Source organism: Hetaerina americana, unplaced genomic scaffold (assembly GCF_022747635.1).
Source record: "Hetaerina americana unplaced genomic scaffold, ioHetAmer1.1.p SCAF_3, whole genome shotgun sequence".
Lineage (NCBI taxonomy): Eukaryota > Metazoa > Arthropoda > Insecta > Odonata > Calopterygidae > Hetaerina > Hetaerina americana.
In genome coordinates, this window is record NW_027286874.1 from 91,815,882 (window position 1) to 92,104,239 (window position 288,358).

The 288,358-nt window shown below is 35.8% G+C and overlaps 8 protein-coding genes and 1 non-coding gene across 11 annotated transcripts; 4 read left to right on the top strand and 5 right to left on the bottom strand.

The window, feature by feature from the left end:
• Window positions 1-5,314: 5,314 nt before the first annotated feature.
• SMC1 (structural maintenance of chromosomes 1) lies at window positions 5,315-38,703 on the bottom strand. 2 transcript variants are annotated; one of them, XM_071587711.1, is made up of 24 exons: window positions 38,457-38,703; window positions 38,074-38,270; window positions 37,830-37,950; window positions 34,354-34,453; window positions 34,115-34,263; window positions 32,563-32,731; window positions 31,873-32,085; window positions 29,049-29,300; window positions 25,562-25,776; window positions 24,642-24,855; window positions 23,729-23,940; window positions 22,793-22,961; window positions 21,680-21,802; window positions 21,453-21,584; window positions 21,314-21,379; window positions 19,771-20,026; window positions 17,155-17,336; window positions 15,185-15,307; window positions 14,106-14,239; window positions 13,144-13,288; window positions 12,738-12,917; window positions 11,407-11,585; window positions 7,268-7,445; window positions 5,315-6,080 (listed from the first exon to the last, which is right to left on the bottom strand). In XM_071587711.1, the coding sequence occupies exons 2-24, from the start codon at window positions 38,183-38,185 to the stop codon at window positions 6,009-6,011; spliced, it is 3,696 nt and encodes a 1,231-aa protein (XP_071443812.1). In that variant the 5' UTR covers window positions 38,186-38,270; window positions 38,457-38,703; the 3' UTR covers window positions 5,315-6,008. The 2 variants fall into 2 exon arrangements, with proteins under 2 accessions (XP_071443812.1, XP_071443813.1); XM_071587712.1 differs by having other exon boundaries at window positions 38,449-38,703.
• A 5,087-nt stretch (window positions 38,704-43,790) lies between these two features.
• Window positions 43,791-55,089, bottom strand: Rab11 (RAS oncogene family member Rab11). The gene is made up of 7 exons (XM_071588690.1): window positions 55,024-55,089; window positions 54,813-54,920; window positions 54,302-54,423; window positions 54,105-54,178; window positions 53,732-54,006; window positions 50,250-50,440; window positions 43,791-45,446 (listed from the first exon to the last, which is right to left on the bottom strand). Exons 2-6 carry the CDS (start codon window positions 54,850-54,852, stop codon window positions 50,301-50,303), a joined length of 651 nt encoding a protein of 216 aa, XP_071444791.1. The 5' UTR covers window positions 54,853-54,920; window positions 55,024-55,089; the 3' UTR covers window positions 43,791-45,446; window positions 50,250-50,300.
• A 9,963-nt stretch (window positions 55,090-65,052) lies between these two features.
• On the bottom strand, window positions 65,053-119,470 carry Axn (protein axin). Its single transcript, XM_071587920.1, has 16 exons — window positions 119,287-119,470; window positions 106,722-107,028; window positions 101,225-101,449; window positions 99,904-100,172; window positions 97,856-98,481; window positions 96,162-96,431; window positions 85,520-85,673; window positions 85,133-85,240; window positions 84,818-84,980; window positions 84,117-84,397; window positions 81,410-81,653; window positions 79,753-79,921; window positions 79,480-79,635; window positions 78,247-78,555; window positions 74,819-75,115; window positions 65,053-67,186 (listed from the first exon to the last, which is right to left on the bottom strand). The coding sequence occupies exons 2-16, from the start codon at window positions 106,861-106,863 to the stop codon at window positions 67,060-67,062; spliced, it is 3,540 nt and encodes a 1,179-aa protein (XP_071444021.1). The 5' UTR covers window positions 106,864-107,028; window positions 119,287-119,470; the 3' UTR covers window positions 65,053-67,059.
• TRNAS-GGA (transfer RNA serine (anticodon GGA)) lies at window positions 94,113-94,185 on the bottom strand. The gene has a single exon. It is a non-coding gene; the product is annotated as a tRNA-Ser (tRNA).
• Window positions 119,471-119,592: 122 nt separating the features above from the next.
• Window positions 119,593-141,440, top strand: cry (circadian regulator cryptochrome). Its single transcript, XM_071588503.1, has 9 exons — window positions 119,593-120,276; window positions 120,413-120,585; window positions 120,660-120,821; window positions 124,695-124,799; window positions 126,317-126,561; window positions 129,114-129,372; window positions 130,485-130,732; window positions 138,695-138,851; window positions 140,769-141,440. Exons 1-9 carry the CDS (start codon window positions 120,138-120,140, stop codon window positions 140,889-140,891), a joined length of 1,611 nt encoding a protein of 536 aa, XP_071444604.1. The 5' UTR covers window positions 119,593-120,137; the 3' UTR covers window positions 140,892-141,440.
• Window positions 141,441-144,832: 3,392 nt separating this feature from the next.
• LOC139690466 (nucleolar pre-ribosomal-associated protein 1) lies at window positions 144,833-181,145 on the top strand. Its single transcript, XM_071587921.1, has 21 exons — window positions 144,833-145,020; window positions 145,090-145,264; window positions 145,523-145,668; window positions 145,749-145,931; window positions 148,653-148,891; window positions 151,384-151,536; window positions 155,252-155,413; window positions 160,798-161,124; window positions 162,845-163,180; window positions 165,373-165,754; window positions 165,849-166,141; window positions 166,678-167,253; window positions 170,836-171,220; window positions 172,593-172,928; window positions 175,307-175,861; window positions 176,105-176,232; window positions 176,318-176,551; window positions 176,711-176,937; window positions 179,001-179,276; window positions 180,228-180,366; window positions 180,531-181,145. The coding sequence occupies exons 1-21, from the start codon at window positions 144,894-144,896 to the stop codon at window positions 181,143-181,145; spliced, it is 5,994 nt and encodes a 1,997-aa protein (XP_071444022.1). The 5' UTR covers window positions 144,833-144,893.
• Window positions 181,146-182,920: 1,775 nt separating this feature from the next.
• Window positions 182,921-183,741, top strand: ATPsynF (ATP synthase, subunit F). Its single transcript, XM_071587747.1, has 4 exons — window positions 182,921-183,054; window positions 183,129-183,227; window positions 183,304-183,420; window positions 183,499-183,741. The coding sequence occupies exons 1-4, from the start codon at window positions 182,976-182,978 to the stop codon at window positions 183,528-183,530; spliced, it is 327 nt and encodes a 108-aa protein (XP_071443848.1). The 5' UTR covers window positions 182,921-182,975; the 3' UTR covers window positions 183,531-183,741.
• Window positions 183,742-189,947: 6,206 nt separating this feature from the next.
• On the bottom strand, window positions 189,948-235,123 carry LOC139690467 (otoferlin-like). The gene is made up of 15 exons (XM_071587922.1): window positions 234,959-235,123; window positions 234,523-234,657; window positions 229,112-229,273; window positions 228,231-228,334; window positions 227,244-227,406; window positions 218,508-218,691; window positions 215,871-215,962; window positions 211,657-212,021; window positions 208,255-208,425; window positions 204,639-204,811; window positions 202,629-202,762; window positions 201,407-201,618; window positions 199,624-199,901; window positions 194,908-195,104; window positions 189,948-190,052 (listed from the first exon to the last, which is right to left on the bottom strand). Exons 1-15 carry the CDS (start codon window positions 235,121-235,123, stop codon window positions 189,948-189,950), a joined length of 2,640 nt encoding a protein of 879 aa, XP_071444023.1.
• Window positions 235,124-252,243: 17,120 nt separating this feature from the next.
• Window positions 252,244-283,798, top strand: LOC139690270 (poly(A)-specific ribonuclease PARN-like). Of its 2 annotated transcripts, none has more exons than XM_071587617.1 (14): window positions 252,244-252,325; window positions 252,409-252,622; window positions 252,708-252,850; window positions 252,935-253,097; window positions 260,338-260,644; window positions 261,680-261,801; window positions 266,209-266,327; window positions 266,945-267,055; window positions 271,635-271,704; window positions 273,873-273,928; window positions 274,689-274,775; window positions 276,095-276,404; window positions 279,344-279,411; window positions 282,807-283,798. In XM_071587617.1, exons 1-14 carry the CDS (start codon window positions 252,307-252,309, stop codon window positions 282,983-282,985), a joined length of 1,968 nt encoding a protein of 655 aa, XP_071443718.1. In that variant the 5' UTR covers window positions 252,244-252,306; the 3' UTR covers window positions 282,986-283,798. The 2 variants fall into 2 exon arrangements, with proteins under 2 accessions (XP_071443718.1, XP_071443719.1); XM_071587618.1 differs by having other exon boundaries at window positions 282,810-283,798.
• Window positions 283,799-288,358: the final 4,560 nt, after the last annotated feature.

The following is a 288,358-nucleotide window of genomic DNA, read 5'->3' on the forward strand; positions in this document are numbered from 1 at the left end:
CCTGATAGAACGTACCAAATAGCACGCTGAACAGAGTTTTCGGCATAAACTAGAAATATGGCTATCCTAATTTATTCTAATATCCAGGGTAACACCCAGGAAGGAGGCATTATCACTCCTTGGAATAATCATATTGTCAAAAGACACTGAAATATCTGTTAGAGGCTCATTTTTATTTACAAAGTATATTAAATTTGTTTTTTCCTTATTAATATGAAGAAAATTACGATCACACCACTCTTGCAAAAGGTGGATAGTATTGTTAGCACTTGATACCAGGCCGTTGATTGAAGAGGCAGACACTAAGGCATTTGTGTCGTCGGCATACAGTATGGGAAGTGTATTAGGTACAGAATTAAGCATCCTTGGGAGGTCATTTATGTATATGAGAAAAAACACTGGGCCAAGAACAAGTCCCTGAGGAACCCCACAGGATATTGCTTTTGCAGGCGATACATGAGATATTCCATCTTTCGTAACACTTACACTCTGTTGTCTGTTGTTTAGAAAAGATTTAATCCAATTATATGGAGTACCTCTTATGCCAGATTCTTGAAGTTTCAGCAATAACATATGGTGATTGACACAATCAAAGGCCTTGGAGAAATCAAATAATAAAACAAGAGATTCCAGTTTATTGTCTAGGTCAGACAATATTTTGTTTATACAATGGTAGGTAGCAGTGGTATTGGACATGGATTTTCTGAATCCATGCTGGTAGGTTGATAACAGTTTTTGCGATTCCAGGTATGACATTAATTGAGAATAAAACACTAATTCAAAAATTTTACCGAATTGATTGAGTATAGATATTGGACGATAAGAACTCATGTGCTGTTTATTTCCTTTACCTTTATAAAGGGGGATGACTTTGGTGCTTTTAAGGGATGATGGAAACTGACCAAGCCTAAGGGATTCATGGACTAAGAATGATAGAGGGGGTTTAATGACATCAAAGGATTTTTTAATGATGATAAAAGGAATGCCATCTGGACCAGAGGTGTACTTATTTCCCATTTTGTTTAAGATATTAGTTAATTCAATGTCAGAGCATGGGCGGAGAAATAGGGAATTACATTGGCTTGATGTTTGTCTATGAAAGCTTTGTTGAGACACGTTGGGTGACTGGTGAGAAGTGAAAAAGTCATTAAAAGCCATGGGAATAGCAGAACTGTCCTCAAGTTCGTTACCTTGAGAGTCCAGTAACCTGAGATTGGGGGTTAATGATTTAGGAAATTTTGACTCCTTGATAATTTTCCATATTTCTTTTGATCTATTTCCAGCATTATATATTCTACGATCATTAAAAGTTCTTTTTGCATTATGAAGAAGACATTTGTAATTCTTTCTCATTGCCTTATATTCGAGAGGTTCAATAGGGACCGATCTGTTTTTGTAATGGAGAGCCATGTTTTTCATGACTCTGGATGCATACTGGATTTCATCAGTGACCCATGACTTTCTGCCCTTAGACAGAGACGAATTTTTAATTTTAACGGGTAATACAGGAAAACAAAAATCAAAATAGGATAAATAGGTTGAGTAAAAACAATTAAAACCATCTTCAAAGGAGCTCATGGAGTAAACATTGGTCCAATCATGAGACATAAGCAAATTGCAGAAAGCATTTACATCCTCATCAGAGAACTTTCTCCTGTATTCTGTTATAATCTTGTCGGAGGCATTAATGCAAAATGTGGAGAGTAATGGATAGTGGTCAGAGATATGGGATATTATAACCTCGGTTTTCACGAATCGATAATCAATATTTGTAAAAATATTATCAATGGCCGATGCAGAAGTAGAGCTGACCCTGGTGGGTTTGTCAGTTACATTTAAGTTATACAGGGAAAGAACATCTAATTGTTCTGATTTTTCTTTGGTGCTATGAAGGAGGTCATAATTAAAGTCCCCAGTGACAATCAGTGGGGTTTATCAACCGAGTTATAAACATTGTTCAGCATGCTGGAAAATTTATCAATAAACAATGAAATTACCAAAGGGAGAGTGATATATAGTTAAGATAAAAAAACTGATATCACAGAAGTGGACAATAGTCACACTGGATTCGAACACCTGTTCAACATTGAGACAATTATATGGAAAGGTTACAGAGCTAAAGGTTAGGTTCACAGAAACAAGAATTAGGACTCCACCATTTTTGAGTGTGGAGCGACAGAAAGCATCGGCCACATAATAGCCAGCTAACTGGAAAGAAGCAAGTTCATCAGCCGTGAACCAATGCTCATTAATGCAAATTACATCAGGCTGGTGATGAGAGATAAGCACTTCCATGTCAAGTTGTTTGTTCCGCAGACACTGAATGTTAACATGAAGGACATACAAACTTCGTGCTAACTCACTTGTAATTTTGGGCGAAGTTTAGGAAAAAAAAAGTTTCCCCAGTAAACATATTTAGGCCATAAACCAGGCGTGAGTAGTTTAGCACCCAGATCATCACTTACGGTAATGCGAAACGAGGCATACTCCCCTCGTGTAACCACAAGTTGTTCAATATCGGGAGTAACATTTGCAGAGTCGGGCAATTCGTCTTTAATATACTGAAGTACACTTTCCTTCGTGGTATTTTTGGGAAGGTTCCAGATATGCACATGAGAGAGTTTGGGAATGCCCTTAAGCGAGGACTCCTTGATAGATGTGCCATTCAACCAAACTCAAAAATTTTTTGTGAAACATTAGGTTTCTTTTAACCTTTTTACATATCCAAGTAAATTTTATTTGTCAATGCAATGAAATTGGAGAGATGAATTTTTTTAAAATAATTACCTTTATTTACAATAATCTCTCCTCCAATTGTTCACATTTCCTCATATCCATAACCATGAAGCATTCTATGGTAGGTATGATAGCTTCTCAAATCAAAGTACAACTTGCCAAATTGCCATTCTCACCTCAGTGGCTGAATCCAGTGTTTCCTTTGAATGTTGTCTCAATTGTGAGAGCACCCACGTATGATGCTGCCATCGAACCAACTTGTAAATGAACAAAGGTAACATTTCATATCACTAAATTGTACCAAAACAATTTTCCCAACCATAACTTTGCATGCAGTCACATATAGTGGCTTACATCATATACATGCTGTGGCTTATCTGCATTTTTCATATTTATTCATTTTTTCAAGAATTACCCAAAAATATTCTTGAAAGAGTGCTGCACTAATTTTTACTCAAACTTAAATTTCCTTTTTCATACTTCCAAATCCACTATAGTGAAAATTATTTGGTAATGTTCGCTTTTTTACACTTAATATGAGACACTTGGGAGAACAGAGGATAATGTGTGGTGATTGTCAACAACAGGATCAAGTATTTACACGTGGAGCATAGACCAAGAATCAAAGTAATTTACTGGAAGGGTAGATAACATTGAACCTCGCCCGATAGTAACCCTATTAAAGGGCCTGGGGAATCTCATACTCCAGTAATTTATTTGCATTAAATCATATTATTCCCAGGATTCTTATAACAGAATTCTGTTTACATCCAAGTATTTTTATATTTTATAATTTTTATCTTGATATTTTTTAAAAACATGTTGCAAATAAAGTTGTCGAGTGCTTTCAATTTTTATTTTCTTCTAAATTTCTGCTACTGCCAACATTCACTTATACTTCATTTGGAATAATTCAACCCTGTTTACCAAACTTTGACTGGCAACATGTGAAAAGCACACATGAGATCAGGTGACACCAGTTCTTTTTCTTTACCACCGGCATTTTCAAAGAAAGGTACCCAAAAAATCACAAACTCGGGTAAAGCTGGATGGCAGTCGCCAGGATTCAAGCCCAGGTCTTCTGATCTGTAGTTCAACTCTCTACCCAGCATTACTACCTCTTGAGCAAGCCCTGGCAAAATACAGCGGAATCCTTCTTAGCAAACATCTTATACAGGGTGGAGTTCATATAACGAGCAAAAATATTTTCCAAAAATGATTCACTTAATGAGTGACTTTTCGATTAATGAGTGGAGAGAGGGGGATCCTAAGAATCATTGCTGGCCTGCTGCTTCAGTTCGTGTTTAGCACTCATTCCGCTAGCATCTTAGAGCCACTAGTGATCACACCTTTTTTCAAATTTGTGTACAGAGGCATTATTTGTGATTTTTTTGCTCAAAGTTTTATAATAATTTGGGCATAGGTTTTATGAACAAGACATAAAAAGAAGATAAACAATAAATACAATAATCGACCAGAAGGTCGGTTGGGTAGGTGATGGTAGAAACCCAGTACCAAGTCCGACGGCAAATGAAATTCACACACCAGCATAGGGGGGCAGTTCCTTTCCTTGTGCTGGTTAAGAGAATAAAATAATCCCGAAAATAAAAGTAAAATCATTGAAAAGCAAGAATGAGGCAAGAACGTGGCTGATCTAGCATGGACATGCAATTCATCAACATCAATGATTTGCACTATCCTCAAGAACACTGACAGAATTAAGGAGATATACGCTTTCAAAGGAATGACAAGAATATTTACAATATATTTCATATTCTCAATGATGATGAGAGGTTACATCTCATATGGCTAAACAAAAAGTAATTTCAAGGTGAGAGCTTTTAATGACATCAATTTGTGAGCAAATTGATTTTTGCTCACATCTTTAAGAAGACACTAGGATTACCCATGGCCAAAGAAGACGCACTTAAGGGAAGCCATGGGTGGTTCTAGGAGGTTAAGAGAAGGACCCGCTTCCATAGTGTTGTGAGGCATGGTAAAGCAGCCACATCTGACTCAAAGGCAGCAGAGAATATCATTCAAGAAGCTCAAGGGTTACCTACCACAAGAAGTTTAAATTCTGACTAGTTGGGCCTCTGAAAAATATGCTGAAGCAAACCTATATAACATCAGTGGAGAATGCATTGCCTGGCTACAAGCCAAAGAAAGACCATCTCATACTGCCACTTTGTGCCAATGCAGGAGGCAATTTGAAAATTAAACCCCTGCTTGTTTCCCGTTCAGGAACTCCACAATCTTTAAGCCCTGAAGAGCAGGCTAAATGTGACATAGAGGTCACAGAGAAGGATGAAACTGCTGCATTGCATATTGAAAAGCAGGACCGTAAAAAGGCAATGATTATAACCACTAGAAATTCATTCAGCCATAATGCTGTATTGCATTTTTACAATATTTTGACGTGTCTGCAAAAAAATGCCTACAGACAACTTCCTAGAAAAAAATAATTAGAAATGTTCCATAAATAATAAACTAATTATTTAATTTTTTTTGTTTTCTACAAATCGAATTCACATCCCAGGTTGGTTCATTCTGCAATAGAAAATGATGTTGATTCACAATCCTGAAGAATGTATTTTTGATTTTATTTGAATAAACATCATACATCATTTATTTTTTTCAGCATGGAATGCATTACTGTATTTTTCATTAATTTATACAGGAACATTGTTTCACTTATTGAATGTTTCTCTTTATGAGAAAGGTTACGGAATGAATTATGGCAGTTGTGCGAGTTTCCACAGTATTTTAAGAGCAAAGTTAGAAGGTATCTGACTTCTGACTGAGATGGGTTATAGAGTGTCAGAGGAGTAGAGTTATATATTCATATAACGCAAGTCAGGAGGCTAATATAGGACAAAATACTGCTTATATGTCTATGACACACAAAATAAATAAATCTAACACAGAGTTTGTTTCACACACCATTTTCATGAGTCTAAAACACAAAATTTGAAAGGTACAAACACATTACATAAATCACAATGCAGAACATATAGGTATATGATAGGATATAGAAGTGAAATAACTTAAAAACATTTTCAGTAAATAGAATGCCAGAGGTGCAACTTTAAATCCACAGTTGAAAAAATAATTTGAATTTAATAGTTGCACATCCTTGGATATTAATTAATTTGTCTGCTTTGTTCTAAAGGTGGCTACTTCAACCAAATTGAATGATGACATAAAACAACAAATAGTTAAAAGAATTGATGAATGTAAAAAGAATTAAAACTACTGCTTTAAAAAAATAATTAATTGTGAGAATTCTTTTGATATTCTGTCAAGTCTAGGGTCAAGACCTTGCTGATCAGGCACTCTCCCACCTGGAAAGAAAACATTATGTAAGCTTATTATATTTGTATGAAAATTTATAAAATTTAACAATAATCCAAGAAAACCCTACATAATAATGGAAAAGCTATTACTAATATAAATAATACATTCCTACAAGAATATACATTTTTAGCCTGCATACGTATAATGACATTTATATGGCAAATACTAAAACACAAATAGAAAGCAGGTTAAAATTTTTTATTATAAAACAAATTAATAAACCCTTATCAATGTGCAATCAAAGGTTCCTTGTCTAATAACAGCAGTTAGCTTATGTTATCACAATACGGAGTAAATAATTTAAATGGATCACTTTGAGTAGAATTATCACTTTGCTTCAAAACAAATATGAAGGAGAAAAATCACTCATGTAGCTATTAAGTTCCTCTTATTCACCTCCAATAATGGTCTCCGATAGGAGAACATTATCAGCAATATAATATGATTTTTTTTTAATATCAGACCATGGATAATCAGTTATTCCACAGTTTACTAATCTACTTAATTAGCACAGAAGAAATGCTTTCACCCTACTTTAAGCACCAAGCCTTTGTTGCGTTTCAGTTCAATAATGTAAAGAATATACTTCATTGCCATTTTTTACTACTCCACTTATAAAAATACATCCTCATTAGTAGTTCCCAGTCTGGTAGCTTTGATTAATTGAGTTTTGAATGTTCAAGACAAACCCAATAATGTCACCCTTTAATCATAAATAAAATAATCCAAGTTATGCACTAAATTGGTAAGTCAAATAATAATGATAAAATTAGATTTGTACCATTGAAAATTAAGTTCAAAAAAGTAATTAAGGATTTAAGACAGCTGCATCAGACCAAAAAATCAAAGTCAAATGCTTTTTTCCAGTAAAATTTCAAAAATCTTATTAACTGACTCTATTTTCGATCATACTAATAAGAAATCAAACTGGAATGATGTAACTTCCGAGTTAAAATCAAACGCAATTCCTAATATTTAAAAATAATAGGCATTTTTCATCAAATTTTTTCATATCACAACATCTCCCGCACAAATGCTTTTTATAATTTGGGGATTTGTGAAACTGGGAGACAACAAAAACAAAATACAGCTTCAACCAAAATCATAAATGTTCAGCAAAAAAATACAAATCAATAAATCTATGTTGTTGATACAGTTCATTTCTATGACTTACATCTGGACAGATTCCAATTAATGCATCAGCATGGCTGTAGAATTCTTCTTTAAGAGATATTACAATAGTCTGCAAAGATGCCGTTTTGTCTCGAATGTACCTTGCCACTTTTCCAATGTTTGTGTTGTCCAATGCAGCATCTATCTCATCCAGAACAAAAAATGGTGCAGGCTGGTAGCTGGAATAAAAAAAAATTAAACTTCTCTTTTAGCGGTCTCCTCAATTACCTCATGCACATGACGATAACGGAAGGTAACTGGTGTTAAACTATGTAGAATGAAACCTCACCATGTAGCCACCAGAATTTACCCTTTCCTTTGATTTACAACAATTTTTGCAGGTCCCTAGAATTTTTAAATCCTTGTAATGTACTCCATATTCTGCTATTTATACTGTAAAATTATGAAATATCTCTCAATTTATGACAATTAGTGAGAATAAGGGTCCCAGCTAGTGCACTTTTAAACACAGAAAATTAAAAATGAGACTGGCATTACAGATAATATGCCAGCTTCAACATGAACATTGGTTAATTTGATTATCTAAAATACATATTTCCTCCTTTAATTATAACGCATAACATTACTATCATGTCATAAAAATATGTATACAAAACATTGCAATGGTTGTGATTTGGATAATTTCCGAATGGAACAATTTTTCATAATTATACATGCACACATAAAATTTAGAGGATACCATAAAGCTATTTTGATGCAAATAATATATCATTCATTCAGCCAATTAGCCACTATGCTGTCATGGAGGCAAAAAGATTGAAATTTTCTTCCGGCTCTTAGCAGCTATCTTTCTTCTTTGTCACTTTTCCTATTTTATTATTATTTGCTGTTCATCTTGCTTTGCATGTAAATTCACTTTTTATTTTAGTAAGTGTAGGATTACTCCAGTAAATTGTGAATGAACATTTTAAATTGCTAGAAAAGCTTGTCAGAAAATTGATATTATTAGAAGATAAACTCAACATTTCACAAAGAGGTGATAAGGACATCAGCACTCCTGTGCCCCTGACTAAGAAAGTTGATATGCCAATTTCAACATTGAAGACAACAGTAAAATCCTGGAAGATTTTTAAGGTGCAAGCATACCAATTAGTAAAGTTTTGTCAAAAGAAAAGGCACCACATGTGGCAAGACTAAGCACTGATGACTTAAGAGCATTAAATGGTTGGATAGATAGTTCTCAAAGTCTATAGATTAAATTCTATAAAACTACACTGAAAGTGTAGATTCTAAAACAGACTCATTGGAAGTGCAGAGCTCGGTATAATGAGGTTGATGGCTATGCTCTCATTATATTAATCTATTAGTATGTATTTCATTATTAAGTTAGGTATAAGCTCACCTTTGTTACATGTACTTCACTTTTAACAATAATTTAACATGCTTCATATTGGAAAATGATGGCATATAACTACATGTACTTATTAGTATATTTAATCAAAGAACTTATTTATGCTTCTTGCTGTAATAACAGTTTTTACTGTAACTAAGTTTAATTCTGTTTATTTATTTCTGTCAATTTAGACACATCACCTCAGGTAATTTTAATAAAATTATGGAACATTTGATTATGATTTTGCTTCCATTTCCTGCAAATTAAGATTTCCCTCTTTTCACACTTTTTTTCCTTGGTTCACCTCAAAAGTGTAAAAGAGGGTTTGACCATACATACGTACTACCAAAAGTTAAGCTAATGACTTTTCATTAATATAGCAGCTAATATGAAATAAGGTTGCCCTCCGAGAGCCTATTTTGATGTTCACAATGCATTTTGACATTGTAACAAAAATATGAAGACTTAAATTTGTAATTATCATCCCAAATGTGCATTAAGCAGTAAACATACAATTTTCATAAACATTCTTCATTCACTGTTTGAAGCCACCTATTAAAGATAGGCTTTAGAGGGTCCCTAACAAGTATTTACTGCATTGGCCTCAATATAGGCTGATTTTTTTGTCATAATTCATTCTGAAAAAATCAACCTTTAGCTAAAATTTGAGAAAAATTGCAAACAAAGAAATTTTTTTCAATTTGGCAAGAACATGCATTGAATCATTAAGAATTTTAGTTAAATTATTTTTCATCAATTGAAAAAAGTTTTCACTTCATTTTAATTATTTAACTATTTTTCATATTACTATATCCAACTCTAAAGATCCATTACAATTTGGTATGTTAACTGACAATGTCAACTAATAATTTAATGATGGATTTACCAGGTGTCCAAGTATGAAATGCAGATTTCAGACACCAGTTGGTTCACCAATCCAGTTTGTGGTATAACGACTTGACACTTATGCCATTTTGTTGTACCATCAGCAAGTGTCAGATGCACATGAGTGATTAATTGAAAAAGTGTTTGAATAGTGTTCTGCTGCTCTGTTCAATACGTCAAAATTTTATACCAAACAAAGAGCATTCGCCGACAGCATTAGTTTTTTATTTTCATTTGAAGAAAACAGCTGCTGAATCATAACTATTATATCGAGAAGTTTATGGTGAATATGCTCCATTACAAGATTCGTGTGAACAATGGTTTTGGCATTCCAAAGAGGTGACTTTGATTTTGCACACAAGCAATAGGGAAAACTGACAAAAAGGTATGAAAATGTGGCATTGCAAGCATTGTTGGACGAAGACGATTCACTAACACAAAAAGAACTTGCACAACAATTTAGTGTTAATCAACAAGCTATTTCCAATTGCCTACAAGAGATAGGAAAGCTTCAGGAGATAAGCAGATGGGTACCATATGACATGAACGACAGGCAGATGCAAAAACATTGGTGAAATTTTGCTCGCATGACACAAGAGGAAGTCCTTTTTGCATCGCATCATTACTGGGAGTGAAATATGGATTTATTTAGAGAATACCAAGCGTATAAAATCATGGGTAGAACCAGGGACACCACACACATCAACCGCAAGACCAAATCACTTTGGCAGAGAGACGATGTCCGGTGTTTGGCTGGATTAGAAGGGTGTGATCTATTATGAGCTGTTAAAACCTGGTGAGACGGTTAATACTGAATGCTACCAACAAATATCGTTCAATTTGAACCATCTGCTGCTTGAAAAAATACCAGAATACCAAAAGAGGAAGCACAAGGTCATTTTTCTTCATGACAATGCTCCATCACATATGGCAATACTGGCCCGCAGCATTTTACAAGCTCTCAGCTGGGAGGTTTTACCCCATCCTACTTATTCACCAGACTTGGCTCCTTCTGATTACCACTTATTTGCATCCATGGGTGATGCACTTGCTGAGCAGTGCTTTGGTTCGTACGAAGATGTGAAAAAAATGGTTTGATGATTGGTTAGTGACAAAAGTGAAAGATTTTTATAGGCATAGTACCCACAAATTGCCCGAAAGATGGGAAAAATGCATCACTAGCAATGGAGCATATTTTGAATTAAGCTCTTTATTATTCTTCCAAAAAAATTTTTTTTTTTAATTCACATTTTACATGTGCACACCAGGTAGATGTTCAACCATTTGAATTCTAATGATGCAAAAATAGAGACTTGTTCTTCAAGGAAAAAAAGAGACTAATGGCCATATTTGTACTAGATGATATGAGGGGTGTTTGAAAAACTACTTTTAAAGGAGATGAATGCTCACAACATAATTTTCTGCCTTAAAGAACAAATCCTTAGCATAGGATAAGCAGAGGTGGAATTGAAAAGATATGGAAAAAGGATGACATGGTTTTCAATGTTTTCAAGTCTATTTTTATATGATTAAGAACATTCAACTTAAGGTTCTATGTTAGGCACAAAGCATTTTAATGTAAGTGTTTACTTATTCATGAACACTCTTATATGAACAACCCTCGGCATCACATACTAAGGTGCTTGCATTGTCCTAAGAGCAAAAACATTTAAATTTAGCTTGGTATGTATGCACTACAATATAGGAGCAAACAAAATAAGAAACTGTAAAAGATTTCCCAAAATCAATAAATACTAACATATTTCTAACCTTTGAACCTACTATCATAAATAAGAATTCAGCTTTTAAACTATGATGCTATTTCAATACACCCAATTATGTTTCCAGAATTTTACGTACGAGCTCAACTAAGTAAACACAAGAATAAATTTAATCACAACCTGTGAACTGCAAATAACAATGCCAGGGCAGCCACTGTCTTTTCTCCTCCTGAGAGATTGGACATTGGTTGAAATCGCTTTCCTGGGGCCACACAGTTATAGTTGATCCCATCCAAGTATGGCTCCTCTGGATTCTCGGGCCCAAGGAATGCTTGCGCAGACTGATTTTTGGCCAAGGACTAGTAACACAAAAGAAATGAGTCTAGATGATGAACTAAAGAAGCTGACCTTCAAAATAATTCTACAATTGCAGCTCACAAAATCAAATGCAATTGCATGAAACACATCATTAGTGCACACAATGAACAAATGTACTTCAAAAGGTTTGTTATATCTCCACTTGTTCTTTAATCTTACCAGACTCATTCTATGAAAAATTACAGAAAAGAATATAATTTTACTGGTTTTTCTATCAATACATCTAGTATGGACAAGCATTACTTACTTGAAAGTGAGGTAAAATATAGATGAAGTGGTCTGTACAATGAAAATGCTATTAATGCTAGAACATTTTAAGATTAGTGTCTGCAAAGGAGTCCTAAATGACCATATATTTTCCTCTCATATTTATCATAAAAAATACATTTTGTGATAGACATGGTAATTTAAAAAAAAGTCATCCCCTTACGAAAGCTCATTTGCTTAATGCATTTCTTCTTAGATCCCTTCTACTTTGACCATCTTGGACCAAAACACTTTGAAGATATGAATGTGAAGTGTGCAACCTGCTCTTATTTCTGCCCTCTTAATTTAATGTTCAATTAAGCCTTCCCTTTCTCGAAAATCTTAGACATACAGGTTATAGAAAAGTTAGCTATCCTTCAAATCTACTCTCATTGGTAACTTGAAATCATTACGAAAATAAATGTATACATGGTGCAGTGCTTAAATCCGGACAAATTTCAATATGAATTTCCCACTATAGTAGTTCCAATGAAGGTTGTGATTTGAGTTCTTGAAAGCTACAGGCATCTAGTACACAGTCATAACCTCAAAATGGCCGAGATGCTACGCACAAGTGCAAGTATAATCGAAGAGCCGCTATTATCAAAAGTGTTCACACTGGACATTATATTTTAAAAAAGCTCGATTCTTCTGGTACCCCAGATCAACTTTTTACAATATTGAGGCTAAATATAATGCTTCGGAGGAGTCTGGGGAAGGTTTTGCCAACCCGGCAAGGAAATCTCATTCGAGTAAACGAGTGCTTGTGTGGATTTAAGTGCTGCACCCTGTATATGTATGTGTGTTCATATATTATATATATAGATAAATATATATAGAATAAAAAAAAAATTTGCGATAGAAAACATCATAAGAATAAACAGTACCTTGTAAATTCCATCTATTTCATTTGCTACATGCTCAAAACATTTCATGAAGCGATCATGCCGTTCTTTCTTCACCCTTTCAAAAGCCTGCTTGGCACGTTTAGTTCTCCTTCGAGCATTATCGAATTCCTCATTTGTTTCCTGCAGCTTTTCACGAGCAAGATCAAGTTTTTGCATAGCCTTGGAGAAGAGAAAATTGCATAAAACAATATGTAAAAAGCCTGCAATCAATATTGCCAAAAGTACATTTCCTATAGTTTTATTTAATTTTAATACATACTAAAAATACTAAATTCAATACCAAATATCAAACCCGTGGTGAGGTACAGCAAACAGTTGATTTTTACCAGCCTGAAATATTCCATCTCCAAGAATTATGAATAATACCAGCAGGGTATGCACTTACTCTCATATTAGGCGCCTGGATTTTCTTAATTGTCTCCTGCAATTCATTAATTTGACGTGCAAGACGATCTCCGTGCTTCTTCACATCCTCTGGCTCATCCAAATCTTTCAAATTCTCAGACAGTAGAGTATAATCAATTTGAATCCTGCAATAGCAGTGCACTTTTTAAGGAGCATATCACATTTTTCTCTTAGCAGGGTGGCGTCAAAAATGGAAGTTTCAGTCAAGCATTAGATTTATCTGGCAATGAGTCCAAAATACATCTTCCAATAGATCATAGAAATAGAGAAATTTCCAAATTCTTAATTGCATGTTTCTGATATCAGTTTAGCTTTTGTTAACGCCACTCAAAGACAATGGAAGTGGATTAATTAAGAATATAGGTAAATTTATCTCAATAACAAAAATCATTTTCCAATACATGAAATGGTTTGGATCCTTTGGTCCAGCATGCTTCAAGGGTCATTTTAATGGTTGTTTTTTTTAATGACATGGGCTTCTGTAGTTTAAAGATAAACAATCAGACAAAAAAACATAAAATATTGTAGAATATTGATTAACCCATATCCTATGTCAACAAATGCATATTGTCCACAAAGTGAAATCAAGTTTATATATACATATGGTACATTCAATTAATATACAAAAATGTAATTTTGCAAATTGCTTAGTTAAAATATAGAACCATTCCTTAAATGTTTTTAGCATTCTACTACAGGATATTTAAGGAATCTATTAATTATGTACCAGCAGGGTGGGGTTCATATTAACTCAAAGGTTAAGCAGTTATATAACTTGCTTAACATATTCTTAATTACTACAATTATATGTTCAGGCTAATGAATTCAAAACTTCATTGCAATTTATTTTCAAACTCTGAATATTTAGATCTAAAACCTGGATCATTCTGCACTATTTAAAATTATTCTACACCATTATACTAATAAAACAAGTTGGCTAACCTATTTTCTCTTTCATAAATCTGCTGTGTGCTGGTACTTCCTGTCTCAACAGATGTGTCAACCTCCATTGCTGATCCTTCTTCCTCAATGTCTTCCATATTCCCACGTAGCATTGGAATGACTATGTCTTCCATCTTCACAAAAATACATTAGCATATGTTAGCATCAAATGGTGTGACAACTTAAATACATGGAGGATACAAGGCTCAAATCCCAGGAAATGACTTTGGGAAACCCCATCTCAAAAACTAGCGGTGATGCCAAGCTTTAAACTTCAGGTGGCACAAGGGAGGGTTACTGGCCCCCTCGCTTTGAACATGTAGATTTTACATAACAAATAGTTTAATTGGAGATGAGCTCTAACCTCAGCCAATAAACCCAACCTTACAGATGACTAATGTGGTGGGGGTAATGAACATTTTAGCAAACTTTCCTATTTGCACAGCATGGGAAAATTATAACGAATATCATATAGAAAGAATTTAGGTTATTGGCTATAGAGAGCAGAGAGATTTATTTAGATAATGCCTTATGCAACATACAAAACAAAAATATAAAATGGTTTTGTTTAATTTAGCAAACCTTTTGTAAAATGATAAACCTTTTCTGCATGAAATCTTTGACAGGTGCCAAAAAGTTATGGTACTTAGGAAAAAATTCACTGCGGCAAGACCTCTAGCCTCCCCTTGAGTAACATTATTCATTGACAAACATACTGAGTTTAGAAATGACAACAAATAAAGGAAGAAAATTTACCACAAGTTTACTTAAGTGGTGACTGGTGAGCAGTTATGCCAGCATATAGTGTTTAAAGAGAATCCAAATGAAGTCTTTCAGTGGTATTTTATGATTTGAAGTAATTTGCCATAAATTATAGATAATGTTCATTATACTTTCCTTCCTTTCTATTACTCAACTTTGGTATCATTATTCCACAAACTGATTACAGCAACTATACAGGAAATAGCCACTTTTACTGGGAAATATGGCTCTGAAGTGGGCAAGCGCAAATGAAATGACTTGCCTTGGGCACATGCTGAAAACATTCATACATTCAGAGCCTAGTTATGAGTTCTCACCTTACACTGCTTCAGGATTCCATGTCTGTCTGCCCTCTTCTGCTCAATCTTAGACTCAAAGGAAGTCACTTGTTTATGAATGGCTTGGATATCCTTGGCTATAGTTCCCATTTCTCTTCGAGCCTGTAACAAGAAAGCATCCACCAATTACAAGGGAAATAACCCACAACAAAGGGCTAATATACACTACCTTGCAAAACCATACATGGAAATAAAAACAGTAATCTCCTTATGTGCATGCATATAATCGAAACAAATATCAAATAAAATAAAAACCAATTGTCAAAGTACATGTTCATTCATCTGTTTTCTGACTTTTTTCACCTCTCCTGTTTTGAGTTTCCGTGCGGTAAGTAATTTAAATGCAGTAGAGACCCTTATTTACACTTTTCTAGGGATCGCAGAAAAAGTATTATAATTGTGGGAAAATGCAAGCAGCAGAAAAAGGAGAATTTTCACTCTACGTGCTTAATTACACGATTAAAGGTAAAAATAAGAAGCAGACAAAAACTGATAAAGAGCAGGGTTATTATTTATCTCTTAAACTATAGCTCTCCTCATTTATTTATACATGATGAATGAAAATAACTAAAACACATTAAACATCTTGGATTCATATAATATGTAAAAGTAAATTATTTTCTCCTTCCTTATCAGAACATAAAATAATAACTTGTGACTCCCACCAAGTTGCAGTCTCAACATCAACTCTTCTACTTTCACCACACACAGCCTTGTACACAAGATTATGCCTATTTTTAAACCTATCAAGTCATATTGGATGCTGTGAAGTCTTTGATTTCTAATCTTTCTCTCATGAAGACAGCATTCATGGAGATTCTTGAAGATACTTGAAGCACTTTAAACCACTCTTTGAGTAAACCTAATTTTTCATACTTGTGATTCTTGACATATTTCCTCTTTTTAGACAAATGTCTGCCTGCACTGGTTTGCATATTTCAGAGTAGACTCACTATTTTTCACTATGGTATTTAGTGTAAAGACCGGCAATCTACAGTGTTTTACAAGATTAATATGGGTTCCATTGTGAGAATCAACTCACTCCAAAATTTTTGCTTGGTCCAATAAGGAAAATGTTCTTTTTTTGCCTTATCTTTCCATTATCAAGCAGGATAAAATTTACATTCCTGAATAATTGAGGAAAACTTAACGCACGAGAATCTGAGCTACCTTGCTGTTCGACTGTTGCAAACAGTAGTCAACCTTCAAAATTTTTGGAGAAAATAAAATTAATTTTGATTCAGTGTAGTCTGGATGCAATAATGCATGTTTCAATAGTTTTTATTATTCAGGAGTCATCATTGTTATGTGTATAACTGTTGCGTAAAGGAGGTGCAAATGATCTTGATTGTCAGTCACCAGTTCTTACTTTTTTTCACAATTCATAATGTTTAGGTCAGAAGTCATTTTTATTCCTCATAATTTCAACTTATGAGCAAAATGAAGTCTCCCGCAGGAGTCCTTACAACAAATACATTACCTACCTAACTCCTAGCTCCACAGTATATACAACCTGGGTTTCAACACTTAGCGTTTTTCTTTTGTGAATACTCTGCCTTAGCAATTGGCCCATATTTTATTAATGCTTCATATTATATAGTTGTAATGCACTTAACACTTTGCTTATAACTTTATCATTGATAATTATGATGAATAATTTTCAACTCAAGTCAAACATATTAAATGTATTAATAAAGCTCTCTTAGGTGAAATAATCTCATGAAAGGAGAGGATGTTAACCTATTAAGTAGCACAAAAGTAGGATTTAGAGAATTTTTTAAAGACAAGATAATAATAAAAAGAAAAACTAAGTTGAATCTCTCATTATTTGTATCATGCATATAAATATCCCAATTGGTATTCACAAGCAAAATGGGAGAACTTAAAATAAAGACTCTCAAGTACTGGAGCAATAGGAGATTTTTTGAGTACTTATAAAAGAAACAAACCTTGCCAATTTGCTCGTCCATGCCATCTACCTCAGTCTTCTTGGCCAATCTTTCAGATTTAAGCCGGTCCAAATCCCTCATGTCCTTGTCAATTTCTGTCATTTGACGGTGTTCAGCCAACTTTCCACGCTCAAGTTCATCTTCATCATCCTGCACAGCTCTCTCCCAGCGCAACACATTATCTATCAAAAGTTAAAGCATACACGCATATAAACTCAGAGGTAAGTAAAAAAACCAAACCTGTCAAAAATGGAAATGAACTTTCTTATCATAGTTACAATATTTTTAGCTAAGACCAAAATATTTGAAATCATTACCATAAAATCCTAAATAAATAGAGTAAGAAGCCCACTCATTTCGTAAGTACCAATTCTCTTATTTTTTGAGACTGACACACGAACTCGCAATTTTTCCCTCATAAGATGCCAGCATATAACCATAATAGGAACAATATGTTGTTAGTCAATGAAATGCATACAAAATATGTGACTAAGGCATTACATATTAACTCATATACAATGTAGTTTATTTCTAAAATGAATCCAATGCACTAAGCATTAAAGACGCACATATTGAATAGAATAAAAAAGTCTTGCGTCATGGAACAAAAATATTGTGTCACACACAATATTTGGTTGGTAGCAAGCTTGAAAATGAAGCTGATGAATGCTTGCCTGAACAATCGAACAGTGATGGATGGTAAAACATGATTGGATGCAATGTAATATTTTAGCTACAACAGTGCTATATGCTTCATGATAAATGTCTCAAATACTGATTTTTCCAAAACATCTGCCAAATTTCCCAAGTTTAACAGAAATATTCCCTTAACACAAAACCCATAACTTTCTTAACCTTCAATCTTATTTCACCATTAATGGTCCTAGTACTACCTATTTATATCCAGTTCATCTATTAACTTCATGGAAACTTCAGTACTCAGGGCATTTTTCTCGACAAAGTCTACACATTTAATATAGAAAGTATACATTTGAGCACCTAAAACTGCTGGCTTCATTGGGTCCAATTTGGAAGGTTTACTTTTATAGCACTGACATTTGATAGACTTAATAAGCAATCTCACCTCTTTTGCTAACTTTTAAGTTCTTGATCTACACATTTTTGCCCCAAAATGTACTCCTTAGGTTGACTAATAATGATGTAAATAATAATAATTTTAAAATAGAAATAAATTAGAAAATATGAATTTAAATATTTGAATAGTAAATTAATAAGCATTAATAATATAATAGAGTTGATATAGGTAAAAAATTATTACATCGAAGATTGGAACACTGTGTAAAAAGCGTAAAATACCATGGCTTACAACTGAAGTTGAGTGAATTGATAAATAATTTCAGAGAAGCTAAGGCCAATTCATTCAAACTGGTAGGAAGGGATCTTTCACCATAGAAAAAATTACTACTGAAATCTGAGAAGGAACATAATGCATAATGTGAGTTCCATAAATCACAAAGCAAGATAACCTGAACTGAACTTCAGTGAACACTGAAGTAAATAATAAAAATACTGCTACACTGTGACAAATGATAAATTTGGGTGGGCGGAAATACATTCATGGTAGCTCGACTGAATTTTTGAGAAAATTATGCTCTCATACAATATGGCAATATATATACATATGGCAAATGGCAGATGAAAGGGGACATCATTGTTACAGTGCAATGAACTTTGAAATCGTTCTGCATTCAGAAGAACTCTTAAGCAATTTAAGAATAAATCAAACTAAGAATAACACAGAAACAATAAATATAAATGGGAACTTTTTTACTGACCTTCAATATTTGACGGAATAAAACTTGTTACATGTTGGGAAAAATGTGTTAGCCTTAATGGTGAATATGTTGAAAAATAAAGAAATGATTTTGAAACTTAAGAATTGTACTTTTATGCACTTTTTGCTCAATCTTGCTATTTGTTTTTGTTCGTGCTCTACAAGTATGTGTGCACTAGTCATCAGCCTACCCACGTAACTGTTTAATTTTCTTTGCATTAAGTGTTAACATCAAATTCTTTGATCCTTTTCTGTCAGATTATTTTATTTTTTTCAGATATTCTAACCTAAAAAAATCTGAGTGCCTGTGGAGGTACTTATAGTATGATGCGGGAAACAGAAGTTTTTTCCACTATGAACAACTTTACATGTGTATAATGTTAATAATATAACATTATACTTTATATAAGTATAATGTCTGTCGCAAATAAATGATAACTTTCTTCACTTGCTTGTGTGAGTCTACTTTTGCCAGCTTTAATTTAAACATAAAGTGAAAATTACATTTGTTTAACTACTATAGGCATAGGTATTAGATTACCTGAGCAGCTACCTAAAAGATGCCATTTCCCGTCTTTAATACCCAAGTCTCTTTACAATGCTAACAGTAAAATGGCACAGCTATGTTGGTTTAAATATGTTCAGGTAATATGTAAAGGGGTAAACATGCTCCAAATAATGCTGTATAAAATGCATTCCAACATTTTCGGGATAAACTGCCTAGGTTGCGCGACTTGCTGCAATATTCTGGGACAGATTTTTTACTTATTTTATAAAGCTGTAGGAAAGAAAGATTAAGTGACTGAAATTAGCATCCTTACTTAATGTATCCCTTGACTTCTCAAACTCCAGCTGATTCAGGATGCGATTTTTCTGGTTCTCAAATTCCAGCCTCTTCTTGGCTCTTTCCTGCTGGCTCCTTAATTCCCTTTCTTCATACTGCCTGATGTTGGCCACATTAATTTGGGCACAGAAGCTAGCAAACACCACATCTTCCACATTGTTCATATTTTCTTTGATTTCCTGTATTTGCTGGTCACGTGCCCTCATAGTGCGCTCTATTTCATCAATTTGAGGCTAGAATAAAGTAAGGTAACATAAACATATGTAATGAATAGCTGAATTCTTCTCAAGCATACAATGCCTTGGGCCAACTTATAATGTTTTTAAATTTATTATTAGGACAGTGAATATGTCTGCTGACAAGATCTCTGATTAAAATTCAAATAAAGCCTTAATGCATCACTGGCCACCCTCCACGATTTCAGCAACAAGATTTATATGATGAATAACTGATCGTAGCACTTTTCCACTTGATAAAATTTTACTTTACGACCAGGTCAATGATGATGATGTAATACATTGAAACCCGGTCGTAAAATAAAATTTTATCAAGTGGAAAAGTGCAACAATCAGTAATTCAAGATAAATTTTCTTTATAGAATTGCATCACTTAAGTATGTATGATTATCACCTGATACTAAAATAAATTTTTTTTTAATAATCATGAATTCTATTAATATATCATACAAGTGGTACAATTCTGCACCTCACATTTGGGTATGCCAATATTAGAAACCAGAGAAGACAGTAAAAAAATTAGCATATCTCTTTGTGCAACATCAGAAAAGCAACATTCTTTGGATATCAATCAGAGGCATCATCCAAGGGTATTAGGTAGACCATCTGCAATTCATTTCACTCTGGATATCCCCATGATTGTCTTAATTCAATGACTTAGCTTTAGCTATGTAGAATTTGGTTCAAGATGTACAATTCTACCAGTGGCACAAACAATTCCCAAAGTCTCATGGAAATTGATGAATGAAAGTCAAAATTGCCCATTATGTACACACAAGTGTCTTTCCTACAAAAACTTGGAAAATGGGAAAGATTTGTCCCTTAGTCAATAAAATTAATTGGTTAGAAAAATGCATTTTCAAATTTCTGGACAAAAGACAGACAAATTTGCAGAACATTTTAGAAATATCATTACATACCAGATCAATAAAATTTTGAAAACTGTTTGTTAGCCACAATATATGCATAAAGGAAAGTAACCATTTCTTATCCTGGATGCTCAGTGGTTTTCATAATGCAGGACGTAGTAATAACATGAAAAACTGTTAATCCTTTCAGTAATAAAATTTGTAACAAAATTTGTCCGGCTTTTAGGTAAGTCTACTTAACTGACTCAATATTTTACCACTGGGATTGACCATAATCATATTCCTACCAATAATTGGGCTTGCTTTCACCCAATAAAATTTTTTTAAACTCTTTCTGTAGAGCATTTAAATTTTTACAACTAAGTATACACTCATATTTTTATATAATAGATTGAAAAGGTGAAAAATTACTAACCCCAAATAATTCCAACTTAAGCTTCAAATCTTCTAATTCCTTTTGAACTTGTTGAATTTGCTTGGTCTGAAAAAATAAAAATGTTATTAAGTAATTTGTAATGACAAAACACATAAAAATAATGTTTGAATTAGCTCACGGTGTTTTCTTTGTCAGTCTTGGAATATTTAAGGCGAGTTTCCAGCCCACGAATCTGTGACTCAACCGTATTTAATTCAGACTCTTTCCTTGACTTCTTGACTGATTCACGCAGCTCCTCCCCAAGTCTTTCCTGGAAGGAAAAAAATATAAGACATTAACAGCAACTTTTCCCAATGACGATTACTTTTACAGAATATTCTCTCTAGAGTGTAAAAGTGAACATACTTTTCTCTGCTTGAGTTGTGACAGGTGTTTTTCATCCCAGCGCTTTGCTTTCCTAGCCAGATCTAAACTTCCACCAGAAATTATTCCGGATTTTTGGTAGAAAGTTCCATCTAGAGCCACGGCCTGAAATATTAATTATTTAAAAATAAATTTTAATAAACTCATTAAAATAAAGAGTACCAAAAGAGTCGTTTCTACTATTATTTAGAAGGTACAGTAAAATTATTAAAGTCAACTTTAGAGGACCTCTCTGAATCAATCATTTATCATGGTGCTAAATCGATAGCATCAATATTAATACTATCAAATTTTCTTCAAAAGGCTTGAAATAAGGCATTTTTCATTAAATACCTACAGAGTTAAGGTACAGCTTTTTCCACTTCCAACATCATGAGCAACTATAAAATACTGCAATCCAGAGAAATATAAGCCTAGCGAAGATTTTATGATGAAGCATTCCAGACATGCATAGGTAGTCTAGACAACATGTTGCATCACATTTTTACGATGTTTGAATGAACAATTCTGGCACTAATATGCTATAAAAGTATGTACAGATGTAATTTCATTCATCGTAACTTAAACTATCAATATCTAATTATAATAAAGTATTAAGTACTCAAGCTTGAGGGCCCACATATGCTGAGTTAAACATTAATATTGTGATAGGCCACCCTATGTTGCACCACACAACCCTTCAATTAAACTGTTCTCGGAGAAGCAAATCATTTATCAAAAGTAAGTCAAAGATGTAGTTATTGTGATGATGAGCCAATTTCCATAAACTTTTTTGCAGGTTTCATTCATTAGTTTAGTTTTATGTTTATATAATTCTTAATAGATCATTCAAATTAGTTTTAGCTGAGAAATTTTACATTAAGGTTTATGTTAAACAAATCTGAAAAAAGGTCATTAAAGATATCAGAATCTGTACAGAGGTGATACAGAAAAAAGCAATTTTTGTAATATTGTTAATGCAAGTGGAGTCACCCTTCACTATTTCTTAAGCATGCTTGATATCTTGCTTCCCTAATATAATAGATGCAAAAGATTTAGTAAACACTAATCCATATAAATTGAAAAAGAAATGTTTCTCAAATGAACATTACTCACATCATAACGATGAGATGACTCATATTCATACGCCACTTTCATAGCATCTTCTGGCGTTTCACAGACAAGGGCATTGTTGGTGGCAAATAAAACTGCTCTCTTAATGTCAGGGGGATCATATTGGAGGACATCATACAACAGCTTCACATTTTTTGGCTCCTTAATATTCCTGTATAAAAGATAACAAAAAAATTATACAAAAAAATATCAAGAAAATAAATTCCAAGAAACTACAGGAGATGCCGCAGCAGTAACTTTTGACAGAGCCATCCACTAATATGCATTACAATGCAACAATTTCAGAGTGTAAAAATCATATACCTTGACCAGGATTTGAACCCGGATCCCTCAATGTCCAGCCGAGTGTTTCAGCCACTTAAGCTATTGAATTTTGGACTGTAAGAGGATGCCTCGATCGCTTAGTTGGCTAAAGCAATTGGCTGGACATCGAGGGATCTGGGTTCAAATCCTGGTTGAGGGGAATGATTTTTACTCTGAAATTGTTGCATTGTAATCAATAAAATACTTTGATTAATGCAGAAACTTAAGTCTCCATGCTACACCAATGCAGAAATTTAATTGAATTTTGTTTTAGTTTTAATAAATTACATAATTAAAATGAGCTCGCACAGGTAACTATTTAAGTTAACAGGGATGAAAACCCATGGGGACTTGAAGAGTCATTACTATATATTAAATTTATTTATTGGGTAATAAATAGTAATGACATTTCACTCATGCCCTCAAGGAAATAATTTGACTTTGTGAGATAACAATAGATTAGAAATTAGTGACAAAATTAAAGAAATATGCAGTTGAACTAAAAGATTTATAGAAACGTTTTGTTTGCTGAGATAGACTCATTTTTGTCCAGCAAAGTTTATTAAAAAAAGGGCTAATAATGGTAGTCTAGCAGCTAAAATTACAAAAACTTACCTGAGACGCTCCTTCAGAGGTTTTGCCTGGATATAGTCTAGAGGTAAGAATGTTTCAGGCTCCAACATTTGCTCCTTGAGGTACTGAATGCATTGCCGAGCTGTCTTCTCAGCATCTACAACTATTGCCTCCATATACTTGCCAAGGACTTTAGTGATGGCCACATTATAGCGCTTATGTATAGGCTGACACATGTTTATCATTCTATCATACTGAAAATATATAATGTACAATATAAGTCGAGCATAGGTAGTTGATTCCATTTACCTCACTGAATAGTAGTGGAATTCAAGATTAAAATAATTCCAGGTAAAGAACTTTTCAAAAAATCTTTTACAAACATTTTATTTTTGTCAGTAGATAATAGTCGTTCATTAGCTTTGTTCAAATTTTGATCAATTAAAAGGAAGTAGATAAAAAAAAACACATTAGTGTACTCTGTATATTCTAGTGTAGTCTCTTTCATACTACCCAAGTTTATAAAAGTTCCTGAATGAAATTAATACACAATAGAGCTTGATTAAAAATTTGCATATCATGAATATTTACAATGCCATTAGACAAGGAAATATACCCAACCAATTAGGCAGCACACTTGTCATACACTGCATATTGATAATTAAATACACTTCATAAGATATACTTTCACAAAAAGTTACAAAATCATGAACTGCCTTCAACTCACAGGCTACCAATTTGAAAAAAAAAACAGTAGGAATCTACATTAAGACACTTCCTTTTGGAAATTTTACCAGTTATTACATATATACACTTAATTAATGCATTCTTTTGAAAAGGAAAGTTCAATTAAAATTCAAATTTTATTTATTGACTCAAATAATTTTATAAGCATGCAATCAAAGAAGGTAGGCCAAATGTACGTGCTCAAGTCAATTTTATGGAGCATACTTACAACACCAGGGAACAAACGCTTGAAATTTTCAACTATCTCCTGTTTTTTCTTTCTGCGTGAATCCTCATGCTTGTCAACGCGTGCATCTCCCAACTGTTCGACTACACTCTCAAGGTCACGTTGGAGTTCCTGAACTCTCTCTTTTGAGGAGCCCACATCTGACTCAAGCTCACGTCTTAGGCGCCGTTGCTCTTCTAGAGCAGCTTCACTTGTTCTGTAAGCAGAAATATATGATCGATATTTTTCATCATTTTCCGGGTGTCAAGTATTTACACAACTTTTAGTCACACATAGCTGCTTCACAATTTTCCAAGGTTTGTTGGATTTTGTTTGTTTTGTTTGTTGGATTTGGGATTGGACACAGTCTAGACACTTTTAATTATGTGGTCCATTTTGTTATAAAAAATCTTGGAAGTACTAGGAAAATAAACTCATACAAAAAAACAATGTAACCTGTGATAAGTCAGTTTGGTTCTTAAATTTCTCAACCCTCTGGCTCTTGAAATTAGTACAAAATATAATGGTGATGGAGTAGTGTGCAAAGCCAATTTTTTCCATTATAATGTACTGTACTCCTTATATCAAGATTCTATTAAACAAGGCATGTTCACAATCCAGTTATTCACAACTACTGTATAAACCACACATGCTTAGGTCCAATGAAGATAGGATAGGACAAACCACCCCATTAAATATTCACGGTATTCAGGCAATGTGAACCAAGTAATATGGTGACTATAAATTTTGTACACTAAAATACAAAATAAAATCTGCCCATATATTGAATATAGACATGTTTTCACTTTGTTTTAGTGATTCTGCAACCATTCATGGGACCAAGTAAATAAAAATGGAATAAATACCTTAAGTCTAAATCAATGTAAAACTTTCTAAGAAATTAAAGTAAAACGTGCTAAAACCTTATATGCTCAGCTAGCTTCTCCACTCTCTTTTCAGCCTCTTCTTTCTCATGCCCTTTTTGTCTTAATCGATTCTCAATCTCTGCTTTCTTACGACCTTCATTATCTAAGCGGTCTTGATCTGATTTCTGCTCACGATTCACTGAGTCCAATTCCTGCATGTAGAGGGCAGAGCGCTTTCCGGCTTCTTCCTTGAGACGGTGGTATTCTTTGACCTAAATTACAATTGAATGAATATTATCATCGAGTAAAAGCAATACATAAAAAAATAATAATACACAATTTAAGACGACAGGATAGCATTTCAGGAAACATATGATCAAAATCACTTGATAACAGGAATCATATATATTTCAATTCAATTTTGAAACTTTGGGCACCACTGGTACTAGCTTCTTCAAATTATTTATAACTAGGTTAAAAGATAGGGGAAAGGAAATGGCATGAATTTTGTGACTGATGCATATAAACCTTCACTGTAGCTTACCAGCATAAAAATGAAGCTGGGGAACAAAGAGTTTTAACTGGCAGTAATTTTAACTTTCCATTATTTTTAGAAAGAGCAAATAGAATGAACAACTGCATCAAGGAATGATGAAGAAAAAACAAAATATTTAATTGGCTGCAGAAATTAATTAAGACATATAATTTACTATTGATATGGTCAAAATAGACTAGAAGTTATAATGCATCCAATAACACATACATAATTTACAATTATCCACTGCCACATTCCATTAAATTAGAATAGATAATCAATATTCAACAGTGATTGAATTGAAAATTGAATACTTCCACACTACACACAAACTTTTGAGAACACTTGTCATTAAGTTCAATAAATTACTTTATAAATATTTTTATTTATTCTATTATCTATTTATCACTTTATATGTCCTTGTATAAGATTCATTTTCATTTAAGTTTCAGAACTCATTTTTGCAAAATTTTTTACATCCAAGCCAAGGATTTTTTACTGATATTGTAAAATGAGAAATACAACACTAAAAAAAAAATATATATATATATATATGTGTGCATGCATGTATGTATATATAATATATCAATATGCACACACACATATATAAATACATACATAAATGTATATACATACACTACATATATTATGTACTGTTAGGAAGTTAAGGGTGGGAATTTTAAAAGATTGGAAAGCTAGTATACATGCAGATTTGCTAGTTCTCACCACTATATTGGTGGCTAAATTGGGAAGGGATTCTAAGATAATTAGGAAGAAACACTGGTCGAAGGAAAGGCTGCGGGAATTTGCATGTGAAGGGATAGGAAGAGAAGAGAGTCAGGCAGAATAACAGGAGTAGCACTGATTGTTCATTTGAATGGATAAGGGTATTAGATATTAAAAGAATTAGATAATGTATTTGCCTATGTAAAATGAAGTGCATTGTTTGCATGACAAAAGATAGATAATGTTTCTCGAGAGGCAATTAGCATGGGAATGGGGTAAGGGAACAATGAGGGGACGTGGGGAGAGAGGAGCAGATCTGAAAAGGAGACATGTTTCGTGTTGGGGGCAATTGCAAGTAGAGGAAATATGTCAGGGGGGGCACCAAAGGGTTGGTAGACCTCAGAAGGTTTTTGAGATTTGCGGGTCATCCGTAGGCAAAAGAGGGGCATTGGGACAGTAAGGATGAGGTGAAGTCATTGTCATGGAAAATAGAAAAGAGTTCTTTAAAAAAGATTTTCAGTCTGTGGGATCCGGGGAAATAGGTGGTGCAAAGGTTGAGTCCGGTATGTGTGTGTGTGTGCATATATATGTGTGTGTGTGTGTGTGTATATATATATATATATATATATATATATATATATATATATATATATATATATATATATATATATGTATGTATATATATATATGTATATATATATGTATATATATATGTATATATATATGTATATATATATGTATATATATATGTATATATATATGTATATATACTACCTTGACCAAAAAGTTCCCGGAATAACCACCGTGTGGCGCTCCCATCGTTCCGATTTGAGTTCTGTTTTTTTTGTTAAATTGGTACATCTGTTGTTGATATTCCCTTTAAATCTTAGTGTCATAACTTGACATTTGCAAAAGTTACGTAGCCAAGAGTACATCTATCTCTGTGTGTGTTGGCGATTTTTTACAATTTCAGAAATGGATTTAAATTTGCAACAACGAACTTGTATTAAATTTTGCGTAAAAAACGGATTTAGTGGCGCACAGACGTTGGAAATGTTGGAAAAGTGTTTCGGCAACGATTCTCTAAAAAAAACGGTCGTTTACCAGTGGCACGAGCGGTTCAGAAGTGGTCGTGAGTCAATCGAAGATGATGAACGCAGTGGCAGACCATCGACATCGAAAGTCGGTGAAAAAATTGATAAAGTAAAAGAAATGTTGGTCAATAACCGCAAATTAACCATCAGAGAAATAGCGGAGGACTTGAACATTGCCTATGGATCCGCCCAAGACATTGTGGTTAATGATTTGGGTTTCCGTCATGTAGCAGCAAAGTTGGTGCCAAAAGACCTCAATTTCATGCAAAAAAAGAGACCGTGTTGACGTCGCAAAAGACATGATTTGCGAGGCTGAATCCGATCCCACATTCATCAAAAGGATCATTACTGGAGACGAGACGTGGGTTTATGAGTACGACACGCAATCCAGACATCAGGCAAGTGAATGGTGTTCACCAAATGAGCCGAGACCAAAAAAACCACGTCGTTTTCAGTCAAAAAAGAAGGCAATGCTGACGGTTTTCATGGATTACAACGGTGTAGTGCATCATGAATTTTTGCCAGAAGGCCAGACAGTAAACAAAGAGTATTATTTGGGAGTTATGAGACGTTTGCGTGAAGCAATTCGCCGAAAGAGACCAGAAATGTGGGCAGAAAACTCGTGGATTTTGCACCATGATAACGCACCGTCGCACAGCGCTATCATTATTCGTAATTTTTTGACGAAAAATGCAACAAATACCATCCAACAGCCACCGAATTCACCTGATTTGGCTCCCTGTGACTTCTTTCTGTTCAATCGAGTTAAAAAACCATTACGGGGAATGCGTTTTAGCAGCCAAGAGGAAGTAATGGAAAAATCGCAGGAAGCACTGATGGACATACCGAAAACCGAATATAAAAAATGTTTCGAGGATAGGATCAAGCGCTGGCATAAGTGTGTTGCAGTCGATGGGGATTACTTTGAAGGGGACAATATAGATTTAGATGAATAAACTTGTATTTTTAATTTTCTGAATAAATTCCGGGAAATTTTTGATCAAGGTAGTATATATATATGTGTGTATATATATATATATATATATATATATACATATATATATATGTATATATATATGTATATATATGTATATATATATACATATATATGTCTGTATATATACATATACATATATAAATATACACACACACATAAATTCTCACTCTAAAAAATTTGTAAAACACTTACCTGGGCATCTTCCAGATGGACATCTCTTCCTTGGCTCTGTGACTCCCCAGCAACCATTTCCTCATACTCTAACCGTTTTGCTTCAACTCCAGCCAGCTCTGTCTCAAGCTCTTTAATGTCTTCCATGTGAGCTGCATGAGCCTTCTTGGCCTGTGCAAGTGATTTTCTTGCGGATTCAAGCTTCTTTTGCATGTGTGTCACTCGCTCTTTAGCTTTGATAAAGGTAGGTCGCTTCTTGTTGATTTCAACTTCCTATTTCGTTTTGAAGAAGACACACTTTTCTAAATAACAATCTTAAATAAATACTTTTTCAAAATGGCCTCTAGTATGTAATCTAAGAATTCAATGTTAGAAAGACAATTATAATTATTTTCATTACAAATGGGAATTGAGATGGTGCAGTGGCTAGCATACTGGTTTGCCACCCAGAGGGCCCGGGTTCGAATACTGGATCCAGCAGATTTTTTACAGGGGTATCCCAATGTCTACTTGAGGTGCTTTGTGGAGAGTACTGAATTAGTACGCCATCCATCAGATAGGAAGTTAAACTGCAGACCCCTTGGTGCCTTTCAATAAGATAAGCTAATGCTGATGCTGGGTTTCTCTACACCCTTCCTCCCTTCCCATCCATTTCTAATAGCGCAAATGACCTCAGCTGTCAGTCACCTCCCCTGAATCTACTACTATTACTTCATTGCAAACCATATTATAGAAGCTAACTTAGCAACTGCTCAGGAATTGTGTAGTGGAGGTATTAAATTCCTAACACACAACATGAAACAACATAGGCCTCCATATAAGAACAGGAATATCTTAAACTACCACCAAAATTACTTAGTATTGGAAACAAGTCTTAAACAGAAATAATTGATTGCCTCAGTGATTTTAGCGGCATTTCTTTTCTTAGCCTTGTTTCATCCAAGCAGTATATTGTTCAGGGTAGAAAATGTGTGTTGAACCCTAACATCAGGCTACAAATTAAAATCTATCCAGCAATACCAAGAGTTATCAATGGCATGCCAACACCACTAATAATCAATTGTACTTCACTTCTGGTCTACTCATAGTATCCTTGGGGAAAATACTATCACTAATCATACCAGCAGATTTTTGCCTGTTTATTCTCAGATCCTTACTGTTATAAATGCTGAAGTCCTCAATATTTTAATTTTTGACTTCATTACTTAGATTCTTTTGAAGGGAACCGTTTTCCATGTTAAAGTGTGAATTATCCACGTATGGTATCTTATTACCAATTAAAATTAAATGCTAATTTTTTCATCAATTTAAACAAAAAAGTGTATTAATCTGCTTGAGCACTGTTTTAACAATGTAGTTCTATTAGACCTTGAATTGTCAGTTTCATTATTTAAAAATTAACAATTACCTTTCTTCAGTGAAATACATTATACATAGTTACTATACAAATGAAAATACTTCCTTGATAACTTATATGAGTTCTTTTTCAATGTGTACTTGCGAGTTCAGATTCAAAATTGAAAAAAATGGTATTCGATTCATCTCTAGCCACTACAAATCAACCAGAACCAAAGAGGTTAAACAGGTATTACTAAAGCATGTTTGAAATAGCATTTGTTAAAAAAAGTCTGGTTTATTGGTACACACAAACGATAATGACTATTACTAACTGATCCGGCCTATCATTCCAAATCTAATGTGAAATCAGCTTATTTTTGGCTGATGATTGACCAATATTTCACTACAGCATGATACCTAAATTAATCAAGAGGGATTTCCCCCTCTGCTCTGAAAGTATATATACAAAGTTGTCTTCTGTAGGAACTACCAGATGATGATGACCAATGTCAAAACCTACGTTGTACTTTAAATAAAGTGTGGCGATTTACAAAGTTAAGTTTTTCATTTCAATAATGAAGAGGGATTTCAAACATTTCTATATTTCAGGAAAAAGACTGTACTTTTCAAAGTCATTCAAACATATTGAGATTAAAATTTGTTGTCTCAGGCATAACTTTATGGAAATTGCATTACATATTGAAATGAAATAATTTACTTTGTAATTCTACACACTTAATTTAAAAAACATGACCCAGTTTTCGACATTGAACATCATCATCAGGTAGTCCTCATAGAAGCATACTTGGTACATATACCTTCTGATCAAAGGAGGGGTGGTTGGTCAGAGAGGGAGGTTGGAGGGGTAAAAAGGTCACAATGTAGCTGGGAAGAATAGAGAATTACATCTTTTTGACTTGGAAGAGTGGCAGGTCTAGGAGTGGGGAGTGGGAAGGATATAAAATTTCGTTGGCAAGTTCATCTTTACAATGGAAACATTTCAAAATTTCTAACTGCTCCAAAGTATCAAACCTTTGACCTTTATTTTCAAAATGAATAATTTTTGCCACAGAGTCACTTTGGTGGTCACTTTCGATGAGGTGCTTAGCAAAGAGGGATGTTATGTTCTTATTTTTTACACATGTTTAGTGTTCTTTAATTCTTTCTTTAAATTTACAACGAAATTTTACAACCCTCCCACTCCCCACTCCTAACCTACCACTCTTCCAAGTCAAAAAGATGTGATTTTCTTTTCTTCCCAGCTACATTGTAACCTTTTTACCCCTCCAACCTCCCTCTCTGACCAACCCCCCCTTCTTTGATCAGGAGGTATATATACCAAGTTTGCTTCTATGAGGACCACCTGATGATGACATTCAACGTCGAAACCTGGGTCGTGTTTTTTAAATAAAGTGTCTGGAATTACAAAGTAAATCATTTCATTTAAAAATTGAGATTATCTTGATTCCATAATATATGGGCACTCTGAGGACACAAGGAAACTCACCATTTCACGAATCTCCTGTTCCACTTTGGCAAGCTCCCTGCCGAGCTTTCCATGTTCCTTCTTTTTCTCTTTCAGTTGCTCTTCAGCTTTTTCCTTACGTTTTTCCACCTTCTCCAAGTCATGCTGCTTTCTCTTTAACTCCAGATCAAACCTCTCCATGTCCTTCTCATTGTGGTAAAGGCCAAAGAGTTGTAATTCAATCTGTTTCTCACTCTGAAGATAAAAAATGAACAGTTCCTTTATACCATTATTTAAGCTGGAAGCAGGAGATTCTTATTTGCATGATATCCAATTGATATTCTAATATTAACACTACTCCAAATTACGTGGTTCAATTTGGTACAAATTATGGATGTATCAATTACATTAATAACAACAGGTGAAGTTTAAGTATCATGCTTGTTGTCACAAAGCACAGTGCCACATTGATAGCTTGATATTCACATAAACTTCACAAAAAACCAAGCTGTTAGGGAAAACCTTCAGCATTTTGCAACCCAGTCTGCCAAAGAAAATAAAAGGCAAAGAACCCAGAACAATATTTTTCAGCGATTTATCCTTATTTTCCTGACTTTCCTTAGTAATAATTAACCCCACCCAAATTTTCCAGATAGGAAGGATCCCTATATCAAGCTAAAATTGCTTAATTTCACAATTTTTAGTAGGAAAACATTAAAGCGAAATACATACCAATTCATCTTTTAACCTTTGATACTTTTCAGCCTCCTCTTTTTCTAGCTTTGCTTCCTTCCGCTCAGCAGCAATTCCTTTCTTCTTCTGATAAGTGAATTGAGTGTCTTCTTCAGCTTTCAGCATCTCTGCCCTTAACCTTTCATACTCTTCCTTCAGAGCCCCAGATCTGCATAAAAATAGGAACATTCCAATGATTTCTCTGTTACTTTAACAAAGCAAAAATTAATTTAGATGATATTAAAATTAACAATTTCAAAAAAAGCACTACTCCTGACACTCCATTTAAGCTAAATGACGTTACAAGAAATACTTTAATGGAACCACCTACTGCAAAGCAATAAAAGGCAGAAATTTCACTGTTTTCGGTCGAAATTGAGCAATTTTGTCAAGAATTTCGCAGCGACCCATGTCATGCCCAAATCATTGGCAAAAATCAAATGGCACGAGCCAAGCCATATGCCTCAGCAACTTCTCTAACGGTAATTCAACGATTGGCCAATACTATTTTCTTCACTTCATCAATGTTTTCGTCTGTTGTTGACGTGCTCGAGCATCTAGCACGCTCTTCATCGTTCACAACTTCTCAGCCCTCTAAGCCCATTTTGTACCACCGATAAACGTTGCATAAGTCCAGGGTAGCTTCTCCATATGCCACAGTCAACATTTGGAATGCATCCGCGCACTTAATTTCATTTTCACACAAAATTTTATACAGATTCTTTAATCCATTTTTTGGAACAAGCAAAAATCGAAGACAAGCCAAAACACGTCCAAGCAAAACAACTGTCAACGATTAGTGGAACATTTAAAATGGCCAAACATTTTGGCATAAGTGAGAGAAATAGGTACCAACAGAATGCCGCAAAAAAATCGAAAATAGAAAGATACGTAACCTGCGAAAATACAAAATTCGTGATACTTTTAGAACAGACCTTGTATAATGGCCCAATATATTTAACAAGACAAAGTTAGTGAAGATAAAATGAAAATTATTTTTCATTCATACTGTATCAACGGACAATACAGAAAAATGTTATTTTCATGAAAAAATTTGACTGGAATTCAACATAAATACATATTTGGAGGTCTTCTGAACATATTTTGACCAGTACTGAAAGATATTTCTGCAGGTATGTCATAGGATTTTGTGGGAATGTTAACTTGAAGACCATTACTATGAGCAGTATAAAGTATTATAGCACATTGAGTACATGAACTGATTAGATTTTGACCAAGAACCACAAGAAGTGACTGTCTTGAGTCTTTCTTTTCAAATGAACACATGATGAGCTACAAAAATTATTTAAAAAAGATTGAACTTATTAATGCTCTGAGAAAGTTCATCATAAAATACATAATAATTTATTATAAACACAATTATTATGCAGTAAGTCCCAAATTTTTATATCAAGTCTACAATTTCACACATACCATGTCAGTTAATTAAAATTAATAATTGTACTTTAAAAAAATTATAAACCTCTGATACTGTGATAAATTTTTGCTTGATCCTCTGACAAGTAAAACCTACTATATAATTGTTACTAACCCACTGATTTCTTCAAAGAGAGTGGTCCTTTCTTTGGGGTTTTTCATAGCAATAGATTCAACAGCTCCCTGGAAGACCAAAAAGTTCTTGGCTTTTGCATTTATACCCAATTTTTCCAGTTCTGAAAGGTACTGCTGGCTACCAACACTCTGAAACAAAATATTGTATTGCATTTCTTTTCATTGGATGTATTAAATACATATATCAAGACAAAAATATGTTGGCTAGCCGAAACTTACCTCTCCATTAATCTTGTGCTCCGAGGATGAGCCCTGGACACTTCGAGTGAATCTTTTCTCTGAGCCATCACTCATTTGAAATACTGCTGTCACAGATGCACTGTAATGTTATCAACATTATTTGTAGGCTACTTTTAATTAATCTCTACTGTTAAAGCCATCCCTAAGAATATATATATCCATAATGTGTATCTAAAATGCTGCAGATTAAGCCATCATTTAGAAAGCTGACTTGAACATCAATGAATTTTTCATTGCTTTTCCAATCCTCACTTGGGAGTCATGAGGACAGCATGTCAAGCAGATTATTCTCCATCCAATGGGGCATAAACACATATAATTACAACAGCAGGTATCTGTTTATCCTTCCTTTACAGCTTAAAAATGCAAGATTAACCAAAATTATCAATCCATTCCTAAAAGCTCAAATGATCTCTTTAGTCAGTTGTCAAACCTCAGCTTTGAAAGCAAGCTGATCATTATAGCAGCCACAGTTAAGGATTTTGAAAAGACTTTTTATTCAATTCCTTATTCCAAGGCATAATTATTAATTATAACATAGGTATTTAAATATTATCAAAATAGATGGCTATTACTTTGGCTAGAGATCCCCAAAATCTAAGATCTTCCAAATAAATTGCCATAATTTCATGTTTTGTCCAACATGTTAAATTATATGAGAATCAGATAGTAAATTGTTTTCCTTAGATGTGTTGGTTCCTCCATCTCGTTGCTATGAGGGAGCTTGTCTGCTCAGGCAAATCAGAAGGTTATGCCAGTGAGACTGTAAGGCTAGACTGAGAGGCACCCTAGTCCTCGAGGTTGAGTGGGTTTGAGCATGCTGCTAATCACTTCATATCGTAAAAAACAATGTTACAAAACTAAGTGATAAGAAAAGACAGAGTGGCACTGTTGAAGATTGAATATTGTTTTGAACAAAATATACCAAAGGATACAGCAGCAGATAGCACCTTCACAAAAATAAATATAAATTTTCAAAACAAAATTCAATATTCTCAGAGATGCAACTAAAGCTAATACATGTTTCTAAAATATGAAACTTGACTCACTTTTAGTTGAACTTTCGCAATATTGATGATGAAACAATAACTTACTTTTCCATGAACCAGTAGAGCACTCAATACATTATACAAACATATATTCTTGATAAAATTAGTTTCATGGTATTAGAATCTAAATTTTATTAATGTAAATGGCTCAAGAGAGATATTTTTTGCATGAAAATAACATTTCTAATGTATTCAGTGAACCTGAGTGTAACTTTAGTTGCTAGAGGGCTACAAATACACAATTAAATATTATGCCATAACAACAGTCACATGTTTAAATTTAATCTTTTCACAAACATCAAAATTGGACCCAATGAATTTAAAAGTACATACATAAATGGAATATTGCTTAGGCATTTGAGACATTAGTAAAAAGAGAAATAACCTTCGAGAGAAGAGTAATAGATTTAACTGGGCATCAACAAAGTTGGTAATTTTGATATTCTGCAAATTCCTAATTATTCAGGTAAAAATAAACAAGGAGAAGGGAATTAATTACAAGGATAATCAAAAAAGACTAATAACGCCATGGCAAACTTGCAACCCTCATTTTAAAGAATTAAAAAGTCTAACGCTATCTAGCCTGTACATTTATCACTTATGAATGTATGTTAAGGATAATATGAAACAACAAATCACCAATGCTCAAGTACATGGGCATAATACTTGACAGAGTGCTGATGTACATTTGTTCTGCCACTCTTCTGCCATGCATAATAAGTCCCTTTCACACGCCCATCAAAATTTTCCACTATCTGCCACCAGACATAGAATCTGCTCCTTCTAGGGGTACACTTAAGAAATATCTCAAGCATTTTCTGATGGATAAGTGCTATTATAGGAGGGAAGAGTCTCTGGAGTCTTCGGAACACAAACAGCCGATTTTTTGTTTTCTGACTTTCTAGTCCTAGGACTTTTCTGAAGTCCAGGGACAAATAAACTATAAATACAGTAATTAAACCGAAGGTTGGTTCGGTAGGTGATGGTAGATTTCACCCATTACTAAGCAGGGCGGCGTGTGAAATCCACATATCAGGGTAGGGGGGGGCAAGTTCCTTTCCCTGTGCCAATTATGATTTCTCATGAAGATCTGGCACTCAAAAAATCACATAGCTTGGGTGGAGCTGCAGGTGCCCAGAGAGGTGTGCCTGGGAATCGAACCCGGGCCCCCTGGTCACCTGGGACCAATAAATATTATTATTAAAAAAAGGAGAAATGATTAAACATGATGGAAGGCTAATATGGAATGTGGTGCCCAGTAGTTCCAAAACATTGTAATGAAGAAAGAAACTTTAGGTATATGGAAGGATTTAAGATTTGTTATGAAGAATAAAATCTAAACTTATGAGGTGATTAATAATATTAAACAAGGAAGTGAAAGAAGTGGTACATGAAGAGAGGAAGTTACATGGTGAAATGTGAAGAATGAAGATATTTTGTGGTAATAACATTTTGAAGGCTATCATACAGATAGAAATTACGTTAACACTGAAACGAGAGAATAAGAATTACCAATTTAGACATCATGATTTGAGTGAAAAATTAAATGTCAATGATGCCACATAATACTTGGGAGGGTCATTCAATCCTAATTAATTCATCCGATTGTAATTGATAGCTATGATAATACGCAGCATACTGTGCAAGGATAAAAATAGCACATAAATGAAGAAAATGCAAAAACCCAACAATGCTTCAACCACATTAAAAATTTTCTTTTTCAAAGGCCGGACCTCATAAAATCAAGGCATTTTCTATCAACCACTTCCCATCACTTATATATTTTTATAGTTGACTAAACTGATATTTTCTATGTTGCACTAAAATGTAGACCAGTATTTTCATACGATTATTATTATTTGTTGACATTCGACATCAAGACTAAATGACTACCAATATGAAGAATTAAGACATTCTTGATGTCACTGATGATTTGGTACTCCAATGAAATTTCAATTAGTCAATTTGCCTGGCCATACCAGTTAACTATAGGATACCATGAAGAACGAATTTTCATCACCTTGAACATAGGTGACCATAACTAAAACTTATTAATAATTAAAAATTTCATTTTTATTAACTTTGGAAAAAAATATAGTAATCATGCCTAGGACCAGGGTTCATATGGCATTACATTAAAAATTTGAAATTACTGGCATGAAACTATTAAGGAATCATTTTTTCATGAAACAGTGACAACACTGAAAGACCGCAAACTAATTAAAATAATTAGCTCTTTTCCACTTAGCCATATTTGAATTATTTCTATAGCCGCACATACAAAGTACAGATAATGAGTATTTTGAACCTAATAATTTCTGATGAATGGTTACACACACCAATTGATTTAAGATCATGTACGCATAATTTTGTACACTTCAATTTATCACAGGAATGACATCGTACCTTCGTGAGACAGGCTGACCAATTGATGCTCCGTGAATAAGGTCGCTAAGACGTTTTACTCTTAGGCTGGACGTTTTCTCTCCCATGACAAAACTGATAGCATCCATAAAATTTGACTTTCCTGTAAAGTAATACACTTCCCTCAGTAATACTGAATTAAGAATAAGTAAGTAGGAAGTAAGAGTCTAGTACCAGAGAGAAATTATCAGTTACGTATTCTCGAAAGTATTATGGCCAAACTCACCGGATCCATTTGGGCCAATGACTGCTGTAAAAGGTTTCAAGGTTCCAATCTTTAAAAATCCTCGGTAAGATTTGAAATTCTCCACCTCGATATGCTTCAAAATTCCCGGCATGTTTGCAAACACTAGGAGCCGGGCATTACTTTGATGATTGTACTAATGTGACGATTTCTCCAAATCGAAATGCACACGGTTTATGCTATTGCATTAACATGTACATGTACACATGCAAAGAAATGATGGTAAATAAGTCATATGTGATATGCCATATAAGTCAAAATTACAGATAACGAAGGTCAAACCGAGGTTGAAATTACTTCGCTCGTTTTAGCTATACACAGATGACAAAGAAAAACAGGGTAAGAATTAGTAATTACATGCTTACACCATTACACTATCAAAATATTCTCCCAGGTACGATAGCGTACCAACATGTCAACCATGTCAACACATTCCATTTAGCTCATTGACCGATGATTACTGAGCCATTTTGAGATTCATAAGAGGCATACCGCGATTTCCACTTTAATTCGTTTATTGATTTAGAACGAATCTATAAGATTGTTTTTTTTTAGAAATTAGGAGTGTATTAAGAGTAAACATAAAGTTTTGCTAAATGCCTTGAAATGGACGAAATCAAACTACCACAAACCAACTTAAACTAAATGAATGATTCGTTTACAGTAAGAATCAAAAGAACGATAGCATTTGGCACCACATAACAATATCGCATCAAATTTCTTTCTTCTTTCCTCCCGCGGAACTAGGTTAATCGTGTAGAATGTGTATGAGTAAAATTTTTAATTTTCAATCATGTTACCATAATCAATTTAAGGTTTTTTTCGACCAGATTTCTGATTTTATTATTGCGTATAAAGTAATTCATGTTGCAGAATAAATTTAAATATTAGATCGAATTGTATCCCAGCATAGAAAATAATTCCCGCCAACGGGACTAACTGTGGTTATGGACTTCAAATAGGAAAGCGCTGTGATTGTAACGTTCAATGCATGTGTTGCCAGATAACCTTTCAACGATACTTAATGAACGGGAATTAAAATAGGTTGATGATTGAAGGAAAGAGAATGTTGCTGCATAGGATTGTGTTGAAGCAAATGAAAATAAACAAAAGCCCCGTTTATGATACTAATAATGTCAAATGACGTTGCAAATGTCATAGGGTATAATCCTCGGCCACATTTCCTCATCATTTAATGGCGCATATTCTTTTGGGTTATTGTCCAATCATATCGTTATGCATTCATTTGCATGTACAATCTACTTCTCTCCTCATTTTTCTGTTGGCATTCAACACATTACTTGTATGAAAGGTTATTTTTACTTTAATCACAAACATCTTATATTTCAACGTTCTCCTCACCATTTTATTATTTTCAAATTACCTTTCCATCAACTAAGTGACCCACTAAGATAGTTCTTCATATTTAAAAGTTCCCATTGGCCGCACATTTAGTGCAAAATATCGCACTCAACACAATGAAAGATACTATTGAACTTGGTGAATCCTGAATACGGTCAATATTGTAGACACTCGACAAAAAAGATCTTTCTCAAATCTTGCATGGCAGTCTTCTCTACCTAATATTACTCTGCAATTTCCTATTGACCGACTAACTCTCAAATCTGCAATTGCCAATGCTCCTAAATATTTACTTCCTTTCTGAATTCAAAAATGTGATACCACGTTGCATTTAACCCCACAGAATGTGTAACTGAAACAATGGAGCTTGTCCATTTTAAGTTATTAGGCATATATCGTGGGTCGCGGTAGTCCAGTGGGTAGAGCATTGGACTGCTGACCGGACGGTCCCAGGATCGATTCCCGGGCAAGGCACTTTGGGCACCTGCAGCTTCACCCAAGCTAAAGTGATTTCTCTGGTACCAGGTCTTCCTGGGAAATCATAACCGACACAGGGAAAGGAACTGGCCACACCTGATGTGTGAATTTCTCACGCCGTATAGGGTTTAGTACTGGATGAACTCTACCATCACCTACCAAACCGACCTTCAGGTGGATTACTGTGTTTAAAGTTTTTTATGGAGCACTCCATCCATTTTCCCTTACCAAAACACTACCTCAACCTTCCAGTTAATAGTGGCTTTTCTAAAACCTTTCCTAAAATAAATTGTGCACAGCTCAATTTATTAAAATTTTATTATTATTAAAACTTATCTCTACCAAACTTACGATTCAAATTCCTAACTAGGCAGTCACAAACGTGATTACTAGCCAACTTCTCATCTACTGTAATCATTATGGTGCAATTGAATTTTAGTAATTTTGAGATATTATATTGAGGCACCTATGAAAATATTTATTTTTCAAAATAAAATTACTGGTGGTATAAACAAATGAAATCCAAGTTTAACATATCACCACGATTTAAAACTAAGTTTTTCTTACTCAAATAGATATATACGACCATCCAAACCAATGCCGTATTATTTTCTCATCGCCCTGTAAACATTTGCTCAACCCCACCTTTTACAACTATTCCCTACTATCTCCAGGAGCATTCTGCAGAAACTTCTGCACCACTAATTTCCCCAGTTTTCGCACATCCAACCTGACCTTCCCTAACATGGCACTGCAATTCAGTGCACACAACCAGCACTGTTACGTTCCTATTAATTCTATTTCAAACGCATGCATCTAAGAAATAAAACATTCTGTAAGTAAATCTAATTCAAGTTAAAATAATTTCAGGATACATATCTTGTGCATCACCAAATTAATGGAACAAATAAAGTAATTCAACGTATTAAAGTTTATATTTTAAGCCTGAAAACTGTTTTCTTTGGCTTATATATTTAATTCCTGTCTCTCTATCAGCCACTCAGTAATTCATTAGAAATTGAGAGAGAAAGTATACTGTGATGATAATACTAGGATGAGAGCCAAAACCATACCTTACAGTTTTTTCATTCATAATTAAACTCCTAATTATTGGAACTTTTTAGCAGGAAAATCTTCTTCTTGAAATTGAAAAACAAAAAGTGCCAAGCCAGTTACCTTTCAAACTCCTAAGTATTAAGTTACCATTTGCCTTCTTGTAGTATACATTAATATTACCATGTAAGGCAAAAATGTCTGCTAAAAAAAATCATATTTTGTCTCGAGTATTTTTCATTAGCGTTAGCAAGCTCAAAGACCAACCCAATTGGAATGAAGTAAATCTACTGGTCAAATTATTACAGGAAACAAACAATGAATACAAATTTCCTTCCATATAACTCTCTCTTTGAGCCAAATGCACAAGGCAACAAAAAATATTCCCAATATTTACGTAAAAATCGAGATGGTGCGGGGGCTAACGTACTGGCTTCCCACCCTGGGGGCGCGGGTTCAAAATCCCGGCGGTGTTGAATATTTTTCAGAGTTATCTCGATCCCTACTTGAGGTGCTTTGTGGAGGGCACTATGAGTGAGTACGCCGTCCGTCGGATGGGACGTTAAGCCGCGGACCCCTTGGTGCCTTTCGTAAAGAGTAGGCCAATGCCGACGCCAGGTTTCTCTCCACCCTTTCCTGTCCTTCCCCTATGGCGCAAATGACCTAAGCTGTCGGTCGCCTCCCCTCAAAACTACTACTAGGAAATTTTTACCTCCCAGTTGAAAGACAAATAGAAATTTTACATCCATTACATTTACAAAATTAATTTAGCTTCAACTACATACCTTCACAGCCTTCCACCATGAGCATCTTCCCTCATCAGTTGATCTTGCATTTGTTTTGTGTCCAACTGTAGACTTCAACAAAATCTTCACCATTCAATGGGGTGGATAGTTTCCATAGCATTCAATGAGGCTCAAAGTTTTCAGTCTTTAAAGAATCTAATGCATCACATAACTATGCCCTTCCTGAATCCACCCAGCCTAAATATGCTCTCTCACATATCCAATGCTACATGGGGACTTTAAATGGGAAAATAGTTGAAATGACTCGGATGACAATGAAAGCTTGAGAAGAGAATACAATATCCCACCTCTCAAAAATCAAGTGTATATAAATTAATGCCATTCAAAAGTCAAACAACGTAGCTCAGTTATGGAAGAAAGTATAAATTCATATAGGCTGTGGGTTTTGCGCTTAACGATTACATGAAAAAGAGGTTCCCAATATATTACCTTCCATTTTAAACTAATGTTAACTCAGCTCTCAAATGTGCACAAATTGCCATGATTTTCATTGAGGATCCCCTTTTTCTATTCTTAACTGGATTAGTCCCAATGCAATCCAATTCTTGTTTAATATTTCATTAAGTTTTAATAAGAGAGCCTCTTAAAAACCAAGACTTATCTTCTTGATATATGTCATTCAATTTTGAATTGTATAAGTCGACAACCCTGGAACATAGGCATTTTTGTCTAGTTGATCTGGTTTCATAAAATAAATAATAAACAAAAAATCCCTATAACATATTGTGCCAATATGTGAGGAAAGTTTTTATATTTAAATAAGGGAGAACCAAGTACAATCACAGACATAGTAATCCGATTAAAGAACTTTTTATCCTTCAGTAGAAATGGTATTAAATCAAAATTAAACAAATTATAAACTAAACATGTCATATTAATACAGTTCAAGATCAATTCCTAATTTCCTGTTGAAACGGAAAATATTTTTGCCTGAATATTTTCAAAATAATTTATGTACAATAAATAAAAATTTTGATAAAATAGATGGTGAGAAGTGTCAATGGATAGGGCAGAACTGTAAGATATTTAAATAAATAATAACCAATAAGAAATAATCAACGACAAATTCTATTCCAACCTATAACCTGGGCCCTAATCAGACATGAATGAATGAAATTAGTCAATTACCACAAAATTTAGAAATTGTATATTTTCAATCAGTTATGATGAGAAATGGGGCACGATCATGTATATTATGTAAGGTTCACAGTGTTGTCTGAATTCTGTTGGTCATTTCCTGTAGTCATAGCTGATGGGTATTCTTCCCAGATAATGTATTTAACAATAGCCATCAATTAATATGTCCTGAAACTGAACATATGTATTCAATAACCCTAACATAAGAGTGGTTACCTATCAAGTAACCACACCTGTGTAATTCAGAAATTATTTTTTTACATAGATTAGCCTCCTTTGGACATTGAAGCCAAGCAATTTTTCCACAATATGATTAAATTGAAATTTAAAGATTAGAAAGAGATAAATGAAATAGGAACAACTACAACAATAATCAGAATAGAATTGAAACTAAAAATCATCCAGTACTAGCTGGAACAAAGAAAACAGCAAAAACATGACACAATAGGAATAAAAGTAAATATTTTTCAGGAGTAAGATGGTTTCATTAATGGATATAACACTTCACGTCATTCATCCAATAGGTAATAGCTCGAATATTGCTTCAAAAATCAAGGGCTAACTTGAACATTGAAAATTTTAGAACAATGAGCACACACACAACAAAAGTAAATCAAAGCTAATTTTTAAATATCTCAAGTTTAATATATATAGTTGAAACAATGCCAAAATAGTTCTCACCTTCAACTTATAACATCCATAACTTTAATGACATTGAAGGATTATAAACGCGTTTAATTCTCTATTAGCAGTCCTGTAGATATAACTTAGTACACAATACAGCCCATTGCTTCCACTTAACTAAAAGGGCCTGCATAAATGCTTCCAATTAATATAATAAATCCATCCAGAAAAACCGTGTACTCTAAAGTGTCAAATGAAAATGTTTCCACTTTATTCAAACATGATTTTTATAGCCTAACCACTTGAACTAAATAAAGGCACACGTGCAATCTCTGCACATGAAACATGCTTCGTAACAGCTAAAATTCAAACAAACTTAATGAGACCATGATCAAACATTCACTTATATTCACCTTCAAATAGAAAATAATGATTTCTGGCAACATTACAAAGCCAAAGTAATTATTACAACCACTGTTCTAGCACAGAGTGCTGATGAAACAGTCAATAATCACAATACTCTACTGAAGCCATTAGCCTAATGTAGAAACCCAGCTTGTGGGAAATACCGGCAATGCAATCTTACATAAGGATGATTCAAGCTTGAAAACAAGAAAATTGCAGTCATTTATTGCCATTGCTGAAATAGTTGAGAGAATGCCAAAAATGGGTGCGAGACATTGCCGAATCACACACTGAAGCATTAAAATACAATGTTGGTACAGGATCTCATTACTTCCATTATGTTCAAATTCAATAAATACTGCTGAAATAACAAAACAAAAGAGTATTTCACACGGCAAAGTCACCACATACAAGTGGGTGAAACTGAATGGACAAAGAAGGAATGTTGATAATTAATCAATTAAATCTCATACGCATACAAGTAAATTTCAACAATGCCATTGGGTGTCTTAGCCCTCAACTTATGTCCATTCAAAGAGCCTTCCACACAAGAGCCAATTCGGTAACTATCAACAGAGAGACAATTCAGATTGATACACCATCCACTGACAAAATTCTAGGCCAGAGAAGATTTTCATTTTTGAGTAATGATACCTAACAAAGGAGATATTAACCACACCACTATGTAAAATCAAGCAAGGAACCAACCAATCATATGCAAGCATCAGAATGCTTACTTTAAGACACATTGCACACTTCTGCCGGAATTAGAAATGGACAATTATTACATCAGGTCAAACTTTAAATGAAGATTAATATAATTACATGAGCTGAATAAATCTTATAAAATGCAAAATCATTAATTCAAATTCAAGGTAGAGCACAAATCAAGAGACATATATTATTACACAAAGACAATGAATTACTTTAAGTGAGAAAAAATCTTCATCTGGAGTAGACATAAAATGTCCATAAATATGCTGTAATAAATAAATGAGACCCAAGTTATTTTAAATATATTCTTTCATTTCAAAGCCCTGCAAGGAATGTGTGCCATTTAGCTTTGCGATGCAGAGTTAAATTAACACCCACTACTTGATTTAATTTTTTTCAATTCTCAGAAAGAAAGGCAGTATGACACAATTTCAGGGAATAGAAGTGGCTATTACTTTTTTATATCACCGATGCACTATTGAACATGAAGCTGTTGTTAGACCATTCATCATCACACTCTCTCTCTCTCTCTCTCTCGTTCTCTCTTTCTCATATTTTCAACCACTTGTGGCATCACCATAAAAAAAGAAGGAAAAACCATGCACTGCACGGTATTTGCATTTGTTCGTTTGTATGTCGATGAATGCTTTATTGGGGTGACAGCGAGTTTTTAAAACTAGTTCCATCAGCTGGCTCCACACAAAGGCCTTCACATTCATGAATGGCATCTTTCCTCAGGCAGTCGGATACATTTCCGAAATATAATACAATAACATCCTGAAAATAATTAAAGCAAAATGTATAATAACGTTATGCACAAAATTCAACACCACCATTATGAACCCACTTATAATCATAGGAAAGTTGATTTTTAATAAAAACAAAACACATGACAGACAAATGAAATAAGCGCAGAATGGGTTATCCTCCAGCCCTTCATATATAAATACCTATAAGTATAGCATACCAATTATTGCCCTGAACCTAAAACACTGTGCCCAAACAAAGCCATAATTCATCAAACTACTACCTGAGGATACCTTGGTATATTCAAAAAAGGCATATAAATCTAATTATGATTTTTAATAAGTGAAAGAATAATATTATGTTTCAGTATTATTAAAAAAACACAGTGGTGCCAAATAATGCATGCTAATACTGCAGGTTTACTCTGGTAAACATTGGTCCACTCAGCTGTGAGGCCAAGAGAGATTATTTACAATTAGCAAAAGCAATGTTTTCCTGGACTCACTGTAGGGTGATACAAATGAAAAAATGTCAACCAGATCCAAACCACATGAAGAAGATGCTGAATTGGCTTGTTCCCTAAGAAACAAGAACTGAAAAATGTTCCACATGCACCTGCCACAAAATAAGATAAAATTGTTAGTCAATTTCCTCACTTTGCTTCTTAGGGCCAACCATTTTTACATTTGCATAGGCGGTAAACATGGGTTTCCAAGATAATGACATATAAAACTAAATTAATCTACTTCGGATGTTAAGTATTTGGAGAAAGATATTTTGATATAGTTAATTTAACTCTTATTGAGTAAAATTTACAGACCCCAGAATTATGACAATCATTGCCAAGTTTTGACAGAATTTTAACACATTTACGGTATAATTATTTGAAAAATTTTCAAAATACATTATGATAGTTTCATTTTGCAATAAGTGATGAAATAACAGATTTAGGAATGTGTTTCAGAGGTCAAATTAGCTGCCAATCAGGGATAAGGAAATTATTAGGGTTTAATTAGATTAAAATGGAATAAAAAAATTATCTAAGAGTAACCAAAAGCATGACACAGCCATATGTAAAGTACTACATGCATAGCAATTAAATGTTGTCACGGAATTTTTCACTGAGGATATTTTGCTTTGATGATCGTTGATAATTACCAATTATCAATTGATAAAGAAATTATTGAGATACTAAATCAGTTGGTTTACCAATGATGCAACACATATTGTATGATCTATTTCAGGTTTGAGCTGTATTTAATTGTTCTGGTTATCAAGCACATTCCATACAATAATCTTTTAACATTCTAGACCTTGTGATTCTCTTTGCAAATTCTAAAGTAACCAAATGCTAATACAATGAAGATGAAACAAAAAGAGACCTATTTAAATGAAAAAAGTAAGTTTGTATTTTCACACACTTTTTTAGAACAAGACCTGGGTTTTGATGCTGGACGTTATCATCTGATGGTCCTCACAGAAGATAACTTTGTATATATACCTTCAGAGCCAGCATACCTGCTTTGTGTATATATTAAGTTGTCTTCTGTAAGGACCATCAGATGATGATGTCCAACATCAAAACCTAGGTCTTGTTCTAAAAAAAAGTAGGTGGCATTACAGAGTTACTTATTTCATTTTAATATGTTGTGAAAATTTCATACAGTTATGCCCGAGACAACAAACTTCAAAAAGGAACTGTTATCTTCAACAACTCTAGAAAATAGTTTAACCCATGGCTTGGTGGAAAACTACTCGGCCAATAATCTGTAATTAAAAACTATGTAATAAGAAATAATGAAAAGGCAGGTAAGTACAGTTGCCTGTAACTCTTTTCTAATAGATGTGTTTACCAAGGATACAGGGCTACTGAGGAGGAGCATTATGATTTCAGATAACGTGTATACAATTTTGGAAAATTTGGCCATTGGAGATTACCAATTAAAGGTAGCAAAACTAAACTAGAAAAAAATCATACTAAAAAACTGAATAATGGTAAAACAAAACTTTGTAACTCCAGATGAAAAATAAGCTTTATTGCGACCTAGGTTTCACTACAATGCAGCATCTTCAGGTATAAAAGCTATATTCACACAGGTATATATATACATATATGGCTGTGAGGGTAGGTTAGTGATTGAGAAAGGGATGGGTAGAACGCTGTGAATGACCGCCAATTGGAAAGTCAGTAGTTAGTTGGGAAGAAGGACACTGAAAAACTGTGCCTGTGACAGCAGAGTTTCAAAATCCAGGCTACAGGTGTGTTCAACTGAAAACCCACAGCAGTTTGTGCAAATATGTGATAAAATTTTTACATTTTAATAAGAGAGAACCAAGTACAATCACAGACATTGTAATCAGATGAAAAAACTTTTTATCTTTAATTAGAAATGGTATTAAATCAAAATTAAAAAAATTATAAACTTAACATGTCACAGTATCAGTTCTGCATGCTAATGACACTAATGTAATATTATCAACACATACTCGTCCCAGCCTTGTGGAAAAATCAATGTCTGTCACACTTACAATTAACAAGTTGTGTACAGATAACTATCTAACTTAAATGTTAATACAACTAAAATGGTGTGCTTTTCACACAATATGAATGTGACAGTCTGCTGGTGTCAATTAATGGCCAATCCATTGAGCAAGCGACGGAATGTTAATTTTTAGGCATTTCTTTTAGTGCAAATATTTCTTGGCATGCACATGCAAGAGCCCTTCAGCATAAGCTCAGTTCCACTAGCTATTTATTTCGACACCCGCATGAGACTAAAAACAAAGCAGTACAACTTCATTTATACCATTGGGAAATGCATTCAAATATAACCTAAAGTAAAATATTTGGGACTCAGCTGCCCTTTCTCTAACCATCTTTTTAAAATGCAAAAGAAAGCCATCAGAATAATTACTGGAAAACCTCAACTGCACCATTAAGGCCTATATTCCAGGAATTAAATTTGCTACCAGTCCTGTGCATTTATATTATTTCTTGAATATTTACATAAAAGTCAAAATCGGCAACTAATCCCTTAAATCTGACTAGAACCATCTCTACACCAGAGGAAGGCACAACATCCATTACGGCAATATTAGAGCTGAAACATTAAAATTAGGGCCCAAGGAAATGGATATTAGATTATATAGCACATTACTCTGAAGTATAAAGGATACTAGGGGAACTACTGCAGTCAAACATAAATTAAAAACATAACTACAATGTAACATGTTCTACTCGGTTGACAAATATCTCAACAATTTTCCTGACCTTTGTAGCCATGGATGAAAATGTATAACTATCATAAACAAGAACGTACATATGTGCATTTTAAGCTACTATGCTAATAACAACACTCATCAAACATATATTAATAGATTCCTCTTGAACATTGAAATTTTTGTCTAATTTTTTTAATGGTTAAACAGATTGTTTAAGTTCCTTATCATAAGAAAAACAAGATTGACAGCACAATGTATGACAGTTATTACTGTCACAATACCATTAGATATTAAGATTTACATGTGAAAATATCAAACCTGTCTATGGTAGCTTAAGGACCAACATCAATGAGCACCAAACTGTTTAACAAGCTGCCAAGCTATTTAAAAAATTTGACAAGAAATTCACCATTCAAGAAGAATTTATTTGGTTGATGAGTGTTATCATAGTGTAAATGAATATTTATGTAAAAAAATTTGACAGGAAATTCACCATTCAAGAAGAATTTATTGGGTTGATGTGTGTTATCATAGCCTAAATGAATATTTATGTAAAACTTTAGTGTATATCAGTATCCTGTCCTAATTGTATTTATATTTCTACTCGGGAATTCTGTGATCTATATCCCACTGACAAGTCTTTTACCCCTATCATGCATACTCACTACTGTCCACTGTGTCTGCTGGACAAATAAATATATTATTATTACTATCATCCTAATCCCATTGACGTGTTTTATACACCTGTCGTGTATACTCACTACTGTCCACTGTGTCTGCTGGACAAATAAATATATTATTATTACTATCATCCTAATCCCATTGACGTGTTTTATACACCTGTCGTGTATACTCAGTACTGTCCACTGTATCTGCTGGACAAATAAATATATTATTATTTCTATCACACACTACATAGCAGTGAGAAAGGACCACACATCACTATCTATTTAAACTGAAATGGAAAAAGTCGTAAGCCAGAATGGTGTTCATGGCCTCATACTTAACAAATTCATGACACATGAAGTGAATAACGTGAGGTAAAAAATTGTAAAACACACATATGACCTCCTGTATAGGCACTAATTTAGATGGAAACCATTCTCAGATCAACACTTTCAATTACCACATTGTAGCTGTGTCATAGGTAAGATTAGATTGAAAACTATGTTCTTCCCAGTTAATTCATTCATTGGATTTTAGGCTTCATCAAACTATTACCAAATGTGCACTATCCCAAAAATACTGTTTCAATGAGTTTTTTGTTTTCTTTCACCGCACAAAATTCAATCAGGATTTGTCAATTGTACATAGAACCTAGTCATTAGATGCAATAAGGCCGGATCAAAAAAACTAAATATTTTTCTAGCTATCTCAAAAATTAGTCATTACCAGGGTTTCCTGATCTGTGTTACACATTCTTCACTTTTTCAAAAACATTTAATCATTAACTCGATATCTTATGAAAATGGTTAAATAGGACTTCTTACAACATAGAGGTTTCCCTAAGAATAGTCAATTAGTGACAACACTTAATTAATGACCAAATAACTAAAATTACTTAAAATGAAATAATTCAGCATTTACTTAATTCCGTTAAAAAAATTATACCTGAATGCGCAGGTTTGATGTAAGATGACGTACTGCCCAATATGATAGGAGTCACTGGCAACACTGCTTGCGCACACTATCAGTACTACTCACAGTTGGCTTCACATCAATAGGCTCCACATTCTGTGGTCTGATAGTATCCCCTTCTGGTGGGTCTCTTATTTGCTTCTGAGAGACAATCCGATAGATTTCTGTGTGAAACATGAAAAAACAGGCATTACTATTTATAAACCTTCAAGTAAATTGATAATAACCATATTTAAATTTTAAACTGAGGATAACTGGGCAATACTGTCGAAAATTGACAACACTGTCGAAATTCAAACCAGTTTTTATTTTGCAATCATGTCAATTCTCTGTTATAATAGTCACTCAATGTTTTTCCCACACATCTTATCAACTCTATCCTTATTACAGGAACAAAATGCATTAAACAAGGAAAATTACAGCATTACAAGAGATTACAAAACACAAATAAAAAATAACCAAGTATTCAATTGTTCCTGGCTCAACCTTGTGGAATTTCATTAACCAAGTATTCCATGGATCAAGTTATATAAAATGAGCATCTAAAAACTCAAATGTGAATCAGTCCTCGGACATCTAATTTATTATCATCAATATACAATAAATCTAGCTCTCAATTAAACCATATGACAATAATGAAGGCCAAAACCTGAACATAATATATTTTAAATACTTAAGTCATTATTGAGTTTCTAAAATGCTCGAGGAACCACCATTCATCAAATAATAATTTTAATGAACAAGGTATACCGAACTGTAAGACATAAATCAGATAAGAGTATTTACAGATTCCAAAAAACACAACAATAAACAAATTTTTAAGAAAATTGAATTTCAATATCATAGTAAATGATAAAATTGGTTACTTTGTCAGTGATTTGCTATCCACAGTTTTCATAGCATTAATATGTCAAGGTTGCGGTCTCAAAATCAAGATCGTTTCTTTCCCTAGGATTTCCATGGCTCTAATCAATGTTAAGCCTCATTGGACTAATATGACTATCCTAAGTAAGGTGTACACCATTTTGCTAGAAATGCTTCTTAATTCTTATTTTCATAGTGCATGCTGAATCTACATAGCAATGTAATTGACATTAATAAATGTCAAGGGTTAAAGTTTAATGCATATAAGTTGCATTATTGGCTAGACTGAGCAAACACTTGAATTGCCATTTAGATTTTTCAGGGCTGTGAATTTCATAAATCTGATTCTAGAAGCCTCACAAAATGCCATGCAAAAAATTACGCCACTAGCCTAAAATCTGTGCCATTGAGTCAAATCAAAGACACACAAAGTAAGTCATATTGTACTAAACATACATTTAAATACAAAATATCATCCGTTAAAATTACCTAATCTTATTCGTATCATTTTATTTATGTCTCTCCATATATATGTTGATATGTACATGAAACTACAAACAGCAGAGGCAGCTGCTTGTTTAGTTTGGACTAAATGAATTTAACTGAAGGAAATGACAAACAAGCATTTTTCACTATAGTTCATTACAACAGGAAATAACAATTTGCAATAATTATAACTATTAAGGGAATTACTTCATTACTCGAATTTTAATGCACAAGCATAACCATACGTAGGTTCACCCCAACTTAACAACACCAAAACAAAACTTACAATGCTGCATTCATTATTACTGCAATTTGTCACATTAAATGAAAGGCTTTAGTTCGATTTTTTGGATATGCAACCATCAGTTGTTTTTGCTCTTTCATCCTGATACTAATAATAACTGTTCTAGTACCTCTGGTGTAGAACTAACAATGGATAAACATTAAATTAACTAGATGACAATTCAACCAAGTCATGCACATCACCACAATATTTTGAGTGTTCAAATAAATTTTTCAATACCCCACTTAAAATAACTGCAAGAGTGGAGAACCAAATTTAATTTTACTTTTCAAAGTTTTCTTTACACAAAAACGTTGTAAGTTTAAGTATGAGACTATGCTAATTAATTTGTTTGCAGAATTATTGACATTTAAGATGTTTACAAAACATCAGACTTGAAGCACACTTTCATTTCAAAGCTATCACTCATCAAACTCTGTAATAAAATCTTATTCACTTTAACAATTGGAGTTATTACTAATGGTTAATTATTACCAACATTTACTTTTTTGGACATTTAACCATCTATAAATGGTAAGTATAATCTTTGGCTGGGAAATCATTGCCTTCAATGAGTGGACAGCAGCTTCAATAACCTGCTATTTGAAGCATATTACCAACAAGCCAAAATGTATATTCTGGTAACTCATAATGAAAACCATAACCTATTCTCCTTATAATTGGTGATAATTTCCCCAAAGAAGTGATAGAATAGATTTGTTCTGGCATACCTGTATAAGAATTCTGTCCATTACTTTGATGTGTGTCTAGCCTATCAGAACTTCCCGCGAGAAAAATGAATGAATCGCAATATTTCCACAATGGATCCGCGTCAATAATTATTTTCGACAACTATGCAAGATTCAATGATCATGCCCAACCTTATAGTAACTCTTAAGTAATTTCTCAAATTTCATAAGTTACAATATTAACAAAACATGGAACACATGATCCTCAAAATATCAAATCCATGTCACATCTACCATTACATTTTCTTCACAACTATTTGAAAGAGGAGAGAAATCGATGAACCTCTGAAAATAGATTGTTACATATTTCAAGATTGTTCATTGCTCACATGATGCAGCATAACTATAGTAATTATCAACCACACTTATACTTTTTAAACATACACAACTAAATACCATTAATATGCTACAACAAATCCCAATTGAATCCTTATTAACAAAAAAAATATTGCCAACATTAATTAGTTACTGATTATGGAGTGCCAGCATAAAACAAAATAAGGCTAATCTTGGGATAAATGTAGACTAAATCTCCATAGCATTCAACATTTTCCTGTAATTTGAGGTTCAATGGGGCATGGGCAAGTCTGATTCAACCAAAATATGCAAAAATCCATTTTATTCAGTTTTTTGGCAAGCATAGCATAACCCAAACCAGGATGGCTAATTGCACCTATGATGAGATCCTATATTTCGAACCAGGGGCTGGTAGATGATAGTACCTAGCTGCCTGTATAATGGGCTCTAAAGATGTGACATCCCTAATTAAATGCATGCTGTAAATCCAGTGGGTACCAGATTTACCTGACAAATAATGTGAGGTACATGTGAAAGACATGCACGCCGTAAAAGTGATTTCATAGGTTGGCGACCTTTATACAAAGAGAGCTTTACTTCACTTTACACGCCGAATCCAGGGTGACAACAACGACAGTTAGTAATTATTGAAAATATTTTATCAAGGCCCTCACAAAAATAAATTACAGATACTAATGTAGACTAAAATGAAAGATTTAATTATAGATGAGTGTACATATCTACACAGCAATTAATAATAAAAGAAACCCTTTTACCTGTAAGTATATTGTGGAAAGCTGCCTCAACATTCGTTGAGTCCAGTGCAGAGGTCTCGATGAAGGACAATCCATTCCTAATGGCAAACGCCTTAGCTTCATCTGTAGGGACGGCACGTAAGTGTCTCAAGTCAGATTTATTTCCAACGAGCATGATAACAATATTCTGATCTGCGTGATCTCTAAGCTCCCTAAGCCATCTCTCAACATTTTCATAAGTCAAATGTTTCGCAATATCATACACTAATAAGGCTCCTACAGCACCCCGGTAGTACCTGGAAAAAGTCAAAATAATAAATTGGTAATCCAATTCCGTTATTAAATTGAGCTACTGCATAATCAATTCCTGTCAACGTCACAAAAAATTGCTTACGCTGATGTTATAGCCCTATATCTCTCTTGGCCAGCAGTATCCCAAATCTGCGCCTTGATTGTTTTCCCATCCACCTGAAAAATTAATTTCTCGGTTAAACCGAAACGCTTATGTAGGTGCTGCAACTACGCGCCGGAGTCCAGCAAAATGGAGACTCGTACATGAATAATAACAGATGCTAACGTTCTCCTACTTACTTGTATACTTCTCGTTGCAAATTCAACCCCAATAGTTGACTTTGATTCCAAATTAAACTCATTTCTAGTGAACCGCGACAGCAAATTACTCTTGCCAACACCCGAGTCGCCGATTAACACCACTGCACAATGACAAAACACATTATTACGGTTACAATTCCCAAAACAGTAGCTGTTAGTATAAGAAAGTTTTAATAATTACTAATATAGTAGCAGAATATTTTTCAAGTTACAAATTAAAATCAAATTGACAAAACATTAAATTAGGTAAAATTAGTATACAACTGAGATACATTCCTTGTGTCACAGAGATCAGATATACTGCAACGGTAATAATAACTACTGAAATTATGAACAAAACTTTAATTGCCCAACTTAATTGTTATTATCCACTTATATTCATAGACAACCAGTGGCAATGAAGCTATTACGAATCGCTCAAAAGATTCATACACTCAGGAAATCCCCAAGCTATGCAGTATTAATTTAATGACGATATCCTAAAACTCACCTTTAAATAAATAGTCGTATTCGTCATCGCGGGTGCCCATTTCCTTTTGTATACCACGAACTATTCCCTACGTCCGGGCAGGCAAATTGAGAGAAATACGATCTAAACCTACACAACAAACGAAAAACAGTGACACATAAGCTGGAAGGATATGTTTATATTATATATATTTAACAATCGCGAGGCTAATGTAACGGATGCATTGGATTACACTCAATATAGGAAACGTAGCCTTTCCTTTCGGAATTAACCAATATGGCTTCCTCCTATTACGCCCCTCCTTATGCGCATGATCTGACGTCAGTGTACCGTTGTCAGCGTTGTCAGCGTAAGAGGTTAAGCTGGGTCAGCTGGGTTAAGCGGTTACTCAGAATTCTAGGTATTCGATCATTAATTTTGAAGGAATGTGTATTGTATGTAATTACCTTTGAAATATCTATGTTAAGGCAATCGTTTCGGTTTGTATCTAATTCTAAGTGTGATGAGAATGTGGGAAAATCATCGTTTCTGATGGTCATTTCAATGCCGAATTTTCGTCTTATTTTCACTTAAGAGAAGAAAACCTAATTTCGTCCCATTAAGGCCGAATCTCTATCTTGAATAATTTTTGCAACATACAACGGCCCATTCCTTCTGATCTAAGCCTTGAAGATCCTTCCTTGTTATCTTCTTAGACCTTGATGAAATTGATTCGAAGGATTTAAGTATTGCCGCGTTTTCCGTACGTGGCAGTTAACAGCGATGAGTCATTGGGGTAGAAATTTTGTTTAGCAGGTGACGTGCGTTTATGTTTATTTCCGATTTTCAAATAATTGGGATTGGAAATGCATATAATTTTTTCTTGGGGATCTCCTTCTCTGATGGAAGGAATATTTCAGAGCCGTAATTGTTTCCGTGATTCATAAAGGAAAATTTCTCGATTGCGGGTACCAAGTGGTAGTTAATGTAGTGATAATGTCCAGAATCGTTCGAATAATCAGTGAGAAACCGTAACCTGTATGTTTTATGCAACTGTTGTACCTAGCTTCAAAATGCCTTGGCCAAAATTAATTGGATATATGTGAGCAGTAGCGATTGGATCAAGTTATGTCCCAAAATCAAATTATGATATTTTTTGTTTCCCCAGACAAAATCCTTGCACTGACACTAGTACTTATGGTGAGGCACTGCATGCATGAAAAAAGGAAAATCCCATTGAATAATAATAAGGTAAAGCAGCAAAAACTAAATGAGAGGAACACAATATTAAGTATATGATGATGGTCGACTGTAACAATGGTCTAAAAGGACAAAGAGAATGAACCGAATCTTAGTAATGATAATTTTGAATGATTAATCGAAATTCAATTACCACGAATCTGTTTGAACATAATCAAACTCCCGTGGATTTGCCGCATTACAGAACCTACTATTTGTTGAACGATGTTTGCTGCTTTTGTATGATTGGATTTTATAAGCTTATGATATCGATCTAATATCTGCTGTAGCTGCGTTTGCGAAAACTAAACATTTACTGCACCTTCTTTATAGTTGAAGTACTTCTAGGTGTCCTAAACCAATTGGGTTAACGTGAATACAGTTTTGCCAGGGTACTTAGGATTGAACATTAGGAGCAAACTAAAGAATGTGAGTCATCAACATAAAAATTCGCTCTACATCAGAGCATTTCTCTACCATGTCAGTTAACTATTTATGACTTCACTTATATTCAGTGATGATATCCTAATGGCTTACAAACACTTCAGTCCTGTCCCAGACATCTTTGAGAGGGAACAATGGTTGATGTAACATGATCACTTCATCGATCCATAGGAGGTGGTTATGCACCTCTACTGGCCCATGGTTAGCAGCTTAGTGCCATATCTAGTAGTTAGGGTGTTACGTGAACTCTTTTAGCTAGACTCTTGGGAAATCTGATAAAAAGCATGGTCTTTTTGAAATTTAAAGCACTCCAAAGTTATCTGAAGGGAAAATAATTGTCAGTGCCCAAATTGCAGCTAGTACACGAGTGCATGGGAGTCAAACGTTTTAACAAATTATCAGTAACTGCAAGAACTTATCTATGCAGTATACAAAGCAGAAGTTCATAACTGTGTGTTCAAACCCTTTTACTCAACTTGGGAGCATCTTGAATTAAGTATGAATAATCTGGTGTTCCCTCCCATGGACTACAACCTTGATGTGGTGGAAGGGCTTATGCATTCCGATGATGCCTAGAGCTGTGCTGATGGGAGCAATGATGATTGCTCCTGGTAGGGTCACCCATGCCAGTTAGGTCAAAGGTTAGAAGCCAGACGAAAGGTAATCCACACATTTATTCCTCTGTGAGACAGCTGCAAAGGCATCTGACCCTAGTGGGGTGGCCATTGAGTAATGGTGTCACGTTAAAAACACTATTATCTCCTGCAGCGGGAGAGGCATGGCTTCTGCGGTAATCATCTCACGAAACCCTTGCAAAGTAACACCAGCAATAGCAGCACCAAAGATGGCCGAATTAGATAGTACAAGAACTTTGTATGATAGGATAATGTTGAGGACAGGAAAATTAGAGGATATTAAGCAGGAGATGGAAAGAGGAAATATAGATATCTTAGGTTTATGCAAGGTAAGATGGAAGGATAGCAGGGATTACGGAGTGATAGTAGTAGATAGAATAATATACAGTGGCGGGAATGAGAGCCAAAGAGGCATTACCATAATATTGAATATAGAGGTAGGAACAAGTGTCGTAAACATAGAATAGACAACAAGCAACAGATAGAATATTACTAGTAGAGATAAAAGCAGAACTGACAGATTTGGTCGTCGTACAGGTATACATGCTACCAAGCAATCATGAGGAGGAAGAAGTCGATAGGGTGAATGATAATTTAGAGGACATAATCGCATGTGTTCCTGCAGGGAAACATTTGATGGTGATGGGGGATTGGAATGCGATGATTGGCAAAGGAAGAGATGGTGATGAGGTGGGGGACTATGGTTCAAGTACGAGGAAGGGCCTTGGGGAGAAAGCAATTGAGTTCTGCAGGAGACAGGGGTTACTCATCACAAACACTTAGTTTAGACACCACAAAAAGCATAGGTATACATGGAAAATGCTAGGTTGCTCAAGGTATCAGTTAGATTAGTTAGATTATATCATGGTTAGGCACAGATTTATGAACAGCGTGATCAATTTGCAGTTTCCCTTGGGCAAATGTGGACTCTGATTACAGTTCAGTAGTCATGAAGTGTAGCATACAATTCAGAAAGATAAGGTAGGGGAGGCAGGTTAGGAAATGAAATGTAGAAGCATTAACTAGATTGACAAGGAAGGGGTATCAGCAGGCTGTAGAGAAAATCATGGATGACAGTAAATAGCCGAGTACTATTGAAGGAGTATCAGCAGGCTATAGAGAAAATCATGGATGGCAGTTGAGAGCCGAGTACTATTGAAGAAAAATGGCAATGTATCAAGAAAGGGATATCAAAAGCTGAAAAATAAACTATAGGAACAGTTAATAGGCCAAGGACAAGGAAATCATGGATCACGGATGAGATAGTTACAAAGATAGATGAGAGAACAAAATGGTAGAATGTGAAGACAGAGTCAGACGAAGGGAAGTACAAAGAGTTAAATAATAATTGAGATGGGCAACAAATAAAGCAAAAGAAGCATGGTGGAAGACGCAGTGCGAGAATATGGAAAGTTGTCAGAGGAAGGGTGAAATTGGTGCACTATACAGCAAGGTTAAATCACAATTGGGAGGTAAGAAGGGAAGAACTGTGCTAGCAGTTAGAGATCAGTTGGTAAGATAATAGTTGATACAGAAAAGACCCAAGAGAGACAGAAGAAATATATAGAAGAACTGTACGGTAAAGAACTTAGGCCAATAAGGTTAGACATAGATAGAGACATGACAGATAGGAAGATAGCTTAGGCTCTGCCATACTCAACGATGAGATAGAAAGAGCATTAAGAGAGATGAAATATTATTAGGTCATGGGGCTAGACAACATTCCTGCGGAACTACTAAAAGATTTAGGAAAATATAGTGAAAAAAGAGACCATATGGACTGATTTGTAGCATCTATGAGGAAGGATTCTGGCTGGTAGACTTTGTGAGATATGTTGTTTCCTATGCCGAAAAACTTAAGGCTACATCTAGTGAGGACTACAGAACAATAAATTTGATTTCCCATGCAGCTAAAGTTGTTCTCAGGATCATCAACAAAAGGATAGAGAATAGGGCAAATGATTACTTAGGGGATGATCAGTTTGGGTTTAGGAAGGAGAGGGGTATGCGTGATGCCATTGCAGTAATGAGATCACTAATTGAAAGGAAAATAGAATACAATCGGGACTTTGCCTGTTTTGCAGATTTCGAAAAGGCATTTGATACAATGAATTGGGAAAAACTAATGAGTTTATTGCAGAAAATAGGAATAGATTAGAGGGAAGGGAGGCTAATATGCAACCTGTACACGTCTCAGATGGCTAGGGTGAGAATGGGCAATGTTAGGAAGGGAAGTATGATAGGGTTGCCCATTATTACTTGTGCTGTTAAATGTATATGTGGAGGAAATTATTAAAGAGGCCTGGGAAAAAGAGAGAAATAAAAGTCAGGGGGGAATTCGTAAAATCAGTTTTGAAGCTTTCACAAGGAGGAAGGAATTGATGACAGGAACATTGAGTAAGGATGTTAAGAAAGGGCTCATTAAAACTTTGATATGAAGTGTAGTCATGCACATCATGGAAACATGTTTGTATGGTATGGCACGTTATGTATGGCATGGTCATTGAAGCAGGATGATAAGCATAGATTGGAAGCTTTTGAAATATGGGTGTGGGAAGGTTAAGTGGACAGAATGTAAAAAAAATGAGGGGGTGCTGGGTATGGTGGGGGAGGAGAGGGGATTGCTGGGAGAAATCTTAACGAGGTAGAAAAAATGGATGCAAAGCATATTGATTGGCAGTGGGATCTTTCCGACTGTGATAGAGGCGAGAATGTCAGGCAAATGAGGCAGGGGCAGGAATAGAATAAGAATGTTGGGCGGAATGAAGGAATTACATGGAGATTAAGAGGGACTTTGTGGTAAAGTAGGATGCTGGGTTGTGTTTTGTTAGGAGAGGTAAGATATTTTTTGGTAGTTATGTCCATCCAAAGCCTATCTTAACCAGTAGATTTCCCAAATAATAATAATGTTAATAGTATGTGTGCACTTACAACTACTTATGCCATATTTTGGTAGGTGCTGTCATAATGGCATACTTTGGAAGTTACTACTTTTCTCTATATTTTATGGTGGGCAATGGCCATTCTATTCAGCTAGTGAACTGAGGTTAACCTTCTCTTGTACCTTTCAAGCATGAACAAACCTGTACCCCTCTGTGAACATGAAAAGAAATGAAAACAGTGATCTATTCAATTTACTTTTAGAAAATTTATATTACTTATATAAATGGATGTTAGGACAATTAGTTTGATATCCCACGCAGCTAAAGTTGTTCTCAGGATCATAGTAGTAGTTTTGAGGGGAGGCGACCGACAGCTAAGGTCATTTGCGCCATAGGAGATGGACAGGAAAGGATGAAGGGTGGAGAGAAACCCGGCGTCGGCATTAGCCTACTCTTTACGAAAGGCGCCAAGGGGTCCGCAGTTTAACGTCCCATCCGACGGACGGCGTACTCACTCAAAGTGCCCTCCACAAAGCACCTCAAGTAGGGATCGAGATACCTCTGAAAAATATTCAACACCGCCGGGATTTGAACCCGCGCCCTCACGGTGGGAAGCCAGTACGTTAGCCCCCGCACCATCTCGATCCCTTCTCAGGATCATAAACAAAAGGATAGAGAGTAGGGCAAATGATTACTTAGGGGATGATCAGTTTGGGTTTAGGAAGGGGAGAGGTACGCGTGATGCCATTGCAGTAATGAGATTATTAATCGAGAGGAATATAGAACACAACCAGGAGGTATTTGCCTGTTTCGTAGATTTCGAAAAAGCGTTTGATAGAGTGAATTGGGAAAAACTAATGAGTATATTGCAGAAAATAGGAATAGATTGGAGGGAAAGGAGGCTAATCCGCAACCTGTACATGTCTCAGACTGCTCAGGTGCGGGTGGGAAGCGGGGAGTCGGGATGGGCAGTGTTAGGAAGGGGTGTAAGGCAGGGTTGCCCATTATCACCGTTGCTGTTCAACCTGTATGCAGAGGAAATGATCAAAGAGGCATGGGAAGAACTCGAGGTAGGAATGAAAGTGGGCGGGGAATTTGTAAAATCAGTTAGGTTTGCTGATGACCAAGCTTTAGTTTGTCAGTCAGCCAAGGGGCTGCAAGCATTGCTGAGTGAATTGGAAATTCACTGCGACAGGTATGGGATGAGAATCAATATTAATAAAACAAAGGTTATGCGATTTTCTAGAAAGAAAAAGGCCAAGCTTAACATTAAAATAGGAGGGCAAAAACTAGAGCAGGTAGAACAATTTACGTATCTCGGTAGTGTTTTGGACCAACACGGTCAAAGTAGTAGGGACGTAAGGAGAAGAATTGCGCTAGGCAAAGAGGCTTTCACAAGGAGGAGGGAGTTGATGACAGGGACTTTGAGTAAGGATGTTAAGAAAAGACTCGTAAAAACTTTGATATGGAGCGTAGTTATGTACGGTGCGGAAACGTGGTCATTGAAGCATGAGGATAGACGTAGATTGGAGGCTTTTGAAATGTGGGTGTGGAGAAGAATGGAGAAGGTGAAATGGACAGAGAAGAAAACAAATGAGGAAGTACTTGGTATGGTGGGCGAAGAGAGGGGTTTGTTGGGAGCAATCCTATGGAGGCAGGAAAAGTGGATGAAGGGGGTGTTGACCGGCAGTGGGATGTTGAAGACTATGATAGAGGGTAGGATGTTGGGCAAAAGAGGAAAGGGAAGGAACAGGATAGGGATGTTGGACGGGATGAAGAAAGTACTCAGAGATGAAGAGGGACCTGATATAGAGTAGGATGATGGATTTTGTGTTTTGTTAGGAGTAATAAAATATTTGTTTGGTAGTTGTGTCCATCCAAAAACCTTATAACCTTAAAAAAAAAAAAAAATGGAGTTTGAGTGTGAATATCAGCAAAAACAAATTTCAGCACACCCATTCACTGATTGATGAACTTTTTACAAGAAGCAATCACTGATGAGGCTGTTTTGGTGAAACCAGATTGTGGAATAAAGAGATTTTATCGAAAATGGATATGTAGCTATTTAAACCAATAGTAAAAATTTCTACTGAATGACAACTGATTCTGTTGAGTTTATACCTTCATAGATATCCATCCTTCCCATCATCAAAGGTTACCAATCTGAGGATTGGTTTGTAGTAGCTCCGTGAACTATTCTGTTCATTGCCTCACTCTTCATTCCCCCATAGGTCCTTGCACAGACATTTTCAATTAATACTTTCTGTTTTTTATCCTTAGCCTTCCTTTGTTATTCTTCCATGCCTATGTTTCCTTTAGTTATGGTTTTCAATAATCTCTCCTGCCACAAGAAATTTCCCTCGTCATTAGTTGCCTCCATATGCTTCTCTTTTCAACCACTCTTTTAAGTACTTGATTTGTTATTCTGTGTATCCATTTTATTTTCATTTCCATATCTTTTTTACTGCTCCCATTGCATCCCTCATGTGTAGAAATGTAGACTCCAAGTATGTTTTTACAGATTTCTTCTCTATGCCCATACTAATATTATATGCAAAATGCTGTTGTTACTTGTGATATTAAGTCTTCTTTGCCATGCCTACCAAGATTCTTCCGATGTATCTTTCCCTGGTTTTACTTGAATATTATTTTACCTCTCCTTGATTGAAGACCGTGGTATAATTTTTTTATCTTGCTATAATGCTATTTCATCCCAATCTCCTTTGTGGCTGATATCCTTGCAAGGTCCTCTCTATTCTCTGCAAGAATAGGTATGATACCTGCAATCTACAAATCCTTCTTACGCATAATCACATGCCACATCTTATTTTTCATTGATTTTGATTTACAAAAATATCGAGGGCAATTTTAAGCAACCTTTGCATACTCCTTTCTTTCAGTTTCGCCCCTCCTTTTACCACATCTAATCATTGTCACCTGCTTTCTATGTATATTATAAATCTCACGTTGTTGTGGTTCATTCCAATTTTCTTTAGGACAGCTAACATCATATTCCAGTCCACATGGTCAATAGCTATCTCCAGGTCTACAATATAGGTGTGTAGATATTCCTGTATCATCTTTGATGAGTCTGAAGGCAAAAATTCCATATCTTGTTCCTTAACTCCTAAATCCAAATGGCCCTCTCTCTCTCTTCTCCAGTTTTTTGATATATTATTCTTGCAACAACATAGAATTGAATCTAATGGATAAATTCCATGCATTAAGTTGAATGAAACAGATATTTATATCAGAGCACTTAGAGGAGAGTTCTTGTTTACAACCACACAATTCCTTACACATCTAGGAATGAATTCCGTTACATCTTAATTTTCTGGTTGAAATATTTTCCTTACTCAAATGAAAGTTTACTTAATACATTTCTCAACTTTTTTACCATCACAATTCCTTTAGCAAATGCCTAATTTAATACTATTTGATTAGTAAATATTTTCCTTTGACATTTCTTCCTGCTTATCAAAAGAAGCAAGAATGCATGCCATTTAATGGAATGTACATGCTTCCTAACAAGTATAATTTAACTTGAAGAAAGAGTAAAAAAAGGATTGGAAAAATTGGTATAACATCTAGAAATAAAAATAAGAAGAAAAGTAGTGAAATTAGAGAGTGAGCTTGAGGGTAGTTAGATGTACTATGATTAAAAAATTTTTTTTATTAAGAATTCAAATTCCAGTTAGGTTTGGCATGGAATATAGCTTTTGCTAAACAAGAACTTTGAAATTTCCTCAAAACAACAAATAACTTTGTTAAGTCCTCTTTGCATAAATGTATCAGACTTGTCCATCAACATCTCCATAAGCTTAGTTCAAGTTTGAAAATTGGTGCCATTAGCCAGCCAATATGAAAAATCCTGTAAGCCATCAAAAACATTGACAAGGTAATCTATGCATCTCAAAATAGATCAGCATTTGCTTAAAAATGATCAGACATTTATCTGTGAACAGCAAATGGTTATGAATAGCAAAGAAATCAATATTGAGAAATGACCCCATCCCATGATTGTACTAGAAAAGTTGGGGCCAAGTTAAAGTAACAGCAATGTGAAATTTCCATAGATAATAAACTGAGCCTTAGAAAGGCCTCGAATGAAAGGATAATGTCGAATTTCAGTTGAGATGAACTTCCCATGCCATAACAGTTCTTATTCAACATATGAGGGTACTCCCAAAATTGAGGTTTCCACTATTTTTTTAGAAACAGAATGAACAAATTATTCTCCATTACTGAAACATTTAAAAGTTTGAATATTCTTTTGAATGCATTTTTATAGGTGCTGGGGGAGCCGGATTCATTTTCCCCCAAGGAACAAAAATTGAAACAAACAGTCATCCAGCAAAATCATGCCCACTGTTTTGGGATCAAAACTTGGTATTGTTGATTTATTGGCTTCTGGGACCACAATATGTGCTAACAGGTATTGTGAGACACTTAAAAAACCCAGATGGATAATTTAGAACTGGAGAAGCAAGGGCACAAGCCTTATCCACAACAACTCTCACCCCCCACATCACTCTCCTGTCCAATCCACTTTGGATTGGACATCATCACCCACCCACCCTCTCGTCGGGACTTGGCACCCAGTGATGACAACTTGCTTCCTAACCTGAAAGAACATGGCTCTTCCACACATTTTGCAGGAAGGCACTTGAGTGATAATGACGAGGTGAAAGATGAAGTCCAACGCTTCCTCAAGGACATGATGGAAAGCTAGTATGATGTGGGCATAAAAATCTGCTCCAGGATCAACAAAAATGCATTGACCAAAACGGTGATAATGTAGAAAAATAAGGAATGTTTAAGCGATAAAATAATGCATCAATTATTGAAAATAATTCCATTTCTGAAAAAATTTGAGATCTCAATTTTCTAATTACCATCATAGGTAAACATTTAAATAAAATATATTTATTATTCCTCTCATTCTTAAGTAAATACCAAGAGACAAACTTTGTAAACCTAGATTTGGCCATGAAGAAGTTAGAAAGAGTCATCACTAAGATAGAATTAATGGGTTTAAAACACTAGTGATTACGTCCAAAGCATTAATCTCTTGAGTTAATGTGCAATAGGAAATGAAGATGAATTTTATTAGAAAAATATCCATTTGATCCAAACTGCTTGTACATGGAAGATAAAAAAACACGCATCATTGAAAAATAAACTGATAGCAAAATATGCAGGTACAGCATCATGAGTACAGTTAAAATCCACTTCACTGCATCTTTTACAAAAAAAATATAGATTAAATTCACACACAAAATGACTCATGTAGCCAAACTGGAGAATAATAAATCAAGCATAGACAATTTTTTGGCTAATAAGCTCAATAGCTTCCTTAACATGGCTGTATAAATAAATTTTTAACGTAAAGATGATACAGAGTGGGGTGTTCATGTCACTGCATTGCAAATGTAGTCCCCATTGCAGCACCATTGTAATCTACTGTGGCTCAAAAAAGAACATTTAAAAGAAAACACTGTGAGTGTGTGTGCAGAATTATTAATATTTGAATGAGTGAATGCAGCGGTATGCATCAATGACTGTATATGCAACATGGCTTCAGTTTAATTAATGTTTTGTCATTATGTACATCAGTGATATAAGAAACCATATAATTGCAATACTATATTGTCAATCAACATTGGCAAGCATCACTCTAAGTGCTCCACTGGTGCTCGAGTTTCATTCCTTGTAACCTGTAGTTTGTACATTAGCGCTGATTACTTGAAAGATACTAAGGGACTAGATGCTGAACAATGTGATTTAATTGTAAGCAGTTTTCAGTGAAAAATATCACAAATGGAAAGTGTTACTTTCCCCCCTCTCTCTCTTGGGCACTGAAAAACAACAATATATTTCCATAAGTTCAGAAGAATGACTTTGAATGTGTGATTATTTGTAAGAAAAAAGCTGATTGTTTCACAAGTACAAAAATAAAACAAGTGAGATGGAAAACATAACAATACTCAATAGCTAATGCATTACAAATTCCACAGATATAAATTACTAACATAATAAATTGTATATTACAAGAATATCATTTTCAAGAGATGTAATTTTTCATTCTGCTCTTACGCAGAGAGCCACAAGTGACCAAGTAATACCAATAATAAAACATTCAAAAACATAAATGCAACTGATACATCTTTATCAAACACTGCATGCAGAAAGTTATATTTTGGCATTATTTGTATTTGTCGTAGATTTTGAAAAAGCAAAGCATAAACAGAGGGGCAGAATTCAGTAAAATTTTTAATTTTTCCACAACATAAGTGACTCCAGTTCTAATTGCTGCTCCATCTTTAAAATATGATTTGCATTTTTTAAACAAGTTTTACAGCATACACAATCTAAAACAAAATGTTTCTTTTGAAAAGAATATTTTTTTTAAAATCAAAGAGGTATTTTTTTTAAGTGTACGTGCTCATTAACATTACCCCATATACTTGAAGCATGCGAAGGGCTGCCAACTGAATAAACACTCATACTTTGAGCTGCTATCAGAAAACTGATTTCAAATAAAATCTACTCGTCACAAAAAGAGGGACTGCATATAAAACAATTTTGCTGTCACCTCTTTCCTCACTGATTTGAACAAAATTTCATATTAAATTGTACACCAACTGTAGCTTTGCAGGTCCCAAGTAATGAAGATCAGGGTTAAGTTAGGAAAAGCAAAACTGGGTTATGAAACAGGGCACAGAATGCATGAGAGATGGCAAGAAGGCACAACATGTGCACTACTGCCCTTATTCCATGCGTTCACACTCGCACTGCCCTCTTGATAACAATGCATAACGAGGGGGATGAGGGGAGGGAACTCTAAGGAGGATAACAGGGATGAGGGAAACTGGCAACACCGCTGCGCCACTTCCACAGGAACACATTCTTTCCGGATGAAGATGTTCAAAGGCACAAGTTTCGCACCTGATAAGTTTTTTGTTATTTACAAGTGAAAATGTATAAAACAACTCAAACATTCAAATGTAAGGTGGTACCTAATTTTTAGTGAATGACTCCTTTCTTAAAAACTGGTAGAAAAATTGTCTGATTATGGTGATGCCCAATTCAATCAATTGGCTTCACCTGAGCCATCACTTTTCCTTCCCACAAAGGCAAAATTTCATTGTCATCCATTATTTCCTCCTGAATCACTTTCATATCAAGGTCCTCACACTCGGTCTTGAAGAAATACCTGTAAGTAAAAAAAAAAAACTTTAAGTTAACAAAAACACCATTTAAACATGAATGCTTACATATTGAATACACATTAAACATTTTGGTTTTCCACCAGGTTGACCAGCATTTTGATGGCTAACTCCATCATCGTCCTCAGGACATTAATGATGGACTATGATATATTTAGCCATCAAAACACTGGAAGCTGAAACCCTGACCCAGTGAAAAAATACAAAGACTTCACTGCAATCTTCCACCAAGGAAATATCACATCTTACACATTTACCTATTCCTCCATGTATGCAACTGCAATACAAAACCCCATTATTACTCTCAATTTCAACCTTGATACTTCCATTAAAGTAATGACAATCAGGTAGACAGCTGGGGAACAAAATGAAATGATTTGTAACAAAAATTACAATTACACAGGTGCCAATGAACAAAACTTTTGTTAAATACATTGAAAATATTCAGAAAACAAATTATTTATGCCCTTATTTCATGTAAGTATTGACCACTCCCTCAACATGTGCCACATTTATGCAGACAGCGTGAGACAGTAAGGGTCAAGTAGAGTTGTGATGAAGTACAGAAATATGTAGGAGCAAATTGGTAACCTCTCTACAAGTAATTTAAAAATAAAAGATGGGAAAATTTTCTTTTCAAAATGCGTTAACTTCTTACTTATTCAGAAAATTTGTCAAATTCCCTGAGATTCCATGGAGTCATCTAGAAGAGTGAAATTCTCAGTTTTCCATTTCAATGAACTGGTAAATTTATATGCAAAAGTACTCTACAAATTTTCAATTTTTATTACTATTTTTTTGTATCTATACAATTAAATATAATAAAATACTTTTCATTTACGGAGTTTGGTAGTCCAGTGGGTGGAGTACGATACTACTGCCCGGAGGGCCCGGGTTCAAATCCTTTTCATGCCTCTGAGCATCCTCAGCTTCAGCTGAATTTTGTGGGAATGCAGAACCTAGGAAGCCATAGGTAGCACCCGGAAGGAACTGCCCCCCCCCCCCCCGAACTTACAGGTTCAATTGTGACAATACAGTGAATTTCACTTGCAGTCGGGCTCAATTCTAGATGACCTCTACCCTCACCTATCAAACTAACCTTAGAGTTGACAACTGTGGCTTTTATTCACTCTTCATGTGCTGCACTTGTTAATAGGAAGGGAATTGAAAATACAATAGGTACCTTTTTACAACAAAAAACCTCATTTATGTTTGGATGAAATTTCATTGGTACTGCAAACTCTGAGTGCCAACAAAAACACTATCAATGTGTTCATTCTACTACATAGAACACACCCCTTAGGCAAGCCAACCCCTGATTCATTGGGAAAAGCAATCTAACAGTCTAAAATAAGAGTTAAAAACTAGATTTGGCATTAAATATATGATGTAACTACCTACACTCAAACATGTTTTTTCAGCATGCAAAATACTCATTATAGAGCACAAAATATTTAATGAAATCATACACATCTACTTTTTTTTATACAGAACATATTAAATACTAAGTCGGCTCAAGTAAATTCCAATCTTTTATTGGATACAGGTCCAAATCTACAGGTATAATTCAAGAAATTAGAAATAAGTGTACCTTCAATGCAGCTGTTCCAACTAATGTGAATGAACCCTTTAAACTATGAAAATGTACACAGAAATTACTACCCCTGGGAGCATAAATAATGGAATAAAAATATTTCTTGTATTTTGATTGAATAAGGTACACTTTGTTATTCTACAATAAAATTTAATAGTTTATGACCATGGTTTTGATGATTAACGTCATCATCAGGTGAAGAATACATTTTAGTACAACATCTTAATCATCAACATCAACCTAAAGAGACTGGGGAGGGGGGGTTGGGGGAGGTAGTGTGGGTTAGGAAGGTGGGGGTGGAAGGGAGCAAGTAGTTGGGAGGAAGGGTTGGGTAGGTGGGGGGGGGCTTTCCCCAGAGGATAAGAGCCAAGGGTCTGGAATATGAGGGTAGGAGGTAGGAAGAGCTAGCGTTTCCCAAGCTGACTACCTGTGGTGGTGAAGGGTGGGTGAAGGTTGAAGGATTAGGAAGCAGGGAAAAAAACTAAGAATGTGCAAGGGTAGGGGAGGGGGGTTAGTGGAAGAGGGAGAGATTGAGGAGGGGAGAGCGGAAGTGTACAACAGATCATTAACAATTTCACAATTAGCATCTAAAGATTTCAAAATTTCCACAAGCTCGACAGCATCTAGCTAGGGGCCTTTGCCTTCAAAATGCAATATTTCTAAGGAGAAATCACTTTGGTGACCCTGGTCTAACAAGTGCTGTGCGAAGTTGGAATTTGAATGACCAGGTTTATAACAAGCCATGGGTACCTTCAGTCTCTCGTTGAACTTCCGACCAATCTGTCCACTGTAGGCTGCTGAGCATTTGCGCTTAAAGTCTATAGACACCACTCAGTTTTGGGATAATGTTCTTAGATTTGGAGAAAAAATTCCTTAAGTTGAAGTTCTTATAGAAGGCAGTTCTAATATGATGTCTCGAGAGGAACTTGGTCGACCTATCTACTTCCAAGGAATATGATAAATTCAATCTTTAGAAATTCAATTTTTAGAAAGGACATGTATGTGGGACAAAAAGTTTCACCGGAAACCACTATCATTTCTTGTAACCTCCATATAAGCAGCTAAATTTTAAAAAGATGCTTATTGAAAATGTTTTGATTTCAATCAATTTTTATATTTATTTAACCTAATGCTTGAATTAACTGGTAAATATGCAAAAACTGTACACATTCAAAGAGAATGATACTGATGCAAGCTACCTAGCAGTGAATTGCTCACACTGTAAGTAAGTCAAATATCATAATAGTAAATTGGCAGTCTTTTGAGTATTCTACCCTCCACTACTGCAGTGTTTCTTCCATTTCCAGCATCAATTTAGACTAAACCTTCAGTTGGTGTGTATTCCTACTACCAGACATGGTAGTGAGGCAGGGAACTACAGTTAAGAAGTAAGAAATGACTATGGGAAGAAAGTAATGGAGTCTCTGGAAATAGGACAATAATAACACACGTGGTTTAAACATCACAATAAGCATAGGTACATATGGAAAGTGCCAGAATGCCAGGTGATTCATAAAAATATCTATTAGACCATATAATGGTTAGGCACAGATTTAGGAACAGCATTGTTTATTCAAATATTTTCCCAGGAGCAGATGTTGATTCAGATCATAATTTAGTACAACTGAAGTGTAATGCCAGATTCAAGATGATGAACAGGGAAGATGGTTCAGCAAATTGAATATAGAAACATTAACCAGAAAAGAAAGGAGTATCAGCAGGCTTTACAGAAAATTATGAGTGAGGGGAGAGAGCGCTGGCTACTCGAAAGAAAAAATGGTAGCATATTTATAAGGGATATCAAAACCCACATATAAAACTATAGGCAAAGTAAATATGAAAAGGACAAGAAAACCATGGATTATAGACAGGATTTTTAGAAAGATAGATGAAATAAGGAAATGGAAGCATGTAAACACTGTGTTTTGAAGGAGTACAAAGACTTAATATGTAATAAACTTAGGCAGGAAACTAATAAAGTGAAAGAGGCATGATGAAAAACAGAGTGAGGACTGTTAATTTAGCACACACATTTCACCTAAGGAAAGGTGAAATTTGTATGCTACACAGGAAGATAAAAGCACACTCAGGAAGTAAGAAGGAAAAATCCATGCAAAAATCAAAGATCAGAAAAATTATCATTATTTGAACCAGGAACTATTAAGAAGAGATGGCAAGAATACCAAGAGGAATTATGTGGTGTATACATTAGGCCAGGAATCTTTCACATAGAGAATTTGATGTAGATGAGGATATATTAGACCTAGACATACTTGATGGTGAGATAGAAAAAGGAATTAAGGGAATCTGAATGAAATAAGTTCATGAGGGTAGATAACATTTCCACAAAACTACTTAAGGGTTTAGGAAACATCCAAGGAAGAGTTTTTATGGACTAATGCAGAGCATTTATGATGGAGGAACTTGGCCAGAAGAATTCATTGGTTTAGTGTTTGCTCCCATCCCAAAAAAGAGAAAAATCAGCTACATGAAAAGACAACAGAATAATATTTTTAATTTTGTATGCAGCTTGAGTGCTATCCAGAATCATCATCAAGAAGATAGAGAATCAGGCAAAAGATTACTTAAGAAATGAAAGTTTTGGGTTCAGAAAGGGGAGAGATCTTGGTCTTATGAAATTTAATTTCCAAAAATTTACCAGTTTAAACATTTTAGGATTATTTCAAGGCAAGTATCATTAAATTTGGAAAGTGCTTTAATTTGTTTGTACTTGCACACTTGATTATAGAGTCAGATGATGAGAAATAAAGAACAGATAGTAAAAATTTTCCACTAGATAAAAAAATTGTCACTATCTGTTCTTTATTATGTTCATATTCCACCACATCATCCCTGAAACTACTTAATTTGTTCAGATGATGAGAATGATGAAAGTAGAGAAATACAGAAAGAGCAGTAAAGGATAGGGTACAGCATGAGTATGAGAAAAGGGGGGCAAAGGTAGGTGTTATTATTCCTTACCATGAACAATTACTTACAGGGCAGTTGAACCTTCATACTATTGCATGGTCCCGTAACAGGCTAGTTGTGTCTCTTAATCTTTTCTTGGGGAACCCAAGTCTTAATACTGAATATCTGAGTCAAATGTTTGGTTTTTTATGCTATCAACTATTTAGAAATGTTATAATCCAGTTATCACAGAAACTAAAAAAAATACCTTAATAGTCCTTTGAATTAGTAAATTTGGAAACAAAGCAGCTAAACAGCAATTCGACCCAAAGAAACTGCAGGAGATGTCGCAACAGTAACTTTTAACGGAGTCATCCGCTAATGTACATTTCAATGCAACAATTTCAGAGTGTAAAAATCATTCGCCTTGACAGGGATTCGAAACCAGATCCCTCAATATCCGGTCGAGTGCTTCAGCCAGTTAAGCTATCGAGGTGTCCTTTTCAACTCTGAAATTTTTGGGGGCTTTAAAAAGGAACAAGATGTTGTGACGAAAAGATGAAATTTGGGGGTTTTTAAAGGAAAGATGTTGCAACGATCTTGTTCCTTTAAAAGCCCCCAAAAATTTCAGATTTTAAGAGGATGCCTCGATAGCTTAACTGGCTAAAGCACTCGACCAGATATTGAGGGATCTGGGTTCGAATCCCAGTCAAGGGGAATGATTTTACACCCTGGAATTGTTGCACAGCAATTCGGCCCTGTGATGATGAATTTCTGAAATTCTATGATGAATAAATGTTAATCAATGTGTAGCTGCTAATTTTTTAAAGTAAAAATTCTAATGTTCTTCATCATAAGTGTTACAACCAAATACTTTTATCTTTTCCATTCGACCCAAGTATTTTTTTTATTCTAACCTGAAAAAATCAGGATGAATCTTATGAATCAAGAAATACAGTATTGCATACAAAAATGCTATTAGATTTGAACCAATAATAAATTGATTGGTACTATGGAATTAGAATTTACAAGATAACATTATTTTACATCCATTTCGCGGTTAACTTTATATTACACAACCCACTTTCAATAAAACAATGTCATTGCTAGGGCTAGCAGCAGAATGTTTTGCTGACAATAGGTTGTGCAATAAAAAATAAGAGGACATGAATAAAATTAATTCGAACTAAAACACAACAATAATATCTATCACATGATGGTCAAGTCTGTTGAATGTGCATTAATGTGAATTAGTTTTTGTTTTAATAGTTTTGGTCAAAATACAAATATCAACTATTTATTTTAATATTCCCAAAAATATAAACCATGAAAGTTAAAAATCAATCAAAAGTAACATAGAGTAATTTGCATGAACTTTTCTTTAAACTCCAAAAGATGAGAATTTTATGCTGAAGGTGATTTTACCTTAGAATAATAATTTTATGAGGTTTGAAATATAAATTTCACTAATGTGAAAAATACACAACATAGAAAGATAATTCCATTCCAAACATAAAAAGAGAAAAGGAGATAAGAGAAACCTACCAAAACACAAGTGAAGTAAATTTGAGAGCAGGATCTTTGAGGAGAACAAATGGTACCAAGAATATTTCTAGTAAGTGCTCAATTAGCATGGTTGGGAGAAAGGATGAGTTGAGATGATCAAAGTTAAGGGTGGTTTATAGGGCCTGCCATTTAAGGTCCACCAATTTCTTTTATCACAGATTCCAAACTAGGGGACTTAAATTTCTCAAGAGATTATTACAGCCTTAAGTTTAGAAATGAAGAAAACTCAAGCTGGAAATCATCAAAACAAACACATGAATTTACTTCTATGCACCTTTTTCTACTCACCACACTATTACTCTTCTCGGAAAACTTAACAATTACTCTACTTCTGAATGGTCAATAATTATCTTACTATTATACCAAACAAGCAATGAATAGGGAAAAAATAAAAAGGAAAATGGGTTGCTATAAAATACCTACCTGCACCATCAAGTTACTACTCAAATATGTATGTACATTTATTGAACCGCAACTAAACATTATTTCCTAAATTGTACAGTGAAACTTGGTTAGTAGGCTACTCCTTAAGATACTTTCGTATTTATTATGCAGATTTTGACTAACGAGAAAATAATTATTCTTGAAAAATTGGATAAGTTATTTAAATTAGCGCAAATATAAAATATTGTTATATATCCATTTAAAACATAAAATGTAATAGCCAAATATCAACAGTTGATTCTGAAAAGAAAGAGAAGGCAAATACACAATTGAAAATGTTATCAAAAACTGTTACTCGGCATATTTTAAAAATTGAGCAGTATGACTATAAAGACCTATTTAATGCTCAATGTAAAGCTTTTGGAACTTTGAATGAAAAACATAGAGAGCACATCTATAACATATTTTAATGAACATATATAATTCTTGTCATTCACGAGACATGAAAATTAACAAGTGAATAATTTTAAACTCGATATTTCAATAACAATAATAAATACATAATGTATTGTGCAAGCTTAAAGCGTTGTCATCCAAAGTTAAGATATTTTTAGGCAAAAAAAGATTATTATTTTCTTTCAGGGTTTAAAGTTCAGAATTAAGTTTTTTCTTAACCAGTTCAGCTTTGAGATAGCTTTGTTAACATAGGACTTGTGATAATCGATATTATTAATTGATTGCACTGGTATGAGATTTTATCCATTAATCATGAACAAAAAAGAAAGGATTTCATGTTTAATACTTAGGTGTAGGTAACTGCAATTTTATTTTTCTTGTCATCTGTTTTAACATTATAAAAAGTGAAAACTTAGAGAAAAAAGGCAGAAATATAATCATGCTTGAAAACAACTGTAACTAAAAAGTAATTACCATCCTATCAAAATTATGAGCCTGTTCAATTTCTTACTTAGTTTATTTATTAGATATATAACTTTTCAAATAGCCTTCACAGATGTATTACCCAAGTTTCACAGTAACTTTGGCAAGGAGTGTCGTTCAGTTTTCATAACTGTACTTTCACTTTTTTCTAATAATCAATGTGATGAACAAAATTGAATGATGAATCAGCATTGGGACAAGGACTGAAAATAAGAATGAATCTTACCTATAGCTGCCCTTCTTTGGAAGGTACTCCTTGAAGTGCTTTAGTGTCAACTGCCGGCCAGGGATTTTTGTTCGATAAGGAAATTGCTCATCACAAAATGAGAACACAACGGTGGTGTATTCTGGCCCTGCACTACCTTCTCCTGATGGTGGTGGGGGACCAACTCCTCCTCCCGAGCCTCGACTCGTATTACGACCTTTCCTTAAAGTCGATGGGTTGGAAACAGATGTTATGGCTGTGCCTGAAGCACTCCCCATGACATTTTCCACATGACCTCCCTTTCCGGAAGAACTAAACCTGAAGGAAAACATGAGATTGTATTACAATTTAAATCTTTTTTGAAGGCATCCAAATATTCAATTTTAACAAATCTCAAATATAATGGTTATTCTGATCTACAGCCAAGCTTTATTAATTAAAAATTCAAGTGGTCAAACAAAATGCCTTGGTTGAAAATACAAGGTTTGTATAAATAGTATCGGTTACAATTTTTTCCTGACGTGTGTGGGAAGCGCTGATTCCGGAATGTCGGTTAAGTGTGCAGGCATGATTGCAGATCGTATTAGCATTGATCAGATGACAATGCAGAGCATCATCACTGAAAATTTGGCAACACTAAAGATCTGCCCCAAATGCGTCCTGTAAGTCTTGACGGACAACCAAGAGCAGAGTCAAGTGTCTGCTTGGGAAGACCTGCAACAACATTGCAACAATTTCTTAACCCCCATACAGTCCCGAATTGACACCAGCAGACTATGTCCTATTCCCCAAGAATGAAATCCTCCCTCAAAGGACACCACCATATAAATGCCATCTAAGAAGCTTGCAAACATACCCTTGAGGACCTTTTGGAATTCACCTACCAGGGAGCCTTCGAGTCAAGGAAAAGCCACTGGTAGAAGTGTGTTGACGCTAGAGGGATTTACTTTGAAAAATTTTGAGGCATCGTAGCAATATCTGAAATAAACCTATTTTTCCTAAACTTGTCCCGATACTTTATAAACAAACCAAGTAAAGGAAGTAAAATAAAAAATACCTTCCTATTTTAAATCAACCATTGATCATAAAAGTTTTATCGGTCCATAGAATACAAGGCAAACTGCCTCACAAGTTTTAAATTAATTTTTGACCATATGTTTATAAAAGAACCATTTGTTGCCAATTGTGTTTAATTGACTATACAAATGCCTAAACACCGGCATGAGTCACCAAACTTTGAATTTTAGTTAACCAAACTATCATTCAATGACAGGAACAATATTGCTAATAGAGCATATAATTAAAAAGCATATTTTTTTAACTACGTTTTCCCTGTTACCAAAAGTCTTGTACCACTTCATGTTTTTTGACAACTATTCTCACTTCTGTTGAAGTGGAGCGAAGAGACCATTCTGCTACTTGAGTTGTGGTGAGCTTCTATTTCATCATCTCTCACACATCTCTATCCACAGATTGAACACTATACTAAGACCTTCATATTTCCATTTAGCATTCCATGCGCATTTTATATACGTCCAGAATAATATCACCAAATCCTCAGCCAATAATAGATTTTCTTCTATCTGTTATCATTTTCCATGACCTTTAGCTGTAGTGAATTGGATAACAATACAATGCCTTTTTACAAGAATAATTTTATAATAAAAAACACTCACCTTATGCACATTTTCACCATTAGAAATAAAACAGTGTAACATCAAAATTTACAATTATAATAAAGGTCATTAAAAGAAAATTTTTTTCCCCAAAAATATTTACTTATTACTGTAGTTGCAACTTTAACATGTGCAGGCATTTCAATCAAAGTTGTTAACACTGGAATAACACCTAATACATGGAAGTTTAACTGAAAGGTTTGAGATTTTATGTAGAATGACTTTAATGACAAAAGGAGTTTAAGGCTACATGCTTCCCTAAAAACACAAAAAACATTACAATTATGGGATCTTCAATTTATGCATCTGCTGTATTTATTATGCCTCTTGAAATATTCTAATCTTATTATCTCTTAGGCTCTTCTGGCAAGGGAATAGTTTATCTTTCTTTTCTTGACACGAGAGAAGGGGTTGATGTTTGGACAAGGGCCATTGCAATGGTCCTCTGCTCCTATACTTCAAATTTTCAGGAAAGAGCAAAAGGAAAACCCTAATAAAAACAAACTTTTTTAAATCCCCATTCCTTATTAATCAAAGCAGGCGTTTAAGTTGAATGCAAATTCAATAATCAATGCTCAAAAATATTTTGATTACATGAGTAGTTTTACTGAGATGTATTTTGTTGAGTTTGCGATGGATAGAAATAATAAATAGCAGAATGAGGATTTATAAAACAGAGATTTATGCACCCGCAAGAGGGGGAGGGGTTTCATTTGAGGTACGTATTAAAATCAGAAAACCATGGTAAATACAAGAGAATAATGAAGCATTAATAGTCAAAGAGAAAATGCAAGGTGAAAACAACCTAAACCGAGTAATAAGCAAAGAAGTACATTGACGATAAGGTGAAATGAGGCCTATAAAGGAACTCAAAGACGTAATCAATTTAATACATCCAGAATTATGAAAATTGAATGAATACAATAATTGAAATTATTACTAATTAAAATGAATACGGCACTTTTATATAAAATAAATTTCATAAACCATGGATGTTTTGACTCAGAGAGTCATCTTCAGGTACGGGTAAAAAATGCATGGTGCAATTTGTGGGAGATATGGGGAGGACAGCAATTCTCATGCTGGTATTCTTGCTGAGTAAGGTTTCCAGGTTACATGTATGATCTTCCATATAAATGAAGACTAAATGTCCATGTTTTCACTCACAAATTCAACCTCCTCATTGTCTGTTTCATGTTTAGAAAGGAAGAAAAACGTAACTGATGGACATTTTTATCCTTTCTTTGACTTTCCCTCCATCATGCTCTAAAATTATCCTTTCATTTCAAGAGAGACAAATGCCATCAGGCCCATACAACATGGAGGGTGCATTATTGGAGACATCACATTTTTAATTTACTCATCTTATTTTTGGAAAATTGAGAAGAGAAAGTCTTTCTAACATTTGTCAGTTACTATGTAGTGAACTGACTCATAAGGAAGGAAAATTACATCAAATAAGAACTACCAGTTTTTTACCCAGAGAAAAACAACATTCAAAATATATATATGCATCCATTTTGCCGTTATTGATTATTATCCTACAACTGCATGCATCCCTATGATTAAATAACTCATTTTTTCAGTTTTTAATATGAATGCACTAGTCCTAAATGAATAATCATTCATTAAGAGAAATTAGTTCAATATTTGAGACTGACAAATATTTATGGGAATACTCATTAACAGTTTAATATGGCCCACTTGCCCGATGAAATTAAAGTTACATGTTTATTATGGGTAAATTTGTAAATGCATTCCACATTAGCTGACCTCTGTCTAGTCAGTGGAACTTGAGGAACAGAAGTACTTCCACCAGCATTGTTCCTGGGCCTAAAGTCATCCTCTAGCCGTCTTCTTGCTTCTTCCAGTTGCGTGGGTGTATGTGGAAGGGGCAGTGGAGGCATGCAAGGGTCAGCCACAAATGGTTGAGCAGGGCTATGCCCTCCTCCCCATCCACCACCTGAGACTCCTGATGAACATAAGCCTGTATTTTGGGCAACAGCGCCTGACCCACTTGCCCTCTCCAGTGAACCTGAGCGAGATGATGAATTGTACACAACCACAGACTTCTTTCCCCTCCTGTGAAAGAAACGTGAATGCATGATTATCGACAGCATAGAAATATAATACAAGACAAAATTAAAAATTCAAATGAAATCATGTAAATATGGGGTTCCACATTCTTCAGAAAATCAGAGCATTTTATGGCATGTTATAAAATGGCTTAAATTTCAGGAAAACTTTAAATTTGATAATGCAAACATGGGTTTTGACTATGATCACACTGTTTCCAACAGAATTCTACTGTCTCCTCCCAGTGGACATACCTTGCTTCTAAATTGAATTTCCCTACCATCTCTTTCTTTGCCCACTATTGTGTTCCAGTCCCACATCAATACCAAATGCTTCCTTCAAGGAATGCCCACAACTATTTCCTCTAATTGATCATATTGCCAGTTGACATACTGTCATCTTCCTCCATCTGTCTGTCATCCATCTTTCAAAAATCAGTCATCCAACTTTATGTCTAGATTTACCTTTCGACATAAAATAAGGTTGAAACAAGCCAACTTGTTTTGATTTTTGTGTCTTTATCCTGGATTTCAATTTCATTTCTGATTAGAATTCAGACCCAATCATAACACTGCAAATCTATGAAGTTGGAACCTGGCCTTATTACCATTATAAAGAACTGAAGTACTATATGAGCAAACTAAAAGGTCCCCAACATTTGATACATAAGCCACAGAGTATAGGAAATCTATTTTTTAATTTAATGACCATAATAAAACAATTATTGTCCCTCTATACACATTAATCGATGAGGTTTAATTGTTAATGGCATTTGTGGTCATTAAAATTAGAGAAACATTTCTTCAAATTTCTGCAAACGCGAGTTCTTAGTTCCTATGTTTTGCTAGTTTTACAGTTCTGTAACCATCCTTTTACAATAAAAAGTTGAAGGAAAGAAGTGATCATATTTATTAAATGACAGCAATTTACCTAGATGATATTGGTGAAGTGGCACATGTTGATGAGCGCATTCGATGCTTTGAGGAAGAATCTCTATCACTGACGTGTGAGTGGCTGCCTCCTCCGCCCCCTCCACTGCCCCCACAGCTGGATTGTTTCTCACTCTCCAGGAGCCAAGATAAAACCCTAGAGAAATAAAAATTTTTCCTTTAAACTGAAACTCGGAGAAAATATGTTTAACCAACCAAACGATCAAATGCTATTAAAATCAACTCTTTTACTTTAAGCAATATAAATACCTACCTTTCTTTACTGTGAGTGCTTGTGCTAGGTGCATGAAGCGTTGAGGTTGGAGTATCTGAAACCACACTTACTCCACTGTCCGTTAGCTCAGTCAATGTCTTCTTACTACTGCTTGAACGGCGCCTATCAACTTCTTTCCCAGGTCGTGTAAACCTACCATCGTGCACCCCTTTAAAAAATATTTAAACCATGCTTGTTAAAGGCAATAACTAAATCAGTAGTGTTTAGTATAAGCCTCTACTCTTTCACCTCTCAAGATTATGATTATTGAAATAAATATCAATCTCATTTCCATGAAAGCATTGTCTACCTTTTGCCCTATAGCTGCAAAATATTAAGCACAACAGCCATAACCACCTGAAGGTTGGTGAGGAAGGTAATGAGTACCAGACCACACCACTGAAAACTTATGAACAAGGATGGTATACTTAGTTTATATTAGATGTTAAAAAGAACTGCCACGAATATTATACTACTTATCTAATCCACTCAGCATTATGCACAACCTTTTAAGATCATTTTATGCTGACTGACATAAATCTTGAGCAGCTAAAAATGCATCTTCTGAGACTCCCAATTACAGGGTGCCTAGTGCAATGGTCCATCAAAATTCATGGTTTTTTTCTGGTTTTCTCCTATTGCGCATGGGCAAAGTCTAGTTTTTTGGGATGAGGTAAATTGCTATGTCATATAATCAAGTACTCTGAGCCATTAATTTCCAAAACCATACAACTAACAAGTTGTTGTAAGTCATAAATGAGTTGGAGAAGGAGGTCACTTCATTCACAAAATGTTATGCCAATTAAGAATTACCATAATGAATAGCATTTGACTTTTGTGACAAATAATGGAGAAAACTATAAAATTGTGCAATTTACTCATTTTCATCTTTAATTTACAAATAAAAGAGGAAATTTCCTTATTAAAATATTTTGTTATCCAATATCAGAGAATTTGTGCATGTGAGTCAACCAATCTAACAGTGATGCTATTAGACTTAACTTCAAATTCAAGCATTGCCCAGAAATCTATACATGCACTATGCACATACACCAGTGACATGGACAAACTTTCAGCTCATCAAAAAAGTGGGTTATTTGTTATTCTGAAGCAAAGTATTGATAAGATATCATTTATCTTAAAGGGATATAATATCATAACTTCAGTCATAATAGCACTCATGGTTGCCTGTGGCCTGTCATGCCATGAGATGCCCACTTCCTTCAAGTATGCTTGTGGAATTTAATGAATACAGGGCAAATTTTAACGAGTGTTCAAGCAATATATTTTCATCAGAAATAAATTTACTTAGGGCAAATACCCTTTATTTTCCCAAATATCCTGGTTGTTTGGTAAATTCTTGACAAATTCCTGTTTTGTCCAAGTTCCTTTTTGAATTCATAGCATTCCTAATTCTTAGACACCCTGAATAAGGGGAAAATCATCAACTACTTATTTTATTTCCATTCTTAAACTTAAAACTGCACTAGAATAGGCTTTGTTCTTCCTGAGTTATCCAGGATCACCCAGTTAGTGTAATTTTTTTTCATTAACACAATTAATTCAAAAAACAATGAGAGATGAGTTTGAAAATAACTAATAGTGAAAATGATATTCCATTAGCCATGTAATATGAGGTTACTTCACCCAAACTCACCAGGGACAGGCGAGTACAATAGGTCTTGCCCTTTCTGGGCATCTCCATAGTCAGGCATTGATTTTGACTTTGGCAAATAATGGTGGGGCTGAAGGGAAGTCTGCTGTTGTTGTCGTCCCATTCCTGGCATTCCCAGAGATAATTCACTTGGTGGACCTATTGCACCCAGACTACCCCCTCCACCAGCATCCGAGGGAAAGTCATGCACGTTACCGGAGTCCGAAGAGAAAGTTGAAAAAACGTCCTGAAACAAAAATTTAACAAATAATCACCATTGTGTGAGAACTTAGCGGAAATTTAAAGAGTGAATGGGGCAAAACTAATCCAAATTAAGAATAATAAACTAACAATGACTTAAATAAGATCTGGAAAGCCTTATAGTATAAGAGTTCAAAAAGTAAAACTTTTACAAAAAAATTAATTGCATAATACATGGAAAGGGCCAGCACTAGGAGCTATGAAGACATGAAGAGACAGGTAACAAGATTCTTTAAAGAACTGATAAATACCAATACTCATATTATTTACAAATGACAATATATCAAAGAATTTTTAATTGCTATTTATTTACTCACATAAATAATATAAAAAATGTGACAATATTCTAACAATTAACTTCTATAGGTACGTCTACCATTTAGTTTACATTTCATTTTATTCTTACTCTATTTATAACCACTCGAAAGTTTTCAGTGAAACAGTGGGAAGTGTTGAATAGGGGCATTTGGACATTTCACACTGGTCAAAACATTCCAGAGGAAATCCAATAAAAATTGAATATTGGTGTACCTGCCATTTAAAATAAATAAAGCAGAACTATTGCATAACGATTTCTCGGGGAATCAATGACATTTATTCCCTTTATGGAAATAAGTATTTCGTTTTATCCAAAACTGTCACCATATTGTCATGACATCTTCTGAATATGGACACACAGGTATCAATCATCTACAGTTATGCAAATGAATGAATAACAACTTCCTAAATTCAAACTATGCTAACTACCTCAACTGTTTAATCAAAGAGAGCTCCATAATTAAATTATTATACCATTACAGTAAGATACATGTCATGCATGCAATAGACATATAATATGTCAAGTTTTAGGTAAGCCTTAGATTCTACTGATGATAATTGCTACTGGCTAATTTGACTATTCAAGAAGAATTATTTGATAAATTGGCATTTCAGATTTTAAGGAAGCAAGGATGGGTTCACTTGTTAAGTGCTTCCAGATATCCATTAATTTGAATCACTTTATAGGAAAGGACTCCACAGCACACATTGTTATGGAGTAGTAAATTGCGGCATGAAGTACAACACAGAGAGAGGGAAAGAGAAAATATAAGAAACTGCAGGAAGTGTCAGAAGGACAAGGTTGGGTGACTATCGAATGACCTCTTTACACCCCTTCCCTTCTAATCTCTCTCTCTCCTCTTTTGTAAGGCCCCCATTTCATCTTATAATATACAACCATTAAGTTCCTTCCATACTCATTGGGAATGTTTCCTTTTGGAGAACAAAGGTATATCAAGAGTAAATTATGAAAAAGAAAGAATCATTTAAACACACAATAATATAGCCCTAGATAATTTGTTACTAAAAATTAAAACCTCCAATGAATAACAAAATACTAAATTATAAATGACTCAGTATATGCTGTTAACTCTCGAATATCCTTGACTGGATTATCCATTCTATTCCTTCCTAGCACCTCTTAATTTCAATAGTAAAATACTTAAATGCTCTGAAATGCTGATGTACTCTTTTGAAGATGCAATATTTAAATATTATTTTTTTTGAAAATACAAGCTTGCTTTAATGTTTTCAATTTCACAAAATCAAAAATAGTCAATAGTATTAAATGTTTTAATTTAAACATTTTTGTGCTATCCATATTTTCCCATCGCATTCATTAGTCCAGAAAATTCCATATTTTCCTTTAAAGTGAGAAAATACATAATTTTAGTATGCAACAAATAAGTCATTAATTATCTACACTGCATTATTTTAATTGATCATATAATTAATTTGAATCCATACCAGCGATCCTTTGTCATTACTTGTTCTTTGTTTGTTTGTCCTGGCTATGTGATCGGTTTAGCTTTCTTAGGAAAATGCATTCTGCTATTCATTTGATGATAGTTTAATCTTCTTTTAAAACTATAATTGAACCCTAATAAAATTGACTGAAAAACAGAAATAATTGTACTTTCCATTTCTAAAAAAACTACAATTAATCACAAGGAATAGAAAAGATGATTCTCCATATGTATCCATTTATTTCATAGCCATATTTTCCATGTATTTTGGTTATCCAAGCTTTTTGATTATCAGTGCTTCATCATGAATCAATTAGCATGTATCAAGAGTTTACTGTATTAGAAATTCTAAAAAAATACAGCATTAAAATTTAAACAAAAAATGAATTAATAAAAACTAAATTGACACCCAGAGAATTCCAAATAACATCAAGGACAACACTGCATAGCAGCATTTATAAATGGTTTTATCTGAACATCAATATTTATGTGCATTGTTCTGATTCTGTCCACAAATAATTGTTACATCAAAGAATCAAATCAACCTATCACTACTGATTAACCACCACTGCTTTTCTTACGTCCTATGTTAATTATTATCATAATACAAATAATGTTTTGATTCCATGGAATGACTACAATGCTATACAGGCAGCAATTCCCACCTTTTCTTTCCTAGAATGTCTTGGACAGTAAGATGGCCGAGCTTGATATGGATGAGGTGGAAGCAATGACACTCCTGACCCACTACCTGTAGGTACAGATGTCAAGCCTGCTGCACTACAATGAGATGAAACAGCAGAAGAGGCCAGCAGTGATCCAGGCATGGCACTCACTGTGCCTCTTTTCCTTCCACTACCATCAGGTGATCTTGGCCTTGGAGATGACAGGGCACCAGGTGATCTGGAAGGTGTAAGATCTGACCACACTCTTGATACATGTTGGTCTGATCAGATCATGCAACAGAGAGCCGAGCTATTAGAAATGCACACATATCGCTTTTCAACAAATATTTATCAGAAAGATTCAACAATATAATTTCTGTTGTTGGTCATTCCAAATAAATGATTTATTGTGTATGTAAAGCATTTTGAATACATAACTGATGAATTACATGAAAAGAAATCAGTTTTGAAAAAAAAATACTGCTGGGGAGACAAAGGACAAATTCATAATACTAACAGGCTTGGCATATCAATATTCATTAATCAGGTCTTCAATTAGATGAATGAAGTTATCCAATTAAATTGTACACGAATTGTGGGCATATATATCCATAAATTATATTTGAACAAGAACACCGCAAGGAAATACTAGAAATTAATAACATTTTGATATTATTTACCCAACCAGAAAAATTAATTACCTAATATTGCCTGATCACTATCATCAGTTGTCAGCTGTAACTTTTCTCTAATTGCATCAGCAAGGGTACGTGGACTAGCTACAGCCATAGTGCCACCACCAAAACCACCAATGCAACCTTCCATAACACCACAGGAGTCTTCAGCACCAGATGCACCTTCACCCTATGAGAAATTGAGCTTTTAATAACAAGTCTCACAAAACTGAAAAAATAAATACATTTCACAGTATTTCTTTTATTGCATCAAAATTATCTTGTAACCAAAGAAAATATAGCATTATTTGTATTTCACTGAAATCCAGTAGTATAACTAACCTCCTGAAGCTTCCTATCAAGTTTTTCCTGAGCTTCCTGTTTTCTTTTTACTGTTTCAAGCTTTTCAATCAAAATTGCAGCAAACTCTTCCGGCTTCATGGGGTGGACCTAAAACAAAATAATATTGTACACTTTCAAAGTTGTTGCTCATCTGTTAGGAAATAAAGAGGGAAAACAATCGACTATGAAATGTCAGCTAAGTCATGCAAGTGATATACAGATAAAAACTGGAATCAAAAGTCACACAAATCTTGGAAAACATCACATCTACCAAATTTACAACTCTCACTGTTACCCTTCTGGTCAGCATTAAACAAAACACTCAGTAGTGGTGTGTTGAATGGCTAATGTTTTGAGTTCAAATATTAATGCTCTTATGGTAAGTACCTGCTCCTTTTGGATGCGTTGTGTACGAGGTATAACAGTGTGGTGCATGCATGGATCACGATTAAGGTTGGCACTCTCCTTTATTTGCTTACAGTGACGAATGTATTGCTTCTTAGACAGGCGGTGGTGACCCCCTCCAATGGACATACCATCACTGCAAGTAAGCAAGAATATAATAAGGTAATCGTTTATGCAGACTTAAACAATAGTAACACCAATTTTATAATAAAAACATCCTTGACATTTTATCTGAATGGGCTGACATCTGAAACTGAAATAAACATTTTCCTTAAACAAAAGTCCTGGCAGTTTTTATATTCAAATTAATAACTTCGAAAAGACCATAGCCAAGAGTATGAAGTAGTGTATATAGAGCTCTTTGATGTAACACATATGGTACGCTTAACTGTCCATGTAGGCCAGTTCCTTTATTTATACTATTTAACAGATACTTCACTAGCCACTTTTAAACACAAGAACATGTAGTCAGCAACAGAGTTTTTTAGTCATAATAATACTACTCCAGAAGTTCTGAATGTATAAATTTGCTTTTGTGAGAAAAATTTAAAGGGAATGACAATGAGGACTCCCACTCTAAAGCCTATCTAGTTCTACTTCCAATGTAGTGTTTCCTCAATGGAGACTTTTTTCCACTCTATTTGATTAAAGGACAAACAAAATATCCATCACAGATAATTACGAAATAGTAAACTATCCATCATAAAAAATTATAACAATAATAAAGAAAGCAATTCTCAATCAATTCTCTCGTGAAACGTAAAACATGTTGTCTATTAATATTTCAAGAATTGATATATTTTCATTACATTCTACTTCAGCGTGCAGTAGAATTTATCCTGATTTCATAAGCATTTATAAAATTTTACAAATGTTGTTATTAATAGATATTAATACAATAATTTTGCTCTGTCAAATTACAAATATCAGTCTCATGCTATAACATATTATGCTTCAGAATGGTACAGAAGTGTGGTAGATTCTGTGGAAAAATGTTTAAGGTGAACAATTGCAAAAATTACAATGAACTATCATGTACATTACCTTCAATTATAAAATTCAATCTTTGAAGCACAAAATGCACTTTATTGATAAAAGATTGGTTGGCTGCGATTGGATAGATGACCCAAAGCCAATTGGTTTCCTTCTATTCAGTATATAATTAAGTATTCTCCTCTCTATAGTAGGTCACTGTGCCTATTCGATCTTCAAAATTTGTCTATATTACTGGGTTTCAAAGTCTTCCATTTTTACTTGTTTTCTTTTCCATTGTATGATATTTTTGAGCCATATAGTGTCACATTTGTCATGATTTTTTTCTTTGAACTGCTTTCTTGTCTATTATCATATCATCTTTAAGCATAATAGCTGCCTCTTCATCATAAATACCCTATTGGACAACATGAGATATTATTCTGCATGCCTGCAAAACCTCTGCATGTAAGAAGCTTACATTTTCAACAAACAAATATTTTAATTTTCTTCTCAGTGATATGTATTAATTACTCTAGAAAATCTTTATTTAGTATGTCCAGGGTGACGACAGCAGTACCCAATTCCCAACTACAATTGTGTTTCCATTTGCAAAGTGAAGCACAATCACATAATTGCTTCTCCAATTCTAATATTTCTTTGTTTTTCTTTAGTTCTTTCCATGTATGTGTTGAGCTATGCCGTGAGAGCTTGCCTTTTTTGTTGAAGTGCCTTTACTTCTTTCAGTTTTCTTTGGTCTTCCATTCGAAGTATGACCACTCTATGGAAACCTATTCCTAACATTTGGTGAAAAGGTAGGGTATAGTGTGTCTGTAACCTTTATTATAATGAAATTAAGAATACAAAGTAACTTTCCACTGTTCTTTATTAGTGTACAACCGGTTTCAACGCTCAAGCGTCATGCGTTGAAACCGGTTGTACGCTAATAAAGAACAGTGAAAAGTTACTTTGTATTCTTAATTTCATTAACATGAATTTCCACCAGGTGGAGCCAGAAACAATTGAAACCTTTATTATTCCTGAAATAATAATCTAAATAATAAATATATAGAAATAATTTAGATTTACTGTTTATTTAACGGAAACCTCTTATTATTTTATTTTGACAAACATAACACCAATAAAATTCAAAGTATGATAGCACACCACAGAGAGGATAAAAAGTTAAGCTCATAGCAGCCTATCATGCGAACGTATTTGGCACATTCACAGCAGTGAAAGGGTTAAGTTACTAAATTTTTCTTTTCTTACTATGGGGCATTCTAAGTTTCTAGCAATATCTGAAACATTTTCCATTAAACTCTGCCATGGGCCTTCCCTGAACCCACATGCACCACAAGATTCCTGATGCAGGGTATGCCCTTTTCTCTCTTTCTTTCATTCAAGCTAGTTTTATAAATGCTTGTCCACGTTTAGTGTAATACTTGAGCCACACATTTGTTCCAGCATTTTGGAAGTGTGTGAAACTACAGAGTCAAGTTGGCACTCTTTGCATCACTTGATCTTTGTAATAAAAATCATTACCTCTTCTCAGAGTCCTCCTGTAATCTTACATTCTCTTTTAGATAATTCTTAAGAGGCTATCTTTAATCACTCAATCCAGAATACCTTCATAATTTCTTCTCGATTCTGTTTGCTCTGAGGCTCTTCTTTTCATCAGGTCTTCCACTGCTCTGTTAAACTCATTTTCAAACTGACTTTTGCTTTATCTTTCATTGTCTTCCAAGTGTTTTGGTCTTTGACACCTAATATTCAATGCTTCCTGCTACACCTAAAGCCATTATCCTCCATTAGCATATTACCCACTGGTATCTTTGATAGTGTTGTATTTCATTTTCCTTTTTCAAGTGAAGTTCTACTAGTTTATTAGCAGTTTATGTGTTTCCCTTATGTTCACAATTACTCATTTTTTAATATTCCTTTTCCAGCAGTCTGTTCCAGGTGATTTGACTGGGGGCCTATTTGATCTTCAGAATATTTTATCAGGAGTCCAGTCATGGTGTCATATTTGTACACATCTGACTGCATCTTCTAAAGAGACTAACGCACAGTTTCTTGTTGCCTTGCAAATCTTAGCGCCAATATGACCAAGCTTGTTTTGCAAGTTTTTGTTAAATAAAAAATAGATGTCACTATTTGGTTACTGGCTAATGATGTTTTTTTGTTCAGACAGGAATAGTTTTATTTTCAAGATTCTTAATCTGATTCAAAATAAAACTGATCATTACCTTTCTTTCGCTATTGATCAAGCCATGCATACATGATAATTCTGATTACCACTTATCAAATTTCATAAATTCATTTTCAACAGGAAAATTTTTTAAATCTAATTTTAATATGACATATTACATATTTAGAATGCTCTCTATTAATTTGAACATTGTTTCGGGAGGACTTAGGTAAATTGACTAGCTCTTTAAGAAATTGTAGATTTTTCAAAGTATGCAGGTATTACTGGTAATATATAAAAAATGTAATTGTAGAATTATGTTGGTGAAGAGAATAAATGCATAAACACTTCAAGTTTTATTAAAATTATGTTTTCTTTCTTATATCAAATTACCATATTTTCCCATTGATAACGCGCACCCAGAACTTTGTAGTTATCATGAAATTGTATAGACACTGTGTGCCCAGGGCTTCATAGTTATCTTGAACAAGTACAGATGCCACACATCTCTGTGTGTGTGTACATATATATTGTGTGTAATAATACGTCTATATCCATACACTAATACATGGAAACAACCAATGAATACATGGAATTTTAAAATGCCTGTGGCTATATCTACCTTAAGTATATAGAAGATTAGAGCCAGGTGATGAAAATTAATTCCAAACAAGAGAAGGATCAAAAAATAAACAATATTTACAAGTCAACACAATATGCTGCCTTATTGCTTTGTAGCTATGATTTTTAAGTCGAAATATGACAGGTTTGTGTGCACTTTCATTTGCTATATAAATTAACTTTCAGCTAATCAAATATAATTAAAATAAGAGAATGAATTAAATAGAATTTTCTTGTTTTGTTTGCTTTACATTGCTTTTTTAGCATTGGTGCTCAGCTGTTCTATACACCCTCCAAGTTCCATGAAAGTGCCACCTACATGGCGATTGTTTCAAACCTGTGTTGAGTTAAGCTTTAGTAATTTAGAATTTTCTCAAGAAAATTACCCATGGAGAACAAAACCATATACAGCAATGTTTAAACTAGAAGTCGTCAATTTCACGAAAGAAAAAGGAAATCGCAAGGCTGCCAGGATTCGTCTATTAATAAATCTTTGAAACCAAAGTTATGTTGTAGTTGGGAAAAGTGGATGAGGTCTGAAATGAAGGAGTACAAAGAATCGGGAAGGCTTAAAAGAGTATATAATGAAGAAATAAGCCGGTGTATCCTGGAAAGTTGGCAGGGTGTCAGAGAGACTTGTGTAAAAAATGGATTTGAAAAAGCTTTAGGCAATATTTCAAAGCTAGGTCTAGAAGATTAGGAAGAGTTAACTTCAAAGAATGAATTTAGTGATGTGCCTGAAGAGATAGTAAATGCACTTAATTCATTTAATTGAGATACAGGTGACGAATTTCTTGGATTCGAGTGATCTACCTATCATATATTTATACGTATGTGTGTATAATACGACCAACTCTACGTATACGTGAAGTACTATGTATTAGAATAAAGAAGTACTACCTATTAGAATAAATGAATTATAGAAATTCCTTCCTTTTCCTCATGTTCCTTCTTTTAATCATGGATTAATGAAATGAAATAATTGTAACAGTTGCAGATCTGTATAAAATAAAATGCAATCAGGAAGGCATGCTTTCAGACTAATTTATTTTTGCGAAACTTTTCTATGTATTATTGTGTACATAGGTATGTAAATGTTTGGACTTTTTCAGTTTTCATTACATAATGCCTATCATCATTTTTTCAATCATCTGAAAATTTTTGAATAGCTAATGCACGTGTTATCCATGGGAAAATATGGTACTTGCACGGAATGATTTCTGCATGGTGACATCATACACATTTTTAAATCGGCAAGGTTGTGGAAAAATCTCTTTGCTCTCCTGTAATCATGATGAACTGCTTTACACCATGACAGAGTCAGATGAAAGAGTTAGGTTTGAATACATAATGTTTGCCTTGTGAATCTATTCATTTTTGCTCTTACAGTAAAATACTGATTTCCCCATTCATCTTTACTGCTTTTGAGTAGTATCACCATAATATAATGAACAAAGAGCACCCAATACTATACATGGTATTTATTTATTAATAGTGTTGAATTGTAGGCAAAAACTTGTCCATCAATGAAATATCCTTGAAGCATAAGCTAAAGGCAATGAGTTTCATTTCACATGGAAGCTTTGCCCCCTGAGTCCCTAGAGATTTACCATTTACCATGGAATTCACTGAAAAGCAAAAACTTAACTAGTTTCCAGCCAATTTCATACTGTGTTCTGAATCCACTAAGCATCACTGTCTGTCATTTACAGATGACATGCAAATATCTGCGGGTAAAATTCCAATTTGGATACTGTTTCAGGAATGCATTGCCAAACTTTTGTAAAGTAAACTTGTAAACCAAATACATGGAATGTAGGCATTCCATAATCAATTACTGTCAATTTCTTAAGGTTGTATACCAGCGTTTGATGGTTCTAGTTGGAAAATGATTCATTAGATTTTGTTTTATTACACATTCAACGTTAGCTAATTTCTTTCATTATTGATAAAAGAATTAGATAGTTTAAAACTATTTCTATAACTATCAATTTAAGTGGCCATTTCATTTTGCTCTTTTACTAGCTTGAACTTCATGCGGTTCCCTGCTTCCAACCATTTATACTTGGGTATGGGAGAGACAAGGAGTGGTTTTTTTTCGATAGTTCTGACATATTCTTTCCTACTGGATTCAACTGATCTTCCTGTCTGGTCAATACATATTTCTTTCATCAGGAGAACCTAATCTGATACACTTCTCTATTCATTAACTCATCTCTACCAGTGTGCACCCTTTCACCCTGGGAATGATACATCCAAATTTTCTGCCATCAAGAAGCTTGTTATCATGTTGTTCTTTCAAAGTATACTGGCTCACTTCTTCTTCTGTTACTTAAAAGATAATGGTGTAAGCATCTGGTTTTTCCTTTCTTTCCATCGTCAATCTTATTCCTTCCCTTGGTCAATGAGCCCATGTATTCTTCCCCTTTCTGCGCAGTCGTTTTTAAGTCCAGCTGCCTTGGGTATATATTCTTCCTGAATGACAAGACTTGAGGTTGCTTTTCTAATTATTGACTCCCTGTCCAAAATACAGGTAGTATGGGGGATCAAAGCAATGACAAGTGAAGTCTTTAGACAAGGATAATCATGAAAGTGAGCATCTTGATAGTTGTCAGTATGTGGAGCTTTCCAGTTTACAGAATATCTGAGGCTTTTGTGCCATATTCTTTTCACCATCAAGTTCAGAAAGAGTAGTGTGCCATATACTTCACTATCCAGAGCAAATTTGCTTCCAGATTCTTTTCCATTCAGTTTTTTTAAGAGCAAAAAGTTCCTCTCTATTGTTTGACCACACAGTGAATGCATCAACCACATATCTTACCCATTAAGATAGTTTCATCTAGGAGGATTCTATGGACTTCTGTTCACAATCTTTCACATAGGAATTATCCACTACTAGCGACAGGGGCAAATCCATGGCTGTGCCATTGAAATAGTTTGGAAATATTATCAATTCCTTCAGAAAATGAGTTTTCGCTGAAAAACTCTATGAGATCAGGAAGTCTTTTGGTATTCGGCTAGAGGTGAACTATTTGATGATACATTCATATCCAAAAGATAGACACTATGGTAATAGATGACACATCTGATTGCATTATATGCATAGAAAACACTATCAAAGACTTAACATGAATCCACTCAACAAAATGGTCAGGGACAACCAAATCCATAAAAAATATTAAACCACAATTGTAGACAAGAAATAATATTTTACACTAATAATAAAAAAACTCAATCCTTCCACTATTGCATACTCTACTGAAGCCACACAAACCTGGCAACAAAATAAGACCCATAATTTCAGCGATTAACTCCCAAACATACAAACTTAAGAAGTGGTTCTCCAATTAATGTAAACTTCTAAAATAAAGATGGAGCCAATAACAGCAAAAACATCACTGATAACATCAAATACACAATTCCACCCCAGTGAAATTTTGGGACTCATTGATGTAGAACAATTATTTCCATTGCATCCATGTATACCCTAAAAAACATACAGGACTGGCTAAAATGAAGTGAGTTACACCGAAGAAGGTTAAAGAATAAACTGTAATCATCAAGTTGCATACAGATATGGCATACTTTCAATCAAAAAGAAACTCCACAAACAGAACCATGGGAAATCAACTTTCTATCTTCTTAGCCAATGTTTTTCTACATTACGTTAGAAACTGATTCAGGAAAAACCTTCAAATATTTCCCTACAACATGGTTTTAATATGTTAATGCAACATTAATGACTTTAAAGACCACCCTAACAGCATATGCAAAACAATTACTCACTCATTAGAATGAGCAAATAACTTCCCTCCATTCTTAGATCTATTAATCATAAAAAATTCAGACCACCATGAAATTCAAGATATTTAGGAAAAAAGACAAAAAAAATAAGTAAAAGTAGATTAACATCAACCTTACTGACAAAAATGGCTTGCCATCAACTTTCTAAAACAAGCTATTTACCATTGCCTTAAAGAACAACACTTAAATAAATAAATACAACAAATCAAACTAAGTATACTTTACACTTTCAGACTTCACTTATTGGAATTATTGATGCCCATATTAAATGAATTTGTAATTTTCAAAGGAAAATTAAACTCATTTAATATGGACATTAAACTAAGCCATAAATAATGGATAAAAAACCATAAACACAGTAATCAACCTGAAGGTCGGTTTGGTAGGTGATGGTAGAATTCACTCAGTACTAAGCCCAATGATGCGTGAAATTCACATATCAGGGTAGGGGGGCCAGTTCCTTTCCCTTTGCCAGTTATGGTTTCCCAGGAAGATCTGGTACCCAAAGAATCATAGCTTGGGTGGAGATGCAGGTGCCCAGAGAGGCTTGCCCAGGATTGAACCCGGGCCCTCTGGTCAGCAGCCCAATGCTCTACCCCTGGACTAGCGCGACCCACAAATAATGGATAAATACTGGGTACCTCTAAGGACACGATACTGCCTCTAGGGATTATTTAAATACACTGCAACACAAATTGTAGGACAAATAAAACAATCCCATCATTAGATTCAGAGAACACTTAGCACCTTTTAAAAACAGCTCTTCTGGTGATTGTAAAACATTTTTATAGAAGTCACTCAATCACTATTAAAGACTTGAATCTGTTAAAGCCCACTGAAAATTCAAAACTCCTCAGCTGCAAATGTTTAAAAATACATTAACACCAATTCCAAAGAAACTGTGGGAGATGGCATAACAGTAACTTTCAACAGAGTTATCTGCAAATGTGCATTTCAACGCAACAATTTCAAAGAGTAAAAATCATTCGCCTTGACCGGGATTCGAACCCGGATCCCTCAATGTCCAATCGAGTGCTTTAGCCAGTTAAGCTATCAAGGCATCCTCTTATTTCAGAGTTTATCCCGGTCAAGGTGAATGATTTTACATTCTGAAATTGTTGTATTGAAATACACTAACCCCTAGACAAAATACTGAGCAATGAACCTGGCATCATTCGTAGCACTTTATTTAATAAAATTTAAATTCATTGAGCAACTGTAAAACAAATGAGGAAGTGCCACCGGTATAAACAACAGCTGGTCTCCCCTCCCACCTCACCCTTTTACCATTCAGCAACAAAAAAAAGGGTTGACGGTAATGTTTTGAAGGCAGATATTGATAGTGGCATTTAGTAGATAGTAGTAACCTCCTGTTATCCTTTCCATTCTCTGCTGCTGAAATAGCTCCATTGCTAAAGCATTTTTTCCTTAATTAGGTCTGGCAGCAAAGGAAATTATATCCATGAATTGCTGATGTGTGGCTACGACAGAATTGATAGAGCATAGGGGAAAATATAATTTGTCTCTATTTGCCAGCTCCTTTTCACTAAAAAAACTAACCAGGTTGCCAACTTAAAAAAAAACCATTTTAGTCTTTAATAACAAACCTCTTTGGGGGCTGTTTTTGGTCTAAGGCTTCTAAATAAACTAGGGAGTAAAACACTGTGGCTGTCACTCATTGCATTTATTGGACTAACATAAACTTTAAATTCTTCCTCCTATGCTTCTGGAGGCCATCCTTCTGCCTCCACCTTCCTTTGGTGGCCTGTATTAGAGACCTTTCTAACTTCCAGATTTCAAATCCACTTTGACCATGATAATTTGCTTTTAATAAAACAGACTGCATCATAAAAGTTCCATTTTAATTGTCAAAATCTAGCAATAAGCATGATAAGGTTAATGAAAATTGCTATGGAAACTACAAAACTGAATTTATACCAGTAGAGCTGTACATCCACAGCGTTCCATTTCTGAATCATTAGCTAACCCCTCTCACTCAACATCCTGTAACTATGGTCAGAAACTTCAAAGAATATGACATATTTCTACGAGGGATCAAATGAATAGTATTTTATATATATTATATAATATTTTATAAATATTTATGATCTAAGTTCATTTAAACATGTGGTGTGCGCTAACGAAAAATTTATGCGAAAAGATTTCCTATTAGCCTAGCAAAAAAATGCCTGATTGTCACCATGCAGTAAATGCACCATTACATTTTGAAAATTTTGTAATGTACATTTAAAACCATGGTATTTGTTCTGTTGTACTGTACATATTTATTTGGCATATTCTTCCGGTAATCATTGAGAATTGGCTTCAGCTGCTTTTCAGTTTAATTTCTTCATTTATAAATTTATTAATTTTCCTCTTAGCAATGTACCACTCCAACATTATTGTATTAAACTAGTTCTGGGTATTCTTTTTGAACAGATTTGGTTAAAATCAATGTCCTTATATATCAGATGAAATCCATATAATACCACTCGAAAACATTAAAAACTGCAGTAGGAATTAAATTTGAATGATAAGCGATTCATTTATAAGAAGTGCAAAAACAAGGATGCTACTTTTCATTAGCAGCATCACACTTTCATATCCACATGCAAAACATAGCAAAGGCTTGGTCGCTTGAAAGATTTTATATGCATTGCCGTGACAAGTTTAAGATTTTAGCTTCACTGTTTAGGCTTGAAGCACTACTGAAATTCTTCATTTAATTCCCATTAATAACTTAAAATCTTGAATTAAGAAATAAATAGGAAAAGGCATTGAAATACATTAACTTAAACAAAAAAATGGTAATATTTAGCATGAAAAAACTACAAACTTGATAGCTGAATAAGCAAATAATAAAATTAACAAAATATTACACAGAAATGCACAAAAAATACTAAAAAGAGAATGTCCATACCATATCAAGAAGAGATAACCAATGGCCCTGAAAATGCATCTAAATACAGGAAATCAAGAGGGGGCAATTCTCAGGAATTGACAGAGAAGTGCACTGAGATTTAAGCGGCAACTTACACAGAACTGTCAGTAAGTGACATGGTGTCATCAGTATGCGCATCTGAAGAGAGGCTCTGCAGCTCGCTGTCCTGGCGGGACACTGGATTATATGAGGAGTATTGTAGGTGTGGATGAGGTGCTGTGGGTTGCAACAGGTGGGCTGGGATGTGAGAGGCATGAGGATGGAAACGATGATGCCGGGAGTGATGAGATGGGGTAGGGGTGGGGGAAGCCAGATTCAGATGGTAGTAAGGACTGGGCAGCATGCCTTGCTGTCGCAAATACAACCTAGTTTCCGTGCATCACCGGCAACCAAACAAAAAAAAATGGAAAAAAAGGAAGCAAAATAAATGACAACGTAATACTAAAAATAAAATCAAAGCAAACAACAAATACTCAACATACAATAAATATGCCTGAAGAAATTTTCCATTCACTTACCTTCATGCCAAACAACTGGACAAGCTGGTTTTAACAGCTAGTACCCTTGTTCAATGTTTTATCACATTTATAAAACACATGCACACACAAAACTCAAGAAAGGTAATTAATCAGACATTCAGATGGTACCATTTAGATGAGATGTAATTTAGTGTGTTTTTTTTGAGACTTCAAATCTCTTGGTAAGAGAGCAAGGAAAAAAAGCACTGAATATATGGTAAATACTAAGGTAACTAACATCAGTTAATACTGTACGTGATTAAGACAATGGCTTTCAAAGCTTTCGCAAAAATTAAGAATTTGTTAAAACAATTTCAACAGCCAGTTATTTTTACCTCATTAACACTATTACTTGACAAATCTATTTATTCTTTCCCAAGTAAAAAAGAATAGAACCTTCGAAACCCTTTTAAAATTAAACTAACATTTCTCTAAAGTCAGGTAAAATATTATTGCATAGTGCCATAAAAATTATCAACATAAACTATAATACATATTTGACTATATTCAAACAAGAAAATTGAGTATTAATGGGTAGTAGAGGACAAATCTCTTCCCTCATGCCACTGTGGCCTTGAATGAAAGCTGGCTTTACACAGACCACCTAGTATACATTCCTGGGGGCATTCAATATCTTTTAAAATACACAAACAATAATCTGCTCATCTGAGATACATGGAAAACTCAAAAATCATGCATTCAGAATTATGTACTCAAATATTCAACAATTATTAATCGTTAAGAAGTAATTATATTTAAGTTGTTACTGTTGCGTGAAAGTAAGCATTGGAATAAAATGAGGAGCAGGTAAGCACGTTATTTTTTAAATGAAGGTTTTTTGTCGAATATAAAAAGCATACATTAACTAGCAAGAAAACTTTAAGGATCAGAGCTGAAACATTCTATATTAAGAAGCAGTAACTACAAAACCATAGAGAATGAATATTTCTGCAGCATGAGGGATTAGCAGTGATCACCAAAAAATTGGTATGGCAGGAAGAGAAAATTTCTGCATTCTAACTTGACAAAATTTCACTATTACAAAGAAAAATACGAATAAGTTATTGATTACCTTATATAAAATTTTCAGCATAGAAAAATGGATTTTTTGATCGTAACAAATTGAACATCTCATCAAAATAGTTCAAATTGATGTTGCAAAGAGTTTTACACAAAAAAACTACATTCATACAGAAGACCAAAACCAAAAGGAGCAGTGCCATGCACAAAATCATCCTCTGACATTCACAAACACCAATTAATACACCTACCCAGCATAGGCTTCTGGTTTAGGTCTGAGCTCCATTGCACGACTATTTTGTGTGACTAGTAACATGTCTCTAGTCAAAGGCAGCAGGGGATCAAGCTGCGAAGATGGAGCCCCACCAGGAGCAGAACACTGCACACTGTCACCTCCAGTGACCAACTCAGAGTCTTCATGTAGCGTGGGTAAGGGTCCAGTGACAACGGGTCCTCCCAAGGCACCCTCTTCACCACCCCCACAACTGCCCCCACTACTGCTTCCACTGCCCCCACCACCTCCTCCGGGAATAGTCCCTCCTGGGCCCCCACTCCCAACCCCACTTTGCATGCACTGGACGTGGTTGAGGTAAAGCTCAGACCGAAGGAAGTTTGGATAAGTTGTCTCGTTGATATGGCGCTCAACCTCTCTCTGGACGGAGTCAAATACGTGACAATCTGGCCGATTGCTGGGGAGTGGGGGAAGAGGTGGTGTAACAACAGTTATTGTGGCATCTGGGGGGGTTAAGGGCGATGTGGCTGATGTGGCAGGAGCAGTGGACGAGGTAGTGGATTCCCGAACACGCCTTGCCACTTCTCGCCTCATTTCTTCGGGCACGGCCAAGACAGCCCGTGGAAAGAACTTGCGGTGGATCACCTAGGATAAGAAATATCTCCAATTATCATTTAACCACAATACAATACGTAAAACAGATATCAATTATGGAAATAATAGATAAGCTTGAATGATCCATGAAAATTTGGTCTCAACAAAAATTTAGTTGTCCCCTAAATATTTCTTAAAATTATTACCAATATTAATCTTATGGCAACATATTCAACTTGGGGAAGTTTTTAGTATTGGGTACGGGAAATGAAGTGAGTTGTTGGAAATAAATGCAATGTGGGTACATTTGGGGTTTGCAAAATGATATTTACAACTTTCTTAGAAACAGATAGTGCTCAGATTACAGAGAATTTTAAAATGTACTCTTAAGACTTTTTTAAACCTGGGGTACAGTAATTATTTTAAGATACACTTATTGTTTTCACAGCAGGATTATTTTTTTTTATCGCCACACTTTGCATGTATGTCATCAGTTCTTAATGTTGACGGCCATCCAGTACGGTGCTTGTTCTTCGCACTCTCTCAGCCATCTTTGAAGAGCTTTTTCCTCTTAAAAACTGCAGTTTGTGATATGATTCCATCCTAGGACCTTTGGCGAATAATGCCTTATGTCTCAGTACCTGATTCCCACAGTCCAACACAAAATTTGATGGCGTAGCACTGTTAATCATTTGCTGCATTTGGCTCTTGCACTGAGTCACTCGACAGGGGTCCTCTAGAAACATGATCTAGCCTGAACTAACACTCTCGGGTGATTTGTGCTTAGCGCGTGTTTAAAGTCAGACCCCCACCACCGAGCCTGCGCTGTGTGACGTACTCTCACGTCAGATAAAAATTGTTCCAGATACTTTTTATACAAACCTTGCAAGTATTTAGGTCTTAGGCCAACATCTGAGTACCCAATGTCCCCAATCCAACACAAAATTTGATGGCATACTGTTGTTCAATCGTTCGCTGCATTTAGGGCTTGTACTGAGTCAGTTGACCGGGGTCCACTAAAAGATCTAGCCTGGATGAATGCTTGCAGTCAATTGGTGCTAGGCACTTGTTAAAGGTCAGACCCCACATCAACGAGCCTGTGCAGTACAAGTACCCTACAACGTACAGTCACGTCGGGAAAAACTTTTTCCTCATAGTTTTTGTACAAACCTTGTATTTTTGGGCACATGAGGCACACTCTGGTTTTTCAGGTTAGAATATGTGAAAAATACTTTGATCAGACAGAAAAGGATCTAAGTAGGTAAGTTCCTAAGTATTTTGATGTTACTTTATATGAAGAAAATGAAATTGTTACGTAAGAAACTTAGCTGCTGTATCAATGATTATTAGAATCCCAGATATTTGTCATCGCTGCCGCTAAATCATTTCCGCAGTTATCTTCACTATCTCAGCTATAATATAATCTCAAATTAAAAAGCAAGGTTTGTCCAAGATAATATTTAGCATACATACTTTGATTAATTGTGCTAAGCGGCCTGGATCATCATTTGGCTGCTTCTTGAGGCCTTCACAGGCAAACCAGAAGCTGAGCGTATCTGCACACCGCTCGCCTTCCAGGTACCTACGAAAAAGCTCAACCCCATCAGGATCCTCAAGCAAGGAGCGGAGGTTTCGAGCCCATCGCAAGTAAGGCGGTGTTCCACTGGAGTCAGGCAGAGAATTTGAAGAGGAGGAGGCCGACCTGGGCCCGCTATTCTCAGGATCCAACACCTGAGATGCCTCTGCAATGATAAGAAGGGGATTATTAGTTTTCATAGTCTTAAATTTCTAACAATTTTTTAATATGCCAACTAACAATTGATAACAATGGATGAAAATTTTTCCAGATGAATTAAGAGAAACAATGAATCCTACTACTTCAGTAGCAAAACAATCACATACTAGCATACATAACGTACATTTAAGAAGCTGAGATATCAGAGTGTGAGATACTAAATCTCAACAGAGAACAGAATTACTATGATTACATGAAAAAACAACTGATCAAGACTTAACTCATTAACAGTAAAAGACTATTTCTTCAACCAGCAAAAACATCCAAGCAATGAAAGTATGGCTAAGAGATATGAACAACACTATCATTACAGATTGATCTCTACTGTCATGAAGCAAGTGATGATAAATTGATTTCTAAAAGTAACTACTATGATGGAGTTCAGTTCAGGATGATTTTTATTAGTTACATTAATAGCTTACTACATCATTTTCATTTTGGCAATATGATATAAATCATACAAAACTAATAATGGGATGAATACACAAAAGTAAAAGACAGGCTTTGAGAATTGAACAGAAAGTAGATATCATCGGAAAGTTAGACCATGCTGTAGGAACATCTCAACTTCTGAGTGTAATTCATTGGTCAAAAATTCACAAAAACATGACAAAGAGGGATAAAATACTTCATTGCATATCAATGCCACTTGCAATACACTTGTAGATATGACATCTTATAAACATAAGCTTCTTATATCTCTTACTTCTTTGTCATTTACAGTTGAATATAAAATGTATTGTAACAATTCATGACAGCAGAGGGAAGTTTGTACGGCAAATACAGTGGAGAAGATTATATTTGGAACCATTAACAAAGGAAAGATGATGGTGAAAGGCAGTGAAATGTTGCATAGAATCTACATTGCATCATACAACTTATATGCAAACACTGCTATGTCTTTAAAGCAAAGGAAGAGATAAAATCTGCATCATTTTCAAATTTTACCATGGTTTTCCATAAAAAATTAATTAAATGAATTATATTGAAAATATATACCATCAGGATGAGCAGTATCAGTGACAGCAGCTGCCAAGCGATGGGTAGGCATAAATGGGGAAGAGGAAGATGCACGGTGGCATGGGGTATGGCAAGGGGAACCAATTGCCAATCCATGACTGGGCTTGCAATGTTTGGAAGCCCACTCCTTGGCTGTTGGAGACTCATATCCCTCTCCAATGTCAATTGACTCCATCCCCAAGCACCGGGATTCATTTTCTTCACCTAAAACACACATTGTAAAAGATTCCTTAAAACATTAAAAAGTAATAATCCCAACAATTTCCTATACAGCATTAAGACACCGTAGATGAAACATCATAGCATTAATATCCATCACCAAAGCCAACGTCTATCTTGCCATTGTTTTGAAGGAATATTAACCTCATACAAGAAAATAAAATGAGATGCTAAATTTATCAACCAGGAATAAGTAGAACTATTTTTTTAGTCCACTGCTATTACAAGCAGGCTACTTCTCATTATCATTATATCGATTGTTAAGTAATTAAGTGAGACCCAAAAGATTATGAAGAGGACATTTGTACAAGTGGTCCTAAAGTTATCCAATTGGGAACACAACCTGAGTTGCAAGTTGCCAGTCAAAAATTACTTCAGCTACGTCAGTGAAGAGAAAGAAGAGCATTGGTTTTCAAAGAAATTTAACAAACTTCATGTCATACTATGAATATTCAAACTAGAATTTCCTCCATTTATCAATAGACAACACCAGTTGCCAGAAAATCTTTTGGTAATTACTCATTATATCATGTAATTTTAGCAGTGAATTAAATCCATAACACAGTAAGAGTCTACATAATGCTTTCCACTTTACCAAAATAACCAAATCTTTGCAAATTTTTTTGTCAAATAATGTGCAATTTTACAGACATTCACTCACAATTCTTGGAGTGAACTCAGGTTAAATCAAGGAAGACACTTAAAATGCTGATTCATCTAAATCCTTAAGATTCAGTCAAAAACACAAATGAATTTATCCTCACGGGCACATTGATGACACTGAAAGTTGATGAAAAAGTGAAGCGCTTCGATAAGCTTTTAGATGACAGAGTTATGCATGGATTATTTGATTGGGCCTTTTTTTTCAGAGTCAAACATTCTTTCGGCAGGACATGGAATTTCAAAATCCTTGATAATCGTCATGCATTTTTTAACTGTCTGTGACATGCATAACTTTTTTCCCATAATAATATTGTCTGGAGTAAAACATTTCTAGTAGCATTAATATTACTGACACCAAAATGATTTCCAGCAAAGTTTCTAGCCAATGGCAAAAGCTATCACACTCAATGAAAATATTTCCATTAATGCACTGTTCAAATCCAATTAACATTATTAGATAAGAGACGGTAATTCAAAAAATACCTCTTTTATTTTATTTTAGAAATACAAAAATCCAATTATCTTCAATAATACAAGGGTTGCTATTTATATTTTCAGCCTAGAAATGAAAAGACTTTTTCTTGTAAAGTAATTTATTGTTGAAAATGGCTTAATTGTTTTTCAAAGTATTCTCCATGATAATCAATACACTTTTACACGCACCCAAATCCAATTTTCATAACACTTTTCCACTCCAATTGAGGTACCTCCAAAAAAGGTTTTTGAATGAATCAATGGCTTCTTCAGGTGCAGATAAACGTTGGCCGCACAATTTTTTCTTGATAAAAAGGAATAAAAAGAAGTCATTTAGTGCTAAATCAGGGCTTTATGGAGTCCATCAATTCCACATTTTGGCCAGTCAAATAGGTAGTTGTTTCAGCCAATCTGTGAGAGCTTTCATTGTCATGATGAAGAATGATCCTTCGTAGCCGCTTCTTTTTCTGTATTTCACCAAGCACTTCAGGCAAACAAATGCTCATGTACCATTCAGAATTCACGGTTCTATGTAGCTATAATGGTGTGGTTGCCACATGTCCAGTTATTCCGAAGAAACAGGTGCTCATTTGCTTTGATGGATTTCATGCATGAATCACTTTTGTTGGATTTGTCTTGTCTTGAAAGCCCCATACAGTGGATCGCTGTTTTGTTTCGGGCTCATACGCATAGATCCAAGATTCATCACCTGTTTAGATGTTATACACAGCTTTTGATGCACCGCGATTGCATTTCTTGAGCATTTCTTTGCACCAATTGACACAAGCATCTTTGTAGGCTTTTGTCAAATTATGTGGGATCTAATGTGAACCAATTGCTTTCACATCTAAATGTTCATGCAGTATCTTATTGATGCTCGCTATACTAATCCCCAAGGATGCCTAAATCTCACGATAAGTCACATGACAATCTTCCTTCACTATTGCTTGCATCAATGCTTTCTGGCACAACTGATTTTGGATGACCGTCACGACTTTCATCAATGAGCGAACGGAGGTCATTATAGAATTCGTTATACCAGCTTTCACAGGGTCAAAGGATGGGGCTTCATCGCCAAAAGTGGATAATAAAAGTTGATCAATGTGCTCCGTCTTGATAATCCACGTTGAAAGTCATTTAAATCATCGTACGAAAGCATTCACGAGTTAACTCCATTTTCTCACTGAGACAAAATTTTTGAGTCACTGTAAACAACCTAAGTTATGATCAAATAACAAAATGTTCTGAAGAGAGTTAGCTTTAAAAGGGTCAAAATTTCAGATAAAAACGTTAGAAGGCACCTAAAGCACTTAGTGTTGTCAAGGCTCAAAATATAAATAGCATTCTTCGTACCTACATAATGTCCAAGGTTGAATATTTATAAAATTGTCAACATCATCATAATTTCAGATGATGCAGTTTTGTACACTCTGTATAGTTTTTACATGCCCTTGTAATACCATTACGCCACCATATCCTTGAGAGAGCATTGAACCTCATCTTTTACCTTGTCGTCAGAGCTGAATTGCCTTCCGGCCAAACATTCTTTCAGCTTGGAGAACAAGAGTTGGTTACTGGGTGCCAAGTCTGGACTATAGGTTGGGTGGGTGAGTAATGATGTTTCATTTAAACTGTAGTAGGAGAACAATGGTTTGACAGGTAACATATGGGTGAGCATTGTCATGGACAATGCTCATGCCCTTCCTAAACATTCCTGTTCTCTAGGTCTAAATTGCCGTCTGAATTTTTCCAGTTGGTCACAGTACCTGTCAGCATTTACAGATAAATAGACGTCTTTATTTTGGGGCGAGATTGTGACTATGGAGTCTCTTGGTCTCAGTAGGAATAAAGTCAACCAACTACATCTCATTTCAATTGAAAAACAGTTTCCATGACTTGACCAGCAGAATGCGCTCGTTTGAATTGTTGCACTTTGTATGTATGTTGTTGTATGTATTCAACTTGGGAAATCATTTCCAAAGGAGATAGTCATATGTTGGGACAACACTGTGATTACACATTTAGGTATGAGAAAAGCTACAATAAAAATTAAAAAAAAAATTATGAAGAGCTTAATTGGAAAAAAGTATTCGCGTGGTAAAACTTTATTAAAAATACAAAAATTTGAAAATTAAATTTTTAAAATGGGTACCACAAGAAAAACTACAGATGATGACATTACTTTCTAGGGATTGCAAGCATTGCTAAGAGCATAAATACCCAAAGTGATAGTTATGGAATTATAGCCAATTTAAACAAAGCAAATGTTATGCAGTTTTCGAGAAAGTGGAAAGCTAAGTTAAATATTAAAAGAGGAGTTCATAAACTAAAGCAAATGGAACAGTTTCCTATCTCAAGCTTTTGGACCAAACTGGACCAAGTTGTAAGAGGATTTGATTAAGGATGTCATGATAAGACTCATTAAAACTTTGATTAGGAGCGCTACAATCTGCCTAACTGAAACATGGATGTTGAAGTATGGCAACAAGGATAGATGAGAAAGGCTTAGTGGGTGTGAAGAAGAATGGTACAAGTTAAATGGACAGAAAGGAAAAACAACCAAGTGCTAGGCATGACAGTGAAGGGGGAGATTGTTCGGGTAAATCTGAAGGAAGAAGGCAAGGCAGATACAGTGTTTTCATTGGCAATGGAAAGTTGTAGACTGTGATAAAGGGGAGAACGTTAGGCAAACTAGGTAGGGGTAGGAATAGGATAGGCATGTTGGATAGAATGATGGAAGGAACAAAGTATGTGGATTTAAAGAAGCGTTTATGTTATTGTTGGTGATCAGGTTGCGTTTAGTTAGGAGAGGCAAAGAAATGCATTGTTGTGCCTTCGTACAGCCTGTGAACATCCAAAACCTACCATAAATGAAGTTCGCTGCTTCCGGCATAACATTATGGAATTTATATAACATATTGAAATGAAATAAGTAATTTTTTAATTCCACACACACTTTATTTAGAATATGACCTAGGTTTCGACGTTGTAGGTTATCATCAGGTCATGATGATGACGTCCAATGTCGAAATCTAGGTAGAGTTCTAAATAAAGTATGTGTGGAATACAAAATTACTTATTTCATTTCAATAGTAACTTGAATGGTATATAACCAATAATAATTAAAAAAATGAGAATTGTGTTGTTAAGGATTGATATAAAACAATACGTGGTCAGGCTACACAATCTGTTTGAATGTTATGGAACCTGCTATATGGAATTTACTATCGCTTTCACTAAGAAAAATGAGCGCCTCTTAAAGGGTTCATTTTATCAAAGTTTAAGTCTACAATACGTATATCCTTTGGAACAAATATACATACTTCAGAAGGTCTCTGGTTTTACTTTTAACTCCTAGAAACATCACTTAATAGTTTTGAAAGTTTATCAGATGGTAAAAGGACCCCAAAAATGTAATTTTTTGTGGATATGAGTAATAATTAAACGCTGACATTTTCCCTACCATTTTTTTACAAGGCAGATGCATTGCACAAGTGAAAATAATGGAAATATGATTTGCACATTTATAACTCTTACTCCTCTCCATTAACATGTATTTATGCATGAAAACAACAAGAGATATGTTAATTGAAGATCACCTTCCTTCTTTTCCTATTAATCTTTATCATGAACCAACAAAGGGTGGTCAATTGAATGTTTCCCATTTTTATCCTCGATTTATGCACATTTACAAGAATGACTTTCTTGTATATTTTTTAATTTGTGGAAAACATATTCAGTGAAAATAAAACACTCATCTGATTCATGATTTATCTATTCATGAAAAACAAAAACGGCAATCCTGAATTTCACTGGCAACTTTTGTGGATACTTCCATATTACTCAGAATGCAATACCTCCTATTTCTAAGAATATGTCGAAAATAAGATTTCTAAGTGTGAAAATAGTCTCTTCAAACTTTTATACTGTTATTTTTGCAAATAAATAGGGCAATTATATTCCAAAACAGAAATTTTATCACCTGATAAATTTTCTCATGCATAAACCACTCATCATTAAGATGACAATATTACAAGACAGAGTAATATACATCTTAAGATGTGATAATGAACACACAACCAATGGAAATTTTAATATGAAAATGAAACAACGGACAAACCTGGCACTGGAGGACGAGGTGAATTTCGGTGGAAGGTCTCATCATCTGCGTGAGCCACCATCCTTGCTCCATGCTCATCTCTGAGTTCAATGCTGCTGCTGCCACCTGTGCATGGTTCTCTTGGGGAGCGGATGTTGCTCATCCTGTTACTTGCTCCACTGCCTTGCTCTTATGCGCAAGACCACCACCTGCTTGATACTGATCCCAACTCCACTGTAGCTGCCTTCGCCACAAACAACTGCCTAAACAAAGCTCCCACAAGGGCCGTAACCCAGGAGGGAAGCTCATGGTGTGCAAAGTTTAAAGCCTGAAATAAAAATATTTATAAAAAATCAATAACATTTTTAAGGACAATAATTTCATGCCATGCCATTTCAAATCAATTTCCTGCTAATGGGTGCCTGCATACCTTTTGTAAATAAATGTTTTTGAGTATACAGGTGATCTTGGGCAAAATTCTGTAATGTCGGAGTGATACAACTTGCTAATTTCAACTTACACTATTATCATTAAAAGTTTTCCCTAGTTAAAAGCCTTAAATAAAAAAATGAAATTCCTTCCACTTCACCTAAGATTAATATATGCAGATAATTCAGCATTTGCATATTTGTCTTTAGGGAGAAAAATAAGAAATATCATCCAATAGGATAAAATTACATGGATGCCGGGAAAAATCAATGGAGACTCATTCATGATCACAAGTATTAAGCCTTATATCACCATCAAGGATATCCTTTTCACACATGCTTCTAACCCTCAGTCCCATATTCCTGTATTACTATTCATTTGGGATCTAAAATTAATTTTAAAAGAATCTAATCACTTAGCAATTCAAATATTGATTATATATTCTTCCTCCTCACTACATATTAATTATTTATTTGCCGAAAATCACAATTTATAAGACATACTACCAAGGGCGGTTGGCTACAATTTAACTTAACAGTAGCTGGGATACTATAGTGAAACAACCCTTACTGTATTCAATTGTTCCCAGCTCAACTTCGTGGAAATTCATGTTTATTAAATGAAGAATAAAATGTATCTTTCCACTGTCCTTTTGTAAAAGGACAGTGGAAAGATACATTGTATTCTTCATTTAATAACCCTTACTATCATCGTGTACATATGTTTAAAATATCTATCCAACCACGGCATTTAGCATGAAGGTTGATTGGTTAAGTAAGGGTGGAGCTCAATTTATAATAAGCTTAACAATGAGTGAAATTCACACATCAGAGCAGGGGGGCCAGTTCCCTTCCCTGTTCCATCAGTGTTTACCCAAACAATTTGGTGCCTAAAAAAACCACACAGCTCGGGTGAAGCTGAGGCATCACCTGGAATCAAACCCAGGCCCTCCTGACAGAAGCCTAGCGCTCTACCCACTGGACTACAACTTAACCCCAATAAACCTATAACAATATAATAATGAGTGAAACTTAAAGAGCATAGAGGCAAATAGAAACTTTTATACATGCATTTATCATGTATAAAAGTTTCTATTTTCTCTCTCTCCTGCTACCTTGGCCGTTTTCACCAGGTTACCTCAGTTATTTCTAGACTGAGCACAATTGACCTACCTAATATAACATGCTACATCTTTCCATTGCCATAATGAAGTCATTCAGAAAGCCTGTTAGCATAGGATCAACTAGATCTCTTGGTTCTGAGAACTTTGTCTGTTTTACATGGCATGCCTCTGTACCATTTACTCCCTGGTTTTCACAGAACACATTATGCATCCTTGTGACAATAGGTAGTAGCATCACCAAAAATATAGTATTCCTAATGCATTTGAAACTCATACCAATTAACTAGGCCAAGGACTCAGCCAATCTTAACAACAGAAACCTCCTGATTCCCTTGATCTGCAAATTCAGAGGAATTTTCAATATTCATGGACAATATGACTGTGCTAGTACCTGCAGAAATGCCCAGTAGCATCTTCATGGAAAAACCCTAGTACATGCATCACAGCTGCCTTACCTACTGTCTATTGACTGGACTGAGGCCACTTAAAATATCACGTTTCCAAGGAAGGACCTGGTACATTTATTTCTTAAAATAATAAAGAATTAGCCACATGTAGTGGCCAGGAGGTTTGACTCCATAGTGGTCCACATTGGCCTTAACATATTGGTCCACAGGACTGACCTTCCCAGACAATCCTGCCTCAGAGGGCATATAAATGTGTATTAACTTTGTACACCTAAAGCCAGCGAGAATTATTTAGTAACAAAAATGATACCACTTGCCAAAAATTCATCATCAAAGTTCAATTGAAATATCAATTCCAATGTCAAAATTCTTTCAATCATTTGGGGAATAAATTAGTGGAGCAATCAGGAAATCATTCTTTGAAATCCTACTTAATGCCTGAATTTTGTATTAAACTGAAAACTGATAAGCACTACTTTTTGTGTGACATCAATTTTATAGATTAAAGATGCTCATGACAAAATCTAACACTTCATTGATTACTTGCATCTTTACTAATAATTACCCTTAATTGCAAATTAATTAATCTATTGAATTCCAAGATTTTTTAATCCCGTTTGGTCAACATACAACATATATTACAAATAAATACCTGGCTTCAACAAATGGCACATCTCTAAATTTTAGACGGCACTTTGGTACTTTTGTCAACCATTAGATGCAGAAACCTATTTATTATTTCAATGCAACAACATTTTAAATTATGTAGATAAAAATAAAATAAAAAAAACACACTGAATAACAGTTACAGCTACAATAGTAAGACATATGGTAACTTATAGCAACATTTAACTTTTCTATAAGTCCCATCCAATTCATAATGTTGACTTTAATATGTTGACTAATTTTTAATTACTGAATGTGATTTCAAGATGCCTAATAAAATTTATGGCAGCATTTGTTTTCAACAGATAATTCACTGCAGTATAGCTTCTATCAATCTGCCATGTAAAAACAAAAGTTTTGATTAAATTGTATGTAAGGAAATTATATATTTCACTTAACCCATCTATATTGTACTAAAGGTAAATCATGGTATTTCATGATTCAAAAATGAAAAACAATGAAAATTTCATTATGCACTTCAGTAGTTTTCTGTGCATGAATAAATAAAAGTTTGGATACACTTCATATTGGGATACTTTTGACCTAAATAAATCATCACAAGTAATGAATAAAATAGCATCAACACAAAATTCTGGGAAAGAACACTATGGTGGAATATTGACCTAAAATAGTATACAGTTATAATCACAAAAATCTGACTGAGATACATACAATGAATACAAAACTTTTTAAATGTCACATTACTGGTTTTTAACTATCGGATCAAAATAATAATTAGGATAAAAGGATGTGCCATCTGAATTCAATATTTATTAAGTGAATAAAATGAGTCCTATCAAAATGTTAAGATTCTTCTATTGATAAATTAAAAAAATGCTTTAGCCCCATTGAAAGTTGGTCATCATTTTCATTTATTTAGGGCAGTTAAATTAAAAATATTTCTTCATAATTTATTTTTAACATTTCTAAAATCTTTCTATTACCTAAAGCTCACAACAGAAATACAACTACACACATGTTTTAATGAGTGGTATATGTAATCCAAAACTATAGACTCAACCACAGCGTCGGCCCCTAAACCCCCAACCCCACTCCTGACCAAACCGATCAATATTGGGCTTGGCTTGAACTAAACATTGCGGTAAGAATCAAATGGTCTAGGTGGCATTATTCATTTTCACAAACACTACAATGCTGACAAAAATTGATGCCTCATAATATTTCCCATTGAAAAGTATGCCATTTGATCCCAAATGATATATATCAACACACAACCTATTTGTTAGTCACACATTACGACAAGAGATGTCTCAGCAGCACTCACGTTTCATGCAACCAGTGTTTTCAATCACACAACATTGCTGTCACCTTTTGAGGTAATGTCAGAGGACCTGTCTCCAGTTCCCAAATCATTCAGATATGATGAGGGGTCTCAAGAAAACGCATGAAAATTGGAATGAAATTATGGATAATATGGCATTGTTTACTTTTCCATGAGAAGACTGCAAAGAATAGCTTTCCTGACAGCATCACAAAAGGGACGAATACATACCGAGCCTGCTCATTGTGGTTCGTCGGAGGAAGGATGATCCCTCAGCTAAGAGGAGGGTTGGGGAGGGCAGGTGAAAGACAGCTGGCTAGAGATAGGTAGATGGGTGGCTTCACTCAAACTCACGGAGAGAGGAAAGAGTCAAAAATTTTCCACATTCAAGCCAGGCCTCTCATTCGCAACACTAAGCGTCACATTGAACTATTGACCAAGCTGGGGGTAGTCTACAGCCGTGCGCAAAGAACATCAAAGACGACTGCGCAGTTGAGTTGCATTTGTGTCCGCTGGCACTGCCCATGGCGTCGCTGCTCTTTCAGTAATCGATCCCATTCCAATCGCCATAATCACAGGATGAATCACTCATATTCTTCGCTCGCATTGAAAGCAAGTCAAGCGTGGAACACTCCATGGATTAGATGAGAGCTACCTCAGAAATACTATGCATTCATACTCCCCCATGAGAAAAAAATGAACAAAGACCCTTCCCCCAAATTCTATAGAAATATGGATAAGGCCAGATTTCAACCACTAAGGGTTTCTACCTACCCCCAGCTATGATTGACAGCTGAATACTTCATAAGGGCTCCATAAACAGGTATATGGGTTAGTATATTGTTCCCGAACCAAAAATTTCCCCCACATTCTTATTCCATTTTTCAACGAGGGATTAAACAATTAAATGCAATACCAAAACAACCTCATTGCAAAAATATTATAAAAACAATCCACTCATTCCCATAATTACATTAATAATACTAGATATTCATATTTTTGTTACATTACAATTTTAGAAATTGCAGATATGAAGGCATTTCCTTGCTAAAAATTCACTACTTGTACAATATTTACCCCTGAGTATACTCCTAATTCTAACTGCAAATGATTTGTTATGCCATTGCAAAAATCTATTTCAAAGAAGACAGAACCTAATAGAATAGCCAATATAATTATAATGGATATACACATGAAATGCAGACAATTAGGATCAACCTCACAATATTCCATTCTTTGAAACCATTAATGAAAACATATGGATAGTGAAGTTCAGCAAAAACAAAAATTAATCAGAACATTGGTTGCAATTATAACCGAGGACTATATTTCCAGCATTAGCAAATACACTACCATTTGAAAGCATATCCCTCATCTGAGTTAGAATTAAAATATACATTTCCCAATCATTGAATTCATAATGACCCTCAATAGAGATTTGAAACACTCTTAATAGTTTCCTGATATTTTTCTAGCTTATGTACCTTAATTTCTAATTATAAACAAAGCAAAAAGAACTCTTATTTCCTTTTGGTGAATACTTCATTCTCTACACATACAACTGGATGCAGCCTTTAACCTATACGTCCATTTATTAAACATTGATTGGTAATTTTGGATTCCTTTCACAACACATTCTTCATGCTAAAGGTACATGTGTGGTCGAAAACGATTTTTGAAAAACCTATATGGAGGGATAATGGGATGAGTCTATGACTGTGAAGAGGGTGACTGGGAAGGGCCACAATAATACAAAAAACGGCTCTTTCCACAGAGCAAAGCAACCGAGAACCCCCTCTTCTCTCCAAGGGTTGGGCGCCTCGAGCCTTCTGCCCTCATGCCTCACTCTGCCAGTCTTACGCATCGCCGGAGAAATTGTTTGGGAGTGAATGGATCGCCATTGGGCGAATGGAGTCATTAATAGAGCAGTGTAAGTCGACGAAGTGATGTTTCTTTAGCTCCAACTTGAAATACTGCAAATTGTTATTTGTTGCGTGCGCAACGGAAAAAAATCTATATATGATCTCGGTTATTTATGCACACATAAGTAAACGTAAAATTTATAAGTAACTTATTTATTTCTTATGAATTACGCCATGCTCTCCCAACTCAGAGCCATCCATGTATATTGCACCAGGAACAACCACAACTGACGGAAGTGAATCCCCGAAAGTATATTATTCTTTCATTGTATCGCTCCGATGAAATTTTATTCTTTGCGGATGATGAAACAGTGAACCAGGCCCAGATAGTTTAGCAACGTGCTCCCCGTCTAAAACATTGGTCGTGAATTCCATTAACTCGGGCATTGATGTTATGCTGTACAGTTGTATATGCCGAGATCATTAGTTTAACGTAATAACGACCTCAGCCATACACATATCGTATAACCCAGTAAACAACTCAATTGGTCATAGTGTTCCTGCGGAGGAGTTTCATGGTTAACTTTTAGCAGACAAATTTAAGAGTTAAGAAATGCATAAACCTCTTTAGCTAGCAGATGAAGGGTAAACATGACACGAGAAAATTAGTGATTTGAAAAATTTATCGGCAAAATCCTCCATTTCAAACAAATATCGGCAACCGTGAAAACTTGTGTAACTACGTCCGCACTTCCAAACCTCTTCGGCCTGACAAACTGGTTGCTATTACCATAATTTCCCAATCCCCCGATCTTAAAACTCAATCCCAACTTAAATCCCAATCTTAAAACTTCCATGCATATTTGAACAAATGGGCTCGTGAAGCCCGGTATTTACGCCAATTTCAGCTTGATAAAACTCAGAATTGGCAAATCACCAAATGAGTGTAAATACTGAAATCACAAAAACATTCATGAAAACACAGAACGTTCCCGTCCCCAGCGAGATTCGAACTAATGCCCTTCAGGTAAATACGTGAGCCCATTGGTATAGCCGAGCCAATCAGTACTACGACAAAGCGGGGTTTAACCATTTCACTATAATTTCAAATTTGCAATTATACTGACTTTGAAAAACTTCCCAGATCCTAGATTCGAAACACGGGAAAGTACACTGGTTCAGGTACAGGGCGAAGGTGGGAGAAATCACTTAGAGAGCCATAATTCACCGACTGCCTTGGATTATCGGCTATACACGGATGACTGTAGTCCGTGTATAGCCTAATTTTCTCAGTCTCGAATTCGATATTACACAATAAATCAACATCCTGGTGTATTTAGAGGAAAAAATATATAATCATACGTTAATAAAAAGTAGAGTTTATTTAATTATAATTAATTAATTTATCGGAGTTCAGAATTTATTTCTCAGCGAAAACTTACGAACAGTAAAAATAAATCCACAGATAAAATACAGGAAAGAGGCCGAAATTATCTCGGAACACGTGCAGGGTTAAGGTGCTGGATTTCATTCCGCTTGGGCAAATAAAAATCAATACTTGAATAAGTAATTCACACATTGTATTTATTTTTCCAAAGTAAATTTCGCCCTTGCAGTGAAAATGGACTTCCAACTTGATTTGAATCGAGAAACTACAGGGTTTCGATATATAACGAAAGTGTACCTTGAGATGGTATATATTCTCATTAGAACGGGATGACAGGGTACCCACTCATTTCCTAGATTCCCATTCCGGACGAACGTGACTACCCTTCTACTGATTTTTCTCCTGAGTGTTTCTAAACCGATTAGGTACTTTTTGTCTATCGCCACTTAGGGTGCCACCGGTATACTAGAAGCTGCTTCTACTATACGTAGAGTCGGAATTTTATCAGAGCCTGTAAGATTAAGGCTCAGGTTGACGAAGGTGGATGGGACCATCAAAACATTTGACGAGTTGTCTATTTTATTCACACGAAAGATGATTAACATTTTCGGTGGAGTGAAGTATTCTCGAGTCTTCTCGACCGAAGAATGTAGTTGTGCTACCGCCACGGAAGAAGGTGGTTTTGTCACCGGAAATAGTCCTCACCCCTTGTGTGCTCTACGGTTTTATTTATTTGTGCCATCTGAATTAGTATTTCGGTGGTCCCAGAAACCTCCATCAGTATGAGTTACACAACTTGCGCTAAAGATCGGCGACATGCACTGTATATGAATACATACATTGAAAGCAGCACTGCGATTTCTTGACGTTTCAACAGCCCGAGGCCTCTTCCTTTAAATTGGAATAGTACTACTTACATTGCTACCACCATGAAGTGTGTGGTCTCTTTTTTGTGTCTTATATTTAATGTTAACATACACTGCCTAAGAATGAATATTTACAGATCTCGAAGATTAGTATGGTGGTTGGTGGTATAGCTCATCCCGTACGAAGCCCAATGGCCTGCGATATTCATACGTTAGGGCAGCGGGGCAAGTCCCTTTCCCTGCGCTGCCTGTGGCTTCCCAAAAAGACCTGGTACCTGAAAAACTTAGTAGTAGTTTTGAGGGGAGGCGACCGACAGCTGAGGTCATTTGCGCCATAGGGGATGGATAGGAAAGGATGAAGGGTAGAGAGAAACCCGGCGTCGGCATTAGCCTACTCTTTACGAAAGGCGCCAAGGGGTCCGCAGTTTTACGTCCCATCCGACGGACGGCGTACTCACTCAAAGTGCCCTCCACAAAGCACCTCAAGTAGGGATCGAGATACCTCTGAAAAATATTCAACACCGCCGGGATTTGAACCCGCGCCCTCAGGGTGGGAAGCCAGTACGTTAGCCGCCGTTGGGTGAAGCTGAATGTTCCCGAAGTTGTAACCTGGAATCGAGGCCAAGTCCTCCCGTCATCAGCCTAGCGTTCTACCAACTATAACTAGACTGCCAAGCCCCATTAATAATTGTGTGGGTGTGTTAACTACAATAAAAATGTGCCGAGTACTTATTTTAACATAGACAATTAAGGAAATGGAAAAGCTACTCGTAGGTGGGGAAACTCACGGATGGTTAACGTTTCGGCAGGGAGACGCCCGACTAGCTTACACATTATTTTTAATTGAGGCTACAGTGCGCATTCCAACACTCCAAAAATGTGTGTCATCAGAATACCTTAAGTTTTAACACAACATTAGTATTTTATTATTTTTAAACATACATCAGGCGCTAAATGAAAATATTTGTAATTATTCCTCGTAATTTTCTTTTTCCAGATAATTTAGTTCCTTAAACTGGTACGACCAAATTAATAAATTTCTAATCTACATAAAATCATCAAGAGGGCGGAATATTTAAAATATGGATGACCTCCTGAGTTATCAAGGGGACCTATAATTTATAAACCGTCGGGCTTTGTTCAGGGGATAAATCTCACCGATACATGCGATCCTTGCACGCATTGACCAAATTTTCAATGTAAACTGCCCTGTAAATGTTTTCAATTGATACCCAGACTATACATTGAAGAGAGTACTATGTGAAGAATTATTATCAAAACAAGGACGCCTTAAGCAGTCGAACTTAAGGGATTCACGATGCTACCAAGCCTTCTGATGTCTCCAGCCGTGCTAATTCTGAATTAGTACATGGGATGAATGGATGAAAACATTTAATCTCAAGGGAGTAGAGTCAACACACGCGATCATTCCTGGGAAATTAGTAATAGGGTAGAGCATTACAATGTGCGTGGGTTGTATGTACACCGATGGGGAAGTAATTTTGAAATTTAAAAAAAATCACTAAATCATGATTCTAATTCTATCTCAATATCCATATGCAAACTAGCGAAAGCTCTGCCTATACTAGTAATCGGAGCGGCTGAAGCTGTATTTTTGTGCATGGCTTCCACAAGGTTTTCCACTGTCTTTATAAAAAGGCAGTACGAATGTGAACGCAGTATTGCAACAATGAGGTAGGATATGTCTCTTCGGACAATATCGGTGTTGGAATTCCAACTGTCAAACTTACAGTCGAATACAGCAAAAAAAAGAGAAAAAAGGAATAAAATTTTCGGGATGTACTTAGCAATGCACGAGCAATAAATGAGTAGTAAATACCAAAGCTCTAAATAAAGGAAAATCAGACCTTAATGCTGGAAATCAATCGAGAAATAAACCAGTACCCAATTATTTGCATAATTAGTACATCAAAAAGCTACAAAGCAATTATGTTCACAAATATAATTAATATTTCACCACAATAAGAACCGTCCTTCATCCTAATGGGCGTCCAAGATTAATCATCGTAATGTCAAATATTTATCATTTTAAAATCATGATCTGCGGAAGCACAATTAACAATATCTAAAAACACCGCCATGAATAAAATAATCGAGGATTGAGTGAATACGTTGCTCTCGCGCGGGCACAAATTTACAATACTCCACATTATTTTTAGAAATATATTTTAAACAAAAATAACACCAAAATTGGACCAGGGAAGTTAGAAATGCCGAGAATGAAACAAACTTTCTGAATAGGGATATGAAGGGCATTATAATGGACTAGGGTGAGTAAAATAATCTCGGATTTTTCGGTTGTTATTCCAAATTGCGCAAGCTTATTCATCGCAAAGAAAAACAGTTTAAATTCACGCAGGCCCCTTCCTCTTTCCATACACGACAGAGAGAGAGAGGGCACGGGAGGATGGGAATCTGCCCGGTCTTTGATCCCATTCTCTGAAAGAAGTATTCTTTTTAAGGCTTAGGGAATATTCTCTACCCAGACGGTGTGTAAAGTATACACCCGAGAATTGCGATCAAACATAATAGTTTTAAATATAAAACGCCATGAATGACAATTGGAGAAATGCCACAACAAACATCGGCAACAACTAATACAGAAATATCAAAGGCAGAAATACATTTCGATAAAAATTTTTCCATTACCCGTACAGATAATATTTCTTAAAATACTGCAATCAAATGTCGGCAAAGCTACAAAACGTCAGCGATAGGGAAGCCCTACGCTATGATATACGTAGCGTACAAAGCATGTTCTTGCCTAGTTTGGTGAGGCTCTGGAATTCCGGTAATACACATTTCCAGAGGGACACAATTCCTTTATTCATCACATCACAGAGAAATGGATATCCCCACATTCAACTTTCGTGTACCGTACACAAACAATACAATCCAATAATCGCAGTTAATAAACGATTTTATTGGTTTACATTTCGTCAATATATGGCTGAAATCATAACAACGCAGAAATTGCGTTTTGGCCAACAAAACCTTTACACAATGTTCAAACTCAGCCCTAAACTGTGAACTTAGACCGTTCAGTCATTGCAGCCTCACCAAATTATTAATTCCACTGGCTAGTAGGTGAATTAGTCATCAAAATGGTAAAAGGAAAACTTCGACAAGCAAGGAGCGGTATTCATCGAGAGAAAAACTATTAACCGGCACTATAACTATACATGCGAAATGTTCACCAATGAGTAAAACAATCGCGTGAAAGATTGCATTACAGCCACACAATTGATACTGAACTTTATTTTTGGTCATCGCCTTCTTCTGGTGGGTCTACGACAGCATATTTCGAGTTAAATGAGAATTCATTGCTGCAGATAAACAAGACGGGCGAAGTATTCATCGTTTCGGGGAGGTAATGAATGTGCGCGCGTCTTGACGAGAGAAACAACAGAATAAGGGGGTGGACAAGTACCTAGGCAATAAAAACGTAATTGATGTAATAGTTAGCACCTATGCTGATTTGCCTGACGTTAACACTCGGGTATTCGATCCTGGGGATATTTAAATGGTAGTCTCTTTCTTCTCTACGCCTCAAAGGTAGGTGCATGGGGATAAATAAAAAACTAAGCATTCTTAATCAGAAGTCGATTAAAACTTTTTTCCATCAAGAGGTGGAACATGGATTAAAAAATGGTAAAGGATTAATATCCGAAGCAGTATTTGCCACTGAAAACAGGGCAAGATGCACTTAACTCTATCGTCATAGTTTGCATACATGGCATTCAATTAACAACTTAAATAAAACAAATATCAGCACCTTTGCTTTTAACAATAAAGGAATAAGTACTCACATAAAACATTTATGAAAGGAAGAATAAGCGCTAAATGAAATTACAATACACTTGATAACTTTCACAGTTTCATGATAGTTTAATACAGGCTAAGGAATATTGAACATTAAAAATTCTACTAATTCTCACAAAAATTCTTTCATAAACTGCCGGGAACTTCATGTGGTCTCCACTTCACATTATGAGACGTTAATATCAAAGTACATGTCGGCATTGACTACTACTATGTCATTAAACCAATGATGCACTACAATAACGAATATCATAACACACGCATGAGTTCGGGTTCAAATAATGAATAACAAGAATAAAAATGGACATGTGCCAAAAGCAATTTCTAAGGCCGTACTATAAAATCTAGCACGAAAAATGTTAATCTACTTTTAACACAAAGGGATCATCCGGACGGAACGGCGCATACTATTCCAAGTTGTTTAACTAACAGATAATTGCGGATTAAGGAGAAATGAAGATCATGCACACTTCTAAAAACATAAAACGACCTAAAAATCTGCCTAAACAGTTTATACTTTTCTCGTTACAGAACTAGAAATAGAAGCATGGTAAAAAGCATGTATTAGAGATGAACTATTTTGAACATTTATTTATGGAAGGACGGCAACACAAGTTCGAGTATTCCAAGCTTGAGCATAATGAACGTTTTTGCATAAATGATACTAAAAGTATGAATCTGAAAGCTCATAACATCTCTCAAAAGAGATTTTATAACCTACCTTACGAATGCCTTTGATGTTGATTCCTGAGGTCTTGTAAAACAAATCACGGTAACAACAAATCCAACAGTGGCACATTATTATAAAACTAATCCATCACGCATGGGACCTTAACAACGTAATAAAGGCAAAATTCACGTTAAATTCTAACAAAATAGTACTGTCAACACTAACAAAAAGAAACTACTTGACGTACTTTTACGGATGGACATTTTACGAGTCCCTCTAGCGGTCGTAATTAGTAACTAATTTGAAATACCCGTTCTTCAGGTCTTGTAATTGCGGAAATCTTGGAAATATTCCTTATAAAACAATAAAATGTTACCTATCTACTTTATTTTGGGTTTTGGGTAACTTTTGCGACTAAACTATACAATATTGTCAAGTGATGCCTCTGCCGTATGAAATTGTTTGTTTATGTACAACAGAAGAGAAACGCTAACTAGGGTATTTGGATTCTGTGGCGCGTGAATTAATTGGATTTACTACCATATCGGTATGTCGCTTGTAAGCATTGGTGTTGATTATGCTAGGCAATTTACCCAATTCCGCTGTTCGAAAATGTTGGAAATTCCATGACAATGGCGGAAATTTTGAGATATTATATCATATGCTACCATGACGTCATAAGTTAATCAGGTGTACGTACACGTGAGTCCAGAAGATTAAAAAATACAGTATTCCAATCAATAATTCATTAGAGACAGAAGATTTCGAGTCTCTTGGTAGGCTGGCGGCGAATACCTGTTGAAGCTGAGGTTATCCAGTTGCTTTGGAGAAATTGATACGAGTTAACTATACTGGATTTCTCATTTAATTATTTGTCAAGAACTGAGGAAGCGATATTTGCAATGAATAAATTTGAAGGAACCCCATCTTTACTATGGTTTCGGCATGGTCTACGTTTGCACGATAATCCAGCTTTGCTAGAAGCACTGAAAGATAGCTCCGAGTTTTATGCCGTATTTATCTTCGATGGAGAAAGTGCAGGTATGGTTTTAGTCACTGAAATTTTACAAGTTCAGAAGTGGCAATTACTTTTTCTGCAATTGAACGCATTTTGTTGTAAACTACACGTGATTTTATACCTTTGTTGTATCTAATTTTCTTCAATTGAAACTTTTAGGTACGAAGTTGGTGGGATATAACCGAATGAACTTTTTGCTCGAATCTCTGAAAGACCTGAATGATCAGTTAAAATCTCACGGGGGAAAGCTTTATCTTCTAAGGGGAAAACCATCAAAGATTGTAAAAAGACTCCATGAAGAAATTGGACTCAAGAAAATTTGTTTCGAGCAAGTGTGTATACTGATAGTCAGCCGTAAGGTCATCAGAGAGCCCTGTTTTATGTAACTATGCTTCTTAATTTTCAGGATTGTGAGCCCATTTGGAAAGATCGTGATGACTCTGTAAAGATTATGTGTGCAGAACTCGGGATAACAGTTGTTGAGAAAGTGTCTCACACTTTATGGGATCCAAAAGAAATTATAGGAACAAATGGAGGGACACCACCTTTGACTTATCAATTGTTCATAGTAAGCATTTCTTTAAATCCTAACTAGCATTGTGTAACGGTGGAAGATATTTTCAAATCGGTACAATTTTTCACAACTGTTAAACTAGGTTAGATTTTATGTTATGATTAAAAAAGTAGTTTTTCCATTTGTAATATTTATTATGAAGTATCCCAAAGAATTTTTTAAATATGCCTGTTCGTGTGGACAAGTATTATGTTAAAAAATTCTGTATAATATATTCTCAACTATTCTAAATAACGCAGACCACTAAGTCCTATATACAGCAAAATTCCAGACACATTTTCATGGGAAACCAATTTTGGATTGCTTTGATCAAGCTTGGGTGAAGTGATCTTTGATGGGTTCAGGAAACCCCTGTCTACCCGGAGGATTTACCACTTACCATTTCTGATTATCACAAACAAGAATAGGGAAATAAAAGATACAGGAGAATGGAATCACAGTAAGGCAATAAAATATATTCTCTGGATATAGTTTAATTTTATCACTCACTATATCTATTAGTTATACCCATATAATTCAGGAAGATATAATTGTTACTGATTTATTAAAATACTTACTAATTATGTCTGAAATCATTTGAACGAGATAATCATTTGATTTTATCCATAATACAAGACTAAACATTTATTAATATTGCCAATGATAATGCTCAAGCCTGGACAGCTTGAAGAGGTGCCCACAGGCCTCAAAATGCTCATGAACACTTAGTCGGTGTTTGTCTTATTAATTTATGGAGAGATAAATAGAGGTATTTATTTGGGCAAAATTGAGACCTATTGGTCCCTTCTGTCATTCAACCCATCGGTGTATACGTACAATATTAGGCATAAAATTTATAATTATGTGCATATATACACATAATTACATATAGATAGACACAAATTCATTATGCACAGATTTGCACATCGAAATTAAAATAGGGAAAAAAGATACATGCATTCAAGGATACATACGCATACATGCATGCATTCAAATAAATGCTAAAAAGTCTAACAATTCAATCATCACATGAGATGGTGTTTTAGCCTTTATGTGGGATATTTCCTCTAGTTTCAGGGCCTCCTTCCTTGGGATGTTTGTAAACATGTTGGCAACATCGAAGGACACCATAATACATTTTGACGGCAGTTCTATATCTGACAACTTACTCGCGAACTCGTATGAGTTCTTAATACAGTATTTTGGAGAAAAATGAGCATGTTATCTGAGTAAGTTGTTTAACTTATGAGCAAGTAGGTGGGCTGGTGCGGGAGACACTAGATACCCCTGGTTGGATAGGGCTATCACTTTTGTGTATTTTTGGAAGACTAAAGAATCTGGGGGATTTGGGATTCATTTGTACAAGTTTGATAGTATCAATTGGCTTTAACAACACCTCACGTCTAGACTTCTTTCTGGTGTTCTGCAGTGGATGATGAGTAACGCTATTTAAATGGACAAAATCAAGTCTTCCCTTTTTTTACTTAGGACTCCTTGTCTAATGCCACGACTGAATTCCCCTTATCTGCTTTCGTGACAAGCAGTGTATTTTTTGAAATTTTAAACCCAAAAGGGAAATAGCGAAATACAGGAATTTCTTAAATTCCTGTATTAAGGTGCACAAGAAGTAATTAAGGCTGTGTCATCCCTAAAAAAGTCCATTTCAAAAAATAAGCTCATTAATAAAAAATAAGCTGATGACCATTGACCGTCCCTTAATGAGGGTCAAACCATTGCGGACAAACACCTCCCCTCCCCTTGCCCACTAATAGGTTGCTGCACTAGCACTCAACTTACCACTTCTCCCTTACTCCCCCTAACTTCCTCCCTTCATGGAGCCAGGCTATACAAGTTGAAATACTTTTTCATGTATGCCACCTGATGTTGATGCACAGTAGCAAAACTATGTTCACGTGAAGTAATAAATCTTTATGTGGAAGTGCAAAGGTTCTTCCTCTACCCTCATCATGAAGGAATTCCACAAAGTTGAGCTTGAAACTATTATGTTTGATAGTAATTGTTAGGTACTTTCTTCTTTGAGTGAGAATACCACAGGTACATATTCCATAAAAGGAATATTTTTTCAGCTTTACTCAGTGCCTTCTGATGTTCTCTTATATCATAATTTGTTTACCACTTGGTATTTCCTGAGAGCTAGCAATAAAAAAATACATGTAGGTGTCATGTCATGTATAACATGGATCTCGATGCTTAATAAAATTAAAACTCCAAATATAGGACTAAAACTACCAGCAATTGATTCTCTTAGCTGTAAATGGGATTTTTATACTCGTATATGTGAGTCATCACATTTTTAGAACTATTTTTGTTTTATAATTATCTACCCATGAAAGTTAAGCAATAAGGGAAAATGCTGAAATATTTGCACATGTAAATTTATCAGTATCTGTTTGACTGCATCAGGGATACGATATGGCAAAAATGGGTGCACCAAACCTTAAAATATCTATTTATTTCCTTAGAAATTTGGAAAAACCTTTGTTTGTCAACAGTGGTATTGTTACAATATTTTCAGACTGAGAATGATAAATGAAATTGGTGGTACAATATTGGATCAATAATAAAATAAAGTTGTAGTAAAAGTCTGGGAAAATTAACATCCATAATTTTTAGACTATTCCTGATTTCTAGAAAGATAAATTTTATCAGTAGTCATTACCTAATTATGAAGGCTAAAATAAAATAATAATTTTGTGTTGCATGTATGATTTTCATGCAAATCCCTCAGCGGAGCTACTGAATTGGCATGAACATTTTTCTCAGGTTGTATTACATGTAATGAAATATTTGTGTACATTTTGGAGAGTGACAGGATGCTCATGAGAGGAATGTATAAAATAATTTTTGCAAGAAGAAGGAGATTTGTAGAGGCTAGTGACTGTGGAAAAGGATATGGGAGAAGTCAGGGGGATGTAGGCATTAGTCCTGTTGGCTGGGATGAAAATTTTATTGTAAAAAAAAATTTTTTCAACGAAAGCACATATTCTACATAAAATGGTGAGGTTAAAGAAACATTTTTGAACAAGACATATGATTCCCTCCACCTTTAAATTTATGATGAAAGTCAGCCATTCTCAGTGATATGCATATAGTTTGACTTGGTAGAGTAAAGCAGGGCAACTGTCATTTCTATGACACTGAATTGTTGCATAGAAAGGCCCTGCTTTAATTTTCTATTTAGGGACGCATTATGATTTACAATAGGATTTGAGATAATTATGCACATATTGACTGCTAATGTGAGAGTGTATTGCCAATGTTTGAAAAAAATAAAAGTTGGTAACAATAGTTTTTTTTAAAGATTTTCTTAGTTAAAAAAAGATTCAAATATATTTTACCTTCCAGTTGTCTTCAGTTAACTGTCATGCCTCAAAATAGGTAGGATATGATATTACCATTAGCATGAGTTTCATGCAAATCCCTCAGCAAAGCTACTAGATCGGCAGGAAAATTATTTAATTTCTTACTTCACTCAGCTGGCAGAAGACCAATATCTATTCTGCTGGCAACCTTTATCCTTATTTTGTTTTCCATTTCCTTTTCTCAAATAACAATTTGTTCCATTCTGACAGCTTTTGCTTGTTCAACAGGCATTACATCTAGTCATCCAGACCATAATATCAGTTTTTCTTTTCTTTAAGTAATACTTTTCAGTACCTCCCTTTTCCAAGTAAAATTCTATTTTAATAAATCTTGTCTCTAATAATTTGATTTCAAATATTTGTCGCTTTTTATTGTAAAAGCTTTGGGCAATTTGTCAACCTTATTAATTAGTTTTCCTCTAGAAGAATCATCTCATTACTATCACAACCAAGCTTCTTCTCAGCAGATGTAAGATATATAGCACTTGACTATTGTACTTTTCAGGAAACTGTACCAATAATCGGTACACCTCCAAGACCAGTACGAGATGCTGATTGGTCCAATGTCACGTTTGGGACATTGGCAAATAGTTTGCTTGTTGAATTTGAGGTAGGAGAATTTTTATTCTATTCCCCTATGGTCATTGTGTCAAGGATGTTCAATAAAGAATTATCATATTTTATTTTTCTCAACATACCTTTACTTGTCCTGCAAATAGGTAATCCTTCTCCAAGTAGTCACGCTGGATATAATCATCTGCCCAACCTTTTTTCCAATCTTCAAAGACATGTAAAGTCATTTTTTGTAGATTCTTCAAAATCTTATCAGCCTTCATTACTTCTTCTGATGATGAAAAATGCTTTCCACTAAGGTATTGCATTACTTTGGGGAAGGAAAATGTCAAATGGGGTAATGTCTGGATAACAGTGATGTCTGGACAACATATTCAACATAGATTTTCATAAGATATTCAGCAACAACATTGCAATGTGCATTATCATAGTGCAGGATCCAGCCTGTTGCTTTGAAATGTGACTTTCTGTGATTGATATGATCTTGTACATTTTTTGTTCATCTAGTATGATACATTTATAGTTTTGTGTGCTGTACTGTCAATAAGCCATTCTTTGAACATTAAAAAAATGATATGACCATAAGTTTTCTACCAGAGGCTGCTACTGTGGCTTTTTTTGGGGGGGTTGGTAATGCTGGAGATTTATATGCAGTGCTTTGCTGTTTGCCCTTAGGATCCATAAGGATGTGGCAGTTTGTGTGGAAGTTTTGTCTACAGTGATAGCCTACAAACAAAACTCCTCATATTCCTGTAATACCAAATTCAGCTACAGATATACCTGCATGCAAACATCCTGTTGTACAGGCATGGGCAGTCTCAGAACCCACCATTTACAAACACATACCATGGGTAATTTTTCTGTTTCCAACATGTGGGAAGTACCCAATCCCAATGAATTGAGGCTAAGTCAAATTACAGTAGCTGCTACTGATACAATACTGGGTCAAATCAATCACATTGGTTCAACATGATATTTACACATTAAGCCAATAATATAACATAAAATAGTAATTTTACAAAAGTTATGCGGCTCAAAAATTTATGATCAACTCTTTACTGAACAGATCTCATAATTATGTATTTTTGTGAATGGAGGGCCTTAGGGTATCATCCCTTCTCTGATCCCAAAACCTTCCATATCAATCCAACACTTCCAAACCTTCCTCTCCCAACTCTTCCCCTTCAAACCTTTCACCGCCTTCCCCTTCCATCCAGCGTCCTCTCCTATTGCCACCTTCTCGGTTCCTTCTCTCCCTTGAGAAAGGTGGTTTCACCACCAAAAATTCAGAATACTTGTGAGTTTCATGGCATGAAATCACTGTACTTCATGTCTGGCAAATGTGGCCACATAATACCATTGTGAGGTATTTGTTGAACTATACTGTAATTTTGATGTTACAGAAAGCTGATGTGTCTCTCAGAAGTTAAGAGAAATTCAACTCAAGATTCCTTCTAAAATGGAAAATTATGACAAAAAGCATATTTTAAAGAGCTTGTTCAAAAAAATTATTTTCACATATGGCTATATGTTTATTTTATTTGGTCAAAACAGGCTTTCAACTCGTTTCCTACTCCTGAATCATTTGGCCTTGAAAGAGAGGTGAAGGACGAGACGCCAATAGTTCGCTGGATTGGGGGTGAGACACATGCATTACTTCAACTGGCTCAACGTCTTAAAGTTGAGGAAAATGCCTTTCAAAATGGAGTTTACTTGCCTAATCAAGCCTATCCAGACCTTATTGGTCCACCTACATCTCAAAGTGCAGCGCTTCGATTTGGATGCCTTTCTGTACGAAGGTAGTTGTCATTGTATGCCCAGAACATGCATTCTGATGAACTTCATTTACAAACCCCTGGTGGCAGTGGGGTAACGTCCTCATCTGCCAATCCAAGGGTTGCAGGTTTGATTCCCACCTCGCTGGATTTTTCTCCATTTAGGGCTTGGGTGTTCGTAATTATGTCCATTGTTATCAGTGTTAATAGTCCAATGTTAAGGCCAAAAAGTGCTGTTTTCGGACTAAGGCTAAATAAATAAATAAACTGCAGGTAGAATACTTAGCTAGTGAATGATATAATACTAAATGCACATTTTAATAATTTTATACTATTACATGAAAACATAACAGTTTCAATGAATGAATTATTTATGATCATGTATTATACAGCTCTCATTCTTGTCAGTGTAGTTAGTTAAAGCTACATTTAAGTTTCACAGGTTTTTGTGAAGTTTATTAGTTTGAAACTTGTGACAAGTAGACTGGTCTGTTTTAGCAGCCATAATACCATTTATCGATCAACTATTACCATGGTATACAACTATATTGTCCCTGAGTTTTGAACAATGGAAATTTCAAATGTAAGTGTCCTAGGTTAATAAAGAGAAAAAGACCAAATACTGATATGACTCCCATCCCTTTCATCATTTTTATAGAATGTGTATCTCTTTTGATTCAGCCTCAATTTTATCAAATTCCTTTTCTCTTACATAGGTGGCTTGCCAGAATAAGAGTGATAGCAACGCCATGAAGACTTAGCCATCTGTTTTTTTGTTAGCCATCTGTTATATTCATGGGGGGAAATTTTTCCTGTGAGGTCACTAGGTTATTTGCCTACTTCCAGTGTTTGTATCCATATCTCATTTTCGGTCGTCCATGTCTTGTGAATGACCAAGGTAGCAAAGGAGTGCTCTATCAGAGCTGAAAAATAGCTGGAGAGAGTTCTAAGAAACTGGTACGAGATGCTGCAACATTTACATAAGGGAGTCATCCACTAATGCACATTACAATGCATCAATTTCAACATGTAAAAATCATTTGCCTTGACCAGGCTTCAAACCCAGATCCCTTGATGTCCAGCCGAGTGCTTTAGCCATTCAAGCTACCAAGGCGACCTCTTACACTCCAAAGTTCTGCTGGCTTTTAAAGGAACAAGATATTTGATAAAATACCATACATATGATGTCACAGGTATTTGTAGTCATGCGCATTGTGCCACTATCCATGAGGTTAAAGTTAACTTTAAACACAAGGGTGTTTTAAATATGAGGTATTTACACTTTTCTTCTACACTTTGAAATTTTTTCATTGTCAGAGAGTGTATTTGGGGAAGATATTCAACCCTCTCCAGCAATAGCAGTCTTTATTTGTATTAGAATTCCAGAATTAAGTTCATAGATATGTCCATGGACAACGCGTTGCCATTTATAGATGACCTTTATGGATTAACCATGAAAGGTATTCCTAATGGTGACTGTGGTTGCTTCTTCCCTTTAATACGAGGGTCATCCGGAAAGTAGTACCCGTTCGTGTTGTGGAGTTATTGTGATACTAGATTCATACCAAAAGAAATTATATTTAAGAAAACTCTGTAGCCTTTACATATTAATCCAAATTTTTTTCAAGTACCTCTGTCTATAGAACAAGTGTCATCTTGCAAGTGTCTGATCAATTCAATTAATATTTATCTACGAGGGTCATCCGGAAAGTAGTACCCGTTCGTGAAATAAAGACACAAAAGTAAATATTAACAAACATAAAAAATTTTATTTGAAAGAGGATACTTTAAACTACTTCTCAACATAATCTCCAAGCAAATTAAGGCATTTGTCATAACGTGTGACAAGTTTCTGTATTCCTGCTGCATAGTCCTTCGCCGCCAGCTCATTGAGATACGCGAGGGACCCATCTTGCATCAAATTTTTGCATAATGCAGATGGTGTTTAACAATTTCATGAACAATTGTTCGAGAAACATTGGGAAAATGCTCACAGATGTCATCAATTGTGACGCGCCGATCGTTCCTCACGAATTCGTCAACTGAGCTCACCAGTTGGTCTGTAATGACAGACGGTCTCCCCGAACGCTCATCGTCGTGTGTGTTCCCCCTCCCCATGTTGAAGTTGCGACAACCACCGCCGAACAGACGACTCGTCCATTACATTGTCTCCATACACCCTCCTTTAATTGGCGAGGAATATCACATGGGCGAACGTTTCTTGCATTGAGGAATTTAATCACTGCCCTCCACTTCACAACTGGCGGCGTTCTCAATTTTTTTAAACATTGTAAACAATCACAGAAACAACACAGGCAATGCTAGCGTCACGCAACTTGGCTCAGAGAAGGCAGACAAGCCACTGAAGCTATCTGACCTCGTCCAGCGGCTACTCGCGTCGTCAGCACTTCATGCGGCACGAACGGGTACTACTTTCCGGATGACCCTCGTATATTAATCAAATTTGTGACTGTGGTAAAAATAATTCGTGTTTCGTGCCTGTAATAGTTTGATCAAGAATAACTGCTGGAAAATTGTTATTCAATTGTTAGTGAAAATGTTACATTTTTTGACAGATTTTATTGGGAAATACATGACATCTGGATAAAAGTTCAAGGAAAGGATTGTCCTCCAAGTAGCAGCATAACAGGACAACTGATGTGGAGGGAATATTTTTATACAATGTCTGTTGACAATCCATTCTATGCTGAAATGGAGAAAAATCCAATTTGTTTAAATATTCCATGGGCAGATGATGACAAAAACTTGAAGAAATGGAGCAAAGGGGAGACTGGCTATCCTTTCATTGATGCAGCAATGAGACAACTCAGACTGGTATGCTTAGTATGGAGTAATGTTAAGTTATCCATTATAGTTGGACAATTATAAAATCGTGATTAGGTTTTATTGACTTTAAAGTTTACTACATTTATCGTAACTACTGTGTGTGAACCCAAATTTTGTTATAGGTACATAGAATGCTGATCTTTGTTGTGCACATTGAGTAGTTCTTTGATTTTCCTACTTTTCTTGATCAAGTTGAGACATAAATTACCATTAGAAAAATCAAGGAGCAATGAGCAATGAACTACATGTGCGCTATAGATAAGTAGTGCAAGATCACTGCAGACTGGGGAATGGTATGGTAATAATTATGGCATATTTGTTTACTGGTATGACACGTTGAGTAAAAGGTGAGCTAACTGGGCAATGCAGTGTCATATGTAACCCAGTGTTTACACTGATGTTTTATGATTAAAGTTGTGTGAGTAAAACAAATACAGTAATACTATTTACATACAGGAAAAAAGGCTGGACCTTTTCTAACAAATCGGAAATTCATCCAAACACAAGGTAAATCAGGAAAAGGCTAGTAATTTGACTGAACTATTTCACTAGATGTTCGGAATTAGTATGTTTGTGAAGCATAGGTTGCCAGCTCAGTGGCCTATAGAATTCATCTTGGATATAGCTAATAAGATTTTTATCTCAAATAAATATTTCATACTGGATACTTGAGGGATAATCACAGCAAAAGATCTCCTAGCCTGAATACATTTTGTTCCTTCAAGCATCACTGGGCTAATTTTAAGGTCAGCCATTCTCACCTATCTCACCAAATAAACACCCTTGAGCTGATGGTCACAGCTCTAGTACTAGGTAGTTGAGCGGCAAGCTTAATTCTTTTCCTTGATATATGATTAGAAAAAAATCACGTGATAGATTTTATACTTGGTGGAAAAAAAATGTATATATATATATATGTGTGTGTGTCTGTGTATATATATATATATATACATACATACGTATATGTGTGTGTGTGTGTGCATTTATATATATATATATATATATATATATATATATATATATATATATATATATATATGTATGTATGTATGTATGTGTGTGTGCATTTTGTAAGTGGTGCATATTTCAATTTCCATTAGGAAGGTTGGATGCCACATGCTGCTCGGAATGCTGTGGCATGCTTCCTCACCAGAGGGGACCTATGGATTTCTTGGGAACGTGGCCTTTCTGTCTTCCTATACCACCTAATTGATGCAGACTGGTCTGTTTGTGCTGGAAATTGGATGTGGGTCTCCTCTTCTGCTTTCGAGAGACTCTTGGACTGCACTCTCTGTGTATCTCCTGTCAGTTATGGACAAAGGCTAGATCCTTGGGGCACTTATATTAAGTAAGATCATTCTTCTATTAAATTATAATTTGAAGTTATTTTCAGCCCCTAAAATTCAGTTTTTCCTTCATAAAACAGTAAGGTAATTCATGCAATCATTTGAACTTCACCTTAATTGTGGGTAAAATTACCATCCATTTTCACTAAAATATTTTTGTGGCAAAAACTGGATTCAGCATATTAGTCTCATCATTGGACAATGCTACATTGAAACTGGGTTGAAAAAACTGTGTATAAAGTTATTTTCACCCAATATTTGTCATTTACACCAATTAAAGCCTGATAATATTAACCTTGAACATCAGGGGTAATGCAAGCTTTGATAATAAATATTGTAGACCAACTTCAACTTATAACTCATTATATAATGTGAACTGTGAATGTTTGTATAACTTTTTTTATAATATATTCTCCCTAGGCGATCAGAATATAATAAAACAAAGTGGTCAAATTGTATATGATATAAGGCACGTCAAATATGATAAGTCACGAAATGCATAGTTAGTAAAAATTTACAAAAAGGTTACACTACTGAATATTTAAGTATTCTTTCAAAGAATAAGACATCTTCTTTTGCAGGTATTCCTTAAGTTTCACTTTAAAACTACCAAAACTTTCAAGGTCTAAATGGTGTATAATATGGTATAGTAAGATATTATGGTCTAACAAGGTGCTTCCTTATGACAATCTTCATCTCATTTAAAACTTCATGCTGTGTTAGTTTATATATTTTGCACATGTCTTGATGACATTTAATATGGTTGTACCATTAAACAAAATGAATGAATTTTATTGCTCTTATTATGTGGTTGATTACAATCAGTGGTCGGACAGTCAGCTATAATAAGCATATGGTTTTACTTTTTGGTGACTTTTGCTATAAATAAAGATTTTAATATGCCGTTGTTTATATCAGTGGGGGAAGGGGGGGTTGCAGCATTACCCTAAATTGATGCAGGGGAGGGGCAAAGGGTAAATTAATTGAAATGTATGTGTATGAAAAGTGGGGTGTGGTGTTAGCATGGTGTTAAAATTGGGTTATAAAATGTTCTTGGAAATAAATATTTTCAGTATATTTAGTCAAAAATCATTTAAGTAACCATGCACATGCAATTTAAACAAACATTCATATGTAAAAATTATTGCAACCCTACATGAATAGAAATAACTAAAACTAGTGCTAAACTAGACTTTACTATTAAGGGTCATTCATTGTGCACAAGAAGTATATTATATATTAGTTCAAAAGTATTTTTTTAACTCAAAAGTTAACAATCATTCTAGGGCTAGAAGAAAGTTTCAAGTTTGCAGTAATCCTGATCAGATTGGAAAAATGACAATGAACTTCTAAGAAATATATATAATGAAGAAATCATAAGTGGCAGATATGAGTGACTTCTAATAAGATGTTTTAATTATTAATGAAAAGTATGGTGAAGATTTAATATTTCACTACCAATCTAGAGTGTGCTATGAAGTTTTAATTAGAGTTGTAGTAGTTTTTATGGGAGGGGACTGACAGGGAAGGTCATTTGCACCATTAGGGATGGTTGGGAAAGGAAGGATTGAGAGAAACCCAGCATCGACATTAGCCTACTCTTGTTGGAAGGCGTCAAGGGGTCAGCAGTTTAATGTTCCATCCGACAGACATCGTACTCACTCAAAGTGCTCTCCACAGAGCACTTCAGGTAGGAATCAGGATACCACTGCAAAATTTTTGATGTCTCCAGGATTTGAACCAAGGCCCTGTTGGTGTGAAGCCTGTATGTTAGCCACCTCACCATCCCGACACCCATTTTAATTACGAGGGTCATCCGGAAAGTAGTACCCGTTCGTGCCGCATGAAGTGCTGACGACGCGAGTAGCCGCTGGACGAGGTCAGATAGCTTCAGTGGCTTGTCTGCCTTCTCTGAGCCAAGTTGCGTGACGCTAGCATTGCCTGTGTTGTTTTTGTGATTGTTTACAATGTTTAAAAAAATTGAGAACGCCGCCAGTTGTGAAGTGAGGAAAGTAGTACCCGTTCGTGCCGCATGAAGTGCTGACGACGCGAGTAGCCGCTGGACGAGGTCAGATAGCTTCAGTGGCTTGTCTGCCTTCTCTGAGCCAAGTTGCGTGACGCTAGCATTGCCTGTGTTGTTTCTGTGATTGTTTACAATGTTTAAAAAAATTGAGAACGCCGCCAGTTGTGAAGTGAGGGCAGTGATTAAATTCCTCAATGCAAGAAACGTTCGCCCATGTGATATTCATCGCCAATTAAAGGAGGTGTATGGAGACAATGTAATGGACGAGTCGTCTGTTCGGCGGTGGTGTCGCAACTTCAACATGGGGAGGGGGAACACACACGACGATGAGCGTTCGGGGAGACCGTCTGTCATTACAGACCAACTGGTGAGCTCAGTTGACGAATTCGTGAGGAACGATCGGCGCGTCACAATTGATGACATCTGTGAGCATTTTCCCAATGTTTCTCGAACAATTGTTCATGAAATTGTTAAACACCATCTGCATTATGCAAAAATTTGTGCAAGATGGGTCCCTCGCGTATCTCAATGAGCTGGCGGCGAAGGACTATGCAGCAGGAATACAGAAACTTGTCACACGTTATGACAAATGCCTTAATTTGCTTGGAGATTATGTTGAGAAGTAGTTTAAAGTATCCTCTTTCAAATAAAATTTTTTATGTTTGTTAATATTTACTTTTGTGTCTTTATTTCACGAACGGGTACTACTTTCCGGATGACCCTCGTAGATAAATATTAATTGAATTGATCAGACACTTGCAAGATGACACTTGTTCTATAGACAGAGGTACTTGAAAAAAATTTGGATTACTATGTAAAGGCTACAGAGTTTTCTTAAATATAATTTCTTTTGGTATGAATCTAGTATCAGAATAACTCCAACATTTTTTTAAATAAATTGTAATGAGTAAATTTAGATGAATTCTATTTTTTTGATTATTTCATTAATTTTTCATTATTATTATAGGGCCAGATAGTATCAATGCTCATGTAAGTTCTAAATTGAAATATTTGATTCTTTCTAAAGAAAACATAGTGGCAATATTTTATAAATTAGAGCCAATTAACTATTATTTTTATGCCGAAAATTTCAAGTTTAACATGGAAGATTTGGCAATTTTCCCTAACATTGTATCAAATATACTGCTCATTCAAATCATGAGCATGATGTGCTTTTTCTGAAACAGACACCAACTTTTGCATTAATACATATCCAAATTCATGAGAACATAAATTAATATTAAAAGAAGCATTATATTTTGTAAAAGAAAACCAAAGATAAATTTGGAAGTACAAAATACGAGGGTCATCCGGAAAGCAGTACCCGTTCGTGCCGCATGAAGTGCTGACGACGCGAGTAGCCGCTGGACGAGGTCAGATAGCTTCAGTGGCTTGTCTGCCTTCTCTGAGCCAAGTTGCGTGACGCTAGCATTGCCTGTGTTGTTTTTGTGATTGTTTACAATGTTTAAAAAAATTGAGAACGCCGCCAGTTGTGAAGTGAGGGCAGTGATTAAATTCCTCAATGCAAGAAACGTTCGCCCATGTGATATTCATCGCCAATTAAAGGAGGTGTATGGAGACAATGTAATGGACGAGTCGTCTGTTCGGCGGTGGTGTCGCAACTTCAACATGGGGAGGGGGAACACACACGACGATGAGCGTTCGGGGAGACCGTCTGTCATTACAGACCAACTGGTGAGCTCAGTTGACGAATTCGTGAGGAACGATCGGCGCGTCACAATTGATGACATCTGTGAGCATTTTCCCAATGTTTCTCGAACAATTGTTCATGAAATTGTTAAACACCATCTGCATTATGCAAAAATTTGTGCAAGATGGGTCCCTCGCGTATCTCAATGAGCTGGCGGCGAAGGACTATGCAGCAGGAATACAGAAACTTGTCACACGTTATGACAAATGCCTTAATTTGCTTGGAGATTATGTTGAGAAGTAGTTTAAAGTATCCTCTTTCAAATAAAATTTTTTATGTTTGTTAATATTTACTTTTGTGTCTTTATTTCACGAACGGGTACTACTTTCCGGATGACCCTCGTATGTAGAGTTGAACCTCTTTTAATTGTTTTGGAAGGGTCTCAGGAAGAGAAAAAGTAAATATGAAAATTTATTATTATTATTATTTATTTTTATTATTTATTGTTATTTATTATTATTATTTAAGATGTATCATTGCAATTGGACAGTTGTCCTGGTGGCAATGGTCAAGTCTGGTCAACTGTCACTCTTACAATGGACATACATACACAAGAAGAACAGATAGGAGACAAAAAGTTCTTATATACTAGTTACACTTAAAGATTACCAACCGCACCTTTACCATCACCCATGGGTTTTTTCATATTTGTTTTTTGCGTTCTTAGTTTTATTAAACTGTGGTCGTTTTTCCCTTAAAGTTTGGTTTTTCCATCTCTTTCCATAAATCTTCCCTTGCTTTGTCATTTTTAACAATTCTATACATCGCATCTAACCTACTCCTTTTTCTTCTACTTTTCAAACTCTCCCATTTCAGTATGTCCAACATTTTCGTGGCACTCTCTGATCTTTTGTACCTTTCGAGTACACATCTTACTGCCTATCTTTGAACTTTTTCTCTCTTTTTAATATGTCTCACCTCATATGGATCATCATACTATGGACCTCATACTATGGACGAGTATTCTAGGATAGTGCTAATCAGTACCTTATATACTTTTTCTTTTGTGGCTAAGCTACTTCCTTTTAAATTTTTCATAACCCAATGCAGTTCATTAAATGCCTTCCATGTCATATTATCCACTTGGACTCCCCACCCAAGATCCTTAGTTAAGTAAATGCCTGAATATTTGCAATGACTGCTACATGGGATTCTTTCTCCAAAGAAGGTGTAAATATCCTTTTGTGCATTCTTTTTATTTGAAAAAGTTATATGCTTACTCTTACTTACATTAATGCCCATTTTATTATTTGTAACCCAGTCACCAAGGCGATCGATGTCATTTTGTAGTATTACGCGGTCATTTACATGCTCTACCCATCTGTATATAATGCAGTTATCAGCAAAGAGACTTAATTGGGAATGCAAATTATTTGGTAGATTGTTTACGTACATTAGGAAGAGTAATGGCCCTAGAACACTACCTTGTGGAACTCCTGCTAAACTGCTCGCCTCATTTGAAAATGTCTCTCCTATTTGCAAATGTCTCCCACTTTTTGGATTCTGCCTGTAAGAAAATTTTTTATCCATTGCTTTACCCTCAAATCCAATGGTAACAACTCCAAATTTAACAATAATTTATCATGAGGCACTCGGTCAAAAGCTGCCGAAAAATAACGATTACTGCATCAACATCCTTTCCTTCATCTATTGCATCACCGATATATTGGCTTAATCCTTATAGCTGCGTTTTGCACAAGTATCCCGTTCTAAACCCATTTTGGTGTTTGAATAGCCACCAATCTCTTGTCCACCATTCCCAAATGTAGTGAGCGATTCTTTTTTCCATTATTTTGCAAACAACTGGTGTTATGCTTACTGGTCTATAATTGTTGGCTATTGTTTTATCACCTTTCTTGAAAATTGGTGTAATATTTGCTTTTTTCCAATCACTAGGCGAGTATCATTATTTAAAGTTTCTTTGAATAGATGACTCAGGTACAGAGCTATAGCGGTATCACCCAGTTTTAGAATGTCAATTGATGTATTATCCGGTCCCACTGACTTATTTTTCCTCATTTTCCTTATTTTTTTCACAAAATACGAGTCCTCCAAGATAAAACTGTTTGTCGAGGGAAGTGAGCTATTTTGTGCTGTCCCCCAATGAAGTTCTCTGTTGTTTCTGAGCTATTTAGGCAAACCTTATTTTCCTTTTTGATTTCTATTCCCCGAAAAACATCTGTAAAGCAGGAGTTGAAAATATTTGCTATTTCTACAGTGTAATGGTTATAATACCATTATCCTTAGTTTTTAATATGTTCATGCGTTCCCTGTTGTCTTTCCTCATTCTCATGTATGCATAGAATTTCGTTGCATTGTCTTTTGAAATTGCATTGACAAGAAATTTTTCCTTTGCCTCCTTCTTTTCCCTATTTAGGTCCCAGACCAAGGTGCTGTAATGCTGTGACTTATCTTTACTTTCATTCTTTAATGTGTGCCTTTCTTACCGCTTTCTTGAGTTTTTTTTAATGGTTTTGTTGTAGTACTCCAGATCGGTATTCTGTTTCAAATTTTTTATTGGGGCATACTTGATTTGCCCTTCAAGAATTATTTCTTTGAATGTTTTCCATATTTTCTCCATGGTGACTCCACTGCCTGCCCATCCAAGAAACTTGCCCCTTAAAAATTCCTGAAACCCTTCCCTATCTGCCCAGGTATATTACCAAATTTTCTTTTCATCCCCATGCCTCCTTTTGTTGATCTATATCAATCCATCTGAACACACACTGCTGTGTGATCACTTATTCCCAGAAAAGCATCTATATTAATGAAAGGTTTTGGAGGTCTAAGAAGAAAAACGTCGGGGGTGTTTTCTTACCTAGTGGGCTTATTTTCTACCTGGGTAAACCCTTCTTCGCTAATGAGGCTATTTACCTGGTCTTGTGCCTGCCCGCCCCCTGCCGTTTTGCCCCCCCTCCCCATTTCTGGAAAGTTTAAATCCCCAGCTATGATGATATTATCTTGAGGGTTTTCAGAGCAATAGTCAGCAAGGATCTCCAACGAGTGTATACCTTTGCTTGGACTTCTATACGGAGCTATTATCTTTAACCATTTGATATTTTTTGCTTCATGTATCCTTTCACGCTTCATCTCACAGTCACTTTGTTGCCAATCTTAAAAGTTTATTATGTTGCTACAAACACAAATGAATACTCCTCTGCCCATCCCACCCCAATCCCTTCAATAGAAATTGTAATTTGATGGAAATATTTTGGCCGATGTAATGCTATCGTTAAGCCAAGATTCTGTGCCAATTATGATGTTGAGATTACATGCATCTATTACAGTCTCAAATTCCCTAGTTTTGTTGAGGATACTTCTACAGTTCACCTGGAGGATATTTTAGCTCTTGCCTTCAATTTTACCATCTATACCGTGCACACTCTTGGGTCTTGGGGCTTGTAGAGTCAGTCGGCAACGCTCTGCTCGCTGCTCATCCTGCCATTACTCCATCTTCCTGCTTATGTAGTATCCTCCTTTATATAACATGAAAAAATGATACATTTTTAATTTCATCCAGAAAGTGTACATGCAAGCCTGAATATTTCTCAGGTCACATTTATGCTGCTATTTTAAAGGATTACTCATGCAAACTCTATGAAGGTACATTTTTTCTATTACTATGATTGTATTTTCCTTGATATTTTCAATAATATATATTCTTTTTTGATAATTCAATTTAAGTTAGATGAAACCAGCTGATTCACTTTGTTACATCAGTTGTCTTCACTGAACATTGTTTTTCTGCATTTCTACGATAATGAACACTTGTTCTTCCCAATTGAATCTTGTTTCAGAGGAAACACTCAGCGCAAGAAATTTAATTTGAGGGAGAAGAATTTTGTCCTGGGTTTTAGTTTTTATTTGTACTCGTTTTACCTGATGTTCATTTGCATAGTTGCAAAAAGGTCTTATTACCAGATATGTACTTATGTATCATCCATATAGAAAGAACACTTGAGGTGATTTCTAGTGAAATACTTTTCACAGAATATTTGAACTTTCTATAATATTAACTAAAGAAGATGTCGATTTTAAATGTCGATTTTATGTTTATTTCTAAATATACATATATTTCCAATAATTAATTTACAAAATTCATAATATTTTCACATGGGACAACATTAAAACAAACCCAAGAATCACCTTTTCATAAGACTTTTATGTGTGTGCAGTTATTCTTGAACATCTTTATTATTTGATAGCTGATGATTGTGCTTTTATTTCCAGGAGGTATGTTCCAGAACTATCAGGCTTTTCTCTTGAGTATGTACATGAACCATGGAAAGCATCTCTAGATGTTCAAGAATCTGCTGGTTGTATCATTGGTCATGATTACCCTGAGCGGGTTGTGGACCATGATGTAGCTTCAAAGAGAAATCAGAAGGTTAGATATCTTTTTAGTTGTATCTAATATTTACTGGTACACAGTGTAAATATCTTTAATTATGATAATGGGAAATATATACTCATACAGGCAAAAGAATTTTCCCTTCATTTTTTAGTTGTATCTAATATTTACTGGTACACAGTGTAAATATCTTTAATTATGATAATGGGAAATATATGCTCACACAGGCAAAAGAATTTTCACTTCATTTAAATGAAGGTCACATATTTAAAATCATTTTTTCAACTCAGAGTAGATTTGTGGTTGCATTTGCTTATCAACTTCTATTTTGTCTTCTCTATAACTGAGGTCTCCTTTTAACTTGGACACCAGGATCCTCTCATTAAATTGCTAGCCCACTTCCACTTTTCTTCCACATTCCTTCTTCAGTATGATACCTACTCCTGCTATCTTCATGTGTATTCTGAGTGTATCACTTTGTGCCTATTGCTCTAGAAGTAATTTGCTCCAGTCCATTATATTTCACTGACAACTAATGTATATGTATAGCCCTAGCCATCTCTATCTTCACATTTTCTAGCTTACCAGCACTGCCTTGCCAGGATTGTGTCATTGGTGACAATGACCTTACATAAAGTTGTAAAGAAAAGATTAGTGATATCTATGATTTGGAGTATAGTTTTGTGTTAATTAGAAACTGCATCAATGAAGCATTTGAGACATGAGATGGACAGGTGTAGTAATTAATGGAAAAATAAAATGGAAACGGAAAGAAAGGAAAACGAACAGAGAAATGCTAGGCATGGTATTGTAAGGAAGAAGGTCATTGGGAGAAATTTGAAGAAGGTAGGAAAAGTGGATGTAGGGTATATTGACTGGAAATGGAATGATTTAGAATATGATTTATGGAAGAATGTTGGATAAGCAGGTAAAGCAAAGAAAAATTAGACTTGTAGAATGGAATGAAGTGATGTAGAAAGTATGCTGAGTTTAAAATTAGCCTATTTAAATGTGTATTTCTAGGGTATTTAGTGTCATGTCAGTTGAATTGATTGAATTATAACTCCTTACGGTAAATATTACCTGTGCTAACATCCCTGATCCATCAAAAATGTATCTATAGTACTAATGTTAATAGTATTGCTGGGCAAAATAACTGGAGCGACAAGCTACACATGATCAATGCCCCCTCATTCCACAACCATCATCATAAATTATTCTAGAAGTGAACATTAAGTAACAACAGGCTATGAGATATGTTTACTTGAATATTTATAAATTGCTGTACATAAAAGATTAATCTTCTGCATTGAATATAAATTTGGAAACCTTTCACCCCTCATATTCCCCTAAGGATTTCTTTCTAGGAATCTACCGTCCCCACCTGCAATGCATGGGGTTTTTATGAAACCCTACTTTATTCCATCTCTTTAGCCTTACCAGGAATGCCCACCCCACTGCTCCCTTTAGGTGTAGTATATTCCCATCACCATTGCCATGGAAAACAATATCCAGGGCATCAGTGTGATGAGAAGAATCATGCTCATATCTTTTATTTTCCCCCTCACTCCTATATCTCCTCCACTTTCCGACCTTCAACCTTCCCTTCCCAAGCCATGTGAACCATGTGTACTTTACTCATGAGTGTAGTAAAGAGGAACCTGTTGTGCCATTGTTCAATAAAATTGTGGAAAGTCTGTAAGTTACTTTTCATTATAGATATGAGCTAATGGAAATTAATTGTACAGCTTATACTTAAGGATTAAAAATTTAACTCTTCTTCTCTTATGGTATAAGATTTTACGAAGGTGTTTTCTAAAACTGAAAAACTTTATTTAGGCTAATGATAAGCTAGGACCAGATACTGTATTGCCATTTTTCTGGATAATTCAAAGTATTAATTTAGCTTGTAATGTATTTTTCTGTAAAATTTTATGTTGAATTTTTTGGCAGAACATGGAGAACATCAGAAAAAGCCTAATGAGTGAATCTGCACAGCATTGCTGCCCATCAAATGAAGAAGAAACTCGTAATTTCCTCTTGATAATTGATGAAGAGATAGATCATGTTCATTGAATAGAATTTCATCCTATTGTTATGACGTCTGACATTACCATATGAGGTTAAACCTTTGATGTTGTTCAAAACGTGTTTATATGTTTTATTGTGGATATTGTAGTATGCAAAGATCTTTGAATTTGAGAGGCTTTACTTTTGGTCATTATGCATTTATAATCATGAATTTTTATTGAATTTTTACTTGTGAGTCATATTGTTTTCTTGTCCTTTCTCTTTATATTTGCCGTTCTGGCATTGGAATAGTTATTGTTTTGGTATGGGATTTGGTTTTGGTATTCATGTATGTAACAGCTACAATATATTTACCTGAACAGTTATGGTAACTTATGTATGAATATGCTTAAGTTGCTTGTATATTTTCTACAATTGAATCTCGTGAACTTGTAATTCATACTTCAGTATACATATTATATTCAAAATATACATATTTTTTCATGCACTTGCTCCAATTTTGTATTTGAAACATGTATTTCCATGGTCTATGCTTTTTAGTAATGTGTGTATTGGGTTTTATATGAAGTCAAAATTAAAAATGATGCATTCAATAAATGTTATCTGTGCAGAAATAGTGAACATAATATCTTGTACAAATTGAGTAGTTTCAGGTGTGATGTGGTGGAATTCAAACATTATAAAGAAAATATAGTAACAATTGCCTAGTAGATAAGTTTAATAGTGAGACTGGGTTTCGATGTATTACATCATGTTCAGGTTCACTTGAAGATGATGTAATATGTAATCTGCCCAAAAAATACGCAAACTGGTGCAATCTGGCAGCCATGACGTAGACTATAGCCCACTACGGGTGCTATTTGCCTGAAATCCAATGAGCCGTTTGTGCTTGACAGATCATTGAGCTGTGCGTATGGTGCCAGTTATGTTAGTTTCTGTTTTTCTTGTTTTTACTGTTTGTCAAAAATAGAAATTGACAAAACCACTGAGCAACGAATCAACATCAAGTGTTTTGGTGAAGTGCAGTAAAAGTTATCAAGAAATTACTGAAATGTTGACAGCTGTTTATGGTGATAATGCACTGAAGAAAACATCCGTTTTCAAATGGATGATGCATTTGGAAAGATGGCTGACAAGATGCCACGGATGATGCAAGACCGGGACGGCCTTCAACCACCTGTGTTGATGACAACATTGATCGTGTGCCATTGTCCTTACCGATCGTCAAAAAACTGTCCGAATGATAGCTGATGAATTGAATTTGGGAGAATCAACAGTGCAAACTATTTTAACTGAACATGATGGATGGATCCTTCACCATGACAATGCACCTGCACATTCAGCATTGATTGTTCGCCAGTTTCTGGCAAAAACTTCAATCACCATCCATGATCATCCTCCTTATTCACCAGATCTTGCCCCCTGCGACTTATTCCTATTCCCAAAATGCAAAAATGTGATGAGGGGACATCACAGAAAAGATGTGGACACAATAAAGCAAGAACCGATGAGAAAACGTTAAGGCCTAACTGCTGAGGACTTCCAAGGATGATGTAGAAGCACTCACGAGAGCAGTATAACAATTGGATGGCTCAATAGAATACAAAATGAAATTGATGACACATTAAAGCTGGCCTCAGCAAATACCTCCCCAAATGCGGTTACCCAGAAAAGCTCCTACAGAATGAAATCCACCGCTCCACCCGACTTCACACTCCACAGAAAAACAACTCCACATCTGACACAGGACTCAACCTTTGCACCACCTATTTCCACGGATTCCACAGACTGAAAGCCTTTCTTAAAAACAGTTTCCTATTTTACACAGTAATGATGCTACCTCATCCTTATTACTCCAATTCCTCTCTCTAGCATACAAACGACCCATTAATCTCAAAAACCTTCTGAAATCCACCAAACCTTTGGCATCCCCCCCTGATAAATTTCCTCCCTTACAACCACCCACAATGTGAAACATGTCTGATTAACAGTTCTGCTGCCCTCTCTCCACGTCCCCTCATTGCCCACACTAATTATCTCTCGAAAAACATCTATCTTTTGTCATGCAAACAATGCACTTCATTTTACCTAGGTGAATGCATTACCCCCTTCTCCATTTGAATGAACAATCACCGCTACTCCTGTAATTCTGCCGCACTCTCTTCTCTTCCTGTCCCTTCTCATGAAATTCCCACAACCTTTCCTTCGACCAGTGTGTCCCCCTAACCATCATAGAATCCCCGCTCAATTCAGCCACTAATATAGAGGCGAGAACTCATGAATCTGCATATATACTAACTTTCTGATCTTTTAAAATTCCCACCCTTAACCGCCATCTTTAATTCCCTTCCGAGCATACCCTGTACCTCCCCCCTCCCAAAATCCATTTTGCTATCTAAGACCTTCCAGTCTGACCTAAAGAAGGCCTCAGGGAAGGCTGAAAGCTCAAACGATCTAAAATGCGAGTGTCCTTTCAAGTGTTATCTATTTTATTTAGTGCTCCATTGTGCCATCCAAATGTATATAAAAATAAATATAGTAAAACATGAATAAATAAACATATATATATATATATACACCCACACAAACATACATGGGAACAGGTTTTGAAGTAATACATAATCTTTAGGTGTGCTCAAGTACCATCTCATATACACTTTTATCTAGGAAGGAAGGATGATGATGGGGAGGGTGGGCAGAGGATTGGGAAACATCGTGAAATTCCAAAGAGTTAATAATGACAAAATTCTCTGGTGTCTGGCTGTCCACCGTTCACTACAGGGATAAAATTGTATTTATAAGCTGGCACTTGTACTTATTCTGAACTTTTAGACAACTTAGACTTAACTTTTTGGAAAACACCAATTGATAATAAAGATATTGTAATTAAATAACCGTTGTGAAGCCAGCGGTGACTTATATATATATATATATATATATATATTTTCTTAAAGTCACCGCTTGCTTCACTATATATATATATTACCGAAAGTGAAATTGAAAGATTTAAATCATTGATGGCTCAATGAATCACATAAAAATGTTCATATTACTAAATTATCTAGCAGGCATGGAACGTGTAACAATAGCGGCATTGCATGTATGTTATCATCATGCGGATGTAAACCAGTTAAACTTCAAACAAATGAAATGTTTTTAAGATGTGATAGAAAATGAGAAAAGCTGATTCAAAGATATCTTAGGCAAAAAATTTTGGAAATTGGAAAAAAGTTTTTTCAAAGCTATCCATCAAATAATGACAATTTTCGATTGTGATATTCCTCGATATTGTAAAGATTCAACTTTGAACGAGAACTGTTCAAATATTTGTTGGTTTTTAAAGAGATGAATGCAATATCCAAACATTTCTTACCTAACACCAAACACTATAGTATGGTCAATTGGACCATGGCCAAAATACGAACATATCAAAGAATAGTGCTTTATATTTCTTAAACGGAAATATAAATCATAAATGCAGTGATTTGTTACGAAAATCATAAATGGACTAGGGTTCCTTGTTTTCTTAGTTACATAAGTAAGGGAGATTTTCCTGTGCTTAATGGACTATTACTTTGAGTGTTTGATTTTATCTCATATTTAGTTGGTTTCAATTTTCTCTCAGGACTGTGAACAACTTTTCTTGTCAACATTATTTCATTAAATATGGTCAAATTTTCCAGTACTCCATTTTTGAATTCCCGGACTTAAGAATCAGTGCATCCAACTTTCTTGCATAAGTTTTTAGATTATCACCACGATGATAGTGAAAACATATCTATTTTAGGAAACGAAGATATTTAGCATAAAACAGATTAGCCTTAGGAATGTAAAGTATGGTTAGCAATATAGTAACATATTCATTTTCTCCGAAATCACCCATCATCGCATGTCATGCGAATACCAAAACAAATCTACGTGACACTTCATGGTTGTTACGCTTGATAATCTGCTAGTTGAATGTATTAGTCCCACGTGCTCATATATTGTTTTCAAATTGTTGGCTCTTTTAAGTTAACCTGTCATTTCGCAGAGTAATGCCCAAAAATGAAACGAAGGAAATTAAAAGAAGATAATGATCAAGGTGGCGGAGATTTACAGCCTTTAAAGAAGCGAAAGCATTTCTCTGGGCTGATATTCCGGCAGAAAATCATCGGCGAAGAATCTGTGCAAGGTAGAATCATATTTGTGAAAATTATGATAGATATTTTGTTTATATTAAATAATTACTTGCATATTTCAGCATTAAAATCATTCCTGGAGATATACAGAGATACCACTTCCGAGCAAGATATAGTTTTGGAATACTTGGAATCAGGGGGAACTGGAGAAGAAATTTTACTGTTATTGACAAATGAAAACAAAGATCCTGAAAGTGTAACTTATGTTTTTAACGTATTAGAATGTATATTTTTGCGGTAAGTATTGAGATTCATGTCGTTTCGATTTGGATCGTTCTTTACGCCGGCACATGGGTTATGTGTCATTCAAAATGTTTACTTTCCAAAAAACGAGGTTTAGTTACCCATTATATATTTTAAGCTAATACCTTAGAGAAATGTGTCTATATCACAGTTTCTCTACTTGATTAATAAGCCCAGTCAATTGTGAAGTTTTTTAAAACAATACTAAGGATATTTTTTCAGAATGATGACAGTCTTACCATAATTTTGCAGAGTAATGACAGCTTTACCATCATATTTGCCAGAGGCAGAGGAAACTGCCAAATGTTTACTCCAGTCACATTTACAATCAGTTTATTTGTTGCTCTCAGCAAAGAGTTCAGCCGAGAGCAAGAAAGCTGTCCTCCGGCTACTTACAGGTTTTTATTTTAACCGGCTTCTTTCATTTCATAGTTTATCAACAAATGCAAAATAGTGGAAAGCTTTAATTCAATTTCAGCAATGAGTACATTAAACGGGAGAGTAGCCAAGAATATACTGACCTACTTGAAAATAAGCAACAGCATGATGTATGGGCTTACCAGGAATGACAATCCAGGTAGAACCCTCTTTGTTCACTTCGTACTGTCGTTCATCGTGGAAGGAAATCCTCATGTGGTGAAGATATTGCTTGATAAAAAAGGTAAGTTCGACTGCAACTGATCTAAATTACAATATCATTACCTTATTGTTTGTTGACTACTTCCGCTAAGCATTCTTGCTATTCTTTACTTCTTGTTTTCTTATGGAATCCGGCATTATAATAGAGACTTTCCCAGGGCATACACTTGATAAACTCTGGATTGTATTAAAAACGCAAACAATGATTACTTCATGTATTAACAAATAATATCATATACATTTTGGCATTTTCATATGAAATTCCTAATGTGTTAGCCGTCGACCATGTACTCTCTACTGCTTCATCCATTGTGGAAGTTAAAACTTATAGAATGCTAAGGATGCCAAGGTGAAATTCCCATTCTTGTCTTGTTTCCCTTATTTAGCTGAGTTATTATGAATGAAATTCTTATCACAATGTTAAATTTTCTACTTCATTTCTTTTTAAATTTATTTTACTTTCAATTGTCCCAGTTCATTATAGACAGTGTTAGATATGACATCAATTGGAATTCGTTCATTACGTATGAGAATTGGAATGAAAGGCTGAGACCTTTAGTGTAATGGATTTCTAGCGGCACTCTTTCGCACCAATTCAACTTGTGTGACTTGCCCTATTAATTTCTTGTTTCCTCTCCCTATCTCAATTGTACTACTGCCGAGGCAATACTAGCATCTCTGAATGAATTTTAATCTTATTCTAAGAATCTGACCAATCACATCCATGCAGATGAATTGTAAATGACATGGTTTGCATTTATGTAGAATGAAATAAGATGTATAATTACACTTACAATGGTTTGTCATGCCTGACCCATTCTTAAACTGAGAGTAACAAAAGGCAACTCCTTCTTATGAGGACAGAACTTCTAGCTGTTCCATTTGCACCTGAGTGGTACTTACTATTGGTATCAAATGTAAAAAAGTATTTATGACCTGATTGTGTAGGAAATTTGAATTGCAAAAATACCTTTCCTAAATTTGGTAAGATGTCTGGAGATATAATTAAGTAATTCTAAAATACTTTAAAACTTTGTGTAGACATCCACTTAAATAGATAAAGACTTGAAAAGACTCCTTGTAGTTGTAAGATAATATGTTCCTAGTTCACCTGGGCATTTCCTATTGCTTTATTTTGCCATTTTATCCTTTTCTGTACAACTTGAGCATCATTTTTCAGGTGATTAAGTATCTCTAACAATCTATTTGAAGCATCCAACTTATGACTATGAATGAGATTTTAGTCTAAGAATGCACAAATATAAAAGGTATAATTCTCCCTTCTTGGTCACTTATAAAATAAAATGCATCATCACTTCATTCTTGTCCATTTGAATACAAAAATCGAAACCAAATTGAAAAGGAATGAACTTCCTTTGACCATGGCGACTGTCTTACCTGCCTATTATGTTAATTTCTTGGAAAAGTGAAAAATTGACCAACAGCAATTAGAAATTCTATTAATTTGGTGTTAGTGACAATCAAGATAGAGATAACAAGTACTATTCACAGAGAGCAAGGCATGAGTCAGCGAATGGATAGAACAATATCCATTTTCTGAGCAGGTAAAAACTCAGGTTTGGAAAGTGCAAGGCACTGTGACTCACAAGAGAGGATGATAAGTAGTGTGAGTATGGACTGACTCGGTGATCACAAAGGGTGTGGGGAAGGAGTTACTAAAGAGGAAAAAAAACCCTGAGGCAGGTTGGGACCTAACCAGGGGAGAGGAACCCGGGTAAGGGCCCTTAATTGGGTTGAGTCCAAGTGGGTAGGTAGGGAGGCGGTAAATTTCTCCAGGGAAAAGGGGTGAGAAGTGATTAAGGTTGTGAGTAATTGGAAATCTAGTTGTTACTTGCAAAAATGGAAGTGATGTCAGCATTTTTATGAGCACCTTGCATTTCCAGACATTTCTTCCACTTTGACCTGTTAAATATTTTTATATATTTATTAATTTAATGACTTTATTGGGAAAATATTGAGACTTCATTAGTCCCTTCATCCACCTATAGAATATATCCATATCCACCTTCCATCAATGCATCAATAAATAATTGGCACACATAATATCAGGTTTTCCTAAAGACCAATGACAAATAGACTGACTAATATGTAGGGAAGAGCACCTAAAATGTAGTTTAGCTAGTAAGGTATGGAGTGTGTGTACGGGGAAAGTATTAGTAGGCAGCAGTCTCTATTGATTAAAATTATGCAAAGGTATGGATTGAGGAAGATTCGCTAAGGAACAATGAGATTTGGGTGTCACAAAGAGGAGGGTGAAGATAAGTGGTGTTGACATCTTAGTGGGTCTACTCAGTGACCCTTTTTCTGAGAGTGTGGATTGGTTGGTACTTGTTGCCTAGAAGTGCAAAACCCAGAAGACTGTTTGGGAAGACCCAGGTAATATATCCTGTCCTTCGAAGTGACCAGGTATGCATCTGAAATGACATCTTTTATCACAGAGGTATTCTTTGGAGAGGAACAATGAATAATACAATCTGCAAGTATGTTTACAGAAATAAAAGTTTTAAAAAAGTTTGAAATTGGCTTAGTTATGAATGGCATTTTGTTCCCAACACCCTGTTGCAGAAATGGTTTAGTTATGTTAGCTGTTTCTCTGGATTGAACCCTTTCTAAACCCTCACACATTTGTTTTCTGTAACATTTCTTAGCCATGTTTGTAATGATTCTATAAGCTGGTGGTGAGTCTTTTTCCATTGCTATAATTGATGTTTTCTTCTCACAGATTACCTAAAAAGTATAATACCTGGACTTGTGTATGATCCTGTAGAAACAGTTGAAATGGTCCTCACAATTCTTCAGAAGAATGTTTTGGAAAATCCACTAATAAATAAAACTACTAAAATGCATGCCTTCAATTCGAATGTTCTGAAATCATTCTTTGATCTCTTTAATTGGAGAGGTCCCCAGAAACCACAGAAAAAAAGTCGCTCAAGCAAATCATCAGGAACTCCTCTTAAAGAGGTCAGTATATAGTGGATTATATCTGAATAATTTCTTTCCTGTGTGGTTGTCTGTTTTGATATGCTTGCATGTTTTATTTTTATTTGATTAATGAAACTCTCAGTCAAATTCCTAAGAAACCAACCATCTGAAGAATTATGACTGAATTTCAATGATGATGTATTCTCAGCTGTTCATTGATATGGAATAAAAAGTGTGCTTTATGTTGAGAGGGGTTCACCTATGTTAACTCGGGAGGTTAGAGTGGGGAGTTGGTATGCAACAAGATATTGGGGAAGTTGAGATGGTAAATATTAATAATCATTATTCATGTATCCAATATATAACCCGATCCACCCGCACCCACTCCCTACTCCATCTGCCTATTCCTAGAATATCTCTCACCAAGCGCTCACTGTTATTTCGCCTCTCCTCCCTTCTAAATTCACTCCCTCACACTGTTGACCCCTTTAACTTATCATACAACAACTTCACCACCCAAGCTTTGTCCCACCTCTCAACAAATTAAAAATTTCCCCGGTCCATGCTTGGTTCTCGTTGTTATTGTTATGCTGTTATTGTCTTTTGTCCTCTTTTATGTTTGTTATATTTTTCACTGTAAAATGGCGCCACTGCTGTATGTGAACAATGTTTTAAAATATATAAATAAATAAAATAACTCAATTATGGATATAGTTATATAGATACTAGTTGAAACTGCTAATAATAATTTAGATGCCTTACATTTGTGTTAAGAAAACACTGTGGTATAAAATTCTTTATGAATGCCACTGAGCTGATTTCATTGCTAGCAAACTGAAGATGATGGAAAGTTTGTACTCTTTTTTTGTTCTAAAATTCCATGAAATGGATGGTTACAATTATTTTCCAGGCCAACAGTTTGATATCTTTACTACTATAGATAAAATACTTTAATATTCCTTTTCTTTTGCTCATTTGTATTTTTGTGACAGATGTTCAGAATGCAATGGATTAAATCTGTGTATTTTTGGCTTCCAAATTTTGATATTTTTGTGTAGTTAGCATTATAATTATTAAGGAATCTACCAGTTAAGGTAGGTTTTGAATAGACACAACTACCAAATAAATATTTTGTGACTCCTAGCAAAACAAAATCCAGCAACCTACTCTACATCAAGTCCCTCTTCATCTCTGTGTGCTTTCTCCCTCCCTTCATCTCATCCAACATCCCTATCCTGTTCCTGCTCTTTTCTCATATGCATAACATTCTCAACTATGTTACAGTCCTCGTCATCCCTTTACCGATCAATACGCCCTTCATCCCTTTTTCCTGCCTCCTTAGGATTTCTCCCAACAAACCCCTCTCCTTGCCCACCATACCAAGTACTTCCTCATTTGTTTTCTTCGCTGTCCATTTAACCTTCTCCATTCTTCTCCACACCCACATTTCAAAAGCATCCGATCTACGTCTCTCCTCCTGCTTCAATGACCACGTTTCTGCACCGTACATAGCTACGCTCCATATCAAAGTTTTTAAAAGTCTTTTCTTAATATCCTTCCTCAATGTCCCTGTCATCAACTCCCTCCTCCTTGTGAAATCCTCTTTGCCTAGCGCAATTCTTCTCCTTACGTCCCTACTACTTTGACCGTGTTGGTCCAAAATGCTTCCGAGATACATAAACTGTTCTACCTGCTCTAGTTTTTGCCCTCCTATTTTAATGTTTAGCTTAGCCTTTTTCTTTCTAGAAAATCGCATAATCTTCTTTTTATTGATATTGATTCTCATCCCATATCTATCGCACTGAATTTCCAATTCACTCAGCAATGCTTGGAACCCCTTGGCTGACTGACAAATTAGGGCTTGGTCATCAGCAAACCTAACTGATTTTACGAATTCCCCGCCCACCTTCATTCCTACCTCCAGTTCCTCCCATGCCTCTTTAATCATTTCCTCTGCATACAGGTTGAACAGCAACGGTGATAATGGGCAGCCCTGCCTCACACCTCTTCCTAACACTGCCCAACCGGACTCCCCGTTCCCCACTCGTACCTGAGCAGTCTAAGACATATACAGGTTGCAGATTAGCCTCCCTCCCCCTCCAATCTATTCCTATTTTCTGCAGAATACTCATTAGTTTTTCCCAATTCACTCTGTCAAATGCCTTTTCGAAATCTACGAAACAGGCAAATACCTCCTAGTTGTGTTCTATATTTCTCTCGATTAATAATCTCATTACTGCAATGGCATCACGCGTACCTCTTCCCTACCTGAACCCAAACTGATCATCCCCTAAGTAATCATTTGCCCTATTCTCTATCCTTTTGTTGATGATCCTGAGTAGTCCTCTCATGATGTAGCCTTTACCTTTTTTGAAATAGGAACTAACGCTGATCTCACAAAGTCTTCCGACCAGATACCTTCCTCATAGATACTACGAATTAGAGTTAGCATTATGTTTTGGTTTTCTTAATTTTTTCCTGTTTACTCAAGAGTTTTCTTAATAATCTAATGATTGAATCTGTACTTAAAGGTGGATGTCAACCAAAAGGCAGTTGTCCAAGAAGCCTTGTATCCCTTCTTGTGTGCTTTATGTGGATCAACAAAATCAGGCGTTGTTTTCTTTGATCCAACGCTAGGATTGTCTGGTAAAAATCATAATCCACTCATCTATAAAGTATTGGAGGTACAGTAATATTTTCATAAATTTCTTGTTTATAGTAATGTAACATTTTATTACTGTATTTAACTATAAAACATTCCATTGTTGTCTTCGTCATTTGAAAATTTGCTACATATGCTGCTATTATGAATGAAAACGAGCATCCTTATATTATTGTAATGTAATGAAAATTTTGGTTCCTCAATGACATGTTTGAGACATAAATGGGACAGGTCACATTGATAACAAATATTCCAGGTAAACGCAATGAATTACAATTAGAGTTTGAATACATATGATAGTCATAAATAAAAAAACTAAACTGGAGCAGTAACAGTGTACATAAGAATAAAATTATTCGTCTATAGGGAGGCATGAACTCATCCACTGTTTAGTTTTGATGTTTGTACATAATAATATTATGTTTGCACATGATAAAGTTATGACTTAAACGATAAAAAAAATTTATTTCCCTTAGGTTTCAAGGTTAAAGATTTCAGATATTTCAAACAGGCATAGCAAGTGTTCTTAGCAAACAGCTCAGTCATGGGCGGTATTCCTTAAGTCATTAAAACCTCTAGTACTGTGCCTATGTATATCAGAACTATTCATCAAATTGAGCTTAGCTTTGTTTTGCTGCACAGTAATAATAGCATGGAAAGTATGCGTACTAGGAATGGGTAAAATTTAAAATTTTTTAAGGTAAGGTTTACGACTACATGCCCTTGAAACTTTATATGGGATTCTTACTGCCCAGCAGCCTAAAGAAGCCCATGGAATGATATGAGTGCTCCCACGTGGCAATTCAATATATCAGTTGACTATAAATGAATGCATGATAAACTGAAGGAGTAGTAACATTGTCAACCAGGGTCACCATTTTTCTCAGGAGGTAACCTCCTATGGCAACTTAAGAGCTTACTTTATCAGCATGAGTCTCCTTGAAAAGTCTCATAAATATGCATCCCTAAGAATTTTGTCGCTAATATTTGTTGTTTATATAATGTAAATGGAATAATGTGAATGTAAGTATGTTGTGTTAATGGAAGCTAGACAATTGTTGAATATTAATCATGGAGAAACGTGTTGTTAATATGCAAATATTCATTGTAAAAAGTCTCTGAGGAGTTGATGAAAATCATATATGAAACATTTAATCATAGTGGCAGTAGGATAGTTGCTGTTCTGGCCAAAGCATTTCGAATGTTTCATGTTGTTATTATTTAGAGAGAAGTTTTAATTTAAATACAAAGAAAGCACCCAGGTGAAGTTCTGTTTCTGCTTAGAAGTTTTAGTGAATGTTGCATTTATGCTGGAAAGTGAATTGATTTCACTGTTGTTTTTTCAATATCTGCCCATGCTGAAATTATTCATTATTTTGGAAACTATTATTCCCAAAAAAGTATTTCTATTCATCTGTAATATTGATGAAAGAACTGGTTTTATTACCAACGAGTTATAGAATGATCAGTAATTAGTTAATAGGCATAAATTATGTCTCCTCAAGTTATAATACCCACATCAGGATTGCAACATTTGTGGAATGTCAAACCTTGTTCGCAAGTTTTACTGGTTCATAAAGTCCTAATTCCAGGTCTTCAAAAATGTGCTACCTAATAAAATATTAAATTTATTTAGATAGTATTTTAAATAATAATTGACAACGTTTAAGGGCATTATGAGAAGAATCATATTTGAAAAAGAAACATTTACATTTAGGGAGTAATTGATGGCAGGGATTAATCGTGATGACATATGACACTATTAGTAAAACAATTGCTTTGGAGTAGTGTTTCTATATTTATTTTTGTATCTTACTGAACTCAATGCCCTAAATATTTTGATACTCCGTGTTATATAACAGGAGACTTATGTTTCAAAAAAATATAATGTAAATATGGACTTAAAATTAAAAAGTAACATGTAAATCTGTGGAGCGGTCAATCTGGAAAACATTGGTCTGGAGTACAGTATGTGAAGTTCCAAAACTTAAACTTTGAGATGAAGTGGTCGAGGGATGGATTTGGAAAAGAAAGAAGAAAATAAAAGATGAACAGAGTAGGTGGGTACTTGAGAAATGTGGGCTCTGGAAAAGATGAAAAGTAGTGTGGAAAATTTGAAAAAGGCAGGAAAAGTGGATAGAGGTGATTATAAGGGTGATTCAAAGCTACTTTGATACTGATGTTCAGTTAGTGCGGTTTTTGGTGGAAAAGAATAGGTTTTTTAGATGAAGGTCATGAAGGGAGGAAGAAAGTACATATATCTAGCTGAAGTAACATTTAGTGCATTTCAGAAGGTATTTACATGTGCATTCTTGAGAATTTCTGTGTGTTTAGCTAGACCTAGAACAAGTCTTTTTCTTAATGGTTCCTGGATCTACCCAAAGTTACCTCTATTTGGTATATAGTACTTAATATTATTAAAATTTGGACTTGTTACTTGGTTTTGTACATAAAGACTACTTGCTGATATTTTAGTTATGGATCGAGGGTTCTTTTGACGCCAAACTAAATGAAAATATTTATGAGTATATGTAATGAAGTTGAAGAAGTATCAAAAATTGTTTTTGTGGATAAGTTAACAATTTAATTCTTACAAATACACACTTAGTTGATTTCACTAATGTCTCAGTGTTGGTCAATTAAAATAGAAAAGCATTGCATCCTTTTGGTTTTATAAAGAAAAGATGGTAAAATTTTTCCACTTGATAAGTTTAAAAGTTCAACCGGGTTTTGATGTATTGCATCATCTATCTTCAGGTAACAAAATGAATTCAAGTGCCATCTTATATACAATTTTGCATCCTGGGTAGGAGGTGATGGTGGATGTGGAAGGAAAGGAGAGGCAGAGGAGAAGAAGGTTGGCCAACTGACCAATAGGTTCACCTCCTCCTCCCCCTCCTTTCCATCAACTTCCTTTAGAGCTTTCTGACGGCCGTGTGACACACATCCACCCCTTTCTATTGTTTTGTTCCCCCCACCCATCCCCGATATGTACCTTAAGTATAAAGACTTTATTCCTTTCATGCCCCTCCTTGGGATCTTAATCCCCTGGCCCTGACCATGCTGCCGTTCAGTGATCAAAGATGGCTGCTAATCACCCAAGTGGTCTTCAGAGACTTAGTGAGAACTGTTTTTAAAATTTTATTATTTTATTTTATTCTGTTTTTAAAATTTAATCCTATGCCAACCTTTCTCTTCTCCCCTCCCTCTTTTCCTGCAATTTCCATCATCTCCCACCCTAGCTCCCTGATGCTGTTCTAACTGCGTAGATGTGGTTGGTGATTCACCCATGTGGACCTTTGAGACATCGTGTACTCTTTCTTCAATGTTTCAAACCTTGTATTTTGCATCCTACTGGTTAGTTGGCCAACTATCCTCTCCTCCCCCTTTCCTTCCACATTCACCAACCACCTCCGGGGTATGCAAAAATGTATATAAGATGGCTTGAATTCATTTTGTTACCTGAAGATGACATAATACATCAAAAACCTGTCGTACTATTAAACTTATGTAGTGAAAAATTGTTATTAACTTTTCTCAACTATGTTCGAATTCCACCACATCACACCTGAAACTACTCAATTTGTTTTGGTGACATCTTTAGTTCTTAAATATCAGGTTGAAAGTGTTGTATTGTATTCAACTAATATTTTTGAAAATATGGTTATACATGATTGATATGTATGCATCCATGATATTTTATTTTTTGAAATATGGACCATTTTTTGAATTTGCAGGATTTGGAGAAACCATGGGAGCATACCATGGTTGCCAAGTTGTTGGCAAAAATTTTTACCGCTTGCCCTGACCTGATCCCTTCTACAATTCGTCGCATGGTGCCCTACCTGGAGCCTCGCCTGTCTCCAAAGTGGTTTCAAGCAATGGACTTTATTGGAAAGGTATTTATTCTCTTCCCTCACTCAATAATAAAAGGAGTTGATCACAGGTATAATTGGCATATCCTGATCCAACTTCATGGGATAAAGGAAAACTAAAGCTTAACCTGTTTAAGGAAAAGTGTTGATTGGGCTTGAATTTTTGAGATATTAGCAATTGTAAAATATCCTTAAATGCTATAGCAAGGCTTGTCAGCCAGAGCTGTGGAAGTTCAAATTTTAAGCCAAGTAGGTCTGACACCATATAACATTGTGGCATGGTAGGGTAAATGACCACTGCTTATTTGGGGAATTTAATTTTGATTGTTTTAAGTCTTTTTCTTTCTCAGCATGCCATCACTTAACTTTGGTAGTTTTAGTTTGGTAGTAGGAAGTACAATTTTCATGCATATTGTCAGACCAGTAGTACACACTAATTAAAAATTCTTTCAAATACTAAAAATCTGGAAGAAGTTACATTATAGGCACTTGGTATATTTATACATTTTCTATTCAATTGTTAATATTGTTAAGAGATCACAAAAACTCTAATACTCTAACCCCGAAACTTTCCATAAGGAACATTCAGGGTAAATAATGATAATGTTAGTCATTTATCATTTTTCTAATCAAGGACAACTACTAATTATCTATAGCATGGTTGGATATACGCAGTAGTTCAAGTGAATATGAAATCTACCTCTACATCTACATAATACCCCGCAAGCCGCCCCAAGGGCGTGTGGCAGGGGGTGTTAGGTCTCCAACCGTAAAAAGGAACGATACCACATGCAAAACAACGACATGGAAAATGACACCCACAGCAGTGCACACACTCATGCAAAAATCCCTTCATCCAACACTCATGCAAACACATAAACCACAAACCAACAAACAACTGCACCCCTGGATGCAGCACAAAAGCATCCAACAACACGCAAGCCAGGACACAACAAACAAGAATGCGAAACTCCACCACCACATGAACATGCAACACAAAACACTCTACCCCCAGAGATGGTGATGTTCCCTTAATTTGCATAATACTTTATTTACTTTGTATCTTAATACCTGTGGGATTTTCTGTTAATGATTAAGTTAAATTTTGGATCATGACATCAGAGCTCATCATATCTCGATTCTCAATTGACTCTGTTGAGCAGGATGTAACGGCGAATTAACACTGCTGTGCACAATTAATGTTTCATCCCTGATCTGTGCTCTCAGATTTTTCCAAAGGTTCATTGCCATGGATGTTGGGTTACATTTGATTCTTCTGCCTTGTACTCGGTCTCCTCTCATTGTGACCAGTCATTCTTTAATCTTGAAAATTAGGATTAAACCAGGAATAGGAAAGGCCTTTGATAAATCCAGGAATAAAATTTGTAATTGAGTTGTAAAAACTGGAATTTTTGATAATTAATTGTATTTATGGCACAATAGATAGTGGACAGTAGAATGAATAAAGTCATTTGGATTTAATAATAATAGTAATTTATAATGTGGTTATTTTAAATTATTGGCTTTCAATATCGTATGCATTCTGCAAAGAATTGTGCATCAAATTGTTGTACATTGATGGAGCTTATATGCAGTTAATTGAGCTACCCAAGTGAACCACTATGAAACAACAACCTACCTACCACTGCATTACAATTTGGTAGTAATTGATGAGGGTAGAGAAAGAAGCTTTGCACTTCCACATAAAAATTTATTACTTCACGTGACCATGGTTTCGCTGCTGCGCATCATCATTAGGTGGTATACATGAAAAAGTATTTCAACTTATATAGCCTGGCTCCGAGAGGGGATGAAGATTGGGGGAGTAAGAGAGAAGGGGTAAGTTAGTGGGTTAGGGGAGGGGGTATTTTTCCGCAATGGTTTGACCCTCATTAAGGGACGGTCGATGGTTATCACTGCCTTGATGGCAGTGGGTTTGGTGGGGAAAGATTTTGGAGTCTTTTAGGAAATTTTCGTGGGTGGAATGGGAAAAGTATATTGTTTCGTTGACCACCTCAAATCTGTCCGACTGAAGGGATTGCCAAATTTCCAACTCCTACAAAGCATTCAACCTTCATCCTTTCTTTTCTGTGTGAAGAATGTCTGGCGTGAAGTTATTGGTATGATTCTTTTCCAAGAGGTGTTTGGTGAATTGAGATCTGTTGTTTTTCTTTGCGTAGCTTGATCGGTGTTCTTTAATCCTAATATCAAATATCCTCCCTGTCTGTCCAATGTAGATGGCATTGCAGTCCATGCAATTGAGTTTATAAACCCCACTTTGTTGCATTATGTCAATTTTGTCTTTTGGTGAACACATTATGCTTTTTAAAGTGTGTGTTGCAAAATGCTGTCTTGGTTTTGTTCCTGGAGAGTATTTGTTTTATCCTGAGTGAAATGTGGCCAAGAAATGGAATTCTTTGCCATTGGTGCTTGCCAGGTTTAGATGTATGGCATACAGCTTTCTGAGATATCTGTGTTTGTTTTCTGTTGTACATGTTATCCATGATTTTTTCCTTGTACTCATTGTTGACTGCAATTTTTTATATAATATGGAGCTCCCCTTGTTTGTTGTGCAGTGAAATTGGGATTTTGTATACCCTGTGTTACATGGCATGAAAGGCTGTGCGTTTTTGTAAATGGTGATGCTTGGATTTGGAGTGGATATTTTGGTCGGAATAACACTTTTTTTTGTTAATGGAAAGGTCAAACCTTAGATCAATTATTTTAGCTGTTAAATCCAGGAAATTTAAAGCAATGTCTGATTACAACTCACTTGTGAATTTTATACTTTTATCTAAAGAATTTAATAAAGTAAAAAAAATTTCCAATTGTCTTGTGGATCCAGTTCAAACACAGATGTCATCAACATACTGGTACCAAGATTGCAAATATTTTGGAGGGGTTGGTTTAAAACAAATAACTGCCTTTCCCAATTTTCCATATAAATGTCAGCTAGGATGGGAGAGAGGGGCGAACCCATGGCCAGACCTTCTAATTGTCTATAATGTTTACCGTTAAAGATAAAACTACTTTGATTCATGCATACTCATAATGCTATTAAATCACACAATTCACTCATCACAGGAGGTGGTGATTTAGCCTTGAAGTGGGATATCTCCTCTAGTTTCAGGGCCTCCTTCCTTGGGATGTTTGTTAACATGTTGGCATCATCGAAGGACACCATAATACATTTTGATGGCAGTTCTATATCTGAAAACTTACTCGCGAACTCATATGAGTTCTTGATGCCGTATTTTGGGGGATAATGAGCATGTTGTTTGAGTAAGTTGTTTAACTTATGAGCAAGTAGGTGGGCTGGTGCGGGAGACACTAGATACCCCTGGTTGGATAGGAATATCACTTTTGTGTATTTTTGGAAGACTAAAGATTCTGGGTGATTTTGGATTCATTTGTACAAGTTTGATAGTATCAATTGGCTTTAACAACACCTCACATCTAGACTTCTTTCTGGTGTTCTGCAGTGGAATGATGAGGGAGGCTGACTATTTTAATGGACAAAATGAAGTCTTCCCTTTTTTTACTTAGGACTCCTTGTCTAATGCCACGACTGAATTCCCCTTATCTGCTTTCGTGACAAGCAGCTTATTTTTTGAAATTTTGAACCCGAAAGGGAAATAGCAAAATACAGGAATTTCTTAAATTCCTATATTAAGGTGCACAAGAAGTAATTAAGGCTGTGTCATCCCTAAAAAAGTCCATTTCAAAAAATAAGCTCATTAATAAAAAATAAGCTGATGACCATTGACCGTCCCTTAATGAGGGTCAAACCATTGCGGACAAACACCTCCCCTCCCCTTGCCCACTAATAGGTTGCTGCACTAGCACTCAACTTACCACTTCTCCCTTACTCCCCCTAACTTCCTCCCTTCATGGAGCCAGGCTATACAAGTTGAAATACTTTTTCATGTATGCCACCTGATGTTGATGCACAGCAGCGAAACCATGTTCACGTGAAGTAATAAATCTTTGTGTGGAAGTGCAAAGGTTCTTCCTCTACCCTTGTCTCAATTTCGCCCAAATAAAGACCACTATCTATCTATCTATCTATCTATCTCTCTATCTATCTATCATGAAGGAATTCCACAAAGTTAAGCTTGAAACTGTTATGTTCGGTAGTAATTGTTAGGTACTTACTTCTTTGAGTGAGAATACCACAGGTAAATATTTCATAATAGGAATATTTTTTCAGCTTTACTCAGTGCCTTCTGATGTTCTCTTATATCATAATTTGTTTACCACTTGGTATTTCCTGAGAGCTAGCAATAAAAAAATACATGTAGGTGTCATGTCATGTATAACATGGATCTCGATGCTTAATAAAGTTAAAACTCCAAATATAGGACTCTAAAACTACAAGCAATTGGTTCTCTTTGCTGTAAATGGGATTTTTATACTCGTATATGTGAGTCATCACATTTTTAGAACTATTTTTGTTGAATAATTGTCCTCCTTTGAAATTTATGCTATTAAGGAAAATGCTGAAATATTTGCTCATGTAAATTTAGCAGTGTCTGTTATGTATTTATTTCTTTGAAAACTTGGAAGAAACTTCTAATAAGAAATCTTCTGATTACCACTTATTTCACAAATGGTGTCAGTGTTTAATTCACTTGTGTTGCAGTGGGGGAATATGTAATTCATTTCTTTTCCATCTCACTCTCAAAATAAATGGAGAATATCTTTTATTTATAAATTGCAGTATTATTTTTATCAGTGGTTAACAGGGTTATGGTAGGTTTTAAACAGACCTAGTCATGACACAATACTGTCACTTCCAATTCCTTTCTATGGCACAAAATATCTTAAGATCCCACATTACTTACTACAATTACTGGCTCTTAATCTCTGTACACGTTGTACCTTGATTTCTCAATATGCTCCCCTACGTTACTGTTAATACCCTCCAATTGCCTGTCTGTATCCCTGAAACCTCTTGCTCTTCATTTTGGAACTTCCCCCAGAAACCTCTTTTACCAAATAATGCTTAGAATTTCTTGGTTTGTTTGGTAAAGGAATTTTTAGGGATACAAATAAAAATACAAGTAAATACGAACAAACTAGTGAAGAGTAAATGCAATGTGTCTTGCACACCAGGCAGATCATTGTGTAATGTTATAATTTATTACTGCACATAATATGTACTTGACTTAACATATTAGCGGTGATAAAAATGGCTCTTAGTTATCACATAATGTATCTTGGCTTAGCATATTCCAGTTTAGTAGGCAAGGTATTGCCTTTTAAAATAAAATATAGAGACATTAGTGCTTAACCTGTTATTATTCCAATAGCATAATTACTCATATGCTCTAACAATGGCATTCTACGTTGATTGGCCTTTATAGACTATTATAAAATTATTCATATCTATTTCTTTTCCTTAACAGGTTATTGACTCTGCAGAACCTGGCACTTATCTTTCAAAAGCAGGTTCCCTTATGCCAGGACAGTTGCTGAATGCTTTAGAACGTATTTTAATTCCTAAAGGAATGCTGCAGACAGTAGTTGGTGCACATTTTATAGATGATAATACTGTCGATGGCGTTGCTCTATTCCATTCGGAAATTATGGTGAGGCACACATCTGTTAATCTTCTCAACAAAATTATCAAGTCTATTACCAGATTTATTGAATATGATCGGCTTGAGCAGTATTTTTCCTCATCATCAGCAGCAAACCAGTTCTGCCAGAGTTTATTGGATCTTCTTTCAAAGGTAGCAATCAGTGAAAATTACTTTTTGGAATTGAATAATGACAGGGAAAATTTTCTATCTCTACCTTAACAGACTTAATTTTTCCCATCCATGAACTTTTGCATGCCCATATTTTGTTTTGTATGTGTATCTGATATTAATGCTATAGATGGTGTAGCAAAAATTCCTGGATGGAGAAATGAAATCTTTTCCTAGCTGTTTTTTTATCATTGGGATACCCCATGTTTTCTTTTGCATAAATTCAATCCTATTAACTTGCCATGCCAAGTAAGGAGTTCATTGCAAAAGGATCATATACGCATTACAGGCTAAATATGCATTACAATGCAACAATTTCAGAGTATAAAAATCATTCACCTTGACCAGGATTGGAATCCAGATCCCTCGATGTCTGGCCAAGTGCTTTAGCCAGTTAAGGTATCAAGACATCCTCTTACACTCTCAAATTATGTGGACTGTAAAGGAACAAGATGTGACGAAATACCGTGCATACAATGTCACAGGTATTCGAAGTCATGTGCATTGCGCCACAGTCCACAAGGTCATAACCGACTTTTAAACACTAGGGGTGTTTTATCTTTGACAAATTCCAAGAAACTACCACTACAGTAACTTTTAACGGAGTCATCCACTAAATGTGTATTGCAATGCAAAAAAATATGAATGTGAAAAATAGCTTAACTAACTCGATAGCCTAACTGGCTAAAGCACTCGGGTTAACATCAAGCGATCCAGGTTCAAATCCTGGTCAAGGTGGATGACTTTCGCACTCGGAAATTGTTGCAAACACATGCTTGGTAAAATCATACCATATTCCCTGTTTAAATTTTTTATTGGTTGTTTTTTAGTCTCGTTTTATAGTGGTTGTTAGTTACACGAGTGCTTTCTTTGAAGTTGTTGTCATATATTCTGAAAATATTCACTATTATGGTATCCAAGCCAGGTGGAAATCTACATTATTAGAAATTTTTCTAATGCGCAATTCATGTTACCAGAGTAGCATTGCTATCATTGGGAAGAAAATTTAATTTTCTTTCTGTTTTTTTAGTGCACGCTTTTTCATATCTTTGAAATTAAAAAAGATAAAAATTATTCTTGATGGAAGGAATTTTAGGTAATTTAAGGTTCTATCTCAAAAGTTTTGTGCAATACCAGTAAAGGCGACATTTTATACCCTAAATATAGATTTTTATGGAGACAATGAAGCATTTTGTCTATTACTATCAAATGTTTATCATTAAATTTTTGTATTTACATAACTATCAAATAAGGAAAAGGCAATGTTATGCATTGTTTATGCTTTATGTTAGTTTGAATTCATGTAGCATTAATTTTAAAACTTTTTTCCTAATTTCTATTTTTATGGTTCCAAATTGTATTAGAGTCATCAGAGTGCTTCACACTTCTATAGAGAGACTTGCACTTTATTTGTCCATCCCCTATCCTTAAAAAAATTTGTTAAACCACTGGAGGAATAATAATATTTCATTTATGTTGAAATCGTGTTGACTGCTATGGACAATTAATTATCACAAAATATAAGGAGACTTCCTATCAAAGTACAGAATTTTCCTTTGAAACATTATGAAATTACCTTGTTTTTTGTCAATTTTGGTAAATATATATCATAAATGTATTTTTTTCCCCTTATTTATTGGTAGTCGTTTACTTTTAAAGTTTTTCATGACATTTTCCTAATGCAATTTCCAAAATTTTGTAGAATCTGCCGAAAGTGGGATCTATTCTTAGAATTTGGAAGCAAGCCTTGAATGATATTGAAAGGAGTAAGGGATTGGATGCTGGCACTAATTCTTGCTCAACTGAGCAATGTTTCACGGATACTGGCCATCTTCAAGAAATACTGGAACTTCTGTTGGCATATGCAAAATTGTGGCCACCACTTGAAATGGGAGCAGAAAGTGATGAAATGGAAGATGGTTGGGGAATGTTGAGCAGCCAACATTTTTTGAAGGAAATTCAGCAGTTTGAAGGGCTGGAATTGATGTCTCTTGAGTTGCTGTCCGCTATTGGTAGTTTTACACTTTCACCTGATCAGGTTTGTTTTAACTGTTATTATTACTATTAGTATACCTACTATCTTGGGATAGGTTTTCAATGAACCCAATGTCCACTCAATGCTGTACTCCTAAGCTCTAGCTAATTTCATTCACAATACCCTTAGACTCCATATGGCATATTACATCAACTCATTCTTAAGCTCCGCATAATTTCTTCCTTCCTAAATTCCATCCAAGGTACCTATTATTTTTGTCCCCCTACCTCTCTTACCCTGAATTCTTCCCTCTGTTACTGCCTTCAGCATCCTATTACATCTCATCAGTTATGCCCACAAGTCCATCCTTTTTGAATTTTTGCCAACAATTTCTCTCTTCTCCTTTCATGTGTAGAACTACATAATTTGTTTTCCCTTCTGTCCAATTTTTTTTTGATTCTTTACCAAATCCACATCTCAACAGCCTCCATTCCACACTTTTCTCTTGCTTCAGGGACCAAGTTGCTTAATCAAATAAAACTACATACCATATTTAAGTTTTCAGTGGTCTCTTCTTTTTTAAATCTTACCTAAGGTGGCTGTCATCAACTCTCACCTCTTGGTAAATGCTTCTTTTCCTAACACAATTCTCCTTTAATTATCCCCACCAATTTGCCGATTCTCCAAAAAATTTCCTGAATGGGTAAACTGCTTTACCTGTTCTAGTTTGTCCCCAACTTTAATTTTTATCTTAGCTTTCCGATTTCTGGAGAATCTTATTACCTCCATTTTCTTATGATTAATTCTCATCCTGTATCCAACACGCTGATATCTAACAATAAAAATGGCGTAAGTTTCTTTGCACTTAGGTATTGTTAAGTAAGAGTCTAATTATAATTTATTATAAAATCAAGAGAACAAGTTTTGAGTTCATCAAATATACATAACTTAGGCTGTAGACATTTGAAGGATAAAAAATGTAAGAAATGGTATCAGGGATCATATTGTGTAAGCATTAGCTTTCATAATGGAAACTTTGAGTCACTTGTTATACTTCCCCACCAATGTATTCTTCTGACCATGTTTTCAGCATTAAGTGCCAATTTCAAAGTGTCAGGAAAGTGAGCCAACATATGTACATATTGGCATTGGGTAAGGCAAGGAGGGTTGTTTCTTGGTTGGAGTGGGTATGGGACAACAACCACTCCTTACCCAATATTTTAATTTAGCTTATATGTAACTTTGTAATGACCAGGTTTTCCTATCCCACATTCCTAAACATCCACTTAACTCCAATGTCATCACCTGTTTCTCCTCCTTGATGAGAGATACTGATGTCAAAGTTATGTGATGTTTGTCATGCCATTTGGTTTTGCTTTCAAATTGCATGATATAAAAACACTGTGCCCTATCCATAATCCTTATTCTTGACCTCTCCGAATGCACTCCAACCAAGAAATAAACCCTCCTCTTCCTTAATGCCTGTATATACATTTGATAGCCCACTTCCCTGACTCCTTGAAAATGGCACTCAGTGTCAAAGCCATTGTTGGTAAAATAAATTGACTCTGGAAGTATACCTAGCGATTTTAATTCTTTGTAATGAAATACAAATGGTATACATTTTTTGTTGATTCATAACATAAGTCATATAAAGGTGTGGTACCCATGTATGCCATTGAGCATAATACAGATCCATTTTTATTACCCTTGTGCAGCAATTTGAAACAATGAATATGAAAACTAAGTTTTCTCATAAATATTGCACAAAATTAATGGTGGATACCTGGTATCTTATTGTTTGGATTAGCTCCATGTCATACCTATGTGGACAAAGGTTAGGCTGATAGCCATTAAGCAAGGTATATCTGTACTTCAAAGAGCCATATTTTAAAACAATTTAAAGAGTTATAGCTAACCTGAACTCTTTTAATTCACTTTAAAAATTATGTGGTTTGGCTCTGAAACAGCATTATTTCACTCTATGTGGGTGATCAATACAAATGTACATTAGTAATAATATGTATTGTTATACCATGCCTATTTTAGTGATTTGAATGAAAATTTATGATAGCCTAGAATAAATATCAGTTTTAATACCTAAACTTTAAATTTTTATTTTAGTTCTAACCTCATGAACCAAAGAAAATGAAAATTGAAGAACATAAGCAATGTATCACTTATCTGTGCATAATTTAATTGCATGCCACTTCTGTTGAATTGTTTCTCTTTCTCATGGAAGACATTTATTACAGAATAATAAAGAAATTCTAAGACACCTACTGCATGTATACGCCAAAGAGGATGAAAAGCAGTCATACAGCCCATGGAAGAACCTCATTTTGACACTCTTCTTAAAAACAGGACTCTTTGAAGGAAATGAAATGGAGGCATGTGTTTGGGTGCACTGTTTCCGCATCTGGTACCAGGAAAGATTAAAAAACAATGTTGGAGAAGAAGAAGGAGAGGGCAAAGCTAATGTGTTGGCTGATTTCATTTTACAATCTTTGAATGAACTCATTAATTCATCGGAACATTATATGAAGGTTGTATCAGAGCTATTTAATAATGCAGCTTGCGTACAAGGGATGAATGATGGAGAGCCCAAGTCCAAGAGTATACATCAGATCTTAAAGGGTGAAGATTTGATAGATTCAATATATAATGCTATTTAAATAATATTTTATTTTATATGCAATTGAGTATAATAATGCCCATTTTAATGCTTCAGATATGATGGACAGTGATTTTGACCATAATGAGCTTTTAATATGTACAAGTAATGGTCAGAATGGCGGACAATTAAGCTGTGGTTTTACTGTAAGCCCATTACTACCAGCAGCTTTATCTCAAGCAAAGAATTACACGATTGAGTCTGAAGATATTGATATGATCAATAATTACTTAATGATGGTGACAGTTCACATTTTATATGGCCAGAGTTCACCTATGCCTTTACTGCATTTATTAAAAGGAAAAGTCTCATCACATTCTCTACCAAAGTCTTTGGAAAAATACATAAAGGTTAGTATAATTTGTACAGTTTTCATGGTACAGATTGTAATGCTGATTATTTTACTGTGAATGCTTTATAAGTGTGAACTACATCTTGAAGTGTTGATTATTTTAACGGCAATATGTTTAATTTCGACTACACATTAAAAAAGAACCCGTGAGCTATTGAATTAAAATAACAGTCGCTTCCACATCCTTCACAAGAACCATTAAAGTTAACCATTTTAATGATTTCAAATGACAAACTTTAATGATAACTTTGAAAATGATTTTAATAATTTAAAGATAAGGGCAGAAAGATATCTTTTTATTAGCATAATTGATGTATCATTGCAGCTTCTCTATAAACTGTAGTTTTAAAATTTTCTTGGTTTAGTAATTTCATGCATGCATGCCCCCTTAAACCTGGGATATTTAATTTGTTGTAACTGATTATTAAATTGTATTCTATCAATTAGAAAAGCTTTTGAATTGCATGGGAGACATATTCTTATGTTTGAAGTTTACCAAATACCAGTCATTAATGTTTCCAATTTTTTTTGCAGAGTTGGTCTACACAAACACCACGCCATATAGGCCAGCTGTTTAACAATGGCTCTGTTTTTACTCAATGTAGCGACTATCTTCTGGATGGATTAAAATCTGGTGAAAATATTCCATCAAAATTTGAAATAAGCAACATTACTATTTATGATGGACTGGATATCATCCTACTCTTCCGGATGATTGTTTTCCATGTCATCAGCATGGCCCAGCAAGGATGTTTGAATGGAAGGACGCTGACCATAGCAGAAAATATTTTGGATTGGCTTATTCAGCATGAATGTCTTAGAGATGAAGGAGAAAATTTGTTTCTTAAGAAATCAGGTGGAAAATGGAGAGATTTGCTTAGTCATTGCCTTCTCACTGCATATGGTAATCCTACAGTGCTAGAACTGTTTGATCCTTTAGGAAGGTCTGGCACACCTGAAAGATTGGTGACTCAGTTTGTGACCCATTTTTTACAATTCAGTGTGCACTTCCCTAAAAACAAAAATTACAGTGATGAAATATGCTCCCATTTCAAGGACAAGTTCTGGCAGTGCATTTGTGATGCCTTGAAGGATCTTTCAGAACAAAAGGTAAAACTAGTTTGTACAAATGAAAAAGAGGTTGAATATCAAACCTGTATCACAGAGTCATTGCATATAAGACTGATAAAATAATTACTATCATGGGCAAAAATAGGTAATGTTGATGGTTTTCATGATCTCATAAATGTGAATATTTTCAGTGATGATGGTTGTGTTATGGATTATTATACTTGCCCTGTTAATTATTTTCACATTTTTTGTGAATGTGAATGTATAAGCCAGACTTAGGTCATATAACTGTTTAAGTTACAATCATGTGTTGCTGAAGTGCCTAATTGCAACTTGAGCACTCAGCAGGAAATGGCTAAGATGGCTCCGCAAGTACTTCTCAAAATGAAGTTGTGAGTCATAAAAATCTTAATTTTAACACAATCAGTGTGGAGACAAAAAATTTTAAACGCGTCGCACAAGTGAGGATTTAGGGGCTACATGGCCCATTTTATTAGAAATTTTTAACGGACTGTGTTTTTTAAGTCAGGACAGGCAAATATCTATTCCGACTTCATGCAAGAGAATGGGGTCCTCAGAGATCAGTACTGAGCGTAACATTGTTTGCCATCGCAATCAATGACGTGGCGGATTGCATCAATGCAACAGTGATAGCATCACTATTTCTTGACAACCTAGCCATTTGTTGCCGTGGTTCTGCCTCGTAAGTGCCTGAAGGCATGTCAAGGTGGCTTTAAACAAGTTGAGAGACTAGTCACTTAAGAATGGGTGCAGTGAAAACAAAATGTATTAATTTCCACTGTTTTCGGGGGTATCACTTCCCATCAACATTAAGCCTGGATGGCAGGAACCTCCTTTTGTAGAGTCTGTCCATTTCCTTATAATGATCCTTGGCCGTTTACTAAACTGGTGGGGGTATATCCGAACATTGCGTTAGAGAATTCATCACACCCTTAATGTTTTAAATTATTTAGTCACTCTACATGGGGAGCAGATCGCCCTACCATGCTTTTATTTTACCAAGCCCTAGTGCATTCAAAATTGGGACTACAGAGCTATGGTATACTCTTCGGCTAGAGAGTCATATTTGAGACCCTTAACATATGCCCACAATTCTGGGCTTCGGATGGCCATAGGTGCATTCATGACCAGCCCAACCTTTGACAACTCACTGGGGCATTCTGATGTGCCACTATGCTTGCAAAGTTTTAGCAGTCAACAACCACCCATGTTTTAACGTACTTTTTGATCCACAGTTTTTATACTTATTTTACAGGTGGACAAGGGCCACTCGGCCTCTCATTATTCGTTTTAATGATTTTATTCGTGGACTCAATTTTTCCCTGGCCAAAGTATACCCTGTTTGCTATGCAAAATCTCCACCTTAGGTCATACCCAAACCTGACATGAAGACTATGTCACACACTGACCCTTAAGCGTTCATGACTGAGTCACATACTAGGGACTCTTTGGAGCCAACCTCGGATCGCAATCTGACCCAGTTTATACCGATTGGTCGAAGTCGGAATCTGCATGTGTCTGCACAGTGGTGTTGGCCCACCATGGAGTCCTGAGGATAAAGATGGGAAGAGAATATCCTTCATGTGGACCCATGGCCATGTGGGTATACTTGGCAATGAGAAAGCAAAGGAGGCGCTGGGGAGATATGAGATCGATTCCTTGTTGGTGCTTGTGGATGATCTCAAGGCCGCTTTGTGGTACTTGGTCGTGGACGAGTGGAGGGAAGCATGGCTGACAGTCGTAAATAATAAATCAAGGGGAGTAAAATTGGCAGTGTCAGCGTGGCCCTCCCCCGTGAGAGACATTCATAGGGAAGAGGTCACCATCATGTGCTTGAGGATAGGACACTGCGTCCTGAGACACTCTTACCTCTTAATGGAGGAAAAAGCGCAGCCTCGCTGCAAAAAATTCGACCAGCCTCTGAGTGAGTCTTGTACTTAGGGAATGTGTGACATACCGGAGGGAACGTGAAAAACTGAATGTGACAGGGAACCTGGGATCCATCCTAGGTGATGATCCTGAAATTTTAAGCAGAGTTGTAACATTTTTAAAAGAAACTGGGCTAATTAGTCAAGTCTAGGTTTAGTATTTTTAATCTCTATTTACTTAATAATTTTTTATGTTTTGAGGTTTTAAACGTGTTGACAGTGGAGTAAAATTACTATTGCTGTCGATGCACCCTAAAAACCCCACTACTACTACTACTTATTTTGGTTCAGATTCTAAAATATAATCAGCTGCCAAATGTGCTAATTGAAAGAATACTTGTATGTTATGTTAGTGCATATTGAATGAGCAAATAACATTATTCACTCTGAAAAATCAAGTTAATAGAGCATCACATTTATTTCAAAAGTTAAACCATAGAGTCAAGTTGCATTCTTGTTGCTGGTCAAACATGCCAATTGCATCAAATGGTCACACGTTAAATCAGTAACAATAGATTTAAATATTGTACAAATATAAAATTTTCATGCTAGTTCTGTCTGATTAATTTTTACTTGTATAAAAACATTACAAATTTTGGAAAATTATGGATTTGCATCTTGAAGGATCATCTTCCTTTATTAGTTAAATGTTAATAAACTGAATTGTTAGCATTGTCTTAAGGGTTTAGTTTGATCTTTCACCTTCAACATCTTATTTTTTATATTGCATCTTACCTCGCTTGAAATTTCAAAATACTCATTTCAAAAGAATCCATATGGCGATTTTAATCGAAATCGATGAATTTTTTAGGTCAGATAACATTTTCACGAAGTATTTTTTTGTTTTGAAATTAGTTATATTGGAGTGGGCAAGTTCAGCCAAAAAAATTTTTTTTGTGTATTTCGAATGTTTTGCAAATTAGCTTGAATTACTACTGAAATTTGTTATCAGGGGGATTTATTTCTCGTGATGATCAAGTTTACTTTTATACCAGATTTCTGTGGTTCTGTGGTTTTTGTTTTGAAATTAGTTATATTGGAGTGGGCAAGTTCAGCCAAAAAAATTTTTTTTGTGTATTTCGAATGTTTTGCAAATTAGCCAGAATTACTACTGAAATTTGTTATCAGGGGGATTTATTTCTCGTGATGATTAAGTTTACTTTTATACCAGATTTCTGTGGTGGTTTGACCTTAATATGCTGCATAGTGAACAGAATATAGGCAGCTTAGTGAGAGAGAAATTGAAAATTCTCAAAAAACTAATTTTATAACCCAAAATGTTGGTATTTAATCTATTGCCAATAGAATATATATCTGCAGTAGATTAGATATCTTTAGGCATTCTCAAGAAGTGGCATTATCCAAGCAATCAATTTCTATATGAATCAATTTCAGTATGAATTTCTGTATATGCCTTTACTCTTTATTTTTTTATACATAAAAATAATATGCATCTACTCATTAAACTATGTACCTGATTTAACCCAGTATTACTTTCACAGAATTTTGTGTTAGTGAAAATCACATGTGGTGTCCCTGACACTCCACCTTATTTAGTTGATTCATTTATTTATATAATGTTTCTATGTTTACTATGTATACGTCAAATCATATAATCATGTAATATCAAATCATAATTGTTAAAAATAATGTATCATTATTTTTACTTTAGAAAGAGACCAAGGAATGGAATCAAGAAATTATGGATGCAATTCTTACATCCTTTACATTCAATTCTAAAAACTTATCAAACTTGCTGCAGACTTTCAAAAATATACCCGCTGAATCATTAGTGGAATTGCATTCATGGAACTTGTCCGGACCAGGACTAGTTTTTATGAAATTAATGAAGCAGTTATGCAAGCTCAAAATGGCAACCACTAAGATAACAATGGATCCTGAGATATTCTCTGCTGTTGTAAATCATCTTGTTGCCCTGGAAGATATGTTTGAATCGTCCTCAAAAAATGGATGTGGTAATGCATTACCTCATCTGGAAGAATGTTTATTGGAAATCCTGCAGATTTTTCCTCATCTGGTCGGCATGGTTCCACAAAGTTAGTTTTTGTTAATGCTTTAATGTAGTGGAAACCCAATTGAAGATATTCATTTGGAATAGGTTTATGGGTCTTTCGTGTATCGATCATTGAGTTGAATTATTCTCTCTGGTAGATCTGCATGATGACCGACTCAAATTCTCTAAACAAAAACCTTTTGATATTTACTTTTCAAGGTATCTTTGTTTGTTAAAGCACTGCCCTTTCTTTGCTTGGCGTATGTCATTTTTGCATGTATACTGATCAATGAGCATCTATTATCTAAATAAAATTTTGGGAGACGGCAAGACCTTTTCTTGAAAGGGTGATGGTAACTTTACTAACTGCACTGATAAGGAATCTGTTGAGGGTGCTATTTGCTCTGACCTTGGGAATTAATAGTAGTGCACCATAAAAAAATTGGTGTGCATCTGTTCTTCTTGTATTCTTCTGTCATATGTCATCATTTCTTTGAATAATCTTCCTCCCTTAACATTGCTTGTTCTCTTGCCTTTACTCTCCCTCAAGCATATGTTCTTCAAAATAACACATTCATTGGTGTCATTTACTTAAGGAGACCCTAATGCCCCTATTATTGACTATATAGAAACTTGTGTTTTCATAGTAGATAAATGTTTGTGTGCTCTACGTATAACTTTATTTATTTATTAAATATCCTATTTGTTTTCCTTATTACTATTTATAAATGTGGATAATTTGGAAATATTTGGTCCTGGATTTTCATTTAATTACTGATATCTTTGGAATAACTATATATCTTTGGTATTGATTTTATTTATGATGTCAGGTTTATACTTGATTTTATAAGGAGACAATAATAGATAATAATTATTATTAACAGTAACTTAAATATTAACTGAACTGGGGAAATGTGGATGCAATAAAATGAATTTTATCTAATTGTTCCTTAAATGATTAGATAAGGTCTATAATAGGTATTGAGTTTTATTTCTAGTGTTAGAATTGTAGCTTATGTAGACTTATTGAATACCCCTGTAGGTAGTTCACATAATCCGAAGAGAGAAAGCTAAGGTGCATACATTTAGGTCTTTAAACTATTTTTTAGTAATATGAAACATTTCAAACAAATCCTGAATCTCTTATTAGTTTTTTGCATAATGGATATTAGCTAAACTTAAGTATTCAACAATTCTCTCAGCCTAGAAAGGACTTGTGTTCATTATTAAAGAGCTTAAACTCCAAAAATTGTGTGGTAGTTATTAGACATTATGGTTTTTATGTTGTAAAATGTATCTAAGATATGGGTATTTTTCCTGTAAAGTCTTAAGCTATGCAGTTAATGTCATTTAGTATTTGGCATGCATGAATTATCTTTCAAAGTTGGTTACACTTTTGTTTTCTCTTTTTTTAGGATTGTTTGCCAGCCTTATTTCTTCCAAGTTCAGCCGAGAATCAGCCTGCAAATTGGGACACTTCTTGATTAGCCGCAATGAAGTTTTTTCTTCCTCATTTATAGAGCTATGTGAATCTAATTGGAGTGAAGTATCATTGCAGTTTGACAGACTTGTATCATACTTGTCTTGTATTCTAGATGTCAGAAAAGAGTCTATTCCAGATATGATTCTAAATCATGTTTATGAGGCTCAAAGAGAGGCTATAAAAAATGACTTCAGCAGTTCACTTGTACTTCCTTCATGGATTTTAGATAATCCCCAAGTATTCAAATTAATAGTGATGCAAGTAATGGGTGAGTAGCTATTACATATTTTGGTTTTGTGATATCCTCTGTGATAGTAAACATTTCAGGTTGCTAATTTATTTCCTATTGGTGACCCCCCCCCCCCATATTTAAATATATTACTTAGCCTTTCTCAAAAACCTTATGACCTTATTTTGTTTACATTAATTCTCATCCCATACCTATTGCACTGATTTTTCAACATACTAAGCAGTGATTATAAACCCTTGACTGACTGGCTAACTAATGCTTAATCATGTACAGACCTAACTGATTTAATGAGTTTCCCGCTAAATTTCTTTCCAGTCTCTAGTTCTTCCCATGCCTCTTTAACCATGTCCTCCACATATAACATGTTGGAAAGCAGGGGTGATAAATGACACCCATCTTACCACTCTTCCTACCTATCCTGACTCTCCATCTGCCCCTCACTCTTAAGAGCAGTCTGAGGCATGTGCAGGTTGCAGATAAGTCTCGTATCCTTCCAATCTACTCCTATTTTCTGCAATACATTCATTAATTCTACCCAATTTACTCTATCAAATGCCTTCTTGAAACCTACAAAACAAACTAATGCATCCTGATTGTACTCTGTATTCCTAAAATGGTAGACTACAAAATAAAACTTGATTTTCATCATTTTCTTTTTTTTTAGAAACCACAATTATAATTAATTCACATTAAGAAAAAATTTTGAATGGACTGAATTGGTTTTTGCAATCTCTCCCAATCTGAATGAAGTGTGCAGTTTGTTCGTATTTGACATTTGGATGAGATGGCACATCATCATTTGTTCAGCATTGCTGGAGGTTGGCATGATCTTAGTGTACAGGGAATATTCAATGTTCTACAAATGAACACATTCAGATGATATATACCAAATTTGAGGAATCTGATTCATTCAGGAGTTGCAGAAGAAAGAGGTTAACAAGCTTGTAAGGTTCAAACATGGCAAATACCAGAAATAATCAGTTTTTGGGACCATTATAGGAGGGAACAAAAGTTTCATTTGTTTACCTTTATATGCAATGAATTACAGGAACATTCTTTGCAATGTTATCTGTTAGACTAACAGCTTTGAGAATGCTCAGACCATACTTTCAATTGGAACATATGTGCCAAGTCTCTTAAATTAATGCAACAATTTCAGAGTGTAAAAATCATTTGCCTTGACTGTGATTTGAACCCAGATCCCTCGATGTCCAGCAGAGTGCTTTAGCCAGTTAAGCTATCGAGGCGTCCTGTTAAACTCTGAAATTTTGGGGGCTTTAAAGGAACAAGATGTTGTGACGAATTACCATTCATACAATGTCACAGGCATTTGTAGTCATGCGAGACACGTCACAGTCCACGAGGTTAAAGCCAACTCTAAACACTTAGGCTCTTTTTTACCTTTGACAAATTCCAGGAAACTGCGGTAGATGCCACAACAGTAACTTATAGTAGAGTCATCTGCTAATATGCATTTCAATGCAACAATTTCAGAGTGTAAAAATCATTTGCCTTGACTGGGATTCAAACCCGCATCCCTCGATGTCTGTCTGATAGCTTTAGCCAGTTAACATATCGAGGCGTCCTTCTAAACTCTGAAATTTTGGGGGCTCTAAAAGGAACAAGATGTTGTGATGAAGTACCCGTCGTTTGAATCCCAGTCAAGGTGAATGATTTTTATGCTCTGAAATTGTTGCATTGAAATGTATAATTGCGGATGACTCCGTTAAAAGTTCCTGTTGTGGCATCTCCCGTAGTTTCCTAGAACTCTTCCAATTAATCTGAATAGCCTAAATTTAAGTCCTGATACCTTGGTGCTTAAATAAAAACTGAGTCATTCTGCTCACATTGGCTTATAATATGTACTGGTTTTGATGTCCATTGAGTTTTCTTCTAGAATGTTACATATAGTTCAGGTACCCACGTGAGTTCACAAACTCAATTATTTTCTTTAGTATGAGTGCTTTCATACGTAAGTAAGCACTGTACTTGAATTCTTTAACTGCATTAGATATTTTCTCACTGATTTTTGTGAAGCTATTAATTATGGACTAATGTGGTGCATTTAGTTTTTGTTTAGGCATACAAAATGGATGTCATGGACACTTGTGCATACAACATGACTGCTTTAAAAGTTGAAGAGGATGCCCAATTTTTTTTACTTGGGTGCCCCCTATAATATAGTCCTGGTTCATCCACACTACTAACTTATCTTAAGCCAACCCAATCTTACGGATGGGTGTGTCATGGTTACAAGTTTTTTATAGAATAATAAAGGTTTAAAAAATTATTGTGAAGGAAAATATTGGAGTTCTCAATGATATTGTAATCCAAGTTCTAATTCTTTTTTTTTTATTTTTACAGACATAATTTGTAACTGAAATTCTCACTTTCAGATGATGACACTTGCTTCAAGCTTTACAACTTGCTGATTGCCAACATTGACAGTGGTCCTGCTGTTCCTATTTCTACTTTAGAAATTCTATTTCTTGTGTTCAAGAAAATTGTGAATTGTTCTTCCTTCAAATTGAAGGAGAAACCCAGAATTTCACTTGTACGTCTTACTTTAAATGCTTTTGTCAATGTATTGAGGTGCGCAGCAAAAAGTGATAGTGATTTCATAGATGAAGGTGGGAAATCATATCAGACAGATCTCACAAAATTTTCACACTTTTTAATCGAGTTATTAGAGGAGACGGAAGAGTGTAATAGTCATTCTGGCTCAACTACTAACTGGAGGTTGCTGAAAAAACACTCCGTATGGAAGGACTTTTCACAGTCTGCGTTGAAAATTGGTATAGGCCAGAACAACTGTTTGATTTTGAAATGTCTTGAAAGAATCTGCTCTAAAGTTCTGTGTGTGGGTGACCCAGATGCTGTTGTAATGTACAAAATGACCATTCTGCATTCCAAATTTTTGGATATAATGTTGGAAAACAAAACAGGAAAAGGTAAATGAAAAGGTTAAATTTACTTGTGAACTATTTATCTTAATTTAATTGTTCTCATTTTTTAATGGAATGATTGAACTGCATTCTATGTTGTTCGTTTCGGAGACCTTGCGATTAATTAAGATTTAAAAAATAATATCCTCAATGTTGATGTTTATATATGTTTAATAAATTCTCATTCCTTATACTTAATCAATGAAATACAATGTGAGACTACGTAATATCTCCCTGTCTCTGTTGCAGTTGAAATAATGGAGCTTCTTGTGATGCTAATTGGAAAAAATTCTTCTAATTTGTCATCTTCCTTGGCACCTATTTTATTGAGTTCATATGGGGCTACATTGAACAAATCTGATATCCTAATCATTAAGGTTAGTCACATTTTTATTTCGATAAATGTTTTTAGTTCATAGGCATGGTTCTTTGGTCTTTACATTCATCTTCCATATTTTTCAGGTTTTGAAAATGTTGGATCATGGTGATTTGAATTTCAATCAGTTCACTCCATTCTTATGGGGAAGTGTGGCTGCTAGCTTTTATTCTTTAAAACGGAAAGCAAAAACTACAGCATTTTCAGCTTTTTCTGTTCTAAGGCAACCCAAAGCTGACCAGGTTCTTGATCTCCTTGATGCTAACCAAGTAGAGAGAACTATAATTCACTTTCCCATTAATAGGAAACTTCAAGCTGAGGTAAAATAATCAACCCATAATATATATGTAAATTTTGCCTCAAATGGATGATTTGCCTAATCTGCCTTAAGAAACATTTACATGTTATTTGTGCTATAATTTCTTACTGTATTTTTTTTCTCCATACATTGGTACAATTTGTGAAATGGATTTTTCCAGGATTCTTTGGATATTGTGTATGCTGAAAATAATGTTTATGATCCCTGTTTTTATCTACCTATTTTGAGTCATATACTTGCACCAGAAAATCCCATTAAAATCTACAAGGTCGTGCAATCTGGTGCTTTGGCTCTCACTGTCATTAGCCTTGGCAGTTCTGATCCTGACGTTCGAGGTGCTGCCATGCATATATTGGCAAGATTTTACTCTCATCTGGAGACTGGCAGGTAGTTTTCTCGATAATTTTATTATCTACTTACAAAATTTGTCTGCAGTTATGATAGATTCAGTGGAAAAAATTCCTTTTTATAGTCTGTGATGATTAAAAGTTATGCATCTGATGAAGTTTTACAATTTTGCTTATGGATATAGTAATCGAAGACAACAAAGTGAAATTTTCAGAAATGTGGGAATAAATTAAACTGGTAGAAGTTGATGTTTTCACTAATACAGTTGATGTATGTGTTAACAAGACATGTTCATTTATATGTCCATAAAAATCTAATGCAAAGATGTTACAGTTATGGTGGTAGGTTGGAAATTAAGCTTGAGTTTCACAATTTTCCTTCAGTAGTTACAAATTTATGGTAAAAATGAGTCGCAACTGTAAGCTTTTAAAAATTTGTGGCTTAATCTCATAGATTTCATAAGTTAATTAACGTATTTCCCCTCCCATAAGATGCACTGGTGCATAAGACCCTGATTTTTAAGGTTAGAATGTATAAAAAATAATTGGATCAGCCAGAAAAAGAATCGAAGTATTATGATATCAACACTACATACAAAGAAAATTGAATTGCTGCATTAAAAAGTAAGCAGCTACACATGTGTCAACATTTATTCATCCTATAATCCCAGAAAGTCGACATCACTGTGCTAAAATGCCTCTAAGCCAGCTGTGTTCTGAAGCATAATTACAAATTCAAATTTAAATGCCGTAGTGCATGACCATCATCTCTCTTAAGGTCCCAGGAGGTTATTACCATATAAACTTTCCCTGCAATGCTTAGTTTCTGTTATTATTTAAAAAAATCAAAAGATGTATTAAAAGCAACAATCTCATATGCATTTACGATACTGTTGACTGCCTGTAGACTCTTGAGTTTATCGGGAGAGATGCAATGCATGTATTAGCAGGGAGTGACATCCATGGTAGCTTGCCTATTTCTGGCTCAAAACAGTGGTATTTTCAAAATTTGCAACCAAGGCTTCAATTTTATATGCTTGATGTGGGGAAGATATGGCTAATAAGTATTTTTCCGGCAAATAGACTCTTGATTATATGTAGTATATACCACCGGTTTATGAGATGCAGGCTGATTTTAGAGCACATTTTGAAGTAAAAAAAAGTGCATCTCATGGGCTGAGTTATACGGTTGGTAAACAAAGTAGCAGAAGATCAAGCACTAAGATTTGTACCATCATTAATTAAGGTTAAAAACTGTCTATTGTTCAAACAAAATTAAGTTTAGGATTTTTCAATGTGTGAAAAAGAAATGTACATCCTATTTATACATATGTATTTTGTTACATTGTCTTCATTTCAAAGGTATAAGTCAAGCTATAGTTTCACTTTTTGTATATATGTACAGGTCTTATCTATGTACATGGGTATGCCCAGTTGAATTTACTAAAGTATTATTTGAAATTTAGGTATGATACAATGGAATTTACCTCCAAGATGTGTGTAAATAGAATTCAAAAAATGATGAAAATAGAATTTTTCCAAATATGCATGAATTATAAATTGTATTGAAATGAAAAGAACAATGCAAAACATCTCTGATTAAATAGACACATTCATGAATGTATTATGAGTGAATTGAGTTGCATTAATTTGGTCTATTATCTTATGATTTTGCATTTGTAAACTGTTTATTGAACTTTTCCTCGATAATTAAATGGAAAAAATGGTAAAAGGCCACACTGTTCAGACCTGACATTTGCTGAGCGCAAGGCATTTGGTTGTAAGTTGGTTGGCTTATTGGGATTCTGGGGTTTCTATGTGCAAGAGGAAAAATAGTCATTCTTATTTAAGTGATCTTCTTTTATAGATAGGAGAGTGAGATATACTCTTGTGTGCTTTAAAATTTTATTGCAAATTTGTTAAAATATGTACAAATTATTCATGTATGTTTGTATATAGTTTTGTTTAGTGATCTGTATTTTATATAAACATGAAATATTACATTTTAAACATAGCAAAAATGATGTGCAGTAACATGTGATGGTGAACTGCAATGGTGCGGAAGTTGCATTTATTTCAGATATCTCTATTTTTTCTTTCTAGGCCCAACAAGGAAAAGAAGTTATGGTTGAATTTTGTTGATTCATTACGGAATGGTTTTGCTTTACTTGCAAATTCAAAAGATTTAGAGAATGTTTCAAGCCTGCAGTTGCCATCTGTGGTGTCTACTTTCCTGGCAAGGTCATCTCTGGTCATGGCTGATCCCCAGCATGTTATGTTTTTTCCTTTGCACAATTACTTCCTTGCTAAACCAGCTATAGATTTAGATATGGTGCCTGAATTTTTCAGACTCTTCAATAGCCATGAAATGGAAAGTAGGTGAGTAGCTTGGTTTCATATTGCACTAGCTATATTTCATTCTTAAAAATGAATATTAATAAGCAAAACATAACAATTTAGGTGAGCCTAATGCATTTACCACATTAATTAGATGCATACTACAGGGTTCGTCCGGAAAATAAGTGTACTGAGCTCAGGAAAAAAAATTTATTACACTTTTACATATCTTAAGCTAATATTCCTCAAAATAGGACCCTTGTGAGTCGATACACTTGTTCCAGTGGCGTTCCCATTCCTGGAACGCTCCCGCGAAGGCATCATCGGGAACCTCTCGAAGACTCGTCGTCGACCTATTCTCTGCCCTCCACGAACATCTTGTGCCACCGAAAGATCATGTTTCTGGACATGGCTGACTCCCCGTAAGCCTGGTTAATCATACTGACAGTTTCGGCAGACGATTTCCCAAGCTTTACCGCAAATTTGATGGAATAACGCTGTTCCAAAAACTTCGGCATCGCGTTCCGTGACGTGGGTCGAAGCGTGGAGGTTCGCGTTAACAGAGCTCCTCACTACACCACAGCTCAGAGCCGACTGCCTTTTTCAGCGTCGCTTGCCAACATACCCCCCTCCAATCGCAGTCCGTCAGAGCGGTGCTGGGCGCACCTGGAGCGGCGCGCCCAGCCCGGGAGTCAGTACACTTATTTTCCGGACGAACCCTGTATTTCTCAGGGAGGATACATGGAGGGGAAGTTTACCTCCTTGAACTTAAGACATATTTGAAGATGCAAGGTCTACAGTATATTACATATTTTGAAGGTTATTCATCCATAAATAGTCTTTCCTCTATGTTTTAAACCTAATTTGGGTAGAAATGCTAAAATATTGGTTCTAAAAATCTCCCCTCCTCCTTAAAGGCAAACAGCAATTAACGCAATTCATTTTGTTGTGACATCTACTATCTTAATTTTGCTATGATATTGTTTTGAGCAGGTCTTACAGATACTGGATTCTTGAAGTTCTCCGAGATGGAATGAAGTCTGAACTGGATTTCCTGGCATGCTTAAATAATGGGGCATTCAAAGTTTTATTGACTTCATTTTGCTCTGTCACTAGTGATCAGAAAAGCAAGGTAAGTCCTCGGTAATTATGAAATTTTTGTTGTGATTACCATGGATATTTCCAAGTGTCACTGTGCTACATAAAATAAATACCCATTAATTTCTTTTTATGCAAAATTAAACCATATCTTTTTGATTGATTCTTTTACGTTGATTACATATGTGATTTCTGTAGGCATTAGTGTTGGAAATATTAGCAGCTGCTGTACAAACACCATCTACTGCTTATTATCTAGTCAAGGGATATGGAATCATCTCATGGATCCATGAAGTCATACATACTTCAGTGAACTTCTCCAGTAAAGAAGAACCAAACATAGTTATTGGTGTCATCCATCTCCTTTCAAATTTATGGCTTGCATTTTCTGATGAAAATAAATTTAAATTGAAACCTGAGGGTAAGGGACTTGTTTCATTAGCGTCAACGCTAATGGCAAGTTACATGCTTCAGTTGTTTCTCTCTTTGTTGCCTAAACTGCTGACTGTTCAACTTCCTCTTGCTGATTACACTTTATACATGGATTCCCTTTTGTCTGTTACCAAAGTTTACAGCAAGAGCTCTCAAGGCCAAGCTGGCCTTATTCAAATGCAAGATGTGAATAATGCAGTTTTACTTGGAAAAAAAGTCCTCAAAAATGTAAATGTATGTGAAGATGCTCTCGAATTTGAATGCAATGTTTTTCCTACCAGCGAAGAATTGCTAAGTGGATTTGATGATAGATCAATTGTAGCACTTAAGTGCTTATTTGAATTCATTCTTATATGGAAACAGAAAAAAGGAAAAGTGTAGATTATGTATTTGTATATTTTTTAAGAATAAATTTATTTGAGATTTTAAAAATATAAGTGTGTATAATAATTTGTTCACTACTACCCTAACATGCGGTAGTTCTTGTTAAGTGTTCTGCTTTACTCAATAAATCCTAGCAATTAACCTGAAGGTTGCTGTAATAGGTGAAGGTAGAGCTCACCTTGCCCTGAAACACGAGAAATTCGTGCATTAGGTTATGGGGCCTTGTTCTTTTCCTCAGCTATCTGCAAAATCACACAGCTTTGGTTAAGCCAAGCGTGTGCAGAGGTGTCACCAAGATTTTAATCCAAACCTTTCAGCCATTTGTCAAACCTGGCTCTGCCTACTGAACTGCTTTAATGTGCTAACATATCCTAATGGCCAGAATTATAATTCTGTGGATAAAAAACTGCCTAATTGTTTCTTGTTTCACTTCAAAATTTTAACACCGATGGTGACTATGTGTTAGTATGTAAAAACTTCTTCTTTTTCTCCCAATTGCAATTTAATACATTTTTCTGTGAAAATTATCTTCACAATTTCTTTCCCCTGAAACTTAGCTTTTCATGGTATCTTCATCACCAACAAGCGTCACTTTCTCCCGTAACAATTCAGTTATATTCAGCTATTATATCGTTATATTGCTTGCCAGGAGAAAATTCACCTATTGTGCACTTAAATTCAAAGGGGGCTGGGGGATATTCTTTAATCAAAAACAAATTTCTGGAAAATGTTGGCTCTTAAGTCTTTTGATACTTAGTTTTTAATTATTTTAACCCTGTAAAATTCATAATGAGCCCTACGCGAAAAGAGCGCGATTGCATTCAAAGTATCTGCTGCAGGCAATAAGCTGATTAGCCATTCGGATTAATGTGGGCATAGAACAGTGATAAGCTAAATGTCGGATCCACAGGCTTCCCACCGAAAGGGCCCAGGTTCAAATCCTGGAGACAAATATTGTTGGGCGCTATCCCGATCCCTATTGAAGGTGCTTTGTGGATAGCACTTTGAGTGAGTACGACGTCCGTTGGTTGGGGCGTTAAACTGCGAACCCCTTGGCGCCTTTCGACAAGAGTAGGCTAATGCCGACGACGGGTTTCTCTCCACCCTTTCTTTCCCATCCATCCCTAATTGCGCAAATGACCTTAGCTGTCGGTCGCCTCCCACAAAAAACTACTACTACCCAATAACTGAATGGAGAAAATATGGGTATTCTCAGTGGGTATGCCTGCATGCCTATCAACTCAAAGAGCGCTTGGCCCATAAGAAACGAAAGGATAATATTCAATCATTAATATAGATGTACACACACACTCATTCTTACACCAATCAGGTCGTACTTAATTGCTGTATAGCACTCTTAGGAAGGTGAATGGCCAACATCCTGGACAACAATCATGAAACTGGTGTCCCTATTTTCCCTACATGTACCAACAGCCATTGGGAAGAATGGCCTTGTGTTATCCCCGCGAATTGTTGTGGAAGACTCGAGGTGTTCTTTCCACAACAACCATTATATTTTAACGCTGTTCTGGTCGTGCATCTAAATTTGAACTTACGAACGTCCCGTACGAGTACCAGGAAATATCAATTTTCACTAAATCACTTTAGCAGACATCTTTTATTTTTTCCTAGGGTAAAAAATTAATAATAATTTTATGCATGAAAGAGTGTATATAGTTTACATTTTAACTACTATAACTTTTAAGTTACGCATTGGTTTATGAGTCGCATTCAAATTTTCAATTGTTTTATATCTCGAGATTTTTAGTACGCTGGAATATTTCGAGGGTCTTTTGTTGTAAGGAAGAGAACACATAACTACCAGAAATGGGTTTCGGTGACTATCCTGTCGATTATAATCCCAAAGTTCATGGGCCATATGATCCAGCCCGTTTTTATGGCAAACGTAAGTGATCTACTGGCTACATATGTGAAGTATAATACTGGAATGTTTGTCTTATGTGACTTAACTCATTGCAGCTGATGTACCCTTTGGCCAAGTGAAGCTTGGTGAATTAGGATCATGGCTAGGTAGAAGAAATAAAAGTCCTTCAGCAATCGCTGGCGCTTTTAGCCGAGGTGAGTTGTGTATTTGTGCATTATTATTAAATTCCTTAAGGTTTGTTCGATATTTAGTCGTTCTTTTTAATTACAGCTTGGTGGCGTTGGCAGCATAAGTATATTCAGCCCCGTCGTGCAGGAATCGCACCATTTTTTCAATTTACAGTTGCTGCGATGGCGTTCTTCTATATTACCAACTACGGAAAAATAAGTACGTAATATGCTGGTATCGGACGATGTGATTTCGATAAAATCGTTACAAGTACTTATGGTAAATTTTATGTTTCAGCCCGCCATAGGAACTACAAGTACCATTGGTGAGAGACTCGAATTCAACTGGAATATATTCCTGTATCCGAGTGGTGTAGCATAGCAATTGTATAAATATTTGGCTTAGCCAAAAAATAAAACTCATATGTAAGCATTCGTGTTGGGGTTTCTTATTGAATGTTTTTGTGAGTAATAATTTCATTGTTAACTCAAATTAATGTGCAACTTCGGTTATAATAAATTCTGAAAGTCTTGCACCTTATTTTCTTGTATTGTAATCACGTTTTAATGACCATGAAATCCAAATGTTAATTAATGACGTATGTTCCGACTGATTTTATCTGATTGTGATCATTCGGACATTGTTCGTTAAGTTTGGCGTAGAAGTAGACTTTATGAAAGTACTTTCCTCAAGAGCTATTTTTAGGTACGTCAACAAGGTGTACCATACCTCCGAAGGGTGAGCGGCGAGAGGTATATGGGTGGCATAATTTTGGTATTTGTCTCACTAGACGTCCTCTAAACGTTCGTGGAATCATGGCAATGCCTATTGTGATGGATGTTACCTCCGGGAAAAATTTCTTTAAGTTAACCACCACCTCGAATTTTCTTGTAATTAAGGTCGTTTGGTCCTTTAGGCCTGGCCGTAGAATGAAATTTAACAGCGTTGAGCGAAATCAAAAATCCATTTCTACTAAAATATTTGATTTAACAAACCAGTTACAGCAAATTAACATCAGGGTTACAACATTATTAAAAGGGAAATTTGTAGTTACGGGTGTAAAGAAGAGTGAGCGAGAAGTTCGGTCGTTATATTTCAGTTTATTTTATATTTCAACATTAATTGATGCTTCGCTATTCGGCCAATCGAAAGTAATGACCCTTCATTCGGATTGACCCAACCATGAAACATGAGTCAAGGAATCTCGATTATATCCTAACCATGGTCAAAATGTGGAGATAAAAAATCAAATCATAGATAATTGGAAAACAACTAATTGACTATTATTTGTTTGTTTAAAAACATTGCCACAATATTTTTGTAAAAATTTAGGAAAACGTATTATTCCAGTTGCGTGGTTTGTTCATCGCACTTATTCAGCCTTAAAATTTTGAACACACCAGCATGGTAGTCACACAAAATGCTTTCAGTTCTGTAAAAAAATTTGAGTGAAGTGGTGTTCATGGTGAAAAAATCAATCTAATTGTTATTTTTGACCTGTAAAGGCAACTTTGCATTGGGATGAATCTTTTTTTTTGATAAAACATGGCAAAGGAATGTTTTAAAATGAAATTTATTTCATACAGTTGAAACAGTTTCTCCAAATTCATGCAAGTTTTTCAAGATATGTTTTTTCATATTAAAATATACAGAATGTAATTTGTCAGGCTACCTTAAAAAAATATTTCTAAATAATGAGGGACTTGCACAAACCTGATAAAATTGGTAATCAAGGGCAATAAAACTAATGAGATCAATTAGAAGAAAATCATGAATTGTAATTGACCACGAGTGATTTCACACGAAAAAGCATTAGTAGATTAGGATATGCAATGTAATGAACATTCTTTGACTATCTGGTTAAAACCAATACCTAATCTTTAAGTTTAAAAAAATTTATTTGAGTTTGTCTCATAAGGAGGGTGGTAAGTTTATATATATATATATATATATATATATATATATATATATATATATATATATATATATATATATATATTATTTATATTATATATATATATTGTATATCCATGCATTTGTTAATCCTTAAATGGTATCTTGGGATACTTTTGAAAAATGTACTTATCTGGTTGATGCAGTTATTGTGACAAAATAATTAATTGAATGTTGAATAAGTTCTAATTATGATATAAAAAAAATATATACCTGTAATAACCAGGCGCAGCAGCTAACTTAGTGGAGCTCATTTGGCTCCAAGTATCTTTTTTATTAAGTACCCAGGAAATGAGTATAAAATTAGCAGAACAAAAATAATTAACAAAGCAGTAATTGACCACACGATGATTCTTTTCTTATTGTTCTTCCAAATTCCATATTTAAAACCATTGATTGGGTTTCTTAACCAGGAGTATGAATTATCTGGCCGCCTGAAATGATTTATCAGTGAAATTAATGAAAAATGCGTTTGCAACTTCATGGCTTGATTAAATAAATGGGAAATATTAATTTTTAAAAACCATATTTGCTGACCTAAATGAGAAACCATTGATATAGGAATCAAGTTCAATGGCCCAAATAAAGTAAGAGGTGAGGATATTTCATTTCTGTCAGTCGACTGACAGAAATGAAATATCCTCACCTCTTACTTTAATAACAGAAGGAATTTGAATTGGGAATCTAGAAATTCCAATGAGAATCATGTTGCTTAGTACTTTGAATGGGCTGTTAAACTATGGAACCTTGGCATATATTGCTAATGAGTAGTCTATTGCCTATGCTGGGTTTCTCTCTGTCCTTCTCTCTTTCCCTGAAAATCCTAACTCAACCAAATCACCTACCCATCTCCAATGGTAAAAGTGACCTCAGCTGTTGGTCACCTGCCATTGTAACCAATACTCCTATTATAAGTTCAGGAGAAAAATAAGGAAAAAGATAGCCATTCAATGGGAAAAACTCAGGTAGTGGAGTCTAGAATACCAGTGGCTACCCTGTTCTAGTTTTTATAAAACAGTATGAAGCAACCACCACTTATGTAGCATTTTCAAGCAGAGTACACATTTGTCCAAAGGTAATACTTTCAAGTCAAGTGGTATTCCATATGAATAGGTGTGAGTGTAGCAAAATGAAGCAACTAGGATTGTTTTGGAACTTCAATTTGGCTGGAAGGAGTGCCATGTGCCGAAAAATAATTGAAGTGGTTATGGTTACAATTTCATATACTGCTAACCCTTTACACTTTTCTCTTTTGGTTGGGCAAAGTCTAAACAGACTACTTTTATCCATTCCCCCCAACATTGCCATATCAGCATACCATACATCTTTCATGCTTGCCTATACTGGTGCATCTGATTGTTATCTCATTACCCACATATTTTACACCCTATCACTCCTATCGTTATCACAAATACTCATGTCTACTACGTATAGTTGACGTGTCCTAGCATATCCAAATTTAATTTTTCACACAATTATGTGGGCGTAAAACATGTTCATTCTCTGAAATTTTTGCTGCCTCCATCATCAAGTGTTGTCTGCTTACACAAATCCCTAGTGTCTCCATCTCTCTTTGTTCTCTTCCAACCTCTGTAATTTCCTCTTCTTTTGAGAAAACAAATCATCTTCCTTCTTCCTCTTTTGTTTGTCCATCCACCATTCCTTCTAAAACATCATGTAGCAATCATTCACTCATAGGTATATGCTAAATCCAATTCCCCTTAATGTCTGAAATATTGTTAGACAACTTTCTTTATTCCTCTAATCATCTCAACACCCCTGTATTTCTAAACCTGGCAGACCATTTGAAGTTAAGTACTCTTCTAAATTTATTCATTTGCTTTCCCATTCAGCTACTGTGCATGCTTCTCTACCATACATAAAACAATCCATACAAGATATTTGACTGCTCTCTTCCTTAGTTGCTGCTGCATTTTCATGTCGAATTAGACCAAGATTAATCTTTTGACACCAGTATATTCCACAAATTGGGTCGCAGTAGTCCTGGCAGAGCATTCGACTACTGACCAGAGGGCCCGGGTTCGGATCCTGGGTAAGTTGCTCTGGGCGCCTGCAGCTTCACCCAAGCTATGTGATTTTTCGTGTCCCAGATCTTCCTTGTAATCCCAGGGAAAGGCACCGGCCTCCCTGCCGTGATGTGTGAATTTCACACTCCATTGGGCTTAGTACTGGGTGAACTCTAACATTACCTACCAAAGCGACCTTCGCGCTGGTTCCTGTGGTTATGGTTTTTTTTTATATATTCCACATCCTCCCTTTCTACCATTCTCTTCATCAATTGTACCAAACATTCTGCTTCTGAGGTATGCAAAACCATTTTCAAGTATTTCACCCTTTGCAAGCATTTTTCAGTCCCTATATCAACCACATCTACAGGTACGTGTGTACTTCCATTTAGAAAGTATTGCCCTGCTGTTCTATTTTGTGTTGCCTCAGTGAAGCAATTCAGAAATTCATGTGGATCTTGTGGGCCAGCATTAGTTCATTTTTGTATTGAAGAATAGATAGATTTACATCTCCAATCATTAGACCTATCTTTTTCATGCATCCATCTCTCATACTGAATAAAAACATTTAACAGTAATTATGCATCCTTTCACACCGTACTATATTTTCATTGAATAACTCAAATAAGTCACTCTTACTCTTGCCTTACTGTTTTCATACATTTCTTGTATAACATTTTATAGCTGCTTCATTTATGCCATATTCTTTCAAAACCTTTAACTACTTTTCACTATTTACTCTATTGTATGTCCTCCCTAAATAATAATAATAATAATACATTTATTTGTCCGGAGATTTGTTGCATATTCATACATACACAAATATAGGACACGTCAGATATAAATTTCACAATTTTAGAAGAGATACAATATGTATATATATACATACCAATACACTAGTATAATTACATATTAATTGTTTAAGCCAGAATTGATGCATAGCGACAATTCAAGGTATTCATTCACAGAATATAACATATTATTTTTTAAAAGGTTAAACAGCTTTTTCTTGAAAACAGGTACTTTTTTTTCATATTTGATTTCATGGGGAAGTTTATTGAATAACCTTAAGCCCATTGCTCTGGGCCCATGGGCAGTATTGTGTGTCCTGACAAATGGCTGGTGCAGGTAATTGCAGGTTCTTGTATAGTGACTATGGTAATTGTGGTTGGACTTGTACTGGGAAATATTACCCATTGCATGTAAGATGACATTAAATATATATATGCAAGGTACTGGTAATAAACCAAGTCTTTTGAAGAGAGGTTTACATGTTGCATCGCAAGGAGCATTGCTCATAATATGTATAATCCTCTTGGATTTTGAAGATTATACCCACATGGGGAGAGGAACCCCAGAAGAGGATACTGAAAGTAACACGAGAATAAAATTCACCATATTAAATGGATAGAAGGACCTCTAAATTTACAGAATATCTAATACTGTATTTCTAATAAGGAAGCATAGGGAGCTTAACTTGCTATGTAATTTGAAAATATGTTCCTCCCAAGACATGTTTTTATGCAGGATTACTCCCAGGAATTGGGTACTGGAATTTTGGGGAATGCTCACACCTTCTACATCTACTGAGATTGCAGATGAAACTTTCTTTTTATTATTGAAATAAATCAGGCTGGACTTATTTATATTGGGTTTTAGAAAGTTATGAAGACACCATTCATTGAAAATCTGAGCTACTTCGGCTGCTCTTTCTGTCAAACTGTCTACTGAGGAGGTTGATACAATGATATTTGTATCATCAGCATACAGTATTGGGTCTATCCCCTTAATGAACTTAAGATTGTCTGGGAGATCATTGATATAGATTGAAAATAAAATAGGACCAAGTACAGAACCCTGGGGAACACCCAGTGTTACTTCTCTACCAGGGGAAACAAATTTGAAGCCAGTTCTCGAGAGCTCAACGTACTGATGCCGTTCACTTAGATAAGATTCAATCCATTTGTAGGGTGTGCCTCTTATACCATAGCATTTCAGTTTATATAGGAGTAACTGATGATTGATGAAGTCAAAAGCTTTACTGAAATAAAAAAAATCCCAAAGTTTCAGTTCTATTATCCAATCCTGAAAGTATTTGATTCACCATGTGATATGTGGCTGTTGTAGTGGGCCTTGTTTTCCTAAATCTATGTTGAGATGTGGATAATAGGTTATTTGTCTCAAGATATGATAATAAATATGATATAAATCAGTGACTGTTCAATTATTGTTCTTTATCCACCCATTTATTTCCCAAGTACTTGCCAAAGAACAAAAAAACATTGTAAATTCCCAACCAGGCATTAAAATAACACATTTAAATCCCAAGTTTGTGCCCTAAAAACCTATTCTTTAAAAAAGTGCTTCCCTGAAAAATTTCTATAGCATACTCAGAAGCCTTAATGACTAGTAATTCTTATATTTTATCTTACTCCCTCGATGATTTGAGTTCTTGTGAATATTAATTCTTAAGGAGATCTCAGAATTTTTGAATTTTTTTGTGGGAAGAGAAGAATTTATGGTTTTGTTGATCTGAAAACCAGTTGTCAATGTTATTTCAATTTACCAGTCCTCTGAATACAGTTTTAACTTTAATACAAATAATTTGAATTCACATATATTGTAACGTGTGCAAGTAACAATTGCTGCACTACTTATTGCCATTATCAGACTCCAAATGTCAAAGTGACAAGGACTTGTAAACCAAAGTATAACTTTCATAAACAGACCCATGATCAGGATTTATGAAATAAGAAAATCATCAATTTACTTTGGTTCTGGTAAAGCTTCGGGTCCTTCTCTTCCTCTCCCAACAGGCCTCTTTTGGGCTTCACTTTCTGTCAACATCTGTATCTCTGCCTCAATCTTACCCTTTGAAGTAAATTATGAGGTTACAATAAATAAATGTGATTATCAAATCTTGGAGGACTATGCTTTTCAGCATTATTTCATGGGAATATTAGGAGCAAATTACCTTGGAATGAGGGTCTTAGTCTAAGATCTACTCAGAATGAAAGAAGTAATCATTCAAGTCACATATACAATATCAAATTTTATTCAATGGTATCACACATTGTTTTTGCGGAAAACCATCAGGTCCCTTACTACAATTCATTTCACAGTACATCAAACCCACATTCTCTGTCATTGTATTGCCCATAGCTTTCTTATTGTTATGACAGTTCTTAGTTGGATAATTGTAATCATAAGTTCCATTGTGTTTATTCAAGAGACTATGATGCTTGGTTTCTGTTCACTTATATCCATATCTCTACATTTTCCATGTTGGGGCCCCTCTATCAACGAACATGTACTTATATGGTGTGGTTATGTTTGATCACAAAATTATATAACCAAATCCCATGTGTAGTTCGAAAGTGAGTGATCAAAATTTCAAGTAAATTTTGATATAGTAGGTACCTTTTCAAAATTTGGTGGGGTGAAAGCATAGTCACTTTTGTGGGGAGACCATAATGTTGAGTGGGAAGGAGAGAATACTGAAGAAAGATATAAGATTTTACATGTAAATGCTTATCTTAAAATCAAATTTTTCCGTTTTTGCACCCTTAGTACTTTATAACTCCTACTTGGAATCAAACAAGAAATATGTTATAGAAGGTGTCATTGTGGTGTCCATCTTGATCTGCAAATGGTTCAAAGTGAGCCTCATGTATGGAGTTGATAATGCCTCCTGAGAGGTGTTTTATGAGTAGTAGTAGTAATGGTTTTAATTCCGAAGGACTGTAACAACAGACACAGAAGGGTGTTGTGCCAGTTAAAATAGGGACTTGGAATGTTAGGAGGGTTTTGAGGACTGGGAAATAAGAAAATATAAAGCAGATGATGGAAAGAAGAAATTTAAATTTGCTTGGGATGTGCAACTTGGGATGGAAAGACAGCAGGTACTACTGGAGCAATAGTTAGAGTTTTATACAATGGATGGAAAAAGAGGCAGTAAGAGGTGGTGGTAATATTGAACAAAAAGGAAGAAGTGTGGAAATAGAGCAGGCAAGTGATAGAATATTTCTGGTAGAGGTAAAAGGTGAAATTATGAATTTTTTATTATTCAGGTCTCAATACCAACCATTGCTCATGGGCTGGAAGATATAGCAGAACCTTTTTGGAAATTTGGGGTTGGAACATTGTGATGATAGTGCAGAGAAAACAATGAGTTCTACAGGAGAAATGGTTTAATCATAACTGATTAGTTTAAACAACACCATAGATGTAGGAATGCATGGAAAATTTTAAGAAATTCAGAGAGAGATATCACTTAGAATATACAATTGCTAGCTGCAAATTGAGATACAGCATGATACATTAGCACAGTTTACCAAGAGTAGATTGATTGAGATAATATTTCATCGATCAAGTGTAGCATTGTATTCAAGAAGATAAAACAGAGAATACAGATGAAGGAATGAATTGTTGAAGCCTCCAACAGACCAAAAAGTAAGGATTAACTGGAGGAATTGAAAAAATGCATGAGGACATGGTGATGGGTGCAGTATAAGAAAGATGGGAACATATCAAAAAGAGATATTGGAAGCGACTGATGAACGATGCAGGGAAAGAAACTGGGCCTCCTACTCTGATCTGTGAATGTCACATGTCATGTGGCTTAGTACTAGATGAGCTCTATCTTCACCTACAAACTGATCTTTGGGTAGTGGTTTTGGCTTGTTTTAATGAACAATAATAACAATAAAGAGGAAACATAACTAGCCCTGAGAGTAGGATTGCAGACTAGATGATTTGGAAGATAAACAGTTGATAGAAATGGAAAAATTTTAACATAGAGTTAAGTAGAAAGAAGTACAAAAAGGTAAATAATAAACGGAGGTGGGAAACTAATTGGGAGAAAGAAGAATGGTGAAGGATTTAGGTGTGGGGATTTGGAAAGTTAATGGAGAAAAGGTGAAATTGGTGCAATGAACAGGAAAATGAAAGTGCTGTCAGGAAGTAAGAAGGTAAAATTTATACATAGATATTTCACTCGAGAATTTTAGAACAATAAATTTCAGAGTAAGGATGTACAAGGAGTCATCAATCAAAGAATGCAACAGAAGTTAAATAAATATTTAGTGGATGATCAGTTTGGGTTCAGGAAGAGGAGACTAGACATATCATAATGCTATAGCAGTAATGAGGTCACTAGTGGAAGAAATTTACAATACAGCCAGGATGTTTTTGATTGCTTTTAGGATTTCAAGAAGGTAATCAATAGAGTGAATTGGGTGAATTAATGAATGTGTTGCAGGAGATAGGAGTACAGGGTGCGTTCCGAAAGTAATGCAATTGAATTGTCTGCACCATTCCCATTGGTCGGAGTGGGATCGAACCACTTAGAGTAAGTGGGGGGGATGCTAAGAATTGCTGTGAAATTGGTCTCAGTGCTCTCCAAGATGTGGAAGCGGCAGGACGTCAGTTATTGTAAACCTCTGTGCCCTGACCGTGTCGCAAAAAAAATAGTTGACAATCGAGCAACGTAACATGATTAAGCCTTGTGCTAAACTGAAAAAAATCTCTAGAGAAGACTAACAAAATGATTCATAAGCCTTATGGGGACTCTGCTGTGTCCTTCTCACAAGCTTCAAGGTGGTTCCTAGGGTCTACCTGGCCCTCAAGGAGGGCCAGGTAGAGGTTTACGACGAACAACGTTCTGGGAGGTCATCAACCAGCAAAATTGACCACAATGTGGCTCCTGTTCGACAATTGTTGGACTTTGACCATCGATTGGGTATCAAGATGGTTGCCAATGAACTGAAATTGTTGTCCACTGTTGTGTTTTGCATTGTTACTGAAGATTTTGCGACGAGGAAAGCATGCTCCAAGCTCGTGCCCAAGGTGTTGTCAGATGACCAAGAGACATTGCTCATTGTTCATTGAAAATGAACAATGAACATTTTTTGGACAACGTAATCACTGGTGATGAAACCTGGGTTTTTGAATATGAAACAAAACGCCAAAGTTGAAAGAGTGCTCATTGTCTTTTTTGATAGTAAAGGAATGGCTCATAAGGAGTTTGTTCCTCAAGGATAGAGAGTTAACGCTGCCCACTGCATGGATGTGCTGGATAGACTCGGAAAAAGGGTCATCAGGATTAGAAAAGACATCTCTGCTACGTGGCAACTCCATCATGACAATGCGCCTTGCCACAATACTCTACAAGTCCACAAGCTCCTGGCCAAACACCAGGTGCCAATGCTACCCCACCCCCCTATAGTCCTGACATCGCCGCAGCAGACTTCTTTTTGTTCCCTCGGATTAAGGCAGCCCTGAAAGGAACCCATTTTTTACCCATAGAAGAGATCCAATCAGCCATGACGAAGACCTTACTAGTTTCCTGAAGATGCCTTCCAGGGTGCATACCGGTCATGGCAGAGTCGCTGGAAAAAATGTGTAGAGGCTCAAGGACAGTACTTTGAAGAATTTGAAGTGTTTGTGCAAATTTGTTCAATAAATACTTTAAAAAAATAATTGCATTTCATATGCTTCAGTCTGCTGAGCGTGGTAGATGGAGAGTTTGGATGGGTAGTGTTTGGAAGAAGAAATGAACATCCATTGTCTCCTGGGTACTTTATTATACAGGTGCAGTGCCTGTATGCTGTGGCAATAGTGAAGGAGATATAGAAAGAGCTGCAAATACACATGCAATTTGGTGGGGAATCTATAAAATCAGATTTGTGGATGATATATCTGGACTCAGATAGTCAGCTGATGGATTACAATCATTATTGAGCTCATCAGAAAATTACTGTCATGAGATGCAGTGGATGAATACAAGTGTTAGGAATACCAAGGATATGAGGTTTTTGAGAAATAGAAAGACTAAGATAAATATTGATAATGGAGGGCATAAACTTGAGTAGATGGAATAGTTTACTTATTTTGGAAGTGTTTTGGACAAAGATGGTCAAAATAGTAGGGGCATAAAGAGAAGAATAGCATTAGACAAAGAGGCTGTTAGGAGGAGGGAATAGATAATGGGGACATTGCATAAGGAGGTTGAATAATTATGAAAACTTTGATATATGGCATGGTCGCACAGAAACTTTGTTGCTGAGGCAAGATATTGGTGCAGATCAGAGGCTTTTGAGGAAGTAAAATGGACAGAATCTTTCAGATTGGCATGGTGGGGAAGGAGACTGTGTTTGTCAGGAAATATTAATGGAGAAAAGAAAAGTTAACGCATAGCATTTTGATTAGCAATGGAATGTTGAAGACTTTGAAAGAGGGGAGAAAATTAAGCCATTGAGGTAGAGGGAGGAAAAGACAAAAGGGAGGTTGACAAAATTGTCATACCTCATTGAAGTTGTGACATTACAGCACCTACAAATCATAATTTTTTTTAAAAAGAAATTGATATCTGTCATAGTTTTGGCAATGTAATTTGTGTGTAGTGTTGACAGGGTTGACAGTTTCAAGTCTATCTAGAATATGGCTCATCCAATTCGATTCTGAATTTCTAACAGATGGGTGAAATATTAATTAGCTAAAGTCTATTATTAAATTAAGGATATGTCTTATAATCTATGGCATCTTCAGAGTAGGGAAAATTTGAAGCCCTTTCTTAGCATTAGTATCCCAGTGCCTGTGCATCATTTTCTTTAATTGTGATGATAAACTTGGAGACATTTATATATAAATGGATTTTTTGCATTTTAGTCTTTTCTCCAAATGAGAAAATTTTCACTCAGAAAAAGTATATGAAATGTAAACTTACAGTCAGTATCAGATTGTTAACTTTCTTTTTATTTTTGTCCTCTATGATTTCTGATTTGACAACAGGCCACCATCCTTTTAGTCGGCCTACTTTGAACATGTCCACCTTCTGTCGTTTGTTCTCCAAAAGCATAGCATCGCATGCTTTTGCAGTTTTGGCTCCAACTGGGCAGTTAGTAAGGTCTAAAGAAAGTGCACCTGTGACAATAATTAATGTAAAATTCTATATTCCATCAGTGAGCATTATACATTTTATTATTAATATAATACTTTAAATGAAAATGGGTGTCTTTTACAGTAATTGTCTTCTTTAATCATCAGCGATGATGACTTTCACAAAATAATTTTCATAACATGCTGGGAGAATACATTTATTCATACTACTATTCATTCTGCTAATAATTTTAAGTTATAGACATTAAAATATGTGGAAGAAAGAGTCTTTCTGGACTAATTCGTAGAATTTATGAGAAAGGAATGAAGAAGACTTTGTGAGATCAGTGTTAGTTCCTATTTCAATAAAGGTAAAGGCTACATCATGTGAGGAATACAGAACAATAAGTTTGACTTTGCATGCAGCTAAAGTGGTTCTCAAAATCTCCAACTAAAGGATTTAGAGCAGGGCAAATGATTATTTAGGAGAAGACCAGTTAGGGTTTAGGAAGGGGAGAGGCATGCATGATCCCATTGCAGTTATGAGATCACTATTACAGAGGAATTTAAAATACAATCAGGATGTATTTACTTGTCTTGTAGATTTTGAAAAGGCATTTCATGGAGTGAATTGGGAAAAACGGATGAGTATATTGCAGAAAATAGGAATAGATTGGATGGACAGGAGACTAATCTGCAACCTGTACATGTCTCAGATTGCTCAGGTGTGAGGAGGGAACAGAGAGTCTGGATGGGCAGTGTTAGGAAGAGGTGTGAGGCAGGGTTGCCCATTATCACCGTTGCTGTTCAACCTGTATGCAGAGGAAATGATTAAAGAGGCATGGGAAGAACTGGAAGTAGGAATGAAAGTCGGAGGGGAATTCATAAAATCAGTTTGGTTTGCTGATGACCAAGCTTTAGTTTGTCTGTCAGCAAAGGAATTCGTCGAGTGGTTTGAAAATTCAGCGCAATAGATATGGAATGAGGATAAATATAAATTGCATAAACTAAGTCTATGCGGCTCTCCAGAAAGTGAAAGGTTATGTTTAATGTCAAAATAGGAGGGAAAAAATAGAGCAGGTGGAACAGTTTCCGTATCTTGGAAGTGTTTTAGACCAAAATGGTCAAAGTTAGGGGCCTTAGGAAAAGGGTTGTGCTAGGCAAAGAAACTTTCACAAGGAGGAAGGAATTGATGACAGGGACATTGAGTAAGGATGTAAAGAAAAGGTTTGTTAAAACTTTGATCTGGAGTGTAGTCGTGTACAGCATGGAAACATGATCATTGAAGCAGGATGATAGGCATAGTTTGGAGGCTTTTGAAATGTAGGTTCAGAAAAGGATGGAGAGGGTGAAGTGGACAGAAAGGAAAACAAATGTGGAAGTGCTAGGTATTTTGAGGGAGAAAAGGGAATTGCTGTGAGAAATCCTAAGGAGACAGAAGAAATGGATGCAGAGCATATTGATTGGCAATGGGATTTTGAAGAATGATAGAGGGGAGAATGTTAAGAAAGAGAGGAATGGGCAGAAACAGGATAGGGGTTTTGGATGGAATGAAGGGAGGAAGGAAGTATAGGGAGATGAAGTGGGACTTGTTGTAGAGTAGGATGTTGGTTTGTGTTTTGTTAGGAGAGAGAAGATATTTATTAGGTAGTTGTTACCATTCAAAACCTACCTAAAATGGTAGATTACCTATAATAATAATGTCTTATAAAGAGAAATATCTAAAATGGAGCATGCTTATATTATATTTTAATTAGTAATTATATTTTAATAATCTATTGTTGCATTAATGGAAGGGATAATCAAAATCAAGAAAATGTAAAAAATATTAATGAGCAGGGCATAATTGAGTTACAGAAAAAATAAGTTGAAAAATATTGAAAAGTAGTAAAATTATTTTTCTGGAACATATTACTATACCTCTATTAACTTTTAAATTTGAAATAAAATTATTGCTATGAATTCACAAATCTCACCAATAACAACATTTTCAGAAACATTTGTCAGCGTGTCATTTTTGAGATATTATTGAAAATCTCAGTTGAAAACCTTGGTTGTATTATTTGAGAAACCAAAGTTTTAAGGCTCATTACTTTCATTGATAAGTTTATGAATTTTTGGAAATTAATGTGATGGTTAGTGTAAAAAATACCAATAAGATGTAGCGCTGTCATTGTTTTAAAATTGGAATGCATGCAGTATTTTAAATACCCTGCTTCGTTGGAACAAATTTAGAAACCTAAGCATATTGTCTGTCTCTTTAATTACCAGTCACTACTTTCCACCCAATGGGTAGGTAGCTGGACACAGACACCTAATAGAACCCATTTGTGGTTAGGGGATCCAAACTTATGCATTGCAACACGACTAAGTGGCTCTTGTTTACAAAACGATTCCTCAATGAGAGAGAGTACTATAGTACAAAGTACATAAATGAGAGAGAGCACTAGAGTACAAAGAGTACTATAGCTTATTAAAAATCCCTTACTGAGAGCTAAGATTCATTTATTAAACTAATGAAAAATTTTATAGGAGTGGCTGCATTGAATTATACTTTAGTACGGGAATCATAGTTTCAATAAAAAATCATTAACTCCCAAAATCATTTTATCATAAAATATTCAGAAGGAAAATAATGAATGAAATACATTAGTATAATACACATAATAAATATAATAACAGTAACAATCTGCAATATTAATATTATAGCAAATATTTTAATTATCCCTCCCTTGGTGATTAATGTTGAGAGTCAGTGGTTCTTGGTAATAAACGAGTGGGATAGGATGTTGAAGGTTGATAGGAAACTGCTCTCCTGTGTCTATATCACGGGATACAGCACAACAAAAACTAAAAGAAAATTAGAATGAACCTTGAATTATGTTGATTTGTACGTGCATGTACAAATGTATGGATAGCATGAGCAAATATACTCAAGTATAATGTATGACGGCTTTAAATATAATTTTTTGTATAGGGAATTTCCTATCCTTGCCCATTTTTTGGATTGCTTCCTTACATTTTGAAATGTTTCTAGGCTAATTGTTATTATTGGAAAATTTTAACGACGGCCATCCGCAAGAAGTAAAACACTTACATTGCGAAATGATCCTTTGGTTCGACGTGCTTATTTAATATTTCAAATACAGCATCGGGGCCCAGTGCCTGTGTAATTTTTTGCTGCCGGTTTAGCCTTCTCTTCTCGTCCTATATTTGATTCAGCTGTTTTTTCATAATTGTGGCAATGTGAGATAATGAGGAAAGGCGGAAGCGATCGAGTCTTAAAATTATTTCCACGCTTCTAGATCAAGAATTGCTTTGCGCTTCTTGCGTCCATTTTCGTGATTGAATTGAATGTACGATCGCAAAGTAAAGAGGATTGGGCTTTTCCAACTAACGCAGATTGGTTCGCTGACTAACTGCTGGAAGTGCTTCTTCTTCTACGCGGGGTAGTTAGCTTTGCCCTCACCTTGCACAGACAAGCACACTGAGAACTCTCATCTGATGCAACAAAAAGGGTTCGCAGGGAATGTTGTAAAGACTTCCGACTCATCTAAGGACAAACAGTTAGTAAAAAATATTTTGTTTCGATCTTTTGTCGAAAGACGTTGGCAGTCAACTAATTCTTGTATAACTATCTACTTCTTCATCCATCGAATGTCTTCGTCCCAATTCATCAACACTTACTTACGGCGTGTCCGATAAGAAATCCTTTTTGGTATGTGGTCGGAGTTCCAAGAGCAATCCGAGTTTGAACTTACTGTCAAGTCTCTCGGATACCGCACTTTTTGAACACTAGTCTGTACGTACTTTTGGTAAAGAACACATATTTATACTGGCAGGTGGATATTATTTTAGGCTAATTCATGATTAGAAATGGAAGTAAATTTAAATGTGGACTTGGGCTTTACATTCATTTGGTGAAAAGTGACGCGGTATGCATTTCGAGGGAGTTGGAAACCTTAAAGGAAATCTATGAAACATAATATCGCACTTCAGTACTGTAGGCTAGAATATGATTTATAGAGTTTGTGCCCGAGTGATTTTGTATGATATCGTGCTGCCACCCTTGCCGTGCACCCAACTGCCGGAAGTCTCTAGATTCCCCATTTATCCTTTTTCGACCTCGGGCAGGTATGGAAAACTCCTGGCTGAATTTCAGGTCGACTGAAATGGCTTAACAGGCATTAGATCCACACGGATTTCCAGATTACCGTAGTCTTCTGTGTTTGTTTTTGGGTTTGCTCTCCGGCATTATTGTCACCTCTTGCAACATATTCTGCGGTGTGTTCTCCATCACCTAACCTCAGGTAGGGCCTCGTGGTAAATACGTAACCTCATTAACATGTATGTAGCATGTGCTCTCCAACAATATGAAAGGTGAACCATTGTAAACGGAACTACACATTGCCTCATATTTTATCCGGCAGTTCGGTTTAAATGCCCAATGAAACCTTCGTTTGCGTTAGAACAATTCCTTAACGTTAATAATATTTTTTATGGTCCAGGTTCAGTTGACGTTCACTGGTTTTACCAATCTTATAAATGCTAGATAAATAAATACCGATAAAGTCGTCAGCGGTGAATCGGTCCTCGTCCCAGACCTGGAAGTTAAGGCGGCAGGGAATCTTTTTCCCGCTCTCTTGGCCATCGTTGATGAGCAACTGGACGAACTTAATCGCTTTGCCAGCGGGATTGTCTTCCTGGGGCGAAACTAAGCATTTCTCGGGTTGCAGGTATAAGAGCGGGAAAATGAATCGCCAGTTGAAATTTCCTTCCCCCGTTAGTGATCTGTAGTGCACGTCCGTAGTTTGCCCGTCAATGTCTTGCCCATACAACCATCTGAAATCAAAATGCATAGATTTCACCATCTACTCGTATTAGCAGTACCCCGCCGATCAGAAGCAAGACCAGCAGTGATGAAACCATCACAATATCGTTTTCTTAAAATCATTTAGGAACTTTGGTGCACCGCCATCTACGATTTTCTTTGTTCCTTAACGTGCGATTTTTGTATCCATGAAGCGCTCCGTGTCACCGATATTTTGTTTATGTCTTTGCTTAAAATATCTGTCGTCAGTGTTAGTACTCCTTTATTTTAAATAATTTTTATCTTAATGCTTTTACTTTGTGTTCGAAATACCTCCCTTGAAAGTGTTTGACTACTGCACTATTTAGCCCTTCATTTAGCTAAATTTAACTTAGCCTTTTCAGGAATTTATTGAAACGACCCGAGTTTCGGCTAAAAATAGTCATCAGGTAGCCCGTACGGGAGAACCTCTGCTTAAATAGTGTGAAGGAATTGGAGAGGGAGGTAGGGGTAAGAGTGGAGGCACCAATGAGGTGGAAATCGGAGACCGGGTGAATGGAGTGTTTGGTGGGACCATTGAAGGACTTGCGAATTAAATAATGTCGAGGAGGGGCGAGAGGGATGAAAACAGAAAGTCATTCACTATTTTACTATCTGAATAAACATGTCTTAATGTTTCTATGCATTCGGGCGTCAACATTGGGTGAATTGCTTAAAAATGCAAGATCTCCGCGATGAAGTCACTTTATTGACTGTACTCCCAAAAATGCGTGGCAAATACGCCGTATATGCCGTATCCCTGTTGGCGCAATAAGATCGGTGCTCCTTCACGCATTCCCTAGAGTTACTTCCCGTTCCTTTTGGAGGACGAGCATTAAAGATTTGGAAGCAGAAAGTTTCAAAACCAGCTGTCTCCAAAACGTTAACTTTTGGAACTTTTTGAAAATTAATAATACTTTTGTTTTTGGATCTCTAAATGTCACTTAATTCATCAGGCGGCTATATTTTTATTAATCCATATTGAAATGCATTAATTTTTATTAAAGTAGTAACTATGTACAGAAACAATTTCGTATTCTTTTCTTGTCGATGTGAACTCATCATCCTTGTTCGCTTTTAAATTTTATCGAATGTAACTATTCTATTTGTTGCTGAGTTGTTATTTTATGAAATGTAATTGTTACTCGTAACTGATTCCAAAGTTAGAAGATTAACTGCCACTGAGCCCAGGAACTTATTTTCAGCATTATTCCCACATCTGATCTTTTATATGTTGTGCATTATGTAGTGATTAATATCTTACAATTGGATGCGCTGAAGATAAACTTGTTTTCAAACTACATAAAAAAGGTTTATTCGTTTCTTTCAGACCAAAATTTCAAATATAAAATGATGTTATTATTAACATAAAGGAAGTCACTTAGCTTAATTTCTGAATGGGGGAGAAATTATCCTGGAAAGTAATTGTATTATGGTACATTTATTGTTTAATATGGAAATTTAATATTTCAACTTCAGATAAAGGAAAATAACGTACCCTTTTACGTATATGTCAGATGATTTCTCATTGAAAACATTCGTGTCATGTAATTCTATGCTTGCAGTGTTCCAAATTACCACTCTAAGTTCATAAGCCCTGGGTTTTCGAGGAGAGATGTCAACGGGCGGCCCAAGCAAATGTTCTTCTGACTCCTTGTCTTCTATCCGGTTGGGCATACGAAACATATCTATCCACATCTCCAATTTCCCCTGTACAAAATACAGATTTTAAAATGACTTTAAATATTTTTTTCGTAGAAACGCGATAGGAAAGAGGAAACGGATGAATAAAATTCGGACAATCGGACCGAATGATGGACAATAAAGCCCCCATTGGCAAACATTTGTCTACATTTAATAATATAAACCCGGATACACTTCCTACATGTTTTAGATAAATTGTTGAGGTCCGATCTAAAAAATTTTCGAAAAAATTTCTTGTATCTTTGTTAGGTCGGAAACTTTTCCGACCACCCATGTATTTATAACCTCACTGATGCACGCTTTAGGGAAATGCACTGCATATGTTAGAAAGCTGCTGCACGTTTGTGCAGAACCGAAAAGACCAGGAAGGGGCCTATTTTTTGTATAAAATATCTGGAAAAGTCGAGATGTGTGTATAAATAAGAGAAATAAGAATTGAAATTAAGAATTATGTAAGAATGGAAAACTTAAAGCATTGAAAACTAGTTTTCGAAAGACATTCATTTTATGATAATTTTCCGTTTGTTCGGGGCAAAAGCACTCTTTTGTATTAAACACTATTTTATTCCACTCTGAGTCAATTTCAAGTCGGAAAATAAATACTTAGTTATTCGACATAATTTTATTAAACACGACCTAGGTTTCGACTTACGAAGTCATCATCAGGTGATGATGATGACTTTGTAAGTTGAAACCTAGGTCGTGTTTAATAAAATACATGTGGAATAACTTAGTATTTCTTTTCCGATATGAATCGCTTCCACAAAGTGACGCCTCAAACCATTCTATTCAATTTCAAGTATTTATTTTCATTTCATTTTTACCTGTGAAAGAAGAATAAGTAATTTTAATCTTATAGGTCTATTGTCTGTCGATAGTCCATCAATACTACTGCTGTAGTTAGTTATTTTAATACTGTATTAACATACAGTATTTTGTAATATTTTTAGTAAACTTTTTCTTAACACACTCGGAATTACTCGTTGCATAATGTATAAAATGGAATTCTGACAAACCTGAACTATGCTTCCCTTCTTTGGATGAAATAGCGATCGGGTTTCGATGTGTTCAGGAACCAAAGCAAGTCCAGATTTTCCTTCTTGTGTAGATACTTTCTCCCATTGCTTCAGGACTGCCAGAGCCAGAGTTTCTTTGAGAAAAAAAATTACTTAGTTTAAATTTTCCATGTAGTTTTCCAAGGGGAAAATTTAAATCGAGGTTATTTGAAATGGAATATTGACATTAAGTATTATGCTTTATAAGTGAACTGGTGAAGCGCAAACATTTTCAACTTTCACTGAAAATTGATAAAAAACTAACTTACGATGCAACCAAAAATGGTTCAAGTGAAGTGCATAAAGTATAAAATATATTATAAAGTAAGAGAAATTCATTCCTAAAAATTAGATGCTGCCCATGTAAACCCTTTTGGACATACACCCAAAATAAGATGGGGAAATGAATTTCATCGCATACTTGCATACCATTTTGTAGAAAATAACATTCGCCAAATCTGTAATTGGAAAAAAAGCGAGGAAAGAGTGAAGAAATCTTTCTACTCATATTTAGTTTGTCCTACCCAACTTATAGATTAACTCTTATGACCTAACTTCCTTTAAACCTTAATGCGACAAAAAATAAATAATAATAGCTCGTAAAAAGGAAATGTATCATTTTAAAATAAGCAAAGCAAAGAAGTTCATTTTTTCATTATATTTAAATCACTTATATATTTAACTTCTCCTGCTGTTAATTATGGCCCATATGAAGGACATTGAAAAACCGTATACCGTAATACTTGGAAATCGTATGAATTTATTGGTAATTTATCTAAGGTATTAGTTACATATACAAGGTACGTCCCAAAAGTAATTGGACTGAGTCGATTAAAAAGTTTACGGCCAGAATTGATACATTCATTTAAAAGTCTTCGAAGTAGCACCCTTGTGCGTCCACACACCGCTGCCAGCGGGTTTTCCACGCCTCGAGCCCTTCTGGAAGGCGGCGCCCGGTATGCTGCTGAGCTCCCTCGTCACGGCCTATTTTAACGCTTCCACCGGAACGTGGTGACGTTCTTTCAGTACAGATTTGAGGCGGGGGAAAGGAAAAAACTCTGGTGGGGCATTGTCAATAAAATTTGTATCCTCGCCCATAAATGGTCGATGAGCTCTCGGTAGATCCGCGTGAGAGTTCTCTTTTGTTCGTCCGAGAGCACTCGCGGCACCAATTTGGCACACATCTTTCTCATGCTCATGTTTTCGGTCACAAGTCGATTTACATCACTTAAGCGTATGCCACGTCCATCACAACCCATGAAAACACTTAATCTGCGATCCTTGTCCAACAAAGCCTTGCAAGCTCTGCAAGATTTTCGTCAATTTTAAGGCCGGCGGGCTTCCTGAACGCTCGGCGTCTTCAAAATTTTCTCTGCCCTCCCGAAACAACTTGTGACACTCAAAAACACCCGATCTACCCATAGCGTCATCACTATAAACTGTCTTTGTTGACTATAAACTCTCCCGATTTTGCCCAGTTTCACGCAAAATTTGATGGTATAGCGCCGTTTCAATAACCAGTTCATGGCGGGGCGTAACGAGGTCACGTTGTAGAGGTTTTCCAAACGAACGATTCAAACTCCGTTACCACCGGCCTTCAGCCTTTCCTGAGACTCCCCTCCCTCGAACCTAGCAGAGGGTTCGCCGCCTGTCTCTCCGGGAAAAAAATAAGTCCTACTACTTTTAGGACAAACCTTGTGTTTCCCGCGGGTATTGTTTTATTTTGAAAGCTCAGGTATGACAAACCTCAAAATCCTTGGAACCCTACCCACTGATGATCCTTTTCAATTTACTTGAAATCAACAGTTATGCAGTGCATAGCCATGTTTCATTAAAAACAATAAATCAAGGTTATTGTCGCGTTTATTTGTCTCATTAAGTGTTGCGACTAAAGTATTCGCGAGCTTGTTGACTTTTAAGGAAGAAAATCTAGCTTGGTATACTTAATGACAGAATCAGGCATTTTTTTACCTTTTTGTTGTGTTCTCTTTTCCGGGGCGCTGGCATAATCACAGTAAAAACAGGATTCTCCAATTTTAATTTCGTTTTTCTTGTACGTGGGTGTCGGGATTTGATAATGTTCACAAAGATTCTTTAGAATAGTTGTAGGATTCTCGGGATCTCTCCAAGCATTGTAGCCAAATCTTTTGGAAAGAATAATATGAATGAACTGAGCAAGAAAATTATTCGTCCATAACAATAAATATGTAAATGAATTAAAAGAAACAAATGTTATTTCTTTATTATAACAAATAAATTCCAAATGTTAGTTAAAATGCACGAAAAACAAATTTTAAATAAAACTTTGTCTGTAAATCCCTGTTTTAGTATCGGGTTTACAAGTATATATGCACTCCGGGTTTTTTCAGTGTTGTAATATTATGTAAGAAAAATTAAAATAGGAAAACCTGCAAACAAATTTTCGATTTTTAAAAGCAAGCATACCTACTAGATTGATTTAGTGACCTGGGAAACCACAGGTGGCACATGGAGAGTAACTGCCACCGCCCTCTCTGTGCGTGTGAATTTCTCATGCCGTTGCGCTTAGTAAGAGGTGAGCTCAAACATCACTTTTTAAATTTAATCTTAGGATTGATCGTTGTATTTAGTGCAGTTGTCAAGCCATGGGGATAGAGGCCCATTATTTAGGAACAAGTGATAACCACGGCGATGATATAAGAAACATTTTTGCGACAGCAAATAATTTATCATGCCTATATCATATATATGTGTTTACATATCATGATGAGAGTAGGCACAGAAGAAAAATGACGGGAGATGCATGTATGGGAAAGGTACCTGACCAGGAGACAGGCTCAATATTAATTCTCATCTTGTGAAAAAGAAAATTATTTGAAGAATCTAGGTAAATTTAGTAGAAATCAATAATGAATGGTCGGAGATGAAGGTTACAACATACTTAATGGAGATCATTTGGGGTTTATGATGGAGATGACTTGACGTTGTAACTCTGAGAAGAAAATATATGAAATGAATATAGAAAATTGTTTTTATTTGTGAATATTTTAACATATTAGACTGATTAAATGGTCTGCACTTACGAATTTTGGAGAAAATTGGAGAGATAAGTGTCTTATTTGAAGACTTCTTCAAACAGAGTGCATCAGTAAAGGTACCGGTTGCACAATTGGAACTGACATGATAAGTAGGGGAGTGAAATACTGTTTTTTACTTAAGTATGACCAATGTTTCATTATGTGGTAATTTCATTCCACTTTTTTGAGAGGGGCCCAGATCGACCTATCAGCACCACGCCCTGGCGTTGTTCCAGCGGCGCCCTTAGCGCCGGCTCTAAGCGCTCAAAGCCCCAGCTGCAGAGAGCCTTTTTAGGTGGGATGTGGCGTGGTTCCCCTTTGTGAGAACCGCAAAAGCTATATACTACCTTGATCAAAAAGTTCCCGGAATAACCACCGTGTGGCGCTCCCATCGTTCCGATTTGAGTTCTGTTTTTTTTGTTAAATTGGTACATCTGTTGTTGATATTCCCTTTAAATCTTAGTGTCATAACTTGACATTTGAAAAAGTTACGGTCGGTTTTCGGTATGTCCATCAGTGCTTCCTGCGATTTTTCCATTACTTCCTCTCGGCTGCTAAAACGCGTTCCCCGTAATGGTTTTTTAACTCGATTGAACAGAAAGAAGTCACAGGGAGCCAAATCAGGTGAATTCGGTGGCTGTTGGATGGTATTTGTTGCATTTTTCGTCAAAAAATTACGAATAATGATAGCACTGTGCGACGGTGCGTTATCATGGTGCAAAATCCACGAGTTTTCTGCCCACATTTCTGGTCTCTTTCGGCGAATTGCTTCACGCAAACGTCTCATAACGCCCAAATAATACTCTTTGTTTACTGTCTGGCCTTCTGGCAAAAATTCATGATGCACTACACCGTTGTAATCCATGAAAACCGTCAGCATTTCCTTCTTTTTTGACTGAAAACGACGTGGTTTTTTTGGTCTCGGCTCATTTGGTGAACGCCATTCACTTGCCTGATGTCTGGATTGCGTGTCGTACTCATAAACCCACGTCTCGTCTCCAGTAATGATCCTTTTGATGAATGTGGGATCGGATTCAGCCTCGCAAATCATGTCTTTTGCGACGTCAACACGGTCTCTTTTTTGCATGAAATTGAGGTCTTTTGGCACCAACTTTGCTGCTACACGACGGAAACCCAAATCATTAACCACAATGTCTTGGGCGGATCGATAGGCAATGTTCAAGTCCTCCGCTATTTCTCTGATGGTTAATTTGCGGTTATTGACCAACATTTCTTTTACTTTATCAATTTTTTCACCGACTTTCGATGTCGATGGTCTGCCACTGCGTTCATCATCTTCGATTGACTCACGACCACTTCTGAACCGCTCGTGCCACTGGTAAACGACCGTTTTTTTTAGAGAATCGTTGCCGAAACACTTTTCCAACATTTCCAACGTCCGTGCGCCACTAAATCCGTTTTTTACGCAAAATTTAATACAAGTTCGTTGTTGCAAATTTAAATCCATTTCTGCAATTGTAAAAAATCGCCAACACACACAGAGATAGATGTACTCTTGGCTACGTAACTTTTGCAAATGTCAAGTTATGACACTAAGATTTAAAGGGAATATCAACAACAGATGTACCAATTTAACAAAAAAAACAGAACTCAAATCGGAACGATGGGAGCGCCACACGGTGGTTATTCCGGGAACTTTTTGATCAAGGTAGTATGCGGTACTATCAGTTTTTTCACTCAACAATGATATGTAATTTGCTGCCTAACACATTGCATGAGCAGCTGGAAATGTATTGTTGAAGATAAATCACTATAAAAATGAAATAGAAATCTAATGGCATGAGTATTAGTAGTTATTAAAATTAGTAGTTAAGAAATTTAATTAATGGGCCATACATTTAAGCTGGTGAAACAGTTGATATATTTGGAGAGTATTCTGGTTTAAAATGGTCTTCATAGTAAAGAGATTATAAGGCGTTAGCCAAAAAAGCGTTAGCAAAGTGGAGAACATTGATGAAAGATTGGAAAAAGTGGAATGGAAAAAGAAGATGAAGACTAATAATCTGTGTAGCGTTTACCTTTCCGAAAACTTGTTTTTTAAGAAAGCGTAGAAGAAAAAAATAAGCCGAAAAGCGAGGAAGACAGTGGCAACAATGTTAGCGGTGTAATGACGGTATTTTGGAATTTTTTTAAAGCAAACGCAAATTCACAAATAGAGAAGTTATTGGGCAATTGTAGGCTGTGACTGAACTTAGAATGTGTGGAAATATCGAAAGCAGGAGGCGAAAATATTTCAGGCAAAATAAAGGAGGAGAGGATGGAGAATATTATTAGAGAATTGCCGGTTTACATTTTGGAGTCACTTATTCTTTTTTAATTCACAAAACTTTCACAAAGTCCTGTAATTCTTTGGAGAAAAAATAAAAACTAAAGATGTTGAAAACGGATGGTAGCGAATTTTTAATCTTAATATCGAAATGCTGCGCGATTTACTTTCAGTATTAAAGCGCTAACCCTGCACGCTATGAATGCTTAAATCACAGTATTCAGTATTTTAGCATAAAACATACGTTTCATAAGAGGATGAAATCCCACAGGTAGCTCTGCACTTGGTGAAAAAGCGGTTCTCTATATCTATTTCGGTCGTCCCAATGAGATCATCATGGCCACCTAGGTCCCAGTCCCACACACTAACTGTAATCGCATCATCTCGTGGTAAGCTAGCTTCTACTTCGTAGCACCTGCAAGAATAATGGCAACATTTCCTTTGGCAGCGTAACATTATAATTAGTGATCCAATCCACTCTTTCTGATATTAAATTGATCAAGTTTTAGGAATTTTAAATATACGGGTGCAAATTTTGTACTGAGAAAGAAAAAAACTATTTTCCCGGGGTTTTGACTTGCAGTTGATGTTAGATTGAAGCAAAATATTTTCAAAAGGGTTTTTATTCACATTTAATTTTTAAATTTTCCTGGGTATAAAAATTTAAATATTGTAAATATTGCAAAAATAGCGTCACTTTTACATAATCAGGAATAGAAATAAACATATTCATCCAGTAATTGTAATTCAGACTCAAGTCCCAGAAGAAACAAATACGTATTTGTAGCCTAGGAATGAATTGATTGAAACGTTTCTATTGGAAAAAGTTGGTCTATATATATTAGATCCTTGGTAGTGAATTTTGTAATTTAAATTGATATAGTTCATCGTTCCACAAATTTATGGGTGTATTTAGCAGCTAACATTTGACTAGGTGAGCTGCAATGGGCATAATATCAATTTACCGCAAGTTATTCATTTGTATTGCATTTTGACGTAAATTTGCGGAAGTTTAAATTATCCAGGTTTTAAGTATTTTATACATTATTTTACCTAATTCTAAGTTTGATGGAAAATAATTTGTGGTTAGCTTGAGATGGTGTTTATAATTAATTTCACCTAGTCTGAAAGCATCCACTGATATGTTCAAAACTAATTAAATCAAAGAAATTCCTATTCATACAAGGTTTGTATAAAATGTATCGGGGAACGTTTCGGAAAAATAGATTTATTTCAGATATTGCTAAAGTGCCTCAAAATTCTTCAAAGTTGAGAGCGTCGACACATTTTTGCCAGCGGTTTTTCCACGACTCTAAAACTCCCTGGTACGCGTCTTCATGAATGTCCTTAAGGTTACGCGTGCAAGCTTCTTTGGCGGCACTTATGGTGGTGTCCTTCGAGGGAGGATTCCACTTTTGGGAATAGGAAATAATCTGCTGGTGCCAAGTCGGTACTGTAAAGTAGTTGGGGAATCGTCGCGTTGCCGTTTTCGTCAGATAGTCGGTTACCTTAGAGCAGGCGTGGTGCGTTGTAGTGATGCAATTACCAATTTACGGCAATGACTGGCCTCACCCGGTTGACCCTTCTCTTCAGTCTTTTTAGCACTTCTAGGTAAAAAGCACCATTCATTGTCTGCTCCTCAGGTACAAATTGGTAGTGGACCACCCCCTTGGCGTCGAAGGAAACGATGAGCATGGCTTTCACTCTGGATTTACTCATTTGAGCCTTTTGTGGACGAGGTGAAGAGACAGTATGCCATTCGGAACTTTGCCGATTTGTTTCCGAGTCGCATTCAAATATCCAACTTTCGTCTCCCGTGATTACGTTGTCCAAAAAGGAGGGGTCTTCTTTAGCGCGATGCAGAAGGTATTCACAAGTAGGCACTCGAATCTGCTTTTTGTTGTCCGTCAAGACCTTCGAGATGAGTTTAGCGCAGATCTTTCGCATCGCCAAGTTTTTAGTAATAATGATCTGCACTATCATCTTATCAATGTCAATACGATCTGCGATCATGCGTACACTTAACCGACGGTATGAATTGAGCACTTCACGCACGTTATCGTCTGTTCTTGAAATCGAAGGGCGTCCAGCGCGGGGCTCGTCCTCCACACTCTCTCGTCCATATTTAGAGAGCTTGCGCCACTTAAAAACTGCAGTTTGTAGCATGATTTCATCCTTGGACCCTTGGCGAATAATGCCTAATGTCTCAATATCTGATTCTCACAGTCAAACACAAAATTTGATGGCGTAGCGCTGTTTATCATTCGCTGCATTTGGCTCTTGCACAGAGTCACTCGACGGGGGTCCACTAGAACCACGTTCTAGCCTGAACTAACGCTCACAGGTGATTTGCGCTAAGCGCGTGTTTAAAGTCAGACCCCTACCACCGAGTCTGCGCTGTGCGACATACTCTCACGTCTGATAAAAATTGTTCCCTAATTGTACTTTTTATACAAACATTGCAAGTATTTAACTCTTAGGTTTTGTTATTTTTTCAGCCGTTTTTATGCACGTAACATACGAATAATAATAATGTTTTTTTCTAATGAAATTTGACCATTTTTTAAGCATCCTGAAAGTTGGATAAACTCAAAATAAAAATGCGATGTAAGTTTCATATCAACGCAGGCATAAGTATGTCGAGGTGTTTTACGTATGTACGTAGCTTTCCCTCTTATTTTTACTGCAAATTGGATTCAAATGTGATAGTGTTGATTGAAAATAGCGAATCATTTTCCCATTGCTAATTATCTAATATTAAAAAAAATGCCATTGTTACCATTTCGTGGGTCGCGGTAGTCCAGGGGGTAGAGCGTTGGATTGCTGACCGAAGGGGCCTGGGTTCGATTCCCGGGCACTCTGGGCACCTGCAGCTCCACCCAAGCTAATGATTTTTCGGGTACCAGGTCCTCCTGGGAAACCATAACCGGCACAAGGAACTGGCCCCCCTTCCCTGACGTGTGAATTTCATACGCCGTCGGGCTTAGTACTGAGTGAACTCTACCATCACCTACCAAACCGACCTTCGGGTTGATTACTGTGCTTATGCTAATGGTTACCATTTCAACTTCTTGCCGTATTGCTTTCCCATTTAGGGCGCTGCAGAGGTTAACCTAGCAAGCGGTATACGCGTATCCGCTGCGCAACCATTCGTGGTTGTCGTTTTCATTATTCATTATTTTTGTCATCAATATTGATTCAATATAGCATCACCTGATAATAGCGTGCCTCATCTAACAATTTTTAAATGTGATTCCATAGCAGCCAATGCTGGCAATATAAAGTCTATCTGGGAGTGAGAGATGGGCTTTCTATGTCGTTAGCCAGAGAAGGGTCGGAGTTTGTTTTGTAAGCTTGGAGAAAACCTCGGATGACAACATGGAGCGTTTTATTCTCCAAAGGCACGTGTAGTAATTTCAGGAAAAATCCTGTGAAAAATATGAACCTAAAACTCGACTTGTAAATAGTTTTTCGCCATACCATGTGAAATGATCGATTCTTTTAGCGTTTGTTTTTAAACATTCACTAAAAAGCGCTGAATGCCGTAGCGTTCAGTGGCAAAATCATATCTGCATGCTCACCACTCCGTCCAGCATGAAAAGTTAATGTTCTGTTGCAGAGTTTAAGAATAATTATTCCGTAATACCTTCCAAAAATGGGGTTCAAGTCTTGATGCACATATTGGGATCTGTCGCCGGAAACTCGGCGTCCAAATTTGGCATGTTTCCTCGAGTCGGTACCCCTGGCAGTCCTCCGTCCTACAGACACGACAACGTAAGGATCGGAGCGACCAGACCGGTCCTTGGGTGGCAATGAGAGGCCTCGAACTATGTACACGCGGGCAAGAATTTTATAGGTTGGAGTTTGGAGAGGAGTTACAGGCACTGCAAGACTGACCGGAGAAGTTTTTGAGTCAGTGACCTGGTCGAATGCCATCCTCGAGGTGTCGTCCAGTGGGCCGATACCTGCTTCAAGCCGGGGTATTTCACTTTTACTTAATACGATAGAACCCTAAAAAGCAATAAAAAAGATTAATCGCTGCAAGACATTTTAAATTACGTGAAATTTCAATAATAGTAGTCATTCATTACAAGAATTTTCTCCTTTGCATTTGAAGTCGTTAATAATAGCGATAAAATGTTACCGTTTCTCTATTATTGTACCCTTTTAGTTTTTTAGCCCACCCTGACCTTCGAGGCCATAAGAGTGCCACAGTGGCGTGCGCATGAGCCGGACTCGTATGTGCCTACCTTGAACTTTCCCACTATTCTCTTCTCTGATGATTCGGATCTTTGCTTTTTTCCATGGAAGATTAGATAGCTCTCCACCCAATCTTCAAATCCATGAAATTCTGGTTGTTTTTCCAACTCATTGGCATAGATAACAAATGAGACAACTGCTGTCTTATTTTTTATTCGTGGAATATCATCATTGCTTTCGTAGTCATTCTTTTTTGTGGATGTTTTTTTCAATACTTGGGCATCACCAAGCCCTAATAGCTTTGAAATGTTTAAAAATTTTCTGAAAAAGGATTTAAGAACTTTTTTTTGGCTTGGCTGTTTCTTTTCTTCGGAATTTTGTTCCTGGTTATCAAATGTTGGCTCCTTCACTGAGGAAGGCCAGGCCCCATCTCCAGTTTCGAGAGAAAAGTCATCGCATTGTGCAAAACAAGATTTTTTTCCTCCGCATTTTTCTTGTGCTTTGAGTTCCTGCAACTGCAGTAGAAAAATTAATCTAATGCTTACATTTTAATGACGCAATTAAAATGACTTACATATATTCATAAATTGGTTCACATGTATTTACTCAATGATATTTTTAAGTAAGAGTGAGAAGTAGATCATAAAACTTTACTTAGGTAGGAATAAATTATAGCATTAGTTGATACATGCTATATGTACGCATATAGTATGTATAACTTTTCAAATATTTTGAACGGACGGGTGTGCTTAGTATCAGCAGAGTCACCACCTTTTTACAATACATTACCATCTTTTTGAATGAAGCGATGACACTTATCTGTTATTCCACAGCCCCAACAGAAGAAACGATTCATATGTACTTATATTTGTTGACTTAGCTTATGCACTGGCGTAGGGCACTTTTTTTTACCTCAAAGGAGCTGTTTTTTCCCCATAATCAATTCTCATTTTCATGCGTTTGGGTCAGTTGTGAATCTATTTACGCATTTAAAAACATAATTATAAGACAATGTAAACTATTCTTACTATTTTGTGAAATATTGACGGAATTGTTTTAGCAATAGAAAAAATACCATTTAAATGCTTGGCATGAGCAAACCTCTATGAATGGTAAATTGGATGTGGCTTCCAATAAACGTGCGGAGGATTCATAGATTTTAGGCTAATTGTGGACTGGTACGTTGGAGGGTATCTCATTTTTTTGGGAACATGCAATATAGATACAGGAAATGTAGATATGATTAGGCTGTACGAGGTAATATGGAAGGTTGGCGTTGATCACTGGAGCGGGGGATGACGAAATTTATGAACAAAAAAGTAAAAAGAAGCGTAGTATAAAGTATTAAGCATGAGGGTGATATAATATTTTAAGTAGAGATAAAAGCTAAACCAAAAAACCTGATCATTGCACTGGTCTGTATGCCAACAACTAACGATAGGGTGGAGGAATTTGGGTGAACGATCAATTAGAGGAAATTATTGCGGGTGTTCCTGGAAACAAGTATTTGATAGTGACGGGCAATGGGGACGCGGTATTGAGCTGCGGTTTAGGAAAAGAAATGAATGCGGGGAGGAGGCGATTGAGCTTTTCAGGGAAAATGGTTTAATCGTAACGAATACGTTTAACCACCAACGTAGATGTACCTATAAAACAGGGGAGATGGTTGAGGAAATGGAATGCAGACGCATTAACTGGAATGATAAGAAAGGCGTTTCTAAAGGCTATTGAAACATGATGAATTAGGAAAGACGGATGGGTACAATAGAAGAAATATGGAAAAATATCAAAAATTGGTTATCAACGGCAGCAAAAAACTATAGGAACAGGACAAGTAAATTTTGAATAAATGAAGACACGATCTTCAATATAGACGAGAAAAAGAAAGGGATAAATGTTGAAAATAGAGGTAAGTAGAAGGAAGTATACAGGGATAAATTATGAACTGATGTGGGAAACTATTACCGTTTAAGAAGTGTGTGGAAGATGCAGTACAAGGATACACACAGTTTACAGAGAAAAGGTAAAATGATTGAACTGTACAGACAATAGAAAGTGCTGTCTGGAAGTTAGGAGGAAAATTTACTTCTACTATTATAGATACGGCAGGGAAATTCATCAGAAAAGATTCTGGATTCCTTTAGGATGAGATGGTGAGAATAAAAAATAAATAGGGGCGCCATGTTCTGAAGAAATTAGGGCAGCGAGTAAGATAGCGAAAGGGAATATGATGTCGATAATCATGACTTAGGTCAGTAATATGCGTACTTAATAAGTAATAGAAAGGTCATTGAGAGAAGTGAAATCAAATAAAAACCTGGGGATGGATACCATCAAGGAAGAATTACTCAATTGTTTAGGAAAAGGGGGGAGGAAGAGATTTATGGGTTAATTTGTAGCATTAATGAGAGAGGAATTTGGCAAGAAGCCTTTATCAGAACAGCATGAGTTCCTATTCCAACATAGTGAAAGGAAGCTGTATGCAACTTTGCAATAAGCTTTATTTCGCACACAGCTAAGGAAGCACCTATGATTATTGATAAAATGATGGAGATTAAGCTGATGGTTATTAATCAGAAAGAAAAACGAGGGTGATTCTACCTGCAACCTACAGTTTCGTAGACTACAGTCATGATACACCTTCATAAAATCATTTTGTGATTTGAAGAGTTTAAGTGAGAAACCCTAGGATTACGATAAATTTTATTTAAAATGAACTGAGAGTTTATTTTAGCATTCATATTTTTATTTTACTTAGGATTACAATGTAAATATATGATACGTATACATACCGATAATGATTCGTAGTATTTTGTCCACCAATCATAATGTTGTGTATCATCAATTAGGGAAATTTCTTTTTTCTTTGCTTGATTGCGTAATAAAAACCTTTCCAAGTGAAGCTGAATTCAGGAAAATATAAGTATTGATTGTAGCGTATTTTGCAATTTTACATTTTTCAGCAAAAATACTACACGTGGACAATTTTTATAGAATTGGTATAAGTACTCGTACAGGTATATTTTAATTTTTGTTCTATCCAATTTTCTCGAGTGGCTAAATTACTAATGTCAAACATGAGTGTAGGTATTCCGTAAATTTAGTGCTCAAAGTTTAATAATCAAAGTATGCCCTTCTGCAACCTCTATTTTTATTTAATTTTAGAAAAACGAGTAAGCCGAAGGATATTTCAAGTTATTAAAAAATAACCCAATTTAGTATTGGCGACATATTCCGACACATACGATAAAAATCATGCTACAGTGTATTAAGGATCATACTCCAGCAACATTTTTTGAAACTAATATATATACTCGTATATGTATATATGTATATATATATATATATATATATATATATATATATATATATATATATATATATATATATTGGAGACTGATTTCAAAATGTAAAATTTCGAATTTTTTCCAAAAATAATTTTTCATAAAACCAATAATGTATTTAGAATCTTTCACATTGAATCTGAAAATGTGGAGACCTCTACGAGTATGCTTGCTTATGACGTTACGCAGCGCTCAAATGATTTTGCCGTGGAATTGAGTATCAATCAAGATAGGTGTGAGACTGTGACTATACAGAGCGCTAACTGCAAATTTTAATCGAGTATTGGTGACATATTTCTCTAAATTAGTTACTTACATTCCTAATCTTTGGCTCGTGGCTTTCTAGAAGAGGTTTCATGGTTTCTTCGGCATCTTCATTTGGGCGCTCCTCATTACTCTCAACAGTTTCTGCAACAGTTAGATTCCATTTAAAAACAAGCATGGCCCAAAGTTTGTAAGATATTTTTATTAGATAGGATTGGAAGACTGGTAACAGTTTTTACCCATTTAATCTACTATCTCACCTTACCCAATAAAACGTAACTCTAGAATATACATGGATATATGCTTTGTCCCATCCAAATTTCTTGTGTAATAAATTAGTCTTTGTAGGAATTTTGAAACTTCTGAGCACATATTGCACTTTTTAAACTTTGAAGTACATAAGTAGTTCCGCGGGAATGTTTACTAGTCAACTCCCGCGGCCTTATCCGATTTCGATTCTCTTAATGCCCTTTTTATCTCACCAGGACCTAAGCTATCCTCATCTACGTCATATTCTCTTTCTACGTATGTACTATATATCCTTGCTGGCCTGATGTTTTTACCATCCAGTTTTTCTGTATATTCTTTCCTTTTGAATTTTCTCTGGGTCACCTTATATTTTTCCTGACCTATCCTTAATTATTAAAGATTTTCCCTTCTTACTCCTTGCCTGGGTTTCAATTTTCCCTTAGAGCACACCGATTTCCTTTTTCCTCTGCAAATTTGCCATATCCTCGTACTGCGTTTTCCACCACGCTTCTTTTACTCTATTTACCACCCACTTCAGTTAATTATTTAAACTTCCTTCTTTCAAGACTTTCTTCTACGTAACTCTGTATTCTTTCCACTAATCTCGTCCGTAAACCATGGGATCCTTGTCCTTTTCCTATTTACTATTCTGATGGTTTTTTGCGGTTTTCGGCATCGCTATTTTTATTTTTTCCCATTTTTCCTCTGTTGGAGACAGCACTTTGTCTTCACTCAAAATTTTTCCTAAATCCTGCTGATCCTCCTACCTTGTCATTCCTGTTAATGCTTCGAAATTACATTTCCTATACCTTCTTTCTTGTTTTATCTTTTTGAAACTACTCTTAATAATTACTAAATTATAGTCTGCGTCCGTATCCACTCCTGAGGAACTATGCGGAATAATCCCGCTGTTCCCCAATCTGTGCCAGAAAATGATATATTCTAAATGATATGTCCCTGAATCCCCGGGTTATTTTTCATGTGTACCTACGCCTTTTATGGTGTCTAAACCAAGTGTTAGTGATTGTTAGCCCCTGTCTCATGCAGAGCTCGATTGCTTTCTCTCCGCGGTCATTTCTCCTCCCTTAACCGAGGTTCCCTACCTTGCGTTTCAATCTCCTATCACTATCAAATATTTTCCTCTCAGGAACACTTGCGATTGTGCCCTTTAACTGATTGTAAACCCTATTGACTTCTTCCTCCCTGCGCTTGGTGGCATGCATACCTGAACAATGACCAAATTCGTCGGTCAGCTTTTAATTCTAATAATGATATTCTATCAGTTACTTGCTCTACATTTACTACGCTTCTTTCTACCTTTTTATTAAATTACATTGCCACCTCTTGCTGGCTCTCATACCCTCCGCTGTGTATTATTCCATAAGTTTTACTTCATTAATCCCCGAAATCGTTCCATCTCACCTCGCGCAGAAATAATGTGAAATATTTATTAAGAAAATTTGTATATGAGGTAAATTGTTACTGCCATACTGACGATTTTGGTAATTTGAAACTGATTTTGAGTAGAAATGTTCTAATAAGAGACTCGGATGTTAGATTCGATGGTAGGTGTTAATTAGATTTTACTTTCTGATTGCAAAATGAAATTGGAATGTTGACTGAAGACTCATGGAGTCATTTGACAAAATGTAAGTAATGTAAATCAACCGTTATTGAATCAAAGGACACAGAATATATATCAGACAAAATTAAAGGTCATAAGAGCGAATTGGGCGAATAATCAAGCCTCCATCCCCTTTTTTCAGTGAATAGGTTCAAGTGAACTGTTTTTGGTAGATAATAACTGTAACTGACAAAATATGACTTTCTAATTACGAAATTAAATTTGGTCTGGGATTTAAAAGTAAAAATATTAAAATATGCGTTTTCTTGTTATCCATGGTGTTCTATTTAATAACAAGTGATTTGAAACATTCTCATGTAAAAGATTATTGATTTTTTAAATTTTCAGTTGAAAATATATCTTAGAATATAATTACAATTAGAAAAATCCACAGTTGGGTGTATCCTTTTCTTTTTCGAAACTTACTTGACCCGATGAATTTTAACTAAAAATTAGCTATCACAATTCTGTATGGAAATCTTTTCAGGGCGATGCTATACTGCTTAAAGATCAGTTTAAGATATTGAATCATGAAATCAGATACTATTATAATTAAATTGAGTATTTTTAGTCATCGATTTAATGGATTCATTAATGTTAATTTGTTAAAAAATTATGAAAAGTTTAAATAACTTATCTTGATATTTTTCAACTCTTTGAAAATGTATCATTCAAAAGTATTTAGGAGATTATAAGAAAGAGATGAAGAATTCATCCCGAAGTTATTAGACATCGAGTAATCCCAATATATGACTTATTGAGTTCTGTCTGTATCTGTAACTAACATTCTCCTTTCTCCTTCAGCCTCGTACCTACCTTGTCTAGGTACTATTCCTTTTGTTATTGGAGTTGGCCATACAGATTCAATATCTTCAGTTTTTATTACATGTTTTATGCTGTTAACTATATGACTTCCGACCAGCAAGAGCCTTCCAAAGCTTCGTTTTTCCCATACTTGGATAGTGATTGGTGGGCAGAAGTTCAAATCCACTGGGAGTTCCTGCCAGTTGAATAGCCCAAATTGCCAAAAATGAAATTCTTCCACTGTTTATTATTTCAGAAACTCAAATGAACAAACCCTTAATAAAAAAATGATTGATAATTGTAGTAGACGACTACATAATAAGTAAAATAAAAAAAAGCAAATTTTATTGAATAAAGCTACGGGAGACGGTGTATAAATTATCGTTTAATCGTGTGACGTTGTGCTTGGCGCAGCGTCACTTGCCCAGTTCGAATACGCGCGCCTCTCTCGCGAGCCGTAGAACGGCGGGGCGCTATCTGTTGGCGCCGACAATGTATGTAAGAAAAAAGAGGAGCGGGGCGCGCCGCGCGCGGAGAGTGTCGGCCAACACGTGGTAAGGAGAGTTCGTTGTGGGATGCCCGAGAGAGAAGGTCGTGTGCTATCATCGTCGAGTCACCGACAGCCTGCGAACACCGGGGGTGCGCGTGCCAGCAACCGACCTCGCCGTGTGGGCCCCCCGCAGGCCCCGACCGGAACATCGGGAGCCAGCAGTCGACAGCGAGGCGGCCATCTTCGGCTGCAGCCGAGCGGCCACCCAACATCGTGGCCCAGCAGGCGTCGGCACGGCGCGTCATGTTTGCTTGGGAGCGCCCACACCTTTTCTTGTGATAATAAATAGTTCTTGTGAAGTTTACTCGTCGGAGTCCATTTTTATGCGCCTCCTTGCGTCCCTCGTGATTTCAGCTGAAGAGCCGCTGCCCACCCCGGGGCACATAAAAGGTGAGCGAGCCCTCCCCTGGGACGAGGAGTGTGATGGGCCAGGTGACAGCCAGCGGCGTGACTCTGCGGCTAGCCATGCGGCTAGCCTGGCGCCCTCAAAACAAGTAGAGTCGCGGCCTCCCTTGTCTCGCGGTATCGGGGAAAATTTATCTATGAATTAAATACCGCGTCACAAATGGCGCCCAACGTGGGGCAGCCTTTCTATTGTTGTGCGAGAAAAGTGACAATTATATTTCGAGAGTGCGCATGCGGCGCGAGTGTAAAATGGCGTCGCGTCGGCCTTGACGAGGCAACAATGGTGTGAAGGAGAGCGAGCGGAGTGATACCGGCATGGTGTGCATAGCGTGTGTGTGAGCGGGAACGATGCGTGATTAACATCGCGCGAGCGCCAGTTATTACGTACAGCTCTTTCGCGAGCGGTATACAATTTTTCTATTTGATTTATAAATTAGTCCTTTTTTTTCGCTATACATTTTCATGAAATTAAAAAATTTAAAATTCTTTGTGAGGGAAGCAGTAAATAAGAGATTATAATTTCTACTCAATCTTTTGTACTTGAATGTGGTTTGTGCGGTTGCTTTGAGTGGTTGCTTGGCGTTGAGGGTGGGATGAAAGCTGTGAACATTCCCGAGGCGACTTGTTTCCAGTTAAGTTGCGGAGGGACGATCGGTTTCTAAGATTAACTACTATTAATGGCGTGAGGGAAGCTCCGTGCGTGGCCACGTATCCCCAGAGTGGCAGAGGATCCTTTGAAAAGAGGAAGTGGAGTTTGTAATTTTTGAATTTTGAGGTTAGGTTATGCTTTTAATATAGAATTCTGATTTATTCTACCCTATTTGTTATAATAACTGTAGAACAGGGAAATATCTTTAGATTAGGATTAAATTTTTGCAGTAAGCGTATTTTAGGTTAGGTGGGGCAAATCCTTTAATTATTCAATAGGTTAAGAATTTTCTTCTTCCTAATTTACAATGGAGGGTGACACTGGATTTTTGGCGAGATATCAGAGAGATATGAGGGCACTGCTACGGCATTCAGCGGTAAAGGCAGAATTTGAAATAATTAAGCAAATGAGTGAAGAAGAGGTGGAAAATGAGTTGTCAAGTAAAGGACACTCCTTGGTAGGGCCACTCTTAGTGCGCAAAGAGCGATTATTGCGGGCTAAGCTTCTTTTGGCACAACCACGGTTAGGGACACCATGGTCAAAGAATTGGACGAGGATGTGCAGCCTGACGATGTAACCCTCTCAGGAGCTTTATACGCCTTAAACTGGGACGAAGACCTAGATGCAGGGCGGAAAATGAAACGAGCATGCAGTAAGGGGCATAAAAAGAAGCACATCGAGACGGAGAAAGTTGCCGCAAGCGACGGAGAAATTAATGAGGAACTGAACCCCATTCGGACCATTACAGCAAACGCAGCGGGGGGCCCTCAGCCCAAACTGCCGCTGATGGACTCATATGATTTTCCGCCGCTGGGGGAAAGGAAAGAAGCGTCAGATTTGACCAGAGAAAAGGAAAAACTGCGCATTCTGCCTTCGGAAGCGAAATCAAATCAGAAAGAGATACCAGTACAGAGCGACCGCAACTCTGAGGAAATAAAGGAGTTGCGGAGTCAATTGCAACAGCAGAACGAGATGATTAACAACCTAACGGATGGAATTAGCCGAATTTTACAAAAATTGGGCAGTGAGAAGAACGATAAGGAAGTGAACTTGAGAAAGGGTTCCAAGAAAAAGTATCGGAGGGAAATAACATCCACTTCGTCATCTTCTTCAGAGTCGGAGGTAACGAGCGGGTCGTTATCTACTGACAGCAGTGATGACTCGGACGATGCATCAGGGGACGATGGACATAGACAGAGCATCAGCTATGAGTTAGGAAGGGCCATAACGAGACCTACGTGGTCTAGGCCTTCACAGGCGAGAGACCAGGGACCGGGCTTTGACGGAGCTTGTTATTCCTGCGGAGAGTCGGGACATAGGGCAAATGCGTGCCCAAGAGTCCAGTGTTTCAGCTGTGGCGCAAGAGGGCATATCAGTGTCAATTGCCCCAGTCGACCTGGAAGGACACAAGAAAAGTGCCAACTTTGCGGCAAGGTCGGCTTATTGGCAATTAATTGCCCTAATTGCAAACACCTGTTTACTCGGCAGGAAAACGGACAAGCGGGGAGTCGCCTAGCCCAAGCGGCTTCCCCGCAAACCAATCCGTCGAACACGAAACGGCTGAATTAGATCTAGGTAATCATAGGAATAAGTCGATTAGGTTAGGAAATGGTGATTCGATTTTGGAAAAGCCGAGTTGGACAGCCAAATTCTGCGAACCAAATTCGATCAAGGGAGATGTAAATAGTGGAATAAAGGATTGTATAGGGAAAGGAAGGGAGATAAACTCAGATGGGCCAGATGAAACATCTGCTCCTAGGTCGAGTTGGACAGCCAACATCCACCACCCATCTGAGGCGTTGGCAAAGATCAAGGATGAAGAAATCTACAGATCGAGGTGGACAGCCAACCTCTATCGATCTGGCCAATGCAATGGAGCTATCAGGAAAAGCTCTCCAGCTGAGCAGTCGAGACGGACGGCCGACCTCCACTGCAAAGCTGATATTTGCTGTCCAGCCGTTGATTTCGCCGAGCCGAGCGGGTCAGCCCGTCTCCGCCCACCAAATCAACCGCATATGGGGCAGAAGGCGCATTGGTCGACGGAGTCAGCTCCGCTCTGCCAATCCGTTAGGTCAGAAGAAAGCGAAAGGGTCAAGTCTTTGGTAGGATCGAACAGGCCAGCCTGTCTCCAGCCGCCAAAGCAAGCAGAGAGTGAGAGAATGAGTGAGAGGCCTCAGAGCATCTCGTCGGTGCCACAAAGCCCGCCGAGACATGCGTGGAATGTAGATTCTGCCCAGTCGCTTCACGCGGGCCGGAAATCAGAACAGGAGAGCGATTATGAGAAATTGCCTCAAGTACTGTTCACTCTGGATCGGTTGTGTTCCAACAAAGGGACGGGCAGGAATGAGTCGAGTGAGAGTGTGACATACCCTGTAACCATTGAGGACAAACCTGATAGGCTGTGTCCGGTTCAGGGAGGGGGAGTCGGCGTGGAGTCCACGCCTAGAGTGAGTTTAGCGAGTGTGACGGCAGGGCTAGTAATCAATAAGGAGAAGAGCGAGTTTTGTTGTACCAGGGCTGCATATCTTGGATATCTGTTAGACGCAGAGGGACTTAGACCAGATCCGGAAAAGATAGCTCCAGTCGTGAATTATCCAGCACCATCTAACCTCAAACAACTAAGACGATTTCTTGGTATGATTGGATGGTACGCTCGGTTCATAAAGGACGATTCGGAAATCAAGCTTCCATTGGTCAAGTTATTGCACAAAGGTCAAGAGTGGGAATGGACAGAGGAACAGCAGAAAGCGTTTGAGACATACAAAAGGGCCATTACAGAAGCCCCGGTCTTGGCAAGGCCGGACTTCTCTAAACCCTTCATCGTACAAACTGATGCGAGTAGTGAAGCAATTGGAGGTGTTCTTTCTCAAGTGAATGAGGACGGAGAACATCCAATCGTTTATGTCAGCCGAGTTCTCACATCAGCTGAGAAAAACTATACGACGACAGAGAGAGAGTTATTAGCTATTCTATGGGCCATAAAAAAACTAAGGCCTTATTTAGAGGGCTACAAGTTCCTCGTGATCACAGACCACTCCGCACTTCAATACCTGCGAAATCTCAAGGAACCTACGGGTAGGCTCGCGAGATGGGCGCTGGAGTTGCAGCAGTGGGACTTCGAGGTGGTGCATCGTCGAGGTAAAATCCATGATTTGCCTGATGCACTATCTCGTATGTACGAGCAACTATCTGGCGAAGAGAAGATCGCTGAAATTACGGAAGTAAAGGATGAGGACTACCAACGCAGAGTCGAGGAAGTCACCAAATATCCGGAGAGGTATAAAAATTGGAAGGTCGAAGCGGGCCACTTGTATCGTTACAAGTACGATGAGCTGCTCGATCCAATCGCTGATTGTGAAGAGGGCTGGAAACTCGTGCTTCCAAAAGAATGTCGAGAGCGGGTCATAAGGGATGCCCATTGTGAACCTTCATCGGGCCACCTCGGAGTGGAAAAGACCTTCGATCGAGTCGTACGAGATTACTATTGGAGAGGGGCCTATCACGACATTCACAACTTTGTGAGGCAATGTCAGGACTGTCAACAGTTCAAAACGTCGCAGCAAGCGCCTCAGGGACTATTGGGTAAAAGAACGGTAGAGAGACCATGGAGCGTCGTAGCAGCAGATCTCATGGAGTTTCCGCTTAGCAAAGCCAAGAACAAGTACTTAATAGTCTTTCAGGACTTATTTTCAAGATGGGTGGAGCTAAAGTCGGTCAGAGCTGCTACAGGGGCCAACGTGGTTAAAGCACTTGAGGAGCTTGTCCTATTTCGCTGGGGAACGCCGGAGTATCTCTTGACAGATAATGGAAAAGAGTTTGATAACAAATGCGTAAGAGAAGCATTGGCAGAGTATGGAATAACGCATACAACAACGCCTCCATACCATGCTCAGGCAAACCCAGTGGAAAGATCCAATCGAACGGTGAAGACGGCCATCGCGATGTTTGTAGAAAAAGACCATAGAGACTGGGATCAGCATTTACACGAACTAAGGCATGCAGTCAACACCGCGAAGCAGGCCTCGACTAAGATCTCGCCAGCCTACTTGAACTTCGGAAGGCATCCACTGCCAGTGAAGAGTTTGCGGCGCGAGCTTGAGAAGGGGGAAGGCATAGAGAGCAGATTGGATCCACAAGCGTGGAAAAAGAGGGCCGATAGGTTAGGCTTATTACGAGATCTAGTAGCCGAGAACATAGAGAAAGCTCAGGAAAAACAGGCGCGAGCGTATAATAAGGGTAGAAGAAACATCGAATTTAATGTAGGAGACCTAGTAATGCGTAGGACCCACCATCTGTCCAGTGGGATTGATAGGTTTTCAGCCAAGCTAGCCCCTAAATTTGAAGGACCAATCGCGATACTAAAAAAACTGTCTCCAACAGTCTATATAGTAGAAACGCGTTCCAATAAGCAAAACGCGAAAGTAGATATTGGTGACTTGAAAAGATATATAGCACCAAGATCCACTCGTCAAAGTGGTGAGTCCTCCGAGCGCCAAGCCCACGCAGCACACTCTTAAAAAAATTCCTTATGAATTTTGGTATTATGCAATAGGTCAGCATTGTGTGTTTGCCTCATGTTATCTTGTCTGTGTGTCAAAGTGAGCGATTTATTTTTCAATGATGTGAAAATCTCTGTCGGACATTATTGTTGTTATGGCACATAGCCCTTGAATTGTGGTGAACGAAAGTTTGCAAACGAGGTGTGATGTGTTTGAGCTGAGGACGTACTGCCTTTTATAGAGTGAATTATCTGAGCGAGTGATGCTTTTGTTGAAATTTTGTGAGAAATTCCCTTGGAATGTATGAAAGATTCATGCCAAAAGTTTGTTCATACCAAATGTATTACTTGATGTTCATAGAGAATGTGGTTAAAATTAGAAAAAGTTGTGCTATCCATTTTCTATCCAATAGCTGAAGACAGAATCTCAAAACTGAGTGAACTACTGGTAGAAATCTGTGAAATTGTTGTTATTATATTGTGTTCATAGGTTTCAGTTGCAGGCTCGTTTGTAAGCGGTCCACTCGGACGAGTGTCCGGCTTAGGGAGGGGGTATGTGACGTTGTGCTTGGCGCAGCGTCACTTGCCCAGTTCGAATACGCGCGCCTCTCTCGCGAGCCGTAGAACGGCGGGGCGCTATCTGTTGGCGCCGACAATGTATGTAAGAAAAAAGAGGAGCGGGGCGCGCCGCGCGCGGAGAGTGTCGGCCAACACGTGGTAAGGAGAGTTCGTTGTGGGATGCCCGAGAGAGAAGGTCGTGTGCTATCATCGTCGAGTCACCGACAGCCTGCGAACACCGGGGGTGCGCGTGCCAGCAACCGACCTCGCCGTGTGGGCCCCCCGCAGGCCCCGACCGGAACATCGGGAGCCAGCAGTCGACAGCGAGGCGGCCATCTTCGGCTGCAGCCGAGCGGCCACCCAACATCGTGGCCCAGCAGGCGTCGGCACGGCGCGTCATGTTTGCTTGGGAGCGCCCACACCTTTTCTTGTGATAATAAATAGTTCTTGTGAAGTTTACTCGTCGGAGTCCATTTTTATGCGCCTCCTTGCGTCCCTCGTGATTTCAGCTGAAGAGCCGCTGCCCACCCCGGGGCACATAAAAGGTGAGCGAGCCCTCCCCTGGGACGAGGAGTGTGATGGGCCAGGTGACAGCCAGCGGCGTGACTCTGCGGCTAGCCATGCGGCTAGCCTGGCGCCCTCAAAACAAGTAGAGTCGCGGCCTCCCTTGTCTCGCGGTATCGGGGAAAATTTATCTATGAATTAAATACCGCGTCACAATCGATAAAAACGGTAGTTGAAATAATCTTTTTTTCAACCTGTAAGAAATTTTGGAACGATAAAATCCCTAAAATCGAGTATTAAAACGATGATTCTTCATTTCAGGTTACAATTTAAGATACACAATTTACCTGCCTAATCTTTCAATGATATTTCACTCCAATTCGCTTTGATTTTTCAAATATCTCAATTTGCATAAATGAAAAATAGCTCTGAAAATGCTTCTTTTACCTGCAATAGATACATGAAATTAAACGGCAGATAATCCAGAAACAGCTATATTAGCTACTACAGCTATATGATAATAAGTATTATTTTCCAAGACGTAGGAGTAGGCATTGGTGATAGGAATAGATGATCTGTCAGAAAATTGTATGCCAATCGTGGAAGAGGAGAATATACTTATAATTAAATGAAATATAAATCAAAATATCAGCTCATGAATAAATGCTCTTAAGGATAAATATGTCCCTTCTATTCTCACCATAAAATGATGCAACACATGCTTAATACATGTTTTTAAAATAATTCAGAGAATAATACAAGACTTAAAATACTGGGATACGTCATCTTTCTACCGAAGATCTTAGATAAGTTACTGCCAGTTTTTGTATGAAGTTGAAATGTAAATCTAATAGTGGAATGCTTAGCCGCTGTTCTATTCGACTATGGAGTTGATTAGCTATATGATACGTGCAAAATATTTAGCATATAAAACTACGGTCCGAAGGTCGGTTTGATAAGTGAGTAAGGGCAGAGCTCACCTACGAGCCCACGAACTACGCCCACCGTACTAAGCACACCGGCTTGTGTAATTCACACATCAGAGTGTGGGGGTTACTTTCTTTCTCTGTGATGCCTATGGTTTCCCAGGAAGATCTGCTACCCTAAAAATCTCACAGCTTGGGTAAAGCTGAGGGTACCCAGAGGCCTGCCCGGGAATCAAACCCGGACCTTCAAGCATTAGTCCGAATCTACCCCCGGACCACTATGTTCCCTCTCTTAAGATATCAATTAAAATAGCATTGATTCTGCACCAGAAATTAAGATTATTTCAGATCGACTTTTTTTATTTAACGCACTCAGAAACGAATAGGTGATATATTTAGGAGTGTACGTATTTAAGATCTTAGGCTATTTTAAAAATATAATTTATTTTTTGTTCTTTTGGATCATAACTATGCGACTAATGAATTATCCTTATTTAACCTCTAGTTCATGCTCCAGGAATCTTGGTGTATTTCTTTACCGAATTTGCAGACATAAGGTTTTTTATTAGGCGATGAGAAGCCAGATAAATTATTGGCTCTTGATATCACTAGTCTTTGTTTATGCATTACAATATCCATAATCCCGGTCCAGACTTACCAATTCTGCAGTGGAAAAAGATGAGGTGAAGTTTCTATCGCCTTTGTCTTTAGAGGAAGATTTTACTATCGTGCCGCCAATTTCAACAGTTATCAGGGAAATAGAGTCCAATTTCAAGTTTGCCTTCCCATAGCATCTGAGACCCCAGAAGAGCACCTGTAATCTAATGAAAATAATAAAATAGATTTGTTACGGAAAAAAAATGATTTGAAATTTTATGGGAATATCAGGGAATTTTATTCTATGAAAACTACGCAGTATATTTTTTCTAAAAGAATCATAGGTGTTATAGTATGCGAAAACCATTATTCTGAAATCCTTAAATACCATAGGTGGCTTATATTAAAGATAGAGCACGTGTGTGCGGTTAGAGACCCTTGAAAATAATGGATATCCGCCGTATGGAATTTTATCCTTCGAGAATGAGATCCCTGAGGTGTTCAGTCTACCCGCCTGTCTAGACCTCACGACTAGTTTTGTTCTTTCAAAGAATTGCTTGCTAGTTCCTGCAACTGATGGCTTTCACGAGCAACAAGGTAATGAAGATTAGTTAGAGGAAAGGTAAACAGTTTCGCACTTCGTATTTTTTAGAAATATTTGAAATTATTGGCTAGGTTCTGAAAGTAAAATTTTTGGATGGCAGTTATAGAAAGTTACATTTTTGAAAGGCGCGCAGTAGAAGGAAAGAGAGTCACGAAAATGTATTCTCCGTAAAGTTCTTTCCTGACATTATACCGAATTTTTCCAGCGGATTTATGATCTACAAGATTAGTCAAACTTTGTAAGTCAATCAGGATGGGAAGCAAATTTTCCTCAAATCTAAAACTTAAGTAATGGCCCATTAAATTAATTACATCGGATCAAATGCGTGGGTGATACCTTAAGTAAATCTGAATGAATGCCCAGGCGGGTAGCATTTTCAATACGGAGATTACTTATGCAGATCAAATAATATTTATTCTATTATCGATATAAATTCTGACTTACCTATAATGCGCCAAAGGAGGCCTAATGCAAGCAGGAATGTGGTAAAACTCGCCTTTTCTCGTTCGATCCTCCGGAAAAGATAAGTCTTCTCTTTCGTCCTTCAGCTAAAAACAGGGTTAAATTTATAACTATTATCATTAATATGGTCAGTTATAATAATGAACTGCAATGGCTACTGTGTAAAAGTGACTAGTAGCCTTAGGGTGTGCGCCCTACGGGATACATATACATTTCTTGAAAGAAAATTTATTTGTATTTTTACATTTTTGATTAATGAGCTTCAGATTTTTCAGATGTATTCGACTGTATTAGGATAACACAGTAATTTTTCTCTATGCATGTAACTTAGCCCTAGATCCTTACGCCTTCTATGTTGCTATTAAGTTTTTCTCATGGATATTGGCTGACAACTAAAGCGTGGGAAGTCATTAGAAGTAACAATATTCGTGATACAAAAATATTCAGGGACCTCTTGAAAAATCCTCTGGGAGCCAAAGGGGTTCGTGGAGCCCAGATGGAGAAAGGCCGGTCTAACATATTATGTCCCGCATTCACTTTCAACGATACACGCGTGTTAATTGAGCACTTCGTTATTCTACCATTGTTTAATTCTGCAAAGAAAACTCAAAGTTGTCCGTTACGAAGTTTTCAATTCGGTGAAGAACAAAATAGTCATAAAATCACCACTCTTGAAACATGATTTAGAGACTGAAATGTGAGTATAACCTCTATTATCAATAGGTAGCATAATTTGCAATTATGTGAAATATACTTTGAATATTACGGTGAATAAAATTTAAAAAGTAATAATTTTGTGTTTTTCTGAATCCCTATACGTGGACTTGTCAATAGACAGACATTGAAACGTAGTTTTGACAAACCTCGACCAACTCAAAGGCAGATAAAACCTCTCCAGCGTACTCCCCTGCATTAAACATCTCTATCCATTCAAGGCGCGAATTTTCCTCGTTTTCTCGAAGTCTCTCATCAACCAACTTGACATTCGGTTTTGAAATACCTCTTCCCATGTATTCTTCTTTTCCCTGTGATAAAGGATGTATGAGTTGGGTTAATCAATTTTCAACAAACTTTTTGAAATAAAATGGCAAAATTTTAGTTCCTAAGGCAAATACGAGAAACACTTCCGATTAGGCCCGGGTTTATTATAGTGGATGGCATATGATGATTAATAATGTATGCGTGACATTTTATTGAAAAATCTTCTTCATACTTTCATTAGATAGAAAAAATCCAAAAGCTATGAGATTTCTAAGAAAGGCGGTCTAGAGAAAAGTCCTTATAATTAAAATAAAATATATTTGTGCGCCATTTCCGCAAAGTCTGTTGATTAAAATGCTGAATGGCTCACTTAAAGGTCACAGGTTGGAGTCTTGTCTCTTAAAAATTTGTTCGTTTTATAACGTTAAGGTTATACCAAAAGTAGGGCTGTATCATATATATAATTTATTTTAACACATTTAAAGTAGGAAAGAGCCAAAGAGTTGAGTTGAGTTGACCCTTTTGGCCCGCCCATCTCGCTGGCTATCTGAATCTTGAGCAAGCTGTCTCTTTTGCATATATATTTTGATTTGCTCATAAAAATGGAATAATTTTCTGACCTCACAATATAAATTGCACTAATATAATCTCGTAAATAATAACTCAATGATGACACCCAATATATGCCTCGTGGCATACTGTGGGTCCTTCATTTATTTCGCATGTGGTTGGGTATACCTATAGGCTATAGGTGAGTAGACTTACAGGCTATTATCCGGAGAGCTCGGGGTTCAAGTATGGTTTACAAATTTTGGTTTCCTAGGTTGTTTACTTCAGTCTTTCTACCTGCCGTTTGCGATTTTTTTCTTGAAAATCTTGCATTAAGGCGCCGCTAGGTTGCTTTCCAATTTTAGTCTGTTCCCGGAAACTTTTTGCGGCCTGGTACTTCATTCCCTGATCTTTGCCTTACGGTCAACGTGGAATTCCCTCACATCCTCAGGGATCTTTTAATTGTACCTTCCTTTGTATAGTTTCAGAACGGGGTGTATGTTATTGTTATTTTGCATCGTGCACATACCTGTACTTTCACTAATCTTTCTCCCCTCTGTTTCGTTTTTTTCTAAACTTAACTTCCTACCTCCTACACTCCTACCTTTTTTCTTCTTGGTCTCATCCGAAGATTTCATGACAGCCTCCCTGACATTTTATATCTACATCGACTCAATACAACATAAGCCGCCGCAAGAATAAGGACGTGTGGCGGGGAGAGTTAGGACACCATCTGTTATTAGATTTACTTCTACTTTTAGATTTTTTATTTTTATTTATTATGTGATACCATCATACATATATCACAACTCATTATTGTGGAGATTTGTTGGTGCGGTAACATGAGTCGCAATGATGCCCGTGATTTCGTCGAGAACTTAGCCATTTGTCTCCTTCCGTTGTTCTACAGGAGTTCTACACCATCGTTCCAGTCCTCTTCGGAAGCACTACAGCCCTCTACCGGACCTATGTGGAATAACCCGTAGCTGCTAGGAAATATCTCCTAGTTCCTTTTTATGCTTTTCTACATGAAAAGATTAATATTCTTTGTATCCAAAGTGACCTGAAATCCCAAGTCCAAATCCGAAATCGATCGACATAAGTATTTGACGGTTGAATTTGGTTCTAATTTTAATTGAAATGACATCGTAAAAATAAATGCAATATTACGAATGAAAATACTAAAATTATAAGGAGAGTAAAGAATAAATAATACTTTAAAAGACGGGGTGACAATTGGAAATCGTAAACACTGGCAAGAAAAGGAGGAAAACTGAGGGCTATGAACTGATGTTTATTACTTTACTGAAGAACGTATTTTAGATATTATGAATAGGAAGAACTACAGAGTCAGGGTAGTTTGAATTACGCAGATGTGTTATAGATTAAGATGGAAGATATGAAATAAAGGCTCTTCCAGGGAATAAGATAAAATGGAATGGATGGCTGCTATAACCAATCCTAGGTTTGATGCCAGTGAAAATGGTACAGTCTTTGTATTCATTCAATATACTGTAATATACTCGATGCCTGAGATACCTATATATTCCCTATGTTATGTACCCTCCACCAAAGAGGATAGTCTTAATAACCTTGGGGATCGGGATAGTGCGGTGGCTAAAGTACTATTTTCCCACATGGAGGGCCGAGGTTCGGATCCTGGATGTGGAAGATTTTTTCAATGGTATCTAGATCCCTACTTGAGGTGCTTTGTGCAGAGCGCTTTCAGTCAGTACACCATCCATCAGATGGGACGTTTAACTGTAGACCCCTTGGCGGCTTTCGTTGAGTATAGGCTAATGCCGACGCCGGGTTTCTCTCCACCCTTTCTTCGTTCCCATCCTTCCCTGTCTACCACGTCTGTTCATATTCCTGGATACAACTTCTATCGACGTGATCGTATCGGTAAGGGCTGTGGAGGCGTAGGTTTCTACTTGAAAAAAGATATCTCACTCCAAATAATACCAAAAAGTTGCTCCATTTACTGCAAAATACCTAAGTTTGCATTCTTAGAGATAACATTCAACCTACAAAAAATTATTTTAGGCATCGTTTACCGCCCACCCAAGGTGGGCTATTTTTCCAACTTGGAAGAAGCCTTATCCTTCCACATTCCAAACTATGACCGTGTTATTATTACCGGTGACTTCAATGCCAACTTTCTTTCCTTAACTTATGACTCTAAAGTAATTACTAACCCTATGTCATATTTTTGCCTTAGCATACCTCCCCTAGAGCCTACCCATCATGCATCTTCAGCAGCCGCATGGCTTGACGCAATAATTACAGCCAACCCTGAAAAAAATCACAAAATAGGGGCAACTTTCAGCCCCTGGAATATCCATGCATGATGTATTATTTTTAACATACTCTTTAGAAGTCCTAAATTTAAGCAGGAATTTATTCTTATTCGCGATTTGAAGTCCATAGAGGACAATGACCTAATATCTAATGCGGCTACCATTCCATGGCAGTCTATAAAATTCATCGGTGACATAGATAAAAAATTAGAACTACTTAATACCTTCTTAAATGACCTAGGAGACAAAAATGCACCGTTAAGAAGAATCCGACTGTCAAAACCACGCTCCCCATAGAAAACAGAGTAAATAAAAGCCTTAATGCTCAGTCGTGACGCAGCCTATAGCCTATTTAAAGGACATAAATATTAAAATTCATTCAATATCTACAAAACACTGTGCAGTAAAACTAAGCAAGTCACCAGAAATTCTAAAATCAGATATACCTTCGAAATATCTAAAGAGCCCCCGTCAAATATTTGGAAAAGCTTGAAGCATCTTGATGTCGGAAAAACTAAAATTCCACACTCCAAGCCTACTGACATTCCTCCGGACGATCTAAACCGTTTATTCACAACGTCGCCGATGGAAATTGATCATGATACAAAAAAATAAATTATTATACAATTTGTATAATTCTGGACCAACTCCAGTTTCTGCTGCAAGCTCATTCAAAATTTCTTCCGTTACACAAATGCAAGTCCTACAGGCACTTAAAAAATCAAGTCCTCCTCAGATGGAGCTGACGGAATTACAACTATTCTGAAACACAAATTACTTCCCAATGTGCTTCCTGTGATAACTCATATCTTTAATTGGTCTATCCTAACTGGAACCTATCCCTCTCTCTGGAAACGCGCCCTCGTCCGTCCCATCCCAAAAAATATTTACACCCACAAGCATCGCTGAATGCAGGCCAATCAGCATTTTGCCTCCTTCATCAGAACCATTTGAGAGACTCATTTACGAACAAATTTCAAAGTTTCTCAATGAAAATGACTTACTTAATCCTCTACAATCAGGCTTAAGGTCCTCTCTTAACGCAGCAACCTCTCTCCTTAAAATAACAGATGACAGCCGACTATCCATGGAACGCGAAGAGGTGACAATATTGACTCTTGTAGACTTTACGAGAGCTTTCGACTCTATTGACAAAGATTTTCTCTAAGCAAACTTCAAATACTGAATTTTTCTTCCTCGTCTTTACAATGGATTCGCTTATACTTAAGTAACCGATTTCAAAGAGCCATCACACCTAGTTCATCCTTTAACCGGCTTCAAATACACAGGGGTGTTCCACAAGGACCCTTACTTTTTTCCCTGCATACACATGTAATAATATACATGTAAATAATATTAGTAAAGGTATTTATGTTTGCAATCATCACCTTTACTCCGATGATTTACAAATATATCACCATTCCCGCCTTCAAGACCCACCTAGAACTATTAATGAATTTGATTCAGATCTTGCTGTTTTGTCGCTATGGGGTATAAACTTCAGAGGACCCGCAATTTCTGTGTACGGATCATATGTGATCCAAGAAAATACGATCACATTTCTGACTCATTTACAAGAATATCCTGGTTAAAGCTAGAAGGTCGCAGGCATTTAAATATTCTTTCAATTTTCTAAAGGATATTGTCAAACCACACACCTAAATATTTATGCAAAAATTTCCTCCCCATCAGCTCAATCCACAACAAGAACACTACGGATAATAATAAACTTATTGTCCCACACCATCGCATGGAAATCTATAACAAATCTTTTCATGTTACAGCATGCCGTCTGGGGAACTCTCTCTCAGATGACATAAAAAACTCTCCATCCACAACAACATTTAAGAGAGCACTGCACAAGTTCATTTTCCTCAGTAACAAAACTTAACCAGTCACTTAACCAAAATTTATCCCCCTTCTCTTCGTGAGTGGTTTCCAGCGTGAGATTTTACTAGGTGAGCAATACCACGCTCTCCCTAGTTTTTCCCACAAGCCTCATTCTTTGCTTAGACTTTTCCTATTTTATTGTTCTCTTACTTTACTACCATTTACTTTGAGTAGGTGTATATGTGTAGGTGTATATGTGTATACTTAATTTATATATATATATATATATATATATATATATATATATATATATATATATATATATATTTATAGTAAATGTCTAAATCTATGCATAATGTATGCCTGTCTGTTTATATGTGTATGCATGTAATTATAAATTTTATGGCTAACATAACATGTGTACGACGTTGGGTTAAATGGAAGAAGGGACCATTTAGTCTCAAGATCGCCAAAAATTAAGACCTCTATCTATCTAACCCTAATGACGCAAATGATCGCAGCTATCGGTTCTTAAGCTAAAGCTTAAGCTAAGCTAAAGCTACTACTTCTTAATAACTTTATTTACAGAAATAGAGTAAGATTTTTTTACTTACAAAACTGTCTTTATCCATTGCCTCGATGACAACTGTTGGTGGGCTAGATTTTATGTCTTCTGGTGATCCGTATAAGATTATGTTGCGTAAGAGAAGCATTTGATCCCACACTGGGTTTAAGGTTTGGTACTGAACCTGAATATTGGTGGATACGATTAATTAGATCGGAAAGTTTGGTCAAATCAATTCACTAACTCCAGGGAAATTAACTCACTTCTGTCTTCAGGGTTTCGTTGCAAATGTACACTTTGATGAAAGCGTCACAAAGCCCTGTGGCATCTGCGCCTGGAACGAATCGTCCTTGAAACAAATGCGCTCTGAATTGATAGTTCTGAAAAGGAAGTATTTTTAATAATAACCTTTTAAGAATGAATGCATGGAATATTCTGAGCACCATTTTTTCTATAAAATATAAAGAGAATTAAGATATTCTTACTCTCTTTTCGTAGTAGCGTAGTAGCTTTGGCGGAATAGTTGTGGAATCATTAATTGAGCCTCCCGCTCCTTTCTTGTCCATTTCATAGCCCCTGGGAATCCCTTCCAAATTTGCTCCCGAGGTATCCCAAAGGAAACCTGCCCATAAGTACAATTCGACAACCATCGCTACGGGATAGTCACTTCTTGAATCTCCTTTGTGTTGCATCTCCTGATGTCCTCCAGCGTGCACAAGTAATGGAAATAATTTAGTCATTAAATTGCACATTTCAGTTCCGTTTCATTGATCCTAAAACGGAGTTGAAGTGATATGAGTTTAAGCATGAATATTCAACATCTTTTTGTTTTACTGCGTTTATTAATAGAATTAAAGAGCGTAGTCGTGACAACTACGCTCACATCCATACAATACCCCATGTGCCACCACATGAGCGTGAGGCAGGAGGTGTCAGTATACCTATAATGTAAACACTGAAAGATATCTGAATAGGGATATTTTGTCGATTTGTTAGTTTTGGTGTTTTCCCATCGTACGATTGCGGTGAAGCTTCGTGGGTTTCCCCCGGGTCAGGGTTTCAGCTTTAAACTTTTCGATGAATAACTCTATCATAATTCTTAGAGCGTTGACGCCCAGATTATAATGACGGCATTAATTATCTAAATATCGGTGGCTGAAACTCTGACCCGATGGAAAACTCGCGAAGACATGGTGCTTATTAATAAGAATATCACCCTTTGAGATGTGTTCCTGATTTGTGTGATGAAAAAAACTGACATGCAGGCTTGATATAATTCATATCATTGTTTGGAATTCTTGGAGACCAGAATAAAATGTTGTAGCTAATCCTAAGGTAATCACTCAAAGAAAATTGTCTTTGAGAACAACTGTTCAGTGCCAACAAGTTACTTAAATAACAATGATGTTGCATCGAAAATCTTGGATGACGGAGAAATAGTCAAAATTTAACATAGTTGACAGAAAACCAGCATACTGTTTAAACAATGATACCGGCAAGCTGTTATAGAATCTTTGTCAACATACCCGCATGCCTCAGAAGTATAGTTCTAAGAAATATTTCTAGCCAACTCTGAAACATGTAAGAGAGAATACGTAATTTATATGGTTGATCAATTTCTCGCTTAGTAATCACATAACTCACCGAACATGTTCCCTTCAATAATTATAAGAAAGCATGAACTGTAAAATGGTTCTTCATAAAGGAATAGGCGATATGAAAGGGCTTCAAAACAGGAAAGGTATTTCCGCATCTCAGTTAAAACTTCACAAATAACTTTCTCCATCTATCATGCAGTTAGGATACTAACGTACGCGTATATATTAAAAAGCTGTGAGTTGGAATTTTTTCTAAAAGATTTTTACTGCACCCTCTTTAACCTCTTTCCTGGAGAGAACTCCATGTCAAAATATTACGGCGTATCAGAGTACATCTACATCTACATAATACCCCGCAAGCCGCCGCAAGGGCGTGTGGCGGGGGTAGAAGTAGAATGATAATGCTCGAAGTTTCATGATGCAGATGTTTTTCCTCTGTTACATTTATTCGTATATTAAGAGGCTTTCCTTCCATTTGTATCCCTGTAGAATTGGTGATTACATTATAATCCATAACGATGTCAGTGTTTTTGCTGAGTAAAATGTGGATTCAAACTATTTTAATAGTTTGTTTTATAAATATTCTATGGGTGATAATTAATATTATTAATGATAATTAATCAAATATTAAAATTCCATTGTTTAATTGTTTTTCTAATGTGACCATCTCAGTGAAAAATTCAATACTATTGGTTTGGGAACTGGTTTTTTTTATTTTAAAAATACATAATATCGACCCCTAATTCAAACCCTCTCTCATTGATATAGAGAAAATTTGAGGTTCTATCCATTTTAGCAGTGATATTCAGGGTTTTCCAAAACGTATATTAGAGCTGCTATAAAATTTTAACTCACACACTTCTTATACTGTGGAAATGATCGCCCAGGGTGGGAGAATGCTTTGAAAAATACACGGTCCTGTATCACTGGATTTCAATGAAATCAGTACCTTGAAAAAATGAATCGTCATGCTTCCGCACTTTTCTCCTCTTGTTTCAAGGTCGTGAGAAAACATAAGTTCCTCAATTTTAAATTTAACTTGTGCTAGTCTTTTCTCCTTGACTGCCAGTGTGACGATGACGTCTGGATATGGCCTTTGCGGCTAAGAAAAAAAATGGTTGGTAGTTTCTTTTAATGCTGACAGAAAATGAATTTGAAACTATAAAGATTCTAAAAGTTCAAATATGATCAAAATTAAAAGCTTATATTCGAATTAATAAATAAGTAGAGATCACTGCATTATGATCAAATTGATTTTGGTTTTAACGTTAGTTAATCTAGTTTTTGTGTGATAAATCTTATTTTAATGTTCTTACTTCCTCCATATGCCGAGAAATTTTGTAAACTATATCTTCTAGCACACCTTTGGTGTAATTTAAAGATTTTTGATTGAGGTTTTTCTTCAGTTCCGATGTTACGCACGTTATGAATTCCTGAAACTCGACATTTCGACCATGAAATCAAGAAATAAAGTTATATTATTATTGAAAATTGAGAATATACTTTGCATTTATCTCGAAAATAGATCAAATTTCAAACTCCAAATATCAGATTTAAATTGTGAAAAGTATTTCGACTGTAGCTGATTGTAGAAGGTAGTCAAAATTTCCGCGGAAGCGGTTAGAAAAACATATTCAATAATGCTGTTTACTGAACAAATAACAGTAAAAGTTACGAAAGCTTTGAACTACCCTCAATTTGTATAGAAAGCCGCTATCATGTTAATTGAATTAATCACCAATTCCTTTCTGAGCATGCGCAACCTTTCCCAGTCTAAGATGGTTCTAGTACTATCCCTTGCTGGCTTTGCTCCTGTGCGGGAAAATCCCTTTCTGCATTTCTCTATTAGTTTGCTGAGGAGATCTTCCATTACTTCGTGAGCCTCTGTGTCTTCCTTTTTCTCCTGGTGCTCGGAAATAGCCAATAATTTTTCTTCCTATTTGGGATGAGAACAGCTATTTATTAAATATAAAAACACTACTATTTTAAAAATGATTAGGTTGGAGTAAACTCATAATTACCAGAAAGTTACCGATTTTGGCCATAATGTTGTACTGATGAACTCGATAAATTATATTTTTCGGACATGCATTGCATATGCAGAGGCAGGGTTTATTCGGACCATTCATTCGATCACCTAGATTTTGAAACTTGAGCCCTTGCTTACTTGTCTTGCTCTTTTTATTCGGCGGAAGATCTTAGAAATGGAGTAGATTGCCGTCATCAGGCGCATATTTATAAAATTTTCATTTGGATTAATATAATTTTTCATTTTGAGATATTACGCGTATAAAAAAATTGGAGCGTATTTCTCAATTTCACATGACTTTTGTTGGGTATCAGTGTACTACAGAATGAAGATTTTCTATACGAAATGCACTATTCCAGATGAGTACACTTATCTCGTATAGGGCGTGTGTAAAATATATTTAATGACTATCATTTTTCCCTAAATGATTATATGTATATCTATGGTCTGCTCGCGTCAGCTTGGCTTTTGGCATCACATTAGAGGAAAAGTAAGTGGAGGAGTTGAAGTAAGTTGAAGGGATTGAGAAAGCTAGACGATTGCAACGTAATGAAATAATGAACACTTCATTTAAGCCGCTGAGGTAGCCATGCACAAGTAATTAATTATCATTTTGCTGAATATAGAATGTATCAATCAGTGTATTGACGAGGCAGTCATATTATAGAAATAGGACGAACATGCCTTAATTGATGTGCGTTGTCATGGAAGGAAAATCTCATATTGCCGCCTATCCTCCTAATCTCCTATTAGTCCGCCTATCTACAAAATACTCAAACGTATGTTTGAGTGTTTTGTAAATAGGCGGACGCTCTTTTTCTATTTACCTAATAAAGAAGAAATGCATTCATCATTGATACTGCTTACCTACTGAACAAACTTTTAAGCATTGACACAAACTTGGAATTGGAATAATCTTGAATTCCCTCTTTTTATTACCATCTGTGGTTGATACGGTGTTAAGTCCGAAGTTTATCTCCATTTGAACGTGCTCTGGATCTATTTTTTTATTCAAATGGGCTAAATGGAAAAGGCTGCAAAACACCAAGATATTTCCCAGGCTTTCCTCTTGAAACTACGAAAGAAAAAATTAAATTCGTCACTTAGTATTCCCAGTTGGGCAAGTGTAAGTCTTAAATAAATACGAGTATTTATTATTTACAACGTTCACAACGCGGTATGTGGGCTCATTAACTATATTTTTTCACCCGTCAAACACCAACTAAGCATTAAGCAAACGGAAAATATGAAAATAAAGTTGAGCTTTTACTTATAATATCTCAAATCCTGAATTGACGTGACCTCTTCAAGAAAAAATGAGAATGAATTTATTGCTATCCAGATACCAGGCACTCGTACATTAGGCAGATTTAATAGGCATAAGATATGTTTTGAAGTAGTCCCCATCTAGCTGTAGCCACTTAGCTCAACGTGCCGACCAATCCTGGAAAGGGATTTTCTGCCCTGTATGGAATTTGCGGTAAGCATTCGATGTTTTGTCAAGTCAATTATTAAGCCACTACGATCGCATCATGAGAGCGAGCATTTTTGTGATGAAGGTACCAACCTTAGCACCTATCTTGCACAGACACGTATCATGTAGTAGTAGTTTTGAGAGGAGGCGAACGGACAGCTAAGGTCATTTGTGCCATAGGGGATGGACAGGAAAGGATGAAGGGTGGAGAGAAACCCGGCATCGGCATTAGCCTACTCTTTACGAAAGGCGCCAAGGGGTCCGCAGTTTAACGTCCCATCCGACGGACGGCGTACTCACTCAAAGTGCCCTCCACAAAGCACCTCAAGTAGGGATCAAGATACCTCTGAAAAATATTCAACACCACCGGGATTTGAACCAGCGCCCTCAGGGTGAGAAGCCAGTACGTTAGCCCCCGCACCCTCTCAATCCCTCCTGGATTCAATAGTCCATTAGTAAATTTAATGATCCATTAATACTAAAGGGGAAATGGTAGTCCAAGGGGTAGAGTTTTGGGCTACTGGACCAGAGGGCAATGGTTCAATTCCCAGGCACACCTCAGGGCACCCTCAGCTTCACCTAAGCTGGGTGATTTTTGGGTACTAGATCTTTCTGGGAAACCAGAGGCTGCACAAGAAATGAAATGGCCCCCATACCCTCATTTGTGAATTATACATACCATTGGGCTTAGTACTAGGTGAGCTCTGCCCTCACCAGTCAAACCGACCTTCAGGTTAACAACTATGGCATTTTTTAATAATTAGTTAATTTCATTTTTACTCTTTTACCACTAATGCAAAAGGAATAATTACCCTCACACTCAGATGCTCTTTTTAACTAACTAAATACTTCACCATAAAGTTCCAATTGGAAATGTTACCTAAATTAAGCAAAAACTTATCATGCAGTAGCAATTACAGAGTATACCTCTGAAAAATTTTCAACACCGCCAGGATTTGAACCCGCGCCCTCAGGGTGGGAAGCCAGTACGATAGCCCCCGCACCATCTCGATCCCCCGTAGCACTTATCATGCTGAAGTGATGGAGCAGAATAATAAACGCACTACTTTTAAATACATGTAACTTGTCCACTAGATCATCCACCGCTATTGTGCAATCTTCCAAAACAGTGACAGCAGCTTTGTTTACTATGACCTCATTCACTGCGGTAGCTGGTTCGCCGGGACCAGCTGCCTAATCATTTTATTTTCTGTCATCGAAATAACGCCTTCCTTTAAATGTTGAAACCTCCAAAATGTGGTATATTTTGGAATAACAGCTTCGCCATATACCTGCTTAACCATTCTGTATACCTCCACGCAGGATTTCTGCAGACGGACGCAAAATTTTAAATCCGTGTACTTCACCTCATAGACGGACTCCATTTTCCGTAGGGGACTACCGACCACAAGTGCATTGATGGTGCACTCCAGTCTTACCTATACTCGAATGCTGTTCTTAGAATACGCACAGATAAAGTTAACAGTTTCATGCTTAACTTTGTGGAATTCCTTCATCTAGGATGTTATTTTTTACCCTCATCATACACACAGATTACAAAAGATATCTTCTCATGAGAACATTTTTTATTGCCGTATTCCACTGAGTGCCAAAAAGTTGATTAACTGTCATTATTTTTTTAAAGGATTTTAATTACGAACATTGGTTTTATGTCTGCGGTTTGCCTTGGACTATCTAACCTCTCTCAAAGTATACATTTCCATCTTCCTATTTCATAAAAAGCCCACCTCATACCTTTCATCCACCTCCCCCCCCCACTTTTCGTCCATTTTTTCCATCTTCTTCGCATGTTCTTCGATGAAACTGTATTAACCGTTACATGGTGGAGTTTTAATATCGTACGTACGAAATAAAACACAGAAATTTCAAAATTAATATTGATTCTCCACGACCATAGTTTCATCATTGTGTGACATCATCACCTGATGATGCCACACAATGGTGACATCTTGGCTGTGAAGAATAAATATTAACCGTGGGAAAATGCTGTTTCATTTTTTCTGTTCGTTCCTCAACAGATTCCTTCTCTTCAACCATATCTAATTCTTCTTTGTTTGTCTTCTACTCCCTTCTGCATTTTCATCCATCATTCTCCAAACCCACCTGCTTGTCACTACTAATTGAGATTATCTATTTGGTACCCTTGGGCATTCAAATTCATATGTACTCGTATGTTTCGGCAAGCTACCCGTTGCTCCGTGCTTCGGTAATATGCCTAACTTTCTCTTACGTACGGCAATATTTGCTTCTACAACATTTTGGTAGCTGCTTCATTTGTTTGCGAATATTTAAGAATAATTGTATGTTATTTTTACTTTCTCACACATAGAAAGTTGTATAATTATACACATACTTCTGCAGTAAGCCTGAAGTAAACCCGCTTTAGGAAGGAATTAAGACACTAGAAATTACACACATTGCTCAGTGTTCACAAACATTTCCCCTTAAAACTAAGTCAAGTCGTTAAACAAATTTGTAAATTAAAGCCAATAATGGTAAAATGCGAGGTATTTTCCGTATATGTGTAATAATTTTATTCTAAATATTGACAAAATTAAGTAAACAAAACATTTCACAATCTTCAGGCTAATATTAGAAAAAATGCGAACACCACTGGTGACATGGGCAGGCTCGTTAATCTTTCTAATTTCACTAACAATTCTCAGTAAGACTGAACTGAAATATATTGTATTTATCATTAAAATTCACAATACCTCGCCTGTTTGTATTACGGGACCAATTTCAATGAGGTTTTTCTTCGCTTTTTCAAGATTCCGAGACTGAGAACTCAGAAGTGTCTCTAGAGAAAATAGTAATTTGACGCTGTAAATACTGCATCCCTTATTTGCTTGCAGTGAGTACATATGTATATATGCCGGTCCAAAACTTGGTGGAAAACCTAAAATAAATTATAGTTTTTTTGCATGATTATAGTGTAGGGAATGATGAATTTAATGAGGATTGAAGATAAATGTAGATTAATACCAGAAGGAATTAAACAAGACAGACATGAAGTTCTTAATCCAGATCATCATAAATAATTACCTTCTTTTTTATCGCATGAAATGTCTTCCATTTTAATTACATGCTCTGCTATTAACTGACGACTTTTTGATAAATTTCCGTTCTTTATTTGTATCACAAGTTTCTGAAAAAGTGGAGGAAACCTCCCCACGAATGTGACTTGTTCGTTCCATTCAACATGTCCCAATTCCGCGTTCTTGAAGCTAGTCGAGCCCTAAACAATTATAGTTTTTCGTTTTATTAATTATTAATAGTCATATTATACTATCTATAATACGAGTATTAGTACGTTTATGAAGTAGAGATAAAGCAGGTCACAGTGTAAATTAGCTTCTATGTGCTAAATAAAATGAAATATATACAAAATAAATATAAAGTCTTCATCGGAAGAAATAGAAGTAATTAGTCTACTAGTCTATGAATGTAAGATTACCAAATTTCAATTCCACATATATTTTGGATTTTGTATTCTTGCTTTAAGTTGCATTCTTTTGGACATCTGATAAATCAGTAAATTTGCACAGATCATACGATGAGTCATTATGACTAGTGATGACTAATAATCAGTCATTACTTCTATTTCTTCCGATGAAGACGCAGTTGAATTCCGTCTAAATGATCAAGAAATATCGTGTTAGTGATCTTTTTATGTGTTCTTATATCGTTTGTTCCTGTCAAAGCTTATTATTCAACACTTCCGTATTAATTCGACGAAATCATAAATATATATATATATATATATGTATGTATATATATATATATATATATATATATATATATATGTATGTATATATATATATATATATATATATGTATATATATATATATATATATATATATATAATACACAGTAACACACAGTAGAGAAACACAAAAAAAGAAGAACACTCACACGTATTTTCTTGATATTTCGACGGAAACAATCCGTCTTCATCTGAAGATATAGAAGTAATGACTGCTGGAATTGTTGAGGTGAGGGGTGCGAGAGAAAGGGAAGGGGGCCAGGGAAAGGGGAGAACGGGAGGCGAAGGAGGGGTGAAAGGAATGGTTGGGGAGAGGAAAGGGAGAGGGAGGGGGTGGAATTGACACAAAATCGGAAAATAGAACAACATGCTCACCGCAACTATTGCAACATACGAGACCCAGGCTTCAACCTACAAAGTACTGATCAAGACCTCGCAAGTCAAAACAAAGGCCACGTACACCAAAACATTAGGATTAATAACCACCGCGCCTCGTGCAATCCCTCCTCCCCGTCCGCGGGTCTCCTCATCCCTAAACATGCTTCCCATCATAATACCCCTTTCAACCAGTGTTACAATGTTTCCGTCCTAGCGTCCCTTCCCACATCCGATAACCCTATAGAATTAAAAACTCTTGAAATGGCATTCATTTACATCTGTATGGCCTATCAGCATCCGGGCCTCAATGTCGTTCACTGCTGGGAGTGGCCTTAAATTGTTACTTTGTGGAAGCAAAGCATATCGGGGGGTGGACACTGTGTTTTTCCGAATGAGTTTTGGTGTACGTGGCCTTTGTTTTGACTTGCGAGGTCTTGATCAATACTTTGTAGGTTGAAGCCTGGGTCTCGTATGTTGCAATAGTTGCGGTGAGCATGTTGTTCTATTTTCCGATTTTGTGTCAATTCCACCCCCTCCCTCTCCCTTTCCTCTCCCCAACCATTCCTCTCACCCCTCCTTCGCCTCCCGTTCTCCCCTTCCCCTGGCCCCCTTCCCTTTCTCTCGCACCCCTCACCTCAACAATTCCAGCAGTCATTACTTCTATATCTTCAGATGAAGACGGATTGTTTCCGTCGAAATATCAAGAAAATACGTGTGTGTTCTTCTTTTTTTGTGTTTCTCTATTGTGTGTTACTGTGTATTGTACTATTCGGCACTTCCGTGTTGCGTCTACGAAAGCATATATATATATATATATATATATAAATAATATATATATATATATATATTATATATATAAATAATATATATATAATATATATATATAAATTATATAGTATATATAATATATATATAAATAATATATATAAATTATATATATATATATATATATATATATATATATATATATATATATATATATATATATATATATATATATATATGTCCATTGGCGAAAGCTGTAGCACCTTCATAATTGAAGCCTTTTACAGCCTCTAAATACTCTCGTTCAAATTATACCATGTTTGTGGTGAGTTACAGGCAATAATATTTAATACATTGTATAGACCTGTATATTGCTTGGGTGTACATCATTTACACCTTCACATCGGTAAGTTTGAGTTTTCTCTATTCCAGTGACAATGAGGCATGTACTTCCTTCAATTCTAAAAACACTGATTCTATATGATTACCTTCCTACTTGGTTTAAAATATTTTATTGCGGTAGCTAAAGAACTCTTTTCGTGCATTGGAATGCACTTCGAGAAAACAATTGTAGGAAGCTCAACATTCATACCCCAGCAAAGGATCTGATGTAATTCGAGAGTAGTTTAAAAAGTCTCTGCAAAATCAGAGATATGATGTGTATCAAAGCTGTTGTCGGGTAGAAGCATCTCATGGGGAAATACGCGCGTAGTCTCAGCCAACAGTCTATTATTCCATATTCCTTTGTGTTTAGCTGCCATTTGAAAGGAGCAAATCGAGTGATTTAAAAAAATGGGTGAAAGAGTATTTCGTGTGTTGATCAAACGTTACTTTATGAAAGGCATATCACCTTTCATAAAGTGGTTTTGAAGTTTTTGGAATATGAGTAAGTATGAGTAGTTTGCCGTACAAGAATCAATAGCACTGAGCGTTCTGGAGGGTCTGCTGAGGTCTCTACTCTACGACGTCAATGCCAAAATCCATGGTGTGCTAATGGAGTAAGTGTGTGTGGAATTTCTAATTCTGTAGGTTTCTCGAGTGAACGGGTGAATAATATTTGGCATCAATATTTTGAAATAAGAAAACTATCCGTAAGTTAGGTTTCACGATTGCTCACAGTTGACCAAACTCGAAGTCGTTTGACTTATTCCAAGGCTGGTTTGCATACCTTCGTTTATTCACTGTAGAAGAAATACGAATCCCTGCCTACTCGCCAGAAATGAACTGCCTGAACTGTCCAAACAATGCCTGCAGGGAGTCTGCTTCAAAGAATGCAAAGACCGTTCCTTCAGTTGGGTTGCTTACGACGACTATTTTTGGAGATTTGCAAGGAATGGTCGTCATCGACAGCTGAGAAAACGTCCAAGTCATTACCTTCCATTGTTATTAGACCGTTTGAAAACCACGATGCTAGAAAAACGTTCACTATTGGACCACAAATACGTCATTTTCCGGTCACAACGCATCAACTTCCTCCTCTGCAGTTGTGGTCGCAAATTGGTGGAATTACGATTCCAACTCGTTTCCCATTCCCCTATTTTCCAAATTTGTCTCCCTTGGACCACTGAATGTTCTCCAATATGAAGAAATGGCTGGTGGGAAGGAGATTTTATCCAAAATAGGAGATGCTTGTGAAATCAAAATAAGTTTTTTGCAAAGTTGTAACAATCGCATTATTTGCAAGGGATCGACAAACTGGAGCATAGTTGGACGTATATGCGTTAAAGGAGACTATGTTAAAATATTAAAACAATGATTTCTCCCAAAAAATCTAGAAAGTTTCATTTTTACACGGAGTTTTCAAATCACTCTCGAACCTTCACGCTGCAAATCATGAACTGCTGGGTCGACATGATCACCACACTTCACACTTTAATCGGAATTATTTCCAAAGCCATATATATATATATATATATATATATATATATATATATATATATATATATATATATATATAAACATTCAAACACGAAATCCCGCCAAACGGCGAATAAATACTCATATATACAGAAACAGATATAAGGAAAAGGGATAGGAACACATATAAAGGACGAACACAATAGAGGTGGGGAAGGCGGAATCGAACGGATCACAAGAGTAAAAATATTTCCTCAACCGGGACTCGAACACCGGATCTTTCCACTTGCCGGGCGGATGCTCTTAACCACTTGAGCTATCGAGGATATGTAATTTAACTCTTGTGATCCGTTCGATTCCGCCTTCCCCACCTCTATTGTGTTCGTCCTTTATACGTGTTCCTATCCCTTTTCCTTATATATGTTTCTGTATATATGAGTATTTATTCGCCGTTTGGCGGGATTTCGTGTTTGAATGTGTGTATATATATATATATATATATATATATATATATATATATATATATATATATATATATATATATATATATATATATATCTTAATAAGATGATTGCACTTAACTGTAAGATTACCAAATTTCAATTCCACATATATTTTGGATTTTATATCCTTGCTTTTAGTTGCATTCTTTTGGACTTCTGATAAATCATTAAATTTGCATAGATCATGCGATGATAAGTTCCCCTGCGCTTTATAAATACGACAAACGTATCTTGCTACTTGGCCATCGTTGAGAATATTCCTGTAAAATTAAAACCAAGTATGAAACTTTTAATAGAAGGTCCTTCCATCTATAGTGGTTAGAATTAACGTATCATGTATCATGTACCATGACCAAATGGCTCTCCACACTTCAAGAGAAGAATTTAAGGAATTGATTACCCTTATACAGGTGGTGCACCAGGGTTCCCCTTCGCGCGCGCTCATACATACATGTGGTTAATGAACTAAAAGAACTCATTTATATTTCGGTGGTCTCAGCCACCTTCGTCGGAGTGAGAGGAGTAACTATCAGTCATTCCTCGTACTCTGTCGCAAGTGTGGCGATGGCATGTAAACACTTAGAAGCACATAAAGAGGCGCTAACACTTATGGTTTTTTGAATATTTCGGTAGTATAAGTAGCTTTTTCAACGGTAGGAAAACAATTTATGTCGAACGAGGTCATTGCCAAAACAGATCACCTCAATTTGAGCACCTTCCGAAATCTTATATTTTGGACGGATTAAAAAAGTCGGAGAAATAATGGTAAAAATGTATCGAGCTAAAAGGAGATTATTTTGAAAATAAAAAAATCAGCTAAAAATAATTTGTTTTTCTATTTTTACAAGGACTTTTTGAACGACCCACGCATCATGGCATTAGAGTTATGGGCTACCCCAACACATAAAAGCGAAGTCAAATACGTCCTGATGCGTAGGCGCCAAAGAATCGGAAAAGCGGCGTCGAATTTACAAAATAACTGTGCGGACTATGGCAATTTTAGTGAACGAATTCATTTAATGCGTCGTAGTATATGTTAAATCGTATGATTTAAATTGTTAGTGAACTCTTGAATCGGCCCAGTAAGTTGAAATGTTCGAGGGAATATTATAAAGTTACTAGTGTCGTGCAGTTATTGTTGAAACTTATTCGTAATATCTAAATAAACAACAAGCAAACTTTTTAAAATTGAAATTTTGAAAAGAGCTCTTTTTTAATATACGGCTATCATCAAAATAAAAAATAAGTTGTTTTAATGCCATTTAAACAATATAGGGAATATTGTTCGTTTTAAATCAAGGTTCTTAAATTTTTACTACTAACAGTAAGAAAATTAAAACCCAAGTCGTGTTTCGCTTTGATCCGAATGATCCACTTTCAGATGAGAGGCTTACGCAATGTTATCTTCCTCGACCTCCACTTCCTGAGGAGATTTTATGACCTCTCCTTTCCCGAGAACTGCCACAGTACATTTTATGAATCCTTTACTCTCATTAAACATGTCATCAGGGCTTAACAAAAGTGCCCACGACTGGAAAAATTGATGATCTGTGAAAAGTGATTAACAATATGAGACAGGTTTTCTTAGATCTCGGGCTCCAGATACTATATGCCTCATGAGCGCAAAAGGAAATTGCGCTATAACATAATTGGCTAGTCATGCGTTTAAAACCAAAATTTGAAAGGAAGGCTAAAATACTCGAACAATAACATTTGAGTGTGCTTCCAATCTAATTAAAATCACTTACGTTAGAATCCACACTTTGTCCTTAAGTGCCCTACCTTGTTGATTATAGATAGTCCCAACATCCATAGTAATTGAGCCCAACGCCTTTTTCGTTAGACATAATGAAGTTGATGGATAAACCTGTGGGAGGAATTAAAATTAAAAAATATTTCCACGTTGTAGCACACCATTGTAATGCATTATTAAGTCAAAAGTATACTTCCTGTTAGAGATATTAATTTTTCCATCAGCAATTCCTTTTCTGCGTGGAACTCAAAAACGAAGTACTGTAAACATATTGTGTCAGGTGATTACAATAAAATTAACTATATAATTGATTTGATCTTTCGAATGAAGCTTTAGAAATTAGACATACTTCATCAAAATATGGGCAGTTTGTGTTCTCCTTTTTCCTAGTACATTTCTTTTGGTCGTCAACTTCAACGCAAACATATGAATCCATAATAGGCCATGTCAAATTCTTGCATTCGATGACATGTACACAAACTTGATAATATTCTGGTTTATTATCTCTACTTGCGTCATAGTTTACTATTTTTCTCCTGCGACAAAATCTCCTCTTATTTTAATTATTCATCTAAACCTAAATTATTCTTAAATTAAGACATACCTCGTAAATTTATCCATTTGACATAGAACTGGACTGTTATGCGAACAAAATTCACGAAAAAATCATTTAAATGGACATTGGATCCACTGGTTGCTACGCTACGCATCAATAACACTTGACTTAATGTAATTAACATGCCTTTAGCATCCTTGATGTAAACAATGGCGATATGTACGTATCTACCATTTATTTCAAAATTGGCAATGAACTGTTTGCCCCTTAGTCTCCTTCTTTTTCTCGGTCGCCCTTTTCTTCCACAGAGTTGCCGTAGACATATAAAAGTATGGCCAAACCAGTTTCCTTTTATTTATAAAAATGCATTTCTAAGTTTCTTCTTCCTCTCATTTCTTTTAGACCTCTTTATTGCTCATTTAATCCATCCAAGATGTGTTTCCACCCTCCTCTAATAGCACACCATAAACTTTCTATTCTTTTCCCTTTCACCATATGCCCATGTATCTGAACCGTAAAAGGTTATACTACATATAGACTTTTTTAAAAATCTCTCTTTAGTTTTGTCATCAAAGTTTTTAGATGCAATAACTAATTATCTTATCGAAAAGAATCACTACATGAATAAGCTGCTCACACTATGATTGATGCCACAATCCAGCCGCTGGACTGTGAAAGGAACTTTTATAATAAATATCCTTTAATTAGTAATTTTATGTCTTCATTAGAAACCATCATCGCCCACGATAATTTGACATACGAGGGTCATCCGGAAAGTAGTACCCGTTCGTGAAATAAAGACACAAAAGTAAATATTAACAAACATAAAAAATTTTATTTGAAAGAGGATACTTTAAACTACTTCTCAACATAATCTCCAAGCAAATTAAGGCATTTGTCATAACGTGTGACAAGTTTCTGTATTCCTGCTGCATAGTCCTTCGCCGCCAGCTCATTGAGATACGCGAGGGACCCATCTTGCACAAATTTTTGCATAATGCAGATGGTGTTTAACAATTTCATGAACAATTGTTCGAGAAACATTGGGAAAATGCTCACAGATGTCATCAATTGTGACGCGCCGATCGTTCCTCACGAATTCGTCAACTGAGCTCACCAGTTGGTCTGTAATGACAGACGGTCTCCCCGAACGCTCATCGTCGTGTGTGTTCCCCCTCCCCATGTTGAAGTTGCGACACCACCGCCGAACAGACGACTCGTCCATTACATTGTCTCCATACACCTCCTTTAATTGGCGATGAATATCACATGGGCGAACGTTTCTTGCATTGAGGATTTTAATCACTGCCCTCACTTCACAACTGGCGGCGTTCTCAATTTTTTTAAACATTGTAAACAATCACAGAAACAACACAGGCAATGCTAGCGTCACGCAACTTGGCTCAGAGAAGGCAGACAAGCCACTGAAGCTATCTGACCTCGTCCAGCGGCTACTCGCGTCGTCAGCACTTCATGCGGCACGAACGGGTACTACTTTCCGGATGACCCTCGTATCTCTCCCAAACAACTATTATCCTTCTAATTTTCCTGTTATTATGATATATATTTTTTTAAGGTAATCTACCGGTTAAGGTAGGTTTTTGGATGGACACAACTACCAAACAAATATTTTATTACCCCTAACAAAACACAAAATCCATCATCCTACTCTATATCAGGTCCCTCTTCATCTCTGAGTACTTTCTTCCTCCCTTCATCCCGTCCAACATCCCTATCCTGTTCCTTCCCTTTCCTCTTTTCCCCAACATTCTCCCCTCTATGATATTTTATGGATGAAATTTTCTCCAATGGTGCAGTTCTTTTATAAGATAAGTTCTCTTCTTCAGAGTACGCCAGACATACGGACCGGAGTATATTAAAAAAATATTGACGAATAATTCCAAAAGTACCTCAGCATCAACAAGCTGCAGTAAATGTGTGCGTTCAATTATTTTCGTTTGTACAAAGTACCATGCTTGCATGCTTTCCACTGCCCCTTTACACATGATATCCTGTGCCTTCTCCAATAATTCTTCCCGTCCACTGTCTGCACATTAGGGTTGGGGGGCCAGTTCCTTTCCCGGTGCCGGGTATGGATTCTTAGGAAGATCTGGCACCCGAAAAATCACATAGCTTGGATGGAGCTGCAGGGGCCCAGAAAGCCCGGGAATCGAACTGCGATCCACACACACACATGCATATGTGTACTAAGCCCAGCATGTGAAAATTCACACATTAGGGTAGGGGAGCCAGTTCCTTTCCCTGTGCCGATTATGGTTTTCCAGGACGACCTGGTAACCGAGCTAGCTTGGGTGGAGCTGAAGGTGCCCAGAGTGCCTTACCCGGGAATCGAACCGGGAACCCTCCGGTCAGCAGTCCAAAAGCAGTCTACCCACTGGACTACTGCGACCCATATATATATATATGTATATATATTCATATGCATATCCTCAAAACGAACACTCTTCAGCGACGACAAATGTATAAAACTTTGGTTCAAACATTTTAGATAAATGTTTTGATCTAAGTTTATATATATTTATTTATCTAAACTTCGAAAATCAATTAAATCGATTATTTCTCTTACTACATTTTAAACGAACGTGAGTAAACTGTCCCAAAGCAATTTGTATCGGAGTGCGAATGAATTCATTATTTGATGACGAACTCAAAATTTAAAATCTCCAGACAATCGTATCTGTAAAATGTATTTATTTTTATAGTTCATGTATTTACTTTGCGTTTCTGTAAATAGTTCAATGCAACGATTTCTACGGGTCTTGACAATTTTGAACAACAAAGCCTTGCTGCTATTAATATAAGAAAAACAATATTCCGCTAATAGTTTTCCATGTTAATTCGATTGAGGAGACCATCCTCACTCGACTATTATTACAGCTAAATATTATGTAGGGTAAGTGAGTGTAATAGAATTAATGTATATCTGGATTCTCTCCAATGTGCAAGTATATTTTATTTAGCATATTTTGTTCTCATTTCGTGACCCGCGCTTTCCGTTCCTTTTCTACAGATACAGAAATATTCCGTTCCTGATGTTCTTCCGTGTCGATTTGTCCCATGACAACATTGGTCTAAATTGTCCAAGTGGTCTGTTGGACCGAAAAGACCGGCATGAATGTGACACGGAAGAGTTAGTGTTTGAATTGCTTTATTTTAATTCGAGGCTAATATGTATTTCTTTGCTAAGTTTTCATGAGAATCTTTTTTATACAGACTATAGAGAGCTCCTGCCTGAAATTCAAGAGGCAATCCGGACATCTTCCTTTATGAGTATTGATGGAGAATTTACTGGATTATTAGATAATAATGTTGTTAATGCGTTTGACTATCCAAGGGAATATTATTCAAAAGTCAGAAATGGTGGAAAGGACTTTTTACTCATTCAATTTGGACTGTGTACCTTTCATTTTGACAGTGTGGCCCAAAGGCAAGTGTTAATAAGTAGACGTTATTAAGCTAATTTACTAGCCTACCTGAATTGCACAACGTATTAAGTGAACTATGTCTTTCAGGTATACTCACAAAGCATTCAACTTTTATGTCTACCCTTACACCAATGGCAGAAGAAGTCTAGATACCAGTTTTTTATGTCAAAGTTCATGTATGGAGTTTTTAGCGGAGCAAGGATTTGACTTTAATAAGTTATTCAGAGAAGGTAAATCATCTGTAACAAATGACACACTACAGATCCATCTATAAGCCATAGAATTTGTGCGCGATGTTTTTTTTATTTTTACAGGAATTCCTTATATGAATTTTGTGGGTGAGCAAAAGCTTAAAGAAGAATTTAAAAACCAGCAGAAAACCCGCGAGCTCAGGCAAGCTGAGAATTCTAATGCCAATAGTAATAATGGAGGTATACCTGTTCCAGAGAAGTATGTAGTATACCTAAAGGAGATATGGTAAATTATAATTTTAACTTTGTAAGAATCTAAGTACAGACACTTTTCATTGCTTATTCATTATCTAGTTCCCCCTTTAGGGCAGTCACAAATTCGCTATTATTTTGAAACTCGATGTTTACCCGTCGGTTTTTTGTCTCCCTGTGGTGCCTTGTGTGTGGAAAGTGATTTTTGTAGGAATAGAATGTGACCTCAAAATGTTCCAAGGTGGAATCCCAGAATGTGCCAAAAGAAGTGAACACTAACGCCTTTCAGCGAGAAGTATGTTGTAGAATGGCTGTAGGAATGTTTACTGTCAATCTTAGCATATTTCCTGCTACACATTCGTCACTCAAGTGATTTCCTTACCTGTCACATTTGATGAGACCATTTCAGTTTTGAATTGTGGAGTGTTTTTTTCAAGTGAAGCATATAGAAGTAATTGGGAACTTATATTATGACTTACAGCTGAAAATTTGGAGCATATCAATAAACTACATCGCAACCTATGAACGAAACTTAAGGAAAAGTAAATCTGAAAAGGACAAGAAAGCCATGGATTATAGATGAGTTGATTAGAAAAATAGATGATAGAAGGAAATGGAAGAATTTAAATACAGAGTCAGGTAGAAGAAAGCACAAAGAGTTGAATAGTAAACTGAGGCAGGATACTTATCGGGTGAATAAAGCATGGTGGAAGAAGCAGTTTGAGGCCATGGAAGTTAACAAAGGAAGAGTGGTGTGCCCTACAGAAAGATAAAAGCGCTGTCGTGAAGTAAGAATGGAAAATCCGTGCAAATAATCAAAGTAAAGAGAGGAAAATTATTAATTGAACCAGGTAAGATTTAAGGGAGATGGAAAGAATATGCATGTATAGAGGAACAAGTGGCAAAATATTGTGGCATGGACATTAAGCCAGCGAGCTTAGAAAAAGAAAGAGTGTATGGCATAGATGAGACAAACTTAGGTCCAGGCTTACTTGATGGTGAGATAGAAAGGGCATTTAGGGGATAGGCCTTATTTGATTTTAGTTCCCTAAATGTCCTTTCTATCCTGCCATCAAGTAAGCCTGGACCTAAGTTATCCTTTGCTATGTCATATTTTCTTTCTGTGTTAGCTAGTCCATTCCTCCACCTAACCCATAAACATTACATTGAAGACAATTAAAAACATCCAATCCCTTGGTGAAGGAAAACCCAACTAGGCAGGAATTGAACCTGCAACCTCTAGGTTGGCAGGCAAGACTGTTACCCCCAGCTCTGGGGCCATCAAGGTATAGAAAGTGAAGATGCATACATGATGCCATAGCAGTAATGAGATCACTAATAGAGATGAACAGAGACTACAATCAAATGTATTAGTTTATTTTGTTGATTTTAAAAAGTGGTTTAATAGAGGGAATTGGGTTGAATTAATAAATGTATTGCAGGAAATAAGAGTGGATTGGAGGAATAGGTGACTTATCCACAACCTCTGCATGTTCAGGTCTACTCTTCGGGTGCAAGTGGCAAGTTGGAATGGGCAGTGTTAGGGAGAGAAGTTATTTAGGGTTATCGGTTATCGGGAAGAACTGGAGATGGGAATGAAAACCTGTGGGGAATTCATGAAATTAATTAGGTTTGCCGGTGAAAGCTGTAATCAGCCAAGGGGTTTCAACAATTGGGAGTGCATTAGAAATTGAGTACAATCAGTGCTGGTAAAACAAAGGTGGTGAGGTTTTTCAGGAGTAAAGCTAAGTTAAATGCTAAAATAGTAGGGAAAAACAAGTGTAGGTGGAACTGCTTACCTATCATGGAAGTGATACCATTAATAATAGTTAATAATGAAATAATCACCTACAGTATTGTCCTCAAAGGTTAATATGATAAGTTAGAATAGATTCCATCTTACCCTAAAATTTAAAGAATGTGAAATTCAGAAACACAGAATTACTTCATTAATATAATTCTATGTTATGGTGATGAGGGGTTTTTTCTATTCTCTTTGTGGATTTTAAAAGTTTTTGAATCATCATGGTTTCAAAATGCTCTCAAGCCCTACAATTGCTATTAAGTAGTTGAAGAATATGATAATGATTTTTGGCCCGTTGTTTGATATTATCTGCTCCTCAGGCATACAAATATGAACTCCATCAATAAAATTCTGAAGTTAAAATGTCTAATGTATGCGTAATATTCCATGGATCATGGATGAGATGATTACCAAGATGGATGAGAGAAGAAAATATAAGAATGTAAACACAGAGTTAGGCAAAATGAAGTACAAAGAGTTAAATAATAAATTGACATGGGCAACAAATAAAGCCAAAGAAGCATGGTGGAAGACGCAGTGCAAGGACATGGAAAGTTTGCTGAAGGGTAAAATTGGGGCACTATACAGCAAGGTTAAATCATTATTGGGAAGTAAGAAGGGAAGATCTGTGACATCAGTTAGAGATAGGTTGGGTAAGATAATTGTTGATGTAGAAAAGGTCCAAGAGAGATGGAAGGAATATGTAGAAGAACTGTATGATAAAGAAATTAGGCCAACAAGGTTAGACTTAGAAAAGGAACATAATGTAGAGGAAGATAGCTTAGGTCCAGACATACTCGAAGATGAGATAGAAAGGGCATTAAGGGAGGTGAAACTAAGTAAGGCTGTGGGGGTGGACAACATTCCTGCAGAACTACTGAAATGTTTAGGAAAATGTGGGAGAAAGAGGTTATATGGACTGATTCATAGTATCTATGAGGAAGGAATCTGGCCGAAAGACTGTGAGATCAGTGATAGTTCCTATTCCAAAAAAGGTAAAGGCTACATCATGTGAGGACTACAGAATAATAAGTTTGATATCCCCCGCAGCTATAGTTGTTCTCAGGATCATCAACTAAAGGATAGATAGTAGGACAAATGATCACTTAGGGGATGACCAGTTTGGGTTTAGGAAGGGTAGAGGTATGTGTGATGCCATTGCAGTAATGAGATCACTAATCGAGAGGAATATAGAATACAATCAGGATGTATTTCCTGTTTCGTAGATTTTCCTGAAAATGTTATAGTGTAAGGAGACCTAGATTGTAGTAAAAATATTCTATATGGAAAAACAAAGTGTCTTTATTAAATGAAGATCACAATGTATCTTTCCACTGTTCTTTATTTACGTACAACTAGTTTCAATGCTTAAGCGTCATCCTGTACCTGGTTATGTCGCTTAAGCATTGAAACTAGTTGTACTTAAAGAAAGAACAGTGGAAAGATGCATTGTGTTCTTCATTTAATAAACATGAACTTCCGCAAAGTTGAGCCGGGAACAATTGCAAAGTGTCTTCTTTTATCATGAAGGATTTCCACCTTGTTACGCCTGAAAATATGTTATTACCTCAGGAAATGGTCAGTTTAGGTTCAGGAAGGGAAGAGGTATGCTTGATGTCATTGCAGTAATGAGATCACTAATCAAGAGGAATAAAGTATACAATCAGGAGGTATTTGCCTGTTTCGTAGATTTCGAAAAAGCTTTTGATAGAGTGAATTGGAAAAAACTAATGAGCATATTACAGAAAATAGGAATAGATTGGAGGGACAGGAGACTAATCCGCAACCTGTACATGTCTCAGACTGCTCAGGTGCGAGTGGGGAATGGAGGGTCTGGATGGGCAGTGTTAGGAAGAGGTGGAAGGCAGGGTCGTCCATTGTCACCGTTGCTGTTCAACCTGTATGCAGAGGAAATGATTAAAGAGGCATGGGAAGGACTGGAGGTAGGAATGAAAGTGGGCGGGGAATTCGTAAAATCAGTTAGGTTTGCTGATGACCAAGCTTTAGTTTGTCAGTCAGCTAAGGGGTTGCGAGCATTGCTGAGTGAATTGGAAATTCAGTGCTACAGATATGGGATGAGAATCAATATTAATAAAAACAAAGGTTATGCGATTTTCTAGAAAGAAAAAGGCTAAGCTTAACATTAAAATAGGAGGGCAAAAACTAGAGCAGGTAGAACAGTTTACGTATCTCGGAAGTGTTTTGGACCAACACGGTCAAAGTAGTAGGGATGTAAGGAGAAGAATTGCGCTAGGTAAAGAGGCTTTCACAAGGAGGAGGGAGTTGATGACCGGGACGTTGAGTAAGTATGTTAAGAAAAGACTTGTGAAAACTTTGATATGGAGCGTAGCTATGTACGGCGTGGAAACGTGGTCATTGAAGCAGGAGGATAGACTTAGACTGGAGGCTTTTGAAATGTGGGTGTGAAGGAGAATGGAGAAGGTGAAATGGACCGAAGAAAAACAATTGAGGAAGTACTTGGTGTGTTGGGTGAAGAGAGTGGTTTGTTGGGAGAAATCCTATGGAGGCAGGAAAAGTGGATGAAGGGGAATTGACTGGCAGTGAGATGTTGAAGACTGTAATAGAGGGGAGAATGTTAGGCAAACGAGGAAAGGGAAGGAGCAGGCTAGGGATGTTGGATGGGATGAAGGGAGGAAGAAAGTACTCAGAGATGAAGAGGGACCTGATGTAGAGTTGGGTGCTGGATTGTGATTTGTTAGGAGTCCCAAAATATTTATTTGGTAGTTGTTTCCATCTAAAAACGTACTTTAACCAGTAGATTACCTTATAATAATAATAATGCGTAATATTGTCATACGTCCGTCGGGGAATTGACTGGCAGTGGGATGTTGAAGACTGTAATAGAGGGGAGAATGTTAGGCAAACGAGGAAAGGGAAGGAGCAGGCTAGGGATGTTGGACGGGATGAAGGGAGGAAGAAAGTACTCAGAGATGAAGAGGGACCTGATGTAGAGTTGGGTGCTGGATTGTGATTTGTTAGGAGTCCCAAAATATTTATTTGGTAGTTGTTTCCATCTAAAAACCTACTTTAACCAGTAGATTACCTTATAATAATAATGCGTAATATTGTCATACGTCTGCCGCTTGTCTTCTTCAGGATATAACACATAGCTCTGGTTTTTGCTTTTTAATTTATCCAACCATTAGCAGCTTTGGCCTAATGCCATTATTATGCACTCTTGTGTCCTCCAAGTCATTGATTCTGTACTTGTTTTATCCTCCGTTGTTTTCAATTCAGTGTTGTCACAAAGATAATTCTTGGCTATGAAAGGAGACACTTTCTTGGTGACACTCATTTGAATAATTTTGTTAAAATAATTTATTTTATTTAAATTATTTGAGTTACTAAATCTAGAATAAGATATATTGTGTTCTGTTCCATAATGATTATTGCTAAATGAAATGGGATGGCATTGGATCTATTTATACCTTTGTTACCAATGCCTGACAACCTACAAAAACTTGAACCCTGTCTGATTTCTTGTTGCAAATTGATATTGTCCCTTCATGTTCCTACATCACCCAACAGTCAAGGACTGACATTGAAATGCATCAATGTGTGCCAAAAGGATACACAGCAAAAATAAACACAAATAAGAATGATTACATGAAGGATCTTTAGTTTTCCCAGGATATTTTGGAATAAGATTCACACATGACAAGAAAGCCATTATGGCATTATGGAAGCTGGCTGCTGAATGCCTGAATTCTTGATGGAAGACTTGTAAAGATTCACTTGCAATGATGTACTATTGTGTGTGTGAAGAGCAAGATGGCAAGGAGCGGGACAATCATACACATTCCAAATTTTCGGTGGCATAACCACCTTCCTCTGAGGAAAGAAGGGACTTGGGGGAGGACGCTGGATGGAACGGGAAGGTGGGGAGGAGTTGGAAGGGAAAGATTAGGAAGAGTGGGATTGATATGGAAGGTTTTGGGATTGGAGGGGGAATGAAAATATCTGAAGGTTTGGATAGTAAATGCCTGATATTAATACCTGGTTCATTCCAGGAATCAAGGAGCTATATTAACGCCTGCTTTATTGTTTTGAGTTAGAGTGTAGGGTCAGGGGGTGGGAGGGATGCTAGAATAGAGACACTAGAGTATTTATCAAAGGGAGTGTTAATATTTGTAGGCATGCTTTGGGATTGGGGATAACAAACAGGGAAGAATTCGTGCATGAGGCACAGTGGTTATTAATCCTAATATTTGGGGATGTGGTACACTGTCTAATATAGAAGCCAGGGTATAGTTGGCACCTATATATGGATGAGGATTCTGGAGGATATAGAAATAAAAAATATATGTATGCATGTATGTATTAATTTATTTGTATTTTTTCATGGCCAAACTGAGGACTAAGACTACAGTTCTAATCAAAAGTAATTAGGAAAAGTTTTTATTCGCAATCTTAACAAAGAGTTCACTAAAGTTTGTGAAACTTTTCTATTATTAAATAGAAGAACATTTTAAAAGTAAAACTAAAGCCTATTTTTACTAGTTGCAAAAAATATAAAATGAAACATGATATGCAAAGGCTTAATTATTCGGGAGCACTTAATTCATGGGAACATTTCATCTCTGGATGATATGCACTAAGTGCTGACCGTTATGCCTCTTGGTAGATTCAATTCATTAATATGCTTGTAATCATCTAAGTGTACGTACAAAATAATTGCTCTTTTTAAATGTTTATGTCACTGGAAACACTCTACTTCTTGTAACAACTCATTGCAAATGAATGCATATGGAGAATTAATGATGATCTCTCTATAAAGTCTATTTATTTTCTTCTATTCACTGAAGAATTTTTGAAAATTTTTTAGAATGGCCCAAGTTTGAAATATTTTTGTATCTATTGCCTTAAGGAAGAAATGAAAGAAGTATTAAGTATAAATTCATTGATCAATAGTGTTTTTCATTTGGAGGAAATATGAAAGTAAATTTCTCTGAGCACCATCCAAAATCTCCTTCATATCTGCTTCATAGAATCCAGAATGGGTAGTAAAAGATGCATAGGGAACTACACAGAAAAGTTTTCTTTAGCCTTAATTAATATTCAAACGTAAAATAATTGATTTTTCTAGGAAACAATTTTCTCAGAGTGCACTTGAATGTTTCAAATAAAACATCTTTGCAGTTATGTAAGAAGCATACAACTTGGAATTTTGTTTCTGCCATTGAATAAGTCATCATATTGTTCTTATCTAAAACCAAGGTTAAGTAATGCTAAAAAAATTGTTCAGATACCATTGACTGGTATTGTAAATATGTAATCCATAATCTCAACAAAATAGTCTACTCCCAAATGCAATTAAATTGACCATAGTATGTAATATTCCGTTTCCCTTAATGTACTCGTATGTGTATGATTCCATTAGTATTATCTCTTTCTGATCGGTTTTCTTTTATTTTTTAATAATAAAAGTCTACCATTAAATGCATTGCAGTGAAAAAGTTCACGAGTTCATCAAGGGTCCTGAAAAGAGATTAGAATTGGGAGAAAAAACCAATGGATTTGTGAGGAAACTAATATTTGAAACTCTTCAGAAGAACTTTAATGAGGATGGGCTCTTTTTGGAGAGTGGTATCAAGGAAGGGGGCGGGAGGTGTGACCGTGTTGTAATATTAACTAAAGAAAAGGGAAACCGGGAAGAGGTTCTGAAACGACGTGAGGAAGAGTGGCGAAAGGCAATGATGGATGAGTTAGATTTGGCTGTGGGCTTCTCAACTGTCATACGTGCAATTACTGAATCGGTGAGTCAAATTTACTTTGTTTGAATATTATAATGTAAGGTGGCTTGCAAATTAAATATTTGCTTTCATAGTAAAAATATCTGAAGTACACTAGCAAGTGAATTCTCAGACTGCATTTTTGCAAATGATTTATAACCAATGATCGAATAATGCATTAAATGTACTGGGAAGCTGATTATTAGCTTATCCTCCCCATTATAATTAAAAGTCGATATTTTTGGTAACACTTCTTAAAAAGACTTCAGTTCCAGGTGGTTCTTGTACTCCCCTTTTTCCGTGAAGCTCTGGTAAATGTGGGTCTTAGCTAACTCTGCTGAATTATGACTTGAGTTAAAATTCCCCTCAGTTTTCATGACTACCCTGAAAGAAAAAGAAGTAATTATTATTAATTTACAATGAGAATACCCAAAAACAGTAATATTAAAGCTTTTAGACGGCAAAGAGCTGCAATGCCTGTGACACAGCCTGAAGGTGATATAAAGGCTGACTTTTGTAACTCTTGATGCTGCATTCAAATTTTATTTCAGAGTATTTTATTGTTATATTCAGAAGACCAGGATGTGCGTTTTATGTACCATAATCATTAGATGTATGTAAATGTGTATACACATGATATTTAAGACTGTCCCAATCACATGACAACAACTCGTCAGGGCACACATAATCTGCAGCCCCTTTAGGATATTGATATGACACTGATGCAGTTGAGTTGAGATGCGCCCAGTTGTTCAATGTAAAGGCATTTATTTTGATATTTTAAGAAAATCTTGAATAATGAAGGTTTCTTATTGGAAATCTGGAAATGGGATATATCATCATTGTGCACTTGGTGGATGTTTGTTGAGTTTTAAGTTGCAGTTTACTTTTTGTGTCTGCCATGAGAGGATTGGGGGAATAAAAATATGGCTTGACTGATGGTAATTTGTGCATTTACTCCCAATATCAATTTTCAAAACTGTTTAATACTTATTTTGAAATGAATAACATGTGTTTCTAGGAATGGAAATATTTAACATGAGGTTTACTTTTTTTCAGAATAAGTTAGTTGTTGGGCATAATATGCTGTTGGATGTATGTCACAGCCTACACCAATTTTGTGCAGAACTTCCTGAAGATTACAATGAGTTCAAAGACTTAGTTCACCGTGCTTTTCCAAGGTAATATATTACACCAATAAAATAGATCATGCGTGTGCATTTTGGTACATATAAGTGAAAAAATCACATATCTAAGATTGCATAGTTAACAAAGATCAAGGTATGCATGGGAAGCTCTTAATAATTTCATGACAATTAAAAAAATGGATGGTGTTATGTTTGGCTTAACACATTGATACCCTGTGTTTGTTGTCCATCATGCTGAGCACTTGTAGATGATTTGCAATTGAAATTTTCAAAGTGTGTTCCTGGACAGTTAAAATGGTTTTTATTTATTATTTAATCTCATTATTTTACAATGGTAAAATATAAGATGTGTCTTGCAAAAACAAAAAAATGTGTACATACAGTTTGAGCAATGGTTACAATAAAATTACCACATAAGACCTCGACGAAAAATATTCATTTAGGTCATAAAAACAACTCTTGATTAAAAAAGATTCAAACACCTGAGTTGGTATCTTATTTGCCTGCTGGTAAATGATTATAAATTTTAATGCCAGCATAAAGGGGTCCTTTTTGAAACAAAGAAGTGGAACGCTGTTTAATATTCACTTTCTTTCTTTGTCTTGTGGCATAGCAATGCCAGCCTCAGTGGTGGCGGGGTAACGTCCTCGCCTACCAACCCAAAATTCACGGGTTCGATTCCCGCCTATGCGGGTTTCCCTCCATCTAGGGTTTGGTTGTATGTGATTGTCTTCAATATAATGTCTGTAATGTAAGGTTAGGTGGAAGAAGGGACTATTAGTCTCAACCTCGCCCAATTAAGCCGATAAATAAATAACAATGGATACTCCCATTGTTTTGAATAGACATGTTTTCTTGAACATACCTAATACATGTACAAAAATGTTACTTTTTTGATTTCAAATAAGGTCAACCCTCAAAAACAAATTTGCACTTTTCCACAAGTTTACTGATAGTTAAACCTGAAAAGTTGGTACTGCTAACTTTCTTCAGAAGAGAATCTTTTTTGTAAAGATTTACTTCAGGGTTTTTTCTTAAATTTTAAGTATTTTGTTTTTTCTAAATTTATTTATTATACTTATTTATTAAATCTCTTTATCCTACTTAACTCTGTGAGTTTTTGGGTAGCTGCTTTAGCTTCATTTGTTACACAAAGTGTTCTGTTAGCCTCATTTGGGAAACAGTTCTCAAGTACAAATTTAATATTTACTAGCAAGAATTTGTACTTTTTGTGCACACAGTTTAAGTTCTACAAATATACCCAAGTTTTATACACGTTTGATAGTATATCACAGAAATTTTCAATTTTTTCTTTAGTGTACAATCGTTTGTAAACCTTTGGCGTTTCCATAGTTTGAGCAGTCTCTACCACCAGTTGAGCATACTGGTATGATAGAATTAGATTAATTACAGAAACACCAACTTTGTTTGCCAATTTTTCATTAGTAATTATATGATCAATAATTGTTGCTGTGGCTTCGGTATGTTTAGTAGGCAAGCTTATCAAAGATATTCAACCATAGCATGCTAATAGGTGGCTGAGTTTGAGCAAAAATTGCTCTGAATTAACATATCAATGTTAAGATCACCACAGATGATACAGTTTTTGTTCTTTTTTATGATGAATTTTGAAAGCTGATAAAACATTTTGCATTTATTATGGGTTTTGATAATCCCAGACAAGAATTATGAAAAATAGAGTTGCAACTCGAATGACATATAATGGAAACTTGATTTTTCATAATATTCTCGGAGCACATTGTGCATAGAAACTTATCATCTGCTATCTTGAATGGCAATAAGGTTTGACATTGTGCAGGTAAACTTATCATCTGCTATGGCAATATGATTTGACATTTGGAACTAAGAAATATGTCTGCATAAGTGCTAATAGTTAGAAAACTAGGTGGAGGAGTCAAAAGACAGTCTTCCTTATTAATTATTACCTTCCCTATCCTGGCTACTTCATTTACGGGGATACCATTCCCTTCGAGTTTATATTCATTATTTTGTTCAAGTTCTTATAAGATAAAGTTGCTGAGTTGAGAAAATTAATTGGTCTGAAATTTATGGGAGTGGATATTTAGGGTTCTGAAGGAACCATAGTTCCCCTTGTCTCCCTTTGCAGACATTCAAGATGTATATGAAGAAATAGTAAATTTGATAAATAGTCTAAACTTAGGGATGTGAATGTAGGTACAGCTTTCCCATCAAGTTTTGATAATGGTCAATTGCACTATGAAATAGTTTTCCTTTTTGTCAGTTCTTTTCAGTAGGATTGACTGGATACAGCTCTCAATTGAACCCTTGTGTCAGCCACTATCTTACATGCTCATATTTCTGTGTTTACAAGCATTCCATTACCTGCTGCATGTATAAGCATACTTCCTGTTTTTCTTGGTCTTTCCATTTCTTCGACCATTTCTTCCTGTTCATGTGAACTGCTGAAATTTTCTTCACCTACAATTTCCATGTTATACCTCAATGTATGTCTAATGGGTATGTGAACCCCTTTGCATTTTCAGTGTTTCTTAAGGGTTTGTATCTTTGTACATAGTAGAATTTCTCCATCATTAATTTTGTCCAACATTTTGATGTATTTCTTTCTCTTTTGGCAGCATTTTCTGCCGTGCACTCGCGTAATCTTCTTTTCACTGCTGCTACTGCCATTATTGCCTTGTATCCAAAGTGAATTCACTGTTAGTACAAGATATGAAAGAAGAACTTGTTACATATTTATTGATAAATTTCTTATATCTAGACTTTTCTTTTGCCCTGCTGTTTGTGTTATTGTTGCAAAATGCCTTCTTGCATTTCATTCTTAAGACATTTCTAACATTTGTGATTTCACTGTAGGTAAAGGGCACCACAAAAATAGATAAGGGATATGTAGAGCCAATTCCCATTGTGTTACTGTGCATTAATGGTTTAATGCGATTTATTTCCAAAAATTTTCAAATTACTATAATTGCTACTGCATGATAAGTTTTTGCTTAATTTAGGTAACATTTCCAATTGGAACTTTATGGTGAAGTATTTAGTTAGTTAAAAAGAGCATCTGAGTGTGAGGGTAATTATTCCTTTTGCATTAGTGGTAAAAGAGTAAAAATGAAATTAACTTATTATTAAAAAATGCCATAGTTGTTAACCTGAAGGTCGGTTTGACTGGTGAGGGCAGAGCTCACCTAGTACTAAGCCCAATGGTATGTATAATTCACAAATGAGGGTATGGGGGCCATTTCATTTCTTGTGCAGCCTTTGGTTTCCCAGAAAGATCTAGTACCCAAAAATCACCCAGCTTAGGTGAAGCTGAGGGTGCCCTGAGGTGTGCCTGGGAATTGAACCATTGCCCTCTGGTCCAGTAGCCCAAAACTCTACCCCTTGGACTACCATTTCCCCTTTAGTATTAATGGATCATTAAATTTACTAATGGATTATTGAATCCAGGAGGGATTGAGAGGGTGCGGGGGCTAACGTACTGGCTTCTCACCCTGAGGGTGCTGGTTCAAATCCCGGTGGTGTTGAATATTTTTCAGAGGTATCTTGATCCCTACTTGAGGTGCTTTGTGGAGGGCACTTTGAGTGAGTACGCCGTCCGTCGGATGGGACGTTAAACTGCGGACCCCTTAGCGCCTTTCGTAAAGAGTAGGCTAATGCCGATGCCGGGTTTCTCTCCACCCTTCATCCTTTCCTGTCCATCCCCTATGGCGCAAATGACCTTAGCTGTCGGTCGCCTCCCCTAAAAACTACTACTACTTGAATCCAGGACTGGAAAAATGTTCTTAAATCTTGTTTGGTTTGAATTGAATGTATATGTCTTAGGAAGAATAAAATACGCTTGAGGTAAAAAGGTAAAATATTGTATCAAAGGGGGGTATTAGCCACTTGTTCTACAGGCTTTTCCAATCATACTTACTTGTCAAATGTACAATTAAATGTTTGCGTTGTGTTTTCTGTGCCATATTTGGAAAGTTCTCGTTTCACTATCGTTACACAGGCATGCTATTTTGGTTGAAATGCTTTAAAGACCTGATATAAATTTTATCCAAGAAGTGCTAAATTTAGATCTTTCTATGTGAAGTCTTCAAATGACAGTGTCTATCATCTTTGCTTTTTGTGCCATTTCAGTCATAGTGCCAAGTATCTTATTTCAGCATAGTAGAATGGAATTTTAATTTTATTCTATCATCCTGAATTCTGTGTGGGCAATTACTTTTAAAGTACTTACACTGATTTTAATTTGTGCAGAGGTAATAGACATTTGTTTATCACAAGTTGGATTGCGAGAACACAAGTTGGTGTTAAATGGATCTACTTGATGTTCTTCCCTAATAAACCTTAACTGTATAAACTAAGAAGTGAATATATTTGTGTAGTAATTTTATTTGAAGTTATTTTTATGTATATTCATTTAATTTTAAAATTTTTTATTTTTTTTAGGCTGGTGGACACTAAGCTAATGTCAAACATGTATCCCTTTAAAGACAAATTCATGAATACCACTCTAGCACAACTCATGGAACGATTGTCAGAAGAGCCATTTAAGCTTCCTGTAGTTGGTAATGTTGGCATTATTTATACATTTTTGTTTTTTTGGGCAGTAGTGGATCCAGGATGGAGGCATGACTTCCCTAGATGCCTGCCATGATGAAACATTTCTTTTAATTGGTTTCATTAATTTGTATAGAATTAAATATGAATAAATTATCGAGGAATCGAATCCCAGTTATCATCCTGAAATTTGTTCTATATGTGAGGGTAGAGCTCACTTAGTACTCAGCCCAATGGCATGTGAAATTGACTCATCAAGGTAGTGGGGCCAGTTCCTTTCCCTGTGCAGCTCATGGTTTGCTAGAAAGATCTAGTAAATCAGCTTGGGTGAAGCTGAGGGCATCTCCAGGAATTAAACCTGGGCCCTCAAGTTAGTATCTCAGTGCTCACCCACTGGTTAACACATCACCAAGAAATAAAAAAAGCAACTAAATTTTATGTTAACAAAACAGTTCTATTTCAACTCTTACCAGCTTCAATCTTTCTCTTAACTCAGAATTTTGGTTGTGTGCACACTCTATCACTGCCTCCAAGTTGACCCTGGATCCACACCTTGTTTTAAATAAATAATGAGTCTGAATTTTAATTTGCCTCTACTCATCCTCTGAATTTTGTTAATTTTCAGAACCAGTAGAAAATTGTCCTGGATACTCCTGTAAAGATGACATGGCTCATGAGGCTGGCTATGATGCTTTTATCACTGGAGTATGTTTCATTTCTATGGCTAACTATCTTGGTAAGTTCTTATATTTTATGTGTTGTGTGTGTGTTTATATATATATATATATATATATATATATATATATATATATATATATATATATATATATACATATATATATACATATATATATATACATATATATATATATATATATATATATATATATATATATATATATATATGTATATATATGTATATATATATGTATATATATATGTATACATATGTATACATATATATACATATATATACATATATATACATATATATACATATATATATATATATATATATATATATATATATATAACCATACATATACATATATGTATTTATATATATATATATATAAATAAACAGTTTCAGGCTTAACTTTGTGGAATTCCTTAATGATGAGGGTAAAAAATAAGAGAAACTTCACACTTCCATACAAATTTAATGTTCTATGGCTATGGTCATACCTGATGATGATGGGTAGCATCAAAACCATGGTCGTAGAACATTAAAAGTGTGTGGAAGTGTAAAGTTTCTCCTATTTTTTACCCTCACAAAATATGTATTTGCAAGGAATAAAATTAATATTCTTGGAGAAATGTTAAATATAAATTCTTGTAAATTACCACTCTGAATTTTAAAAAATCAGGAAGGCTTCAATTATTTTACTTTAGTCAGGGTGTCAGTGTATTCCATGTGTGGGAAATTCATTAATGATGCCCATCTTTCCACCTCATTCTTGACGAGCAGAGATTCTTGGGGACTATTTTTTAAATGAGCATCCAAAGTATGTTCAACAAGGAGCATTTGACCAGTATTTTATTGAATTTCATTCCTCTCAGTTAGGAGTAAGGTAATGGAAGAAATTCTTCTCTAGTAATGGAAGAATTCTTGAAGAGGGGTGAGCAATATTTTGACATCTTACTCATTGAGATTTAAAATTTCTTTAATTCCAAATGGCGAAAAGGAGAGAGCCACTCCATTACATTCATCTTTATTTCTTGGCTGAAGTCCAACTAAACACCTGTCAACTGAATAACTAAATGAAGAGGGTTTTAGGTTGTACTGATTTTTTATCCAATTATATTAAGTGAAGCAGATATAGCCTTCATAATACTACCTTGAACAAAAAGTTCCCGGAATAACCACCGTGTCGCGCTCCCATCGTTCCGATTTGAGTTATGTTTTTTTTGTTAAATTGGTACATCTGTTGTTGATATTCCCTTTAAATCTTAGTGTCATAACTTGACATTTGCAAAAGTTACGTAGCCAAGAGTACATCTATCTGTGTGTGTTGGCGATTTTTTACAATTTCAGAAATGGATTTAACTTTTTGGAACTTTTTTAATTCTTCCTCTCCGTGTGACCAAATGACAAAAGTGTCGTCGACATATCTTAGCCACAGTGAGGGCCGCTTGTCGCAGGATTCCAGTGCTTTCTTTTCGAAGCTCTCCATGTAGAGGTTGGCCACAACCGGGGAGAGGGGTGAGCCCATCGCAGCTCCTTCCATCTGCTCGTAATGGTCACCATTCCACAGGAAGAAGGAATTGCGGAGGCAATGCTCCACCAATCCTGGAAAGTCCTTAGGGATTCCGCGGGAGGTGAGTTCCTTGATGATATTCAGCGATTCCTCAATAGGGACGCTGGTGAAAAGAAGAATTAAAAAAGTTCCTGAAACATCTGAACTCACAGCATCAAGCCATCCACTTCACTATGGAGGTGGAAAAGGATCATCAACTGCCCTTCTTGGACGTCATGGTGAAGAGAAATACAGGGAATGGGAGGCTTGGACACAGAGTATACAGGAAGCCTACTCACACCGACCGCTACCTTAATGCTGCATCGCACCACCATCCCAGTCAGAAGACCTCACTGGTAGACACACTTGTCAACCGAGCATATAAAATATGTGACTCCGATTCTATTGCCAACGAGAAGAAACACTTGACAAATGCCCTGCAAAGGAATGGATACAGCGCTCATATGATCCAAAAAAGGGCCGAGAAGGAAGAAAAGAAGAGACAAACCACCGCTGTTCCTGACAGAGAGGAAGACTCCAGACCACGTCCGAAGGCTTACGTCACCATCCCCTTCATCGCAGGGACTTCGGAAAGAATCGCGAGGGCTTTAAGGAAACATGATGTGGTGACCAGATTCAACTGCGTCACCAAGATAGCTGACACCCTACCCGGACCCAAGGATGGAATTTCACCGTTAATATCAGAAGGCGTGTACCAAGTGCCATGCTCCTGTGGCAAATGGTACATCGGTGAAACGTGCAGAGCGCTGAAAACACGCATGAGTGAACACCAGAGGGCAACCAAGGCCAAACAGTTTAGAGCATCGGCCATCGCTGAGCACGCCTGGAGTGAACCTGGACACTCTATTCTCTTCGACGACGCTAAAATAATAGCGAAAGAAGGAAAATACTTCCAGAGAATAATCAGAGAGGCCATTGAAATCGTTAAAAGGCCAAAAAATTTTAACAGAGAGGATGGATATCCACTCCACAGTGCGTGGAAACGAATAATTCCGCGCAAATATGAGGACGTTCCCTGATTGGCCAAGAAATTTCCCGGTATTGGCGCCGGATTTTTCCTATATAAGACGGGACAACAAGCTTCTTTTCATCCTTGACCTGAGGACGCCAGCAGGATAGCTGGCGAAACTGTTGTACATTTAAACGACATACGCGGACGCAGCCCGAAAAATGTGGAAATCACCTACTCATCGCTGCGGAAACCTTCGAACGAACAAGTAAAAGAAATGTTGGTCAATAACCGCAAATTAACCATCAGAGAAATAGCGGAGGACTTGAACATTGCCTATGGATCCGCCCAAGACATTGTGGTTAATGATTTGGGTTTCCGTCGTGTAGCAGCAAAGTTGGTGCCAAAAGACCTCAATTTCATGCAAAAAAGAGACCGTGTTGACGTCGCAAAAGACATGATTTGCGAGGCTGAATCCGATCCCACATTCATCAAAAGGATCATTACTGGAGACGAGACGTGGGTTTATGAGTACGACACGCAATCCAGACATCAGGCAAGTGAATGGCGTTCACCAAATGAGCCGAGACCAAAAAAACCACGTCGTTTTCAGTCAAAAAAGAAGGCAATGCTGACGGTTTTCATGGATTACAACGGTGTAGTGCATCATGAATTTTTGCCAGAAGGCCAGACAGTAAACAAAGAGTATTATTTGGGCGTTATGAGACGTTTGCGTGAAGCAATTCGCCGAAAGAGACCAGAAATGTGGGCAGAAAACTCGTGGATTTTGCACCATGATAATGCACCGTCGCACAGTGCTATCATTATTCGTAATTTTTTGACGAAAAATGCAACAAATACAATCCAACAGCCACCGAATTCACCTGATTTGGCTCCCTGTGACTTCTTTCTGTTCAATCGAGTTAAAAAACCATTACGGGGAACGCGTTTTAGCAGCCGAGAGGAAGTAATGGAAAAATCGCAGGAAGCACTGATGGACATACCGAAAACCGACCGTAACTTTTGCAAATGTCAAGTTATGACACTAAGATTTAAAGGGAATATCAACAACAGATGTACCAATTTAACAAAAAAAACAGAACTCAAATCGGAACGATGGGAGCGCCACATGGTGGTTATTCCGGGAACTTTTTGTTCAAGGTAGTACATTATTGCTGTCAAATTTATCAAAATGCAGTATTACATGCTGTGGAAAACTGAGCATATTTTGAATTTAAAACATGCACTTCAGAAATATTCCACTGCAAAGACAAGGGGATGGGCTCAAGGAAAATAAATAAATATAATATTGACCAGTGCCATGTATAATAATTTTGCAGCTAACAATTTCTTCTACAATGTCCTCAATGGGGAAATTCTTCATTAGTAAGTAGTAGTACGACCAAATTTTGTTGGTGCCACTAAAACCCTTCAAATGCACTGGTATAATAGCCGATTTAATATATTACTTTAATTTAATGCAATCATAAAACCACTCTTTAATCATACACTCATCAACTGTTCTCATATTTCCAGCTTTGTTTATATATTTAATCTCTTACAAAATACTCTGCTCTGTAGTATTAAATACTGCTGTATAGTAATTTTCATTTAAATGTTAAAATGTAAAACATCTTACTTCGCATAACAGCAAATAGAGATATTTATGAATAGACATCATTTTTTGACATGAAGAGTATGTATATAGTTTGAACAAAAATTTCTAATTTAATTTTAATTACTATTTTCGGTGCATAATTAACTTCTTTTAAGGATCATATACGGCTACATTAAAAAGTTTAACTAATATTGGCTTCATGATATAATTTATTGTTACTTATTATTGGTTGTTGCGAAGAGAATAGTAACTACTGCTTTGAAACTTCAGAATTGATGTAAATAATTTAACTTGAATGAAAATATTCTGACTTTTGATGTTATTTGCCTTAAAATTAAATCTTATAATGCAAATTGTAAGCAGGCTTAGGTTTTTAAGATAAAATATGTGTTATCAAAGAAGAAGTCTCCTGAGTTATGTTGTAGATCTAAATATTTTAAGAATAACTACCTTTGATTTGACTAGTAAAAAAGCCAATCTTTTTCCCCAGGAGTGTTGGCGAAAGAAGCAAAAAATGGTTCACTGATTGACTTTTCATTATTAAAGCCTTTTGAAAACAAGTGAGTACATATGTAATAATAAATTTGTCAGGATGCCATGCTACCATTTAAGTTATCACTTTGAAAATATATATGTGGTGGCTTGGATTGGTAGGGTTAATGATGAATGAACAAATAATGAACCAAGCCACTAAGTTGTGGAACACAAACTTAATTTATTTTCTGCAAGGTTCTTCACTTCTAGCTATGGAAAAAACAAAATACTAAATGCTTATGTGCAAGGATACCACCTCATTAGATCATTTTTTGAGAAAATATATTGCTGTCATAAACTCTATGGATTTGAGTGAAGTGTTTATCCATAATATTAGAAGGAACAGCACCTTTTCCATAGAATTCTGTGGATAAGTATGTTGTACCTTCCAATGTTATACAAACATTACTCACATTGGGAGTTCTACAGGTAGTATGCAAGTAAATTACTTGAGTGTGGCAGAATAACATTTTTGTTGATTAAATGCCATTAGCTGCTAGCATTGAATTAGAAGGGGAGGGAATGCCTTTCAATGGAATCAATGGCTAATCCTCCGTCAGATAATAGATAATATTGTGTTGGATAATTTAAACTATATTGCTAATACATGTATATGGGAGTCACCCTTTCCTGACCTACATTCAGGAGCATTGAGGAACTGACCTCTACAATTTCATTTTTCATTACCATTAATTCTACATTACTGTCTAGTCAACTACACATAAGCTTTGAGAATTAATTGAGCTTGCTATTTATTGCTGGGTGGCATTTATAATATGTGGACATTTACAAATGAATCAATTTGTCTGTTCAATGGCTAAGTGCACATTTTTCTTTATATTCATACTCGTCTTATGAACATGAGTTATTTCTGCAGTTGATGAAATATTGTTCAAGTTGCAATAAAAGTATACTTAGGGGATAATAGATATTTACAAACGAAAATGATAAAAACTAGATATAATGTTATCCATGGAATTTTGTTTGTGTAAGAAACATATCAAATACCTAATATTCTGCTATATAGAATCATGTCTAGCTGTTAATGAACTGTGAATAATGTCTGCTGCTATGAATGAATCTGCTGTAATAAAGCTTGAACTGTCATTAACTTGTTTTTGGCATCTCTCTCCCTCAGTCCCACAAATATATTGCCACTTGCAATTCACTCTCCAAAAATATTTCGGCATCATTTTAAGCAAGGTTTTCAATAATATTGTTACTGTTAAAACTATTTACATAGATCTATAGGAAAATCTTTTTGAAAAAACTGAATTTTACTTGGCTACTCTTTGTCCTTACCAGATAGCAATGGGAATTTAATAGCTCCCTATGCTTTTCATTACTATGATGGTTTAAGGTTCCAACTACCTAAGATAGCTATGTCATGTTGTGTTGTGCCCCTTGCCCTATTATATAGTCATAAGTGGTGCCTTTTGAGCTTAAGGAGCTTGTGAAGACGATGAAAAATTTACCACTAAATGAACACTTGAAGGAAATTGGCTAGATGCGAGAAGGACAAATGGTTAATTTTTATTTGGCTTATACTTACACTAAAAATGTAATACTAGTTAAAATAATGAGTCCTTATTTTCATTTACCCAAATGATTAATGAGTCCAATTAATTAATTGCACATGAGGAATATTGATTTAAATATTGGAGTCACTTGGTGATATAAATATGAAAAATAGAAAATTATTCATAGATAATTGACACCTACCAAAGACCAATATTTTTTCCCCCTGCCCCCATACTTTCTGAAAATTGTTTTCCTTTTATCCCCCTGATGAATTCCATGAATGTATCTACCATAAAATTGATTAAGTTGTGGTGTGGAATGTCCTAAATAAACTATTAACTGTTGGGGTTTTCTTTCTTTCAACATGCTTTACCATGTGATAGTTATTAGCATAAATATTTTTTTTCAAATCTTCCGTCATTGTAATTAAAAAATTTTAAGAGCCTCCCCAATGAACACACATGCGGGATGCATATAGCCGTGGATTGCAGTGCTGCATTTCATATCAGTATATTACTTATTATTTGAATATTTTGAATGAAGGCGGACACTGAGGCTGCCTGTAGATCATTGCTCATAAAGTCCTGAAGTAACAGAGAGATGATTAATATTTTGTATTACTGTTATTATTCACTACACTGGGTATTTAATACATTTCATCTTGTTTTTATAGGCTCTACCTGTTTAAAGTACAAGATATTCCATACATGGATTTAGTGGGACAAGATGGTATGTTCTTTGCATAATGTTGCTAAAACTTAAACTGATTTAAACTGAAAGATCACTTTTAATATTATCATTTTTGATTTGGTTTCTATATGGACTCATAAAGTCCTCAAATGTGCTCAGTCTAAAATATTGTAGCAACACAATTTAAAATTTTTGTGCAGGGTTAAATTTGGTTTGTGTGTTGTGCGTGAAGTAACTTGTCCATTATGGTAAAGATTTCAGTATCAGGATATTGGCCATATTTCGTGGTTTAATTATGTACATACTAGGATTGTATTTATTAAATCAAACCTAGTTGTGACCTGCATTTATCTAAGGTCATATCCTCTAAATTAAACCTCTTTCATATGCATAATGATTTTTTACATAGAATTTATTACCAGTAGCCAAATTTACCTATCATTGAAGCACCTAAAAATAAAATTACTGCTACCACTGCCTACTATACAGGTAATTTTATAATCCTTTTAGAAAAAGTTATGTTGATTTATTTATAAATTTGCATGGTATGTTTTTCTTTCATTGAAGTTGAATCCTCAAAGGTAGGAATTCTTTGTGCGATTGTCATTGTCAAGGGCTAGTTAATCTTAGCCACATATTTTGTGGTTGTTTTTACTTGCTTTAATGTGAGAGGTTTTTGGTAGTGCAAATGTATACCAATAGTGAAATTACTGGCCATGGGTTTGAGATAAATTGCAAGGTATTTGCCTTATCTTGTATGGTTATAGTACTATAGGCTGATGGGTTTTCTCTTTTACAGTCATGCCCCCACGAGATCATGTTTTTCATGTAACCTTCCCTTCAACGTGGAACATGCAAAATTTGAGGTCACTCTTTGGCTCTTTTGGTAAGTTAATGTGCATAATTTTCAGGTTATTTGAAGGCTCAATTTTTGTTCTTTGGTTAAAAATATGATGTACATTTAGCTGTGAATTTTTTTCATGAATGCTAATCTTAATAAATGAAAAAGAAACACTTTGTTCCAATCCACCACTTTATTACAGGTACGACTAGTTTCGACGCTACGGCGTCATCCTCAGGTACCTGAGGATGACGCCGTAGCGTCGAAACTAGTCGTACCTGTAATAAAGTGGTGGATTGGAACAAAGTGTTTCTTTTTCATTTATTAAAATGAACTTCCACAAAGTTGAGGCTGAAAATATTGAACTAATGCAAATCTTTATAAAAATGGTGAGATGAAAATGGATACAAGTATTTAGTGAACAAAATTATTAAAAGGGGCTGCATTTTAAGTATACTAATGCCTTTTGGTATGATTATGATTGTGTGTGGGTAAGGACATACAGGAAAAGAGTAGTGATTTTGAAATGTGTTTGTGATCCTGGTTTACTTTTGTTAGATTATTACAATGGAAAACATGCCTGCTTTCCCTAAGCAATTAAGTTGGACATTGCATTTGTCTGAGGATATGTTTAGATAGAAGTCCACAGTCTAACTTTTTTTTACTTGTCAATCAAACTTTGAATGTTTGAAATATGTGGAATGTTCTTTTATTTATTTTTTTCAATTATATTTGATTTACGTTTAAATTTTGCTGCAATCACTGCATGACACCTCATGGTTTCATATCTTGTTTTTAGATAGGATGTTCTCTGAGATCCTTTAGTGGACTATGTTGGACCCAGACATGAATAAAAATTTCTGTATCTTTTGTTTTAGTGGTGAAGGAATATTTCAGAGTGCATTCTTTAGTAGTATCCTCTTTCAGGTGTTATTCAGAATATTTAATTGTTCTTTTTGGTGTACTTTTTAGGCAGAGTGATGCCTTTATTCTAATTAATTGGCGATATTCTTTTTTTTTGCTAATAAAGTTAACTTTTTAGTTTGTCAAGTATGACAACTATTTATAGTTTTTAAACAGTATTAGCATAGTGGAAGTATCCCTGGAGTTAAAATAATCCAATCCATATAGTTGTGCACCATATATGATGACATGCATATATTTTACACCACTTTGTATGAGAAGACTTGAACACTTGAATTTCTGAGGAATATTGTGCATTCATACCAATTCAAGGATTGTAATTATGTACTTATTGTCAAGAATACCTGGAAATAATTCTTTATTCTTTCATATGGTGTTATCTTTCTTAGATTTGGCCAGGTTTCACATCAATGAGTAATTTTTTCCTGTTTTTTTAATAGGTTCCATTTTTGTCTCATGGCTGACTGATTCATCAGCATTTGTGGCTCTGGAGGAGCGTGAAAAGGCATCCCTTGTTTGCAAAACCATTAGTTCCATTGTAGGTTCAGAGCCATGCTCTGTGATGCCTTTCTTGGAATACCTCAACAAAAAGAATGGGAAAATTGGATGCAAGGAAAAGTGTCTCTCATCTCTGAACAAGATAGAAGACACTTCATCATCACATACCCCAAATGTTGCAAGGATTTCTAACTGCTCTGAAACCAGTGCCATTATACCCAGTGGAGTGAAGAGAAGACGCAGCTCTGGAGAGTAGGAGTCAAAGTCTTTTCATTAATTATTTTTGGATTGGGTTGGATATGTTGGTGAATTTTGTCATATCTGTGCCTCTAATATTTGAAGTGCCTGTTTCTAGTTACTTCCCGACAATCGTAAGGGACTCTTTCTTTTGGAAATACTTTTGAATATTTGTTTTGCTTAGGAAATTCCTGGGAATGTTCCAAGAATCCATGATGATAATTTTTGTCTTTCTGAAATCATCTCTTTACTATGTAAATATTTTAGCAGTTGTTCAAATGCTGTTGAAGTTAGTACGTAATTATTTTTTTTCAAGGATTATCATGCATTAGTTTTTTTAATGCTGTAATAGGTATATCAAATTATAAATGACGTTTTGAATCAATGAAGGTATCAAGTTAGGTATGTCAAGCTTGTATGCTTCTTTGGGAAGGGTGATTTTTAATGTGAATTAAAATTCAATCCTCAGGAAGTGATATTTATGACTGATTGTAAAATGACGCTTCATTCTCTTTCATTATGCTTAGTACTAAACAATTTTGTTTATCTTCTTTGATGCTGTTTGCAAAATTGAGAATGAATTTAGGTAGTAATCAATTGCTGGCAAAAATTTTTTAAATTGATTTTAAAATTTGACAGGAAGTAAAAGAAGTTTATCGATAAATAGAAGTGCAAGATAAAGTTTTGGGCATAACATCATAGGCTTGGTAGAAATTATTATGAAAGCTAACTGGAATGATTATTTTCTATATTGATGAATTTAGCTTTGTGAAAGAACTCCTCATTCTCTTGTATGAAACTGATAATATCATCAGCTGCAAACTACCACCACAGTGTTTCCCTATTGAAGGATGCACATGTGTTTTTACGAATGAAGTATAAAAAAATTGATTGACTTGACTAATACACCTCATTTTCATCAATCCCACTTACACGACTTCATCTTTCTGATCTGTTATTTCTAGTTGAGGGAACCTTTCCTTCTTCTTGTCTATACATGCTAATGCATATCTTTTGTCATACAAGATTGGGTGTCTACATTGTAGGTACAAACACATTTCATCTTTCATCATTCCTACTGTTCATAGACAACCCATGTAATAAGTGCTGATCATGTTTCAAAAATAGATACTAACTGTAGTATTTTGTCTTTTTTCAGCCTCTGTTCTCCCTCCTCTTACACTGAAATGGTATAAGTGATATAATCAATCATATAATAAAAAAATAGGCCCGCTTAAAAGAGAAATTGTATAATATTTCAGCATGCAGCCAAGAGATGATGGATAGGGGTGTAGGGAAAGTCCCATTTCTATATTCCTTGCCTTTTCTTCTTGCCTAACTAGAGTGGCTCCTTGGTTTCCATACTTAAAATAATTGCTGACCCTGAGAAGCTTCAGAAAAGCCATTCCACTTGAATGTGATGTTTGTGTTTAAGGCTCCATGATGAACATAGGATATGACATTGCAGGCACCATTCATTGTATGAAATGGACTATTCCTACAAATGCTTACTCTTAATCTTTGAAGGCAATCATCTGTGCCTTCACTTCTTTCAGCAGCCAGTAACTGCAACTCTATTCTTTGATTTTTAATTTCACTTAGAATTCAGTGGTATTTGCACTCACTTGCAAATTATTTCACCATATTAGTTAAATGCAAAGATCTCGCTACAAATGTGTTGAAGTGTAATGAAAATAACTATGACGACTACCTTCAACTGGTGAAACAATATCTACCATTGTACAGAAGTGCTGAACCCACATCCTTTACATTTCTACCATGCCAGTTGATACTGGCTGCTACTAATGGTTTGACTATTCATTTGTCAGCAGCAATCTTCAGTAAAGAGCTTGGCATTAAAACATTTTTCAGTGCTCAATATCTTGATTATTTCAAAGGAGACGGATATAATAGAAAAAGATAAAAGAAGTCATGGATGATGGAGACAGAGTTGGTACCCTCTCGAGGTTGGGACGGCAGGGAACACAAATGAGTAATAATCAAAAACTGTCCAGAATATCGGATTCCAAACCCCCTCTTAAAACCCTTTTCAATAGCCTAATGGAAATTATTCCTATTATATTCAGAGATCGTGTCAGTGATTTTTTATTAGAGTTTCCTAGTGATCTTTCCTGAAGATATGGAAGAGGAGGAAAGAGCGCCACCAAAGTAGATTTTGTCTGAAGGAAGCTCAGCATCCGCTCTTCTCTCATGTCCTACAATCAATAATGAAAAAAGATATCTTCATATCCAAGGAACATTTTTGATGTAATCAAGAAGCAATATTGTTCATAATTAAAACATCAAATTCTTTTGGTATGCACATTTTGGTCATTACAAGTATTCTGAAGGCCAAAGTCATATCACAATATAAACTCCCAAACCACTACCATAATAAACCCAAATGTAGGTTTGATAGGTGATGGTAGAAACCTCCTAATAATACTACAAATGGGATGCAAAATGGACCCATCAAGGTAGGGGCGGGGGGGGGACAGTACCTTTCCCGGTGTCACATGTGGGTTTCCTGGAATATATGGTACCCAGGAAATTACAACGGTTTGGGTGAGATGAAGGTGTCCAGAGGCATCACCTATAATCAAAAATCTTCTAGCCAGTAGCTCGGTGCTCTACACATTTGACTATCATCCCCCTTAATATAAATTTATTTAACAGAAATAAATTATTAAGGACACATTGTATTTACCCTTTTTATAATTTTAAACAATATAATTGCAGATTTTTACAGTAAATTTTTGCTAAGTGTAGAGATTTTATTTCTATCCAATGGATGAAATATTTTCCCAAAATTGAAGTTTTTGTATAAAAACTGGAATTCAATGTTATCATAAACAGTTCAGGTTATGGGACTCAGTTTTAAGTTTTGAGAAAACTTAATAAAGCCCTATCATTAATTTTTAATCTCTACAAATTCATTATCCTCTCTACTGTAGGTCCAGCTTTGCTAAGAGGATTATTGATCCTATTCCAGAGGAGCGAGAGGATGAAATAGATAAAAATTGTAAGTATCCTTGAATGAAATGAATGCAAATCATTAATGTGTTGTAGTCCTAAGTAAATCTACAATATTTAAAGTTTATAGATTATTTAGTTTATTCTGTCATCATAATGTATGGATTTTAAAATATTCAAAAATGTGGTTAGAAGTAATTGAATTGTAGAATGTAGGCCTATTATTATATACTTGCAATGGGAAAATGTTGGAATAGAATTTTATGCATTTCATTATTTAGATTTTCTTCAAAAAATGCATGCAAAGATGTGAATAATGTTTAATTTTAAAAGTTGTCATATCTCAGGAAAAGCAGTCAATACATAATTCCTCCTATGTAGCCAAATTTCTATAACTAATTTCTTCTCTTAAGAGCATAGTAGGTCCTTGCTTTGTGATGGATATGCGGATGATGATGGCACTTGATGATGTGCTTTGTGAAGGCCAATGATTCACTTCATGATATCTCTAACTCACTGTTTGAACACACATATAAATTAAATGTGCTCTAATTGCAGTTTTTCAACTTTTCATACCAGTGTATTTGTTATGCTTTGAGTATATTTTTTTTCCATTAGTGCTTAATGAATTCCATAGTGTACATGTGTTGTATAAACTTATGTTCTAAGCTCATCCCCATACTGAATGCACTGTTTTTGAGAATGAAACAAAAGAAAACTTTTTAAATACTTGCGTTGACAGAAATCATGTTTTGATGAAAGTAAACATTTATGTAAGAAAATGTTTTAGCTGACTCAGCTTTTGTGAAAAGGTTTCCACATCTTCAATAACATAATTTAAAAAATTAACCAATAAGTAACAAAACCTTGTGACAGTCCATTTAGAAATTTGTTTATAAGATGGTACATATGTGATTTAAAAATCAGACCATGTGAACTTAATGTAGGAGAATGCATTGATGGCTATAAAGAAGAGTCTTTTTTCAAATAGCCTTTAATCATAGTCTTTCACATGTTCACACTCTCTGTAGGGCTAGCATTTAGCATCAAGGACGGTAGCCTGTTTACCTGCTCTTTTAGGTTTCATGCTTGTTTCTGGATGTACATAATTGAACATTTTCAAAATAGGCAGACAGCTGTAAGCAAATGAGTAGAGACTTGGTTTTAAAGGGACAACACTTTTAATGTTTATAATTAGGCAATTAGTTAAACTTGTTATTTAAAGAGAGCAATTTCTATTTTTATAGGGAGGTAATTCTAGCAGTCATTTCAGTTGAGTTTTGTATATATTCCCCCAATTTAAGCATTAACTTTTCGGTTGCATGCTCTATCTTCTCCATAGTGATAGTATAGGAAGCTCCCCATTTCTGAAGCATAACAGCTTTGTACACCTAGGAAATATCATAAGCTGTCTACACAGAGATAAGGGTAGGCTTTCATCTATGATTTGCCTTCCTTTGTTAATCTGGCAAGTCAGCATTCATTAAGAATAGATTTGTGCTGGGTGAAGGGTGATAAAAGCATTGGGGTATCAGTGAAATTTTCTGCTGTATGTTTTGGGTATCTGATTTGGGTAAATCTCTCAAATGAAAGTTTTTGCTTGGCCCCTAAAGCATTAGCACTCTTCGTATTGGTTAGTTCTCTTTCTTTTTTACCCTGGAAATATTTTGTGATTTTGTGCTGGTGTTTTCCCGTGGGAAGTATTTTAATAGCAGGCTGAATTTGCACAATGTCATGACCAATCTGTAATCGTAAAAATGTATAAATCTGAAAATTAATTTGTTTATTTGTTTTGAGACACATCATGCCAAGAAGGTATGGAGTAAGGGTTTCAATTATTTTTATAAAAAAGTTACTTTTAAAATGCATCAGTTAGTTTTTACTAATTAGGTGGTCATTATGTCTGGATAAATCAAATAGCATTTTTCCAAAGCTTCTACAAATATTCATGTGCACAGAAGATATTGCAATGAAGCAACTGCCCATGTGCATGAAAAGACTTATAATGCAAATTAAATTTAGGTACAGCTTACAGGATATATTGCTTTGATGAAGCTGGTCGTAGCCGCTTATGGAGAAGATACTGGAGGACTGCAGAGGATAGTTCAGTTGTAGAGGTGGCATAATAAGCTGTACTCTGCTCAACACACTATAAAACATTATCATATGGTTGTTTTTGATGGTAATTATTTAGTAATTATGTCTCCAAAGTAAATTACTTCTTCAAGAACAATGCTATTTTGAGTATGGGGAGGTGGAGGAGAAGGATGACAGCTGCATAGGCCAGCCTGTCAGTCAATGGTGCCTGGTAGAAAGTAAAATGTTGAAATTTTTTCATGCCACTTTCAATTAATTAAGAATACTGTAAGCACTATATCAGCGACTACCCATGTCATTGTCCCCTCAATGTTGATAAATTGTGTAATATATAATTCGACAAGAACATTGTGTTTGAAGCAATTGGGCACTGTCGTAGTTAGAGTGCATTTTACATGCAACCTTTTTATTACATTTTTAACCATGTATACATGTTCATATCCATGAATTACTCCATATTTGGATTGCCTAGTCTTTCGTAGAGGTTCCAGCGTACACTTTGAGATACTCAAAGAAACCTTCCTCAAATTTGCAACTCTGGTAACTGAGAAGTATCTTGGTGCACACCCATGATGCCACCCTTGATGCCATTGAAGTTATGTTTTTACATATTCCTTCATTCACCGTATTGTAACAGCCTCAGTGATCAATGAAGAAGGGAATACTCATTCTTTATGAATTAGTGGTGTGTGTAGAAATCCCAAATCTTCATGCATTCATAATATATGTATGGTATTGTAAAGCAAGGACCCGCTGTATATGTTCTAACTGGTTGACTGTCTATCAATTTGTCACTTATTAGGAAAGAAAGCTGATTGAAGGTGAAAGTTGTGCATTGGCGATGTTGATTTTGAAAAATGTTGCAAATTGAGTGATTATATCTTATCTGATTATGTAATGCTGAATTGGTGGAGTTTATACTATTTGAAATGTTGTTCCAATAGCTGATTTAGATTAGAGGAAGACTCTTTGATAATTTTACCTATATCCCCTAAGTGTTGCATTAAAAAATTTGGTTTGACCAACTTAATAAGCTTGGGATATCAAATGTCCAGAAAGATGTAAAACTATATCTTACTCAGTCTTACTTACTTACTTTGTAAAAATCCTTACTTACTTTCCTTTGTACTCAGTCTTACTTACTTATCTTACTTACTTACTTACTTTCCTTTGTAAAAATATATCTTACTCAGTCATTGTGCCATTTAAATCAATCAAGTCACTGTAGAAGTCTGCAAACTCTAATTGCTGTATTTGTTTTTATTGATGCTATTAATAGTGTAAATTTAATAATATATGTAGTCTGTGTTGATAATTATGTTGATTAATGTATAATTTTCATTTTAGTAGTGACATCCCCTGGGGCTGGAAAGGTTGATGATAATGGTGAAAGTAGAGGTGTAATCAGAAGAAAAGAGAAAGAAAAAAAGAGTGAATGGGATGTGTCAGATAATGAAGCCTCAGACTGTGTTCGTACCAAAAGAGCAAAACGGAAGGAATTTGATGAGAATGATTCCTGGGATTAAATATTTTTTTAATGAGCCATGTGTGACTTTTGTGCCAATCTGCATTGTTATAATCAAAATATGGGCTAAGACAATCTCTGAAGGAGAAATGATGTACATTTCAGTAATGTAAGAAAACTTATTTTCCATCCTGAGCCGCAGACTTTGTACTGAAAGTTTCAGGAAAAGGTTTTGTAGATTGAAAAAAATGCAAGTATTCTTTTTTTATGGAAGGATGGTTTTGCTGTAAAAGATCTCACCAACGGTGCCTACAGAATATGATAAATTTATTTCAATTTGTGTTGAGAAAAAATTATAGGTATAATTTTACTTTATGAATATACTGTTTCCTACTTTAATTTTCCAAATAGTAAATGAGAAGTATATTGGCATTTTATTTGCAAAATGTGTGGATTTTTTAATCCATTGATGGTGTTTTTGTGAGAGTCCATAAGTTTCACCAATAACTATTTTGTAAAGCGATATCCACTCTTGAGATTGCTCTTCAACAAAATGTTTTCTTTGCTGGTGAGACTGATAGGTTCCATTCCTAGATCATGTTATAAACACATTAGATATGATTCCTGATTTGCAAAATATATTTATTGGAAGTAATGCAGTTACTAAATTTAATTTGCTAAGGATGGTAGATGAAATTGGTTAAATATACATAAACCAATTGACCATTTCCTACAATGATAAAAAATGTCATTGTTATTTTATATTGTTGTTAACAAAATCTCCATGACTGTAAGTAGTAGATGTGTTGCAGGTTAGTTTACTCTAGACACAAAATAAATGTATGTGTGTATAGATAAAACTTCTTTTTGAGTACATTTTTCGTAGTTAATTTATTCAAACAAAATGATAATGTACTTCTTATGAAAACCACATGAGAAAAGTAGGAACGAACTTAAGTTGCATTAATGACAAAGTTATTTAAAATTGAAAATGGATATATTTATTTAGTTAGATGGAAACTAACATTTTTGACAAATTAGCAGAAAAAAATTCTTTTGCAAAATACTGACTAAACCTTGGAAAAGAAATGCAAGAAATTGACTTATACTTACACGAAGCAAGCAATTGACAATTTAGATCTTCCAAAACATTTTTTAGGAGACAAAAGGAATTTGTACCCATTTGGAACACTTAGAGCATCATTATCTGAAGTTATTAATACGAGGGTGATCTGAAAAGTTCTTTGCCTAATGATGAAAAAAATTACAATGTTTTCAAAATAATTTTATTTTTCAAGATAATCACTTTCAATATTAATGTATTTCATCCTGTGTTGTTCCACTGCCATAATCCCATCTCTTGTCATAGTCCCGTCTTGCGATTTCATGTGCCGTCTACTCACAATTGTGTCAGTATGGGGAAAAAAATCATGCAAGTAGGCTGAAAACTTTTCAGATCACCCCCGTATTAATATTAAAAGCATCAAGTTCAAAAATAAAACTTTTTGAAAGCATAAATTTTCATTTTCATCAACAGGCTGTGAAATGTTCAGATCATCCTCATATAACTCTTGTAGTGTTCATAATTGTTGACAGTGATGTGTAATCAAATTTTTATATTGTTGGGAGAGTTTGCAACTCCTGCACCAAAGTGCCTAATCATTATGATGCTCTATTGCATATGGAAAACTTTCTCTGTTATGATACTACTCAGCCGTGGAAACTGTGAAAGGTCATAGGAAATGGTATTCCATGAAAAATTATATTTAAGTGCTTCATCCCATTATCAGTTGGAATGCATTTTATTTACATTCTTTTTAATGTCTCCTCTTGCAGGCTTGTTTATACAAGCCCAAGTGGATAGCACAGGTTTTTTCTTTCACTTGTATGGTGTCATAAGTATCATTAGTTTCCCCTTTAAGAATTTTAAGCATGGATTCCGGGCAAATTCAGCTACAAAATATATCATTGTGTATTTCCTTAGTTGATGAAAATTACAGTATATTAAGGGAGAAATGGAAAAAGGAAATATAGATATTTTAGGTTCTTGTGAGGTGAGATGGAAGGAAAGCGGGGTATACTGGAGTGATAGTTATAGAGTAATATACAGTGGAGGGGACGAGCAAATGAGGAGTTGCCACAATATTTATTAAAGAGGTAGGAAGTAGGGTAGTCGACTTAGAGTAAGCAAGGGATAGAATATTAGTAGTAGAGATAAAAGCAGAACTGACAAACTTGGCCATTGCTCAGGTGTACGTGCCACCAAGCAATCATAAGGAGGAAGAAGTCAATAGGATATACTATCATTTAGAAGACATAATTGAGTGTATTACTACAGGACAACATTTGATAGTGATAGGGGATTGGAATGTGATGGTGGGCAAAGGAAGAGATGGTGATGAGGTGGGGGACTACGATTTAGGTACGAGCAATGACTGTGGGGAGAAAGCAATTGAATTCTTTAAGAGACAGGGGTTAGTCATCACTAACACTTGGTTTAGACCCCACAAAAGGCATAGGTATATATGGAAAATGCCAGGTGACTCAGAAGGGTATCAGTTAGATTGTTATAGTTAGGAACTGCATGATCAATTGCACAGTTCCCCGGGAGCGGATGTGGACTCTGATTACAATTTAGTAGTTATCAAGTGTAGCATTATATTCAAAAAGATTAGGCTGGGGAAGCGAGATTGGAAATAGAATGTAGAGGAATTAGCTGGATTGACAAGGTAAGGGTATCAGCAGGCTATATGGAAAATCATGAGTGAGAGAAAGGAGCTGAGTACCATTGAGGAAAAATAGGAATATATCAAAAAAGGGATATCGTAAGCCACAAAAAAAACTATTGGAACTGTTGATATGAAAAGAACGAGGAAACTATTGGTCACAGATGAGATGATTAGAAAGATAGAGGAGAGAAGAAATGGAAGAATGTAATTACAAAGATAGAAGGAAGTACAAAGAGTTAAATAATAAATTGAGATAGGCAACAAATAGAGCTAATGAAGCATGGCGGAGGATGCAGTGCTAGGATTTGGAAAAATTACAGAGGTAGGTTGAAATTAGTGCACTATGCAAGAAGGTTAAAACATTATTTGGAAGTGAGAAGGGAAAATCTGTGTTAACATTTAGAGATAAGTCTGGTAAAATAATAGTTGAAACAATGATACAAGAAAAATTGGAGGAATATATAGAAGATTTGTAAAGAACTTAGGCCAGCAAGCTTAGACAGAAAGAGAATATGACATAGATGAAGATGGCGTAGATTGTATGAGATGTAAAGGGCATTGGTGGAAATTAAATCAAATAAGGTCGTGGACAACATTCCTGTGGAACTATTTCAAGTTTTAGGAAAATGTGGGAGGAAGACTCTTTTTGGACTAATTCATAATATTTATGTGAAAGGAATCTGGTAGGATGTGAGATCAGTATTGGTTCCTATTACAAAAATGGTAATGGCTACATCCTGTGAGGACTACCGAGTAATAAGTTTGATTTCACATTCAGCTGAAGTGGTTCGGTGGATCATAAACAAAAGGATGGAGAGCAGGGCCAATTGCTACTTAGGAAATGATGAAAGAAGACTTTGCTTTTCCACGTGGAATACCTGAAGATGTTATACTGTAAGGAGACCTAGGTTGTAGTAAAAATATTCCATATGGAAAAGCAAAGTGTCTTTTTTATCAGGAAGGATTTCCACCATGTTATGCCTGAAACTGTGTTATTTACTCAGGAAATGATCAGTTTAGGTTCAGGAAGGGGAGAGGCATGCTTGATATCATTGCAGTAATGAGATCACTAATCAAGAGGAATATAGAATACAGTCAGGATGTATTTGGCTGTTTTGTAGATTTTGAAAAAGCATTTGATAGAGTGAATTGGGAAAAACTAATGAGTGTATTGCAGAAAATAGGAATAGATTTGAGGGACAGGAGACTAATCCGCAACCTGTACATGTCTCAGACTGCTCAGGTGCGAGTGGGGAATGGAGGGTCTGGATGGGCAGTGTTAGGAAGAGGTGGAAGGCAGGGTCGTCCATTGTCACCGTTGCTGTTCAACCTGTATGCAGAGGAAATGATTAAAGAGGCATGGGAAGGACTGGAGGTAGGAATGAAAGTGGGCGGGGAATTCGTAAAATCAGTTAGGTTTGCTGATGACCAAGCTTTAGTTTGTCAGTCAGCTAAGGGGTTGCGAGCATTGCTGAGTGAATTGGAAATTCAGTGCGACAGGTATGGGGTGAGAATCAATATTAATAAAATAACGGTTAAGTGATTTTCCAGAAAGAAAAAAGCCATGCTAAACATTAAAATAGGAGGGCAAAAACTAGAGCTGATAGAACAGTTTTCATATCTTGGAAGTGTTTTGGACCCATATGGTCAAAGTGGTAGAGACTTAAGGAGGAGAATTGCATCTGGCAAAGGAGTTTTCATGAGGAGGAGGAAATCGATGATAGAGACATCGAGTAAGGATGTTAAGAAAAGGCTCGTTTAAACTTTGGTGTGGAGTGTATTTATATACTTTTTCACTGAGTGAGCCTGGCATTTGGGCTATAATGTAAACACTAGTTTCATGCTCATGAAAACTTACTATCTTATATTAAAAAATTACATCTTTATCTTCATAGGTTGAATGTATAATACCAAGTATAAAAAACAGAAGTTACTTATATAAAATATTGCAGGGTCCGGCAACATAACTTCCTTTTTTGAAAGTGTTTTGCTTTTAAAAAGAGGAAGTTGCAGGTATTTTTCCGATGCATACTTTATTGATACTTAACTGTATTCAGCACACTTAGGACTACGTAATTTGATTTGAACTTGATATACCCTGAAAACCATGTTTCTCTCTACTTCATAGAATACAATGCTCTCTTAGGGTTTTAATGATAATTTGAAACATACAGTGGTAATGGTCCTTAATAAAAGTAAATCCTATGAATTATGCAGGTTTCTACATAAATTAAAAAAGAAAAAGGCAAACACAGATTAAGTTAGTCCAGTAATTGAGAAAGGCTCTTGATTGGCACAACGACTGACCATTGCTTCACTTCTTAACCTCTCCTAACACGGCACTATTCAGCATACCACTCTTCACTAAAATTAGCTATTCTTCAGATCGAATTACTTTCTGCTTACCTACAGTCCATCCAAAATGCCTAGTTTCCCTTAACCCTTCCTAACTTTGCCAACGCCTCTATCAATGTTCAGGATTCCATTGCCGATATAATTGCTCCTCAACCATCTTTCCTGCCGTCAGTGGATTCCTCCCAGGAATGCTCTCTCCTACTCTGCCTAGTAATTCTTTGTTGGGTTGCCTGTCCGTACATTTTACCTTTGGTAAACATGGTGTGGTAACATCCTCTACATCGCAAATACCTCCTATCTGCACCTATTATTTTACTTAATCGACCAAGGTTCCAAGCCGTGCAAAACTA

Bases quoted from the DNA above. Each gene is read 5' to 3' on its own strand.
- SMC1 (XM_071587711.1), bottom strand. From the start codon at position 38,185: ATGCCGGGAATTTTGAAGCATATCGAGGTGGAGAATTTCAAATCTTAC. The intron at 34,454-37,829 runs GTACGATGTCAT...ATAACATTACAG, and splicing joins GGTCAGCCTGTCTCACGAAG to TGCATCTGTGACAGCAGTAT. The intron at 24,856-25,561 runs GTTTTAGCACGT...TTCTGCTTACAG, and splicing joins AAGCTAGCTGAGCATATAAG to AACAAGTGAAGCTGCTCTAG.
- Rab11 (XM_071588690.1), bottom strand. From the start codon at position 54,852: ATGGGCACCCGCGATGACGAATACGACTATTTATTTAAAG. The intron at 54,424-54,812 runs GTGAGTTTTAGG...GTCATTGTGCAG, and splicing joins ATACGACTATTTATTTAAAG to TGGTGTTAATCGGCGACTCG. The intron at 54,179-54,301 runs GTAAGTAGGAGA...TTAATTTTTCAG, and splicing joins TTGCAACGAGAAGTATACAA to GTGGATGGGAAAACAATCAA.
- Axn (XM_071587920.1), bottom strand. From the start codon at position 106,863: ATGAGCAACATCCGCTCCCCAAGAGAACCATGCACAGGTGGCAGCAGC. The intron at 85,241-85,519 runs GTACTTACCATA...ATTTTGTTTTAG, and splicing joins AACGCATCCAAAAGGAGCAG to GTCCACCCCATGAAGCCGGA. The intron at 79,636-79,752 runs GTAGGTATTTAT...TTATTTCTCTAG, and splicing joins AGCACTCACAGTAAAGAAAG to GGTTTTATCTTGGCTCCTGG.
- cry (XM_071588503.1), top strand. From the start codon at position 120,138: ATGAATAAATTTGAAGGAACCCCATCTTTACTATGGTTTCGGCATGGT. The intron at 120,822-124,694 runs GTAAGCATTTCT...TGTACTTTTCAG, and splicing joins TGACTTATCAATTGTTCATA to GAAACTGTACCAATAATCGG. The intron at 138,852-140,768 runs GTTAGATATCTT...ATTTTTTGGCAG, and splicing joins CTTCAAAGAGAAATCAGAAG to AACATGGAGAACATCAGAAA.
- LOC139690466 (XM_071587921.1), top strand. From the start codon at position 144,894: ATGAAACGAAGGAAATTAAAAGAAGATAATGATCAAGGTGGCGGAGAT. The intron at 161,125-162,844 runs GTAGCAATCAGT...AAAATTTTGTAG, and splicing joins TATTGGATCTTCTTTCAAAG to AATCTGCCGAAAGTGGGATC. The intron at 172,929-175,306 runs GTGAGTAGCTAT...TCTCACTTTCAG, and splicing joins AATAGTGATGCAAGTAATGG to ATGATGACACTTGCTTCAAG.
- ATPsynF (XM_071587747.1), top strand. From the start codon at position 182,976: ATGGGTTTCGGTGACTATCCTGTCGATTATAATCCCAAAGTTCATGGG. The intron at 183,055-183,128 runs GTAAGTGATCTA...AACTCATTGCAG, and splicing joins AGCCCGTTTTTATGGCAAAC to CTGATGTACCCTTTGGCCAA. The intron at 183,228-183,303 runs GTGAGTTGTGTA...TTTTAATTACAG, and splicing joins CGCTGGCGCTTTTAGCCGAG to CTTGGTGGCGTTGGCAGCAT.
- LOC139690467 (XM_071587922.1), bottom strand. From the start codon at position 235,123: ATGGTTGTCGAATTGTACTTATGGGCAGGTTTCCTTTGGGATACCTCG. The intron at 218,692-227,243 runs GTAAGTCTGGAC...TTCAACTGGCAG, and splicing joins CTTTTTCCACTGCAGAATTG to GAACTCCCAGTGGATTTGAA. The intron at 190,053-194,907 runs GTAAGTTTACAT...TTTACTTCAAAG, and splicing joins TTAACAATCTGATACTGACT to GGTAAGATTGAGGCAGAGAT.
- LOC139690270 (XM_071587617.1), top strand. The intron at 260,645-261,679 runs GTGAGTCAAATT...ACTTTTTTTCAG, and splicing joins TACGTGCAATTACTGAATCG to AATAAGTTAGTTGTTGGGCA. The intron at 276,405-279,343 runs GTAGGAGTCAAA...TCTCTACTGTAG, and splicing joins AGAAGACGCAGCTCTGGAGA to GTCCAGCTTTGCTAAGAGGA.